At 34.1% G+C, this 288,358-nt stretch overlaps 13 protein-coding genes, 6 long non-coding RNA genes and 1 other non-coding gene across 36 annotated transcripts in view; 10 read left to right on the top strand and 10 right to left on the bottom strand.

The window, feature by feature from the left end:
• Window positions 1–1,864, top strand: part of LOC128175566 (uncharacterized) — a 57,394-nt gene extending 55,530 nt beyond the window's left edge. Inside the window, exon 5 of the long non-coding RNA XR_008242698.1 lies at window positions 1,539–1,864. This is a non-coding gene — a long non-coding RNA (uncharacterized LOC128175566). The remainder of the gene's footprint in view (window positions 1–1,538) is intronic.
• A 31,144-nt stretch (window positions 1,865–33,008) lies between these two features.
• On the bottom strand, window positions 33,009–35,336 carry LOC128177659 (mRNA decay activator protein ZFP36L1-like). The gene is made up of 2 exons (XM_052844458.1): window positions 35,195–35,336; window positions 33,009–35,013 (listed from the first exon to the last, which is right to left on the bottom strand). The coding sequence occupies exons 1-2, from the start codon at window positions 35,252–35,254 to the stop codon at window positions 33,883–33,885; spliced, it is 1,191 nt and encodes a 396-aa protein (XP_052700418.1). The 5' UTR covers window positions 35,255–35,336; the 3' UTR covers window positions 33,009–33,882.
• Window positions 35,337–58,792: 23,456 nt separating this feature from the next.
• LOC128177734 (thyroid adenoma-associated protein homolog) lies at window positions 58,793–78,069 on the bottom strand. The gene is made up of 40 exons (XM_052844567.1): window positions 77,872–78,069; window positions 77,159–77,256; window positions 75,996–76,126; window positions 75,473–75,627; window positions 75,346–75,378; window positions 75,086–75,134; window positions 74,799–74,983; window positions 74,450–74,538; window positions 73,701–73,936; window positions 73,375–73,440; window positions 73,103–73,220; window positions 72,636–72,708; window positions 72,333–72,523; window positions 72,061–72,210; window positions 71,585–71,666; window positions 71,107–71,261; window positions 70,853–71,008; window positions 70,624–70,722; window positions 69,436–69,565; window positions 67,510–67,646; window positions 66,931–67,352; window positions 66,658–66,800; window positions 66,147–66,376; window positions 65,880–65,989; window positions 65,574–65,706; window positions 65,226–65,345; window positions 64,953–65,075; window positions 64,265–64,362; window positions 63,704–63,790; window positions 63,438–63,569; window positions 63,018–63,183; window positions 62,808–62,908; window positions 62,020–62,539; window positions 61,690–61,770; window positions 61,423–61,463; window positions 61,165–61,231; window positions 60,690–60,840; window positions 60,424–60,537; window positions 60,105–60,229; window positions 58,793–59,476 (listed from the first exon to the last, which is right to left on the bottom strand). The coding sequence occupies exons 1-40, from the start codon at window positions 77,945–77,947 to the stop codon at window positions 58,916–58,918; spliced, it is 5,934 nt and encodes a 1,977-aa protein (XP_052700527.1). The 5' UTR covers window positions 77,948–78,069; the 3' UTR covers window positions 58,793–58,915.
• Window positions 78,070–78,267: 198 nt separating this feature from the next.
• Window positions 78,268–109,067, top strand: LOC128176064 (pleckstrin homology domain-containing family H member 1-like). Of its 5 annotated transcripts, none has more exons than XM_052842109.1 (31): window positions 78,268–78,416; window positions 82,174–82,229; window positions 84,072–84,291; window positions 88,129–88,191; window positions 92,414–92,572; window positions 94,833–94,916; window positions 95,596–95,724; window positions 95,932–96,996; window positions 97,119–97,170; window positions 97,292–97,365; window positions 97,941–98,118; window positions 98,375–98,514; window positions 98,662–98,772; window positions 98,900–98,986; window positions 99,090–99,159; window positions 99,258–99,346; window positions 99,431–99,511; window positions 99,616–99,783; window positions 100,118–100,226; window positions 100,341–100,453; window positions 100,749–100,919; window positions 101,322–101,542; window positions 101,860–102,037; window positions 105,796–105,951; window positions 106,150–106,247; window positions 106,464–106,605; window positions 107,260–107,414; window positions 107,583–107,712; window positions 107,919–107,999; window positions 108,124–108,276; window positions 108,397–109,067. In XM_052842109.1, the coding sequence occupies exons 3-31, from the start codon at window positions 84,148–84,150 to the stop codon at window positions 108,478–108,480; spliced, it is 4,485 nt and encodes a 1,494-aa protein (XP_052698069.1). In that variant the 5' UTR covers window positions 78,268–78,416; window positions 82,174–82,229; window positions 84,072–84,147; the 3' UTR covers window positions 108,481–109,067. The 5 variants fall into 5 exon arrangements, with proteins under 5 accessions (XP_052698069.1, XP_052698068.1, XP_052698070.1 ...); XM_052842108.1 differs by having other exon boundaries at window positions 100,749–100,925; XM_052842110.1 differs by lacking the exons at window positions 78,268–78,416; window positions 82,174–82,229; window positions 84,072–84,291 and adding an exon at window positions 85,668–86,477 and having other exon boundaries at window positions 100,749–100,925.
• A 4,217-nt stretch (window positions 109,068–113,284) lies between these two features.
• Window positions 113,285–114,348, bottom strand: LOC128175710 (guanine nucleotide-binding protein subunit beta-like protein 1). The gene is made up of 2 exons (XM_052841535.1): window positions 114,057–114,348; window positions 113,285–113,916 (listed from the first exon to the last, which is right to left on the bottom strand). Exons 1-2 carry the CDS (start codon window positions 114,346–114,348, stop codon window positions 113,285–113,287), a joined length of 924 nt encoding a protein of 307 aa, XP_052697495.1.
• Window positions 114,349–114,911: 563 nt separating this feature from the next.
• On the bottom strand, window positions 114,912–119,630 carry LOC128177585 (probable methyltransferase-like protein 25). Its single transcript, XM_052844352.1, is given in 8 exon segments — window positions 114,912–115,553; window positions 115,683–115,829; window positions 116,077–116,244; window positions 116,543–116,667; window positions 117,095–118,037; window positions 118,395–118,416; window positions 118,418–119,042; window positions 119,526–119,630. Coding segments are annotated over 7 exon segments (2,052 nt in total). The 5' UTR covers window positions 118,978–119,042; window positions 119,526–119,630; the 3' UTR covers window positions 114,912–115,466.
• Window positions 119,631–120,316: 686 nt separating this feature from the next.
• Window positions 120,317–122,375, top strand: LOC128177820 (uncharacterized). The gene is made up of 2 exons (XM_052844690.1): window positions 120,317–120,526; window positions 121,838–122,375. Exons 1-2 carry the CDS (start codon window positions 120,452–120,454, stop codon window positions 122,150–122,152), a joined length of 390 nt encoding a protein of 129 aa, XP_052700650.1. The 5' UTR covers window positions 120,317–120,451; the 3' UTR covers window positions 122,153–122,375.
• Window positions 122,376–124,115: 1,740 nt separating this feature from the next.
• LOC128177639 (uncharacterized) lies at window positions 124,116–125,732 on the bottom strand. Its single transcript, XR_008242860.1, has 2 exons — window positions 125,180–125,732; window positions 124,116–124,565 (listed from the first exon to the last, which is right to left on the bottom strand). It is a non-coding gene; the product is annotated as an uncharacterized LOC128177639 (long non-coding RNA).
• A 246-nt stretch (window positions 125,733–125,978) lies between these two features.
• On the bottom strand, window positions 125,979–126,050 carry Trnad-guc (transfer RNA aspartic acid (anticodon GUC)). The gene has a single exon. It is a non-coding gene; the product is annotated as a tRNA-Asp (tRNA).
• Window positions 126,051–127,325: 1,275 nt separating this feature from the next.
• Window positions 127,326–128,662, top strand: LOC128177384 (uncharacterized). The gene is made up of 2 exons (XR_008242830.1): window positions 127,326–127,373; window positions 127,843–128,662. It is a non-coding gene; the product is annotated as an uncharacterized LOC128177384 (long non-coding RNA).
• A 5,573-nt stretch (window positions 128,663–134,235) lies between these two features.
• LOC128178220 (transmembrane emp24 domain-containing protein 10-like) lies at window positions 134,236–140,183 on the bottom strand. The gene is made up of 5 exons (XM_052845277.1): window positions 139,907–140,183; window positions 136,777–136,897; window positions 136,278–136,348; window positions 135,942–136,068; window positions 134,236–135,583 (listed from the first exon to the last, which is right to left on the bottom strand). Exons 1-5 carry the CDS (start codon window positions 140,084–140,086, stop codon window positions 135,462–135,464), a joined length of 621 nt encoding a protein of 206 aa, XP_052701237.1. The 5' UTR covers window positions 140,087–140,183; the 3' UTR covers window positions 134,236–135,461.
• A 1,770-nt stretch (window positions 140,184–141,953) lies between these two features.
• On the top strand, window positions 141,954–144,222 carry LOC128178324 (uncharacterized). The gene is made up of 3 exons (XR_008242939.1): window positions 141,954–142,007; window positions 143,627–143,733; window positions 144,027–144,222. It is a non-coding gene; the product is annotated as an uncharacterized LOC128178324 (long non-coding RNA).
• Window positions 144,223–146,448: 2,226 nt separating this feature from the next.
• On the top strand, window positions 146,449–147,117 carry LOC128177748 (uncharacterized). Its single transcript, XR_008242872.1, has 2 exons — window positions 146,449–146,576; window positions 146,669–147,117. It is a non-coding gene; the product is annotated as an uncharacterized LOC128177748 (long non-coding RNA).
• Window positions 147,118–148,139: 1,022 nt separating this feature from the next.
• LOC128178512 (nucleolar and spindle-associated protein 1-like) lies at window positions 148,140–155,445 on the bottom strand. The gene is made up of 9 exons (XM_052845718.1): window positions 155,287–155,445; window positions 154,999–155,067; window positions 153,814–154,056; window positions 153,455–153,608; window positions 153,036–153,146; window positions 152,691–152,893; window positions 152,033–152,258; window positions 150,680–150,881; window positions 148,140–149,153 (listed from the first exon to the last, which is right to left on the bottom strand). The coding sequence occupies exons 1-9, from the start codon at window positions 155,368–155,370 to the stop codon at window positions 149,069–149,071; spliced, it is 1,377 nt and encodes a 458-aa protein (XP_052701678.1). The 5' UTR covers window positions 155,371–155,445; the 3' UTR covers window positions 148,140–149,068.
• A 220-nt stretch (window positions 155,446–155,665) lies between these two features.
• LOC128176262 (uncharacterized) lies at window positions 155,666–180,925 on the top strand. 12 transcript variants are annotated; one of them, XM_052842465.1, is made up of 32 exons: window positions 155,666–156,079; window positions 156,837–156,922; window positions 158,892–159,132; window positions 160,684–160,812; window positions 161,094–161,200; window positions 161,301–161,396; window positions 161,496–161,546; window positions 161,817–161,831; window positions 162,312–162,439; window positions 162,749–162,846; window positions 162,980–163,101; window positions 163,494–163,600; window positions 163,865–163,948; window positions 164,033–164,122; window positions 164,264–164,399; window positions 164,772–164,851; window positions 165,142–165,156; window positions 168,130–168,177; window positions 172,064–172,130; window positions 172,358–172,420; window positions 172,536–172,675; window positions 173,367–173,453; window positions 174,309–174,392; window positions 174,527–174,607; window positions 174,869–175,182; window positions 175,463–175,509; window positions 176,088–176,123; window positions 177,162–177,273; window positions 177,907–177,924; window positions 179,192–179,288; window positions 179,625–179,736; window positions 179,888–180,925. In XM_052842465.1, the coding sequence occupies exons 1-32, from the start codon at window positions 155,763–155,765 to the stop codon at window positions 180,031–180,033; spliced, it is 3,354 nt and encodes a 1,117-aa protein (XP_052698425.1). In that variant the 5' UTR covers window positions 155,666–155,762; the 3' UTR covers window positions 180,034–180,925. The 12 variants fall into 12 exon arrangements, 10 of the variants coding, with proteins under 10 accessions (XP_052698425.1, XP_052698422.1, XP_052698423.1 ...); XM_052842462.1 differs by having other exon boundaries at window positions 174,527–174,622; XM_052842463.1 differs by lacking the exon at window positions 161,817–161,831 and having other exon boundaries at window positions 174,527–174,622.
• Window positions 180,926–182,068: 1,143 nt separating this feature from the next.
• On the bottom strand, window positions 182,069–186,755 carry LOC128175013 (uncharacterized). Its single transcript, XR_008242625.1, has 2 exons — window positions 186,431–186,755; window positions 182,069–182,322 (listed from the first exon to the last, which is right to left on the bottom strand). It is a non-coding gene; the product is annotated as an uncharacterized LOC128175013 (long non-coding RNA).
• Window positions 186,756–187,033: 278 nt separating this feature from the next.
• On the top strand, window positions 187,034–205,532 carry LOC128175857 (BTB/POZ domain-containing protein 7-like). 2 transcript variants are annotated; one of them, XM_052841714.1, is made up of 8 exons: window positions 187,034–187,096; window positions 196,042–197,230; window positions 197,881–198,089; window positions 199,548–199,623; window positions 202,987–203,294; window positions 203,720–203,897; window positions 204,371–204,747; window positions 205,074–205,532. In XM_052841714.1, the coding sequence occupies exons 2-8, from the start codon at window positions 196,117–196,119 to the stop codon at window positions 205,221–205,223; spliced, it is 2,412 nt and encodes an 803-aa protein (XP_052697674.1). In that variant the 5' UTR covers window positions 187,034–187,096; window positions 196,042–196,116; the 3' UTR covers window positions 205,224–205,532. The 2 variants fall into 2 exon arrangements, with proteins under 2 accessions (XP_052697674.1, XP_052697672.1); XM_052841712.1 differs by lacking the exon at window positions 187,034–187,096 and adding an exon at window positions 192,053–193,868.
• A 19,769-nt stretch (window positions 205,533–225,301) lies between these two features.
• Window positions 225,302–230,907, top strand: LOC128177720 (GLIPR1-like protein 1). Its single transcript, XM_052844545.1, has 6 exons — window positions 225,302–225,404; window positions 226,932–226,988; window positions 227,432–227,561; window positions 229,014–229,117; window positions 230,075–230,160; window positions 230,696–230,907. Exons 1-6 carry the CDS (start codon window positions 225,321–225,323, stop codon window positions 230,802–230,804), a joined length of 570 nt encoding a protein of 189 aa, XP_052700505.1. The 5' UTR covers window positions 225,302–225,320; the 3' UTR covers window positions 230,805–230,907.
• Window positions 230,908–234,692: 3,785 nt separating this feature from the next.
• Window positions 234,693–240,531, top strand: LOC128177721 (glioma pathogenesis-related protein 1-like). Its single transcript, XM_052844546.1, has 6 exons — window positions 234,693–234,822; window positions 238,664–238,720; window positions 239,056–239,185; window positions 239,311–239,420; window positions 239,644–239,729; window positions 239,825–240,531. The coding sequence occupies exons 1-6, from the start codon at window positions 234,745–234,747 to the stop codon at window positions 239,925–239,927; spliced, it is 564 nt and encodes a 187-aa protein (XP_052700506.1). The 5' UTR covers window positions 234,693–234,744; the 3' UTR covers window positions 239,928–240,531.
• Window positions 240,532–241,924: 1,393 nt separating this feature from the next.
• LOC128178369 (achacin-like) lies at window positions 241,925–248,723 on the bottom strand. Its single transcript, XM_052845492.1, has 5 exons — window positions 248,593–248,723; window positions 245,747–246,140; window positions 245,526–245,624; window positions 243,794–244,036; window positions 241,925–243,110 (listed from the first exon to the last, which is right to left on the bottom strand). The coding sequence occupies exons 1-5, from the start codon at window positions 248,645–248,647 to the stop codon at window positions 242,315–242,317; spliced, it is 1,587 nt and encodes a 528-aa protein (XP_052701452.1). The 5' UTR covers window positions 248,648–248,723; the 3' UTR covers window positions 241,925–242,314.
• Window positions 248,724–288,358: the final 39,635 nt, after the last annotated feature.

Genomic DNA, 288,358 nt, shown 5'->3' with positions numbered 1-288,358 from the left:
GTTTAAATTGAATAAAACTTCAATAGGAATCAAGCTGTCTCATTTCATGAATAAATAAATAATGTATCTTTTGGAGTGAGTATGTGAGTAGGTAATACTTAATGGATAAACAAATCCACAGAATCAAATGACTATATATAAAGAGCTTAGTTTTTTTTTACAATGTGTAATAATGAAACGACAAAAATTTATCAGGTCATGGACAAGAGTATGAGGAGAATCAAATTTTTATTTTCCCAAGTCGTATTTTTAATCTGTTTTGAAGGAAACAAGAGCCGCTAAGGCAATAAAGTGCCATCTAGAAAAGGCTTGAGTGTCTCATGACATTCCGAAATTTCAGAAGCAATTTGTGCTTTTCAAAGTACAGATACCTACTTTTGATTTAATTGTAAATGTATGGGAAAAATTTTCAGTAAATTTCTAGTTCTTTTCTTGATATTTTCACCGGTAATCACATTATATATTAAACCAGAAAAAACCTTTTGTGGCCTCCGACTCCATTATTAACGTTAAGGTAATTGCCTGTCTCGAGAAAAGACTTAACATTTGTATATTTTGCTATACAGTCACTTTAAAATATACAGATGGATTACAGTGTCTGAAAATAAATGTATTTTCTTGTCAAATGGATTCAAGCATGAATTTTTCCACCGCACTGCACCACCGAATTCTTGATTCTTCATTTGTCTTGTATAGAGAGTGTCTAGGTGCCCTACCTGTATAGGACTTGGGGAGTTTTAACTTGGTGTTAGGTGTTCGGGCTGCACAGGTGTGGATGCCAATTCATTCCACAACACTCAGTATCTCTAATTGTGTGCAGATTTAGGCAATAGATACCGAATATCTGCAAGCAAACCAACAATGCCCGTTAACTGCAGATAACATCGTATCTTTGAAAGAAAAGAAATGTTGGAGTTTCCTAGTGTTAGTTCTGTGAACAGTTGTTGTTCGGCCGTAATTTTTTTTTTCTTTTCTTCTAAATTTAATTTCTTAATTTGTTTTCAGCATTGATATCAGGCGGTACTTCCTGTTGCTCTTTGATAGATACAAGCACTCTCCTTTTTATTGAGTAAATACTTTCAAGAAGTGCTATATTGACTTAGTTTTTTCAGAGATGAAATCACTAGTTTGGGGGCAGAATTTCACAGGAAATGAGCTATTGAAATGGATTTGTTAAATTTACCTGCATATCAGGTGTATAGTGGAAAATCGATAGAGGTTTTTAGATCTTTATACCATTGTCAAGTAGGTTGGCAGCCAGTATGGTCAACAAGTGTCACATTCAAAGTACGTAATTGTATTTGTGGCTATTATTTAAACAATCTCATTCTGTATGCTTTGGCAACTTCATTCATTTACATATGCAAATCCCGCCACTTTTGGGACTGAACATAAATCAACCATATTTTCAGTGGAAAGTGACAAGATTTGGGCATAATTTATGAAATATCCCAAACCTTAATTAACACAGTTACTTAAGATTTTTTTTAAATATACCTGCACAAACATAAAACTTTCTGTTCATTTCTATTTTTCAGAAAACAGGAAAAACCATGTGACAGTGAAGGAATGTTGGAGATCAACTGTGTGATTTAGTCCTCCCAAACAAAGAGCTACAATTATTATTCTTGTCATCAAATGCACATAGCTTAATGCAAAGAGGTCAAACAGAGAGAGAGAGAGAGAGAGAGAGAGAGAGAGAGAGAGAGAGAGAGAGAGAGATCAAGTTTTACAATACAGGAAGTGATTTACCAGCAGATGTGACAATGTATTACTTTTCTAGAGCTATGGCTTTGATTGATATGAACCCTCTTATTAAAATGAAAAACAATAAATGCATCCAACAAATAAAACTCGGTGTGTTTTTTATTCAATTGAGCAGAAATGAAAGTGATATGTATTTAAAAAAAAAGTTTATTTGCAGCTCTTGGATATTTCCAAATAATGAGATGGGTTTCATTGTGAAATATGAATGCATATTAATATGTGGCATCTGATAATAAATGTTTTGTGGTGTTCCCAAACCCATTATCCGCCCCAACTTCTTTCTTTTTCTGTATGATAATGTCCTTGTAAACAATTTAATAAAATAAGTGTAATATGACTCATTTTCTCCCCACTGCATAATGCCAAGCCTTCAACAGATTTTTATTGTTTGCACAGAGTAATTTATTTTCTCAGTCTCATATATTTTTACTCAATTATGTTTACAAATACCGTTTTCATTTTGATGCGAATAACAAGTGACGTTTTCAATTTCATTAATAAGGCTTGTTTTTTAATTCCCATATAGGAGGAATAATAGAAAAGAAATTGAAAGTTTCACATGTGTTGGAATTTCCCAGGTAAAAATTTCATCCTTCAAAATGGTCGCATTGTATTTATAATGTAATGCGTTTCTCATGCATGAATATGGAACGTCACCGGGCATGAAATAGTAGACTCATCATTATTCAGGATGTTACACCAAAATCACTGCCCTCTAGTTATTTTCCTTTTCCATGGACCATGGAGAAAATGTGAGCTTAATGTTTTGTCAAGATCTACTGAGAATGAATTAGCTCGCCTAGCGTCATTAAATTGGATACCTTTAGAGGACGAAAAAAAATTATATTAGTAAAGGAAGAAGATTAGATGTGTCGCCAAATAAACCTCCTCAGGTGCTCTCTCCTCAAGAGTTTGGACCTTAATGGGTGATAAAATATGACAGGATTCTACAATAAAATCAGTTTTAGTAACCAACCATCTTCTGCCATCTAACTGCTCTATACGACGTCTATAGCCGTTTGCCGAGTTTCTTCATTGGCGCTGTGGCTTAATTTGGACCATGAAAATGATAGAGTCCTCGTGACATTTTTGTCCTAACTTTACTTCTCTAGATCTTTGACATTGAAGACATAATTTCATAACAGTAACAAAAAGATGGAATATTGGTGACGGAACAACTATTCTTGCATAAAAATTTTACCTCAACACAAACATTGATAATTACGACTCATTGCGAGTTCACTACAAACATGAGGAAAGCACCTATTTCACCTTGTTTATTTTAAATTATAGTTACATTTATGATATAAAAGAGAAGAGCATTAATTGAATTACGACCAGTCCTTTGATTTTTACCCATTAGATCTACTTTAGCCTTGAGGACAGATTTCGGTGTAATAGCAAGAAAGGATTAGGTTGACAATACGAACATATCACCCAGATAGTCTATCGCTGCCCACCTATGTTCCAAGTTTTATTAGAATTTTAATGAAAGTTGGACTTGTTAAATGTTACCCTCTTCCATTCTAACAAATCTTGAATAAACAGTCTCATATAAAAGGATGTAATACTAGAGCACAATGGTCTCAAGATAGGGGTAAAAGTAGACCCCGTAAGAGCCGGGTCATGTAATCAGGCCGGACATTACCATTCAATATCAGACAACTTGTTTGTTTGATCCAGTTTTTAAATTTTAAAGTAAGATTGACAAGGTTGGGTATCAGTAGAACTGCGTATTAAGTTGCCGTTTCCGGTCTTCAATAGGACAATCGTCGAGGACCATTGATAAAATTGAAGAACTTTTTTGGTCCTTACACGTGGGTATCAATGAAAGAATTGGTTTCATAATGGTCATAAAAGAATATTACATTTTCAAGGCTTTAAAACAGAAATGTATACGTTACTAAAACTAGATATGACTTCTAAAAATTCTCTCCAGTTTATCAGATTCTGAACCTTTATTGGTTTTGTAGTCTTTTTTATTTCAATAGGATGTAAAGGGACTGAAATTTTCTTCCTTGTACTTCTTTGCAACAAAAAAGTTTCTGGCTGTGGCCTGTAGAACTATAATGTAGGAGTCAAGGTCTCGCCCTTGTGAAATGCAATATTCAAGGTACGCTGTAAGAGAAAATCGGCCAAAAAGGGATTTAAACTTTTTTTTCCGTTGAAGATGTCGAAGATCGTCTCTGCTTGCTTTTTAAAAAATCGGTGATTGTGAGTTGTATGGAACAAATAAAAACCTCCAAAGTTATTGATTTTTACAACGACACGACTTTAATTCACAGATAACATCGCTCAAAGATACTTCATTCACCTGGGGGATAAATTTTCTTTCAAAATCTGGTTGGGATCCAATATTTGTCAAATGGGACCTCGAAGAAGCTAATAGAAAACTTTGCAATGGACTACTTTATTACACTGGCAATATTGTGAGATTGAAACGATTTCCCTTCTGTAATAAAACCACAAATCAAAAAGGTCAACCTTTTGTACCGATATATTCGATTTTTATTTCTGTAAAATTAGGTTGATATGTATAGAGGCAATATACACCGGATAAAATCAGTGAATTTTGTCGAATGTAATGGTTATTGCGGAATTAAATTTTCTGGCTGCTTACTTCAACAATCGAAGTTTGGTTTTGTTAGGTTAGTTTACAAAGCGGATCTGTTGACTAATTTTGAGTAAGGCAATTCAAAGAATGATAAAGATTTTGTATTTTTTTTTATGGTTTTGTCATTTGATTTGATTATCTTTATACCGGTAATACATGTTTGCGCAAAACGTTGGTGTTTTGATGATTTGGTTTTTAAAGACAAGTATTTTAGTGCATAGAATTGAAATTTCTTAAATTATTGTTGAAACCACCTCTTCTCTCCTTTTCGTTTTTTCCCCTCTATTTCTAACACATTGAATAAAAACATGGCATGAAAGCAAGGATTGTTAAAATTTGGGAATGATATCTATTCTATATTCAAATTTATTCAAAACGGCACATAGCATCCTAACCTAGCTCAACCGGAAATATTAAGCCTTTCGATGTCACACGCTCTCTCTATCTGTGAAATTAAAGTACTTCTAGAATGCTCCTTAGAATAGCAGCCCCTTTAAGTGAGCAGTAAAAGTCGGGTATCTGACTTGAACCAGTGCCGTATTTGGACAGAGAAGGTGCTGCAATGTGGTCTCTTTATCGACGATAACACTTTTTCTCACGTAGTATTCAAATACAGACGAGCATAATCTATATATACACAATCAAAGTGATAAAATACAACTCAAAAAGGAGATATATTTTAGTCATTTCTCTGGTCTTGCTCAATTGTTGCGGAGAGAACTTTTCTATATGTCCTATCGTCTCATTTTGAAGACCATACCATTCTCACTATCGAGATCATTGTGAGTAGAGCGTGCTCAGTCTCCTTTAATAAACATCCTGGAGAAAATGGCCATTATTACATAACGATACTGTATCGTCTCAAAATTTAATGGCCTTATTGAAGACTCTTGCTTTTGTGGTGAGAGAGAGAGAGAGAAGGAGAAAAAAAATGAGAAATTGAAAATCACGATGGGTTACTGTTTCAATTTAATGTGACAGGGCATTTCCTGTTTTGGTGTTATCTCCGTTTTTTATCGGGTGACCTATTACGTCGATGGTGCTCAGGCAATTTTTGATCCTGACCGAAGTCATTATAATTCCATTATCTGGGTCACTGCTAAACTGCAAAAGAGTAATTACATTCATATGAATTGATTACAGTTCATTCATGAGAAATACCACGACCTTGTCCAAATCTATATTTAGATGTCGGGTATGGGAACAATATTACGCAATTGGCACTAAGAGTGCTATGGGACGAAAGGTGCGCCGGTGATAAATTAACTTAAGTTTTTCATAACCAGTCACTTTTAAAAGAAATAATGCGTGCATGTGCATCCACTCAGTTACGACCCAATTTATAGGATAGAAATAATGGTTTCTAAACATTCTTTGGAGTATTTGAAAGGTTTTTTGGGGGCTACACAATGCCGTGAAAGGCTAGGGGGTCATATTGTATCTGTCCGTTCAATAGATAAAGATTTCTTTTTAAATTAAAGAGATTTGAAAAATACGGTTGCAATTGAATTTTTAGCCGATTTAGAATAAATGGATGCCTAATCCGCTCTGAGGGGCTCGTTGGTAGACCGGTGTATGGTTTAAAGATTTATTTCTTTACTGATGAATCGGATTAGCATCTTCTTGCTTTTCGTCAGTATATTACCTCGCAGAATTGTATACAAAGATGATGCATTCACTTTGACAAAGAGACAAGCATTATCCATATCTACACCTCCTCTAATAGTGACACTCGTAATTACATGCGGAATGTGGTGTCCCCTGTGTTGGGATGTGCCATCAGTTTAGCTTTATTGTCAGTCAGTCCATGGCCACCTCGGCTCTTGTGATGGAAATTTAATGCAAATAATAATCAGTTTCTTCAATTTGTTATTCAGTTTCTCAACGTTATCGAAACCTTGTTCAACGTAAAATGCAAGGTTTCTTTACACCCTTTCCTCACAACTCCTTACCATACAAAAGTATGGAAACAACAAGGGTGATAATTGACTGGCTTATTAAGAAATCAATATTTGCCATCTATTTCCAGACTTTGGTTAGCGTTGAAGACGCTCGGGCCCTCGATGGCGTCATTGCTATTTGTTTTAGACAACTCTACACAAACGTCTGAGAGCCATTGAGGTGTCGGCTTTGTGGTCAGTTGCTGACCTTGTTAAGGTGTCTTTCAGGACAATATGCATTGATCTTATACAAATAATGGGTAAATGTCAAAAAGATCTAAAAACACACAACACCAGCCACCTATGAATGCACTTCGTTGATGTGTACACGCTAAACGTAAATATTGAAGCCCCTATTTTCAGTACTTATTTTTTTTAGTAGAATTGAACCCTGGAGCCTAAAACACGCCACCTTGTCATTATATACCCATCAAGAGGCCGTGATAAAACTGTTCTGCCGATACTATCAGTATTTACTGCTCATTATTGCCGCTATCCAAAAGTCATACCCATCGATGTATATATAAAGCGGCTACCCGGCGCTCCCTTTCATTAACGATTTTTATTGTGTTGAAATTGGCTGTCTGTTCGGATTCTTTCGGCATTTTCGCTCGATTTCCGAAAAATGTGTAATATGTGTTAATGTTGTCACTGTAATTTGGTCTTGGTATGTAATGATAACGTTCTTGAGATATTAACACCGAGCCCTTTGTCCCGGGCCCTGTGACTGTCGTGCTGTTGAGAAGCTCAGCCCCACGGGATACCTGCCTCTCCACCCCCAGGTGTACCATTCAGGTGTATCACTAAGCTCTCTCAAACCTACAGAATGTCTGCAGCTATTGGTGCCACTGTCAGTAGAAATGATAGCCCGTATTTCAAAGTTTGCTGCTTTAACCAATCTGCACTCACATTCGTCAAAGAAGTAACATATATGTATCCGATTTGTTTTTTTAACCAATTTGGAGTTGTGTCTGGTACGGTCTAATGGTCTGAAATTTGGCCGTATTTTGCCATCTGTATGCCACTTCGTTGCGCTTTTTACATCTCCCTGACTTACCTTTTGTCAGAATTTCTACTCAGAAGAATTTAAAGAAGAACGTTATATAATTGTTTAATCAGCGCGGTTTAAAAGTCTGATTATACCTTTTTTTTTATTTGACTTCTTGTGTCAGTCTTATTTCTTGACATAATCAAGATCCATTCTTCTAGAATTGACACCACGGGATCAGGTGTATGATTAACTGAAGTGTCGTAACAGTTATCTTAGTCCAAATCAAAAATAAAAGCCGTAGCCTTGTAATTTTTTTCAAGACAAAAGTATTTTTGAATTACATCACTATGAGATATTTCACTAGTCAGTACCTGACTTTAAGTTGTTTTAGACAGTCGGTTAAATGATACAAGAAGCACGTGTATAATTATTTTTCAAATAAATATAAGTTGGCTAATAGCATTTAATGTACAAACAACACTGACGTTTTTGTTTTTCGCAGTCAATGTAGAAAAACATCATACCCCACGGGCACGTGTACATGTGTGTTTGTACCCTTGCGTCAGTGGTACCATTGCGGCCAATCGCTGCCCAGTAGTTCGTTACTTCTCGGTTTCTTACATAAGGACGAGGACTTACGAAGCACTGTCAGCGCTGATATGTACACTCATACGTCACGAGGCCCAAGTGTTTGCCTAATCCGTTGAGCAACCGTGTCTTTCGTATGATTTTCCGGGTACTTCTCTGTTTTTGGTGTATACCCCCTTTTCCTTTCTTTGAATGTTCGAGTGTTTATGAGTAGTTTGTCCATGTTGGATATTATCCTCGCGCACGTCATGAAATTAATTTATAATTCCCGAATCGTCCGCGGTGCCTATTTACTTGTACTCTCAATTCAAAGAGCACGGTTCATGAAGAAGGGACCTGGCTTATTAATCATGTACTTTCGGTGCCTTCAATAAGTGCCCCGTACAACGTGTGGACACAGTGTTTACTTTCCATTTCTTGTTCTAATGACGTCCAAATTCATTTTAATTCCTTTCATTTGATGAGATCCGGCATATCACACAGATCTTGGTCGTTATAAAGTATCGGGTATCTTGCCGACACTAACTTGTTAAATTAGCGAAATCTGTCGCTCGGCAAACATTCTAATTCTCATCAGCCCTGTACACCAAGAATGCCCGTGTTCTAAAACGTGTACTCTTGTCTTGTTTTTCTAGACTTATATCGGTGTAAACTGATACAGTATTATATTTTCGTGCATTTTAACCATATTTCTATTTGATTAAAACAAGACCAGCGCTTTCTATTTGCGATTACGAAAATTGCTTTATAAAAGGCAAAACCACCAGCGGCAACCACATGTAAAAACAAGGCCGGTTTTGATATGTAATAAAGATCGATAAGTAATTTTATATTTTGTTGTTGTTCAGGGTAGAGTGATAAGAAATCGAATGGCTTGTTTTCCCCACATCTCTGACGCAATCCCTGTTAATTTGACATAAAGGCTGTCAACGCAAGGTTCGTCAGAGAGAGGACCCAGACACCATCAACGTTAGAGAACAAGCAACCCGTAAACATTGGTCATCTAAGCGCAAATCTAACCCATATTCTCTCTATAGTTCGAGACTAGATTGAATTTCTGTTTAGAAAACCCACACGAACTTAGGATATTTATTTAGACGACAACTTTTATCTTTATTTCAAAGATTGTACAGATCGGCTGATTTCACTGTACGATTTGATTGTCCAGCATGTAGACGATTCAATGCAATAACATTCCAGCAACTGCACGCATTGTAGTTCGAGAAAGCCAATATCAACGGATGACAGGATAACCGAATATGGTGGTTTCTTTTTGGGGACTCAAACGTTAAAGCAAACGACGACGAACCCTCTTTCACTTTTGTGAAGAGTTAGAGAGATGTTGTTTCGATATAACGTCTAACACGCGGCTTTCGTTTGGTATCCATTATTTCTGGGTTGTTTGCTTTTATTTTTTTACAATCAGGGAATGTCAATCTCATACCTATAATAAAGCTCAAACAAATCCAGCGGAAATTCGAGAGCAAGAAACTCGATCTGGATTTCAGGCAACGTATTTCTAGTTTAATAGTAGTTTCCTCTGGAGTGCCATCTCAGACTTTGTTGTCGGAGATGCTATCTCCTACCCCTCGTATAACGCCGTTTGTCAAGTTTAGTACAAACTTTGCTCATACCGTCTGAATGATGGTACTTATTAAAATCTGTGTCTTAGAAACGCTAATTCTCTCGACCGATCGTTACGTATCGTATAAGCTGTTTTCACTGTCACATGAAAGACAATTTCATCAATAATTCATACTGGTGTATTCAAAAGATAATGTTAATTTATACAGTATCTTCGTAAGGGGGATATATATAAAACACGTTGTCCGGGTCGTGAAACTCTGGATACATATGACATCACAGTTATATATACTTGAAATCTCCAGGAATCTTGGAAAAGTCTTGGAAAAGTCTTAAATATTCAGCGAATTAATCATACATCATTATGTTTAGCTCAGTGTGATGTTAATTTTCAGGTGGTTTCCCGATATTTGTTCTAAGGTACATCAATCTTATTCGACATGCACTATATTTCCCTTTGTTCTTTGACAGTAATGAAATCAATTGGAATATCTATCATAAAAGTACACCTACAGAGCCGTTTAGTGAATAACATTAACCATACTTACTTCGCGCGCTACAATTTTTTGAAGTTTAATTCGGATCAAGATGATATTTGCTCTCCAAACTTCGTTTTTGAACCCGTCGCCCCAGTTAAAATTGACTATTAACGACACTGATACTCCGTAAATAGACAAACTGTCCGTCGGTCTCAATGTTCAATTGATGAACGATGCGACCTCTATCTAATCCCCGTGCCTAATCCGCTGATGAAATCAACATTAATTCCAGCGCATTTAAACTGCATTTGGAATCTTGTTTTCCCTAAATTCAAATTTAATTTAAGCAAATTTGAAGGTTATTTAGATAAGCTGATGGAAAACGCTATAGCCGTTTTCTCCGCTTTTATCGGCAGATGATCTCTCTTTTGAAAAACTGAAATTTTAATTCTTTCCGGTTCAGGAGAATTTGCGGCGATGCCTTCACAAATAAGGAATGATGGTCTTCTATCTGATCACTTGTCATCAGTTTGTTTTATTTTTTCTCACTAAGATTTGACTCACGCTCGTTCGATTTAGCAAGAATTATTAGAGATAATGAAACACTATTTCGCAAGACACGAGATATCCTATGTTTACTAATATTAGAAATACATGTATGTGAATCAAAAAATATCATACGATGAGTCGATGACGAAATGCTTACGTCATTGGTAATCATCAGGTGACTCTTTATCACTTTGTTTCGTTAAGGTTTACTTTTACAGAATTTAAAACCTTTTCTATCCTTCGCTTCAGATCATGCTTTCTGCGTGCTACGTGAAGCGTGTCCTGCACCTTGTTACTAATGATGAAGAATTACAATAATCTTTTCCAGCAGATAACCATTACACACACAAAAAAAACTTCCATTGCTAGAATTTACATAAAAAATGTCTCACGATTCTAGTTAACCCGGGAGAAAAACTTATTGCGCAAGAAAGATTTATTAGAATAAGAAAGCCCTTCTTTATCCTATTTTGCAAAAAAAGATGTAAACCCAGATACCCTAGGGTCTGAAATATTAGCTTGCATTCAATATCGTGCAAGTTTTTCTTCTCTTTATCTTTGTAAACACTTCTTGCGTGACACAAAGCATGTATTTGTGGGTTATTGGTTTCTACATATATACTTACATATACTTATCCATACACCGCGCGTTCACAAAAAAAACTCGGACGAAATCTCGGGTTGCTGTTTATATAATACTCCGATAAAACGTCCACACAGTACACAGGTATGTTAAGGCTGCAAGAAGGATGAAATATGAAACATTTCTTATCTTAACTGCATAACCGAGTGATTAATTTGCATGAAAATGATATTTCTGAGAACTTTTTTTTTCAGATGGTGAATATAACCGCCTGTAAATATTTGAATACTTAAAGTCTGTTATCTTCTGGCTGAAACCACTGAAACCAAAAGTAATTATATATAATTATGTTTTATATATACCTAACACACTATTCATTTTTACTACATGTAGTTTTAGAATTTGACTCAAGGGATCACATACTGCTTAAATCAAAAGATTGATTACTTTCTTCTTAATTCTAAGGCTGAAACTATTTTTTTTTACATTTGTACAAGTAGTATATGATAGGTTTGGTGTCAAATTTGCTTTTGTCTGCAATGTTTTTTCATCATCCAGCAGACCCTATTGTTAATAACATGTTGATAAACATGTTTTTTGACTTCTTTCAATTAATTATTCATTGTAATTTTTTAAAGGATCTCGGTTAAGAGTGGCCCTCAAATGCCATAATGGAAAATGTCAATGACACGACATGGAGGCTAAAAAATGAATGCCATCTTAACTCTATTCCGAGAATGCATGTGTGTAGGAGATTTGTAGAATAGATAGATCTCGAGATTGAACGTTTTGTACCGAGATAGGCCGATAAAAAGAGTTAATTTTAGGATCTAGTCTTATGACAGAGAGCCAAGGCACGCAAAGCGTCATACAGTGGACTCCAAGAAGAAACAAAGACCATAGGCAAGCTACTGGTTACTCCGTACAGGCGGACAAACGACAAATGGAAATCGTGCGCGAAGTATCTGCTCGTCGATCTGCGCGATACACATAAGGCAGAGCATAGTCCCCTTCGTTTGATTCCCGTACAAAAAGAAACAATTACGACTTCTTTTATGTTCTGTTTTGGAGGCATTGGTTATTGCAGATATACCCCGATTACCATCAGGCCCGCCCCCAGCGTGACGTAGCAGCAATTCTCGAGATGAACTACGATTTAGCATGTATATATCGAATCTGAAAATCTTTCAAATGGAGTAGTTTCAAAGACTATTGCCAAATGCGAAAACAATTGGACGATGTCATATTAATCGAGGTCCTTGATTGCACTTGATAACACCGGGTATTACCTGGACGACGCAGCTCGCCGTGAATCCTCTATCGGCAGGTATCAGAAGGTTCGCACCTGATGCGCTCTTACGGAATCGATGCGATGATCGTTTGATCAGCTCGCCGTGGAACGAGATTTTATTTCTGAAACAGGTGGTTTATTTTTAAATCGATCTCGTTGAATATAATGACGAGATTTAATTGTGTCGTATTCTTAGCACAACAACGTTCGCGTCAGAGGAAGTGACGTCATGTTTAGGTCTTTGAGAGGGATTTCGGCTTTGAGATAGGGTCAAGCATCAGGTTCAGGCATAATAGAGATCGACTTATTTTCTCTTTCATGTTACAAACTATACTTAACGTGTAGTTTACTAAACTTGTGCGTGTAACGTTAGGGTCAAAACATCAATGATATTATTGCAAAAGTACGACAGTAAACGATTTTGTTAACAAAGAGCACATTCTGACTTTAGTCCGACTTGTTGTGAACTAGCTCCAACGCGTTTTCCTCAACTGCACCGTATCAACGTCATTATTTCACATTTTCCGCGAATGTGCACTTTTTCTATTCCCACCCGGATGACAGATTTGTACTGAAGTTATCATTTTTACCCACACTGTATCTGGGTCACTGATTTTGGTTCTTCCAGATGTTGATGGAGTACAGCATGCAAGGTTTTGTTTTTTTTTTTTTACAAGAATATACATTATAGATATAGGCACAACGTAGTAACACCTGTGTCAAAGTTGATGGAGTGCTTTCTGTCTATTACAACATATTTACCCATTTTATCACCAGCTTTTTACATAATTAACATCCACTGCTTACAGAAACAACGATCTGACACTTCTTTGTTTGCTTTTGCAATAGACAACCTATTGGAAATGATCTGGCCTAGCTTAAACCGGGAATGGTGCCCGGTTATCCACCGAAGATAGTCCAAACATAGTCAAGTTCATAGTCAATAAGTTGGATAGAAATGGACTAGTGCATGGGAAAATGTCAATATTCAATGGGTTTAATAGTTTACACGAGTCTGACGATTATGAAATGTGACGGAAACACTAGTATACCCGGTTCTATAGTGGAGATCCCTGGGCCTGTATTTTATATCATTCGATCGCTCTGCAGCTTCTCCAGCGTCAGGAAGAGTGCTCCTGTTTCAAGACAACCCTATGACGTCAGATAAACCTAATGCTTGGTTTCGTTTTTTTCGTATTCGTATGACATGTATTGCGCAATGAAGGGTGTTTTCGAGATGATTCCTTTTCCCATTCTACTCAAATAAAATTATCTAATTAATATAAAGAAAAGGTTTCCTGTAAACATGGAAAAAGATTCCATATATTCTCGTATATATTGTGTGCGAGTACAGTATGTATTAGTTAGGGGATAGGAGACTATATGACCCAGTCCTAGTAACGATTGAGGGGTGCTGTGAATGATGTATCGGGGCCACTCTTTGATAGACTGGTTCTCTGTCCATATCAGACAGGCAAGGCCAGTCTAAGTCTTTGATAGATAGATTGTTAAGCGGTGTCATGACTACTTCACTCCTCTCTTTGTTGTATTCTTTATCGTATTTCGCTGTCAGAAAGTTGTACAGGGATGTAAGATTTATAAAGTCAAAATATTATGATGGCTGAGCTCGTGTAGTCAGGCAGACCACTTGACCATGCGACTCCTTGGCATGTTTATTGTTCTTTATGGCGGGCTTTCTGGCTTTCTACGAAACAAAACACAAAAAAATCCACCAAAACAAATCTATGTTTTTCCCGCTTGTTGTTTTCAACTTTAATACGACGATGATAAAAATGGAACGACCTATCTTTAAGTTTATTTGATGATTCTTAACCAAGAGTATAAAATATGACGTTTGTTAGATCATCAAAAAGTCTTATTTATGCTATTTGTATATATACGTGTGTATGCAAGTAGTAAAATGATAATGGCAATCACCGAATTTGAACTTTAATTGATACGTCGTTCAATACCATTTAAAGCTAGCCTAACTTTAACCATTTTCATATTTTGGTTCACGTTTTATTACTTTCAATTAAAAATTAAACTTGAAAAGGAACTGATATGAATCAAATCTTTGTAATTTAACGCTGGATTTTATTTCTTTTGCCATGATAAAAGATAATCACTACGGCTGCCCAGCCCAGCGGAATAACTTTGATTGAATACAAAATTTAAGAAAAGTTGGTTTTATTGGAACAGGTTCAGTAACTGCAAACATTAACTCCTCAGTACGCTGTATCTCGAGCTTCTCCTCTCATTGTTTGTATGCTCTGTAGAATTGATTAGATAATGATTGGCAAACAGGGAACCACAAAACAGTGCTTAAACACACTTTTATGCTTCTTTAAACCCCTCAGCAGAAATTCAACACTTATTTGGGAGTCAAGGCACGGTCAAAAGCTCGTCTCCATTGTTATAAAACCGCGATTTCTAGGCGGATTTAAACTTGGATTGACCAAATATACATTCTGAAGGTCTTTGCTGAAACGCAATACCTATCTGATCTGAAACACATTACGGGAGAAGAACCCACTGTGGAAGAAACTAATGTTTCTGTGGGCCATTAAATTTGTCGTCCACATTTCATTAACGGACCATTTACCTGACCGCGTGAAAATGATAGCGGCTTTTCCCAACTGTCCACCCAGGGGCATTAAAAGGAATCTAGTATTTAAAACTCCGTTATAAAGCGAGACGGAGACCCCCGGACGGCTTTTAGTCAGATCCTGAAGACAACAATGCCGATTTTTAAGGTGACTAAATACATGCAATTGGGGGTGCGTTTGATGTCCTGTAATGGTGAAGTAGGCGTGTACATTGCCCGCTGACCATCCTAATTGACCAAGCTTCTTTTACCAATACGCCGTAGATCTTATGTAACGGCAAGATTTTTTATCGAGAAATTATGTCTACAATTACTTTTGATAAATTTCCACTTAGCATGAAGAATCATTAGACACGTTTTAAGCCCTCTATTCATCTTTGAAACCAATTAGCGTCTTGGGATGCGTGAACTTTTCGCCTTATTCCACTTCCATTGTCGGGATCTGGACAATGCCGACCTTTAATGGTGACAAGAGTTTTTACTAATTTCAACTTTTGTATCAGATGATATAAAGAACAATCAGTTAAGTCCGCCCTGCTCCCCAATTAATTGGTTTCCAACCTCTAACCTGTTGCTTTTATCGCTCTAGGGGGACTCTTTAAATGAAGAAGAGAACTGTGTAAACATTTAGAAACGCGCGAAAACTATGGGCAAAATCGGGTATCCGTTATTATCACTTCGCGTATATATCCTCCATCACAATTAATTAAATCTCTCTCTCACTCTTTCTTTCTCTCACTCCCACACATACAATAACGCTTTAATGTGTTAAATATAAAAACAAAGATGACTGTTAGGAAGAAGCTATTTCTATTAATTTACTTCCTGAATCTGATCTGACACACACTCAAGAATAGAATCGGTGACTGTTTCAGCACCTAGAGGTGAAGATCCTGGGACCTTAACTGGACCTGCAACGGAAGTGACGATAGTGGTAGTCTGTAGAATTGCCATTTACGCGACTTCCTAACGCATTCAGAGTGATTTCTTAGTACTTATCAGTAACGTTAGTGTAAATTCTTATCAAAACGATAAAAATAAGATATGAATGTGTTCAGCTCGTCATTTCAATGCAATTAATCAACGAGTGATAGACAAGTCTCTGTAGGGTGTTTCTGTGATAGCGATGATCGGGTGGACCCTAAAGACACATAATTGTGACACTGTGCCACTAATACTGGTCTACTACAATGTACTTACTCCAACTTATTAGGGGGAATAAGGTGTTATATTCTTAATTTATAGACAAACAAACAAAAAATGAAATGGACTGATTCGTGAAAAGGTTGTTTTGAGCTAATTTTTTTATTAAATGGCCATAAAATACGGATATATTTTAAACAGGTGCTTGTTTGATGGAAGGTGGCGTACCATTTAACTCTCTCACTTTTTTATATTATTACTTTATTAATTATTTCACTTACCTACACAGTTAGTTAAGGGCTCGTGTAATATACTGGATTTCAAGGACCATTTAACAGGCAGATGAGATCCAGGTGCGGGGTGGGGGGGGGGGATACGATACCCCGAACACGATTCTTTATATGCTAATCTGTCTATTATTTTTCTGTGCACAATGAAGGTATATTCTTTCACACATGCAGATACCTACAATTATCCTTGATGCTAAAAAAAAGTACATGTATATTCTGTAAATATTCAAAATTCAATTCATCTGTTGACATTAAATATATTTAATTACTAAAATTACAAGTTATAACATTGTAGGGTTTTTTTACTGGCACGCGGTACATTCAAAATATTTCAGTATATTTGCACTAGATTAAAAACATTTTTTTTTGTTCTTTTTGTTTTGGAAGAAAACATGGTGTTGCATATCGGATCCTCTCTTCATTTTTGAACATTTTAAAGCATTTTGTGATTGTGTACACAGAACTCATTTCAAATAAAAGTGATAAATCATAGATATATTTAAAAGTCATAAATTTGATGATGTGAACTTAACTTAACTAAACGACTCTTTCCGAATTTATTCAGCAATTTGTTCCGACATCATTTTTTTTCTCTTGTAACGAATGCATTACGTCTGTTTTTACAATTATATTCTAGCACTGGTTTCTAAGTTATGTATATTCGTGTTAATTTTTTGGACTCGTCATTTCAGATTCCAAGTAGGTACTGGACAATAATAAAGTGGTACGCAAACAGCAACGCTCAAATTTATCTCTGACGTAACTTCGACAAATCTGTTTTCCAAACAAATTCACGTCAGAGCGTAGAAAACAAATGACTTCGTGAGTTATTATTCGTTCATGGAATGCGTCTTTCGGTTTTTAGCTCATATTCTTAATATTCCGTAGACAAAGTAATAAATATAGAAAGTGATGTATAAGGTGCCTTGAGCAAGTCATTTGCATAAAACATGCCTCAAAGTTCTCCGCTAGATTTTGAATATAAGTTAATTATTAATTCATCCATAAAAACGATAGTTCGCCTTGTTTTTACGATATTTGAATGTATTCAACAGAATGTTTTAAACATGAGCAGTTTCTGATTTGTTGAACGTTGAACGAGCCGTTGTTGGCATATATTCACCACGAACCAATCAAATTCCGCAGCATCCCATGTTCCAAGACTGTTTGGAATTATAAGGCTGTTTTTGAGTGAATTATGGTCTTTAGGTCACAGATATTGCTTTAAATACAATTATGACAGTCAAAAGAAAGGACCTCGCAGTACCGGACGTGAATACTGAATGGATTCTTGCTATCTCGTTACTATGTTGTACTATGGTTGTTACATAACGTGAATTATATGGTCGTGGATGAATATTGGCGGAAGGTTTTATTTATAGAGCTGTAATCGGACGTTACACACACTTTGGTGGCCGACATTGTTAAACAGTTTCCGATTTATAACATGCTCTCTGCGTCATTAACTTAGAAACAGACCACAGTTATGAGTGACCGGAACTTGGCGTCTTGACCGTGTTTGTTTACTCATTAGTCCGTCTGTCGTTCTTTGTTTAAGATTTTAAATTAAGTCAAATCTAATGCACTTGTATACATGTACAATGCATATTGATCAGTCATTGTCAATTCAATGTCTTTAAGGTGAATGAATCACTTCCCAACGGAATAAAAAATAAAACTAAATACAAACGTGTTTTGTGGGCAAAAACGTCATAACAACGTAAAATATGTTCCAACAGGCCTTCTTTTGCCAAATTAGACTCATTGTTCTGACAACCCCGAAATAAACAGGTTGTTGACAGCAGAGACAGAGATAAAGTCAGGGTGCATCGAGCCACAAGTAAAAAGTGTGCGATATAATGCCCGAGTTTTTAGAATGCCCGGGTTGACCTCACAGAGCAAATCAAGACACAGAGAACAGCCTTGAATTACGGTTAAAAAGACAAATATTACGCATGTACGAGTTTACAAAATGAGTGCCATGAAAAAAATTATCCCCTTCAATGAGACTCAAAGGAGGCATTTTATTTCCGGATGCGCGGTTTCTTTCTGTTTTTTGATTGGGGTATACGTATATACCCACGGCTAGCTACGTGTTTACGAGAGAGGGTTGCATTAAGATAGGGCGGGGTGACGGGCTTGGTCCGGAACAATAAGATGTACTAACTGACTCACAGAACCGTCACTGCGAGGACCGAATTCCGGGGTCAACACAGCGTAATGGCAGTACACTGGATGGGAGCCCCTTCTCTGCATATTTAACTCGTGACCATGAGTAGTATTGATGAGTTTTGTTGATTACGTTTTATTTTAGATTTCAAACGTGATCGAAGGTCGATATGTGATAGGCATATTTTTAAACTACATTGAATGTATTTCCGGCAGGTTTGATGAACTGAGAGGTTTTGTCCTTATTGGATTTCTATATTGGAGATCCTTTCGTCCAGAATGCCAGCTGTCAGCGTCAGATTTTCAGGAATGCCCCCAGACTTTCCCGGAAGCTTATTCCCAAACCTTTCTTTTATTGACTAATTAATTATGCTGATATAAAAGTTTGTCTGATTTAAACCTAATTTGCTTCAAATCATTTAATGATATTCGAACTCGATTTTCAAATATCCCCCTTTCGTATTCGAAAATACTATACTCTAAACGTATAGTTGAACTTCCTTTTTTAAACAAATAGTGAAGTGTTTCGAATTAGAGCGGCTTAAATATATCTTTTGTTTTAGATATTTATTGTGGGCAATTTGTCATGTGCTTTTTATAGCCTTATTATGATTTAAGAGGGTGTTATATTTTCAATTGACTTGAAAGAATGTTAGGGCCTTTTTTTGACTACCCATATCTTATACTGTGGGGGAGGGGAAATTTGCCCTACATCAAATCAATACAACTTATCGAACCTTGTACTTTCTCATGTATATTTTATGCAGGTGAGATATGTATGTAAAAATCTCTGAAAAGGGGGTCACTGACTTTCAAGTTTACATAATAAGGTGAGAAGCGGCTTGAAGTAGAAGAGCACTAAAGAAAAGCCTGGAAGGTGGGCTTTGGATCTCGAGTCTGTGAGAGATCGTGGGGGACCGATTGCACAGGTCATTTACTTGGTACCATAACTAAACAATAGAATGCCCCGGATTTCCACAACCTGATGCATTTGGCATAGACAATTGGAGATGAGTGTTGACACACTAATAAATACCGTGCTGGGGTAAAGCAAACTTTTTAAATATCCTCCCTATGTATACATGTATGTACTAAATGTATAAGGGATATTAGCGCTACAAAAAACGACAAGACATTATGCATGTACTCTCGCCTATTACAACAAGCAGCAAGAATCTCTCTGTGTCCATTGTGAAGAGCCTACAAGTGTGTACAATTGTACCAACACAAGGACAGCCACATCAGATTTGGCTTCCCTCCAGTTTTAATCATATTTGTAGGACCGTGATAAGATGTCGCTTTCCCTTTCTAATTAAGTTCTCATTAAAACTTGCTCTATGTGTCGGGTCGGAGAAAACAAGCATTGTTTGATGAAGAGTCGTTCCGCACAAATTCAAAGTTCTTGAGTGCCTTTAGTCACAGGAAATTCCCGCTCTGTGCTGCGGAACAAGCTGAAGTGCTTTCCTCATGTGTACATTCATAAACAGTGATATCATTTACATGTAGAAAAGTGAGTCGAAATCACCGGAGGGCAGAGTGCATTCTTGCGTGTTCATTCACGTGATAGCTAAAAATTTGCGTTGCCTTGCAACTACTTATCTCCATTCGATTTTTTTTCTTTTAAAAGATTATTTTTTTTGAAATGCGTAAACAACGTCCATGAACATATGATTGTTTCACACAATTCACACTTTGTTTTTAGATCAATTACAACGCCTTAAATATATCGATCGAACAATGTTTATTTTTAAAAATCTATTCTGTTTTATCGACGAAAAATATATTTTTTTGTGTGTTTTTTTTTTTTACAATTTAAAATAAGTTAATGAGTTTTTCTACCGATTTTGTAAAATCGCTTTGATATACGTAAAACAATAACCCAGTTTTCTAGCACTTAAATGCAAAAACACGTGTTCTTTGCCTTGTCGCCTGCGTCCAAGTTCCGTGTTGTCCGGAAAGAAACAAGAATGTCACCTGAAATTACATGACGGAATGGTGTAGGTAGAACTCTTATCGTCACACATTATTTTTTTTCAGGGAGACTTTTACAAGGAGATTTAGCGGAGATGGATTGCAACTACTGTTTTGCTTAAATATTAGAAGAGAAAAAATATCCTTATTTTTCATATTTCTTTGTATTTTGGGGGTTAATAAAAAAGCACTGCGATTTTATCTGATTATTTTTTAATAATACGATACATAACGTCGTGGCGCTTCATATGAAATAAAGTTCAAATGTATATCTTGAGGAAGTTTTTAAAAGATTTACAATAGTTGGTAAATAAGACTAAGACCGAGCAGTTCAAAATTCTTAGTTGACCGTTCCATGTTCCGGTTATTTTTTTTTTTTTACTTCGCGAGATATAAAAGTAGGTGAAAAGTTTAATAACTTTTGATGACGTTAAGATTAACTCAAGTCTGTAAGGTCCCAAAGTCTCGGTGTGTTTGGGGGCGATTTCTCGACAATCAAATCCCGATAATTAGTTGTTTACCATTTTTTTCTCCCTCAAAATAACAAACGAGGTCTCTGCTCTAATCCCAAAAAATCTTAAAATACCACAAGAGGAACAAAAAAGCTGCATAACACAAACCGCAGGACCTACAGTGTATCGGGAGAACAGATAATCCCTTTGTAAGGAGGCAGTTGTTAGTCTTTCAGTAGTAAATTGGACTTGGTTCAGAGTAGGCTAACTACCCGTGGGGAAGCATTTGGATGACGATGCATTATCATTGAATACTTATATACCAATTATCCGTGGAACCTGTACAATAGAGTGACCAGACCGATTTTTAAATGTGATACAATTGCTACAATAAGAGATTTTGTAGTTACCCACTTAAAAACCTACTCCTTTCAGAAGCTGATTCTGTGGGGGTTTTTAATACCCATCTTTGTAAGGTTGTATATAGATATCCAATGGCGTGTTCAGAGCGCTATTGTAATACACATTGATACAGTGTTCGAGACCAACACGTGAATTCATTCGTACGGCAACCAAACACCTGGCCTCTACATTATTGCATGATTTTGACTAATTAAAATTCTAAATGGCTGCCTTCAGTGTTTGATATCATATTCTGTGATGAGTTTTTAAAAGAGAATGCTAAGATCGGGTTCACAAAGTTAAGTTTACATGGCAAACCGACAGTGATGATCTGGTTTCACGGATCGCCGTACTTGCCAAGTTCAATTTTGCTTGAATCCGGAACGAACCTCGTTTGACAATTTATACCATCTATTTCATTCTAATTACAACGATTGTGTAATTTAAGGTAAAGAGAATTATCATCAGACCACCGCTCCATTTACCAATTACGCATTAAAAAATGATATATTACTGTCGAGGACCGAAACGTTACACGAAAAAAAAAAGTAAATTTTCGGCAGATGTGTAAAAATGCACTTGAAAATAATTTTTAACTGACGTGACAAGGGCTTTATACTAACGTCTGTACTAGCATACACTTCGTACTTGTAGACTTATGATGCACAAATACATTATTGTGCGAGTGTTCAGTCACAAAACGAAGGAAATGACGCTCTCTCCTATGACGGAAACCAAATCTCCGAATAGCGCATTGGAATGTTTCCCAAAATTTTCACAAAAGTGTAGAGCATGCGTAAAAATCTTCCTGGTGGGATGAGAATTTATTTCTCCTAAATATATGATACTTTATGTCAATATCGTTGTTTTGTTTACAGGGTGCGATTTTATCGATGAACTTCCACTGAAAAAAGGGAACATGTTATGTAAAATACAGCCGGGGAGTGGGTTGTTTACCAACCTGAGCATTTTACACTGTATTGACTTTCTTCCTCAATGGAAAAAAAACAAACAAACAAAACATTATGAAAGAAAAAAATTCGTATGACAAGGTCGCATGAACTCTTCGACCTGTTCCCGCCATTTCTCGCCTCAAAGTCGTCTGTTTCTTGTTCCAGCCAAAATGTACCCTTATGTAGATCCTTTAATTGATTTGTAATCCAGTTTCTTGTCTATGTTTCCTTTCTTATATTTGAGAAGCACAGAAAGGTTTATTGACATGAAAATAATGAAGTGGGGTGAAGGTCTCTTGTAGTAGTGGAGCAGGTTAATATCTCCCTTTGGATAAATCGGAGAGTCAATATTGAACCAAAGACAATCTCCATGCTCTTGGAAAATGTGTATGCTATTAGTGTGTATTAATATATATATACGTAATCCTAGAGTCCATTTGAACTGTACAAGTGTTTTCCTAGTCAATCTGAAATCCAGCAGTACTTCTAATTGTCCGGAGCTTAGAATTTGACAGAGGTGTGGTTAAGTTAAACGTAGCTACCAACTGAGGGGACAATGATAAAGCCCGAGATACATTAACTCAGACATATTCTTACTTAAACTTCTGTGAGTTTTGATTAAACTGTACGGGGGGAAGCTGGTGTTTGATTTCAATTAGTTTGTTCTGGAGTGTTTGCTATTTAATGTGTCCACACTACCCGCTTCAGTTTCACAAAAGTTTCTACTAGAATCCGATGAAGAGAATAAATATTACCATTTGAAGAAAGTCAAAAGAACCCAGTATGCGCTCCCTACGGCCTTTGTTAGTATCTAGACACGCGTAATTATAACTCACAGAAGAAAAAGTGTAAAAGAAAGAAACAAAATACAGACAATTTCTGTAAAGTGCTGAAATCCCCCGTAAATAATATCCTTGTGCTGTTTGTTGTTTACATTGTTAAAACCACAGCCAAACACCGGATTGCGAAGAAGAAAGAAACAAAATAAGCCTATGTTTTTTCAGGCAAATGTGATTAACAAGATATCAATACAAAATCAAATATTCCTTGAAAGAGTACCTATAATAAACACCTTTAATTGACTTCGAAATGAGCATGGTTATAGATGGGCATTAACACTAATTCTTTATTAGTTAATCCTCACCAATCCGCATTAACTTATAACACTTCAACTTTTTCAAGTGCTAGCGGTCCCTATGAAGATTATAACCATATGTTGATGCAATAATATTTATGTTGTATTGATAAATTAATCAGAAAAATGGATGTATGGTTTCAATTGTATTCGCAGTTCTTTTTGTGCAAGGTGTAAAAGGGACACCATCCTTGTATTTAGCTACAAAAACAAAGAGCATTAAACAATACAGACGTGTATAGCCCCCAAGTGTAAATGGTGACATACGCAACTTAACATAAGTACTAAAATAATCTGTAGATAAGGCTTCTATGATGTTGGTCCTATGAAACCCTTGAACTTTGAAGTGACTCAAAGGTTTGAGGACTATCAGGGCCTGGACTTGAGTATTACCTGATTCTCCGTACCGATGGAAAGATAACATCAGGAACTCCGAGAGTCTCCAAAACTTATAATCAGAATCAGTTAAAACCGACACCAAATTGCCAAATTCGAAATCCGTTTGATATATGTGTAATTGGCGTCTAAACAAAAAAAAATGTACACGCTTTGTTTCAAAACCTCTCATATATTCGTCCTTTGAAGTGGATTAAAAGGCCTATACAGTCATAAAACAAACCTTAAACCGTGGTTCTATGCTAAAGTTAGATAATTGCATAAAGTCTGTTTGGTAGCTGTCGTTTATTGGCCCCCCGATAATGTCGATCAACTTGGGTAGTAATCACATAAAGATGTCAAAATACATGTTCAGTCGCTGAAAACGCAGTCTTTTTATCTCCCCGTTTCCAAGTTAAATCTTAACAAGAGATTATAAAAATTGAGGAGATCATAAAACTCTTTAAAATACATATGGAGAGCATGTCTAACTGTGAGGGGAAAATAGGTAATTGTAGAGAGAGAAATGGATTTACAGTGTTTGACTTTTTCGGAGTACTGTTAACCCAAACACTAGTTGTCATTCAAAAATAGAAAGGTCCGCAAAAAAGGCAAGTGCCCGCTGCAGGGGGTGCTGAAGACTGGGTCCCATATAGTACTGTGTGACTGGCATGAGTGAGACTAGGGAACAGTTTGTGTCGCCAAAGAACTGTTAATTGCAGTTGTCAACGACTAAACTTGACAACGTTTGGGGGGTTTTTGGGGTGGCTAATTTCACCAAATGTCACCGTATGTACGCCGGACTTCTGATCTACATTGATAGAAGATCTTTCACAAAACGTTTGTACGTTTGTACATTGTACACCAAATGCAAACATCGCGTATGCTGTCGTCACCCCCGTGTCACTGAGACCCCGAACTGTTCTGGGGGAAGCTGACCCCAGTACTACAGCGAGTCGATATGGCGTGTTGTGATTGAAGAAGTCGCCAGACATAACGTGACTGCCCCACTCCGATTCAGATTATAAATATTCCATTAAAATAGAATACAAATAACGATACATAAAAATTTCTCCATGGGTTGGTGAACCGCAAAATTATCCTAGTTACTTTTATGGGGTGACAGCTAGGCTCTCTGCAACAAGTGCGAAAATCTTCTCATGCACGGGTAAAAAGGTAGCGAATAGAAAATTTAATATCTGAGTCTCAGGTGCATGTAAAAGAAAACATAAAAGATGAAATCACGCATCGTGTTATTATTATCAAAGAAAATAAGAAATACGATAGAACTGTCACGTGATTCGGGTCGTCGCAGCGCTCTGCAATGAATGAAAGATGAGGTCGTGGCACCCGGATTCAGTCTATTGTAATACGGGCGTTATTTGCGCGAGAGATGGTGAAACTGAATACAGGGTATTGCTATTTTGTATTCCAGACACGACGATGAATAGAAAGGAAAAGAATTCAAGCGAAAATACATCTAGCTGAGTGAGGGTCGATTTTATCTGTACTGCAAGTCACGATAAAATCAAGTAATGCCACCATTTATCGTCCATTTTGTTTAGGTAATTGTCTCTTTGAATGGCGATGAAACTAGAAGGAAATTCTGGATGCGCTTCGATAATGAAATGGATCTTGCTCATTTACATATTTCTATACATTCTTTTGAAAAGGTTTTTTGGTTGTTGTTTTTTATATTGAGATAGATGGCTAAGTTTGAAAAATTCCCCTTCAGAGTACAAGAAGGACTGGTGTTTGCCAGACTGAATATTCTTTGTTAATGCATAGAATAAGCATGTTTGTGTAAAAAGAAAACCTTTACTGTTGATACACCCGGGCAGAGTTTAGGGTTTCTCTAATTCTTCACTTTCTTATCTTCAGATTTAAAAACCTCTGAGGAGATTACACACAGTATCCGTTTAGGACAATGCCTCCGCGCTCAGTTTGATAGTTGTGACGAGATGACTGTCACCAGACTTTATCGGTTGGATCAGCGCCGGGGGCACCTCACTTATCCTTTAACTCGTCAGTTTCTTCCACGTCTTGGCCAAGAGCCCGTGAAGAGGGTCTATCATAAGTGACATCTCTAAATGCATGTATAGTAACTATTTCAACATCTCTTGAAATGCACACTTCTGAAAGTCTGCGATTCTATCGGAACGTATCGGGTGAAACTGAAATCTCTGAAGAACACCCGGGTAGCGATCTTAATCCTTAGAACGCTTTGATTGTGCTACCTGTGTGCAATAATGCTTGTGTTTTTGTTATGTCTTTTTGACATGACAATGTGGTTATAATCTTCTTCAATTAAAGTGGGGGTTTATAAGAGTGACAGTGGCACTTTTTTTTATCGTTGTGGTGACTTATATTTGTCTAAATCTTTACATTTTGAAAAGATTTCTCTTTCCCCCTCTTGACACTTTGGACAATGGAAAAAAGTAAACGACAAAAACGTTTTGTGAAAGATGTTTTATCTGTTTAAGATGTATATTAAATTGAAGACATATACTAACGGTGTTTGAATGGCAGTGGGTGTACCATGAATATTGATTACAAATCCCTTTACAGTGGATATTAATTAACACTTATGTGCAGTGCCTGCATATGAATCTTGCTTTTGTTAGCTTGCTGTGAGGGTACCAAAGCCAGGTTGTATCGGACTTACACCAAATATCTTGTAACATTCTAAGTAAATACTCGTGGGTCCTAGCTATAGAAATCTTCATAAATAATCTTAAAGGACTTCTTTGTCGATCTTTGGTTAACTCGGTCCCAAATCGCCTCTGTTCTAACCACCAATCTCATTGCAGTTGGCAAGACTTCAATGGCACCCAGACCTAACCCGTCATAAATTATATTTTTGAGAAAATTAATTTAAGTCATTTATTTTGAGACCCTTGATGAAAATACTTCTGTAACTGCGTGCACGACCATGGTCCCATTTCCCCCCAAACGCCATTATCAAACTTATTAATACAAACATATCCGTTTTCAAAGTATTGAAATTCGATAAGTTTAAGAGAACATCAATATTTCTTAAAATAATATTAAATGTACTTTCTAGACTATCTTATCTAAGTCTTTGCTCGGGATCAATATCCTAGCGAGGTGGAATTGTATAGGGGACTGGCTCAAAGAGGGCTAGGCAATACCCGTGTAGCTAGAAAGAACTAGCGCCAATCGAAAACGCAAGATCGATGTCGGAGACTCCATAAGCGGTGATAATACACCCTCGTCCCTAGCTACCAATCCATGTATTTCCTCCCTGAAAAAAACTATAATAAAAAAAAATTAGAAAAGGCCTTTTCCCAGTCTGCAGTTCTCCGACCGCGGCCATTTAGAGACCACTTTGCCTCAATTGGCTTTGATGCGGGCTTATCGGGGTTTATCGTCCAAATGTATCAAGCAATTTGCATTATCGCAATCACAATGAACAAAATGATGACTATAGAATGAAGAGATTTAGGAATCAGGGCTTAAAAACGTTTGGAGTGATGTAGGAATAATATTGTGTTTGACGATGACCAAATTGGCGGACTGTAGGGTGTAAAAAGAATTTTACTTGTTATTCATTGTAGAAATACTTTGACATAATTAACATAAGTTTTGTGTTGTAGACTGAAACAAATTAAATATAGGTCATTAATTTCTTGTGTCGCTTCTCCCTGGCAAACGACAAATGTGTACAAGGTCCTACTGCTAGCTCGTGACGCTGAGATATATTCATATATATAAAGTTGGAAACCTCATTTCTGTCCGAAAAATTAATCCAGGTGACCAAAGTTTTATGCATTTTTAATTCTGAGGTCAAGGGCCTGGAGGGGGTAGCATTCCTTTTAATCTAGCGCCAGTTTCCGTCACCAGGGGCGGTAATCGGTTTCCGTCGGACCCACTAATCGAAGTATCGACTATATTGTTGGAGATAAGATTAAAGAAGCTGATACAGACCAAATGATGTTCATGTTTATTTTTTTAAGTAACCTTTGTTGGTGGTAATAAGACCGTTATGTGTAAGCCCTCCGGATATAGAGTAAACTATCACATTTTAATTACAAAGCCTAGGGGTCTCAATTTTTCACAAAACATGCATTTAACAAATTCATTCATTTGTCATATTACTTGATGAAAAAAATTCCCCGTTATGAAGATATTTGGCGAGATAGTCGGTTCGTTCAAAGGCATATTTCTGGATCATTAAACTGTGTTTGATTACGCATCTAATTCTCATTCCACTTCTCTAATAAAGTTAACTCTTTAATTTACTTCCTTAATCAAATTCATGACTTTCGTTTCCAGAAAAAGACATTGATTTGAAAACTTGTGAACACGGTGACCTTCTACATTCCTCGTTGTTCTAATCAACGGATAACCTAATGATTAATTAATTAATTAAGATTTTATTGACGAACTGCACTATATAATGTCAAATATATAGATATATATACTTCTGTGCTTGTCAGCTGAATGATAAATCCATAAATAGAAACTTTCAATTTTGCCAAAGATGATATATATATATAGAAATGGACTAATATACATTTGCATTGAATTTGTCCGCCAGATTTACAATAAATGACTATTAATAAGGTTCCAATTCCTTTTTGGAAATCTTATTAAATTTGTGTTTATGTGTTTGATAATGATTTCTAAAAGAAAAAGTGAGAAATTCCAGAGAGAGAGAGAGAGAGAGAGAGAGAGAGAGAGAGAGAGAGATTACGACATTCTATGTGTACTTGGTACATCAAACAATGTCTATGTGTACAGTCCGTCTCGAGCAAAGATAAACAGCGTGGCGCGGTTGATGATCTCTACAGCCCATATATAAGTCTTAGTTGACTTTAGCTGACCAGTGAGCCAGTACAGTGCTGGCCATGGGTCGAGGTCCCTGTCAGCTTAATGAATATTCGGACGCCAGTGCCTGTTGACGTTCATACACCGATGTACTACAAATGCATTATGCGTCTTCATGCATATAGAAACCATCTCATGGCCTGACTTTCCTTGTCTTGACTTTTCCTATTTCACGAGGGAGAGCGGCCAGGTTAAATGTTCATAATTGTCACAACCGGGCAGTAATTTTTACGAGTAAAAGAATGTTATGTCAGTCTCGCCGAGAAAAAATTTGCATATCTTAGGTTTAATATTTCTTTCAGGATGTGGATTAATTCGCTACCATGTGACACTGTTCACCTGAATATTTTGAAGTCTGAAGAGAAAACGTGTATTTGTGGACAGAAATGAGAGACTGTGACGGGAATAAATGAATTGGAAAGTTACATCCGCCTCGGTCGGTGATGATAAATGTGAGGGTCGTCTGATATGGCCGCAAAATTTCGAGATATTAAAATATTGATTTATTAGACATGACTTTTAGAGTTATTTAAATATTGAATCTTATCCCTCCAAAGATTTGACATACATAATTCAGAAACGTGTATACATATAGAGGAATTATATGTTTGTTAGTATATAAAGTAGTCCGCTGCACTTTAATAATTAACACCGTTAATTGATGAGGAGACAGGTAGACAGGTGTTGATGATAAAGTCATAGGAATGTGATTCACTACAACAGGTGTGAAAAACGGGGTATTAGATGAGTAAGCCACGGGTTAAAGTTTTGTCTGGCAGTTCATGTCTAACAGTATAAACTAATTGAAGTAGATAAATGAATATTTAAAACAAATACACATTGATAGGTTGCCTCTTTATGGATATTTGTGATATTTCGTTTTATTGCGCATGTAACAACCTTTGTCAATTAACACCTGTTAACTATAGGTCTATAGGTGTGTTTGTGCAGTTTTCATTCCTTTACTCCTACATGCAGATTATTCCTACACTAGAATAAATGTTTCCAAACACGCACTTTTATTCAAAACAACAAAGTAATTCATTTTTTAAATTTTTTTAAATAAAATCTTATTAAGTCACAGGCGTTTATTTAAATTATTACGAGAAACAGGGAGTTTAGTGGCGGGGGTAGTGGAAAGAAAGAGGTGGGGTGGGGATGACTTGGTTCGGGGTCCGCATACTGCCTCCGTTCGTTAGTTTACGACGCTCAGAATGAGCGACTATCAATATCTTGTTTGCTGTGCCAATCGGTCATCAGGTGCATCACATCACATAACGCACGGACGACACCTAGGTATACACACACATACATATATATCTACATAAGTAATATATAAGTATACGCGTGGTCACCGCTGGCTGTGGCAGAATTTACGAGCGCCGGTGACGGTCCCAATCTCTGACTAAACCGTGCTCCCCTGAAAAGAGCAGGCGCTTTAGTGGGTATTTTATTGAAATCTCTGACATGCATAGGTTTGCATAAGTATCAATAAACAACTGATATAAAATTCTGTATATATAGATATAAATGATACATATATATTCCGTGTCATTTACAGATTTGTACTTATCCGAGATAATAAGCTTTAATCGCCGAAAAAATATAAAACACGATGGCTGTTTTTATATACACGAAAGCCTGTACGCTTTATCAGTGCAGATTCTATGCTGAATTTGAATTTTTTTAAAGGTTTTCTGTTGTTGGTAAATTTCATACTTTATCTGCCGTTTGAAAAGCCTACAATTTGAGTTATTTCTGTTTATAACAGCGCGCTTCAGGATGTAGATAATGTACATATTTAATGATTATATACATATTATTTCAGAACAGGGTTATAAATATATTATATATATACAGACAGCCAAACTAATGTTTGTTTGTTAGATAAATTGTTGGTGCTCTCTAAAATGGCGCATGGTGTACAGTCGCTCCGAAAGTGATATGATTTATAGAAAGTTGGGTCATTTATTGGAATTTCATGGATCATAACAAAGGTTATACTAGGGGGATATAGGCGAATGTGGACGACGTGCGAGAAAACGTACACAAAACGACTTGTCAATCACAAGGCTCACCAAAAGAGACAAGTTTAGCTGCTGCTTTGTCATGGTGTATTCCATTCACCCACGAGACATCGGTGGGGGGCGGGCAAGAGAACACTTTTTATTGCTATAAGGAAGTAGTGGGAAAACGATATATCCCTTGACAAGGGACTTGTGTGTGTGTGGGGGGGGGGAAGGGGTTAAGGGGGGTGAGAATATACGATGGCTAAACCACCATATATTGTTAAATGCGGAGTCTTGTAGATTTGCTGTTGGGAGGGGGGGGGGGTTGGTGGTTTATAATACTATTGGGGAGGCGGGGATGTCATACTTTACGACGAAAAGCGGTGAAGGCCGCGCAGTTGAAGCTAAAAACTCCGGGCTCACAAATGTCATAACTGGCCCGCAGATCGCAATCTGCATAACATACAGATATACTTTTACACATCGCACGGCAGTGCTCGTAGGAAAACAGTAATTTATTGTTATACCAATCAAGTGAAGCATGCTATATCAAACTTGTATGTGTGTGTGTGTGTGTGTGTGTGTATATATATATGTGTATATATATATATATATATATATATATATATATATATATATATATATATATATATATATATATATATAAATATATATATATATATATATATATATATATATATATATATATATATATATATATATATATATATATACACACACTGTTACATACGCATAATGTAAGTTTATGTAACGACAATTTCGGGCGGTGCTCTTCTGCTCTTTGTAAGCAGTATTTCTAATATCCATCGAGTGGGGCACAATATTTTTGTTCTTTGTTCAGATACTCGGTAGCGAATGCAACCCAAAGTCTCAAGAGGCTAGATCACTAGAAAACCCCAAACTATACCTTATTAACACGTGTGTATGTGTGTGGGCTTCGAGAACTAAACTGCAGAGTATCTGTCCTGCTTATCGTAGGACATTTAAACTTTGTTTTAATCCGGCCGTCAGATAATCATGGGAAACGAATAGATATTTGTGTTTCAGTTTGTATGTATATGTTTATATCTATAAAGCACTAAACTTCACCGTCAAAAAGTCCGCACTGTTATTTTAAAGTCAGCTGGATTGTTCGGTTTGAGGGGGGGGGGGGGGGGTATATTTCACGTTTACACGGTACGGGTGTATTGTGTCTTTTGTATCTGAGTCGTTATTCATTTTTTTCATGTCACAGCGACTAATCGTTTGAAGTTTTTTCCCCCATTATATTAAGGTTGGTTAACTCCGCAGTGATCGTGCGTCTATTTTAAGTCCGTGTAGCAGTTGGCCGAGCAGTCATTTAAATATGACAATATTTAATAATTTGATAGGTAACTTATATCTATAGTATGCCGTTTCTTTGTTCTAGCTTTGTTCATCAGAACATGCACACTGCATACATGGGAATCTTTCTTGAGTTGTCAACTTGAGGAAGATCATCGAGGTCATGTGCTCCCTAAAATACACAGACGAATTGTGAAATTTACACGTGCTCTTTACTTTACAGCACATTCGACCATACGGCTACAATTCACCTTTTTCTCAAATACCCAATCAGTTAAACAGAAATGAGAACGTACATTTTGCAATTTTATTGCTGAATTTTAACCATGTGTTACAGATAACAACGCATTTATCGAGTTGTCCGGAGTTCCACAGATAAGCAAATATTTCATCTTCAGTCTAAAACACTGTTGGCTATAATATCGAGATGCAATCTGCCCAGCAGTTTTTACCATCTCTACAAGGTTAAAATCGTTATCGTTTTCCCCTCAATATGTATCTCAAGGCCATTTCATTCATGACGTCAAAACGTCAACAAGACACAAACACTTGAATGAAATTTGACGTCACAAACTTCAGCAGGAGTAGCTTTTTTCTAAACTTTCCCACGATCGTAATTTTTATCAAAAATACAAGCTGTATCATTAATTAGTATAATTTTCAAAAGTAAGCCATTTAGGTTTCTCCTCAGTCAGTCTTTGTTTTTAACACCCATTCATTACATAATGTTTTTCTTCGGTCTAACAACGAGACACGAAATTCCCATGCAGTGTCAGGACCGGATAGAATTCGATCGATTCCGAGTCACTAGACCGTGAAAGTGAGGATCTAGCTGCGACCCCATTTGATTACTTCAATTTACTCAATAAACGACTCCACAGGTGGTTGTACACCCGTAAAAAAGTAAAACTAAAAGATAATTAAAGCTTTCATTAATTTAATTGGCATTCAAATGAAAAATAGACCTGCTTGGGCCATAAATACACAATGAAATATACACAATATGGATTTTATGAACATTTGAATGAAAAGTTACATATAACCATATCTTTGGCGACTTTCTTTTCATAATTTAACGAAATAAAAAACAATATATATATAATGTAGATATAAAACTTTCCTCTCTCAGTCCACATACCTCCTCACACACACGACGTGAACTTAAATAACTTGTGAAAATGTTTCAATAAATAATTTAATGTCTGAAATACAGGGTTGAATTAAATAAATTGATAAGTTAAACGGAGAGTGATGATTCGATAAATGCAAAATGCCGTAGTATGTAGCACAATTGAAGAAGTGTGCAGAAAATAAATTAGACATGCAAACGTCACAATGGATTCCTGTGTAAAATCACAAAATAAAGTTTGTAATGAATTTTGTCTAAAATATGTCGAGTACATGAAAAATGTTTGGATCCCATTTACATAAATCAATAGATCAGAGATTGATCGAGTTTATCAATATTACATTCGGACAAACAAGAATTTGCATAGTTTACAACGATTTTAACTACTTTGTCAAAAAGTTAAACCAACATACACAAACTTTCCGTACAAATCTTGGTAAAATACAAGATTCGTCTATCGTAGGTCAAACAAAAACCATTCAACAGAAAAATGTTTAACAAGGTTTCTTCCCTTGATTCTCTCAACAGAAAAAAAGACGATAAATAAAAAGTCTGCAATTACTTAAGTCAAGCATTCGAGTCGGCAAACGTCTATTTGGCAATTTGATTTCTGAAGTTTAAACTTGTGCGCAAATTTTAGTTGTTGTAAGCGTCTCCAACAGTTTTTAATCATCAAGAGAAAGTTTGTTAAAAATGGGAAGACGCAGGGATTTGCTCACGTCCAATGGAGACTCACAAGTGTTAATACTTCCACAACTTCCACTAGAGGCACTGCCAAGACTGTCCCCCGAAATGCTGTCGGGAGGGGAGTGGGGCGCTGGGGCCGCGAGATCCCACGTGGGTGCTGCTGAATCGAACACATTAGGGTTAGGGTTATTATTGCATTGATTTGAAAGATTCATTATAACGTTGATCTGCTGCTGAAGAATGTTAATTTCCGAAGCGAGATTTTGATTGGCGGTGGCAGCGGTTTGAACATTTAAAGGAGTAAGGAAACTAGCCGCCAACGACGAAGCAGGATCCGCCGAATAATCGAACACCGGGCTGCTAGATCCACTACTGGAATACTGCGAGGAGGAGGAAAAATCCCTGAAAATGTCATCGTTGCCCCAGAAAATGGGACTAAGGCTCGGAGAGTCACTTGCACTGGATGAAAGCGATTCGGAACTTGAACCAAGAGATCCATTGAAACTAGAACTGAAATTCGTTGGGCGTTTAACCTGAGATAATTGGTCCATGTGAGACGGGAAAGTTTGCTGAACTGTGGTGGATGTGGTCATCATTGCGGGGTGATTCTTGTTGACACTCTGGTTCCTCTCTTCGTCGTTGTGAATGAAATGACATCTGGGTCCATACGGACAGAATCCGATGGTGTGGAATGTACGACAGAGTTCTGTTTTGTACTTGGGATGGCGATTCAAGTTTCGGAGTTCGTGAGCACCATGGGCAAACTGACATTTGTCACCGTACTTGCAGTGGCCACTTTCCTCAAATGGACGGCATAGTTCCGTTTTGTAACGACTCGAGTTCACATTTTGATTTTGTCTTGCAGCGGTAGAACTTAAAGTAGCACCCGGTTCACTCATACTTCTGTCCAACTTGCGATGAAGGGACTCCTGGTTGTTCACGAGACACGACTCACTGCCTTGGGAGGAGACGGACATAGGAGGCTGACCCCCGATCGGAATGAAGGAGTTTGTCGACATGGTCCTAGCTTTGACGACAGTGGCTGGCAGAGTGGCTGCAGTAACTGTCGCACGTCGCTCGTTCATCTGATTCTTCATCAAATTTTTTCTCTATAAATTTAAATAAACAAAACTTTACAAATTGTTGAAATCACTAAGATACAAAGATTAACTAAATATTCGCGTATTGAATATCAGGTCTATATATACTCATTATCATCTACATAATTATTTTTTAAAAAAGTATAAATACTGACAATATAAAATTAAGAATGAAAAATAACAATCTTACCTGTTTGTAAATAAAATCCCCAACATCATAGAATGCTGAAGGGTACAGCTCTGTAGACATGCTGTAATCGTTTAAACTTTCAAGCTATAACAATCCAAAGTGTGTACGTTTCTTCTTGTGTCTTTATTGCTGTTTGTTACCCACAACGCGCAAACCGCTATTATATATATTCTCCGCTTAGTGGGCGGAGCTTGATTACACGAGGCGACGTCACTCAACAGGTTAAGTCAGTCAGTGACGCGATGATCGTCGCTGATTGGCTGATCAACAACAATTAATGATTGAGGATTCTTCCTCCCATTCCCGTGCTATTCTGTAGTAAATAAACTACTTTAAAAAATATTGGTTTTTGGATGGTTATTCTAAAATTAGAACATGACGATTAAAGTAATTTTTAATTTATCAGTTATGATATGGTGTGTTGTTTGTGATATTTGTAAAATTGTTTTTGATATATTTCAAAGGGTTGAGTGTACATCAATGTAATGTGTAATGTTAATTTTTGGGGGGGACTATATACTTCCCGCCAAATTGTCATGCTTATAACGTTTGCTGTGCGTTTAACAATGGACAACCCCGTACGATATTTCCTTCCAGACGTTCAAAGGTTCATATAGACTGATTATTGTTATTATCAATATGAGGTGATAAAATGTAGTACAAATAAACACCAGTTTATTCATAAACATATAGACTATTGACTATGTAATATATTATAAATATATAATTCATATTTTACATTCAATATCCATTTTGTTTGAACAAGTAAGTTGTAATATGTATTGTTTTATTTTCCAACATGTATTGTGTAATGTTACTCAGCATAACTTATTTACTCAATGGTCTCTATTACTCAAACACACCTGTCGATAGCTTGGGTATACCGTAAGTTTCAGATATATCGTACAAAGAAGACTCAAAAATATCCCTGTCTGTGTTAAGAGCAATTATCTACTTAAGTCCGACTATAATTAAAGAAAATACACCTTAATTGAGAAAACAGATACCCAGAGAAATAGCGAAATCCCTCAAGCCCCATTATGCAATTACAATAACCTTCGAAAATTACTCACTTATAATTGAATTAAATTATTAAATAATTACACACTTGCAGTTATGTTTATCTCTATAGGGTCGACCTTGTGTCTTTTTGACGCTTCCATTTTCACGTTCAGAAGCATCAAAACTATATTAATAACTCTACCCCCCCCCCCCTTTCAAGGCATGTTCCCTACGATATTGTGAGGGTGCGAGAATTGATGTTGTGACATTCAACTTAGTCCGTTAGTCTTCGGGTAGGATGACACCTAGGTATATTTTTCAGGTACAAAATCTGTCAATTCATTATCAATATCCAGGTAAGTGTCACGGCTTTGGGTGATTATGAATTATCACTGAATCCCATTGTCGTTTGATCCACCACTGGGATTCACCGGTGTATGATAATAAACAGGTAAATCCCTTTTCACGTGTCAACATCAAGATTCCCCCTCCCCACTGTCCGCTATTATCCAGAGCGAAGCCCCGAGTATTTATGAAGTGATTCCATTTATTTATCTCTACATGAAAACAGGGACTTTGTGCGAATCCGCTGAAGGCTTCTTGTGAAAAGTGTAACTAACTGTTTAAAAGCTGAAATTAGCGGTCGTAGAGACACAATTAAAGCTCGAATGATTAATACAACATTGTGTCATGGTTTGAAACTAAAAATGTAATAGATTTCAGTTGTCAAAAAATGGTGTTTTCACTAAAGAAAATGAATGCATAGAACTCAGTGGGTTGTAAATTATTTCCCAAGTTTCTCGCGCTAACTTGATTAATTATAAATATTCATGAAATTATCCTTTTTTGAATGCCATGCACATGACACGCATAAAATCTCATTAAAAGTGTTCCCAATCTGTAGTCGGGATTTATTAGCAGTTATGCAGCGTTTATGAGTAACCTGAAATCTTTTTTAAAACTTGTCAATAGTAATGAAGATTAATAGCCTTCATTTAGTCACCTCTACATGTATATAATTAATTTCTTCGACCCTACGGGTGTGGTGGCCCCACAGTGCTGGAAAGTATGCACTGACCATGTTAACTACTCATTTCACTTGATTCATCGTGTGGATGACATTTTGAGTTGGAATGTTGCGTTTTAAACGGCGACACAAAATTTCAAATGTTGGACAAAGGGTGATAACTCCAAACAAACGCCGTCACCCAACAATGTATAGAGATTTCTTCGATCGATATACTTTTATTAGTTTACGACACCTGCAAACAAAAGACGAAGGAAAACTGTTACGAATGCATTTTACAGAATGGCTTCAAAGATTTAGTTGAAAGTTCCCGCCGCATCTTTCCATTAACACTTTTTCTATGGCTTCCGCGGCTATGCTTTATGTTCATGCTCTTAGAACAAAAATGGAAATACAAAAAGAAATATTTTCATCTTTGTGAGAATAGGCTTTTATGATAATTAACAAAAAGGACCGAATTACATGTTAATTTATCAGACTATTATCTAATTCCTACTGGACTGTTTCCAACAATTATTTTCATTTTCCATGATTGTAGTTAAATGTGATTTGAGCTAATCAAATCTAATTTTGTTCATTATACAACATGTGTTAATTACTCGTAATTTGGAGTATTATTTGGGAAGAAAAAAATGAAGCAAACAAAATCTGGAAGTCGAATATTGAACATTTATTCCCACGTCGGGTTGCAACTGACGACCAGGAACTTGTTCATTTCTTTGCATTTAACAAGCACATGTTAAAGGAATTACACGAAGGAAACGCGATAAATCGGGATAACCTAATCCCGGCCAAGTGAGCCCCGTGAGTTTCCCGCAGTTGTCGGCAACTGTAGTAATTGACACAATCTTCAGTTAATTGATAGATAATTGGACATGCTTGGCAGTGGCGTAATTACATAGGTGTAATGAAATTGACACCGGTATATGTATACACGCTACAAGCACTTGTTGTCAAAAATTGAATAAAGTAAACCGGAAAAGTAAATTTAATTTCCTTAGATTTATACCCGTCAAATTTCAAACCTTTATCGCGTACAATTTTAATTCATTAAAAAGGAAATTGGATATATAACACTGATATTAATTTAAAAACTTGTAGGCGAAAAATTTCACATCGCTAAAAGCGATATTTCTTAGCCAATGTTCCTTGAAGTGTACAAATGCATAGATGAGCTGTCAAGTTATAAAATATTTGTTTTTCTGTGAAAGCAAATGCGAGAATGATGACACCTATGTCTTAATATCTACATATCTGGAAGCCATTTTCTGGTTGTTGTTTTTACAATAAAAAGCCTTCCAATATTATGCTAAAAGCTAGATAAGAACGGACGATTAGTGCCATCCTCGCCACTGTAAAACATAACAATTACAAGAAGATGTTAGGGGGTAGATTGAAAATTTGATCCGCAGGTGTGAAAACATGAAGAAAAGTATTTATTGGCCATCAGTCATCTCTAAGTACACTAATATTACCATCCCCCTTAAGTTGACAGGTGTTGCACAATCGGTAATTTTCCAGTGAATTATGACTTAGCAACCACCGTAAAATAATTTAGATATAAATTCTAATAAAATGATGGTTATCTATCCCATTAATTAATTTATAAAGAATATACGATAATGAACATTGTCATAATAGAAAAATAAAATCTCCCGCTTTCTGTGTGAATTTGAACATATTTTATTGAAACTAATAAAACAAAAACTGGACAAAAAAAAGAAGAATTTTTAAAATTTACAAGAACTATATAATCACATTAATATCTATATTTTTAAATGTATATGCCCCCTGAGGGCCCTTGATTGGTGAATAAATAAATAAGTAAATATAAACTATAGATAAATTTAATAATATAATGAAAATGGTAGTGGTTTGATTTCACGCTTTCATTTATAAAATATCTTATCGCTTTATCTTACACAAAACGACACCGCACACATAATTCGGTATAATAACCCGGCCCCCGAACAATGCCAATAGACATGCAGATCGGACACCATGTCAGTCATGGCATGCGGCCATGTGGTCCCCATGACATGCGCGCTGAGCATTGTCCCTCTGATGGAAAGGGGAGATAATGTTGTCGAGATAATCGCGTCATAATCACAAGATAATCATTGATTTTAGCATACCACAAGTATCGGTATTTAAACATAGAAATAAATAAAAAATATTTGAAGATCTATTTGTGGTTTAGAATATCTAAAATTAGTATTTTAGAATGTCCTTTATTCTCTACAGCCGTAAAACTTCATGTTACCAATTAATGAAAAATATTTTTTCAATTCAAAAGTTCATGTAATTAACCTTTTTTTCTCTCAGAAGAAAAAAAAAATGCAGAAGAACATTTGAATGCCATTAAGAAAATATATCGAAATGCGAATCATATAAACATAATAGTTTGTTAGCTGTCTGCGCACAAGCTGCATGGAGTTTGTTTTTACGAAGAAAAGTCTGCAGAATTGCGTCTCGGCAGTCTGATTGGTTAGCAAGCGTGGGAAAACGAGCGCGGACTCTCGTACACACAAAACACGATATGAGGATAGGGTCGCGATTCCTGATTGTTTCCAGATTGTCTTGTTTAACGCGATCCTCCCTGCAGCATGGTCGATGTGGCGTAATTTGTTTGTACTCCCATTATTGCCGATCTTCTTGGAAGAAAGTCTTTGGGGTTATCGCGACAAAAGAGGGGGCAATGTCGCATCGTTGGAAATCAAAAGATTTTCGCACTTAAAAAGCGTGATCTAAACTATATATATAAATTTTAGATCTCTCTAAAAGTACACCACTCCAATACACAACGACCTGTAACTTAACTTACTATCAGGCGCTGCAACTATTGATTGAATAATTCAGTTTTTCCCATAAACCCCATTTTGACAGGAAAAATAGGTAAATTAAATAATGAATTTTGAATAAGTGTTTTCTTCGTCGCTTAGAAACATACAGAGGAGTATAGAGAAGTACAGGGAATCTAGAAATGGTCAACAGGTCGCTCCAATCCCAAATCATGGAAACTCTTTAAGATATGTTGACATTCTGTTGCGGTAACAACCAAAAAACTTAACAAACATCGTAGTGTGGTTTTTCCGTGAAAAAGAAGACAAGAAACTTTAAAATTATCTTGTATACAACTTATATTCCGTCGTTAATGTCTTTAATCGGATGACGACTTATGAGTGACATGTGCGAAAACGATGGAGCTTTAGAAGGAATAAAAGACCTTTGGCATTCACTATAATACAGTTGTTATTTGAAAAATTCACAATTATCATACACTAACACGTGTACAGAAAACCCCCAGCTTTTCATGATCTATATTGTGCGCGTTATAGAATAACTTATATACAATATAATATAACAGACTTATGCATGTAAGGATTACAATCATTATTTCAAAGGAACCCAGATATTATAGCACCCCGATTCTACCCTCTTAGCATTGAGGGATTTTTTCCCCCAATCATGTTTTGGAGCAATTGGGATACTTGCTACTACTGCGGATTCTACTATTGTAAACAACAGAGAAGGAATGGGGTCATTCCAAGTAATGGACTATTACTGACAAAGCCTGGGTAGAATGACGACCAAAACAAGCGAGAGCGGCACATGGCGCACAATCTGTAGTAATGGCCAGATTCGTCATCTTCCGTCACAAGCAAACGCTGCCATGGGAATTTAGTGTAATGGAAAAATATTTATTTAACAGCAAACATATGAACATTTAAAGCAGCCATATGGACAGCTTATCACGTATGACATAATTTGAAGTGAGCAGTGTGTTTTTACGTAGTTGCGTGCGACTCGTTCCCGCCAACATTTCGACAAATAGTAGGAGTCGTAGTAAAAACGTATTGGAGTGACTCGTGAGAAAGTCTTGGTAGAGCATACGTTTTTCATTTTCGACATGCTCCTGATGCTAATCTCGCCGCTGCTAGCTGTTTCTGGCGCTCACAAAAACACATATATTTCATTGTTTTGGTGTGCTTTTCCAACTAACGACATTTCTCTGACAATTATTCTCCACAAGAGGGCGTGTTGGTCTCACCGAGACCTCGCGGGCTTTGAAGTAACGTATGAGAAATAGGAAGCAAGTTAACCCAGCATCGGAATCTGAGGCACTTGACACATAATACTACAGAAAGACAATAGTATAGGGAGGGCCTTTGATGTGAAATATTTCGTCGAGTGGTTGCTTATTGTCTTAGCTCCCTACAGGATTGTGGGTCCTCTTAAAATTACATCACATCCGTCTTTAGATAGATAATTATGGAAGACAGTGTTTTTACACCTCTTTACGTACATTCCTTCTGAACAATACTTTCTTGTCATTCTAAACTTAAATTATCGCTATTTTTAGCGCAAGATGAGGTACTTAATCATAATAACACTTCTTGTTTAAAATATTTCACTCAAATGTCGCATATTTGATATATACTCTCTATACGGGTAATAATTAATTTCTTTGATAAAAACAATTTCGTCTCTGGCAGCGTTACAGTTTTTTGAGCAGCTGCCTTGCTGGTGTTACAACACAATGGTCATTTCGTGACTAAAAGAAGTATTTAATCATCGTTTTCTACAGATACAAGCTAAATCTGTATGTTCATACTTTACTGATGAGTATATAAACATAAGAATTAGTCAGCCTGTATCTACCTCGTCGCTGTAAGCTTTTGGATAACTCGGATATTAAATTATACAATTCTAGATAAGAGAAGGATTCAATGCCTGGAAATATAAATTTTATTTATAGGTACCACATGCACGGGTGATAGGCCGAGAGAAGATCTGCTAAGAGCATATGTAACATTTCAGAAAGTCGTGAGAAAATACTACCTCGCGTAATGTTTTACGAATGGACCTCATTATATCGCTCGACAGCAATACGACGTTCATTTCTTTTCACTTTTATTGTTGTGTAAACAAAACTTTCTCGTTAGTACACTTTACGAGGAAATTCGAACTGCATGAGCAACGTTTAGTTTATCCTTCAGCAGTCACTTTTTTTTTTGTTCTCAGCAAGCAATATATCAATACATAACTTTTTCTTCCACATAACAGAAAAAGTTCTCACGCATTTATCTCGCAACATGATATTCAATTTAAATTGCAGAAGAAAACAGCCATATGTCACATCGACTCTGTTTGATGCAAAGCTTACGATGTATATACTTAACGTTTTTGTATTGAATGTTCGAATAATCTGGTGAATTAAGGTTCAATTAAATATCTTCGAGAAGCTTATATTTTAGATTTACACTGCATAGACTACGTTCAGATAAACACGTGATTGTCATTCATTCTTTGTTCTGTACAACAAAATCTATCTTTCCTAATAAAAGAACATTAGCGACAGAAATCAAAGAAAACCGAAATCCCGCATCTAGCAGAGGTGTTAATCAAATCATAAACCCGGGTTAAAGAACACAACAGTTTGACCACCTTTGGTGTGAATCCCGTTATTTCTCGTGTGCGCGAGAATTAGTAAATAATCGATTTACACATTCCCCAAAATACTTCCGCTCTTTGATGAGGGCCGGTAGATATCTCGCCCAGCCACTCCGGAGAAGTTTCCCTTTGTGCGAACTGTTTGTTTTGTCTACACCTTAAGTGACAAATACTGCAAACAGCCGTATCTCCGCTTCACGGAATCTTTTGATCGTCCACAATGACCGATTATAATTATTTGTTTTGCTGCGGGAATCTGAAGATAAAACCGGAAGTTAGAAACCTACCATTAATAAATAAATCGGGGGGAAATATGATTATGCTCGTTAGTGTCACGTGTTCGAGTGGTCACTTGGCTAAAATACATAACGACAGGGATAATCTCGGATGGACGGAAGAGAATAAACAGATATACTTCTTTTTGAGTCACATTTGCAATATGAATCTCCAATGATTCATTTGTTCGTTGATATCAAATACATGTACCCATACATATTGTCATTGATTAATCTTTTAAATCGTCAACAAAATTAAACGCTTTACAAAACGGACACATTGCAAGTAATTTATATCAAATTCTGTTTGATTTCGACCCTACCCCTGCCCCATGTTTACAGCTATAATTGATTAGTGTTAGTATATTTTGGTTTCTTTGAAGATTTTCTCACTTGATATCGGTTTTTGTTTACCCTCCCGCTTCCCGTTCCCATGCACCGTTCTGGATCGCCCATCACTTTTCGCGCTGCATGTTTAATTGTCAAACAACGGTAAATTCTTTATCTTTGATCTGAATCCCATTTTTCCTGGATATGGTACACCAGGGAATTCTCGGGGGTTGCCTCCTGGAGGCGTGACGAATCCCGCTAAATGGTTGCACGTGGACCCACAGGTCCCGTGGAGCGGTTGCATGTCGTGCCCAAATTTACAACCACTTATAACGCAATCAAATGCGGAAGTCGAGTCCATAAAACCATTTGGTCTTTTGATCATTTTCAATATCAAAGTTTCTTATTACGAAAACGGACGATTAGAAAAATTTTTGCCAGTATCATCGTACAAACACACTGGAATTAAGCTACATTATTGTTGTTATCTCATCGTCATGAGAAAATACGAATTTGATAAGAAGCTATCGTTTATGAGAATGGACATGATGACAAATTTGTAAAATAATTTTAGGAAATAATCCGTCTTTTATATAAAAGTTTAACATGAATGTTTTTAGTAATCTAGTTAATGATTTTCTTCCATATGGTTTGCATATACCAGAATAGCACTTGAAACCTACTATCAGAAGGAAATTGGTTCACCTAGGATGTTTGGCTTCGAGTTTCGTTTTCTCTCATTTTCTTTTGAATGAAAAGCTAAATCATACTACTAGAGAGTTAAAGACGCCTAAAATTAATGTCAAAATAAAGTGATAGAACTTATGAGATCAGAAAACTATCTAAGAGATAACGAAATCTCTCAAAGTTTCAAATTCTAACGTTACGTACGCCAACTCAAAACACCTTAAGATAGTGCTATAGAAAGAAAACTATCAATATTTTTTTACGGAAAGTTGAAACATTTCAAGAGGCATGTCGGGGTCATCAGGGGTCAGGTGGGGAGCCATAGGTCAGGCGCTTCTGTGCGTCTTTTATCGGTAAGAAACGAGGAGTTTTGATTCAATTACCGTGGCTCCCAACGCACCGAGCTTTTTGTACGCAGTGGTGCCAAAGATAGACTTGCCAGGTGTGCACATGTACTGTATATTGAAAGTGGATGTGGAATTGGACTCATGGACCCTGCATTGTATTATTTATTAGCATGGACCACACAGTTCCTAGGCTTACATTTTACGCATATTTCAATTTCTAACATTTGTAAAGATATTTCATCACATAATCCCTAAGTACAAAACTCTTTGTCATTTTTCGTTAACAACAATTTAATGGAATAAGTCAATTTTAAGCAGACGGGTTTTCAAAATGATCTAATTCAATTACATCTTTGTAACTTCTTCGTAAAGTGAACAGCTTAAAAAATATGAAACTTATTTACAATCAGTGATAATGAACATGATTCACTAAATCTCTTATGAAGAAGACTGTTTGTAGACATTTGCAGTGAAGAAAGAAAGGTCTTTTTCTAAGTTTTGGAAAATTGAAATTGATCCAAAACGTCACTTCCGAGAGAACAAACATCGAACTGTAAAGACCCACATCCTGATAGTAAAAGTTTACATAAATAGATATTAATGTTTATCAAACATGATAAATGTTTATTCCATCAATCTCAAATATACATTTTTCATTTCAGTTTTTCAAGTCTATTTGTGTTCATAAATCAAACTTTTTGATTTAAAATTCGTCAACTTTTTTATTTTCAAAATGCTATTTCAATAAATTAGCTATGCATTATAACTTCCGTTCCTTGGTATAAAAAAGTAGAAGGAAAAAATAGGAAGAAGAGACGGCATTCTATCGCACGGAATTACGTCATATCAATCTGGATAAATTTGGAATCTGAACAGAACAACAAGTGTGTTTCAATCTTTCCGGTACATTGGTTTTTTGATAAAACTGTCATTTGGAGCTTAGATTGAAAATTGGCACCTCTTCCAGTTAGCCATTAGTGAAGAATACAAACTTTCTTCTCTGACGTCGCGGCAAAGGAACCGTGCAGCACGCACGGCGTTGGCATGTGAATCAAAGACCGAGATATACGCGAGTGCAAAGGGATGAGGGGAAAACAGACAGCCTTTTCTAAGTGAACCGAAAAAATGAACGTTTTTATCAATCAAGGTTTTGGTGATCTCCAAGAATGCTGAACCGTTAATGGGAGGTCACACTATACGTGCAAATGAGATTCACGGAAATCAACGCGCGACCTTGACCCGCAACTGCACCGCCATTCTTCCCGTTTCTGGAAATGACATCGTTTGTTTTTATTTTTATTTTTGTTAACTTCCATATAAATTTAAAAAACGTGGACTTTAACAACATTCTGTTGTTCTGATGTAGACATGTAGATAAAAATAAGATAAAGATTAATTTCCCTTGTCTCACTTTCTACATCCTGTTGCGATGTTCCTTAGCACAACGCATCTCTTTGCGGAAGTTGCTATAAAAAAACAGATCAATCATGCTTTCGTGGGTTTTTTCTGCAGTGTTTGAAGCACTACAGTTCTATTTATGGGTTGATTAATAATCAATTGATCAGATACAACAGAGCTTTATTATTTCTTGTTTATTCCACTGATCATCGATATGCCTACATTAGTAATGAATTATTTAAAAGTGGTTCACCGCAGCTAAGCAATGGACCGAGTTTTTATAAACAATTTTGTTTCATAAGAACTCGGTTATAGTTCTTTTTTATTTAAGCAAGTACTTAATAATTAATTGAATGCGGTGAAACTATAACTTTTGTGTGTTTAAACTGTAATAAAATGATAAATATTGTTAATGAAAATTGAAAATATACAACCTAAAACTACAGCCTGCAGAAATTAGTAAAAGAGCGGAATGAATAAACGCGCAAGATTTTCTTCACACCATAGCAAAACGAACCAAAGTGCAAACAAGGAAACTAAATGTTGAACCCAAAGGTGTATCGTATTAATTAAAGAAAATGCGTGTGGTTTCATTTAAATGTCTTTTAACAAACGAATCCATTGTTTTCCACCCTTCAAGTTAATAGCCGGTAGTTTGAATAGACCAAAAGACAACGGTTGTCAGATCTGACAATGAAGACGGGTAAACTGTTCGTCATGATACCCCTCCTGCCAGGTGACACCCACACACTCTACCCCCAGAAACCTCCAGTCGCTGACCAATGAGACCATTCTCTGGCAGGGAGACAAGCCTCAGCAAATGGCGCTTTGTATATGTCTACCAACCGAACACTCTCTGAATAATCCGTGTAATACAATAGTCCACAGGATAGTCTTTGCATGTGTATGTATTTATTTTAGTGTATTTATTAGGTGGTGGGCGGAAGGGGGGGGGGGGGGTGGCAAATTTCACATCACTAATTCGCTCAGTTAGCATTTTGTAAATCAACAATGTAACATTTTAGATGACCGGGGATCGCAAGATTTAAGGCCGTTAAAACTGTAGTAAGCTTAGATATAAGTTCTAAAGTAATAAGCTGAAAATACTTGAGTACGTATTTGTTGACTGTGATATATGAAAAAGTTAGTTATAGTTTGCAGTTACACCATTATACCACGTGGGCTTTGTCCTTGGAACAGTTGAAATAAAGTTGTCTTACAATTTCAAACGAACAAAAAGTAATCGGAAATAAATTTGAATCAGCAGAAAATGAAAATGAGCTATTATTGGAAACAAGCTTTCTCGATTTTATTTTGACAGCCATTACATCGTGAGAAACGAAATATATATAGATCGACAACAGTAAGGACCATCTTTTCATGCAACCAACATTGAATGATGAAAATTGATATTGTGTTAAATCTAAAGCGTTTTAATTTTCTACTTCTTTAATTCTTATATCATTATATCGTATTGCGAATTTTGAAACCACTAGATATTGTTTTCAACAACAATCCATTTATAATACCAAAAAGCTGTTTGACAAGTAGGTGAAGTAAACAAGTTCTAGTTTCCTAATGTTATAATTTTTTAATTTAATTTGTAAAGACTGTCAACTGGAAGGTGCCGTGACTGCGGCTTGTTGTAATTTTAACATGGACTTCTTTTTCATAGAGAAGGCTTGGCACTTTTGTTTCCGAGTCAAATGGTATTCTTTTGACAGTTCGGGTATGTTACAAAATTGGACGCAACGCACCTGTTGAACGAAGATATTGCAAATGACAAGACAAAATCAGATTGTTATTATTAGCGATATATATCGACATATCTAAGCAATCGCTGACCCATCGCGCCGTGCGTCGAAACTCAACAACTATATGTGTGTGAATGCACCCTTGGAGGGGTATTGTTCTTGGCTGACAAGTATTACAAAACACAGTTAATTGTGAGATTTTCTGCACTGATAACGATTTTTATATACTCTACATGAAAGACAGAGAACTGGGCCCAGAATGTGTTGGGATTTTCACAGAGTTATATCTAATTATTAATTACTCCAAAAGTGCTTGAAGAATCTGGTTTATTGAAATGTTCATTGCACGCATTTGTCGCATTATAAAACTGTCGGTTGCAGGTTGAGATGATATTAATTTGCAATGTCTTTGTCAACAAATGTGCTTGCACATCCGATACGGGACATTTTTCACTCTAAAACCATGAATATTTGATCGATCGATCATTGCTATTAAACGAAATCAGCATACTAACACCCGTTTTATTTTGGTCAGAATTCGATACAGCTAAACATATTGATATAGACAGTTGTTACTCTGTTAAATGCCAGGAAACCTTGGCACCACTTCTGTGGTGTGTGTACTCTTGACAATATGTTTGTTTGAGCGCGATTTCAAGGACAATAGTTTTTATTACATGATCATTAATTCATAAATGTGAAAAGTATACAGTTTCGCCGCATATATGATTAATTAGTACATTGATGAAGGCGATCGTCTGAATCACGTATAACCGAGAAATTACCCAGTATCCCACAGGATTTCTGGATGAATTTTATCAAAGAACCTCAGATTTCTTTTTTATTTATAGGCAATAAAAATGTATCGTCTTTTTATTTAATTTCCTCCTAGTTTTCCAAAATAAGCTGGTTTTTTTTTTTCAATTCCGTCATTATGACGTCAAACATTCCAAGACTTTCCCTCAACGCAAGGACTGAAAAACCAAACGAAAATGGCCAAGAAAATGCCAATCTTAACCAAAAATGAAATGATTTAGAGCAATCATCTTGATCGCATTATCCATTTGTTTCACCACACACACAAACTATCCTGCAATACTAACCCAGTCTCATGAACCGTGAAAACCAGATAACACGGTTGCACATGGATGAGTAGAAGCTAATTTTTCCTTTGTTGTATTTAGGCATGGAGAAACGCTCGTTGCAGATCCTTGGGTTGGTGTTATGAGATAGAGAGACAGATTGGGGCCCGACAATTTGACTTATCAGTAAGTCGCGGCTCCATGTATTTTAAAAGTTTCAGAGAAACATGCCATTGGCACTCATACTTTCAAATTATCATGTCACGAAATGGTGTATGCATGAAGCACATGGAATTCAATAAAATAATGCATATATAATTCGTGCCGTCAGTTTGTAGTTGTCTTTCCCATATCTACATTGTATTTTATTCTAAAGAAGTTATAAGTTCGCACGTAATATGAAAGGGTCTAGTTTGAAGGGAAAATAAACCTCATTGTCACGTTGTTTTACATTTGTTTTGTGGTATGTTAAAAAGAGAAAAAAAAGTCATTTTGTCATATACCGTGAGAAATATCCTCAATTACCACCACAAATTAGATAATGATGTAAAAAAAAAGTGATTTTTCGATCAAAATAATTCGTGCAGCAATCTTAATTGTGGTTAAAAGAAAATGCCGGACGTTCCTTCAAGGTGGGAGAATAAGTTGATACGTATTCGTGATGTGCAAGTCTCAGAGGTCATCGTACAGGTCGCGTGGGTCTGGGAACACCGATCTACCTCTATGGCCCCTCCCCCCTGCATGGACAATGATAAGAACCGGTAACCTATGTGGACAACGCTTTCCTGATACTAGTATCTCCACAACGCGGACCGATTTATATCCGGGTAGACATGGCGTCACACGATATAGTACAACAGCGCGCCGCTTCCGATATACCTGCTATATCTGTGACCACAATACAGGTGCGCGTGTATTTAGTAACAGTGTAAGATTGTCCAGAGACTGAATCATCGCTGCTGACACGACTAGTGCTGTATAGTACAATGTACTTCTATGGGCGTGACGGGTGCGCGTTGTGGGTAGCTGCATGCCTTTCTTATTGCTCTTGTTCCATCCTCTAAGGTTTTAAGATCTCGGTCATAGTATCCCAGACTAGTTTTAAATCGTAGGTGTTACAGTAGAATAAGATATGTACTATTAATGAATGTTTCCATCACATCGAAATTTTTTATCATACATGTATATACAAGGGATAGTTTTTAGATAGATAATCAGCACTTAACATATAATTGATATAAATTTATTTAATATTTACAAAAACATTGTTTTCAATAAGCTTTGATTTGTTTTCATGAAATAAAAAACTTGATTAAAAAGAAAGAAAATATTTCACGGAAAGTGCAGTTGTATATTTTCGCTTAAAACTTGGAATTTGAAAAAGCTATTAATCGTAAAACTACCCTGAATAAACTGTTAAAGAGGACACATCTGTATTTTTAGGTTTTCGCAAACTCCTATTTACTTACTGTTTTAATTTGGGCAGAAGCTAGCGCTCGGTTCAGCGCTGTATCGTACTTGGCAACAGCTGAAGCCGAGCGGTGAAGCGTGAAGAAAAAGAAGATATTTTTTATAACAAAAATATGGTCAAGTCAACACGACCACGGCGTGTGTTTTGTGCTTATGCAGTAGACTTTGTAATTACGATTTGAGTGAACTTTCTTCGACCCCTTTCTCACGAAAAATTGAATAATGCAGAAGAAGTCACATACAATTACAGGCGCTGGCTTGAGTGACCCTTCTATTAGAAACCAACCAATAGAAATACAAAAGAAAAAGATACTGGTGTTATTTATATTTTGAAATTGAAGCCGTTTCACAAATTTTTGACGCCATGTGATCAAAAATAGATAAGATTTCTATCGACTCTGGTCCGTGCTTGTCAATAGAGGGTCCCAGGTATAAGCGCCGGGCGACCTTGCACCAGTAACCCCCATCTTACTTGCCCATCTTCATGTACTGTGCCGTGAATTCTCTCCAATTTTACCGTGAAAATGACGCCATGAAGCTTTAACCATAAAGTGCTGTTTCACATATTGTCATGTTGTAAATTTTTAAGTTACCGGATGACACATTTACAACATGACAATGCAAATTTCATATTTACTGCCACCCTTTGAATTCAAACATGACAATATTATACTGCAAAAAGAAGAATAAGACGAAACAATAATATTAATGAAACAATTATCTTTTTAATGGGTGGTGGTGGTGGTGGTGGTTATCTCCAATCACCCAATAAAACAAATACGGTATATGTATATATTTAATATCTGTTTATTTTATTTTATTCAATTCTAGCCAATCGAACACTTGGCGGTTTTATTTCTCTTTAGCCATATTGCAGTCCAAACCTATGCACATCATGAATAACATGTAAGGAGTATGTATAAAGGAACTGTGGTATCCTATAATAAAGATATCGGTGTTGCGTGGTGTAGTGATAGACTACTTTACTAGACTCAGTACAGTCTAACTATATGGATGTAGCTGGATGTACTTGCATGGTCTAGAGGAAATTGCAACAATACTACTGGTATAGGAGCGTGATTTCAAATCAAGCTTCGTAGTTCCCTTTACCTTACAAACAAGCAATACGTGTCGTAGTTTTATTAAAAAGAGGAAAGAAAGTATGAAGAGAAATGTCGGAAAAGCAATTAATATCATTAATGCATGTTCTTTTCATCCATATACAGGTAAAAAGGCTCTCCGCGTAAAAAGATCAAACCGTCTGTATTGATCTCACCGTGTTGCTGTAGGATCAGGCTTAGCCCTGAGCTCGATACCATCAGTTCCCCCACACAAAAAAGTGCAAATCTATATCCGCTCTCCATTCATATACATTTTTAAAAGAAATATTAAATTTGCCCGGGTTCAAGGGGAGGTCATTTGAGCGTTCTGTTTCACACTTTGGCCCGTCACCGCGGAAGTCAATGGATTTTTAGGTTTATATGTCAACTTTTATGGTCGATTTCTGACTTTTTTTGATTGATGGCTTATGATTTATTTACATGTCGTCAGATTTTGTTTTTTCAGAGATAACTTGAACATGAAAGAGAATACAGGCATATTTAACTATTTTAGGAAATAATTAAAAATCAGCTTTGAATATTGTTCCTCAAGACAACTTCAATATTTTTTCTTCCAATATTTAGATTAAGGACTGCATGATGTGAAGTTCCTCAAGTAGATAATTTTCCTTGACATATATTTTCTTCTTTATTTGCATTTAAAACTGTTCATATCCAAAATTTCAGAATGCATTACCAAGCTAGAGCATGTAAAATGCATTTGAACGCTTATAAATAAAGTCATAGTATATATTTTCAATTGAAATGATATATTTAAATTGAAATATGTCATATAATATGAAACTATAATTTTTGGAATTGCGTATCGGAAATTGCGGAGATAGGAAAAAAACAATATAACAAAAAACAATGGAAGATAGGCCGCGTCTGAAGTGAGGCTGTTAAAAAAACAAACACCCCCCCCCCCCCCCAAAAAAAAAGAACCAAAAAAAAAACAACACACACAACAAAAAACAACAGCAAAAAGACAACGCCAAAACAAACAAAAACTATGATATATGGTAAAATTTTGCAACCATCGTAATAACCTAGATTGTTATATTATAATTTTAAGCATGACTTTTTTAATTACAGACACAGCTTTGAACAACAATTTTTCTAAGCTGACAGAAAAAACCGAAAAATCTACTACCTTCTTCACAATGAAGAATTAATAGGAACTGAAAGGTATCAAACGGAATTAAAAAGATAGATCAGAAAGAAGTTCTGAGGGAAAATATGAAATAATTATAATCAGCAGTCGAAAGTTCAAGGTTGACATTGATTTCTCTTTATTTTTTTTAACAAAACGAAAAGGAATTTTATACAAAGACCAGCGGGAGGCAACAGGCTTGTCAGAGGAAATTGTCAATACTTCAATAATATAGAATTGTGTTTTTCATAGATTTCCAAAAGTAACTTGAGATTCTACAAGGTCGTGGTATATACTTTGCTTTTCAACCGACCGATAAAAATCTCTGTATAAATATGATATTGTCTCTATATAATACTGCTCAACGCTCGGGGTTCATAAGTTCAAGTGAATCGCGCTCGAACCTGCTTTGTAATTAACGCGTACACCACTTGAACTGACAGTGTATGCCCGCCAATTTTATATGATTACCTTAATTATAACTACTGAAATTCGGTTTTGTGGCTCTGTAAAAAAAATATAGCCGGAAAAAATTCATCAAACTCCCTTTTTATGTTTAAAAGAAACGAAAGAAAATCGATGTGGTCAAACGTTATCTATGGTACGAATTACTATCGCAAACGATCCATTTGCATACAAAGGTGTCCTGTTTCCTCTCATAAAATGATTTATTTTTCATTTTAGAAACCACTGATAAATATCTTTGCTTCTAAGATGAGGTTTCTTAATTCCAATTATACTAGAATTGTAAAAAAAAAATCAAAAAAAAATCGAAAGATAATAAAGTTACGCCAAGTCTGCTTTTCATGTTTTAGAAATAAATACGATTATCGCGAAAAGGGGAAAAAAGACACTAAAATATAAGAGCTGATTTAAAAAGATGTTTATTGTTTTAGGAACATCAGAATCGCTCTGGATGTTGAAGAATAGCGATAAGATTTTTGTGTAGTTATTGCGCTGAGAAACATCAAGAAATTCTGAAGAAATATACAAAAAGCCTCAGTTACAATGCTACGGTCTTGGGGGAGCAATTTTCCCCTTTGTTAAAAAAAGATTTATTTTGCAATCAAGCGATTATACCCATCTTTATGTGTTTGTTTTTGATCGCAGACTCACATTCTTCATCAGATTTAATTGTCGGTATGGACGCGCTATTGCCTCCATAAATCGTGAACTTGTAAATAAACATTGTTAGATTTGATGTCCGAGGATTTCGATGGTGTCTAATATTTGTGATAAATATTTATATGAATAAAAGATACCTGAAATACAGGATGAAATATTGCTATCATCGATTAAACGGGTGGTTGACAATAAAACCAGCCAGACTAAATACTGTCCATCTCGCAGTGATAAAGCTGATAACATTCGGAATTCTAAACGATTCCAATTTATCTCTAACGGGCATAAGCCCCCAGTTACGGGAACAAAGTACAATGAGGGGAGGGGGTGTTACAATGTAATGCATGAGACTGTGTGACAGCAGTAGAGAATCTTCATGTTTGTGAATAAGTTTTTTTTGGTGCGCAATTTCCACTAAAATTGTATCTTATTGAAATTCTTAAGTTTTATTGGTAAAAAAGGTCTAACGGCCCACAGAGAGATGGTGAGAGATAAGATAAATGCTGGAGATATGCAGTACTGAGCAACAGGGTATTAGTCATGAAAAACGCACGCATATGCTTATGTTTAAGAGCCATTGCTTTGCTTTCCCATTTGTTTCTTTAAAAAAAAAATAACTTTTGGAATGTAAATGTAATGGATTATTTTTTTTATCTTATATATATACTAAAAATGAGCAGAAACGTCAAATTGTTTTGACGTAGAATCAAAGCGTTCTCCTCTGTGTGAGAAACAACCTGTTTTCGTTCTCGGCGTTCTTTGTTTGAATGAGCAGGCTCATCTATGTATACTATACTCATCATCAAGGCCCTACAAACTTCAATTGAACGGCGATGAAACTAATCAAATAGATCGCAACCCTTTTTGTCCTCAAGGGGTTTCTCCTCCCCAAAAAGTTGCCGTTCTCAGCCACTGCCGTGTATTGAACGGTTATTGACCAATGTATTGTTTATTGATGGGAAGATAATTTTCATCCTGAGAAAATTAACAAGGTTTAGCCTGCTTAGAATCACCCTGAGTCTGGAACTTGTCTTTTCTGACTTTCAAAGCCCGTTAGGGGTGTCAGGTCTGTAAAGTTGGCCATGAAAGCTGGCAGGGTTTTTCGCTCGTTACTGAAAGAAGTCCTTCCATGTGTTTCGGTGTAATAAAATGTTGGTTTCTCGAGGTACGGAATTTTTGATAAATTCGTCGATTCAAGGAGGAATTCGACACTGATCTTGGAAACAAGTTTCTCCTGCAAATTGATACATAATTAAGATTTACAATGATGATAAAATGTTTTCAGTTATTCTAAAAATCATAAATGTGAAAGTAAAAAAGCGCGGTTCATGTCCGAGGTATTATAGACCGTTCATTTTCTCATGTGAATTCGCTCGTAAATTGGCCATGTCCATTATTCCCAGACAAGATGTAGACATTTTATAGAGTCTAAAATATCCAAATATTGGTCATTAAGCTCTGGGTTAGATTTATTACAGTCCATAATTCGATGGTTAAAGATGGTAGTTTGGTTTTCAGTGGAACACCACGGAATGTCTTCGCATTGAAGCTATTGGGGGGAAAATGGCCACCAGATTGGCACTCTCTTGGGATTTGATTCTTCAGTCTTCTAATTTTCTCTCCCGTCAATGATGTTTTTCATTGTAGGACTAAAGAGAAAACCAGATTTTTTCCCCGCACGTGACTTAATTAAAGACCTGACAATTCTAATGGCCTCAGTATATGTCGTATGTTGGTCGGCCCAGCTCTTCGTTATACACTGTAAAATGTCGTCTCGTGATAAGTAGATGTTATAACAAGTAGATGAATTAAAATGTCGTAAAGATTTTATTCCTCATATTCTATTCAAACCTTTTTACAATGATTAATGCCATCTGCAAGGGAGGAAAAAGGAGATAATTAAAATGTTTATGTTTGCTTATAATCACAAAAAGACACGTACTGGGGCAGTTTATGTCATCATGAAAATAAGTCCTCTCATTGTCTCTCCATATTACAATTTTCTAATGACGTGAATTTCAGAATATCGCGGTCGTATTTTGTTGTAATGAAATTCGAAGTCTATTGTTATTGCTAGCATATCAAACTCTCGGCATAATTCGAATCTTAAAATAGGTATTACTCAAAACATGATTATAATTAGACTAAGTCAAATTAAAGAAGGGGAAAAAATGACCTGATTACTTGATCCTTATCGTTAACTGTAAAACGCTTAGTAATCCAGTTTGTCGATATGATATAAAATATCAATTAGTCATGTAAACAAGTTTTATTTTTAAATTCGTAGACAAGACAATGGCAAAACTTTTATGACAAACAGGTGTGTTGTTGTCAAATTTCATCAGACCTGCGTTTTTAAAAAATAAACTTTGTCGTTATGTAATTAAGAACGCCAAGCTAGCTGTCAATAATTTACGAGAATATGTTTTTGTTATGGAGTGTATACTATACAAACGTACAAGGTTACATAATTTAAAAGCCTCCGAAAAATGATATACCACACGCATCCATCGCTTAATTTCTTATGTTTAGAGTAGGAAAGCAAAAATTCCTCATATTCAATTCAAGTCTTCCAATGATTTATACAATCTGCAAGAGAGAAAAAAGGAGATAATAAAAACAATTCAATGATTTTAAACAGTTTTAGAAACATGCATATCATCAATTCCAATAAGCTAATATTGAAAAGGGTCAATATTTTAACAAGCTGATGAGCGGAGTAGATGAATTTTCATGCAACCGTCCAGAGTATTTTAACCCTTGACCTTCGACATTGTGACCCTCAACATTCATCAGGGTCATTTATTTATTAAAGGATACTATAGTACTAAGTTTGATGTCAGTCAAGTGAATGGTCCGCACGACATTTAGTAGACAACACTTACTTGTAGATTACCGGTATACGTTAAAAAATGTTTGACCTTTGTGACCTCCAAATCAATCAAGTCACCTACACCTTTCGTAGTATGTGAAAAATGTTCGATGTCTGGCCAGAAAAACTTATTTAGGCACTTTGTTCTGTCGTTTCATCAATATTCGTCAAATACCAATTTTCGTGGATTTTGTTGTTGAGTGGATAAACGAAATTCAATGTCTATTGGAGTGTAATATCGAAAACATAATTATTGCAATGATAAAATGATTGGCAACGAATTTACGTATCCTCAAAAACGTGAACCTGCAATGAGACAGAGAGCGTTCGTTCGTCACTTAACTATTTTATTCGTTGTATTTTCTTCAATTGTTGTATTTAAAAATGAGGTGGTTGAGACGTCCAATTCACTTAACAAATAATATAAATCCAAATATCTACCGATTTCTCAGACAAAAGGGGGTCTTAACAACAATTATTATTTCGTATGAAATTCGCACAATTTGCTTTGAGAGGGTTAGTGTCGCTAATTGGAATCATAGCAAGGACGCGGCAGTTCGGTCAGTTACTTCAGAAAGAGAGCGAAACCTGACGAAACATGCCTCTACAGAGAGACAGAGGAGCTTTGTTCTGGGACGGTCAACAACTTTTACCAATGCCATTCCTAGCATTCTTTTATGCTCCCATTCCCTGACAACATTACATGGCAATTTATTTCTGAAGGCTACGTTTAACTGAAATGTTGTCAACAAACACCCAATCCCAAATTATTATTAACATTCGTTGGTATATGATGTCCTTTCTTAAAATAAACAAAATATTTTAAACCCAATACAGTGTGTTGTAAAATATTAAATATCACCAATTAAAAAAATGCACGAATTACTTTCTTCCAACTTCTTAATGAAACGATCTCAAAAAGTCCACGGAAAATAAAATTAGAGCGTGTTTTGTAATATTATTCAGGCTTTAAGAATTCCTGAACATGTAACATTAGCTGAAGTGTTTTTGTCATTAATGTTGAGTCGTCAGCTAGAAGCTTGCAGAAACAATAAACACACCAGATGTTTTAAATACTGTGAAATCTCCGTCGTTTATCACTGCTTGCTTGTTTAATAATCACTTTCGTCTGCAATGCAGTTAATTCAAGTGTTTAAAAAAACTTGCGATTTTCGAACTTTCTCATAAATGTAAAATATCAAATTTCTGTAAAAAGGAAAAAAATAACCCCCAAAAACTATTATACCTGATTTTAATCGAAGGCAACCAGATGTTAAGCTTATTAAAGACGTATAAACATCATTCGAATATTATATTGTCAGGACAAAGCTGGGTGCGATTCTACACACAGTCAAAGAAAATAAACGCCGAACGCGAAATGCGCTAGGTCTCCGCAAACATACTCAGAATCTGTCAAAAAAAGCATAATTACTGGTGATTAGGGAAAGGGGTTTTCCAAAATCAACTTCAGTAGGGTTCTATCTTTTTAAGCATGTTTTTGATTGTCTTTATTACTAGATGGAAATCATAACGGCATGATTCACCACGATTCAGTGTGAACCATGAAGCAAAAGAGTTCACACAGAGAAAACCTACAACTGAAATATACGACCATAAAAATGTATATTTCTACAACAAAAACACTAAGAAAATCTGTGATAAATAAACACCGATATTGATTTCTTCTCCATGTGGAAATTTGCCTCGGTAGCGCTGTATATTAATGCATTTTTTAACAACATCGTGATTTTTTATGAGAAATAACAGAGCGTGGTATTATTGATCTACACATGTTAACTTATTTCAAATAATTCTTAATGCGCATTGAATCTTTTTTGTTTTAAAGGAAAATCAAAATCTCTTAAAATGCTTCAGATACATGTAACTTTTGGCGTAAGCCGCTTAAAAAAAAATTAAACATGATTTATATCACTGTAAAAGACGATGTGTGTTTCAGCGAGATAAAACAAAATTACCTATATGCAACATTTACCGAGTTATAAAAGAAAAATATTTTTACGAATCAAGCTGTTATACATCGTATATCGGTCGGGCGGACACAAAGTTACGAACGGATTTCTCTTTGAACCAACACTTAGCGATGAAAGATAGCTCGACTACGATCGCGTAATTCTGCTCCTTTTATATAAAAAAGAACAAATGTCACTGAGCGCAAGTTTTTGTTTATTCCGGTAATCTATTTATGCTTCATATTTCTCCTCTCGAGGGGAATAATCTCCCCTATCTCTGGTTTCAGAAACATGTGGGGACAGAGCGGACCTGTTTGTGTTTATAGAGGGGGAACCTCGCCTTGAACCTTCCCCAGCAAATGCTGTTATGAAATTCGATCAACGGAAAATCTGCCTGGCAATACGAAATATGATAACTAATTTAAAAGGTTTGCTAATCCGCAGAAAACGAACGTCGTTCATTAACACCTGTGACATGCAAGTACGCCAAAAGAGAGATAACTCTAGGAAGAACACCGAACTCTCTCTCTCTCTCTCTCTTATCAGAATCAAAAAAAGAATTATAAGTAATTTATTTTTAATAGAAACTTCCGAAGACATAAATTATGTAATATTGCACCAATGATACTAAAATTGACTCTTTTGCACAATTAGTAAGTATATTCCTTTAACAATTTATCAACTTGCAACAAAACAGTTCGGATAAGTAGAATTTTCTGTTTCCTTACTTAAGTTCTTTAAACATATTAGTAGCTGATCATCATTCTTTGAAAGCCCAGTTAAATCAGAGAGAAGTTTGTAGATGAACCCCAGCACTTGGCACTTATATCGGTCCAACAAACTCTCCTGAAATGCCCCAGTCTTCATAAATGGTCTCCCCTTGTCACTAGTCAATGAACTTGGGGACTTTGTTTCCATAAATGTTCGGATCAGGTCAAGGACCTTCCTTACATCTGATTCTAATATTGACAGCGTCGTAATGGACATTTCCATATCGTTCTCCTCCCGGTTCACCACTAGGTAGAGCTGTGACAGAACTTGGTCGAAGCTTGATGCCACACTCTCCTTGGGAGAGTCTGGTTCTGGATGCTGTGAGTTGTTTGTATGCTTGGTTTGTGATGCTATGAAGTGTCCATGCTGAATTAGGGCCAGGCAGTACTTCAGTATGATCTGATAAAACAAAACATCCTCTCGGAACACGTTCATTTCACTCTTGTCAAAGAGCCGCTCTGAACCCTCCTAAAAAGTGGAATAAAAATTTGAATTACAAAGTTGCTCTGTATTCAACGAGCATAACATTTTGTAAACCTACTGGGATTATAACATGAATGTAACAAATACATATGAGGACAAAAAAAGCAAAAGTAACCTAGATTACCCAAAACATAATTCATTTGAATTATCTCCCTTTCAAAGAGATACATTGCATTGCATTTATTATTAGTGAGTAAATATGTACATGTTAATTCATCTGTTGCTGCTCTACAAAAGAAATCCAGGGATTGCACTTTAATATATCAATCTCTCTGCAATTGGAAACTGTTTGAACAGGATTCCTCCCCATATCTACACTATTATAGATCAACAACTCGGCAAGGTCATCGATGATCGTAATAATCAATCAAGGTTGGAATAGATACAAATTGCTAACAAGTACTAAAGGAAATTTTGAAGGTTGTCAGCCAAAAGGAAACATCAAGGGACTGTGCTCTAGACAATGCATGCCTTCATCTTTAAAAAGCAGCCAGAATTGAGGACAGCATTCCTCCAAGTCCTCATGGGTAATGTAGACATGCAATATGCAAATAGTATAAACAACCAACAGCAGAGTATCAAATAAACAACAGATGGCATGGCCAGGACTTACACTTGAGGATTCATTGCTGACAATCCATGAAATGAGGGTCAGCAGGCAGTTAACTCCCTTTGTAGCAGCATGTACATCAATGAATGACCTTACCAGGTAGTCCAAGGTCAAGGACGGCTGAACAGCTGGAGAGACAAATATAACAGATGATGAACATTGTACAACACAAAGCATAAATTCCCTTAGATTTTCAAGTTAAGGTCATACACTTACATGCATATTTTTCTTAATTTATTTAATGTACTGCATTAAATTAAAGAAATTCTGCAGTATTATCCTTTTGAAATGAAAAAAAAATGATAAAAGATTTTAAGAGAACCTCTGGCATTCCCCAGCAGTTGAAGCGTCATGGTGATGACCTCTCTGACCTCAGGGTCATCTTCTTGCTGAAGGTTGGTCAGCATTTCCCAGAACTCAAACATTTTCTTGGTGCCTATAGAAAATCAAATTCTCTTCAATTTCAAAGGACTGAGTTAGCATTTCATCCTCTGATATCAATCATGAATGCATGTATGATGGCAAACTAAATATATGTTGCACCTATCAATAATTAAAGTCATTAAGGAATGAAGACATTAAACAAACCTAATGTCGTCTGGCATTCCCTGAGGAGGTCAAGGGCATTGTGTTGAATCACCATGGCAACACTTAGCTGAAGGTCTGTGATCTTTTCTGTCCCCACACTGTCTCTCAAAATGGCCGTCCAGGAATCGACAGTCTCCATGCAATCATCCATCTGAAACCCCAAGTAAAAATTTAAAGTGCATAAGTCTGCTGGAAGGTTAACAAATGGTCCAGACCATCATCTTTGAACTTACTGAATTTACGTCACAAATCATAATTGACATCTTAGCCTGCTAAAAATAACTTGTCTCTTGCTATTAAATACTTCATTTGCCTTAACATCTTATATATTCAGTAGTTTAATTCAATCAAAATGTTTTCGTCCTGAGATTAAAAAAAATAATCCTGTAATATGGCCACTGCAAAGGTTACTTTAGTACATGTTGCTGTTGCTAATGTACATGTACATGTATATATAAATTCCATTCATAGTTACCCAGTGTTGTAATACATCCCGTATCAACCACCGACTGAATCTAATTATGGCAGCATTCACTTCCTCCCTGAAACCACGGAAATTGGATGGTTAACAAGAAACCATCAAATGTCTCATGTAATTTATTTTCTATGTTATATCTTAAAATACTACCGACATTTACTGCATCACTTGTCTATCCAACTACATAGCTTACTAAATGCACTTGCATATGTCTTTGCAAAAATGTATACCGGTATATATATAAAATATATTTACCTCCTTGATGATTCTATCAGACACAAGCATTGCTTAAGAACCTGGAAAATTAAATGAAAGCTATTTAATACATACAAATGCATGTGAAAAGATTTTTCCTCCATAAAATTGATATTGCAGGTTCCTCCCTCTCCTAAATATCTTTGTGAGATACTAAACAAAGAAACTATTGTGTGAGTGGCTTATTTATTTATTCTTTTTTTTGGGGAGAGGTGGGTGGAGACATCTGATACATGTACTAAAGAAGCAGAAGACTGTGATATGTACCTGTAGAGAACTTTCTCTAACACACAAGTCCTTCCAGTCTTTGGACTCTAACAAGGGATGAAGATCTAAAACTTTAAAAACCTGAAAATTAAACAAAATTATAGTTCATTATAATGGATATTTTGAGTACATGTATGACAATACTGGTATATTCATATGGTAATTAAGGGTCATGTTTTAAAACTGATAACTTACATTAGTTTAGTTTATGTACGTGTATTGAGATCAGAGGATGTTGCATCTACCGTACATCTATTTAAACTCGATGTGTACAAACTCTACACATAATTATCTGTGCTAATTTCAAATCATTCTGAAAAAAATTCTGACCTTTATTTGACATTCAAAATGTTGTTCTTGATGAAGGGCCCTCTCCAGAAGATATGGAAGCAATGACATCACACCATCTATGGCAGCAGACGACATGGTTGTCATGGTGACAGGACAAGTTGCTGGTGGATCTGAATGCTCCTTGCATTGTTTATGCGCAGTGAAGTTTGATGCTAGCACATCAAGCACGACAAGTCGCACCTCGTACAGCTCTGACCCTAGCAGGGATTGTATCTTTGTTGCTATGTCCGCAGCGGAGGAGGACTTGCCGTCTCTTAAAGTGATCTGTAGATCAAGCTTTGTGATGACGGTCAGATACTCCACAAATCCAGGGACGCAACATAACGTCTGCTTGTTGTGGATTCCCGCCTTGAACTCTTCATTTAAAGCCTCTGTCATACTGTTGGTTATTTCTTTGGTTACATTATTGGTCTGGGCAGATGACAACTGTTCCATGACCAACAGTACTTTCTCTGTCACTTCAAAGGCTGCTTGTTTTGTCATGTAGCATGGATTTTTCCTAAAAATTGATTTCCAAATGTTACAGCTAGATTTTATATTAAAGATATTATGAAGAAACAACTGCAAGGTCTTCATCATTTGTAAGTTTTTCTCAACCTTCAAGAATAAGCAAGTTCTTTCTTATCTGTGTATTTGTTTCATTATGTTTAAGATTTACTTGGATTAGCAACCAGTAATCAATATCGAAGGTGAAAAAATATGACAAACTTGAAATTACCAATATGTGTATTTGCATTTATTTAAAAACTGTGAAATACAAGACTTACTTGCTAATAAGCCACATTTTATCTTTCCACTTTGACACTGAACTCTCCATAGATTGAATCTCATCTGCCATGGTAAGTATCACTTCAAGCATATTTAAAATCTGTAAATAAACCAAAAATTCTCTACAAAACCACAAAAACTTTTACCCCATTGCCTCTTTCATAACGTTTTAAACCAATTTTTTAATTGGATAATTTTTTTTCACTTACCTGTATCAGAGCACCATGTACATGGCTGTGTTTAGCATGCTTTGGTTCAACAGGGATCATGTCCAATAATTGAATCATAACAGAGTTCAGTTGACCTTTCTGTACTAGAGGTTGCAATGCTCTGGCAGCCATGATTCTCGTTTTTAAAACAGGACTGGAACTGCATCTACAAAACCAGTGTTATCTGCCATCAAAGTGAAATGTCTACCACAACTCAGAGATACAGCCTATAAAGACCTTTAATTGGATGATACCAAATTATGGTTTGAAATTTTACATTATTTCATTAATTATCACAGGTGAAGTTTGACCTTTGTGATTATAATGGAAACATGGAGTTTTGTCATAATTACACTGATAAGGCTTTCTGAAAATAATACGACACATTGCTAATCAAACATTTTGGAGATCATAACCAACCTGATGACATATGGAATAAAAGCTGCCAAGTTAAGTGAGGTATCAGCGCCCTCTAGTGGAGACTGAAATAGTCGTCCCAGAATCATCAGTACGGGGTACAAACCAGGATGTAGGTGCAGCTGATCTGTGTCACTAAAACAGTAAGGTCAGGGACAAAATGAATAAGAAACTCACACTCCATCTACAGTTACCTCAGTCCATTCAAAAATTTCACACACTACATATACAGAAATCTCTTTGCATTCATGAAGTTAAATGCAATCTACCTGATGTTTCTAGTTGCCACTTCCAGCTGGTCTAAGAGGAAAGGATAAAGTGACGGATACTGGTGGAAGAACTGTCTTCCTGTCTGGCTGTAAAGAAATTCAGGTCAAGTTATTAATACACCCTACATCTTTATCTACCTGCACTTAAAGCAATATGAGCTATATTTTCTAGAATTTTATTTTGCTGAAAAAACCTGCCAGTATGCTAAGTATGTATGTAACTTAAACTTTTATGATAAATAAGATTTGAAAAATTCATTCATTTTTGTCAGAAGAAAGATTTATCTTCTGAGGAATATATAGCGGTTCAATTTTTGTACAGGACGACAATAATTCAATTTTGCTTCGATTAAGGCTTCTTAATGTCTTTTCCCACAAAAATAAGGCTAACAGAAGTTAAAAAAACCATGATCTCTTTTGTCATTTTAGTAGAAAATAACATTTTCGTAAAAAAAAATTTCAGCATGAAAATTGCAGCTCATATTGCTTTAAATAATCATTTAAAGTTTTCTCTTCACTGAAGTTGCTTTGACATTTCTGGAGTTGTGTTGAAACACTTACCAGTTCTTCTTGGACATAGTGGATTCGTCCTTACTTCTCTTGACTCCAAATATTCTGGTGATCATGGTGCTGAGTAGAAGGGTGGAGGAGTTCCTCACCTGTAAATACAATTTATAATTTGCTACAGAGCTTTGCGAAAACCAATGCACTTTAAATACTGTAAATTCCTTATATCACGCGAGTTCTTAATTCCACAATCCCACTCGTTTGTATCAAATCGCGAGAATGTAAAATCGTGTACGTTGAACTTTTCTCCTTATTTCTTATAGTTTTCAACTCTCAGAAAATAATGGCAAGATTTTAAAATCCGTGAAGGATGCTTCTCGTGATTTTACGCGGATATTAATTCCTCGCGTTTAATTAGGAATTTACTTTAACCAGAGCAATGTTCATGAATTAAAATACTGTATTCAGGGTTATTTTCATCCTGTTTTTTTTGTTGTTGTTGCCCATGAACACTTGCAAATAGTTTCGCCCATCTTGACTTCATCCAAACACAGTAAGAAATAGACATTCTTTCCAATTAACACAGTTAATTGAAAATTCTTTTGAATTTATCCAATCTTAAATTCACCCCCTGACAACAAGAGTGAAAGGGGCGAATACAAAACAGGGGCGAATATTTCCCTACAGAAATCTTAATTATTACTTTTAATGAAATAGTAAAAAGAATACAAAACAAACTTACTGCCCAGAAAGGGGACTGAAATCCTAATATGGCCGCCATCAAACCATCAGCTACAAAGGGAGTCACCACTTCTCCCAGTCTGGAATCCTTGTACAGGGCTCGCAGTATGTTCAAGGCATGAACCTAAAAATCAAACATCATCAAAGTATCAGTTGTGTTATCCACCTATTACTTTATTAATACATGTATTTTCAATGTGATATAAGAATATCCTTTGACTTGGGAAGTGGTAAGAACAACATTTGACTGAATAGGTGAATATATATATCATACCTTGGAGTTGGAGGGGGTCCCAGACACAGTATCCTCCATCAGAGCTAGCTGTAACAGCTCTTTCACTGTCCACTTAAAACATGGCCGACCTGTGCTGTGAGGTTCAGAACTGACCAACGTCTGCAGAAAATTAAAGAAAAATTTAACCTTTTCCCTCATCCTATCTTCTAACCACCAATTTAGTGGAAATAAGGTAATTCTGATCCACTAATTTTATATGGATCCTTAAAACTCTGAGTTTCACAAAATCCATGAAAATTGATGCCAACAAATATTAATGAAACCACAACATTCAACATCTGAATTACTACGGAGATAGTGAATTTCTACGTTGCCTGACATCCCTACCTGTACAAAGAACGGAATGCCGGCACTTCTTCTGGTGGCACACAGCTTGTTGTTTTCATCATCATTTTTTACATCAGCCATGACTTGGTCTAACCATAACTTTGGAAGCTGATGGAGGGTTTTAATGTTACACCTGTAAACAAGTTAGAGATGTTATTGACAGATGCACAATTCTAATGTCCCACACCAAACTTCATTTTAAATGCAAATTTAAAATATTAAAGTTATAAATAATAACTAATTAACATTCAAAATTTTAGATCATGTAAAATCGCACCTCTCTTACATTTCATTTCTTAGTCATACCTCCACAACATTTCACACTGTTTGACAAAACCAGCACAGGCCAACTCAAATGCTCCCCTATGTATGGATTCCATCAACTGCTTCTTGAAGTATTCTCCTATTATTTCATTCTTGAATGCAGAAAAAAAGGGAGAAAAGCTTTAATTATCAAAATGCTTGCTTGCATATTCAAGATATAGTGCAGAAAAAGTACACAGTCTATTCAAAATATGTAGGAATTATTTTGTGAAACTATCAGTGTTCAACCTTCAGTAAATCAAACAATACCTGCTGGACAGTGAGGAGTCCTACGTCTGATGTATGAGGTGTTGTGATTGGTGCTTCAAATGTCAGTTGTCCTAGTAACAGTGAAACTTCCTTGACATTTCTCCAGCAGCAGACGATGAGGTACTCAGGCATCAGTGTGACAGTCTCCACACAGCGCTCCGCCTCAGAGGCGCTTACCTTATCCTCTGAGGTGCCTGTCTTACCCTCCGAGGCAAAAATAGACTCCACACCTAAATAACATAGAGCAATCAAAATGCACATACAGTTAAAGATGGTTACAATGAAATGCATTTGCAATGAAATTTACATTTACAGTCAGTTTTATTCCCCTTAGCGATGAAACTTATTTCTAAACTAAACATTCCTAACTGATTATGTTATACAATGTAACAGATTAAAATTGGCGCTTTGCTGTGTGTTTTACTACACAGGTAAAAAGGCAGATATATCTCCAAACATCTTACTGGGGTTTCTAGCATGAGAGCTGCACCTTGCCAATATGCATGTTTACCTTTGATGGCCTCCTCTGGAACGTTTCCCTCGGGAGAGCTGTTTTGTACCACTGGAGAGACGATGTCAGATATTTCCAGGCAACAGAACAAAAGATCCTCCATTAATGGCTGCCATAGCAACATTTCACTTTTAGAAAGCTTCCTAAAATACAATAGCTCATTCCATTACATAGGCATTTTAAGAACAAACTTTTACAACCAAAACAAATTCAAAAGATATGATTCACTACATGATATACATCATCTGAATAGACTTTATATGAAAGACTTACTTTAGATTAACATCAAACAGGATGTATCTGATGCAATGCAATGTGGGATACATGGGTTTGGTTGCTGCTGCAATAAACAATCCAGTCCTTGCCACTTGCAACTGGTCCTTGAGGTAAAACAACAAAATCCACAGCAACAAGACTGTTCCTCCCGAGGACTCAGAGGGTTGGAGGGGGAGTTTCTGGAGAGCCTCCCTTAAACGCTGCTCCCCATTCAATAAGTCTCCCCACTGTGTGAGAGCAGAAGGACTGAGGTGTTTAGTGAGGATCTCCTGAGAACTGAAGAAAAAATCTTGAATACTAGGCTGAAGGAGCAGGATTCTCAGAAGGAAGGCTCCTGTGGTGCAGTCCTGGGGACGATTACTGCCTGCCAATGTCAGTCCTATGTCCAGCAGTTCTGACTCACTCATATTGATCATTCTCTAAAATGAAATAATAGACTCTCTTTTACTGTCTACTATTTAAACTATGTGACTGTATTATGCTGCATTTTTAGCCCAATAGTTATGACTTTTTTCAAAGAGAGAAGAAAGTAACTACATGTATCTCCTATGTGTATACTGTTTGTCTGAATTATACCTCAAGGTAAAGCCCCTGGCTGAAGCAGCTTCTCAGTACTTTGTAGGCCTCTGTTTTGTTGTCTTCAAATGTGTCTGTCAGGCATTCCATTAGTGTCTGAATATGACATCCCTTCCACTCTTCCCATATAACATAACCTATGAATGCACAAGACATTTCACATCAATAAACCAAGGCAAATGATTATATATATCACAATCAAATATATAAAATAAAATCTTCTAAAATGAGTTCAAACAAGATATCTGTGAGCCAATGCTCACTAGTGATACCCCCGCTCTGATGTGAATATGCAAAATAAGCAAAGTCGACATTTAACAGAAAGCTGGCATCCGATTGGTACAGAAATATATCCCACAATATGGCATGCCTAAACAAATAGTGTGTTAAAATTTCAAGCATCTGCGATAAATAGCTGCTGAGAAATCTTTGATGAAAATTTGTTTGAAAATTTTGGCTAAAATAAACAAAGTACTCATTTAACAGGAAGATGACGTCCGATTGGTAAAAAAATATATCCCACAATATGGCATGCCTTAACAAACACTGTGTAAAAATTTCAAGCATCTCCGATAAATAGTTGCTGAGAAATCTTTGACGAAAATTTGTTTGAATATTTTGGCTAAAAATAAACAAAGTCATTATTTAACAGGAAGTTGACATCTGATTGATACAAAAATATATCCCACAATATGGCATGCCTAAACAAACACTGTGTACAAATTTCAAGCATCTCCAAAAATAGCTGCTGAGAAATCTTTGATGAAAATTTGTTTGAAAATTTTGGCTAAAAATAAACAAAGTTGTCATTTAACAGGAAGTTGACGTCTGATTGGTACAAAAATACATCCCATGATATAGCATGCCTATACAAATACTGTGTAAAAATTTCAAGCATCTGCGATAAACAGTTGCTGAGAATTCTTTGACAGAAATTTGTTTGAAAAGTTTTGCTAAAAATAAACAAAGTTGTCATTAAACAGGAAGTTGACGTCTGATTGGTACAAAAATATATCCCACGATATAGCATGCCTATACAAATACTGTGTAAAAATTTCAAGCATCTGCGGTAAACAGTTGCTGAGAATTCTTTGACGGAAATTTGTTTGAAAAGTTTTGCTAAAAATAAACAAAGTCGTCATTTAACAGGAAGTTGACGTCTGATTGGTACAAAAATATATCCCACGATATGGCATGCCTATACAAATACTGTGTAAAAATTTCAAGCATCTGCGATAAACAGTTGCTGAGAAATCTTTGACGAAAATTTGTTTGAAAATTTTGGTTAAAAAATAAGCAAAGTCGTCATTTAACAGGAAGTTGACGTCCGATTGGTACAAAAATATATCCCACGATATGGCATGCCTTAACAAACACTGTGTTAAAATTTCAAGCATCTGCGATAAATAGTTGCTGAGATAAATGCGACAGAAATTTTTGTTACGGACGGACAGACAGACGGACAGACGGACAGACAGACAGACGGACGGACAGACAGACACACAAGGGTAAAACAGTATACCCCCTCTCCTTCGGAGCGGGGGTATAATTATCAAATTCTAAACACTAAGAAACTCTTTTGGTCTTAAGATATTCATGAAATGAAAAGGTAAGCCATTATTTAAATTGCATATCTTTTTCAGTGTGTGTGTTCTTTTTAAAATGCTTGGATTGGACATTCATCTGGCTAATATGCTGTGGAATCATTTTTCTTCGTGGGGGTCAATGTTAGTGGGTAGCCAAAATTTCCAGGCTCATGGGGACGTAATTTCATTGGTAGCAAGTTCTATTTCCTAAATAAATAATGAACATAAGCTGGCATATACCTTCGGGGGATGTAAATTCGTGGGCAAAGGTTACCCACGAAAGCCACAAACATTGGTCCACCACGAACAATGATGATTCCACTGTATCACGCTAACTTACCCCCAGCATTAGCAGGACTCAACAGATCCACCATCAGAGAGAGAACTGACAGTGCTGTTGTCCGTCGTGCAAAGGCTGAGCCTGGGTACAGGGAGTGAAGCAGAAACTGGAACAGCCATGATCCAAAGGCCTGCAATGGAACAGGTCCCAGTAATATAATGGTTATACATTCATTAATAAAGATTATAATACTGGCCAAAGACCAATTCTTGTTATTACCGGTAATCTACACTCGCAAACACTTAATTTTGTGTGTTCAATTACTACAAGAAAAGAATTCCTGGGTCCCCCGCCGGTCAAGCGGTATACTAGTATCGACCAAGGCTGATTTAAGACCTTGACCAAGGTATTAGTGGTATAAACATTTGGTATAAATTTACTGAAAATCCGTCAAAATTTGTAGGCATGAGAGCGCTTACAAGGTCAATTTTTGAATAAAACGGAGTCTTTATTGTGGTCAAAGTACCATAACTCCAACAAAAAGTATCGACCAATGCTGATTTAAGAACTTGACCAAAGTATTAGTGGTATAAACATTTGGTATAAATTTAATGAAAATCCGTCAAAATTTGTAGGCATGAGAGCGCTTACAAGGTCAATTTTTGGATAAAACGGAGTCATTATTGTGGTCAAAGTCCCATAACTCCAACAAAAAGTATCGATCAATGCTGATTTTCGAACTTGACCAAAGTATTAGTGGTATAAACATTTGGTATAAATTTAATGAAAATCCGTCAAATTTTGTAGGCATGAGAGCGCTTACAAGGTCAATTATTGGATAAAACGGAGTCATTATTGTGGTCAAAGTCCCATAACTCCAACAAAAAGTATCGACCAATGCCGATTTAAGAACTTGACCAAGGTAATAGTGGTATAAACATTTGGTATAAATTTACTGAAAATCCGTCAAAATTTGTAGGCATGAGAGCGCTTACAAAAAAGTGTGACGGACGGACACATGGATGCACGGACGGACGCCCGGCATTTCTATGTCCCCGCTCCACGATGCGGCGGGGGACAATAAAAGGTTTCATTGCAATGGTGAGAACTTGTCCTGGCAAGAATTAGCCTTGGCCAGTAAGGCTTAAAAAAACCATTTGGAAAACCTTCATTTGGCATATAGAATCTTCATATGATACACAGTTTACACATTTTACACCAGAAAAATAATTAAATTCAATGTATTACCTTGTAGGATGACAGTGTGGTGTCTAGCCCTTGGGGTCTATTTTTAGAATTAAGCTTTCTACAAAGAGCTCCCTCGCTTTCTTTATATCTCAGAAAAAGCTACAAACACAACAATAAAATCCATGGTCATTAAAAGTGTTTTTTTTTTAATTTTGTATATAGCAATAAATATCTGCTTAATCAAGTTCTGCAAACAATGCAAAATAAGTGGAGATGGGAGTACAGTTACCTTTTTGATATGAGCTACCATGTGTTGTCTGAAAGATGGTGATTGGTTCTTCATATTCCACTGAATGAAGTATTTAAGTAATCTAAATTCTGATTGGTTGATTGGTTCCGATGTCTTGTGGTTTTCACAGAGTAAGGCAAATGCATCAAGTCTAGCCTAGGAAAACAAAATATCATGTTATCAAAGAATAGTTACCATTTACATCCTGTATATTGTAAATGAAGTTTCGGTAACAGCAACAAGAAAATCCTGACCTGATCATCAGTGTGACTCAGGGCTTGTTTAACTAGCTCTGTCTTCACCACTCCATACAAAAACTCTGGCGACTTTGACACAGCATGGTCCAACAGACCCATGACTCGCGCTCTCCTCAAACACATGATCAGGGCACCCAGCTGCTCATCTGTAACTGTTCATTTCATATTAGGTATCATCAAAGTGTTTGATGCATACAAGCCAAGTACTAACAATGAAATACCTAGAGAATACAAGATACATACCCATACATTTCAATATCACACCCTGTATCAGTACAAGACACACCATATCAGGTATCGAGGGCTGATACAGGGTTATGATTGTTATATCCATTACATGTAGTAATAAAATACAAAAAAACTTCTAGTTTAATAATCACTGGTTAGCTTGCTATTTGAACATCACATAGATTGCACTTGCAAAATTCCTATGTTTATTCCCAAGTATGTAAATCCTATAAACAATCAATGTTACCAGACTGGCTGCTGTTACAGAGAGATGACATCATGCAGCCTAGTGTGTCTTTCCCAGTTTTCAGAAGTTTTGGAAGGATATACTGAAAAAAAAGAACTTAAATATTAATAAGTTTATGGTAAGAACTCAGAAGTATACCATAATAAGCGCTATAATAGTACTCCTTTTAAGAAACACAAAACATTGACAGATTATCATAAAATTAGACAAGTCCCCAAATGATCATATCAAGTGGTCCAAAATCTTTCACAAGTTGTCATTACAGTGTATTTTTTCATGGACCTTCTGAAGAAATATCATACCCCAGTTGAGTTATAACTGAGTTTTGCATTACATGTACAATAAACAATTGGTAATCACTATGTGACTGTGTATACCAAATACATATAAGTATTCCATGTATACAAATAAGGAAACTTCCATTGATTTTCATACAAATATTGTATCGTGAAAAACACCCATGATACTGTTGGTACCTCAATAACATAGGTGCGCTGATGTGTGCTGTTTCCCATCATGCACTGCAGCACAGGCCACACCCATATCTTCTGCCACTGCTTCCTGTTATCTGGTTGGGAGAGCTCCTTCAGGTGTTCTGTCGACAGCTTGTCGTACAGGTCACTAGCCTAGATACAGAAATCAAAAAGCCTTAACATCATTGCAAAGACTTCATCATTTTTGAGTGGTGAAATTTGGTTCATTCTCAAGAGTCAAAACAAAAATTTTTGAAATCAACATAAACACTGACATAGCAGGCAACTGTCTGCTCCTTGAGGTTGTTGAGGATGTCCTGAGCTAGGTCTGGGTTATACTGGAGAAGAGCGGACACTTTCAGACTCTCAGCTAGTATCCTTAGGGTTCCATATTTCCCCTTGCTTGACCAGCTGACTTCAGACAACAAAGATCTGGATAGATCCAGTAGGAACTGGTCCTCTGGTGCTGGAGATAAAACGATACAACTTACATGTGTCCAACTTCCAGTTCTTTAAACTTCATGTGAATGAAATATGGTGTCAAACATTTTAGATATACATACATATAATATTCCTACCTTCAACATCAGTTGTTGCTTTGTGTACCTTGATTAGAGATTCAAAGATGTCCTTAGCAGTAAACCTTATTACCTACAAACAATATCAACTATTTATAAGTGACATATATAAGCAAATTCTGCATCAATGCAAACATAAAATCTCCTCACAAAAAAAAAAAATGAGCCCAATCCAAACGCCCCTTCTCTCTTCTACTTGGAATGCAAACATATAATACTGTTGATTCCTTATTTTACATGAGTACTTAATTCCATGATCTAACAGTTTTTCAACAAATAGCGATAAAATATTAAATCGCAAACACCAAATTTTTATCATTATTTATTATAGTTTATATGTGTTCAAAAAATAGAAGTGAGATTTCAAAATCTGCAAGATGTGCTTCTCGCGATTTTACACGGATATTAATTCCTCGCTTTTAATTACGAATTTACAGTAATTTAATTCTCAACCAGCTTCCTCTTACATCTGTTGAGTCCTCCCAGATTGTCCACACAAACTTGAGTACTTTTTGTAACAGATGCCCTGGGCCAGACAGTCTGCTGGTCACAACTCGATCACAGCAGTCAGATCGCACACAGGCTCTGAAAAGAGTGTGCAAATAACATTCACTGAATCAGAACAAGGAGGGTATGTTAGAGTTAACATTAACACATACAGTTCATCAATTATAATTTGTAATTAATTTTGTGCTTCAATGTGTTCTTCATGAACAAACCAAAACAAAATTTGCCCTACAGAGCTCTGGTTGTCCACATGTGAATAGTTCTAGCCATCTGTAGCTTTCCTGTTGTGTCACAGCTTCTGAAATACAAATACGAATACAATGCATAGCAAATTGTTATTTTTAAGTACTCACTGACATCCCTAATAACAATGGAGAGTTTATTGATGTTTGCCCTTTATGAAACATATACATATATACATGTAAAGTGTTATATCTATGGCAGATATGTGCATGTATGAACATTTTCTGTGCATTGCTTGTGAATCAAGTTAAGAATTACAATACATAGTACTGGTAAACTCCTCTATACATGTATTTCACTTTCTGATTTACGAACCTTGATCCCATATCTAATATTCTGTCCAACATGATATCTAGTAGCAAACTTCTGTTGTCTTCATTGTGTAATAGCAAATCTGAAACATCTAGCTGAGCAAGAATTCCAAACCACAGACACAAACAGGAAGTGGGGGAGAGCTGGGATAGCTCATCTCTGGAAAGTGATGTCTGTAACATCCAGCCAGGTGGTTCAGCTTTATTCTTCACATTTTCATGAAAAATGACATCTAAAATCTGAAAAAATATCCAAAGTAACAATTACTACATTTCTTGTCATAATAGCAAATGGCACAGTGGTCATGAGCGTTAGGCCAGTAACCGAAAGGTTGCTAGTTCAAACCCGGCTGTGGTCACTTGATGTAATGTGTTGTGCATTTAGACAAGGCACTCTATCTGCATTGTCTCAGTCCACTATGGTGATATTGGGTACCGCCTTACACTGGGGGGTAACCTGTGATGAACTGGTGTCCTAATGACTCTCATCCTCTTAGCACCACGGAAACCGGGGATAAGCACTGGCCTAATGCACCTTCATGGCACGGAGAAGAATTTAACTTAACTAACTTTCATAATAGAAGTTTTAGTGTACACAAAGAACTGTAACTCTTTGGTCTCTCATCCAATTTTCCCCCCAAAGAACTATAGATCTCCTGCTTTATATAGAGTTGCCTAAGTGTTTTAAATAACTATGCCTTCCATGGTTAACAATAATGATTACCACCAATAAAACCCTGCTAATAGCATTACCAGTTCTGTTGCTTTTGATCCCAGGTTCAGCTTCAGCAGTAGAGTCAGACACATGCTGCCACTGGTCTTACAGTCCAGCAGGAAGTTTTCTGAAACAATTATGGTAGACCTAATCAAAACCTTACATAAGTGCACAAATCTTTGCCGTAAAAGCTATTTCTCCAAGCTTAAATCTTAGTGTTTATAATCTCTGAAGAAAAAAATTCAGCTCAAAAATAGGAATACATACTCTTCTGATTAGTTCAATAAATTAAATACTGTGTGACTAAATGGATAAGATTTTCATTTTCAAACGTTTGCACATACATTTGAGTATCTGCTGGTATTGTGGAGAGCAAACAAAACATACCTGATTTAAGAATCACAACTATGTTGTTAAGGAAGGCAATTGAAACAGATTGAATTGCTCCTTGTGCATCGGATTCCCTGCCCTCCAGACTCCCCGCACATTTCTGTAGCAGCTTACTGGAGGCTTGGATACAGGCCAGGCAATGGTGCATCATCTCATTATCCTCCACAGGGGACAACTCACACCTGACCAAAATTATTGTGTACCAATATCATTATCAACAATTAATATATGATACATATTGATAATAAACTGACAACTCTCTGGTAAAACCAAGGAAGTTATACCTTTTTGCAGCCAGGAACTCCTCAAGAGCTTGGGATAAGTATTTGAGACCTGAAAAAGAAATTCATATGATACAATAACTTAAACAACTACCGGTAAATTACATGTACAAGTATTACCCATATGTTGGAATATATCATACATGTAATACCCCAATGCTTGATCGGATCTTAATGGTTTTAAACCATGAAGAATTTGACATGCATAATCATAACTCAATTATGATCTTATGCTATGAAGAGTTTCACTTGTATAATCATACCTGGCAGAAAGACTTGAGAGAGACAATGTTCACCTGAAATTCAAAACATACTCTGAAATCACTCTCTTCACAACACAAAAATAAAGACCAGCTAATTGCAATGTACATTGATATAAAAAATGCACACCCAAAGGAAAGTTTTCCATCAGACAGTAGATCATGTTGACAGTCTTCCTGCCATCTTGGATGTCCTTGACCCCAGCCGTGACCTTCACTGTGACCTCATGCACCATTCGTGTGCTCACTAATGTTTTCAGGTCATCCCTGAAATTCTGGAAGGTGCTGCAATTAAAAACCTCAAACTAGTGTAATATGAAGTGGTGAGACATATATCTTATACATATACTATACATATTCTATGAATTTGTAAGTCCTTAAATGTTGCAGCTATCTGTACTGAAAGGCTCAATACCAACAGAGCAATGGATGTTAACATGGTTGTGGGCATTTCAAATGAAAGTTAATATTTAAAATAATAATTCATGGAATTAGATTTGTATTCTAAACTAATAAAGTAATGTGAATAAACTTATGAAGGAAAAAATTTGGTAGGCAGTTATCACAATACATCAACATCAACAGCAAACACACCTGTAAATATTTGACAGTGAATTCCTTTAGTTAATTTTGACTTTTTGAGCTTAGTTTACCTTGCCAGTAATCTTTTGACTGTGTGTTTTGGGGAGCAGTTAAGGTAAATATCCACCAGAATCTCTAGAGATAATTCTAATTCAGAGTCAGATTCATTTCTTCTGCTAACCTCCTGGACTTTAGTGCAAATCTGTGCAAAATAGTGACTCCAAATTAAAAAAAATTAAGTAAGCTGTCATTATTTCACTTTCAATAATATATTAAGTTAATAGTTTCTGGTTTTTCCCTTGCATACAGTTGAATTCATTATTTCCATGTAAGATAATTGTTAATTAAACATGCTGAAATTGTTAATTTATACCGAACAAAACAAGAGGCGGGAAAAGCCTGCCTTGCAAAGTAAGCCTTAATGGTAACACATATATAAGAAAAGCAGTGATAATGAAATTTGAATCTGGGGTACTAAGAGCTAAAAAAAATTTTCCAGCTCCTGGGCCCTGCCATATTGGGTGCCATTTTGTTTGAAAAAGTTAGCTCGATCATGACAGGCACTTATTGATGTTTATTGTCCCTAAACTTTCCAAGGTTTCAATCAAAAGGTAAATAAATTAATGAAAATAACTGACTATGCAAACCAGATTAGTTATAACTGTGCTTTAATCTGGAGGTAGAATTTGTTTCCTGTACATCTTATCAAATTTTTACAGGAAAAAAACCTCATAAACATTAAAAAAACTTATCTTTTTCATACTGCATAAAGTTGCAAATTTTGATTAACATATAAAATTTTTTAAATATTGAAGAAAGAAAGCAAGAATTCTTTGGATTGTCTTTCTTTGGCTCTGATATTTGAAGAAAAAAGTTGTTTTACGTATAAAATACCTGGTACATGACGTCATAATTTAACAGTAACATAAAACAAAACATAAATAAAACTGAGCTTAAATTTAGATCTATTAAGATTTGAAAGGATCAAAATGGGTCTGTTTCAAGTGAATTTTGTTCTCTCTTTTACAAAATTCAAACTGTACTGTCTATTTCTAAAAAAAAATCTGCTCAACAGTCTCACCGTTTACATATTACAGGTATAACAGTTGCTGGCATTGCAGAAAACACATAACACTTAGGACTGATGAGGCTGTTTAAATAATATGGTTGGGACAAAAACTGCACTGACAAATGAAAAAACAACACAGAATTTATATGAGAAATGTAACTCAACCTCTTTAAGACAAACTATCTGTTGCTTCACATCTTTAATCCTAAAGAGCTTTCGGAAGTTTTTAAGTATTTGAGACTCTTCCTTTGGATCAGATTCATCTGAAAGTACATGTATTAAATATAAAAGTTAAAGGTGCTTTGCAAACAACTCTGATCATACAGTCTGTATAAATGTAAGCTGCAGATCTGTAAAGAAAAAAAGGCACCAGTTTTTTTAAACCTTACAATCAAGATATTAGCGAGCGAAGTTACGTCCCATAATGCTCTCTAATGTTTTCATCTGTGGTGCTATGCCAAAAATGGCCGACATTTACAGTGTCTTAAGGGTTGAAGACACGTTTTGAGTACCACAAAAGCTTTGGCGAGACACAAGAAATTTGTTACATACTTCCATACCTTCGTATAAGTCGAGATATGTAAACAAAGACGAAAAAGGTAATGGATGACGTCACAGTGCTCTCGCACTATATTTCCCGTGATCAGTTTAGAGGTGGATCAACCATCTGTAATGCATGTATTAGCTATTTCAGTATAGAATGTGATACCTGCCTCATTAACATGTAATTTTTTTTTAATTTCTTGCTACGCTCGCCACAACGGTAGCACCGTAAAACATATTATAATTTTGTTAATAGCAGTTTCTGCATCAAAGGTAAGTATATCATTATTCATTTTACTCTTTCTCTCTCTCTCTCATTTAATCATTAGGCCTACCAATAAGAACCAATTTTGCGAGTCTATCTTTAAGAAGCTCGTGGCATGATAGATATTCCTTTTTCTGTAAAGACATTTTTTGAAATCGTAATTCGCTAATGTATGAGTTTTTTCTTCCACATGACGAACAAAACAGCGAGAATCTCAAATATCACGAGCGGTCTGTCAATTTCCAAGTTCACATGTGTGTTCCGCCATTTTAACAGGCCCGCATTTGTTTTTCTTCCAGTTCGGTCAAATATTTTCAATCGATCTTAAATAATGGAAACATACCATCATATGGTTGATTATCATAATGATAAACCTGTTTATTGTGAGTTCTTTTGTTTATGGAAATAATTAGAATCAAAACCTTACATTTTCTTGCTGCTGAATACTACAACAAATGTACTTCCGGTTGAAAAGTTTCAGGAGTTCGTCTGCCTTTTGTTTCATTCATTTGGAGGCTCTGACATACACTATATAGCAGACCTCCAGAAAGTATATTTCGGTGGCAACTTTTTGAATACATCGCAATGGTTTTCTCAAACGTTTCTTGGACTTGTGTAAGTTGACAAACTTTCTTTAGGACATGATATCCATATGAGAAGTTTCATGAATCAAGTACAGAACAAAAGAATCTGAAAAAAACCAAACGATTAATGATACGCAATTTTTTCTTTTCTCAGAGTATATTCTTATTGCATTTCATAAATTTTGAGGTAAATATTTCATATAAATTAAACCTAATTTGATCTAACAGATATTTTAACAGGTTGGGACCAATCTCCCAAATGGGATATAATAGCCCGTTTGGGATATAATAGCCCGTTTGGGATATAATGGCCCAAATGGGAAATAAGTTTAAAGTGCAAAAAATAATTTTAGTTTAAAGTTTTGATATAAATCCACATTAATGTGAATCAAATGCAACAACTTTTGGTTAAGAAGTTTTTCTATATGTCTAGTTTGTAAGATTGATCCCCAAGAAGTTTTGGATATACTGAGGGATCAATCTCCATAATAGCACAGCTACAGATAAAGTTGTTTACCAAAAGTTGTTGTATTTCATCTGTTCTAATGCAGATTTTCATCAAAAATTTCAAAATCAAAAATTTTTATTTTTTGCTTTTTGCGGATTTTTATCAAAAATTTTATTTTGTGCACTTTAAATTTATATCCAATTTGGGCTATTATATCCCATTTGGGAGATTGGTCCCAACCTGTTTAATATGAAAAAAGTAAATTTATAAAAGAAAGGGTATAGGCCTACATGTAGCTAGTAGTATTTAATTTTACTGGAATTCGACCAGTTTTTGCTGAAAACCATTTCTTGGCAGTGCATTGGTTCATCATTTTATCAACACATAAAATTGTATAAGAAAAATGACCTAACAATGCACTGGCGAGAACTGGTCGCTCGACATGAGTCAAGAAAGATAGACAATCCAAAGTTTAGTAATGCTTAAATTTGATATGTTTACTATTGCAATTAATGTCAATGGTGTTGTCATAGTTAAAATGTTGCTGATTAATTTATCCAGAGACTACAGTAATTTACAATATATTACAAGTGAATTCCCTCAGTTATGCATTTTGTATCTGACTTGGTCAAACTTTGTCAAAGTTTTACTGATAGTTTAAATTAAGTATATTCAAATGCTTCCTTTTTAATCATTCATCATTTTCAAGAGTACAATAATAATTTAAAATCCTACTGAATTTTTAATGTGTGAGACACTGAGACAATTGGTTTATTGTAGATACCAATTATTGATAAGCATGCCAGACTCCAAAATATCCAGCTTGCTAGTATATATTAATTTTTTATTGCAAAATGTGACTGAAGTTTGATACCATTCTCTACCAATCCAATTTCCATTGAAACTACCAACCAGTTATTCAATACTGTGCCTGAAAATTGATATTTGGATAATTTTTAAAATACATTAGGATCACACATTAGGACTCATGAAGGATGCATGTCAGACTAATTTACATCGAAATGAAATTTGTATCAAATTGTATCTGCTTTTACTGTATCTCTGATTTTGTAAAAAATTATTAAGCCATCAACATTAGAAAATTAATTAAGTTAGTACTTGTGCGACCATACTATCTATAATCTCCTGTTGTTAAATGCACAACACAGATTCAGAGGAAAAATAACTTGAGGAGTTAGTCTTTGCTAAACATTATACAAACAATTATGATACATGTACGTACTATTTAGACACTGTGAAAGTGTTTTTCTATGTATGTGTAACGCATGCTTATTAATTGATAAGTAATATTTTAAAATAGTATTTTACTTACATTGTATTGATAATATTATTAGTATAACCCTAAATACTCTGTGCTCAATAGTGATATACATCTAACTTTATTTCTGTTGTAGAATACTTTTTTTTCTCTGATGACTTTGTCTACTTTTATTTTTAACATTTTTTTTGTTGAGGGCAAAAGATATACATGTAACAATTTTTTATAAAATAAAAACAAAAAAGTTCCATACAACAGCAAAAACTATTACCAGTAATTAAAAACTTTAAGATCTGATAGTAGATGGCACAGAATTAAATACTGATATAGACAAACAAAAATCTCTGTTATGATGCCTAAAATTAATGCTTGATCCAAAAAGATTAGAAGTCTGCAATGATTTGTGTGCATTGCAACAACTAAGAAGCATTTCATTTAGGTATAAGTTTTAAAATAAAATTCTCTAAAATAAATTTGTTTACATGTTTGCAATTCAACAGTTTTGTTTAGTTACATGTACAATCAAAAAATTTTTTGGCATCTTATGTTTGGGGGTTGGATGCGGCCAATTTATCAGCTCTTATTAACCCTAGCGAGGAGTCCCTTTGAACATAATATATGTTATAAAGAGGGTCTATTGATCTTGTTAAGGATATACAGGAACTGCTGATCAACTACCACCTACATTTCTCTGTGTACCAGTGTAGTGGTGGAAGCAGTGCATTTGTGCTTTTTGTTAATTGTCTGAAATTCCTCTCAACCCCAAAATAGTCACTGGCCAATATTAATGTGAACCATACGCAGTGTTTTGTGCATGTGAAGAGGCCATATGATTAATGTATGTGCTTTTATTTATGCTGGAGCATACTGAATTCATGTAATTGGTTGGTGGCATCGGGTGTATCAAAGATACTAATGAGCAGCAAGGTAATGATGCTGAAATATTAAATATTTAGTCCCCATTATCCATTTCAATGCTCTTGATGAATGGTTAACTTGTTTTGGTCTATTAGAATCATTACATGTTTTCCTGTGTTCTTTTTTGTAATTTGATATGTTTTGAGAAGTGTCTATTTCAATGAATTTATGAAAATGTATACTGTACTTAATTGACATATGTTTTGCAGTCTTTAATATCTCCATGTATTGTTGCATGCTTTACTTATGATTTATCAGTCAAAAATTTCATAGCTATGCTGCTTCCTTTTATCTATTTATCAGTCATTGAAAATTTTAAAGTAAGCAGGATATATCCATATTTATTCTAAATATTCCCTTTAATTAAGGTCATTGATAAACCCAAATCAAATCTAGTAGCATGCACCTAAATATATGTTTATGAGAAGGAAGTTTTAGGTTTTGGTTATTGATGCATTGAGTGGGATTAACAGCAATGAAAAAAGAGGAGATAAAAACCTATTGACTTTTCAACAACTCTATCATGATTAATTTCAAATTTCTTTGTCCCATACATTTCATGTCAAATATGAGAATACATGGTAGTTCTTAGACTCTGATTGATATCAACCTATGTACAGCTTGGTTCATATTTTTTTTAGTAATACTTTTTTCAAGCCTGACAAAAAACAATAAATTTTAAGAACGAAGAGTATTTCAAAGCTTTCTATGGCATGATAATTTTAATAACAGTTTTTACGATGGTCTGGAGGATTGACACGAATCTTCTCTTTTGTCGACTAATTCCTCTCGGTGAAAGTGACCAACCGTAATGCATCCTTTCGGCCTTTATGTAGCAAAAACATTGAGATGATTTAAAGTGTCACTGAAAAGATTGACCTGCCTGTAACTCTCAGGAATATAATGGAAATATGACAATAGCAGGTTTAAAGATTATCTTAGATTTTTAAAATTCCTCCTCAAGTTTATTCTTTGGCTCATATCCTAGACTAAATTTGAAAGTTTTATTATACCAGGAAACTTTTGTATTAGAATATTCATTTATATGATTAAGATAACAAACAGGTACAAGTAGTTTGTTATTTAAATAATAGTAGTGCGATGTTTAGTAATGTAGAACTTCAATACCAAGTTTTTTTTTAGTTTCAGATACTATAGTGTAACAACCCAAAGACAGATGAAGACCAGGCCAGCATAGGGTAAGACTTCAACTTTTGGCCTTGCCAGTTAATCTCAGTGAACAGGGAATTTAATAACAATAATACACTATCATGTTTTGCAGTTTGTTTTTGAACATTGCTGAAATGTTTGATATCGGATGTGAATCTTGATTGTGATGAATTACTTTCAGTGTTTTATATGATTAGGGTTCAGGCACTAATACCATTACTGCAAACTGCAGCTTGAGCAGTTCTTAGATGACCTGGCTGTTTAATTGCTGTATTGTGGTGAGCTCTATGAAGTCTTCTTATTGTCTGTGCAAGGTTTCTCTCCGGCTCCAGTGTTCTAGAGATGGCCAGCTAATTGTTTGTTTGATATCTTTGCCTGTGAAGGCTTGGAACTGCTTCTCCAACTTAATGATGATATTATATGGTTGAATGGCTTGCTGTTAGAAATCGACTGAAGGCTGTGGGCTCATCACTTGATTGGAGATCCTGAGATAGCTCACATTAGGATTGTGAGGTAACTCGCACACTGTGATATGCTGTCCCTCTTCTGATTTAAAAAGCATTAATTAGATAGTTCTTGGACAGTTTATCATCATGGCCATCCTAATGAATGTGCCAGACTTGACTTTTATGATTCTTTTATTTCCCCCCTTTGGTTTAGGCATCACTTTGGCACCAGTGCTTTACCAATACAGTTGAAAATACTATATTTGTCCATTTGTTTAGGAGATTGGAGATTTTCTTTGAAAATCGTTTTGGAATTCAGATATTTTTTTTTTCAATGAAAAAAAAAGTTTAAATGGTTCTATAAAGGAACTAAATAAATTATATATAAGTTAGATATATCACAAGAATCAATATATTTGTGGACCAAGTATGCTGCAAATAAAAAATTAATATTATTTGCATGTAACAATACCAGTAATTTGATTCCCCCTGAAACAATATTGTTACATAATATCAGAATTTGCTTTGGAAGCTGGTAGAGAAAGAAACAATACCAAATTGGCTAAATCAAAAAAGCTGTGATCAATACTGACCCATACTAACAGCTGATTAGGGCTCAGACTTTCAGCACCCCATAGATTTAATGCTGGGGTTCATAACATTTAGGCCAAGATATCAAAAATACATGAGCCACATGGTCTTCAGATATTAATTACACAGCAAGTGCTGGTTCATCATTTCTCAGTAACAGCTCGGGGTTGTACCTTTGGATTATAATACCTACCACTTAACTGATGGTAAGAAGTTCTCAAGATGAAAATAGAAAGCAGAAAAGATTACTAAGATAAGAGAAGAACAGAAATATGACATCGGTTTTGTAGTTGTTTTGAGGGAGAGCTGGAGAGCTTGGATTATGACTGGGTTTTTATGATGAGTTTCGGTCAGTGCCCCCCCTAAACAGAAAACACCAAGGGATTCCTGTGTATTGATGAATTATATGAAATCTAGACATGTGTATGGTATGTGTAAGAAGTGGAATTAATAGGCTTGGGCTGGTGTACAGACCAGCGGACATTGATTTTGCCTTATACAAGAAGTGGTGATCTATTGCAGATGACTATTTTGGTGTATCAATAAGACAGTTTGATAGTTCCTGTGATAACACAGTCAAGAAAGATCAGTGAGGGAGATTCGTCAATCATTATTTTTCAATGCATGTATTTATTTCCCAAAGGGGACTATCTATACTTAAAGATGTGAACAGCCAGTAGTTAATGCATCAGAGTATGGTAATTTTTCAAAGAAGTTTTTTTGGATTATATTCAATATAAGCATCACTGCCAGCGAGATTCTGGCATATTGTGTAAGAGTTTTGGCTGGAATATTTGACTTTGTATATATACTGTGAAGAAAAAAATTCTGCAGCTTCCCTGGAGTTATGGATCAAAGGAGGCTGTGTGGGAAGGGGAATTCTAGCAGAAGCTGAGAGTGTAGGGGCACCATGTCACAGGACAAGCCAGATAAAGGGGCCCCACCCTCAGCAGTGGAGGGGGTGGACTGGAGGGAGCGGTGCCTGTCCTTGGAGGCCTCACTACAACAGTTCAAATCCCAGGTGGTACGGATCAGGGAGACACTTGGAGAAAAGGTAGGCCACACTGACAGAAACTGTACAGGTTTTATTTATTGGAAGAGAATTTTCAACCTGATACAATAGGATAAATAGGTACATAATTTGGCCACAAGTCAGAGATTCATTATCATTATGAAAAGTTGATTTTGACTTCTGCATCATGCATTAAAATTCTTGATTTAAACTATTGAATAAAGCATTTAAAAAAATTAAGTACCAGTATGCATGTATGATTAATTGTGATTATACATGTACTATTATTTTTGATAAAATAAATACAATATTTTGGTTCATGTATAGGAATTTTGCTGAAAATCTCTCTCTCTCTCTCTCTCTCTCTCATTGTTTTGCTGATTAGCAGTATGGATAACTCCCCTGGGATCCTTGGTTATTTTCTCTGGCCATATGGCATAATGGAGTATTTTGAAAACCATAACTCCACAATCTTACTGTTGTCATAGCAGTGCCTTATGAATTGAACTAGACAGGGGCTTTTTCTCTTTACATGCATAGAATGCATAGAAACTGGAAATGTAATGACAATGCTAAAGAAGGTTGTACTCTGATATCTGCTGAAGGGATTAATCACTTTGATCATGTTTACTCATGGAAGAATTTCAATCAACATATTTCCTTTTATTTCATGACTCAGTGCAAAAAGGTTAAGCTGACCTTTAGTAGCTGCCGGGCATTCTTTCCTAGCCTGCGGCTTGATAATGGGAGATATCCTTTAATATTTCTATCAATATTTCTTTATTAGTTTCATAGCAGACCTTCCGAGTTGATATTGTGGAATATTTTTCAGGCCTTTCATCTTTTGTTTCTATCATCTGTGTCTGTCAAACTCAAAGATTGATTTTTTGTAGTGGTTTTGTCTGGTGATGTGCTAACTGTTTATATTTCTAATTATGATCATCACAGGGGTAGATAATGAAGAAAAATTCCCCATAAATCATGTTGATGGGAGCCGATATAAAGGCCTGACACTGGGATGTTGTTGTATATGATTTCAGTTTGTAGATCTGTGTCTTTCATCTGCTAAAATGATGAGAAAATTTACTCCACAGATTGGACTCAGCAGGAATCTTAACAAAATAAGATAACATTTCGTAAGAAATTTTTCCAAATTTTCCCACGAGTGAAAGATTAAAATAAAAACAATCTGTGAACTAATACATCAAGTGATAAAACTCCAATCCAGATACAATACATTTCTGTTATCTTACTTTATTGGGGAAATCAAATCAAGTTTGATATATATCTATTGGCATGGAGATACAAATTTGTATGGAGAGAATGATCTACTAAGGTAGAGAGAGAGAGGGAGAGAGAGAGAGAGAGAGAGAGGGAGAGGGAGCACAACATTATTAGGTTGAATAGTTATTTGATCTGTGACAATAGTAGGGGTATTTTATGACAAAGTTGACATTATCTATTTGTTGTATCTTGTTTTGGGTGTGCATTAATAGTCATTTGTTACAAGACCAATAACAATAAAAGGGAGGAAGTACAAACAACTGTCACCCCCAATTATGTATCCTCCAGCTTGTCAGGGTGTTTGATGTGTGCATAGAATGTTCATACATTGGCTCTTACATTGCAGGAAGATGTTTTTAGTTTATGCTAAAAATTCCTTTTAAAATTATAAAAGGGCTTTACAGGCCATTTCATACTTGTATGTGTATGTATTGACTTGGAATTGCTTAGTTCTATTGCAAAGATCAAAGATAAATGAAATGAAATTTATAGCTGCAAAATAAGCAATCCTGTGTATTTCTATCAATAAGCAATTCATAAAAATCAAAAAGAAAATATTGATGTAGTAAGTTTTATCTAGTCGACTAGATATCAGGACAATCTTTTTTACATATCGGTCATGGGAAAAGCTACATCATGTACACAAAACATGATGTATCATGACTGAGCAATAACAAAAAACAAATTCATTATTGTCTACTGGGGCAAAAAAAGTAAACAATGCTGAGGAAGGCTCTGATAGAAGATTTTGTATGCTGTGGTGACTGGCCCTCAGCCAGATAGAGAAAGAGAGAGCAGCACAAAGCCTGCCTGTCTTGGAGCAGCACTCGGAAAGGTTGGTCTGCCTCGGGATGCTGCAGCCATTTCGATTTCGGTAACCTTAGTAATTTCGACACCAAATGATGGCTCGGGCACCCAGAATTCCTTGGGGCCACTATGTACTGGTATGTTACTTGTGAAGTCCGAAGGACAGAATTCTGTTCTAATTATTCTTGATGACTATGGTGTATTGAATGCTAATTATTGTAATTGCGTGATCCTTTTGTGAAAATGTGTCTTTGATGATAAGTGTCCTCTGGGGGTAGGAAATTATTAGGATGATGAAAATGAGGTCTCGATGACATACTGTACCATACTTGTTGGTAAATTTTATGTAACCTGATTATATACACATTTGTGTGTATAGGTACATTCTTTTTCTTATTATGATTATGAGACTTGCATGACAATATTGTGTAGACGTATTTTAGCAAGTAACTGTTGCTTGGAGCGAGAAGATTTTGAGATTGGTTATGTTATTGGGTATGAAGATTTAGTATTGTCAGTTGTTTATGATATGACACAGATGGCCAATACAAGCCTTGAAATGATTGCAGAAACTTATTTCTTGCTGCAACAGAATCTACCAAACTATTGCATTTTTCAGCTAATGGTATTCAACAAGCATATAATAGGATTGTATTTTGGTATGCTTCATTTGAACGATATATTTTTTATTCAGGGTATTAGGGTTTTGAGTGTGAGAAACAAGTTAGCATTTTTCTTGTTGAAGATTTTTCAGTGGTTATTGCACTAAAAAAAAAATACTCTGTGTCCCTAATTTGGATCGAATGTAACCTTGGTGAAACTTTTATCCATTCTTGTGAATCTTTATTCAAACGTTCATCCTTTGATTAATGAATTACAGTACATTCTTTTTTAATACCGTTTTTGTTGTTGTCGAATACTGATGTGCTAGAAATAGCACCAAGTTCTAATTCCTCTTCTTAAAACAAGTCTTCTTTAAACAAACCTGAAGCCTCCTAATTAAAGTATTACGGAACAGACAAATTCAATAGAGCTGGAAACAACAACTTGTGAAATGAACTGTCCTCTGAGAACTTTGCGATAATCACCCTAATTCTGATGTCTGACAAAAAAAGTCTGGGCTTAATCTTTTTAAAACTAATTTCTAACAGAAGTGCATTGTTTAAGGCAAGTGGGTAATTCTTTTTAAAAACTCTCCTGATGATGCTAGTTGGTACACGCCGTGATAATGTTGAGTTTGAATGCAACAGGTGGCATCAGGTGTCTACAGGAACTTTGCTCTCGGAGAAGATTAATGATGATTTCATTAATAATGACTCCATTTATTAAATGAACTGTATGTACCTGATTTAAAATTTTATTTGGAGGCACAAAGTAAAAAAAGGCATATTTTCTAAACATCATCAGACAGAAATAAAATATATTCAAATATGTAAACCTACAGTCAAAAAAGAATTTGAGTTTATCAAATGATGACTTTTGTCATGTTGATTGACAATAGACATTCTTTCCACATTGCTTGGATATTTGTACGTGTAGTATTCAATCCAACCATTTGCCTGTTTCACATTGCAGATACTGTTCAGACTAAAGGAGCGGTGGGGTGGGACTGAATTGGTTTTAATTCAATCTGTAACTCTCTCTCTCTTTTCTTTTAATCTATCTGTTTTCAGAGTGAAGATCTCTCATCTGTTTAAAAAACTTATGGGAATATAGAAATTTTATGACAGAAATAAATGATATTGATTTTAAGTGGATATGATTTATTTCTCTCTATTTTGGTTTTAGATGAAAGAGCTAGAGACGAAGAAAAGGGAAGCAGAGAGTCGCGCTGACTCGGCAGAACTAAAGGTACGCATTTTGGAATTCCAACAATTTTCACTGTTTACATCAATATACGTGAAATTCAAGAGGGTTAGACAATCATAATGGCTTAGATTATCTCCGTAACCCAGTGGATCTTCCAGAAGTCAATCCATTTCACTGTCATACCATGGGATTGTAAGAGAAATAGATTGATGCCTCATTAGCACTTCCAAAGAAATTGCACTTTTTTCCCAGCAATATCAAATACCTGTGTGGTCTCCTAATGCACACGTCTTAGAAGGTTTTTCTTTTCTGGCAGAGAAAGTGAAAGGCATTGCATATACATACACAGTAAAAATGTGACCATAGGCTTTGCTGATGGCTTCCATGGAAACTAAACTATTTCAAATATTCAAAGTGTGTCGAGTTTTTTCAGGTGTTTCACACATGTTCTGTGTAACATCAGTTTTTATCTGGCAGTTTTTAGAGTTTACCTAAAGTAATTAAACAAAAAACATATTTATGTACTTATTCAAAATAAAAGTATTGTTTCATTATCACCTCATCAAAAACTTAATGTACTGGATCCTTATAAAAAAGGAGACAACTAGTTATATTAACCCAGCTTTAGCTCTGATGCCAATACCCCTGTTGCAAATATTGACACCATTAGAATAAAAAAGCACTTTTCCTGAAAAAAATTAATGATACTTGACAAGTAAAATATCAGATGATGTGTAATTTATTCAAAAACTGTCAGAGTGCCTCTAGATTCTGATGGTTTTTGATGAAAGCGCTGGATATTAGCTGAAGGCTAGTATGACACCAAGGACTATCACTGATCAATCTAGGAACCGTTGACTTATATGTAGCACTGAGTCCCATTGATCTGATTATTGCTGATTTACATTTGTATCACACAGAACCCTGTAATCATCACACATCTGTAGAATACTAAAAACCCGGTCAGAAAAATTGATTGGGCGGATCAGTGGAGGTGCCCAATATCTCGCCTCCATTGATTGGCTTATTTTCATCCGTTTCTTCTCATGTGACAATTTTATTCTTATCAGGGGACTTTATTATCTTATTTCCAATGAAGCTTCTATTTCAAAAGAGGCATCCAGATTTTTATTTACTGGGCTTGTGTATTGGACATGGCACTGAATAAATCTGTATTATCTTTTACGGAGAGCCTCCTGCAAAATGTGAAAGAAAAGGGAATTTTGACTTCACTGGTAGTTAACCTACAATATTGGTTATCCTTAGTTTACCCTTTAACCTTTGAAAATATACCAGTATTTTTAGTAGCATACCTGAACTAAGGCTCAAGGTATATTGTATATAAATTATTTAGTGTTTGCCTGTGGAATGGCAACATTTTAATTAAAGCATAACATTTGGTTTGAAATTTTCCCAAAGGAATTTTGGAATGTTATGTCTCTTAAAGAAATTTAAGATTCAATAACTAATTATATAACACTCAATCTTTACATGTAGTTTTTTTGAAATCTGTAGTGGTTCTCTGATTTTCTTCTGTCCATTCATCACACACTGCACTTAACTCTCATCAGAAATGCAATGTACTTTCATCAAACTTCATAGAAAGATATGTATTGTTGATAACAGTTAAATTGTATCATCGTTTTCTGTCCTTGACCTTTCAATTGACCTTGACATCACTTATTTCTGTTTTGTAGTTGGACAGCTGTAAAAGATATTTTCTCAGGATCATTTACTGATAAAAATGTCCTTTATTCATCATATTTTACCACTAACTCAGCATGGTGCAAAGATACAGAGTACTGATATGCATTTTTTCATGTTGCAAAAATTAAAATTAGGTAGGGATATTCATGTCTTATGAACAAAAATTCTAGTGTCTAAAAATTTCCTTTTTCACTTTGTAGGTTTGTTGAACCTAAAGATACATGAAATAGTGTATATATGAAAAAACCCCACAAAGATTATACTCAATCATTTATATAAAAAAATTCTTCCAAAAAAAAAACAACTCTTTAAAATGGTGTACACTTCCATCCCCAGATGTTGAGCACAATTATAACTGGCTGTAATAGGAAGCTAGTAGAGTTAGATCTCATTTGTCACTTTTCAGTACTCCCTGAAAATGGTTTTACCACCACAATAATCCGGCCATTAACACTGTTATGTAGAAAACATTATTCGCCATTTCTATTTATCCATTTACTGAAAGCCAGCACTCAGAATTTGCATAAAAGGGATTTTTTTTTGGAAGGCTTCAACACTAAATACATGTATATAAATCTGTATATAGAACACATATCTTGATATGCGAGCTGTATTTAGATCTGTCTGACTCGGATTTTTTTTTACCTATTTATTACCTGGTCACATTACATTTCTTGTATCACATTGTCCCTGTACTGTCAGCTATAAGGAAAAAATGGAATAGTGAAGGACTTTACACTAGACTCTGTTCCATAGAGGTGTTAAAAATGAAGAATAATAGCAATGTTCTAGGGGTCACAAATTAAAAGAAAAACCACGTAAGCTGGTGCATATCTTTGTAAGGGTTTATAAAAGTCCAGAAAAATGTGGTTAATGTGGCATAGGTATCTCGATTGAGATCTCCAATATCTCGACAGCCTATGTCATAATGTTTATATTTCATATATATAGGGCTATTATATTCCCAAGTCAAATGAACCGAGAGAGACACATAAAAAATGTGTGTGTGTGCATTTATTTGCATTCTCCCTGTGCAGTGGTAGTGTGATTATATTACAGCCACATTAAGGGAGCAGGGGGCTTATTAATTCAACTTCGTTAATTAGGATTTCAAGTCTACTGTACAACATGTTCTGTAATAATGCGCAAGAGGCTTACATTGCTAGAATTCAGAAGGTAATTTTTGTCACTTAATAATTCATAATGAATTTTCAATTTTTTATTTCATTTCTAGAGTTCTAATGAAAGGTTTTTTCCCCGTGTAAGGCAATGATAGTTAAAAATTCAGAAACATCTGAGGGGTAATTTGGTTAAAGTTGATTTGGATGTATGCAAGTATATTGTAAATAAGCATACTTATCACTTATCAAGTATATTGTTGATCAATTCTCTTTATTACCTGGTAATGACTATTTTCAAATTTATGTCATCAGTTTTCAGAGAATGATCAAAGTGGACATTCCTTAATTAGTAGAAAGATAAGATCTGGCTATTAATGTAGTTTGAATTGACAATGAGATCTAGTAATTAAATAGCACACATGCCAGGTCCAATGTATATTGTAAACTAAAAGGATGACTTTGTTAGTGTTGAAAGGTAACATTGTCAGTAATGGAACACCTAAGAAGTTTTTACGATAGATACCAACTGTAGTATATTGTAAACTTAAGATACAACCTTACTAGTGTTGAAGGTAATATTATCAATTACAAAGCACATGAGACATTTTTTACATTAGATGTATTAAGGATGTTCGTACATACAGTACATGTACCTGCTTTTCTATGATATAAATGGATGTCTCACTTCACCCTTACTATTAATGGAATCTAAGTTCAGTGTACATTAGCAGACATCTTATATGTCAAGGAATAGGAACTTTAATGGAAGTAATTTATTGCCCTGTTGTATGCAGTACAGCTTGAGTGTATGAAAATTTTCCTTGTTCTTGACCTGACTTTGTTTTCTTGGGGAAATCCTCTGAAGGGAATACTGATACATTCAATATGATTTTATCTTCGAGTTAAGATACTCTTAAAACTGGAGAAGTTTTAAATTGATTGAATGTTGATCACAAGTATCTTTTTCATAATACATTGAATATGCATATAGAAACACCTATCTACAATCATATGTTAAGAATCTTATTTGTGTATGTGGCATTTTATCAAACATTTGGTTGGTCAGTATATAACGAGACACCACTCCTCATTACAACAAACATAGCGATGTCCCAATGTCAAATGTACGCTATTTTGATAAAAATATTGAATTTTTCACATATCTATAAAAAAATCATTTCTCAATTAAATATACATTGTACATTATAAAGTTCATATAATCTTGAAATTCATAGCGCTTGAATTTCATGATATACTTCAACTAAACACAAACAAAAACTTGAACACACTTTCAAGAATACATTTTAAAGTTTTGGATTTTTTTATATCATGAACCTAAGTTATTCAGGATAGGAAAAAATATTTGGGCATTAAAGAGTCTTTATATTTGATTCAGAGAAACCTATAGCTGTGCTAATTTTCTGTGTGTGTTACAGCTTCATGCGATGGAGCAGCAGCTAGCAGCTATAAACTGGCAGCCAGAGCTTGCAGAGAACCGAGACACAGTGGTGGAGGAGTTAGAAAGGAAGTGTCAGGCCCAGGCCACCACCATCCGGTCACTGCAGAGACAGCTGGACGACCAGCAGAAAGAGCACGTAAGTAAAATTTTTTTTAACAGTACATATAAGTCAATGGTACATTATTGTCATACAAGTTATGTTACATGTAAGTCAATGGTACATTTCCATCAATGGTACACATAAGTTGATGTTACATGTAATGTAAGTTGATAGTTAATCTAAATCAGTGGTACATATAAGTCATCAGTACATGTAAGTCATTAGCACATGTAAGTCATTGGTACATGAAAGTCATCATACTTGTGAGTCATTGATACTTGTAAGTCAATGGTACATGTAAGTCTTCAGTACATGAAAGTCATCATACTTGCAAGTCATTAGCATCAGTAAGTCATAGTTATTCTAAGTCATCTGTACATGTATGTCACATGATACATATAAGTTATTAAACATGTTAGACATTGGTACTTGGAAGTCCTCTATACATGTAAGTCATCACTACATGTTATAATAGTCATTGGTACATGTTAGTCATATGTACATAAAAGTCATTAGTACATGTTTATTTAACTCATTGGTATGTGCAAGTCATTGGTACATGTAAGTCAATTGTACATGTAAGTCAATTGTACATGTAAGTCAATTGTACAGGTAAGTCATTGGTACATGTAAGTCAATTGTACAGGTAAGTCATTGGTACATGTAAGTCAATGGTACATGTAAGTCATTGGTACATGTAAGTCATTGGTACAGGTAGGTCAATGGTACATGTAAGTCAATTGTACATGTAAGTCAATGGTACAGGTAAGTCATTGGTACATGTAAGTCAATGGTACAGGTAAGTCATTGGTACATGTAAGTCAATGGTACATGTAAGTCAATGGTACAGGTAAGTCATTGGTACATGTAAGTCAATTGTACATGTAAGTCAATGGTACAGGTAAGTCATTGGTACATGTAAGTCAATTGTACATGTAAGTCATTGGTGCATGTAAGTCGATTGTACATGTAAGTATTAGTAGATCAAACCATTGATACATGAGAGTCAGGTTCTTGTTAGTCATTTGTACATGCAAGTCATTGGTAAATTTTAGTCAATAGTCCATGTAAATCAATGGTACATAGTCATAACAGTGTGTTAATGGTTGTATTATTACGATTGAATATAAATGCCTTCATGGGAAATTTTTTTACATGTTCAAACTATAATGGTTTCTAAAAATAGGACAAAATAGGTGATGATTGTGTTTGTTTTTACCAGGTATTTGTTTGGTTTCTTTTTTTTGGGGGGGGGGGGGGGGGGGGTGAAGGGGGGGGGGGGTGGATGGAGGGAGGATTGTGTATTGTACAAACAGTTACATGGTTTTCAAGAATCGGTCTAAATAGAAGAATATGTAAGTCATGAAAAAAAAGATTTTTATTTTTAAATATTACGAAGTTAAATCTGTACATGAACCATGTTCATGTGTAGTGTACTTGTTGTGAAGGAAAGGTAATGATGAGATGTTTGCTCAACAGTCAGGTGCACTACCTGAAGGGACTCATAAGTTACAGCAATTCAGGTCAAGGTCATAGAGGTGTAAACCAGCTTTATACGAAGTTAATGTCAAAAGTATGCCTTTGAACACTTAATGTGGTAAAAGTTTATGTTGAGTATTGGCAATTTTGATTACATCAGATTCAGTATTATCCTGGGAGGTGGAAAGAAGGAGTGTACACCAGCTATTTAATTGGTGGGAGCTACTAAAATTTAAACAAAGCATTATTGTTCAGGTTCTGAATAATTGATGCACCAAAGTATGAAACTTTCATGGATATAACACAGACTTTCACCAGCAATAAATGTAACTCTATGCACATTCAACACCTTTAGAACTGGGAAGCCAAAAATACTACCTCTGTAATCAGTACATGGTGATTCTCTATAGGGCTCCTTTTTCAGGAAATAGATATTTGATTTCTAAAGAATTACTAATTCTAAATGATTATGAATATGCAAATAGAATTATCTGGCAGATAATTGTCTGTAGAACTTAAATTTCACGTACTTGAGTTTGAGTATCGCAGATAGCAATATGGTGACAATTTTAGCCCCGTAGGACTTTGACACATTTTCGCACATTGAGCAGTAATTGTTTACAATGGGTAATCAAAGAAAGAAGAACTCTTTCTAAAAAGCCTATAAAGATCCATTAAGAATGCAAGGAGAAGCCTTTTCTTACATTTGAGTTCTTTGCATGTGGGCGACCCCCAAATTAAGAACTTTTGAAAGTATTACACTTACGGCTTGGTCTATTTTCATTGTATTTTTTAATCAATAAACCTTTCGTTCTAGATTTTACAAAGACAACAAGATGCTCGGGCTGTGGAGGAAAAAGCTGGCAGGATCAAGGACTGGGTGACCTCTAAGATACAACAGGTAAACAAGCCTACACACAAAACTATTGATGCTATCGGCTGTAGTATCAGTACATTCCCTCAGTGGAACACTTCATGGCTTGATGATGCTGTGTTGCTGAGCTAGTTTCTTTGGACAATTTTCATCACCTGTTTTTAGTATAAAGTTTTTGTCAGTTGTCAAAGTATTTGATCTTGGTTTCCTGCAGAGGACAGAATAGATCTACAGTTAATGCTCTTTGTGATAACACTGCAAGGTGTGTTTTTTTATGACAGCCAATTAGTGCTAACTGAAATGTCCAATAGAAACAAGTTAATGAGCCCAGTGTGATAATTATGATTTCAAAAAAATCTATATAATTTGCTATAAATCACCAGTTTTCCTGTGTTCATTCAATAATCTTTGTGTAATGGCTGGATCATTTTTGTATGTTCTTGATGCATTAATATTTTTTTCTGATATTGTCAAACCGTTTTTCTCTTAGTCACATCACCAGAAAAAAGAACAATTTGGCTTCTTAATCAAATTATTGTGAAAGAGTTGTTGAAGGATAATGAATACCGTTTTCTGTACCAATGTATATCCTTGCTTTGTCATCATAGATAACTATTCTTTTAACAATTTTGAAGGTTTGATATATGGAAAATTGTTACAGAAAGGAATTTTTCATCAGTTTAGTAACATTCCTTATTTTCTACAGATGGACAGTCAGAACAAAGAACTGGTGCATGAGAATGAACTTCTACAGGAACAAGTTGATATTCTCAGAGAGAGGCTGCAGGCACTTCCTGCTCTGGCATCCAAGGAAATCTTCCGACTAAGCCAACAGGTCAGAAACTTTATCACATCATGTAGGTGGAATACATTAATTGCCTGTAAATGATTTGTCGATGACTGTTATCAAGGGCATCAATATAATTTTTACTCTTTTGGTGCCATTCGGTTTGGTACAGGTAATAAATGCATGTTGTAGCTGATTGCCTCAACATCTTTTCTCTGTTAATGGGTTTTTGAAAAATTCTATTGTGTTTTACAGGAAATGTATGCTGGCCATACCTCAGAGGCAGAATCTTCTTGTGTATCACCAGAGTCTCAGCCTCCTTCTGAATTTGCCAGCATTTCTCATCTCCTTGGCTCGCGACCTGTGTCAGAGTCAAGTTCAAGGCCATATTCCCGTCCAGTGTCAGAGGTCAGTCCTATCCGGAGACATTCAGATTCCTCATGGACCGAGTCAGTCAAAAAAGTCCTCAGAGCCCAAAGTCTGTCATTGCCTCCCACAACAGCTGAGCAGGATCAGGAAGCAGCAGACTATGCCGAGTCAGACTCAATGTCAATGTCCAGTTCAAGGTCAGCGTCCATGGCATCAGATGAACCTCCGGAGATTCCAAAGAGACCCTCAAAGTCCTTAGTGGAAACTCTGAAGATGGAAGACATATCTGATGATGACAATAACAATGATACATTTAGCATTACTCCACCCTCTGACGACGGTGTACAAGAAATCACGGCCAATGTCTCGGACAGTGATGACAGTATGGTGGATATTGAAAACGTACCCATATACCAGGAAGTGGACCAGAATCATGAGAGTACATATGAACCGAAGAAAACTGCCCCACCCCAAATCAAAATAGAGAGAAAGGTGTTCCATGATTCTCGTTTGATGGATTCTCTAATTAGTTCCAGTAATGGTAGTGAGGAACTAATAAGTCATGCTAAACTAAAAATCTCAGAAGATATCATATCATTAGAAGTAGATAAAAACGGGGTGGAAATTGAAGAAGAAATAATATCAGTAACCGTAGAACCGGAGTATGCAGAGGTCTGTAAAAGTAGTAGGACAACAAAGATCTCCCCAGGATTACCTCAAGTTAAAAAAAGCCCTCAGCACAGCGCCTACAAAAGTAGTCCGAATGCTGTTAGTGCCATAGCCACCCTACCTCGAGTACGATCCAAGGACCGCAGCAAGCCCGAGATCTTGTACAGCAGTGGACACATGTCAAATCTTTCTCAGGAACACCAACCTCTTCCAGTGTTAAGGCCATCCATAATAAGCCCAACCAGAAATGGAGCCATGAAAACTACAAGAGCAGAAAATTGGGTGAGTGGACACTATTCTGGGAACTCAACTTAATTAGAACATTTGTAATAGCTTTTCATATAAGTATTCTTTGTAGTGGTGAGACTTTACACCTGATTTATGGGTTTTTTTTCTGTTAACAGGACAGAAGAGCACACACAGTGCCAAGAAAATTAAAATCTTCAGATGGTACAGGTACATATAGAAAGAAAAAATATACTTCATATTGCTAAATTTACAACAAAATCTAAAAATAAACATCAATTATACAAGTGATTTGAAAACCAAGACATTAAATAAATCATCTATTCTCTAGATGCAGCAGAATTCTCTGAAGTTGCCAAGCTTTACAAGGAGCTAGATGTCCCAGTGTATGCAACGTTAAAAGGAGTAAGTTTATGTTTTGTTGAGGTCATAAATTATTACTGCACACTTGAACTTTTCACACCATTAATTTATAGCCAACCAATAAATCATTGGGAAAATTTCAGCTGATTGAAGGACACTGGTTTAAATCAATAGTCATTCTCTAAGTCAAGGCATTTTGGGGTTGATCTAGCTTTCATAACAAAGAATTTGTTTCTTATTGCATCATAAAGTGATCAGGAACACTATGGAATGATTTAATTTATAGGGCATGTTGATAATAGGCAGTCAAAGATTGCTCTAAAAAAATTATTTTGACTCACCAAGAAAGATAACTTGTGTATATAAATGCATGTACATGAAATCCAGGAATGAAATTCATATACATTAAACAAATATTCCACTGGAAGCACCTGTCATGCAAATTGATTTCAAAGTCGTCTTTTATTTACAAAATGTTTGAATTATGATTTATATGTTAAGTTAGTCTCGAGTATGTGTACCCTTTAAAATATTTTAAAAATGTAAAGGTTTATGAATTTTAGTCATTTCACCAACTAAAAGATCGTTTCATATCAACTCATCTTCTGATTATGTAGAAGGCAGCACAAATCCGTAGTACCCCATTTACTGACGATGATTCTGAGTCATCAGACAACGAGGATGGAGGTATTACTGACCAATCAGATCTCAGGAACTCAGAATCCCAGCCTTCCACACTGAAACTATCCGACTCCAAGAAACTACAGCAAAGCAGCTCAGGGGCCATCAAGAGAGGTAAATGTGTTTGCTACATATTGGAACTGTAATCAATATACCTAAATGTTTCTGAGAAAAAAGTCAGATGCAAGAAGTATTCACAACAAATGGAAATACAAAAAGAATTATATTATACTGCAATATGATACAAGAACTTACCCTAGTGTTTATCTTGAATATAGTAAATATTTATGTAAAAATTAAAAATATAACTCATTAGGAAAACAAATGTGTTTAAATTACAACTTAAATAAATATTGTCACCTGTCAACAGGTGTGTCCTGTCCCTCAGTATCCTCAGAGGTTTCCTGTGATTATGCTGACCCTCCAGATGAAACATCAGACAAAAGTGATCTGGAGAGTTTGGAACCAGAGAAGAAGTTGCTCCGTTATGCCACAGATAACCATAAACTGGTAATTGATCAAAGGAGATCACTTATATTATAATATCTATCTAATTAATTAAGAAGAGCATATCAAGAAAAGGTTTGAATTCTCTTTATTATGGCAATTATGTGAAAGAAGTTGGATATGGAAGTGTATTGTTATATTCTTCTGTAGGACACTTTAGAAAAGTTTGGCTACCTATCAAAACTAGGTGGAAAAGTCAAGATGTGGAAGAGAAGGTGGTTTGTTCTTAGAAATGGTGAACTATTCTACTACAAATCACAGGTTAGCAAAGGAATCTACAATGCAGTTACCTTACTTAAAAGCAGGAAAGTCATATTATTATTGTTTTATTAGAAAAGATAATGGATATAAAATGTGTATCATTAAGATCTTTTTGTAAATTTTGCAGCATGATGTATTACGCAAACCTCAGGGAACAATTTCTTTGGATGACCAGACTAGGATAGACAATACAAAAGGAGAAACTACTTTCCAGGTAAACAACATACCATACAGGTTAATGAAGGACTGAAAAAGTCCTCTTCCTCTAAATCGTGCAGTGTCACTAGTATTTTTCAGTCTCTCATCTTTATCTGCAGGTCAGCAATTCCAAGAAGACATACTACTTCAATGCAGATTCTTTAGCTGACACAGAAAAATGGATAAAAAGTAAGCATTTAGTTCTATTTAGTGAGATTGCCTTGTGTTGTTTAACTGATTTCATATGGAATTGAATTAAGCTATGAACTATCCATTTGTGTTTGTAGTGTTACAAAAAGTCCTGAAGCGACATGCAACTGGGTTTATCCTGGACCAGCTTGACACTAAAGCAGTGTTCAGAGGGTGGCTGATCAAGGTGAGAAGGCTAAGCTTTTATTCAAAGATTTAGTTGTTGTAGTACCCGGTAATCGTGCAAAGAGTAATGGTATTTGTCTTGTAGGTGAGGCATGGTATAACAAGACGGTGCTGGTGTGTTCTCCTGGGGAGATATTTCCTGTATTATAGAAACAAAACGGACAAGGTAAGAGACTGTGTATCTTAACACATGTACATGATATCTCAAAAAAGAGGACTAGATTAGTGTCATAAAGGTCGTAGCTCTGAGTTTTCATGTGTCTGTTCCAGACCCCTTTCGGTCAGATCCACTTGCGGGATGCAAGGATAGAGGACGTAGACAGTAGCGACGATTCTGACGACGAGGCGGACGGCGAGGTCCTCGGTCAGTTCACCATTGCCATCTGGCCACCATTCCATGGACCCACCTACCTCAGGCTGCCCAGCAAACACGAAAAGGTGGGACTAAAATTAGATGGACAATGTTTTGATATACATTGTATTATTGTAGTTTCATTAAAATTCATGGCCATTCATTTTTTGTGGACTTAATGAAAATTGCAGTTTTAAGGATATTTAAATTTGTTGATGATGATCATATCAATACAATATGTTATCAGCTTTTGCATTTCAATGGACATTTGATTTCTTGGATCAACTTATAAACAAATCAACAAAAATTATTATTCAGCAAGTTTTGATGAAACCAAAGTATAATAAGTTTGAGAACTGTGTCGACTAATTTTGGCTTGGAGGTGAAAATCAATTTGACTTCTGATGCTTGTTTTGTAAGGATTCCTGGCTCTATCATCTGACTGTGGCTGCAGGTGGAGGGACAGGCAATGTTGGGACAGAGTATGAACAGCTCATTGCAAAGGTCATGGAGGCCAATGGTGATCCCAGTAAGTCAGCTCTGATCCATGCTTTACTTCAAACAAAAATTAATTGGAAAATTTTTTGAGTGGTGAGTAAATTGGGCATGTTTTCTAAGTATTCTTCCTTCTTTTCTTTTCTAGACTCTTTATACTGGAAGCATCCCATGATGCTCCACACCAAAGAACCTCTAACGAAACCTCTCACAACACTTCCCTCGGAAGATCTGCAAGAAAGAGCTCTGGATCTATCAAGGGTAAGTTCATTACAACACACATACAGTTTAATTAAAATATCTGGAACATCAACATCTCGAACACCATGCATATATTGAAGGGAGCTGGAAGTCCAAACACTGTTTTAAGATGCATTTTACCCTTCTAATCATTGATAATTAAAACAGTACTGAAAATTAAGCAGTATGTTCTACTTCAGCACTTCAACACTTAAGTCTGAATATATGTTTTTCTAAGAAATTTAGGTCTGAACATTATTTTTGAATGATGCATTTTGGAGTCAATGAGACAAACATTCTATTAATATTTTGACAGGACATCAATGACTTTATGTACACCCAGATTGATTCCTCTCGACTGGAGATCCACGTGGAGCTGGCTCAGGCCTTGTTTCACACCTGTCTACAGTTCCCAGAACTACAGAATGAGTTTTATTGTCAGATGATCAAACAACTGTCTCCTCATCCTGTCACCCACAAAACAGCGGTACAAGTGAGATATATCTACAGAAGGATCAATGTTTGCTAAAGATTATTGTCATTGACCCTATATTTACACCTACCAGTAATACACAAAGAAATTTATAATGGGATAATTGTTGGTTAACTATACAGTGAAACTCAGATCCTTGGAACATACTCGTAACAATTTCAGGCTTACAATGAATGAATGAAACTTCCCCTAGATTTAATAGCATACAAAAATGTATCAAACTTAACATGTAACCTACCAGTATATAGCAAATCAAAATTGCTCAGTCATATCACTTCACTGTAACCTTGTATTAAAGAATTCCAACTTATTTAACACAGACTTAATTTTTAGGAACATTTTCATCTAGAAGTGCTTTGCAGCATTCATAATTTCTGTGCTTATTGTTTTACACAGAACCTGCTGCTGTGTGGTAAACATTCCTGGTACCTGTGCCACACCACTCCTACCTCCCCCACAAACTCGGTGTCGGACCTGACTGAGGGCAAGCTGAACCCCATCACCACCGTGTTCCTCCAGGGCTGGCAGCTCCTGTCCCTCGCCTCCTCACTGTTCCTCCCCAAGCAGTCCATCATGTGGCACCTCAAGGTTCACCTCCAGAGAAATGCAGACCCAAGGTATCCCAGGAGCTCTGTCTTCTGTCCCTTACAGTATTGATAAACTCAATATTCATTACAATTATCTGGGCACATTATTAAAAGGAATTGTCAAATTTAGCTGCAGACCTCACAAAACTTGCTATATCAGTGATTTTGCTCTATTTGTGTTTATAAGTGAGTTTAATTATACAAATAAGGTTTAATGATTCTTCTGATTTAGGACAGAATTATGACAATAATGTATTTTTAACTGAGGTCTACCCCCATTTAAACCACGAACTGCAAAGTAAATTACAGTGTCTGTACATATCAAATACACTAACAAAAATTTTCAGGCATGACATGGGGAAGTATGCCATTTTCTGCCAAAGAGCATTAGAGAGAACAATCCTGAAAGGAAATCGAGATGCCAGACCGTCTCGTATGGAAATAATGTCCATCTTGTTACGCCATCCCTATCACCACTCCCAGCCAATCAGCATCCCTGTCCACCTCATGAACAACACCTATCAGGTATGCATAGTTCCATTACAACCAATTCTAAATTTGTTTATATTTTACTCTGATTTTAGAGTTGTGATACTGGTACGAGTGCTTAAAAAGACAGATGATTGATAGCTGTGTGATAAAAACTGTTTACTTGTTGTATGTGATAAGTTTTGGATGTATATGTATTTGTTGTATATGATAAGTTTAAACTGTTTTTAGCTCACCGAGACGAAGTCAAGGAGAGCTTATGCTATACCCTCGGCGTCGGCGTCGGCGTCGGCGTCCGGACCTGGTTAAAGTTTTTGTTGCAGGTCCTGTATCTAAGCTATTACTTGTCCTATCTTCACCAAACTTGCATGGATGATGCATCTGGACCTACCTATGGACTTGAAGACTTGGATGCTGAATCTGGGTCCTAAATTTCAGATGCTGGAGGAGGTTAATGTTGTTGGACCAGGTTAAAGTTTTTGTTGCAGGTGCCCTTTGATAGCAGTATCTTAGTTACTGCTGGTCTGTACTTCACCAAACTTGCATGGATGGTGTGCCTTATGATACTGATGCACCAGACAGGCTTGAGTGCTGAATCTGAGCTATAGGTTTCGGATGCTGGAGGAGGTTAAGGTTTTTGGAGCAGGTTAAAGTTTTTGTTGCGGGTACCCATTGATAGCAATATCTAAGTTACTACTGGTCCTAACTTCACCAAACTTGTATGGATGATGCGTCTTATGATACTGATGCACCTGACAAGCTTGAATGCTGAATCTGAGCAATAGGTTTCGGATGCTGGAAGAGGTTAAGGTTTTTAGAGCTGGTTAAAGTTTTTGTTGCAGGTGCCCTCTGATGATTAATCTTAGTTACTACTGGTCCTAACTTCACCAAACTTGTATGGATGGTGTGTCTTATGATACTGATGCACCTGACAAGCTTGAATGCTGAATCTGAGCAATAGGTTTCGGATGCTGGAAGAGGTTAAGGTTTTTAGAGCTGGTTAAGTTTTTGTTGCAGGTGCCCTCTGATGATTATATCTTAGTTACTACTGGTCCTAACTTCACCAAACTTGTATGGATGGTGCGTCTTATGATACTGATGCACCTGACAAGTTTGAATGCTGAATCTGAGCAATAGGTTTCGGATGCTGGAGGAGGTTAAGGTTTTAAGAGCTGGTAAGATAAAGTTTTTGAAACAGGTGCCCTCTGATGATGATAACTTAGTTATTACTTGTCCTTACTTCACCAGACTTCCATGGATGGTGTGTCTTATGATACTGATGCACCTGACAAGCTTGAATGCTGAATCTGAGCAATAGGTTTCGGATGCTGGAAGAGGTTAAGGTTTTTAGAGCTGGTTAAGTTTTTGTTGCAGGTGCCCTCTGATGATTATATCTTAGTTACTACTGGTCCTAACTTCACCAAACTTGTATGGATGATGCGTCTTATGATACTGATGCACCTGACAAGCTTGAATGCTGAATCTGAGCAATAGGTTTCGGATGCTGGAGGAGGTTAAGGTTTTAAGAGCTGGTTAGATAAAGTTTTTGAAACAGGTGCCCTCTGATGATGATAACTTAGTTATTACTTGTCCTTACTTCACCAGACTTCCATGGATGGTGTGTCTTATGATACTGATGCACTTGACAGGCTTGAATGCATAGTCTGGTTTCGGATGCTGGATAAATTTAAGTTTTTAGGAACAGGTCACATGTTTAATAGATGATAGTACTATTTCAAACTTGCATAGTTGATTTAACTGTAATATGAATGAATCGCAGAGGTAGCTTCAGATGCAGAGCTTGATCTCCATTATCAAGGATGCTAAAAAATAAATCTTAGTTATTACTGGTCGTAACTTCACCAAACTTGAATGGATGGTGTGTCTTATGATACAGATGCACCTGACAGGCATGGATGCTAAATCTGAGCCATAGGTTGCGGATGCTGGAGGAAGTTAAGGTTTTAATTGCTAGTGCCCTCTGATGATGATATCTTAGTTATTACTGGTCTAAACTTCACCAAAATTGCATGGATGATGCGTCTTATGATACAAATGCACCTGATGGGCTTGAATGCTGAATCTGAGCCATAGGTTTCGGATGCTGGATGAGGTTTAGTTTTTTGGAACAGGTCACATGTTTTATAGATGATAGCTTGCATAGTTGATTTAACTTTATTATAAATTAAATGCAGAGGTTGCTTCAGAAGCAGAGCCTGATCTCCGTTATCAAGGATGCTAAAGAAATCTCCTACCTCAATCAAACCACCTCGATAGATAGATGTGTTTGTTGATAAATGATATAACATGATTCCTATGATAAAGTATTGTATGATATGAAACAATATTGTTTGATATGATACAATATGATATCATATGTTATATTGTAAAAAGTTATACGATACGATATGATATTGTATCAATTTTTTTGATATTTTATGATATGATTATGTATCATGATATTGTTATGTATAGTATTGTATATTATGATACAATATTGTATAATATTATATTGTATTTTTAATTTATTATTTTTATCACATGATACAATTACATAAGATATTGCAAAATATTATATTGTATCCTATGATACAATATTGTATATTCTATAATATTGTATCATACAATATTGTATAATATGATATTGGTTTCAGTAATATAGAATTATATCACATGAAATTGTATTATATGATATTGTAATATTATATTATATTGTATTATACGATATTGTATGATATGATATTGGTTTATATGATATATTATCATATCACATGAAATTGTATTATATGATATTGTAATATATTTTATTGTGTCATATGATGCAATACGTATAATATAATAATGTATTTTATAATATTTCACCATATCACATAATATTGTATCATTTGATAAGATACAATGTTGGAATCAAATTATATTGTATTATATGATATAATATCATATAATGTATTAAATATGTTTCAGTGTCATTCAATACAATATCATTCTATATTATACAATATAATATCATGTTTCAGTGTTATGATGTATTATATAATATGATATTGTAATATGATACTATATTGTATTATATTTTATGATATTGTATTATGTGATCAAATACAATAAGGTATAACACAAAACAATGTCATATCATACGTTACAATATCAAATCTCATTATTGTTTATTACGGTATTTTATTTATTATATGATATATATTATATTAGAAATATGACATGATGCAATATTTAATTTTATATCATTGTATTGATTAACATATGAACATATGATTATCATAAAAAAATTTATCAGATGATATACGATATTTTGTCAAAACAGAATCCATGAATATCCAAGATCATAAAGTATGATTTTCATATAAAATGATAAAGGTGGTCTTATGAAGGTGATGTCTCATAAGGGTGATGCTCCGTCTCGGTGAGCTTAGTAATCTATGATTACCTATGTTTGTTGTATATGATAAGTTTTAACTGTTTTTGTTGTACTAGTATATGATAAGTTTTGACTGTATATGTTGTAGGTGATAAGTTTTGATTGTATTTGCTGTAGGTGATAAGTTTTGATTGTATTTGCTGTAGGTGATAAGTTTTGATTGTATTTGCTGTAGGTGATAAGTTTTGAATGTATATGTATTTGTTGTATATGATAAGTTTAAACTGTTTTTGTTGTATATGATAAGTTCAAACTGTTTTTGTTGTATATGATAAGTTTTAACTGTTTTTGTTGTACTAGTATATGATAAGTTTTGACTGTATATGTTGTAGGTGATAAGTTTTGATTGTGTTTGCTGTAGGTGATAAGTTTTGATGGGTCTACCACTGTGGAGGAGTTCACACAGTGCATCAATAAAACCATCAACATTCGTGATTCCAAGTACTCAGGATTTTCTCTCTTTTCTGATCACCCAGTCAACACAGATGTAGAGCAGTGCCTACAGTTACATGTCAAGGTCAGAGTCAAAGGTCAAGGTTATTACAAGCACAATGAATAATGTATACAGCTTCACTATAAACTTTAAACTGGCAAATCTTACAGAAGAACTTTTTTTCTAATGATTATTCAAATTAGTTTATATTCTTCATCAGAGCAAAGTGAATTTAAGTACTTAATGTTTAGTAAGCAGAATAAATCATCTTTTAAATTACAGATTTGTGATGTTATTTCGAGATGGGAAAAATCTTATCAAGATTTTCACTCAGGGAAACTAGATAGCAACAAGACAATACGCTTTCTGTACAAAAACAGGTTTGTATTTTGAATCGAGTCCTACTTCTGTTCAACTGGGTCAGAATCATTTTCATCTTCATATACATGTATATTGATATACATCTTTCCTTTCGCCAATGATAATAAGTAACTCGAAGACATTGCTTTTTTAAAACCTATTTTCAGTAAGCATATTCTTAGATTCATTAAACATTTCTAGTAATGGTACCAATAATTTTTGTTTTGTATACCCAGGTTGTACTTCAAAAGCTTAAGTGCATCAGAGACAGAGAAGGAAAAATTACTCTTAGCATATCAAATCAATGAGGAAATTATTTATGGAAGATTTCCACTGAACAAGGACTTGGCTCTTGAACTAGCATCTCTCCTAGCTCAGGTATTAATTGGCTCAGATTGGATAGTATGCTTAATGAAATAAAAAAAAAGAATTTTGAAGTTTTCATTACTCCAGTTATATAAATTCATATTTTATGTTGGAGTGGCAAAAAATATACCTTGTACTGCATGCTGAAAACCAACCTTTAATTTTAGATGAGAAATTTGAAACATTCACAGAAACATTATTGTTTGTAAAATTTATCAATAAGACCAGTGTTTTCATGATCTAATATTTGTTCAAGCTTATCTACATTGCTAAGTCATAAGAAATAGTCCTAATTGTCTAGTCACATGTAACTTAGAAAAAAGTCACCTCTAATGAAGTTGTTTTACATGTACATCAATATAGAAATCGAGATTTGACATGAAATGCATTAACTGTGTGTTGTAGGTAGAGTTTGGGACCTTCATTAATTGTGTATGTTGTAGGTAGGGTTTGGGGACCTTCATTAATCATGTATGTTGTAGGTAGAGTTTGGGGACCTTCATTAATCATGTATGTTGTAGGTAGAGTTTGGGGACCTCCAGGCCCCCAGTGAATTAATTGTGTGTGTTTGTAGGTAGAGTTTGGGGACCTCCGTGCCCCCAGTGAATTAATTGTGTGTGTTGTAGGCTGAGTTTGGGGACCTTCATTAATTGTGTGTGTTTGTAGGTAGAGTTTGGGGACCTCCGTGCCCCCAGCGAGTCCAGTCAGGCCAGCAGCAGCAGCTCCTCTCCATTCCACAGTAACATCACCAACCAGCTCTCCTCAGTCATAGATAAGTTCTATCCCAGGAAATACACAGATGCTGAGGAGACTGAGCAGAGGTCCGTGTCCTTGTTTATATACATGTTTAAATGTATAGTTCAAATATTACAAAGAACAATTCTAAAAAAATTAAAAGTATTTAACTTTCCCTCATCCTGATTTTTCCATGATGATAAATTTTCCATGATGATAAAGCGTGTGTTTGATGCTGTGGACTTCTCTTACAGAGCTGTGGTGATGAAACTGTTGGAGAGGTGGACCTCCCTCCGAGGTCGTACTATACAGGACTGTGTCCGCGTGTACCTAGCTGTGGTCAGGAAGTGGCCATTCTGTGGAGCCAAGCTATACATGGCAAAGGTAATTTGCCAATGGTACTTTTTATCATTAATTTGATTACATGTTCAAGTTCTAAAATGTACCAGGTAAACAGTGTACCTGGTATTTGCCCTTGGATTAGTATGAATTTGAGTTTTAAGTGTAGATGCTGTCGACTTATACATGTATATCTATGTTGAGTGTAGATGCTGTTGACTTTTACATGTATATCTACACTCTATTAACAGAGTCGGGGTTCCATCAGTCCGGAGGATGTGTGGATCGCCGTACAGGAGGACGGAATCTCTGTACTGGAGCATGCAACCATGGTAAGTCATCAGATTCTGCTGACAATGCATATAATGTGCTCTGTTTACGGATGGTAAGTTATTGCAAGTTTATATACATTTTACTGTTTAGTTCTGCCATGCATTCTCTAAAATGTTATTCTAGCAACCCCTGAACACCTACGACTACCGCTCGGTGATCACATTCGGCGGATGGAAGGAGGACTTTATGCTGGTGGTCAGCCAGCTGTTTGAGTCGGCTCCACATCACTACGAACACAGAACAGAGAAACTTCTGTTTGTCATGTCAAAGTTCAAGGTCAGTACTGCATTCAAATTTATTGGAATTCAAATTTTGTAGTTCTTTGAAATCGGTGTATGGTAAATGAAGCTACTTCTGGTAATTATTGTTACATTTATTATGATGTGTTTGATTCAGATCTTGGATTTGACATTATTGATTGCAAGCTACATCAATGCCCGTGTTCAGAGACCTTCACAAGATACCAGTCCAGACATCTGAGGTCAAAGTTCAAGGTCATTAAGACCTATCGTATAACTTAAGTACTTCAATAACTTTCTGTCATAGATTTTTTAAATTGATACATTGTTCACTTATTCACAGTGCAATGAAATGTGTTCATGTAGTTTTGAAGTTAACTATCCAAGCTAATACTGTTATCAAATACTCAGGTATATTTACAACCAAATGTTCATTTTTTTTTTACTTTATTGTTGCAATACTTTGTGAACTTATGAAAATGGAGTGCATTTTAGTTTGTTAATAGATTTTTTTTTTCTTTGAAAGAAGAAACCTTTCCTTCATTACAAGTGTTACAGTAAATGTTATATTTTATATTGGACATAAACAATACTCTTGTCTAACCTACCAGTTCATTTGAAGTTAAGTATCCAGAGCTGTCATTCTGTATTGAATTCATGTTGTACATTCCAGCAAAACACTGTTCCTTTAAAGATTCTTGATTTTAAAATCAGATAAACTTCTTGTATTTTAGATGTAGAACATTTAAAAACATTGTGCACCATATAAATCATTAATGAACAATATGATGCTAATTAGAATAGAAAATTTATACATTGAATAGATTACTTTTTAGCTCACCGAGACAAAGTCGGGGGGAGCTTATGCTATACCCTCGGCGTCGGCGTCGGCGTCGGCGTCGGCGTCCGGACCTGGTTAAAGTTTTTGTTGCAGGTCCTGTATCTAACTTATTACTTGTCCTATCTTCACCAAACTTGCATGAATGATGCATCTGGACCTACTAATGGACTTGAGAGACTTGGATGCTGAATCTGGGCCATGAATTTCAGATGCTGGAGGAGGTTAAGGTGTTTGGAGCAGGTTAAAGTTTTTGTTGCAGGTGCCCTTTGATAGCCATTTCTAAGTTACTACTGGTCCAAACTTCACCAAACTTGCATAGAGGGTGTGTCTTATGATACTGATGCACCTGACAGGCTTGAATGCTGAATCTGAGCCATAGGTTTCGGATGCTGGATGAGGTTAAGGTTTTTAGAGCTGGTTAAAGTTTTTGGAGCAGGTGCCCTCTGATGATTATATCTTACTTACTACTGGTCCTTACTTCACCAAACTTGCATGGATGGTGTGTCTTATGATACTTTTGCACCTGACAGGCTTGAATGCTGAATCTGAGCCGAAGGTTTCGGATGCTAGATGAAGTTAGGTTTTTCGAGCAGGTTAAAGTTTTTGTTGCAGGTGCCCTTTGATAGCCATTTCTAAGTTACTACTGGTCCAAACTTCACCAAACTTGCATAGATGGTGCGTCTTATGATACTGATGCACCTGACAGGCTTGAATGCTGAATCTGAGCCATAGGTTTCGGATGCTGGATGAGGTTAAGGTTTTAAGAGCTGGTTAAAGTTTTTAGAGCAGGTGCCCTCTGATGATCATATCTTAGTTATTACTGGTCCTAACTTTACCAAACTTACATGGATGGTGTGTCTTATGATACTGATGCACCTGACAGGCTTGAATGCTGAATCTGAGCCATAGGTTTCGGATGCTGGATGAGGTTTAGTTTTTTTGGAACAGGTCACATGTTTAATATATGTAGGTAATAGCACTATTTCAAACTTGCATATATGATCTAACTATAATATAAATGAATGGCAGAGGTAGCTTCAGATGCAGAGCCTGATCTCCATTATCAAGGATGCTAAAAAATATATCTTAGTTATTTCTGGTCCTAACTTCACCAAACTTGCAAGGATGGTGCGTCTTACGATACTGATGCACCTGACAGGCATGAATGCTGAATCTGAGCCATAGGTTTCGGATGCTGGATGAGGTTAAGGTTTTAAGAGCTGGTTAAAGTTTTTAGAGCAGGTGCCCTCTGATGATTATATCTTAGTTATTACTGGTCCTTACATCACCAAACTTGCAGGGATGATGCATCTCATGATACTGATGCATCTGACAGGCTTGAATGCTGAATCTGAGCCATAGGTTTCGGATGCTGGATGAGGTTTAGTTTTTTGGAACAGGTTACATGTTTTATAGATAATAGCTTGCATAATTGATTTAACTATAATATAAATGAATTGCAGAGGTAGCTTCAGATGCAGAGCCTGATCTCCATTATCAAGGATGCTAAAAATTCTCCTACCTCACTCAAACCTGCTTGATAGATGTGTTTGTTGTTAAATGATTTAACATGATTCCTATGATATAGTATTCTATGATATGATACACTATTGTTTTATATGATACAATGTAATATCATACATTATATTGTAAAAAGTTATATGATATGATATGAAATTGTATCAATTTTTTTGTACATTATTATATGATATTGTATTATGATATTGTTATGTATAGTATTGTATATTATTATACAATATTGTAGAATATGATATTGTATAATATATTATTATATCGAATGATATTGTTTCATATTATATTGCAATATATGATATTGTATCATATGATACGATATTGTATATTATAATTATAGCATATCATATGATACAATATTGTATAATATGATATTGGTTTATATAATATATTGTTATATAATACATGAAATTGTATTATATGATATTATAAGATATCATATAATATGATATTGTATTATATGATATTGTATCATATGATATGATATTGTATAAAATGATATTGTATTATATAATATCGTACTGTATCAGATGATATTGTATCATATGATATGAAACAATGTTTTATCAAATTATATTGTATCATATGATACAATATTGTGTATCAAATATAATACAATATCATACAATACAAAATTATACTATATTATACAATATAATATCATATGTTACAATATTGTGATGTATTATGTGATATGATATAGTATCAAATAATGCTATATTGTATTTATATTAGATACTATGATATTGTATTATGTGATTAAATACAATAATGTATAACACGATACAATGTCATATTATATGTTACAAAATCATATTGCATCAATATTTATTACAGTATTATATTGTATTAAATGATATATATTGTAAGTATCATTGGATGCAATATCATATTTTATATTATTGTATTGATAAACATTGTATCTTATAATAATGTATGAAATGAACATAGGATTATCATACAATTTTTTTACATATGATATACGATATTGTGTCAAAACAGTATCCATGAATATCCAAGATCATTAACTATGATTTTCATATCATATGATAAAGGTGGTTTTAAAGGTGATGCCTCATAAAGTTGATGCCTCGTCTCGGTGAGCTTTGTAATCTGTGATTACCTATGTTTGTGTTTTTGTGTAACTCTTTAGCTTAGGTACAGTTTTATAAGTGGTACATTTTGATACCTTTATTTTAGAATTTTTTTCCTGTAGTTAACATAGTTCTGCAGAACCAACAAAACAGGCATAATGAAATTTCTTGCTTTACTATATACTTACACTTGTACATGTACTGAATTTGATGCACATGCTTTAATTCAAAAACTAATTAATCTTGTATGCCAATTTAATAAGCATTTAATTATAACTTGTTTTAGATTTAATAATTGCTGTCCAAATATTGTAAAAATTTATATTTTATCTGGTTTCCTACAAATCTTTATCATAGTTTAAGTTTTTCTCCAAATGTATATCTTTTAATGCATTGTTCAAGGTTGTTCTGTACATTGTTGAAGGTTTGATAGTCTAGATTACGGTAGGTTATACACTGTACTACAGTCAGCATTACACTCCCAGAGATTACAGAATCTAGTCTTACCCTCTTGTTATTGTTGTACTGCATTTGTTATTCTTGTTAGATCTACCAATCAGGTACTGATTATGTGTATGTATAGGGCAGGGTGTCTGTTTTTACTGACTGTTAAAGGATTAAACCCAGTTGCAATTTAATCTGTATGTAGAATAGTCTTTCTGTACTTGTTACCCTCTCACACACTTAGTTTTAAAGCTTGTTAATTTTTAAAACTAAATTGTTTTGCAATAGAACAGCAATAATGATGTAATTGAAGCTGCATTATACTGTATTGTATTTATTGGGCAGTTCATTGTGCCCTTTCATTCGTAACAAACTTTTTACCCTTTATGTTGTATTTTCAAAGGTTGTCAGTCAGATAGAACAGAATATGGAGAATTAAAATCGATATACCTAAGTAGTTTAAGACAACAAAAATATTGTACATTTGACAATATTATCTTTCAATGAATGTTTAAAATTAGGGTTAATATATCTCTGTCTCATTGTTGAATGTTTTTTTAATTTAATTATTTTGAGATGTTCTGGAATGGAAACTTCTGTGAAGCTGAAGAAGATGTGTTTAATCTGTGAACTGTCTGAAACTGACCAATTTGTTGAACAACACTTGTTTTAATAGAAAAATGAAAATAAAAAAATAGCAAATAATAATGATGTTTCTTATTTCACATTTTATTTTTAACTCCAGTATTTATAAAATAAGGGGAGGAGACAAAAAAACTTTAAAATTGGATGAGAAATGTGTCATTGTTGAGGCTAAAGATCCACGTAACCTACATGATATACATGTATACAAAATCAGTAAATCTTCCTTAAATTAATGATCCATATAAAGGGAGTTCAATAACATGTTACATCAGTGACTAAATCTTCCAGTAAATGGTATGTAGATTAATTTTAAGACCCACATGTCAACACCACTCAATTTTCAACGAATCGATGAGTTGACCTAAAGATCCATGCTTTATTACATGTGATGTTGCACATTCAGTAAATGTTGCTTTCAATTCAGTTCATCTTCTTTAAACTGTTGTGTTGATCTTGGGATCAATAGTTCAGCACCTGTTGCATTCACTTCAGTATATCTTCCACAAACTGATGTGTTGATCCTTAGACCCACATGCCAGCATATTATCCCGGGAAAAGTCCAGACACTGCACGCTGTCCTTGTGGTAAGTTAACACAGCTAGTGGCCTCAGTTTCTTCACACCAAAGATTCGCACCGTATGATCCCAGCCAGCAGTTGCAAATATTTTATGATCACCACGGATTCGGATATCATTAAATCCAGGGTTTTTTATTTCTAGGCTGCTGCCTTTCATAATCTGGTTCTCTGTCCTGTTCCAGGTAAATAACATATTGCTTGGAGATCCGCAAACTCCAAGGTTAGCTCCGGAACTGTAATCCTGACACATCACACACTCCTCAAAGAATTTTGTCCTGTCCAAGATCTCTGAATGTTTGCTATCCCACAATCCAATGCTACCGTCTTCATATCCCACAAAGAATTGAGAAGAGTCAGCGATAGACTTGATGGACATAGTCATTCCAAGCTTAGAACTAGAGTCAAAGAGGGATCTCACTTTCTGAAGAGATTTTAAATCATACAAATCAATTGCAGATGTTTTGTTACTTGGAAGGGCAAGTAAATTGTCTTGCCTTAGTATAATACCCCCACAAAAACCCATGGCTGATGTACGGATCTCACCTACAATATTAAATAACTATTAGTTAAACTATCCTATAATAGTAAAAACAAATTCTTGGAGTTAAAAGAAATAATCTACATATATTTTAGACAAAGAATTGAAAAATTCATTGTTGTAACTTAAAGGCAAGTAAAATTACCAGTTTGTTCCCAGCTTCCATCTGCAGCCTTATATGTATGAGCCACACCATCTTTCCCAAAAGTCACTAATTGATCACTGCTGATGAACTCAATCCACAGCACAGACTGCCCAGGGCTGGTCTTTAGGGTCCCCTTAGACCGGTGGGTCTTCAGGTCCCAGATGTGGACGGTTCCATCCTCTGACCCCGAGAACAGCTGTTGTGTAGAGGGGTCAGAAAACTTGAGGTAAGTGATGGGACTGCCACTCCCCCTCAGGGTAAAAACTGGGTCCGGGGGGCCAGGCACTGACATCATTCTCTTTAAGTCCCTACAGCAGTATCAGGTGTGAAGGATACTGGTAAAATAGAATCAGGTGTAAAGTATAACTTTAAAGAACTGATAGTGTCAATTAACTTCACTAGCCAACTAGTGACAATCCACAGCGTATCTCTATTCACTGTGGATCGTCGCCCTTGGTTGTCAAAAATGCAAGTGTCAGCTGTATCAAGTAAACATTTTATTTTGGTTTTGGCACTAGTACAATATCACTATTTGAAAAAATGTTATTGCACAAACTGTATTAACATCTTATAAGTTCATGAAACAAAATTGATATGTCAAGTTGGTTCTTCATATTGATATGAATGCTAGATAAATCTCTTAATTTTAGCCACAGAACAAAGAAAAACAAAAATAAGAGGTTTATACAAAGTAATATATATAAAGTTCTATACTTTGTATCTACCGTCTACCGGTATCATGATTTGCTATGGAAGATGACTTTTCATTTAAAGAGCAGCAAGATTTTTCCTTGTCTTTATCAAAGTCCATTTTTTGGTAGTTTTTTTTTTTTTTAAACAAATGACATAACAACATTATGGCATAAAGTTCTATGGGATGTCTTCACAGTAATATCAAAAGTCCATAACCAGGTTGATATCTTCTTTATATTCAGACAAGTATGGGAATGTTAACGTGTATTCTTGATTATTGGCAAACCAGAGTTGATGTACATATACAGTTACAGAGTTTTATATACAGGTTCCATCTTAAGCAGTGCAAAGATCTAGTGCACATATAGTCATGTGCCAGGACATTTTTATTCATCGACCATAATATGAACTGGTTTGTTTACCCATCACCTGTTTGTTAGAAGTTATTTTACAATGAAATGGGTTTTTCATATTTTGTTGTAATACATGTCATTAAATAACTTGATATATGACATCATATAGTGCATCTAGTTGCTTTCAGAAAATGTTATATCTGTCATCAATAACTTAAGAGAAAAAAACGAGTAAGACAAATTTGCAGAATACAGCATATTTTATTATCACAAGCATTTTTTCAACAAGTACATGTATCTGTGACTAGAGACTGAAGAATTCAGATTTTTAAATTCACTGAAGTCCACAATGATTTCTATTTTTCTATTTTTTCACAGAAACAATTCCATAGCACCTTGGGGAAGTCACAGGATCAAAGAGCTGTATCAGTTTGACATCTTGTACACATTCCTACAAATTAAAAAGGTGTTCATTTAAAAAAACAATCTTTTAGAAGACTACTATTTTCATCTGCACGTATAACAAAAATAATAGTGTGCCACAAAGGGAGATAACTTTGTTATGCAATAGTTGAAATACCTGCTCCAATAGGAAACAAAGCCGGTCCAGAACAACTACAGCTTCAATGCATGGGGCCAGGACAGTTTTCAACTGAAAGAATGCAGCAAATTTCTTCTTCTGGTCCTCATACTTCTGACAGTAGGAATCAACTAGCTCCTCAGTGATCTGTTCAAAATATAATACATGTACTCTTTTGATGAAAGTATGCATCTACAGGGTACAATTTTTTTTATTATCTACTCCCAAAAGAAATATAATAAAAGTAAATGCAATAACATGTACAAAATCTTCTGCAAGAAAAGTGAAAAGATACATTGCATTTCAATACATATTCATGTACACATGTACTACAAGTAGTTATTTTTCTACTCAGTTTTTACTTAATTGATAGCAACAGGTCAGTTAAACTTACTCCATCAGTTGGCAATTCCAATTTTCTGAAAGCCCTTATCACATAGTCGAACATTCCCTGAGACTTTTGATCCAGTTTACGCAGTCCTTTCCAGTCACTCCTCACATAACCCAACTGATCCCGCAGTATCACCTGGAGTAACATCCTAGGGAACTGTTTAGCAAGCACCTGCACAATGAGAAAGTGATACAAAATGGCTACAGTTACTTAATACAATGCACATGTACAGTGTACATGTATATGAGTGGGATGAATATCCACAATTTGACCACAAACTTCATGAACAACCTCTTCTCGCTGATATTTATCATCACACATCACTCTTCGATTTCCATATAATGAATTAAATAATAACTTACTCTTTGAATTAATTGTGTAAGTTCTGGAATGGCTGTTTGCAAATAAATATTGCAGTGTCAAATACTGTATATTTTTAACAATAACTTGGACTTGTTCTGTACTGTACCTCAGTGTCTTGTGCACGCCTGTTGACAGATTGGGAAGCAAGGTTTCTGGCCTGTCTCCCTATTCCTACTTTATTCCTCTTTAAGAATTCACTCAGAGGAAAACCTGCCTCTTCAACAGCATCTTCTGAAACATGATGTAAAAAGTTTATTTCTTCTAGCAATTTGTGTTCTCAGAATATTTACATGACTGTGTCACAGTTGAACTACGATATCTCAAACACTGATATATATCTCAAATACAATGGATATGTCAAAGTGATTTGTAAGTCCCAACCACTTATTTTTAAAGTATTTTACCCTTGATATTTCAAATACTCAGATATCTTGAAGTTTTTCTACAGTCCCATCTAGTTCAAGATAAGGAAGTTTGACTGTAAATGCAAACATCTCTATGAAGTTGCCATTTTCAAGTGATATACTATTGTTTACTTGATTACTACTGTATATGGATTTAATACAGATATCTTAATGGCATAATAAACATTTACCAGAAGACTGTTATCTATAGAAAACAAGACTCTTTTGAAATGAATTTTAATTAAGTGTGGTACCTTTTTCTTCAAATGGGCTGGTGACAAACTTCTCGCTCATGAGGTGGTAACAGCATGCTACATTACATAAAACTTTGACATTTTCAGAGTTTACAAATAATCTCAAGATGTTTGATCCCAAAGCACCACAAGTATGAAGTCCTGTCAGCATTAGTCTGGACTTCTCCTTTATTGCCGAGCTCTCTGTAGAACATGAATCAACAGGTAGACCTGCTGTAACTGTGTGTTCTGTAGACATTTCCCCTGTATTTTCTTCAGGTGTTGATCCAGGTTCTGGTTGTGTGGACTTCAATGTCAGGGCATCTCTCACTATTTCACTGAGATCAGAGTCGATGTTGATATATGTTGTGATAGGGAAATGGTTAGCCTTGAGGGCTGAAGATTTTGTGTTCTTTTTTACAGGACTTTCCATTGATGCACTGTCACTGCCAGCAAATTTTGATTCTTCCTTGACTTTAACAACAGCTGAATCATTTGCCTCCACTTGACCACTCAATATTTTCTTTGTTTTAATACATGAAGTTTCTTGAATTTGAGAAGGTGGATTTAAATCTAATCTTTCATCTTTTTCAGAATTTGTATTGCCATTTTCTGATTTCTTCTGCTCTTCAAAGAAATTTGAAAAGTCATTGAAAATGTCATCAGGTATATCTGAGATTACATCACTTGATTTTTCATTGTCCTCTTTCTGTCTAAAACCTCCAGCACACTCTATTTTCTTCAATTCCTTTTTCTTTTTTTTACCTAACTTTCCCGGAATTGCTTTTTGAGCTCGTAAAATTTCATTTCGAGTAAGTCCCTCCCATTGTCGAGACAAGATATCTGCTCTCTTTGAGGCCCCCTTTGTGTTGATGGTCTGAGCGTCTACCCCAATCACAGAGAGTTTGTGCTGGAAAGCCAGGTGTGTACTGAGGTAACCCTTTCCACTCCCTAGATCTACCACCTGAGCAGGTAAAAAAGAGGAAGAAATCATTCCTCAATTTCAGAAATAAATTTACATATATTTAAAAAAAATGACTGTGGAATCATCAGAATTCATGGCGGCCAAATTTTTGTTGACTTTGTAGGTATCCCTCACCCAAAGCTAAACATTCCAACAAATTATGAAACAAAATTATTTTTCATGATATGTACAAAAGAACTCGCAGTATTTTGTCCCTATCGACTTTAAAAAATAAACCATCTACAAAATTAGGTCCTTCTCCATGAATTTTAACAATTCCAAAGTAATTAAAATTCAAGGCTGAATATATTTTAAACCTCAAGTTTTACACACATGTAGGATCTTAAAGCTACTCACCACATCAATGTCATGTTTCCGACAATTTGTAACACAGTTCTCCCATCACCTCTACTTCATGAGTTTTCTTATGATTCATAAATGTGGAGATAAAGACGCGATCTTGGGGAAGAGTTTTCATGTCACTATCCAAATCCTCTAAACTTGAAAGAATGTCTGAATTTTGAAGAGAGCACCTCTGTGCATCTTGTAACAAGGATTGTAGGTTTTCATGAACCCAATTAGGAGGAATTGTCTGCATCTCAGATGAATAAATATCACCCCTTCTGTCAGTACTGTTTGAAGCTTTCTCGAGATAGTCACATTCAAATTTCCACAGGCTCGGATCAAACTCTTTTGTTAATTTCTTGTCTGGTCTCTTATCCTCAATAGTCTTGGTTTGATTTAAGAGTGACACTAGGTCGCATGCACTTAATGAATCAAGTTCCTTTCTGATGGGTTCCGTAAGAAATTTATCCCAGTGATTATTGAGAATAAAATCATTTGAATGACAATTCACAAGTGGAAGATAATTAGATAAAAAGTCCAAAATCTCCATTAATTTTATTTGAACTGATCTAAGTCTGTCCACTTTGTCATCCATTATACCCAAATTGATTTGATAATAGGAAGAAAATAATGGTGAATGGTTATTCAACCAATATTGATCTGAAAAAGAAATATTTACTACCGGTAACAACACAAGAGACAATAATTGCTAATTTACTCTAATAGGAAAGGAGGAACAAGCATATTGATCCATTGAAAATATATGGATGGATGGGAATCAATCCCAGGACCCCTGCAACACTAGTCAGGAGCTCCACTACTGAGCTACCCAAGCTGATATCCACGGTACATTACAATAAAAAATGTTAACATCAAATCATCAATTTGAACTTGAGATAAAATACTCATCTTAGTTCACAAATTATTGCTGCAAGACATCATTTACATAAATTCTCTCTACCAGGGCTATTAAATACCGAAACGTTTTCTTTGGCTATAATTTATGTTTTAAACTTATCTTACCAGTTGTCGAATTCGCATTTATCATGTTTACAACTGAGCTGTATATTATTCAGACTTTATTCAAAATGTATGTAACACAAATACATAAATAATATGTCTATTATTTTGTCTATTATTTACCTTTTAACGAAGAAGAACTAAAATATATCCGTAATCACGTCAAAAAAGAAGAATCATTTTTGTCTATAAATTTCACATGGGCGCAGCCATATTGTTTTATAGCGCATTATCGAGCCCGATGTGAAATGTAAGATCGAAGTTGTTCCCAAAAGATGTTCCGAAATTCAGATTACTAAAACACCTCATATACATATGAACACGAACTTATATTTCACACATTAATTAAGGTATATATTAATTTTAAGGAATCAAATTGAAAGTAATTGTGAGATTAATTTATAAATTTTCAAAGTAATTTTTCAATTTCTTATGATAACACGATTCTTCTATGCTCTACCGCATATGATGGGTTGTTATATCAACTGGAAGTGTTTATGATGACTTTTCTTTTAAATAAGAAATTAAATTATTACAGAATAAGTGATACACCATTCCCCCCCCCCCTCTCTCTCTAAATCATATTTATTTTTTTCAAAATTAAATTAATACCACAATATACAACAAAATTCAGGGAAATATAATATATTCATAGTAACTATGAGTATACATGTATATATGTTCCTAGTTAAGTTGTGCTCCTCTTTAGCTTTACCTATATTTTAATTTTGTAAATAGCTCGCGGTGCACATCAAAGAGCGAAAAAGCCTAGCTTAACAATACACTCATAATTAAAATGCAAATATATAACACTTAGACATTGCCGTGTTCTCCGCAGCTCGAGATAAGCGGAATTGTTTTGATAAAAAGTGCGAATATATTTCGAGTATAAATAGCACACATTCGTATATGCTAGATGCAGCTGTGAATATGTTGTTGTCAGGTCGGCTTATGTTAGGAGAGAGCAAGTTCATGTATCAAAGCCATAGTATGGTTACACGGAGATGAGAAGAGGGGGTCTGTCGGCGGGGGTGAACGCTGAATAACGGATGGATCCACCTAAAATCGTCATCACTACAGAGAGACTCAACGGGGGCTCCCTCATACGCAAAACCTCCATCCGAGTGAGTAGTTTTTTTTTTCTTCTTCTTTTAATTGTGGAGAGTTTCTCATAAGAGTGTAAATGCACACAAAGCTGTAACCGTGCATCATCTCATCCCTCAGCGTTTCTGTTCTCGTAAAACACAAAGGAATGTAACTATTTTTATTCCAGGTGTTTCGTAAATGCTGTCGCAATTAGACTGTTATTATTGCCTGTAAAAACACAGACGGATAAATCTTAAAACCTTTAATTAATTTAGTAATAACTTTATCCAACTTCTAAGTAAGATGTCAAATCTGTAACTAAGAAAACTATTCTAATCAGCTATTCAGCTCCTCAAGAAATACTAGTAAGCGGCACTCATTACATGGCTTTCAAACACAGGCACTTGTTTCTGAGAAAAAAAATTTACCCTATAGTATAATATTATTATACTATAGGGTAAATTATTATACTATAGGGTAAATTTTTTTTCTCAGAGACAAGTGCCTGTGCTTTCAAAGCATCCCGTTTATTCATTATTTTAGATATCACTTTAAAGGTCGTTTTGTTTAATCATAAAGTGGGGAAAATGATTGACTTAGCTTTTAAAAAAATTGATATAATTGTATGATCTATATGCTGTTATATTACAAGGCTAGGTACCCAGTGAGCGTTGAATGATCTTCTGAAGTTTTATTTCATGTATAATCTACCAATCCAACCAAAGGGGTGAATTGCGCGTGTCTTCGTGCATCTACTCAACTGTTTCGTGGCTGCACTTACTATTGTATGTTTAGAATTATTAATGAAAATATAATCTTTAACATGCATAATCCAACACATTCTTTTAAAGGCTGTAATAAGATATATCTTAATCCGGGGTATTCACCGAACAGTCAAAAGATCAAAAGTACAATTAATTAATACGAGAGAAAGAAATCTTCACTGAATTTGAAATTTATAAAACAAAATTGTTTTCTTGGTGTTTCATGTATATTACACAGGAGAAACGGCTAAAAATGTTAAGTTTATTGCAACTACATGTACATGTGCATATATATACTTAGAAGTCTGACGTCAGCCCGCGTGCAGTGCATGGAGTTCCTGCTAAATAATTTTATAAGGCCGACATAATAAGATTATAAAATAAGACACAAAAAACCACCAATTATTAATATTTTAGGCTTCGAAATTATCGTTTACGTTCAATAAGATTTATTTAAGCAATATTTCGATAAAACAATGTATATGAAAGTACCGTATGAACGCTCAATTTGTTACACAGAGGCACATATTTTACACCCAAAAAGGGTTACTTTTCATATGGTGATATTACTCTTTTCCATTCCAGAGAAGAGTGTCATTAAAAGAGGACAGGCGCCAGGATAACTATGGCAATCTGACAGGAACTTACGCCCGCATCAAAAACACCATGCTGCTGGACCGCGGGGTCCAAAATAATTTGGAGTCCCTGCAGGAGCGATGGAGAATGATTATGTTCATGTACGATGACTGCGTGGAGATGGTCAAAACTAGACAGCAAAACCGGCTCTGCAGACGACAGCTGAAACAGAAGTGTGAACTCATCGCAATGGCCATCGTTTACTCTACCCTGGCCATACCAGTGTTCATGGCAGTACTTTTGGCCTATGTTATTTTCCTTTGACCATGCAGTTTCATTCTCGAGGATTATATAGCCATTCCAGGAGGTTTATTCAGTTCAACCAGAACATATGTGGTGATTTGATTCGTATAATATACGTGAATGTAAATGTACTAAACATTTTGGAGCATCACTTGTCCGTAGTATAATTGAGTATGTTTAAGAATATGTGCACTGTCACTAAAACACACCTGTTGTTATGAAATATATATTTGCTTTTTATGAACTCCATGGTTTCAATTTTTTAGAACCATTAATACGATGCAACAAACAACATAAAACTTCTCACATACAGAATCTAACTATTAGTATACAAATATAAATACATACTTTCCACGGCAGAAATCTGACTACAAGGTTACGTTTTCCTGGCGGAAGCTGACCATGTTTTACATGTACAAGAAAGCTTCTCTAACGCCTCATTCTAATTCTAATGTAATATACAGTTCTATTGTTGTACAGCTAGGTTCAATCTGAATTAGTGAACGTGCAGCTGAAAATCAACGTTTTTGTTGCTATTATCACAAAAATTTCATATGCCGGTATTTTGCAAATTCTTATTTGAAGCTCATAAAATTGATCTATTTAACCATTAAAATATATAATAGATAAGATAAAAGGTTGATCTAAAGCGACACACACACCAAAATAACAGGTTTTAAAATAAGGCAAATGGTTTAGGCAATGCCTGTTCATTTTACACTCTAATTTAAAAGATGTAATAAGATACATTTTTAATCCCTATATGTATATTTTAAGGGGGATGTCCGGCAACCTTCTACATATGTGGACCAAATATGTAAACTTTACTTAAATTGACTTCTTTATTTTAAAATCTGACCAAAACTCTTGTCAAGAGATATGCAGCATCTGGTCGTATAACTGGAAATATTCTCACATTTTAGTTAATTTTTTTTTTTTGCATTATAGAGTATGATAAAGTTTAAAAGTTCTAAACCAGGGATAAATGAAACAACACACGAGTGCAATTGGGAATTGATGGTAGATCTAGACAAGAAGTTTGTCTTTCCAAACATTGTAGAAACAACTTTGCGACCAAGATAAAACAATAGTTTTCATGGAACTGGCAGTACCATTGGAGAAAACTGCGACGAGACATACCAGAGGAATTGAAGAGTCTGAAATACGCAGTCCTAATCGCAGACTTCATGAGAATGATTTGAACGCGTTATTGTTTCCTGGCGAGGCTTCCCGGCTCAGTCAGTGTGGAAAATCTTCCAGTGTCGACAGCACATAGGGCTGCACAGCAAAACGTAAGGATGCACGCAGCAGAGAGCCCATCCAGCTTCGTATGACACAGACAAGACGAGTAGAGCTAGATGCCTGGTACCAACGAGTAGTGGCTGGCCATCACTGCTGACCCACCAACTGGAGAATGTCATGTTCCAGGGTCGAAACATCCGGGGATAGTTGGCGACCATTTGAGACGCCGGTACCAGGAAGAGAAAGTGGCAGAATCAAGTCAGGCATATATATATTGAATGCCAAGGAAAAGCAGAAAAACTTTCATTGGTCATATGGACAACTATTAACAGACAGGAAAGACTGGATGGCTACCAGGGAAAATTGGTAACACTGGAGAGACAGTTGGCTGCCAGGAATAGACTAGTGACGGGTATAAGGTGTAGCATCCCTTGCCACAGCCTTCATGAGGGGACACCGAACCAGCTATAGAACGCCATAGAGAACAACGCCCCCCGGGGAGGCGAGGCTCAACAGGATGGACGAAGTGGAAAAAACCCAGAACCAATCAACAACTATGAGGAGAGTTAAAACAACACTGGATGATGGAAACAAGATGCAAGTGTCGTTGAAGAAGCAAGACGTATGGGACCAATGCGCATATACGACTTTAAAACAATGTGTCATATTCTAACGTCATACTTTTAGCTAATGAAAATTCTAGAAAAAACACATAATCATAATGATCCATTATGATGATCAATGTTTTGTAGAAATAAGTTTATTAACCTTTATTGTACAATAATTATATCTACTGTATATTTGTCATTTGTTTAATATTATGTCATAAACATATAAAAGAAAAGATTTGGCACGGCAAATGGTACAGTTACATGCACGAGATGAGTATACATGTTCAGGTATAACAAAAGATGGAACTATCATTTACACACGGATTCCACAACAAATTAAAGCGTACATGAATAGTGGTAAGTATTTCTAATTCAAATGTTATTCATTGTATAATGAATATCTTCTGTCGTCTTATTCAGTTTATTCATAAGACGGTCCCTTTTATTTTGCAGATATCGCAACCGAAGTGCTTTTGCCTTGTATCCCAGATAAAATCCTAGAACAAATGTAACTCCCGCCAAAACCAGGGCTGTGGAACCGGACACTTCACGCAGTCTCCCCATTTAAACCTCCGCGGAAACTACAATACAATCGGAACAGGTTTATGACCAATATTCACTTTTGCTGACAAAGTTACGTACGTAAGCATGCGCGGATCCAGAAAATTTTTCCAGGGGGGGGGGGTCCGAAGGATAATTGTGTTTGCCAGGGGGGGTCCGAGGCATATTTTCGCGATAATTTTACTATGTAAATTTAATAAATTTTCATTTTCAAGGGGGGGTCGGGACCCCCCCCCCCCGACCCCCCCTCTAGATCCGCGCATGCGTAAGGAAGAGGACTGGGTGGTATTGGTCATTTCTACATTATACATATATTAATCTCCTAAAAAATAAGAGCTTTGTATAATCTTCATGGTTAAATATATGGATTTTTCCTTTATTAAATGACAGTTTAGTTAATGAGATCGCACATAAATATAAAACTAGGTCATATCTGATAGATAATTTGTAGACCACCCTGACCCAGCCTCCTTTAATGAAAGTAGAGCTTATATTTCTGAACTCTCATAGTCAAAGGGACAACTACGTAGTACGTACTACCCCCTTGCTATGCCTGTCCACTTCACAGAATAACTTCCCTAGAGAGAAAAAAGAACTCCATTACCAAGTCTATGTAGATCTAAAACCATCATACCTAACAGTAACCAACAGTCGTCCAACAGAATATCCACGTCTTAGTTACTGCTTTGCGACTTGCATTCACCTTCCATGCCGAGCGGAAGTTTATACTTTCATTTTGATAAAACTGACACCGATGGCGGATCCAGCGCTATCGCAAACACCCCCTCCCGATCCCCTTTGAGGGTTGAATGTCTTTTATTTTCTCTTAGGGCTTAATTAATTGGGTTGACATAATGTGGGAAGAAATTACACAAGCACTTGCAAATAGTCCGACAATAAACATTACAAATAAAACATAAGGCTAGTGCCTGCGATTTCAACAAATAGATTACTAATGTTGTGCAACTTTGTGAACGCAGTCACATGTACATGAAACTTGTTTTGTAAGTTAGTTTTGATGTTTTCTGAAAGCACAACTTTATTTACTTATACATCCCATATTGCTATTGAATTTATTATAAACGTATTTTCCCAAAATACACATCTACAAGTAAAATAACTATGCATACTACTTGGATGGACACCGATATCTAACGTTAGGCTAAAGTTAAATTTAACCCCTTAAATCGCAGAATGTTTATCGAATACAGTAATGAGAAATGAAAATCGCGATTTTGTTCATCGTGGTAAATGTTATTAAACATGTATAATCATACTGAAATTAATATAATTAAACGGATCACGTAAACTCGGTAGTACTGAAAATAGTAATACTTTATTTTAACAGAGACATACATAACATTTATGTGTCTGGTTTTACACAGCAGTACATTTTTGTGTAATCGTAAGGTAAGTAGAAAGAAAAACATTGCCTCCCCGGCGGGGAATCGAACCCCGGTCTCCCGCGTGACAGGCGGGGATACTTACCACTATACTACCGAGGATTGCATATTTGTGGGAGGACTAATACTATATTTAAAGATATATATTCTACATTCCCGAGGGTATCCGAACAATTTTGCATTCGTATACTTTCGGATAAGTCTCGCTCAGCTGTCTCCGTATATCTCCGACGAGCAGATTTACGGAGACAGCCGAGCGTCTGGTCGAACGAGTGTGGGGTGTTGACTGAAATATATACGAAAATGTCATATTTTGAAATAGAGTTTGGAAAGCGAGGTCTCGACATTGAAATGAAAGGAAAAGCCTTATTTTGGATTGTAGCAATTTCATTTCTGTCCGGTGTAACGGTTGGAGTATATCTTGAAGCAAAAAAAGACGTGTTGAAGAAAAGATTCAGAAAGAACTAATTACTTTTTACTATTTAGGGACATCGATATCAACAAAAACATGACGTGAAATTATGTGATTTTTATAAAATGATTCAATACATTGCAGGAATTAATACGAACTATTTACAGACGATCGAAAAACGTTGCGTCAGTGAACTTTTGAACAAAAAACTATTTTATAGTTGGAATAATATTCTAATAGTGTATGTCTGATGAGTAAATTTTAAAAGAATTTATAAACACAAAAAATTTACAATCATTGTAATTCCATGTGGGGAATGAGTGTGACAAATTCCTTATTCGTTCATAATAGTCTCAAGTTCTTTTCTTGGGACCTTTGAACTTTGAAAGGAGGATTATTGTTGTACTATAGGAGACAGGATTTAACTTGATATTTTTAAAAAGTCAAGATGTTATGATAAAATAAATGTTATCACGCAAAGGTATACATTCCGTATCTGGTTTTTTTGTTTACCTACATGTATATACAGTACACATGTTCTATGCAGTCGCATGAATGTCGATTTCGCAATAATTACCAACATGAAGTTGACCTGTACTGGAAGAAATTATCAACTGGTATCATGAATATTTGATATACATACATGTATACTGTCGGAATAGTCGGAATAACTCAATTTAATTAAGTATTTACTAGTGTTGATCATGTATCAGGAATTTATAATACAATCTTATCATATATTTTGCATAATACAAGTGCATGTATGTACATGAATAATTTGATTGGCAGATCAACTACTATACTTATTATGAATATCAAGATACCGGTGTACGCTAGCTGTGTACTGTAATCATTTCCTACCTGGATCTATGCAATAAAAATATTTTTGGTAACTTTTCACTAAGTTAATTTAGGAAGTCCGAGTATTCCCCCCCCCCCCGTGGTTGGGGGGGGGGGGGTGCGTGGGGGGGGGGGATGGGTCCGGACCACATGGGGGCCCGTGAAATATACAGGTACATGTATATTCTTTTAAAAACATTTCCCTGTCTCGCATTGAGTACAAGTACCGGTATGTTTAACACACAGGGGCTTGGTTGTTGGATAGTGAATTTCCTACTCTATTTATTTGTTCCCGAAGAAAAAAATGATTAAAATTGGTAATCTTATGTGTATTTCTGTGTACTGCAATAAATAAATTCACTGAAATCCCCCGTTTCAGTCATGTTAAAAAAGTGTATTCAATGTACATTAAAAAAAGTACTTTTAATGTACATTGAATACACTTTTTTTAACATGACTGAAACAGGGGATTTCAGTGAATTTATTTATTGCAATACACAGAAATACACATAAGATTACCAATTAGGAAATTCACTATCCAACAACCAAGCCCCTGTGGTTTAACACACTCTGAACAGGTTTCCGATCATGATTAACGATTTTCCGCCTTGCCGATGTTGTGCTTGGTGATTTCTTTTAAAGGTTACAGTACGTCATGAGGGGTGCCGAGTGAACCAGATCAGGGCGCTGTCAAAACAGTAGTGGACGGTCGGAAGCGTTTAGACCAGGAATAAACAACGAGTGCTTGATTGGAGAATGTCAGACTTTGAGATAGAGATCGGGAAACATGGACTGGAAGTGGAAGCGAAAGGAAAGGCTTTGTTTTGGATTGTGACGGCCACGTTTCTAACTGGATTAGCAGTGGGGGTGTATGTAGGATACAAAGGCGGACATAAGATCGACAAATTCAAGAAACGGTGATGCCATGGCCTGTATACATGTACATATGAACATCTGCATCGCTTACTCGTTTCTCCGACTCCTGGCTTTGTGAAGGCACTGAACTGTTCCACTTTCATACATGTATTGTACATGTGTATATATGTACAAGCACACACATGTGTCTATACACATATCAAATGTAGTGCTTTGATCAGTTGTGAAGAATGAATCCTTGTTAACAAGGGGTCCTTTCCTTCCTTGATCATATTTCCTTCATCTAAACGTGAAAGAGTAAATTCATCATCGTTTTTCCGCAGAGGAAGAAAGACAGGTACACAGACATCTTGTGCTGTATGAGAATGCGTGTACAAGCGTGTTTGTGGTGTCTTGTGCGACTGTTTCATGTGCCCGGATCTTTTAGTTCATATTCAATTGAAATTTCCTTTTATGTGATATGTTGCGAGTAACTTTATATTCTGTACAATAATCTTATTTTTCCAATGAATAAATATTTTCAATGTTTTCATTTTTGTTATAGTTGATGTACATGTATATAAATCATAGTAAAATGAAAATTTGATACGTGTTAGTGTTCTAATGAAATGATAAATAAATCGCTAGGAGGTTTTAGAGGTAATCCCTAGCACACCTCAGTTGAGCTGAGAATTCTATAAAGTACCGTAAAATAATTTTTCACACCAAAAGGTCACTAGTAAAAATTATGTAATCGCTTCTGAGACGGACTGCATTTGGCAAAGTATTTCTTCATGAAGATGAATAAAATTAATATCGTTTTTTTATTTACAAATACCTCAAATTCACCGATCAATATGTAGAAAATATTATTAAACGTGTCAAAAAATACCGACAATACGACTCTACACAAAGTATTGAAGGAAGTCGTATACCATTTATAAGGAGATCTAGATATATCAAACACCCCCCCCCCCCTTTAAAAAGAGATGAGGGGAGATGGGAGGAGAAGAAAAAAGAGCTAGAGCCTGAGGGACGGTCTTTAATGAACTATTACAATATTTAAAAAAGGCCCAGGGGCTTCATCAGAACAAGCACAAATAGACCTAATATCAAACACTATCTAGGAAAAGGCATGCGGTATTCATTTTTGGAAAATGACCATGCATTTACGAGGGTGTATCCTAATTAATTTTTAACATGCCTGTGGAATGTGGAATGACATTTTGGCAAATTGTGACCTTTTATTTATTTTGTGTACCTTTATTGCGCACTCCATAAACCATGGTGGTATATCTTTTAATACTTGGCGATTCAAAAGGGACGTAACCCCTCTATAGCTGTATCCACACGTGTATTTTTCGCGAATATCGTTAAAAATGATGGGCAATATCAAATATTATTATGAAGCAGATTTGCTTCTTGAACATATTGTTTTAAATTGCACTAGCAAGCTGATCAAAATATACTTATATTACCTAATCCACTGCGCCCCTTTCAATCTTCCTCTGCTTATTCGACCGGACTTACCTCTCTCCAGGTTTTGTCAGTTTTCTTGCAGCCCCATACTAAGACTTTTCCTTGCCTTCCTGTTTCGTTGTCCTTGTGGGTTCCATTTTAAGACTTGCATAGTGATGTTTATGTTTTCTTCCCTTAGAGCATGCCCTATCCCGTCCCCGTACAGCCTGTGTGTTCTAATGCTTACTTCCACAGGATGGTGTTTGGATATCTTCTACAAGTCTACATTGTTGATTGTATTAAGCCACCTTTTCTTTAGGATGTTTCTCAGGCACTTCCTCACAAACACCTGGGTTAGTTTCATGTACGTTGATGTTTCTATCCAAGTTTCAGACCCATAAAGGAGTACTGACTTCACGTTGGTGTTAAATATTCTGAGCTTGGTGCGGATGCCCTGCTTAATGCCCTAGCTGCTCCTCAACACTGATCTTTACATCGCAAAAACTGTTGACTCTTCTTTTTCCTTGTCTTGGTGTCTTCATTTGTGCATCAAATGTACTGACAATACTTTCTACTTAGATTTGTTAGTGGATACCGAGTGTTTCTGATTTTGATGCTGTCAGTTTGCTTTAAGTTGATTCTTATCATTTTCGCCCTCTGTGCATTGATGTAGAGGGGGACCATGCAGGTCACTTGGATGTCACCCTGTTGTTTCTAGGTTGATTGACTAATGTTGAGAGTCCTGGAGGCGATGAGGAAGGGAGCAGATGTCATTGGCGATATCTTAAAAACGTGATGCCAGTGTCCATTGTTTTCCAGTTGAGCTGCTGTAGGCTGTTCTGCTGACCCAGTATATCACGATAATAAAAAGAAGGAGAGAAAGTGGGCATCCTTGCCTCACCCCAGTTTTTGCTGGAAATAGAATTCTTCCAAGGCTCCTCCGTGAATGACTTTGGTATAAGTGAATCCGCCATAAAGTTTCTGTATGATATGGTTACAATTGTGTATAGAAATTTGTAGTGTTCGAGGATTCCCCTGGGAACTTGATGGTCTACACTACCGGCATTTGGAAGTCAAAATAATATTTACACACTGTACGTGATGTACGCTACTCAATACATTTAGCAGCCCGTAGTTGGGATTAAACTTCAATTGCGCTTGCGCTTGCGTCAATTGGAAGGAATTAGACAGTCGGTGTCAGAGAAATTCGAAGATGTTATAAAACTGTTCAGTTTCTAGGTCAAACGTCTTGAAATACTGTCCATGGGTACTAGTATATCGTCTGCAGACATGTGCTGGAGTCTGCATATATATATTTTCCTGATTCTCTTAATGAGATTGGAGAGGTCTGCGACAGGACCAGGGAATTCAGAGCAAAGTTACAATTTTGAGTAATAAGTTGGTTTGCAGTCATACATAGTATGTTCAATGCGCTACAAACTTGTCTCCGCACATATGCATAAAGTCATAAAAATAAGCGTGGAAACTGAATATACACTTGTATATTTATAATTGTTATGGAAACTATATAACTCGTATTTTAATAGATTGTGTATTCACTTTTACCCTAATTTTAATATTCCGCTGGCTGACTTTCTTAGCTTTTTAAAAAGCTTACTTAGTTTATAGTTCTTACGGGGCCTATCTAGTTAACACACGAACGCTATTGTTCTTCTCAAATCGTTTAGTCTACTTCTCTCTTAATCTTCTACAGTGAGATGCGACATAGCACTTTCCTCTCCAGGTGTCACACAGAGAGGTTTCTCCTTTTTCTTGGTAACTTTACGAGGGGCCTTTTATGTCATGTATTGAGACGTTGTCCGTGAACTTTAAGGCTTCTGGAGGTATGTTGGCGATTCCGCCAGCCTTCACATTTTTGAGATGTCTTAATGGTAGGGGGGTGGTGGTGGTGACTTCTGTTTCTGTAATATCTTCGACATTGATGTTCAAAGATGGACCAGACTCTAGATTTGGTTTGTCTGTTGGTGGGCCCCGATTAAGCACCTCCTGAAAATGTTCTCGCCATCTTGGCTATATTGGCTACATCTAACTATACTGTCCCGAGTTTTTGCTTTCACCACTTTTCGCTTGATATTTCGATAATAATAATTACCTCTGTGCTCAAACTACTCTCATCCACTACTATGAAAAAATGTCCAGATTATCTGTTTTGAAACGCCACCTCTACCGCTTCAGGTTTCAATACACATCCCAAAATAGAAAGTCTACGGGGATTTGCATTACATCAGCCATTAATAAGCCCGGATGATAACGTTTAAAAATTGCACGAGGTGTCCCAAATACTTCCGAATGGAGAAAAGATGTAAACTTTTCCCATTATAAATCTCCGTAATAAATTTGTTTTCGTTCCTGTAAACTTTTATGAGTGGAAAGGGATAATTTTTTCAATGAAGATATCTTGGATATTTTCCATTTCATCGATTTCAACTGTACTTCTTTCCCAGGTATGTGTATTTTTATTAAAAATTATCAAAAAGTGATGGAAGTAATAAGTTGGGACAGACTTTAGGTAAGTGTCCCGCAGTTCATATCTTTAACAGTAGTGTTGTTGTTTGATGTTCTACCTCCTAATAGTCTTGTGATGTATAAAGAGATTTGATGTCATCTTTAGTATCTGCGTTTGCTGCTTGATAAGCAAGATGTTCTACAAATTCTCTTATGTCTTGTTTTCATTTAATTCCTTTTCACATCTTTGTCTCTTTTCGCATACTGTTCTGTTGCATGTCTCTTTTTGTCTATTCTTTTTTGCACAGCAAAGATATTTCTTAAATTTACATACAAAAAATTGAATTAACATGGAGTTGCCACCCCCCCCCCCCCCACACACACACACTTTTCTGTCACCTTGTAAAAATGGAATTGGAAATAAGGAAATAAACAGTGAAATTGAAGTGAAAAGTATACCTGCCCCCCCCCCCCCTTCCGGATTTTGGAAAGTAAGTAAAAATTTTTTTTTTGCTTTTCAATATATTTTTGGATGAGTCTGCCCCCCCCCCCCCCCCCCACCACTTTCGAAAACGATGCTGCGTGCCTGCATGATGCTATATTACGACATCTTTAGGTGTTCCCATGTATTGTTTATGTCCTCTTTAATTCCATCAAGGTGTTGTAACTCGCCGAATCTGTTTTGGACTGACAATTGAAAATCTTTTACTGCGTTTGAGTCTTTCAACTTTTCAGTATTGGATTTTTTTGTCTAATTGCTTCAGTTATTTTCTGTGCCAAATAACCCTTATCTTTGTAACTAGAAGATGATGGTCAAAGGATGTATCTGCTCCTCTCTTTGCTCTTACATCTTCAAAGGACGATCTTTATCTTTGAGCACTTTATAGCAATGTGATCTAATTAATTTTCTTATCTCCAGTTGATGACACCAAGGTTGGCAAGACTTGTGCAGAAAGAAAGATCCTCCGATAACCATTCATTACACACAAGTCAGAAAAAAATCTCTCCATTTTCATTCATAACTACAATTTCATGAGGTCCGATTACACGTATTTCTCTTCCACTTCTTTCTCACCCAACTTTAGTTTTCATGTTACCAGTAGTGTTTTAAACAGCTTCCTGCAAGGAGAGATAGAAATCGTCTTTCTCATCCTCATCTCGGTTGTTCGTTGGGGTTTATAGCATTAAAGAAGGGTGTTTTCTGAAGCTCGGTCTCAAACCTTGCTAAGATTATTCTTGGTGGGTGACACAACATTCCATTCCAGCACTACTCTTTCTTACTTAGTAAGCATAAATCCCGCTCCTTCATCGTGAAAATTATCTTTGCTGGGGTTGTTTGAGTGGATGATGGCGTGTCCAGAATGAGATGATTACGAGTTCATTCCTTATGTATTAATTCTATCGAACTTTACCGAGTGCTAGGTTTCAGTGTTATACTGATCCATCTCCTTGGCCAGTTGTTGGCATTTTCCGCTTTGGTATAACGTTCTATCCTGAAGGAATGTTTGGCTGAGAACTTGGTCGACTCTCGCGTCATCTTCGTTAATTGTTTTCCCATTAGACGAGTGTTTGCAACTGTAGTCGTTCCTGTAGCCGTATTTAACCACTGGTGTCACCATGGCCCCGTTAACCGACTTGCAACGTTTCCAGGCTGAAGGGGATGGAGGGGGTGGGAGGGGGGGGGGGGGGCTTGGATAATTTTTAGCAGGTGTCTTCACGAAACTGTTGTTTTAAAACCAAGAGCACAATTAGTCAAATATTATCAGCTCGCGGTGCAAATTACAGGAGTTTTAATAGATCCGCTCCTCTCTCCAACACCTCCGTTAGCGGAATGGAGTACTATTCGCTTTCCCGTATTCCTTATTACTAAAACATAGTGAGGATGAAAAGTTATCTATTTTGATAACAGTATATATGGGCATTTATTTCTTAAATTTTCTTACAGTTTGAATAACGCGATTGATAAATGATTGTAATTTATTATTGTGCGAGTTGTGTTTCTAGTAACGATAACCGGACGTGATCGAGTGAGAGATTTCCATCATTATATGCCATGCACACGGTGATTTTCTGAACTGTTTTAATAGGATTTGTGCCCAGGTACTCTCTTCATTTCTCTGATACATGTTTTCTTATATCAAATCAATAATTGGTTTCTTTACAAGTTGAGGTCAAAAAATAGGGTAAGTTTGGAAACTGAAACTACATATTCAATTTATTTTCCTTGCCTTTAAAATTTCAAAGAAGAGCAAATCATAAATTTTCCATAAAACTTTTATCATTCAATGATAAACATTGACAGACATCTCTTTTATACATTACAAAGAAAAGTCAATTTCCCCCACTATACATTCAACTTTCATCCATTCTTAAGTTAGCAAATAAAAGATAACAAAACAATTATGAAATAGGTATGTATAAACCCTGCATTTGAACTGGGTTTGCACGTAACGAACACTGGGATATAACACAGCGTTACAGGTTAAATATACACAAGTGAAGAATTGGGGAATGTCAACGCTACAGAGTGAACATAATTGAGAGTGTGTGTATTTAAAATCATTACTCTCCTTAAACTAAAGCTGGAGTTATAATAAAGAAAAGGGATAAATTATACCGTAACAACCAAATTCAATTTATATAAGAAGCACCCAACTCCCATACTGCTACATATATAACAAAGAACACATCCTTTCACATAAAACATCCACAGTAGAAGACTTGTACAATTGTTCATGAATACATGTACATGTGTTTTTAAGTGACATGATCTCCTCTCTTTTTCTTTTGATGAAATTTCCCATTCTATTGATTAAATCTGAACATTTCTCTAGTAACGCAATTCAGTAACACTGTAAGAGAATAACTGTTGCATGACATTTGGGAATTTTTGTTGCTTATGATGTTGCACATTTATCATGAAGCACTATTAAGTCAATTCATGTTCAACACCCACCCCTTTAAAGTTAAAAAGCATATACAGAATTCCCAATCATCATACACACATGAATTATGGTTATGAATTTGTACTGGCATGGAACTTTTTGTGATTGACATGCAGCATTCAAATTCCAAGATTATAAAAATTCTAAATTTCAAATGGGAACACCTTTGGTTAACATAGGACTTGCCAACATTGAAAAAAAAATTCACAAATACTGTACATAAAAATAACACCATCTTTACAATGTTGCATCAAATATCAGTGATATATGTACAAAAAACTTAAATGTCTTTTTAACTCCATTGTTGGTATGAAATAATTCAGAATTTTTAAAAACTGGTACTGAAATGAGATCACAAATGACATATTCATTTAGCTTGATATTTTTATGTTACAAAAATAAAACCCCAGACAAACAAGTTTGAAATCGTCCAAAATGCATTTGAAAAACCAAAACCAATTCCACAATATGATCTTAAGTTTGGAAAAAAATTGGAATTTAATAAATATTTTTCTAATAGTCCTATATTGGCCGTGTTCATTCAATGAGCTTCTTGGCCTTGAAGAATCGCCTGAGGTAGAGCACCTGCCAGGTAGCCAGTCCCAGAAGGCAGCACATCGAGAAGATACTGAAGTACATCACTCGGGAATGGGTGGACTCTGAAAACAAGACAACAAGGTTGATACATATGCTTCACATTTTTTAAATAAATTATGAGCTGTCTTGCCACAAAGGTGCAGGCACTATTTTTCATTTTAGCAAAACATTTCTTTTTTCAAAAAGTTTCGAAGCATAGTGACTGACAAATGTGATAAATTGCTTAAACTGAATTTCTAATGCTAGACTCTGGTTGTGTGTTACAGATTCTTATCTCCACACTTGATATTTGCTTTTCTTCTCCAAATCAGTAGTATCATAAACATAAAATTTTTCTAGATTTTATTTCATTTCACATTGATTATACAAAATGGGTTTCATTTATTGAACTAATATTCTTGTTTTGATAAAAATATTCACCATTGGTATCTCTCATCATCTTTTCCCTAGATTTCATATACTCAAAATCATCTACAATTGATTTGGATAGATCTTCCAATCTTCTTAATTCCACTTCTAATGGTTTGAGCTTCTCTGCTTTAGCCAACTGTAATGTAAAAATGTGCACTATTTTTATAGCAAAATCTTCAATAATGAAGTAAAAAAAAATAATATCTAAAATATCTAAATATGGCAAATTGTACTTCTAAGTTCTAACATATTAAGTCTTCATAATTTTTATACAACAGACCTGCAATTCAAAATTTCACACAACTCTAATATAGCTTGATTAAAAAGTTCAAAGGGTTAACAGACCTCGTCATAACTCTTGGCTTCTACTCCATGTTTCATATCTAAAGACACTTCTCTGTCTGGACTCTGGCCACCTTTAAAAAATAAGTAGAATTTCATTGATATGTTATTAACTACCATGTACAATTCACTGATATGATTTCTACAATGTATAATCATCTATCTATTACATGTTTGTTGAGAGTTGCACATTTCAGCAATAGAGCAGCAGCTTGTATTTACTTTCCAGCTTCATTTAACAATCCAGAAGTATGAAAAAAGTCATGGTAGATTGTTATGGATATGAAATTATTATCAATATTATATGGATTTATCCAGTACATGCATGGAACTAGAGGGAGATCAGGAGGGTCTGGATCTCTCCTTGGAAATTTCAAACTTTTTACATTCTCATCACCCCCCCCCCCCCAATTTTTTTTTGTTTTTTATATAGATTCGTACATGCAGTTATAAAAACGAGACCTGGTGACCATTATTCCTTTGTGAGATGCATGGTACATACCCCCTGGCATTCTGTTGTTGAAGCAGACTTCAAACATGTCATACTCCTCAGTCGTGAAGGCAAACTTCCCTTTCTTGGCATCATCCTTCTGATAGAGAATATGACCCTTGGAATCTGTCACCTGTTAGAAATACCGGTATGTAAAGAGAGACTTAATGGAGAACTTACCAACACTAACCAACATTGAAAAGGAAAACATTGTGCACTAAAGATCATACATTTTGTAATGCTTATATCAATGAATTATAAAGCACCTAATCATAACCAGGGAACACTCAAATTGATGTTGATAAAACAGAGTAAATATCTCTTCCATATTGAATTAAAAAAAAATATATTTACTTCAATTATCAATTCATGTGTATGAACCCAAAATTCAACAGAATATAAGAATTTATAATTTCTAAAATTTTAAGTGATTAGTCTAGTGCATAAGGGACTTTCCACAGATATATTCAAATGAATTGAAGAAAGAAAACATTTCCTAATTTAAAAAAAAAAAAAAATAATGTCAATTGATTTTCCCAATTTAGTGGAATTTGGTCTTGTACCAAAACATGATGCGACAGCACAGGTAGTGGAATTTTAAGATATCAAACTTTGACTGCATTGATCCACAAACATGTAATACATGTATAAACTACTGTCTACATGGTTATTTTTGCCCATGTGTTATTTTGCCCTTCTATACTGATAAATGACTTCGCCCTGTCTTAAAATAGCCCAAACACAGTCGTATTAATAGAGATAACTTGTCTTGTTTCAATTCACTCAGTCTTAAATCTGCCCATTGACAACGAAGGTGAAAGGTAGTGCTGAAACGAATGTTCGAATATTCGCGAATGAATAGTAAATTTCTAATATTCGAATGTATATTAAGCATTCGAATATTCGATCACATGTTAAACACCCATATCAAGCACTGTAAACTATGCAGCATCGTGTTATTTTATTTTACTGGGAACGAAAGTAAATATAAAGCCATATATGACTGCCATGCTTGGTAGAGTCTATTACTTAACTCAGTAAATGACTCTTCCGCCATGCGTGTTTACCTTGAAAGTAAAAGCAGGGTTTAGATCGAACGGAGACAAACATTCTGGATTTTTCAATTCATGTCAGACGCTGAAGAAAAAAAATTGCTTAACTGGTTGAACGAGTGTGAGCTACGGAGAGTTAATATGGAAAGGTACATCCAAAGCTTTTTTTAAAAGATACTTCGATATAATTTGTTTTTTTTTTAAATAAACAGAACATTTCCGGAGTTATGAGCGTTATCAGTTTTCTGTTTAATACTATATCAAACATGGCGGAAATATTTGGACTGACTTACGAAGTTACGTATCGGTCTCATCAGAGACATAAATAACATTATTTATGTCTCTGGTCTCATCCAGGAGTCAGGACTGCAGTATATTATTAAAGAAGTAATAACTCTTTTGATTGTAGTTGATGAAATTTTTTTAAAAATCGTTATATTATTATTTGTTTAAAAATTAAATGCGCACCCAATATATTCAATAGATACTCATGCATTAAGTGTCAACTTCGAACTGACATGTTTAAGCAGTCTACACATACACCCACTTAGTATTTACAAACTATCATATATGCTTAATACATTGTCTATGACGTCTATGAATATTCGAATACGAATCGAATAGCACTCACGAATATTCGAATACTGATTTATGGTATTCGTTTCAGCACTAGTGAAAGGGGCAAAAATAAAACGTGGGCAAATATTAACCTTTATATCATAAAAAACAATAAGTTTCTCTGTAACACTTATGTTTTGGATATAGATCATGCAGTACTACGTAGATTCAAACTTCTTGCAGACTGTAATCTAATTATTACACTGATTACAAGAAAATTGTTGCATTTGTGATGGTCAGATTAGATTTATTGCTCGTGCCAGATAGCTCAGTTGGTAGAGCACCTGACTAAAGATTCAGAAGATTTACAGTCAAGTCGTACACAGACCAACTCGTATACAGGTCAACTCGTATACAAAATTCTCCGCATAAAAAAACGAAAGTCAACTCGTATACAAAAATTTCTGCATAAAAAAACTAAAAGTCAACAGGAAACACACAGGTGTCGTACCATGTTGAAAGAAGTTTGGGAAATGATATATAAAAGCGGAAAGTTGGATATATTTTTTTCAAACAAAATAATGAGGAGTATCTTAATTAGCCTTTGAGATGTCATCCGTTTGGAGAAGCAAGAAACAACGCGCTTGTTGTTTTAACAATTATTGTTTTGATGTGTAGAAAAAATTAGCAAATAATAATAATCGGATTGACACAATTAATTATCGTTCATTTTTTTGTTGTAATTTCACATCGTTACCGAGTTTAATGATAATGCACAATTATACATGTATGAATTTTGCAATCTTTGTAATAGTTGATAACATCCATTTTACTCTATCTGTCCTTTTTACGCTGAATTACGGAAGCAATATATAAATAAATTTTATTACAAGAAACCAAGTGTTTTAAGTTACTTTTAAATTTTTTTGTATACGAGTTGAATTTCTTTTTTTTACGCGGAAATTCTGTATACGAGTTGACCTGTATACGAGTTGGTCTGTATACGACTTGACCGGACACCATTCAGAAGTACCATGTTCAAACACAGTCTGGCTGTCAACAATTCTATCACCCCATTACACATTTAATGTATAATTTCTAAATATGAATATTTTTCATTTTAACATACTGAATAATCATTCATATTCCAATTGGGATACATTCCAAATTGTTATTTACGATAGGCCTATAACAGTACCCACTGATCTGTGCAATTTGGTGTACAATTGACTACAATTGTTTACACAATTTGTATATATATGGGACATATTATAAAGTGAGTATAGATCAGTATACACGTTTTTGTCTTATAATGGATTTTTATAACTGCTGTCCCAGTACAAAATGTACAAATGCAGTATTTCAGTTTACAATATGCCACAGACCCAACCAGAAAACAGTCTCATCATGGATGGTACAGTGTACAAACAGGCGTTGAGCGAGGTTGTGCAGTATGAAACACGCTGAATGAACTTCGATGATATAAAGATTCACATATATGATTCCATAAACAAAAACAAAGTTGCTAGTACCAGAAGCTGTGTTTTGTGACCCGGTACATCCGAGAGTTGGTATTCGCCGGTAACCAAAACATCTTTGTGGATTTCCTCCTTTAAACATTTCTTCTGATTTGCTGCCAAGTGAAACATAAGAGAGTCAACTGAAACAACTGTTAATAACACCAACACAGACAATATATGCAGTACATCCATATCTGCGATGTAAATCCCCGTGCAACGCTGAATATGGTTACTCGTAGATGCACGTTTGCTTGCTAACGTGGCATTCGTGATATTCCGTAAAATTCCGGAATTGTATTTCCGGTTGCGTTCAAGCAACAAAGATCGTTCACATAGGACTCGCTTACACCTCTGTCAACACGCGATCACCATGTACAAGATTCTTGTTCAAACTGAGGTGATGGGCAAAGTATATTTAAAGTATAAGCAAGGCTAGCAAAGCACGACTTTTTGAGGTCTTTTTCAGTATCTATTTCATTGAAAACAAGCTTTTAATTTCAAAGGTTTTCTGACGTTATGATTTTTTTTGGTCAGTGTCGGATCGATCGCAGAAATGCAGATTTCACTGATTACTGATTATTGATTAAATTTACACATGACATACATTAAAACAAATTACTGAATAATCATTTTATAAGATTTTACGTTTCACAACAATATCACGAATTTCTAGAAGATATAAAAAATATTTCGATAATATTCTAAAGAAATATAAGATCGAAATACAGTATATATGGGCCTATTGGTTTTTCAAAATAGGTATAAGAAATGACTCAGGAACAAGATTTTGACAAATGTTGTTTTTCGATAAAATATATGTATATGGTGAAAAAGTAAAAATTTACAAACTTTTCAGTGGTATCACTGTACGTAACGTCGGATAGAGCGTTCAATGCATATTTCAAGACTGACTGATATTTTTTAAAGCTGCTTGGTCCGATTTTTTTGTTTTTACAGTATCAACATTTTTTCCATACAAATCATTTATCTTACAAAGTTATGGACTTTCTCATATTTACACCAGCAGAATCAGTCTCCTTTCAAAGTTAGAAATATTCAAAGTAAATAAAAATAATTTCTTTTTGGGCAAACAAAAAAACAAGCATCACGGGAATGTTTAGAAAATGAAACTGCTTGGTTTCGTCCCCCGAATGATTGGGGTTATTCAACCCGCATGCTATGCATTGATTGTAAAGAAAGCAGACTTCAGAAATATTAGCGAACAAAACGTATACATGTTTATTTGTAATTTGTCTGATCATTTTGACCTTTTTTAAAGCGATGTCAAATTTGAAATACAACCATACCCGTCTCGTCGTCAGGGGTGAAATTTAACATGAGGCGAAATAACGCGGTACCTTTTAATGTCGTTTGTTTTGTTAGCAAATTTTGTACGTATTTTTCTTCATTGAAATTTGGCATAATTGACGGGTAAAACTACTGCAATGTCTATTATTGTACATATACTAAGCATAGCAATTGTTTAAAAGCGTGCATAAAATTTGATATAAAATCGGACCAAGCAGCTTTAATAATTGTAGTGGCCATCCATCAGTCTTCAATGCACTGATGATACCTCACCTATACATGTTTGTTTTAACTCCATCACTTTATTTATTCTAAGTTTTTTTTTCATTTGTGTCGAGTGATTTATTTTTTATTGATTATATAAATTTCTCTAGGCTTTTCTTCTCATAACGTTTTTTCTATATATACTGGAGAGTACCTATCTGAAGTTTGCATATTTTTCGTTGGTTTAATCTTACTTAATGGATAGTTTGGCACAAAAACAATAAAGGAGTCAGCATATATTCGATGAGGTGCGTATCCAGGAAATATATATTTTTTTTAAATTGGCCTTTAACGTTTTCAGTTATAGACAAATTTCTTAAATACTGCGCTAATTTGATGCTGGTTCAATTCATTTAGGATATAGGGAATTACTATTTGTTGTTGGTATTTTTTCTGTAATTGTCTCTTTCAATAACTGTGAAATAAATCGTGCACACCCTTCTGTTGTTGTCGTGGTCGCATAAACACTTTTGTATTGTAAAATTATGAGAGGTCATTTCAAGACTTTAAGTAACGTTGATGCGATGGCTACCAAAGGAAGGTAAGGGTTTTTAAAGCTTTCATTTTTCCACATTCTTAGTGTATTAAAAAGTGCATTAAAATTAAAGGATTTAAGAAGAATGATTTTTCACAATTTACACTGTCCGTTTTAGTTCAATTCACAAAGTTTGTTAAGATTATATGGTAAACATAGGTTCTTGGGACGAGAAAATTCGAACTAGCACAGGTATGCATAATTAAAGACCCTAGTAAATACGGGACTGTATGCATAATTAAAGACCCTAGTAAATACTGGACTGTATGCATAATTAAAGACCCTAGTAAATACTGGACTGATAATTATCGGACCAGTCGCCCCAATGACACGATATCTAATAGGATATAATATGTAAACGGTGTGACCGTTGGACCGAGCGCAGATTTAACACAGTGCAGTTTGATTTTTGTATAATAAAATCTATTTAAAACGCACACAGTAGGATCCGCCAGCATGATTGCCTTCTCAAATCATTCGTCAGAGTTAAACTAAATGTCGCGTGCTCAGTCTATATTATGACGTCATATTTCAGACGTAAAACGTCTTCGGAAATAGCCGAAGAGACTAACGTGATTCGGAATTTTTCTTTCTTCTTTCATTGTTCATCAATTTAATTCATATGAATGCCAATGTAATAAAATTGAATACTTTATTCAGAATCTTAAAGATCAGTTCCTTGGCGTTAATGTTTTCATTTTCCATCTGATAATTTGATAAGACATACATAGAGCAAGTCGTGTTTCTTGATTGAAGCACTATTAAAACTTATTTGTTTTCTTTTTTAATTTCTTTTAATTCAAATTACCTTCTATTGAAACATTGGAACTTATTAAATCGAGTTTAGGGGCAATAAACACCGATAACTACCAGTCAATCAATGATCGAACTAACTTTTTAAAAACAAAATGGCGGCCAATATGGCGGCGCCCATGGCTGGAAGAAAATTTTCTGGGCCTTAGTACCCCTGATTCAACTTTCATTTTTCACTGATTTTCTTATATATACGTGTTACCATTAATCCTCGCTTCGCGAGGCGGGCTTCGCCCGCCTCTCGCTGCGCTCGGTATTATATACTAGACTAAGTAAAAGCCTGAAAATATCTTATTTTATTGTACCCGGTAAATATGGTCCAAGCCTCTGAATTTCTATCAGTAAGCTGCTAAATGTAATGGGAAGAGATAGATATATACCCTATCTATATATAGATACACCAGGTGTATTTATATACAGATAGGGTATGTATCTCTCTTCCCATCACATTTGACAGCTTATTGATAGAAATTCAGAGGCCTGTGATATGGTTAACCATGAAATGATATAATTATATGAAATGTACAGTGTATCAGATGCACCAATATATATAAAAATATAAAGGCTTTAAGTGACAAAGATTTCTTACGGATCTAATCAGTTTTTAATTTCGAAGGATCAATCTTTTAAACAGAAGGGCTACAGAAAAAAACATTTAAATTAATTAAAAGTTCAGCACTACATCACGTACATTTTATTGTTTCAAAAACCATTCACCAATAACCTGTGCATTTTTACATACTACCAGGTCCAATATCTTTCATTGTAAACATCTTATAATGTTTTTAATAAATTAATATCTTTATTTACAGGAATGTATTAGTCTTATTTGAGAGTTTGGCAGGAACAAAGCATAAATATGTTCGTATAAGACCAAAAATAGATGGTCCTGGAGAAGCTGTGATGTTTGATCCATTAGGTGAGTCATTATAAAAAGACCATATTTGTCACTTGCATATTTTTATTATTTTAGGTTAAGACTTGTAATATAAATTAACCCCAAAATTATGTTTAATCTAAACAATATTTATTCAGTGATTTGTATACATCATAAACAATCTAATTGACATGTACATTACAGCAACAATGCTTAAAAATATGTTAATTAATTTAGTTCATTAGCATAACATCACATATTTTACAGTCAAATTAGATTTTGTCTATATTGTTTAATTTCTATATAATTGTTATATTCTATTCTCTGTTTTTCAGTACAAGAAAAAGTCCTGTACAGAGAAATAAAGAAACTCAAGACAATGAAAGACAAAAAGCCTTCAAAGTCAAAATCAAAATGAAAAAAATGCATTAGTGACAAATCTGAAGTGTGTGAGAATAAACAGTGTGTGATGTTGTTGATGGAAGCAAATAACATGTTATTAAAATTATGAATAAACATGTAAAATTTAAATGTTTAATATTTCATTTTTTCCTACATTTTTAAAGGTCATTGAAATGAACAAGAGAGCATGGCATGTATTACTAGAAGTAACATAGGAAGCAGGTCTAGATCTATTAAAGAGTTTTACTTACAGGCCAGAAAAATAGGATGCAGTTATCTCAAGGTTTAGTATAAGTCATCAAACATAAAATTCATGAACTTTTACAATACTGTGTACAATGTAGCTGCAATAATGTAGCTCGCTCTCTCTCTCTCTCTCTCTCTCTCTCTCTCTCTCTCTCTCTCTCTCTCTCTCTCTCTCCATATTTGGCGGGGAAGGACGTTTAATGTAAAAAAAAAAAAATAAAATCAAAATCACACATTAAGAATGTGAAGCAATGTATTTCATTAATGAATTAAATATAAATCAATATTGAAATAAAACCCATTTGAATTGATAAAAATGCTAGCATTTGAACAATTTGAGATCAGAAATAATTATCTCGTAATAACATGTATATGATAATTTTTCTCAGAAATGTGAGGCAATTATCTTATAATAACGAGATATTTTCTTGAATTTACGAGATGATTTTAACGTACATGTAATTGCGAGATCTTTTCTCATAATAACAAGATTTACTATTTTGTAATTACGAGATTTCTTACTGTTATTAGGAAACACGCGACAACTCCATACACCCAAAAACACGTCGCGCAAAAAAGTGCGGAAAACTGAATTTTATTTAATCAAATTGAACTGAAGTTAGTACAATTCAGTAACATATTTCTATGCACCATGATAATCTCGTTATTATAGGCCTATATATGGTACCATTCGTCCCTCTTACAAATGTCTAAGTACTGTTGGTGTAAAAAAATTGACGGGCTTCGTTGGTCCAAAAGAGAAAAGTTTCCCTAGCTGCAGAAAACTCTGAAGCGGGAAGAGTTATAACAAGTAGCCAGTTTTCTCCAAAAAGATACCAGTTTTCCGGGTGGAAAAGTTGTAACAGATGCCCGGGCATAAAATATCTTCGCAGTATATATTTGTTTTGATCTTATAAAAGCATTTAAAACTAACTCTTTTGAACAGAATTTTGAGAGTACAAGGAAAAGGGTTAAGACAAAGAAACAGAGAAGAAATATAAATTTTGGCTTTGAGCGCGATGTTTGAATTTTTATATTATCTAGCTGCAGGTCTGTAGCTCCCGGTGTGGAAAAAAATCGGATGGACGACCTGGGGTCCATCCGATTTTTTTCAAACCGGGAGCTACAGACGACCTGGGGTCCATCCGATTTTTTTCACACCGGGTGCTACAGACCTGCAGCAATATATTATCTTGCATTAATTGATTGAGCCTAGACATTGTGAGATTTTGCTTTAAAAAATCATGAAGGTTTCTGAACCGCTCCGCTCAACATAAAGATAGAACCATTTTAACAAGACCTTGGACTTTCAGGTATATAGATAGAAGTAGCTATCTATTTCCAGAAGCAGGTTCAAGCGAAATGTGCACAGATTATATAGTCTTAGCTCAAAAGCCAGACAAATCTTGTTGATTTCAAAGGGCCATGACCAAGTGGCCAGTGATGAAATAGACAGACCTACGTCACATTACTGTTTGACACAACTACACAAAGTCCAAGCTCAGCGGATCAGAAACCCGCATGATTTTGGAAGATGGCGCGGGAGGTTAAACGTATCTCTTTTCATAATAAATATTTCCCTGTAATATATAAACGATAACTATGGTATAGGGAAATAAAAATATTTCTATCGGCAGACGTCTGTGGTGAAAAGTACATGTACTATCATTACTTTGTAATAATCATCACAAAAAAGGAAAGAAAGTTCCTCCAATCTACTTTTCCCGATTTACCGAGCTAGATAACGAATAGTTCTAAGTTTTAGTATTCTGTTAGGCACTAATTAATACACTTCATCAATAATTATTAACTAATGTAGGAATTTAAAAAAACCCGCAAATAAAAAAGTAAGAAGACGAAAGAGATTCCCATTAAGATGGGGGAGTCCCCGAGATTATTCAGACAGCTTTCAATTTTAAAAATATCATACACATACACAACTCATTAATCATATGACTCCCATTCCCTAACATTATTTTAGTAAGCGACTGATCCTCATCGAAATAAGTTATAAAAAACTTTTTTCTATTGTTTTTGTCAATACATGAATACAGAAGGGGAGCGCTTTACATATTTTCAAATTGATATATAGGTCTATTCCTACGTGTCATTTTTTGAGTTACCTCCCGTAGTATAAACAAAGAAATAGGTCGTACTCTGCAACCATGACATGATAATAGAGAGACTAATTTTGTTTGGAGCGAAAGCAGTGTGTACGGTTGTGTGTATTGAATGAGGTAAGTTAGTCGTATTTTTCACCATCAACAATCGACATCTGGTAGTAATTTTGTGTACGGATCGATTTAACGGCTGTATTTCCTTTTCACAGAGCAAGATGGGCGACTGTGCCTTGTTATGGAGTGTGATGTGGGCAGTGATTCTGATCGTGTTTGGCTGGCCGATTGGACTGATCTGCGCGTTATTTTACTGTCTGCTCAGCCCGTGCGCCGCGTGTTGCCACGGCTGTACCGAGCTTATCAATCTGTTGGACCGTGGCGTCAAGCTACCTCTGACTTGTTCACAGAATATGGTGACGGGGAAGTCGATGTGTTAAACATGTTGGATGTATAAATCCCAAGTTCTTAACTCTTCTCATATTATGACGCTTCTCATATAACGATGTACCCGAAATCTTGCATGCATTTTGTACAATAGATGTATTTATAAAGGGAAATGTATTACGTGTCACTTTTAAAAGATTTTTTTTTTGAGGATGTAATTCTCAATGTATTTATATTTAATATGTATTTGTTAAAAATAAAGAACTCCTTTTTAATATTAACTATTAAGTTCAGTACTTGTATGATATGTGTTGTTTACATTAGACTAATTTGACGAGAGGCCCATGGGCCACATCGCTGAATTGAACAACAGTGTATAAATATAGGAGGATGCTTGCATATTATTGTCACAAATTGTAGCTTTGTAGTTCTTGAGAAGAAGATTTTAAAACATTTTCCCAGTTAAGTTAAACTTTGAACCCTTCTTTGGGCCCCAATTTTAGGGTGACAATTTTAACACAACTTTGAATCTTAACTACATATGCAATCATCAATATAAATATTGACATTTTTGGTAAAGTGGTTCTTCAGAAATATGCACCCTATTTTCACTGTATCGCAATTATCCATAAGGATGCTTTGTACCAAGTTTGGTTAAATTTGGCCAAGTGGTTTTAGAAGTTAAAAATGTAAAAAGTTTACAGAGGAACAATGGATAATAGATGATTAGAAAAGTTCACTTTAACCTTGGTTCAGGTGAGCTAAAAGGTTGACTGAGATATGAACTTGGTTGGTCACATGATCATATCCAGGGAAGCCCAAAGGGCTTCTCATCAGATTTGATCACATGCCGACCAAGTTCATATCCTGCTGAACTTTTAATGCTACTGTTTATTACTTATATTTACATTTGAAAAAGGCAATTCATTGAGAATTATTAAAATTACCACGTTTTTATATTTACAATAATCCAACCATCATTTGACAAGTGTGTGCAAAAGTCATTGTGATGTCATGAAAAAGTTTTCACTTTTCTATAGGTTCATATAAGGAAACATATTTGCAAATGTAAATATATAACAAAGAGTTGTGTGCTCTGTTTAATATGAATTATAACTTGGCAACTTGCTCTCAAAATTTGGTAAATTATTAGAAATGCCTCAATTAATCAGTTAAAATCTAAAATGAAAATTTTCAGCTCTATTCAAGACCAAGTCCTTTAACTAATACGATACCAATTGATAATAGCATTCAGAATTAATACACGCAATTGATAAAAAGAATAAAAGAAGCCCAGTCTTAACCAAATAATAGACAATTTATTGCAGATTTAAAAGAAAATTTAAAAATATCTAACAATGAATGAATAAAATCAAAATTATTAGATTTGTTTTAATAATATCCCATTTCTTCCCTTTTTGGAAAATAAAAGTTTCAATAAAACCATCTTTATCAACATGTTTTAAAAATCCCTTAATTTATCGTTAAGTTTTTCAATATCAACATATGTTTTATAGCATGCATTTATAACATAGCTGTCAAAGTGAAACACGTAGTACAATAGTACCTGGTAGAACAGAAGTACCAGGGTACCTGCTCTGTATAATAAACACTTCTGCATTTGATTAATACAAAACAAGACAATGAAACAGTATTGTGAGCATTGACTTGCAGCAAGATTTCAATGTACTGAAAGATACACAAAATGACATTACACAATAAACATTTGTGAATGCCAAGTTCAAAGTTAGTGTACACACAGAACAGATACATTAGGGTTGTTTATCAAACACAGATATTTACATACATACATCTAATTTTCTACATACATGGTATATTATATACAATTTTGAATAAATGTGGTATTTATTCATTTGATACAAAAGTGGCCTTTTAAATGGCCTTTTATTGTGATGAAACTAAGAAGAAATGAAAAATTATGAAAAAGGTAGAAAGACAGAAAGACAAGAGGAGAAAATGCATAGGACAGGTTTCACACCATATTTTCCTCTAAGTAAGCCTGATCAAATCTTAAGTAAGACTAATAAATATATACTATTTTTTCCTACAGGTTTCTTTTGAAAATATTCCTTTGCATCGATTTTCCATGGAGATAGAGGCAAATGATGCAAATGATGCAAATGATGCAAATGATACGATGAACAAGGGCTGATGAATTTAACACAAATAAGGAGACTAGGGTCACTTGGATTTTTTTCATTTGAAATTTAAACTTTGAGTCCTCTTCTTTCTAAAGTAGAGTTGAACTTAGCACTAGATCTTTTTGCTGCCATCAGTTTTCTTCTGTCATCACTGAAACACAGAAATATTATCAGACAAAAAGTCAAAGTTACAAAATAAAAGTTTACATGTTTATTTTGGGTAGGTAACTCATTTTTGATCAATGATATGCAGTTGTAAAGAGTAGATGGTCAATATTAAAAAATAATCTTTTTAAATTTTGCACAAAAGAATTTTCCAGTTTGAATAATTTCCTTTAATAAAACTAAAATCTACTGCAATATTTATTGTATATTAATTTTCACTATTCAGTATTAATATTTATCAAAATTTATTAGTTTTATACAGTATAAAATGGTTTAGGACAGTTTACACTTTTTTTTTAAATATAAAACCATTATAAAATTGTTAACCATTTTATATTATATAAAACTAATTAATATTGAATTCATTCCTTAAATAAAGGTTGGTTTATATGAGGCGCCGTTTTAATATTTTTGAGGTATTTTCTGATATCAAAAAATAAATATTTGATATCAATAATTCGAATTTTGGATATCAAAAAATAATTCTTGATATCAATAAATAATTCTTAATATCAAAAAAATCTATTTTGTGATATCAGAAAATCATTTTTTGATATCACAAATTCGAATTCTTGATATCAAAAAATGATTTTCTGATATCACAAAATAGATTTTTTGATATCAAGAATTAAAGTTGATTTTTTGATATCAAAAAATTGAATTCTTGATATCACAAAATCATTTTTGATATCAAAAAATCATTTACATTTTCTGATATCAGAAAATCTATTTTTTGATATCAGAAAATAAGACTTACATAAAATTATTATCAACTTAATGAATGCTCCCTGTAATGCAACTTTTGTAATTTGTAAGAAAATGTGTTTCAAGCCTGTAGATGTCTCTTAAGAATAATAATGAATGCCTTATTTTAAACCTGGTTTCATTCTGGCAAGTTTTGCCACATAAACAATGATCAACACTGCTTTCTTTGCGATTTGCTGTGACTATTGAAAAATGATGGCCTCGCATAATATAAAGAGTTATACAGGCGTACAGTTAGCGCTTTCAATACATAAGACCAGAATTATCAAGAACACTTATTAAATTTTACATTAAAATAAATAAAAGACAACAAATATTTAAATGCAAATCTGGCTCTGTAGTTCGGCAATTTAATTTTGGGTCAAGGGAGTATTCATTAAATAGGTGAAATTTATTCGCCATTTTCTTTGAATTTCTGATATCAGAAAATATTATTCTTGATATCAAAAAATCAGTTTGAATTTCTGATATCAAAAAATCATTTTCTGATATCCAAAAATCGAATTTCTGATATCAGAAAATGATTTTTTGATATCAGAAAATCGATTTTTGGATATCAGAAAATGGATCGTATTTTCCAATATCAAGAATTCGAATTTCTGATATCAAAAAATCATTTCCTGATATCAGAAATTCGAATTCTTGATATCAAAAAATCATTTTCTGATATCAGAAAATACCTCAAAAATATTAAAATGGCGCCCCATAGGTTTACAGATGTTCATCAATTTTGAGAAAATTTTTTACCGTGTCTGTGTTGAAGGGGTCTTGACACTGGTATGGCTACCTTTGCTGAATGCTGTCTGACTGTTCAATGGCTTCAGCTTTCCTTTGTGTGCCTTCCATGTAATTGGTCGAGCCAAACTGGCCTGAAGATCAAAGGATTTTTTGGCTGACATAGATCCATTGAGGGTGTTGTTAAGTGAGGCATTAAATTTAAATGGTGTGGCTGAAACACAAAAACAGGATGAGTATCGAAGATGAAAACGAAAAATTGATCAAATAATTCTCAACTTATATTTAACTGGGTCATGGAGAAAGGAAGAGATCCAATGATACAGGTCTTGCCATATTTGTTATATTAAATCCATGTTTATAATTGGTTGAATTGATATAAAACAATAAACTGTCATGTTCATCTAATTCAGTAATTGTCATTCCATTTTTTGTTATTTATATCATTCACTAAGATATGTACAGCCTAAATACTGTTGATTTAAAATAGAGCTGTCACATTTCCAAAAATTAAACTTGATGATTTGGACTTGAAAAAAAAACTTTTTATGAATTTGAAAAAGAACATTATGACTATGATTCAGTCATGACAAAGGTGTATATAAAATAGACCTATCATTGGCACTTTGCATGTTACAGTTTATATCATCCTCTGCTTATGTGACCAATGTTTTATCAGTGATGAAGCTACCTGGTAAATGCTCATCTAGATGAATATTTAAGTTTGATCAGACATTGTAAGTCTACACATTTGAATTTCACTGCCATTTTGGATTGCATGTAAAAACAATTCTTAAATGAAAATGGGACCCAAAATGAAAAAAGGGAACTTGCACCAAAATGAACAACTTTTACTAAGGTTTTCATAATGTAGGGGAACAGTGACAGCCCTATTTTATAATGTACTACTATAGCATTGAATCATGATTTTTTGAAGTATACACTCTCATAACTGCAGCAGTGTGTACATACAAATTGAGTAACGCGCGTTAGCGCGTTATGAAAATTTGTATGCACACACCGCTGCAGTTATGAGAGTGTATACTTCAAAAAATCATGATTTTATGCTTGTATTTACATTTTTTCACTTCTTGCCTTGTCTGCAAATGTGATTCATACCTTAAAATTCCTATCTTATACTAAGGGTAAGTTAATATTAATGGAAGAACCACAGTAACAGAAACAAGCGTGAACTTTGATTTCCGCTTGTGACGTTGCAGTTTACAGCCTTCAACGTTTGTGACGTCATAATAAAACTTGTCAATTTGACAGTTGACTACTTGTTGCATTTAGAGGCATTTGAAGATCACAGAATTGAATGGAAAAACACAGTAGAATGTAAATATATGTATTTGGAAGGCTTACTCTTGGACTTGCTGATAGCTGAACCTGCAGACTTTCTTGTGGGAGCAGGTGAGATAAAGTTCAGGTCCATGTTTTTGGTGGAGAACACTGTTGGTTTGAACGGCTTGGCAGCAGAACTGGTTCTTGGGGACTTCCTGTTTTCTGAGAAGTTCAGTTTCATGTCTTTTGTTGACAGAACAGTGGGTTTAAAGGGCGCAGTATTTGGTGTTTTGGTGATAAAAGTTTTCTAAAAAAGAAATTATTTATTGCATGAATGTACATTTACCAGGATTTCTTTACTAATGCTAAAGAAAATAAATTTCATTTTAAAAAGCGCAAAAACAATAATAAGTTAACTGTTGAATGATGCACAGTAACATAGTAATGCTTGTAGACTTGACATTTCATTTAAATTTCATAATTGTTTTTAGCAAGAAATGGTTGGTCTTTTAATATATAGCTGCATAGCAGAATATTAGAAATACCAGTAACAAACTGCATACTAACAAGTTTTGGTAGAACCTTTTTATATTAACAAAATAACTTTGGCCAGTGAAAATATGTGAATAAGAGAAATAAAAGTTTGAGACCTATGCATGAAAATATCTTCTAATAATTGATTGATAGGATTGCAACATTATTACACAGTGTGTCACAGACATGTACATGTGTGTGGTACCTTTTGGTCTCCTGTCCCTGTTGGCGTCTTGTAGCTCTTTAACTTGTCAACCATAGCCAGGGTGTCGGACAGAATCTTTTTAGTTTTCTTCACAGACTCGGTGTAGTCATCATTCCGCTTTCTTTTTTTGGCCAGGTATTCATCAATGGACTCCATCTTCTCAAAATTCTTCTCATGGATTTTCTTCCAGTCTTTGTTTTTTCCTGCAAGCAACCACTCTGGTTAAATCCATGCATCTTAAATATACTACCAAACTCATTTATAATAGAATTATTCATCACAAGCAACATATCAATATAATTTGATAAATGGACCTCTGGTGAAGGAGAAATAACAATGCAGTACCTGGTGTTAAAACCTTGGACTCTGATTCTGTCTCTTGTTTCCTCTTAGCAAGAAAGGCAGCAAATCGGGGAATTTGAGTCTTGTTTTCATTCTCCTTTGGTGTCTTAGATTCTTTAAAATACAGTTGGATAATTTCATACCAAGCTTTCTTTGCATTTCTTAGTTTCTTAAAAACTTCTGTGAACTATTCAGTACAATTACATACAATTGAAATTGGTTTAAGTTTTAATCACAGATCTTTGGAAGATACAGTATGTTCACATTAAAGCTTCACTGTATGTAAATCATTACATGCATTTATTTTTCTGAGACCTAAGAATCTTAGGTCTCAGAAAAATAAATGCATGTAAGGCTAAGATAATACATATCCCGTTAATAATTATGCTAATTTTAAAGAATTTTAAAAGACAGCTATATACCTGTTTTTTTGTTATTTGCTGGCTTCTTCCCAGACTGTGGAGTCTTGACAACAAATGTACTTCTCCTAGTATGCTCCACTTCTGGTGCCTTGTCTGTATGAAGCTCTGGAGTAGGAACCTTCTCAAATGTGGACCTCCGTCTTTTCGTCTGTGGCTGAGTTGAAGAGAGTTAGGTTATTTACTGTATTATACACACAGAGAATAAGCAAAAAAGCATAATCAATTCATTCAATTGCTTATCAATTGTTTTCAATTTATTTTCAAAACATTCTGGCAACCACAAAAGGTAAAAATTTTTAAAATAATAAGAGTTGAGCACGCAGGACAAGACTGAATTCTATCTATAATTCTACATGTACCTCTGGAGTGGGTTCGTCTGGAATTCTTGTGTGTTCATTGACAAACGAATTCACAGCAGCGGTGTCTTTAGAAACAGGTTTTGCAGGAGTCTTGGAGATTGGTTTTGGTGAGTTGATACTTTTAGGGGTACTAAGGCCCTTCACCACAGTAGGTGTTTTGGTGGTACTTGGTGTTTTGACAGTCTTAGGCGTCTTTGTGGCTTTTGATGTCGTAGACTTTGGTTCCAAGGCATGTATTGCTAACTAAACAATAAAATGGAAAACTGTACGTTTATTGAAAAACTTCAGGAGTTTGCAGTTTTATCAGACATAGCCTATGAAATACCTTCTGTGAGGTTGTGAAGCTGTTGTTACTGCTTTGTAGATCATTGTAAATAAAACTGCAGACTCCAACAAATTAAGCATACAGACAATAATATAGTTTCCTGTTATGTAAAATTCATTGGTCAGGATGACATTTTGTATTGATTTCATCATTCATCAAGTGTAATGCAGAATAATATGACGATCTGTGCTAATGAAAAAATATTGAATAATGAATTATAATGTCAAATATTACATTGAAACATAAATTGTAACATATTTTCAAAACAATTTTTTAAAAGCTTGTGACAGTCCTTCATAATTCATGTAAGGAAATTCAGTCTAAACATCTAATATTAGCGTGTCTTGCCCACTTCAATTTTGCAGTTTATTCATCATTCTTCAGTACTATTTCCAACAATTTATACAACTGGTATATCAGTTTTATTATTTTTGCTCATCAGTCATCATATTTAGGAAGCTTGAATGATGCAGGGCACAGTTTAACATATTGATTTAAACCTTTAAAAGGACTCTAAGGGAACTCTTTGTTTTTAAAGTTACAAAAAATTGCAGTTTGACACAAATACACCAGCTGGATTAATTATTGGAATAATCTTTGGTAAAGAGAAATGCATACATTAATTTGAATGATATTAGCCATGATTGATTAGAAGGATAATCAAGCTGCAAAATAGACATGGTAAGACTCCTGTATTATGCAACAATTTTTGCAACAAGCAACCAGGGCTTAATTAATTTCCAGGAATAAATAAAAACTCTCCTGAGATGCAGTAAGACATCAGTATAAATACCAAGCTGAGCTAAATGTCTAACAAAATTAACACCATTTGACCGTTGACAACATGCACAAAATTATACCTGCTGTTCTATCTGGTTCACTGCTGCAGACTTGAAATGGTCCATTAAGGCCTCTCTTAGTTTGTTAAGCTATAAAAAGAAATAACATTAATAGAATGCTTTTGTAATGAATTAAATGCAAAATGATATTGTATGTTTTTCTTAAAATTATGCAACTCTTTTTCTCTTGCGTGTTTTTTTAACATGTCTAATGTTGAAAATTGATCATTCATCAGAGCTGTTCATGATCACGATTATGACGATCATAATATACAGTGAATCTGACTGATCCACTGTATTGAAACTTACTTTCATGTTAGCTTTAATGCCATTCTGCTTAGCTAATTTCTGCAGCTCATTATACTTCATACTTTCCAATTTTTTGGCATCCATCGTTGATTTTTTTTGTTTTTGCTATTTTCCTGTAAGTTGAAATGGCCGCCTTGTTTTGAAAATGAATCTACGAGATTTCATTGGTCGATAGGGTTAATTTGGTCAAGACGTACGTATTTTTATTCGTATTTTACTCGTTCAGCTTACATTAAATATTTGATTGCATTTCAAGAATCAATCGCCAAGTTTATATAAAAAAATATTTAAATTGGCAAAATACATATTCATTGATTAAAATTTATTTGAAATTGATTCTTCCGAATAAATTAAAGAACGCTTTACTACTTACTTTCAATTTCGCAACCAACAACAGATCAGAGTAACAGTTGACCTGCAGACAATGAGACGACTATACGGTTACTGAGTGATATACTGTCGTGTGCTTTGTAAATATGGCAACAACGCCACAGATCCAAAAAGATTTTTTTAAAGAAGCTGAGAAAAGTGGCTATGCAAATACAATTTCTCAGTTATTAGGGATATATTTCCTGGTGGTGTTAGCAATTTCAACAGCATGGGTTTTGGGAACTTTTCAAATGGCATTTTATTGGACATTTCTTCTTTCTGGGATTATCTTTGTTATATGGAGGACAAAGTTAAGACAAATACTGAGAAATAAAATTTTTGCAGTCGAATGTCTTATCCATAGGAAACGAGCACTGCGACAGAATGAATCAAGTGAATGGTTAAATTTCATTTTGAATAGATGGTAAGTTTTGGTATCTTAAAAAACGTGTACTAACTTTCTTAATGCTGTAATTTCATACATGATTATTTTCTCTGCCAAGAGAATTTTTTTTACAGAAGATTAATTAAGAGACATGGGAGAATGACAGATTTATTTGTCATTGTAATTTTTAGCAGCTTTTATTGATATTGAGGAATTTTTATAAGAATCTGCAACACAAGCTATTTGATGGGTGTAAAAAAACTCAAGTCAACTTTACTATTCAATTCTTCCGAAATCAAGTGGTTTTTCTTTTTAAAAGACACTTGAGTTTTTTTTATTTCCAAGCAATCATAATACAAAGACGTAAAAAAACCAAATGATAGATTAGACTGGCTTTTGAGCATAAACCATTAAAATATTTAGGAAGGTACTCATCTTCCATAATTAAACAGATTCATTTTCTTGTGTAAAGTATTTTTTTGTTTCATGCATTCCATAATAAGAGAAAAATGAAATGCAAAAATAATGTTTCTTGTAAGTGTTTTGGTAAGTGTTGAGATTATTGATGTATTTATCAATATTAAATAATAAGAAAGGGCAATTTGAACTAAAGCTTACAATAATACCCCCTTACTCCCTGTATTAACAAAGAAACATAATCATAGGCAACTTCACCCCTAATAAAAAAATTAAACAATCAACTATGACAACAAATCTTTAATAACTCTACAGATCATATTGAAAGAAAGTATAAAAAGTTCAACCAAAACTAAGTTCAATACATTTTCTTTTGCAGGTGGGTTTTTGCATCCAATAGTATCCAAGATATTGTGAAGAAGCACATTGATGAACGTTTGGTTTCTGTCAAACCAGGATTTATTTGTAAGCAATGACTTGGCCATTCTTTTTGTTCCTCAAATCTTTGATATAATCTAATAAAGGTGGTTTCAGATAAGTAAACTTAATTGCCTTGTTCACTGGAATGTGAATTCCTCATGCATTTTATTACATGTATGCATGTAGAATGAGTGAATTTCATCTGTATAATAAAATCTAAATTTCTGATGCATTAATTTGTATGCATTTCCCTGCAGCATATTGTTCACTGCACTAAGGTCATACCGAGTCTCTTCTTTCATTTCATTGATCACTCACCTGAAACATGAGTATTCAACCAGCCAGAGCCATGCAGGCTAGCTCTCAACAAAATTTTAATATCAATACACAGTCATTATAATATTGAAGTCCAGGTAAAACCAGGTAGATTAATTCTATTTACTTAGTCAGGTGATGAAGGTTTCAAAAAGAGAGCACAGCCAACGGTGTGTCAAGTATTCTGAATGTGAAATATTTATCAAATTTAGACCAATATATTGATTAATGCCTGGAAGCAAAACGTAGAACATCAATAAATTAAAACATGCATATCAGTCACAGTGTTGGAGCCTGAATAGGGTGCTGGGGTTTATTTGATATGAGAGGAATGGCTGCCGACCTGGTATCATATGACTACTTGTGAATCATGTCAAGCTTGATATTCTCTGTATGAAATGGATTGCAAACTTTGTTAACATATTTTTTCTCTTTTTGACAAGAGTAGTAAAAAAACCCTGTTTGCAGACCACTTTAAAATCTGATTTTCTGCATCAATAAACAGCTTCATAGGAAAGTGTTTTCAATGGTATAAACCACAGAGAAGTTGAAAAAATGTTTGGTCTCTCTTTAAATGAGGTTAAAACGCAGATAAGATAATGCCACAGAGCCTAGTAAGGAGAAGATATTGGCCTGATTTATTAGCCTTGACAGATGGATTTGAGTATTTACGCACTTTAGCCAAAGTGATAAAAAGTAATCAACTAGGGATACAATTGTCAAAATAATGTAATAAATTGCCTAATGAATAATTGTCATAGTTCGTCTTTATACATGTATCTATCTTTATTGGTTGCTAAATATTAGCAAACTATTGGTAAACAGAAACCTCTTAATCATTGCTGAACAATAGAACAGAATTATTGTTGTAAGAATAAACAATAATTTTTGGATGAGGAGAGAGAGAGAGAGAGAGAGAGAGAGAGAGAGAGAGAGATTAAACAAACCAAAAAGAGAAAAGTCCAAAACTAAGTTTCTTATGTATTTGATATCCATAGCAGTCTATATTCATTTCTAATCTTAATTTGATATAAATTAATCTAGGGTGGAATCTTGGCTCTAAATAATGTTGCTAAAAATGTCTAAATTGTATACATCCAAAATGAGCTTGATCTCAACAAATTTGGAAGATAGGGATAAAGATGAATATAAAGCATTTAATTTGACACATATATATTTTTGGTATTTAGCATCTGTATTAAGTAAAAATCAGGATGTACCAATATGAACAAGCCTTACTTAAAGAATTATTTATTATTTATAACATTTATGTATGGTATAATGGTAGGGAGCAGAAATTAAATTTTTTGAAACACAGTCAAAATTGCAAGAAATATAAAATCATTAGAAAATGTACAACATAGAAATTTGAGCAAGTCTTAGACTAGAAGAGTGAAGGGATGTTTAAGAATTGAATTGAATTACCGGCACTCAAATTGTGTATATAAACATGTATACATTTGGTGTCATTTATAAATATGCTGGTAATGGATGATTCATGCAATTTATTGGTACATGTACTCAAATTGTGGATGCAGAGAATCTTTAATAGCTTTTTATGAAATTTTGTTTAGCAGCTGTATTTGCAAAGTCATATCATGTTTTATGTCATATTTTCTTGAATTTATTTTTTCAGTAAATACCAGTAAATATAAATATTCAAAGCTAACATGTTATTCTGCTCTTTTTGAAAATTTAGCCCAGTTGCAGCTGTCTACTTTCACTTTTGGAGAGACCACTCCCACCATCCAGCACATCAAGGCCTTTGAGTTGACAGATGGCCCTCCCTTTGGTCGACGCCCCATTGCCTGGAGCTCCATCTGGAGCCCACCCCAGGGGCTGGAGAACATGTCCTCCTATCAGGTGGTTCTGGAGCTTGATATGCAGTCTAACTTGGAGGATTTCCTCATGGTCTTTCTGGCCAAAGTTGGCAGTGGAAGGTGCGGTAAAAAAAATGTGAATGGACTCTAAAAAGGAAGTGTATATTGTGATGAATGTACATAAGTACTGCAAGGTTGAAATACAATATTGATATGGTATTTCAAACATTTGATAGCGATAGAATTTATTGATAATACAGGTCAATACAAGACAGTGTAAAATTAATAGTCATTGAAAGCAAAGTGTATGGCAGGCAAAAATAAAAAATTCAAAGAGAGCACATCGGTACTGCCTTTTGATCATTTACTTTCATTCAATGGAACATGATACATGTATTACTACACAGTACACACTATGCCTTTGTGAATGTTTAATCTTATTTTAATGAAAATCATATAACTATAAACTTAATGTTAGTTACAAATGCAGCGGATTATTTTTTTTCTTGGGAATTAAAACTTACTTCTCACAACAGATGTATTTAGAAAAGGTTAGATTGCCATTTGGCTAACTAAAGGTAGTAAAAAAATGTATTTGGTGTTTAAAAATATTATCAAATTCTGCTGATCCAGCATTTATAGCTATTGCCTATACAGTTAAATTTGGCTAAGCAGACACCTGTTTTGTCCATTATGATTGCTATTAAGTAACACAGTCCTAAAATTCACAGTCCTGTCCATTCTGACACAAATTGTTTTTGCAAAATACATATAGATATCTTTATTTATTCACCAATCAAGGACCCTCAGGGGGCATATACATTAAAAAAAATAATATCAGGATTATAACATATAATGAATGAAATAATAGACCAGAATGTCCAGGTTCATATTACAGGCAACATTATGCAATATGATTCATTAATACAATGAAATACAATGAAATACAATGAAATATATGTATGGGATTTACGCATTAAACTGTGTGAAATAATGCGTGAACACAACAGCTATACAGAAACAAAGTGGCCTGAAAACAGAGAGTACCGTACCAAGGGACGGTGCCTGCACAGTCGATTAGACTGGTCTACTTATACTCAAAGTGTTCAAGCCAGTATGCTTATACATAACACCCCCCCCCCCCAAAGTAAATACATTGCATATTTTATATGTATATATAACTATAACCATTATATTCCACCTTTAAGAATCATTTCACTGAGTTGTACAAGTACTTGTAAATCTTCATTTGTCATATAAGCCAGTATAATTTTTGGTCATTGTCCAATTGAAAATTTTTACAAGAGTCATTAGCTAAATAGAGTTAAACTACTCCTCTGCTCAAAATTTTTAAGTAATCTTAGGTAGTTCTCTTGGCCAAAATTTTGCTTAAAAGTACTGTAGCAACTTAGTTTTTTGTCAGCGTGTACAGTGAATTTAGAATTCCATTCTTTAAAATAGTATTTTAATTGACAGTCTCTAAGTGCCATTTTGAATTTTTGTATTGTTACTGACAGTAAATTTTTTTGTGCCATCAATGCTGTTAGTTAAAAATTGAATTGAGCCATACCATATATGTTTAGACATGTTTCAGTACAAAAAAAAAGCAGGCAGCATATTATGCTTTGATCTTAGTAAGTATTGTTAATGGTACCTTGTGTTCTTGTGTAGGGCTGGGCTGAATTTTGACGTTGCCGTGGAAGGCTTGTCCGTCACCGGGAATCTGCAGCTGATTTGTCATATGTCCATGGATGTCCCATTCCCTCATGTGTCCAAAGTCACGGTCTCATTCACAGAAAAGTAGGTCCCTTTGAATTTTGTAGTTGTTGTTGAATTATTTTGCATTGAATGATATTTCAATGATTTAACATGTTTGTCTTTGATTAATACAACTTTGAATTTCAATTACTGGTTTGTTTTGAAGAAAAAAAATGAATTTCAATTCAATACTAGTACAGGTATCGTGAAAGCAGAGTATTTATTGTTTAACTTGTCAGTGAAAAGGTGTACCATCTCAATTCCTTTTTATTGTACAACCTTTCAAGAGTACATATACAGTGTATATGTTGATCTTTTTGTAGGCCAGATGTTTGGTTTAACGTCAAAGTTTTGAAATCATTACAAATTATGGAGGTTCCATTACTAAAATCATGGATTCAAGCAAACATTGATGATGGCATCACTAAAGGTTTGTATCTGAGTGTAAATTCAAGGAAAGTTTTTGATATGTATACGGGAACATCTGTCAAATATACTTTTTATTTATCTTTTAAAATCTTACTGTGTAGCATTGGTGGACCCAGGAAAAATTGATATTCCAATTGTAAGATATGCTGGACCTTTGAAACAGAGGGTAGCATCAAAGTCCAAACAAAATAAGCTTGGTGAGAGCATTTATTATATGATATTACAGTATCTTTTTTTGCAACAGATATCTCCATATTTTCAGTGAGTACATAAAAAGCATGTCTAATTATTTTCAGCACAAGGGGTTTTGACCATTACTATTAAAGGCAAGGCTTTCCAAAGTGAAGGTAGGTTGATAAACTGCATTCTCAATTTCCTTTGTGTATTATTTTTTTAAAAAAAAATAAGCATGTAAATGATAAAAAAATATGCGAATACCTACCATGATTACTGTAAAGATAGATTTTCACTGTATCCAATCATGGCCAGTCTTGCATCCTCTGACTGACCACAGGAGAAAATGTTCATGAGTTGGCCCATGGTCAGTAAGCAAGACTAGTCATGGGTTTCCCACAAAGACTGTACATGTATCTGTAATATATGTGTATTATGAACAGGAGACAAAATCCTTGGTAAGTATAGTAAAGCATAGTATACTGCTAGAAGTTGAACGGAAATTTTTGACTGTGTGGCTACATTGTAATTTACACACACTATCAAGTGCTGCTTTTCATTTTATGTAATCACAAAAATCTTCCACAGAGTTCCTTTATCAATGTACCTCAGTATACATGAAATTTCTATATTGTACACAATAAATTTTGTTTCCAGAGTTTTCTTTTATTAATGAAGTGAATAAATGTTGTCGATAAGAACTTCAAACATTTTTAATCTATAAAATTTACCCCATATAGTTTTGTTTCTTTTTTCAACATAGATTATGCTAGTAAAACAATAGTTGTATAGAAAAATAAACAGAATTTAAGGTTTTTCTTGTCATGAATGTCTTTGCAGTAAATTTTGAAAACTTTCACTTTTAAATAATTGGCTTTTCTGACCTCAGTGCTGTAAGCATGCAGTATTCATAGCATTCTTAACTTTTTTGCCTGTAGATAAGAGTGCCGTGCTGTACACCATGCTGCGGGTCGGGGACAGGAAGAGACAGACCCCTGATCATCTGTGTACAGAGGACTGGGCCGACACCAGCTCTTTCTTTGTCTACAACATCACCAAGGACAAAGTAAGAAACCTGATTATAATGTAGAGAGCTGTGAACACAAAGCTTAAAGTTGTTTGCTTCTAGCTACTACAATGATACAGTTTGAAATAATAAATATTATTTGATGCAGTCTTACAGGATTATAAAAACTACCTGGTATAGAGGTATATTTTATCAATAACTCTATTTTGTGTCCAAAATTGGAAAAACTTAGTAACCATAAATACATACCTGTTTACAGGTGTAAAATATTTGCTTGTGCATATTCAGTTTCAGTGTTATTAACTTAAAGTAAAATTTTGCAACAAAAATGACTTCTTTGACTTGTAGTTAGTGATCAAACATAAGTGCAGACGCCTGCTCTCCAATGTCACTCAGGACCAACATAACCTTGAACTGTCCTCTTTCCCTCTTGAAGTCAAACCAGTGTAAGTTATGTGTACAGATATTTTATACATGTGTCTATTAGTAAGTGCAGTGCAAAACATGTGCTTTCAAAATTCTTGTTCTCTTTTGTATTTCCCCAGTATGTTTCATTTTGATCTGTTTGATTTCACACAGAGCCACCACGACCTTAGAGAATAAGGATGGGAGTCAGGTGGAGGTCAAGATGAGGTACACTAAGTTACCCCCTGTCTGTCTGGACCCAGGGGCAGATACAGAGGCCGTGGACAACCCAGAAGGTATTGTCCTAATGAGAGGGGGTGTGGGGAGGGAGGGCACAGTTCTTGTTCTGGAGTTGGAGAATTTAATACAGTGTTATTTACGGTGGATGGGTTATCATTAATTTTGTTTAAATCTGTACTTTTAACAAGGGGTGTATTCGTTTACTAGAACTTGTCCAGGATATCTCCATTGTCTACCTGCTATTTGGGAAGTAGACAATGGAGATCTACTGGAGATCTCCGTACTGCAAGTGAGCAATTTAGGATTACTTTTGCAGATTTCCAATCGACCCTAAAAATACACCCCTGTAGTATGCAGTGTTCAGGAAAGAAAATGTTTGATTTTATGTTTTGGATGTGGATATGATTATGTTGTAAGAGAATTAATACATTGATGTGTGTATTTGCAGTGGCTGGTGTGATCTATGTGTGTGTACATAGTGCTACTAAAGTGATTGCCTCTGACTATGGAGGCCTCTCTGATCCCTATTGTGTGGTCTTCTCAGACAGAAGAAGGGTAGGGGTTATTTCCTTTTTTCATCAATACAATCCAACATCGATGAAACTTTTTAGTGGCTGCGACATTTTGTTTAACACAACTTTTATATTGAAGTTTGAAGTTTATTATACCGGTTAGTGTCAGAGAGATTTCTTATGGATAAATTTGCTCTAAGTTTTTTTTTGGTGGCTTGTGGTTGATGCATATGCATGAGACATGGTATTTATGCTTTAATAAATACGTTTGTAATCAAAGTATTTATTAAAAAATAATCATTTACAGGTTTTGACAACACCCTACATTATGAAAACTTTGAACCCAGTATGGGAGTCCACTGTTGAATTCTTTGTACAAGATTATACCAAGGTAAACAAAGTTAATCTGTATCATACACAAAGTAGCTTTTGAAAAGAATGCATGTCTATGATTAATGATTTAATTGAATTTCAGTCGCCATTATCCTTCTATGTGTATGACTGGGATGGGTCCAATGTTATTGATGATGATTTTCTGGGAGCAGCTCATTTTTGTTTCAAAGAGGTAAGAAATTTACATAATATTTTCATGTAAAGGCATAAATAATAATTACCCTTATACATGAACCTGTGTTTTTGGAAATCTTTTCATACCTTTATATAATGAAGTGTTTTCTACTGTCCATGCTTTGTTTGCCAATTACAGGACCAGCATCTGATGATTAAGGAGAACTTGTTGCTTGGTCACCATGACGCCTCCAAGGGCTTCGTTCAGAGTGCAGACTATGGCTATTTGACTGTGTCTGTCACGTTTAGACCAGTGTCATCTGTCCGAAAATCAGGTCAGCTCGGGACAACATGCAATAACATTATTTTCATCATAACAACTTTTTGTTCAATGAGATATTCATTTGTTTCATTTTAAAACTATTGATAAACGGTATATAATGTCTTCAGAATATATGCAATTTCTCAAAGCTTTTCACATCATGACAAAATAAGTTTTAGCTCTACCTAACAAATACATGTAGAACAAAGAATTTTCCTTTAAAGAAAATTGATCAATTTTGAAAATAAGAATAATGTGTCCCAACTATATTAGTAATACAAATTGTATAATAAGGAAAAGACCCTATGCATTTATTTCCTAGCTATCACAAATGAATTTAAAAAAACAATATTGGAATGATATCTCTTTCCTTTGTTTTTTACAGAGAAGTTGCGCATTGCTAGTATTGGGGGTGGACCATCAGAGTATCTGTACCAAGAAGATCTTGTATCACCCTCAACAAAGGTAAAGAAATATTTCAAATTTTGTTTCATAAATCCAGTTTCAAGTTTTACCTCTCCATGTTCGATATAACATTGTTCTGATTTAGTTTGTAACTCATTTTTTCTTCCCTTGATTGAAAAAAGAATCACATTTCATGTTTTATGGCTTTATTGGTATGTTTTACATGTAAATCAGATGATGTCAGAATTGTAAAAATTCTCAAGACTTATTCTTGTTGATACAAGGAGATTTATTGCTAACGTCTGTGAATCTTCCATTTTGATTTGAGATGCCATTTGAATAATTATTAGATGAATCCTCCAAAGGTAATCATTTCAAGATTAACCCTAACCATGTAGCTTTGTAGAAGAACATATTAAACATATAACATATTAATGGATGTCAATAACACGTGTCAATTTATTATTCCAGAAAATGTAATTGAATATTCAGATCTGAACACATAAGTTTGATATTTATGACTGCATGTACAGTCTACATTTAAACTACATTTAAATTACTTCAAAATATGTAAGCGTTATTGAAATATTCAATCTTTATTTATCAGTTTAAAATCAGGGACTGTGCATTTTGGTTGAATATTCATATCTTTTACAATATCAGTTGAATATTCAACTCTGCGCATATAAGAGTGTGTCATCATGTATCCTCATACACATATGTATCATGCTTATTCTACCAAGCCTCTTTCTTTCTTTCTTCTGTGTGGGATCATACTAAAAGAGGTAAAAGCAATATCAACAGCATGGTCAGAATGTAACGTTTATTAATAGCATGCAGTATAAAACTACCGGTAAAAGAAATGTCACGATTTATTTGAAGAGTGAAGTTGTTCGTTGTTTTTCTTTGCAATGTCATATTTGTTGTCATTTTCCTCATCAGTTTATCAAAGAATAGTCTGGAACACCATTGTATCATTTAATTATCAGTGGTAATTCTTTTTAAAGTTTAAAATTTGTGTAACAAAATGTGGTAGTACAAGATGTGGCAAGTTATTTATAACACTTGTACTGATGTAAACAGTTTTGCAAAGTTTTGTATATTAATGTGAATAAAAGCTTAGTACTAAAATTACAATATATTGTCAAATAAGGTGTTGATAACAATTTGAAAACCATGATTGAAAACTTGCCTAGCTGTTGTTTCTTTAATGTTTGTACCTGGTTGTGGGAATTTCTGTATCTAACTTATTACATTAACTTATTGTGCAATCAACCCTTAATTATCAACATTAATTGATTACAATACTGAATTTTCATTTTATTTCATTAAATTTTTCATGAAGATCAGAAAGGCAGTACAGTCGAGCCACAGTAATACAGACACTGTCATTCTCAACCAAAGTGTCTTCATAAATGAAGCATATGGATATGTAAGGCCAAAAAAAATTAATCATTAGTTTCTCGGGCCAAAATTTTGAAATTTTGATGAGGCAGGCAGGTTTTTTTTTTTTTTTTTTTTTTTTTTTAAGACAAAATTTACAATGACGTTAACCCATATTTTATGATTTATTTATGTACTCATCAGCAGATATTCATCAAGTTTAAATATTTGTTTTGATTTGTTCTTTTTAGCTGATTCTGTTTCCTTAAATTTTCAAAGGTTGAGTTTTTGCAATTGAACAAACATGACAAATGGTTTGTGCCCCTGCTTTATTTTCCGGCCATTCTTTCCCCTCCATCGTAACAACACAAGTCTGAACTGAAATAGGGGAATTTCTATGGCATTTCACAGTTGAATTTGCCATATAAAAATTTATCAAATAAAGCATTCATTTTGGGTGTTTTCTTATCAATCTCCAGTGCCTCGAGGACAGAAATTAAGAAAAAGTAAATTAGTCATCATAAAATTCCCAAACAATTTAATTGTCCTTTATTCCTGCTACTAGGCAATATCATAGAGGCTTCAATCTCTTAAGATAAAAGAGAAATTTCAGTGGTAGTGTTAAGAGGGACCAACCTAGAGCAAACTTAGTTTAGGAAGACTTCATTTCTGAAATTCTCCCTCACAGAAAAATAGGGAGAAATTTGAGAAATCAGGTAGACTTCCATTCTTTGAAAATGGCATAATGCTAATGATAATACATGTATAGAATACAATGTATACAGATTCAACCTTAATTTGAATTGGAATAAAAGCAAGTCAATTAAAATAAAACAACTCCTAAAAAATGTAAAATCTTATCCATTTTTTAAAATTTAATTTATAAGGTGTATTCATACATTTTGTAGATGAAATGTTTCGTAATTGTTTTGGCTAAATGACATATGAAATCAGTCTATGTGTTTCAGTGTATTTTGGAGGTATTAGTCCAACCCTTTGACCCAATTACAACCGTCATATAGTTGGATCTGTTTTATTTTAAAGATAACTGTAGACAAACGGTTTTATGATTATTTGAGCACGAATTTGGCAGAGTTATTAACTAATTACAAGTTACCAACTAATTTTAATATCAGCACCTAAACTTATAAACATCGGTTGTAATTTTCAGTGCACAGTATGAGAATGCATCAATCGTAATTTTAACCCTCTAAAAATAAGACAGTCGCTTGTTATTAATCACAACAGGATTTAACTTAGGCTATGAAAATGTCTTTTGAATTAGATGATTATCATTTTATTGCTTTTGGAGTTAACTTTCACGATCGTAAACTCAGAATACAGGGCAACTTCAACCTCTCTTTCTGAGGAAATTCTGGCGAAGTTACCAACCACAAAGCGAGTACTTATATTTACATAAACTTGTATTTAGCCCAAGTAGCCCCCTAGGTTGGTCACTGGGTAGATGTGTCGGATAAAATAACGTTTTTACTGACAGAGACAAGCCTTAATTCTGAGCGTTTGTTTACATTGATTTTATAATAGAGAAAACCGATATTGATAAGATATGAAAAATCCGGAAAAATAACGATAAAAAAGTTTGATGCGGCGATGATTTTACTGATGCGGCGGTGCCTGAGAAACAAATCATTAATTTTTTTTGGCCTAAGAGTAACTTAAAACTCAGTTCTCAGTAAAAATTGTTTGAAACATGAAGCATCTGGATAAATGCTAACTGTATTACTGAAGCTTTGCTGTATACTTATTATTAATCACTACTTGAAAAAGAAATGTCATTTTAAATGTTGCATTTACATTTTTGTTTCATCAAGTTTTTTTCATAACCATAAATTATCATTTTTTAAAAATCCCATTAAAATTGTGTTGCGGTTTTAACTCTTTCTTCTTTTCATGACCTTTGTTAACCATCGTTTGACCTCATTTTAACATTTCAGTCACCAACTCGCCTCTCTGTGAGTGAACTCACTAGTGATCTCGAGCAGGTAAAAACTCACTCAAACTCGCACTGATCATCATCTCTTTCAGCTTTGTGTTTGTTCTATTGAATCTATAGAATAGACATTCTGGATGATTTTTTTCTGCAGAAACTGGGTACAGTTAAAGTAGTGCCATTTCTTGCCTTTTAATTTTTTTCAGAATTAAAAATTCATTTGCTATTGACTAGTACTTGGAGTTAATAATATATAAATAGTGCCTGTTTGGGAGGGTAACAGTTGAAATTGACACCCCGAGAAAACCATTGTCAACCAACGCGAAGCGGAGGTTGACAATGGTTTTCGAGGGGTGTCAATTTCAACTGTTATCCTCCCAAACAGGCACTATTTATTTTGTTATACTGAATGTCTTAATTTTAAGAAAATTTTCCTGCTTTTATATAGGAATAACGTGAATTCTTCAGCGAACCGTACGCGCATAATTTTCGCGCATGTAACATTTTTTAATGTTACCCATTGCTAAGTGCGTTGCTTACGCTGAGGGTAATAGAAAATATTATTAACTGGGTCTTAACCAATCAGATTTCAGTATTTAACATGAAAGTATAACAAAAAGGAAATAGTGCATGATAAACAAAGGCAATTGCATGTATAGTGTTTTACAGTTTTATCATATTATAAAGTAAATATTTTACAGTACTGGTAGTGATTACTAACTATGAATAAAGATTATTTGATGAGACAGAATCAGAATAAAATGAAATGGTGAATTTTACACCAGATTTTTTACTGCCCTTGGCAATTTACTTTTTGTGTTTTTAGCTCACCTGAGCCAAAGGCTCAAGTGAGCTTTTCTGATCACAATTTGTCCGTTGTCTGTCGTCGTTGGCGTTGTCGTTGTCGTCGTCGTCGTCGTTGTAAACTTTTCACATTTTCATCTTCTTCTCAAGAACCACTGGGCAGATTTCAACCAAATTTGGCACAAAGCACCACTAGGTAAAGGGGATTCAAGTTTGTTCAAATGAAGGGCCACGCCCTTTTTAAAGGGGAGATAATTGAGAATTATTGAAAATTTGTTGGTATTTTTCAAAAATCTTCTTCTCAAAAACTATTAGGCCGGTAAAGCTTAAACTTGTGTGGAGGCATCATCAGGTAGTGTAGATTCAAGTTTGTTCAAATCATGGTCCCCGGGGGTAGGGTGGGGCCACAATTGGGGGATCAAGTTTTACATAGGAATATATAGAGAAAATCTTTAAAAATTTTCTTCTCAAAAACTATTAGGCCAGAAAAGCTCAAATTAAAATGGAAGCATCCTCAGGAAGTGTAGATTCAAGTTTGTTCAAATCATGGTCCCCGGGGGTAGGGTGGGGCCACAATTGGGGGATCAAGTTTTACATAGGACTATATAGAGAAAATCTTTTAAAAAAATTCTTTTAAAAACTATTAGGCCAGAAAAGCTCAAATTAAAATGGAAGCATCCTCAGGAAGTGAAGATTCATGTTTGTTCAAATCATAGTCCCCGGGGGTAGGGTGGGGCCACAATTGGGGGATCAAGTTTTACATAGGAATATATAGAGAAAATCTTTAAAAATTTTCTTTTCAAAAACTATTGACCAGAAAAGCTCAAATTTGAGTGGAAGCATCCTCATGTAATGTAGATTCAAGTTTGTTCAAATCATGGCCCCCGGGGGTAGGATGGGGCCACAATTGGGGGATCAAGTTTTACATTGAAATATATAGATAAAAATCTTTTAAAAAAATTCTTTTAAAAACTATTAGGCCAGAAAAGCTCAAATTAAAATGGAAGCATCCTCAGGAGGTGAAGATTCATGTTTGTTCAAATCATAGTCCCCGGGGGTAGGGTGGGGCCACAATTGGGGGATCAAGTTTTACATAGGAATATATAGAGAAAATCTTTAAAAATTTTCTTTTCAAAAACTATTGACCAGAAAAGCTCAAATTTGAGTGGAAGCATCCTCATGTAATGTAGATTCAAGTTTGTTCAAATCATGGCCCCCGGGGGTAGGATGGGGCCACAATTGGGGGATCAAGTTTTACATTGAAATATATAGATAAAAATCTTTAAAAATTTTCTTCTCAAAAACTATTTGGCCAGAAAAGCTCAACTTTGAGTGGAGGCATCATCAGGTAGTGTAAATTCAAGTTTGTTCAAATCATGGTCCCCGGGGGTAGGGTGGGGCCACAATTGGGGGATCAAGTTTTGCAAAGGAATATATAGAGAAAATCTTTAAAAATCTTCTTCTCAAAAACTATTAGGCCAGGAAAGCTCAAATTTGAGTGGAAGCATCCTCATGTAGTGTAGATACAAGTTTGTTCAAATCATGGTCCCCGGGGGTAGGGTGGGGCCACAATTGGGGGATCAAGTTTTACAAAGGAATATATAGAGAAAATCTTTAAAAATCTTCTTCTCAAAAACTATTTGGCCAGAAAAGCTCAAATTTGAGTGGAAGCATCCTCAGGAAGTGTAGATTCAAGTTTGTTCAAATCATGGTCCCCGGGGGTAGGGTGGGGCCACAATTGGGGGATCAAGTTTTACATAGGAATATATAGAGAAAATCTTTAAAAATTTTCTTCTCAAAAACTATTAGGCCAGAAAAGCTCAAATTAAAATGGAAGCATCCTCAGGAAGTGTTGATTCAAATTTTTTCAAATCATGGTCCCCGGGGGTAGGGTGGGGCCACAATTGGGGGATCAAGTTTTACATAGGAATATATAGAGAAAATCTTTAAAAATTTTCTTCTCAAAAACTATTAGGCCAGGAAAGCTCAAATTTGAGTGGAGGCATCATCAGGTAGTGTAGATTCAAGTTTGCTCAAATCATGGTCCCTGGGGGTAGGGTGGGGCCACAATTGGGGGATCAAGTTTTACATAGGAATATAAAGAGAAAATCTTTAAAAATTTTCTTCTCAAAACCTATTAGGCCAGAAAAACTCAAATTAAAATGGAAGCATCCTCAGGAAGTGTTGATTCAAGTTTGTTCAAATCATGGTCCCCGGGGGTAGGGTGAGGCCACAATTGTGGGATCAAGTTTTACAATCCTTTAAAATATTCTGGGAAAGTTTTCGGTCTAAAAATCAGTACTTAGTGTGAAAGCACAGGTTATGAGATTAAAGGTAGATTTAAGTTTGATGAAACCATGATTCCCTAGAGAATAGTGGGGCCACGAAATGGGGAGGGGGGGGGGGGTTATAGGAATAGAGAAAAATCTTCTTACAGGTACAACAACAAAAGGGGCTTTACTAAAAAATAAGAGGTGGATAAAAATTGGCAGATTTTCAATTTTTTTTTAGCAAGATCTACTGTACTCAGTTGTCAAGATATTGTTGATACTGTAATGCTAATTTGATCAGAATTAAGGCAATTGTTGCTCAGGTGAGCGATGTGGCCCCTGGGCCTCTTGTTTGTTTTGAGAGGGAATTAATGAACCTTTACTCTTGTAAACTATAAAGCCTGCAGTTTTACAAAATAATGCAGTGCTAACAAATTGCTTCACATGTGAAGCTTCATTTCTATGTCACTATGATGTGTTTCTGTAAAACATACACTTTTATTACAGTGTATTATAAAATGCTTGAACTTTAATCAGAATATTCTTGCTGCATGCATTTTAGCCAGTTGCTGAATTGTATTTAGGAAAACTTTTGTTTTATCAGTTTAATTTTTGTAACGAAATGGAAACGAAATCTTTCACCATTAGATAAAGAACATGCATTTTGATAATCCAATCTTTGTTTAGAAGCTTCTAAAAAGTGTTTACTATAAATACCAGTATATATACAATGTAAAAGAAAAGATTAACATTTAAGTAGTTCATCAATCATGTTAAAAATGATGGCGACTATTTTTATCATCTATGTTTCACCTAACCAAAGGCTCTGCTCTCAGATTTCACCCCATGCGGTTCTACTTGCAGAGTGGTGGTGGTTCCCGCGGTGACTCCGCCTTGAATTCAGCATCTGTCAATGGCGGAAATATTGAAGGTAAAAACTTAACCTTATGGATGACCACTGTTTGGACATAGAAGTATAACGTTATGTGTTTATGGTTTAAATAAATGAAATCATTCTAATTGATACATTGTATTAAGGTACATGTAACACATGTATTTTCATAGTGAGATTGTTTTTTGTTTATTTTGAAATAATGCATTTTAGGTACATTTTTTTTTTTTACAACTGTTAGATTAGAAGTCAAAATGAATTTTCAGATAAGACATTAGTGGACCTGACCATTCTACAAGCAAAAGACCTGATGTCTGCAGATCGCAACGGTATGGATACAAGTGTTATGATTCAGTTTGGTTTGTTATTTTAATTTTTTTTAGTTTTCATCATTATGAAGAACAAGGTAGACTTACTTATTATTGAAATTTATTTCAATCTTAGGACTGAGCGACCCCTATTGTGTTGTTCTGATGGGAAGTAAAAAGGTTTTTAAAACTGCTGTCAAGAAAAACACTTTGTTTCCAAAGTGGAACGAAAGTACATCCTTCTTAGTTCAGGAGGACAGTCATCTAATGGAAATTGTGAGTCGTTCTTTTATACTTTCTCTCTGAATCTCATTACCAGATCGTTCTCATTATGCACTGATTATCAGTAATACATGTATATAATTTAAAATTTGTGTTTTCTAATACCTATAGGTTAAAACAGTTAAATATGTTGAATTAAATTTTTTTGCAATCACCTTTACATCCCTGAAAGTACAACATACAGAAATAATATGTGTTATTATACTTTCATGTTTTATAAATACTGAAACTGATTGGTTAAGACGCAGTTGATTATTCGTTTTATTACCCTCAGCGTTAGCAACACACTTGGCAACGGGTAACACAACGAATTGTTACATGCGCATAAATTATGCGCGTACGGTTCGCCATAGAATTAACGTCATTCCAATATAAAAGCAGTAAAGTTTTCTTTGAAATTAAGACATTCAGTATAATAAAATAAATAGTGCCTGTTTGGGAGGGTAAGAGTTGAAATTAACACCCCTCGAAAACCATTGTCAACCTCTGCTTCACGTTGGTTGACAATGGTTTTCTCGGGGTGTCAATTTCAACTTTTACCCTCCCAAACAGGCACAATGTATATAATATTGTATGCAATTAACATTTTTAAAGACCCAACCTTGCAACATTTGTAACAAACAGAAAAAAGGATATACAGTAAATGATTTGTTTCTTTTACAAACATATCTTTTTACATTTACAGTTTGTGTATGACAAAGACATGATTTCCAAAGACTTCCTGGGAAAAGTTATCTTAACTCTGGATAAATTAAAAGAAATTTCTCATAAGGTAGGGAAATAAACTTCCAGCTATGCATATCATAAGTTGACACTTGTTTAGTTTATGTATGTATATACATGTACATGCATGATGTGTAATAGTTAAGCAATTATAAATGCATATGAGTGTGTATATTATACCCTTAGCAATTATTTGTGATGGATTAAAATTGCAGGATATTTTTGACATGTTAGTCAATCATTCTTGGCTGCATTTTCAAATTTGTCAGCACAACTCTCATAAAACCACTGAATAGAATTTCAGGAATCTGTTTAGTTAATCAGGAAAAATAAAAAGGTGCAGGTGTGCATATTCAAAGGAAATTCTGATTTGATGACTATTCTTGAAGTTATGCCCATTTTTAACTTTTTAGTTTGGCCAAAATTAAATAGAGTATCAAAATTGAGTATATATGCCCCCTTTGAACTTACAAGTTAGGCTTAAATTGATATACTGTTTTTATTAAGAACAGTTTGTCCTCACACAACACCTAACAGCTAAACAGAGTGCACTGAATTTGTATTAAATAAGGACATACCGGTACTTTGTAGATGTTGATATTACAGAATATGTAATTCCACCTTTTTCATTTGGAGTTATGCCCCTTTTATATAATTTTCAAAATGCAAACATTGTATTTCATTGCATTACTAAGCATTATCAAGCAGTGTGTGAGCTTTGGATATTTGATCTTGCTTTCTGGGGACATTTCCTTTCATTTCTGATATTTCTGAAAAATAGATATCAGATATGCATATGCAACTGCTTTTTCCCTTATATATTTAAGTTAATTGAATTCTCTGTGTAAGGATAAATGAAGAAACATTGTTGATTTCTTAAATGTTATATTTTTTTTTCCATCAGGGCACAGCAGAATGGATTCCTCTACAGAGGGCAAAATCTGGACAGATCCAAATCAAATGCACCGTCACTTGTACCAGCTCTGAAGTAAGGCAATCAATTCATGTTCTGTTTCTAAATTAATGTAGTTTAGTTTGTACATGTATTTATGTTCAGCATAGCTAACCATAGAATATGTGCATGATATTATCCTTGAATTTGAAATATTTCTACTCTAACAGGAACAAGGAAAGAAATCTCGCTCTGTAAGACGGAATAGTCATCGGAGTTCTGTAAAGAACAATGACGTCTTTTTGCCCGTGGTAGATGCTGTTCATGTATGAATGTTTGAAATGTGTATCAATTAAAGGAATATATTAAATTGACATAGCCTCATAGCAATGTTTTACAAATGAGAACTTAAATCTCATTAAGCACATTGTATTCGTTTCAAAATTTTTTATCAAATATTTGATATATACATGTAACGATAATTTTATTGAGAATTTTGAGTGTCACGTTGTACATGTACCAAGTTTTCTTTTGAAAAACAAAGAGTTGATAATATGTAGGCATTGTTACAGGAATCTGAGGAAGGTGAAAGGGAGCCCAACCCGCTACCCCCGGACAGTGTGAACGGAAACTCACCCAAATCTTCAGACGATGGACAGATCTCCCCCATAAAGGAGGAAACGCCTCTCAATACCTCCAACAGAGAAATGATACCAGAAAAGGTTCAGCCAGTGACCTTGACCCCGCCAATAAGCCAGCTCCCTCTGGTGTCTGAGGTCAGGTTAAGAAGGTCTGTCTCTGATGTCAATGTCAATAGAAAGCCAGACAAACAGACCAAAAGCTATGCAGGCCTGCCCCCAGCTGGAACTTTAAAACACACAAACTCGTAGGTTTTCACTATTTCAGATATATTTGTCTGTAGTATGTCACATACAAACGCATGTTTTAACTTTTTCAGATATTTTTGTCTCTAGTATGACATGTACAAGCTCATGTGTTTTCACAATTTCAGAATATTTTTCTCTGAAGTATATCTGATTTGTATTGTTTATTATAAATGGTACATATATCAAGAAATCAAAAATTAAAAAAAAATGATATACACCATTAGATATTTGTATGATTGATTTTGAAATTTATAATGGCTTTATTTGCATTCCTTTCAGAAGCAACTCCATATCAGCTCTTAACCAGGGAGACACAGATTCAATTGGTAAACGAGTAATCTTTCATTTCAAACCACAATTATTTTTCATTACATGTATGTTTCATAATTTTAGTACAACAACCAAGATAAATACTGGTACTTAATGATAAAAACCTATGGCGATACATAATGTCTGTGCATACATGATGATAAACTTTCTTAACTTTGTGTGAAATTTTTAATGAGTAAAAGATACAATTTTGAATTGCCCTACATACCATTTCATGTATGATGCTGGAAAATTCCTTTTACATTGTATTTCGTGAATTTAAATTAATAATTCTAAAAGGCCTATATGATGATACAAGTTATTCTGAGGTAATTAGGTCATAAAACTAAAAAAAAAAAAAAATGTGTGAAAGTCAAAGGATCAAGTTTCTTTTTCCTCTATTTTTTTTTAGTTATACATATATATTCATTTTTTCTTTTACGCCGAAAACTTCCCTTTATTTAGAATTATATCATATCAGAGAGAGAGAGAGAGAGAGAGAGAGAGATGTATAACAGCATGGTTATTCAAAAGAAGTCATTTGTGAAAATGGAAAAGAGAAAAAAAAGACTAAAATTTACATGTATTCTAACAGTTTTAAGTGAAAGTTCACCAGAAATGGATGAGAAGAGTAAGATACACATTGGGTGGCTTTATGTACTGTCTGCACATGTCTTGTGTCCAAAAAATCATTTAAGTCAATTATGTTTTATACAAGTAAATATATATTTTTTTGGTTTTGTCCATGGTTTCTTTCTTTTTATTTTAAATATATATAATTATCTAACATGTTTACTACTGTGACAGAACCTGATGCCCAAAGCAAGGTATAAAATTAATGGCATGATTGAATACTTCTAATTTGACATGAATAAATTTGCAATGATTTCAAAATTATGACTCCTCTAGCATGATAGACATTGAATATGTATACTGGTATATGCAAGAAATGTTTCCTTCTGTATGAGTTTATACTTTTGGAATTGGTTTTCAAACCTTGAACTCCTCTCCCTAACTAATACCTGTCATTATTTCACAACTTTCAAGTGCATGAATAGCTACAGTATTTGACATGTGTATTTATACATAAGTATAAATTAGATTTTTAACCAAAACAACTTAAACAGTTGTACAACTTTAATACATTCAGAAAACTTTGTAGTGTATAACAGTGATATGATTTGTTCACCATTGTATAAGAAATTTTACACATGAAATCAACGTAATTGAATAATTAGATATTGAATTTATATCATATACAATATAAATATTCTTTTGACTGAAACTTTTGTCCTTCAGGAATTGGAAATATTTGGTTGAAATTTTGTTTATGGGTGATCTGAGTGTGATTACAATATTTTCTCTTACTTAAGAAAGGGCACATTGAAGCTTTGATGTAATTTCTAGCTGTCTTTAGCTTTTTGCTTCCTTTACTCAACTGAGTCTTCAAGTTTTATTCGCTTGTTGAGTCTGTCAGTATTTTAGAAGCAAAAATTAAAATTATTGAACACTTCATTCTTCAATTCTAGCCTAGAGATTACTATACATGTAGAATCAGCCAACCCTTGAACGTAAAACAAATATGAAAAACTGGCAAGGATTCTTGAGAATGAATTCCTGATTGTACTTAAACTTGATCTGACATTTTGTTACCTGTCCTGTTCAACAGGCTCGAGCATCATGGGTCATGAGAAGCTGTACAGTGTCTCTGGTAAGATCCTGGAAGTGAGCGGACTCAAGCAGAGCTCAGGAAACATCTACATCAAAGTCCGCCTAGAAAGGTGAGCATCTAGTCTTGCACTATATACACTCTGTATTGAGGGGAATTAATTTCACTGTTCATTTTTTTTTGGGGGGGGGGGGGGGGTTAAGGTGTACAATTTTTTTTTTACATTTAATTAGATAATTAATGCACTTGAAGTAAAATTTTTAGGTGTATACCAAAGTTTTATATAAAATTGAGGCCAGACTAGATTAAAGCAATGTAAAGGGATAAAATATGTTTTTACTGTCTATATTTCACAAGCGGGCAAATAGTATATTGTTTGCTGTTTCAACTTCTGTAAACTTTAACAACCAAACATCTTTCTGTAGAAAGTTAGTAACAAACCCATTAAGGATAAAATGCCTTTATACGGTCAGCCTTGAAGGTGAACCTTTATATTTTGTACTTGTAAATGAATAACCAGGTAACAACAACGCAGAGTTGCAGAAGTTAAATATTGACTTGTATAATGATGTCAATACATGTAATATTAATAATATTCATGTCATATAACAGTATTTCATTGCTTGATTTTATACCCGAAATAACCTGGTAAATTGTGCATCACATGATTTAACTTTTACCTCTCCAGTTTTTGTACAATATATAACATTGAGAACCGAGTTTTTTGTTTTCATGTTTGATACAGCCACAGTGAAAGACACAGGTAGTTTGAACCTCAAAGACATTAACTGTTTGTAGATCTCACTAATGAATAGCATGGTTACTGGTATCAATATTAAGGAGGAATAGGACATCTTCATTTTGTAATGTACTCTTTTTAGAAAGTATATACCATGTAACATATTTTCCAAATTCAAAATGGTAGCCTATATCAGTCAAAACATCAAATATTTATGTAAGTTATGAGTTCAATTCTGAATGTGTATTTTAACGATCTCTGATCCTCAGCAATGGTCAATAGCTCTGAATTAATTCATCGAGAATTTTTTTATTCGTACCATAAATCCGCCTTTTATAGAGACAAATTTAATTAGTCTTGAATTGTTAAACAAATCAACAAACTGCTGAACAAAAGTAAAGACCTAGCGCTACTACCTAGAGGTAAAGGGATTCGAGCCACCGATGCACTGGTACAAATTTTTTTCTGATTTGATCTCAACTTGTATGCGTTACTTATTCCATTATATTCATTGTGACCAAAACTGCAACAACTTTGTAAAATGCATTGATACCATAAAAAAATTTCTTTTTATTTTATTTCTTTCAGAAAGTTTGAAGGATAGATAACATTTTTATGATGAAAAATTACTTTGAGGCTGAGGATTGGAGAACTTTAAAGTTTTTTTTTTACCCTTAGACTACTTTTTTTAATATTGGCAATTTGAAAATATGACTATATTTATAATATGATGTACATACATTTATGAAAGTGTCCTATACCACCTTTAAGAAGTGTTCTGTTAGTTCAGTCAACATTGTAGATAACCATGTCTTTTTTCATTGTTTTGTGTATTAATGGTTCATGTGTATCATCCTCAACCAAGTTCACAGACCCATTCATGTGTAATTGTTATATTCACTAGTGTGTAACACAAGTTTTGAGTTTTGTGTCATTTCAGAGCACAGATATTAATATTTCTATTGTATGGTTGTGCATATTAAACTGAAATAACATTGCATACTAGATTTTAACTGTTTAATGGTTTGACCATAAATCTTAAAGTATTCAATTATTTCTAACACTATTTGAATGTGTCTAAAAATCAAGCACAGCACTAATAATGATTGAGAGCAATTTCATCACTTATTAAAAAGTCCTTCAAACTTAATATGCAGACATGATAACTTAAAAGTCAAGCTAACTTGAATGTCTTCATGTGACATCAATGTACCGTAATAACAAGTATTTAAATATACTCATACTTTACATATTATGCATTTTATATTCCATTTATTGTCATTTCTTATAGCTCTGGACCTAGGCTGAGATTTCTTTTCCATGGCCGTGTGATCGCCAAGTCCTATTTGTTTCCCATCAGTGCCTCTGCACTCAATCAGCCATTTGAGGTAATTTTCTCTCTTTTTCCCTCTCTCTCTGTACTTGTTTGTATGCAGTTGTTATTTATCCAGATGGTGCTTAGTAAGAACTAGCTTAGAGGCAGCAGGCAGGGACATTTTGCTCTTTTAATTGAGTGTTAATCTTGCTATAAATGATAATAATTATTATGGTGATATTTATATATTGTCTTTGTATAAAAAAATAAAATAATGGTTTTCTTTAAACAGTTGCTGACTTTTGATAAGGTCTAATTGTGATTATATAAACCTCTATTGTCAGATACAGTAATTTACAATATTGCTATGATTACCTGCATGATTTTCAGTTTTCTGTGATTTCTACAGGTTGATCGCGGAGCTGGAGTCAGCATAAATACACACATTGCCTTCGATATCAAGAGTGAAAACAAGGATCACCTGGCCCACAAATCATTTAGCTTAAAGGAATTATTCTCAGGTGAGGCAAAAAAATTGATCAGGACAGATTTTCTACGAATTTACACATGTTCATGCATGTTCACTGTTGCAGCTAGTGCAAGGAAAACGTACAATACAGTGTGTAATTTTTTTGGTTAAAATTCTAATATAGATTCTCTGTATGTTTGTAGATTATGTGGAGGGAGGTGTGGAGAAATGGCTGCAACTTTCAGATAATGCCGAGATTAAAGTTTTCCTGACACAGGGAAAACCAAACCCACAACTGCTGAAGAAGAAACATAGGGGGATCGGGAAATCAAGCCCCTTTGGGAAATAAGAATTTATTTCATTAAGAATATGTACATGTAGAAAATTTATGGTGTGCCTGCAATAGATACCCACTGTCATATGATGTCTGCACTTTACTAATTACCCATAGTGCAATTCGTAAATTTTGTTTTCCTTTGTGTGTTCATGGCCAACACAGCCTTTTAAACCTCCTTTGTTGCTAGTTCAAAAAAGTTCTAATGTAAAATGATAGGATTTAATTTAAATGTTGTCATTGCACTGGTTTTTCTTTTTATGTGGGAAGCACGCATTTTCAAAATTTATATATTTATATTCATAGATTTATATATTGCATAATAATGTTTAGTCATATTATCTTATGGTAATGAAGTCTGATTTAGTGTTCATAATTTAAAGTTTTACAAGGATTATCTTTGATAACAAGTTTTGTTTCAATTTGTTGTTGTTGCATTTTACCATATCGTAATAAGTATTGATCATTGTGCTCTTTACAAATATATAAAAACTAATTTAATTTCAAATGTTCCATTGGTTACAGAAATAGTTCTTGTGGATGAAAAGTTAACTCCCTTTACTAGGTAGCTTCCTCAGACATCAAGTTGCCACTTGTCAGTAGTGCTTTAAGTTTTGCATAATGCAGCTATATAGATGTGGCTTAAAGACGGAAGCCTTGTTCATAAGATCTTTCATAGGATAATTTCATCTGATGCATTGTTATCTGTGATATATTTGAGAGTCTATTTTTCTGATATGAATTTTTCATGTACATGTATTTACTTGATGCAAATATTTTTGCACATGTACTTAATTTTTTTTCCACTGGAGAGACAGGTTTTGCAATTATACTGTTAAAAATGCAATGTGCACATCTGCTGTTCATTAAACTGCATGACCAGAAAATGCTCTTTTTTTGGGGGGGGGGGGGGGGGGGGGGTGGGGGGATTTTATGTTCACCATGATTCTGTGGTCACACTCATCATTTGAGATATGACAGTTATAAGATAATTCTATTTCTTATTTTGAAATAAAAATGTATATTTCACAAATATTGATAAATATAGTTTTCTTAACCATTTGTTATACATGTATTGGGTTTTTATCAGAAGATATGGTAACCAAGATCATGCATTTAACCTCATGATAAGCATGACAACCAATGTATATCTATACATGCAATTAGTTTTTGACAGGTACTTATTTTTGTTACCTACAATATACTTTTTGGTATGTTTAGTCTTAAAGTTTGTATGTTTAAATAGGTGGTGTTTGTCTTAATGAATAAATGTAGATTTTCAACATGAATTATATGCAATTTACGAAGAATATATGTTACAGGTTTTGATTATGTTTATTTAAAACTTTTCCCTAAGAGTGTTAAATGAATTAAAGTTTTACATAACAGTTGAAAATTGTTTGTCTTATATTGAAATATGTATGCAATACTATGATCATTTACAAAGATCAGGGTCAAGAAGATTAAATGAGGGAATTGAATTAAACAATCTGAATTTTCAATATTTTTTCAATACACTTTAACAATTAAGTGGAGGAGCCTTCTGAATTTATTTTTTTATAGGTATATCGAGGTGAAAACCTTAATGTTAAAATGATGCTTTTCAACTTCTCCACGGAAACTTCAATGTCATTTTAACTCGACCACTCCTAAATAACATCATTATTTTATTCAAAATTCAAATTATTCAATACAATTCAGGAAATAAACCGGGCAAACTCCTGGTAGTTGTATTTTCTGCACCCAAAGGCAGAGAAATGAATTAAAATTTTTATATGTAATATACCTTCTATGTAACTTGAGAAAAAACTGAGTTTTATAAACAGACTGCTTTTTGGACCAAAATGGTGATAAAAATAACTGACAAATATACACTAGCTATTGAACTCATTCCTTGGATAATAGATTCATACACCATGCAGGAAATATTCTACATGTATTCATCTTTGCAGAATTCAGATCTTCTGCAGTCATGGTATTGGTTACCAGGTAAGTGGTCATGGTTGAACTGCATCAAAAGATGAAGGTACTGAGAGAACCAACAGATAAACAAGTTTTGACAAATTTATTTTAATCTATGAATAATGTACACCACATTTTTAATCAGTCACAGATGTTTTTTCCACTGATCTTGTTGTAGAAATGTTTTCCAGTATAAACTAGTGTCTTTGAAATTGTGCAGAGGCTGTTTCTTTAGGAGTCTCCTGCTTCTTTAGCTAATTTGTGTTTCCTCAGGTTTTTGGTCACATACCAGGATGGGTACCAGATAATAAAAAGAAATGGTGCAAAGACAAGTCCTTTTTTCTGAAAAGGAAAACAGAACACTGTTACCTACATGTCATTGAAACTCAATGGCAAGACTTTGTTTTAGGGCAAACCCCTTATATTTAATAATAATTTGATGTAACAGGGTTAAACCAGAGTATATGCCATAATGAAAAGAGGTAATGCTAAAAGTAGCAGCTATATATATACACCCATGTCTATACTTAACCAGAAGCAAGTATTTAGCAGTGGTCATTAGTTTGTACCAGATGATAATTTAATGATTTTAGTACTGATTATGCTGATGGTTGAAATTATTATTGATTGTTTTCGCTTAATATACAGCATATACCCCGGTACACATAAATGTCAGAGTTGACATTTTGAGATCAAGTATTCTAAATAATGTTTAAGAACACTACACAGTAAAGTAGTGCTATATTGACTGCAATAACTGAGATCTCTATGCAAATAATCATTTCACAAGAAATGAAAATTTGACCTTAATGCAATAATTAAACAAGAGGCCCACAGGCCTTGAGCCAATGAGGGTCACCTGAGTACCAAAGCTCTTGGATGGACCTCAGGGAGTGCTATGTTTGTATTTTAATTCTTCATTTTGGTCTCAATTCATTAAAAAAGGGGGGGGGGAGTAAGAGGATTCTCTGATTATTTATTTATACCCTAGCTTCAGGGGCCAAAAATTTTCAACTTCTGTTTGAAAGAGACCTGCAGGTCTTTAATGGTTAATCTTTTATAACATTCACAGTTTCATTTAAATGCACACATCATGCATACAGTTTATTGCTACAAACATACAATGAACAGGAAAATTAAAAAATGTAAAATTGTTAATGGACAACACATGACCTAAGGCAATAGGTTTCCCATAGTCTCAAGTGACCTAAAAAATACATGTTTACTAAATGACCATGTTTGTCACCCTCCTCCATATAAAAAGGCTCAATCCCCGACACAATTTCATTCAATATTATGAAAAAATCCAAAGGTTTCTCATTGAAATGCCCCCTCTAGCTCCCTCTTGCTTGTCAGGTTTAATTGCACAATTAACAAGAGGCCCACGGGGCCACATCGCTCACCTGAGTAACAATGGCTTTATATTTTACATTTATTTTTGCATATACCTAATCTTTGACATATTTACCTTAATGGAATACCAATTTTACCAAAAATAAGATTATATGCAATATAAATAGCTAAATTTTCAGTTGGTGTTCACAGTTAACTTCCAGATCCCTTTAATTTAGCCCTCCTATCACTTTATTAAATAATTGAAGTACATGAGAGCATGCCATAAAAGTACATTTTCTCCGTCCATTACTTAATATTTACTACTAGTTATTGTAGTTTATTTTAAAAAATCTTATATGTAAAAGAAGAAAAGTGTACCTCAAGGCACCAGAATGAATGCGCTCAATTCCTCAAATTAAAAACATTGAAAAATTTCATTGGCTTTCTCCATGACCATTATAAACGATTGTCATTTACCAGGCATGAATTCATTTCGTATGACGTTTCATATCCTTACTCACTTGATTGAAGAATAAACTTAAATGAAAAATGTTGTCACTTATGTTAAAGACCTATAATTCAAATTAATGTATTGGCAGGCATGTCGCTCTATTGTACCAAATGAATTATTATCATCTTTATTAAAAAACAACAAATGTCCACAAACAAAGATGATTTTCTGTTGCAATAATTTTTTAGGCACACCAATACTGCTTTTATCCTCATAATAATAACATCAGGACTATGGAAACTGTTAAAAAATTTGTGTAAATTTTATGCAATTCATCATAATTCATTGAAGAAAGGGCACCAGAAAGTAGTTACAGCATATCATCCTTTTAGCAAGACATTTTTATTGATCAACCAAAATTTCAGCATCAATCGTAGAATTATAAGCAAGATACATAGCTCGGTTTGAGTCATGTTTTTGTTCACATCAGTTTATTACATTCAACTTAAGAATTTTAAACTTGGTATTTCCTATTTAGCATAGCTGCATTTAAAATATAAACGAACTAAAGCATGACCTCAGCTTTATAACTCGAAGCTTGACTCTCAGGTAAGTTCATGGAAATTTGTAAACAATTAAAACAAGAAAAAATGCATTTAAACAAAGAAAAAACTCAATTTATTTTTCATCATATATATACTTATCTATTTCTAGCAGCGAGAATAATCTCCGTTTAGATTGAAATTGCTGAGCATCTTAATAAAACATGTTGCAATAATCAACCATTACGTAGAGATCGTACCGAATTACATGTACCAACATAATGAATAGTATTTTATCATATGTTGTTAGTGCATCAAATTTTGCGCAGGTACATGTAAACAATCAGCTGTCTTATTTACCAGTCTAACGTTAAACGTTAAAATTTTAAATTCTAAAATAAAAATAATGGTTCCTCTTAAGTTAAAATAAAAAGAAACTTAACATGTTAAACGGAAATTAAAACAAGCTAAAACCACCGTCACAAATGAAAATATCAACGCATTGAAATATTTAACCTCAATTTACTTCACATAAATGGCACAAATATATTTTGGATGTTTCAAATATTCCCTTTGCACGTAAACTGTTGCACGACAACCAAATTAAATTCATCTTCGTTCAACTTCAAGATGGCTGCCTCTAACATAAGACTGGTCCTCTAAACTGGTTTTCAATCTATGAAATATCGAGCCCGAAGTTAAACTTATTTACCCCCATTATCTCTGTCTTATTATTATTTTCATAAATTACTCAAATTTGAAACAGAATTAGCCCTTAATTTTTGCAATTTATATTTCCCTTCCCATAAGGATGATTTATGCTAAATTACGTTGAATTTGACTAAGTAGTTCTTGAGTAGAAGAGTTTTAAAAATGCACCCCCCTTTTTCTACAGTTTCAAGGTTTTCTCCGCTTTGAATAAAGATCGGTCTTTCATTTCTGCTATTTATAAATTATATTTGCCTTCCCATAAGGATTTGTGCCAAATGTATTTGAAATTGGCCAAGCAGTTTTAGAGAAGAAGTTCAATATGTAAAAAGTTTACAGACAGACGGACAGACTGACGGACGACGGACAAAGTGTGATCAGAATAGCACACTTGAGCTTTCAGCTCAGGTGAGGTAACAAGAAGACAAAACCCCTGCCTGACGCTACTCTTTTTGACTAGTTAAGAGTTCACATATATGGCTAAAAATTAGTCCTGACTTTCACCCCTTTCTATTTGTAACCAGTAACATTGGTTACCATCTACATATATGGCTAGAAATTAGTCCTGACTTGTGACAGGTTACAGTGGTTACTGGTAACATCGGTTACAAAATAGAGTTAGGTTTGGGTTAGAGTTAGGATTAGGGTTAGGGGTTAGGGTTAGTTTAAGGTTAGGGGTTAGGGTAAGTTTAGGGTTAGGATTAGGGTTAGGGTTAGGGTAACCATTGTAACCAATGTTACCAATGTAACCAATTTAAAAAGACCCCCTGTAAATCATGAAAATGACTGTCACCACTGTTACCCTATGTCACCAATAGAATATAGCTGTAACCATTGTAACAAAATAAAATAAGACCCTCTGTTAAAGAGAAAAAAGGATTGTCACCTCTGTTACCTTTTGTCACCAATGGATTATAGCTGTAACCATTGTAACCATTGTAACCAAATAAAATAAAAAACCCTGCTAAACAGAAAAAGGCTTGTCACCTCTGTTACCTTTTGTCACCAATAGAATATAGCTGTAACCATTGTAACCATTGTAACCAAATAAAATAAGAACCCCGATCAGCTAAACGGAAAAAAGGCTCGTCACCTCTGTAACCTTTTGTCACCAATAGAATATAGTTGTAACCATTGTTACTTGATGAAATTAAACCATCAAGCAGAAAGAAAATAAACAGTTTTGTCATAGGTTATGTTACTTTTGTCACCAGAAAACAGTGCCTTGTTACTGGTTACAAATGAAATGGGGTAAAAGTCAGGACTAATTTCTGGCCATATCTAAAAGTTCAAAGCAGACAAAAAATTCGTAGTCCAAAATACGTTCTTGATATGTAAAATATCAAAATCTTTAAACAAGCTAGGAAAACGTCAGATTCATTCGTTGAGGAAATTCTAGCGGTACTGTACATACCCACATAGCTTGAGGTCCCCACGCATTGATCGGTCTGCCGACTTGAACATCATCGCCAAAGTTTCTTGTAATCTGTCGGCTCACTGAATTTTTAACAACAGATTGCGTTCTCCACGCAGAACCTCTAAGTGCACCAAACATTTTGCTTTTAAATTTACGGTTCACCCTTGTGTGGTGTCTTTCAAGGATAAGTTTGTTAGGTCCCTTGTCAGGAAGTGAAAATTTTGCCGAACTAAACACGAATAAAATAATCCTGACATATACGGAAAACTATTTTGCTTTATTATATGTGTGTTACTATTTTACATTGTTTTATGACTAATTGACCGTATACAGTTTTACATATTTAAGTATAATCAAATTCACTTCATTAAAATACGATACAAATAAGAAATTCTTCTATGATCACGATGAAAGTGGCTGATATTGTATCAGATCAGAAAATTATATTCTTGATCTAAAATTACTTTTCTATATATTTCCACTAAATTTTGAATTAGTTGTTTTGTTTTATACGCAATTTTCAAACTAAAGACAAATAATAAAAAGTATATTTATTTTTTATTGTTTTCTTATATTACAATTTTCTGCGGGATAGCTACTCGAAAATGTCAAAGTTGTGAGTTATGTGGTTAGGGTCATGAGAACGAAATTTTACTCATACAGGTGTGAGTATTCATTTTTGTATATTCTGATTTTATATTTGAACAGATAAAGATATGTTTGCTGTGATAGTAATACAATTAATCTTGATCTTATTTTAATTCCAATAAGAAATTGTCTTGATCTACAAACCAAATTTGAAGATTCCACTATTTATAAATGAAAGTGTTCAAAGTTTTCGTAATTTAAGTTATCAAAGAAATATCAATGAATGTTGATTCTATATCAGAGTATTAGATTTTGAAATCGTGAATAGTCGGTGAATGTGGTTATCTTGGTCCATTACTACTGATTAAGTATTTTGTATTAGGGGAATGATCAACAGTCACAACGGGTGCTGGTCACTTCGCCCCAAAGCCAAAGCGCCCCATGCACGAGCGCCCCAAATTTTTCTTGGTGCGCCCCAAGTACAATTCACGAGCGCCCCAAGTGTATGTCACGAGCGCCCCAAATGTTGTTTTTTTTCATGATTAAATTTTTTCACGTACGAGCGCCCCAAAGTAATAATTGGAATGTTATGAGCAAAATTTCCAAATGCTCCGAATGGTAAATCATGTCGTTGTTTTTTGTTGTTGTTTTTTTACGTGCGCCCCAAAATAAGTTTCGTAATATTATGAATGTAAAATGACTTTTTTTCCAAGTGCTACACAAATTGCTATTCTTGCTTGTTGTTTTATTTTTTTGGTGTTTTTTTTTTTGTTTAAGTTTCGCTTGTCTATTATTATATTTCAAAATGTAGTTTTCGAGTCATAAGCTATTAATGTTTTTTTTTTATTTTAATTTCGGAGCGTCCCAGAATAAGTTTTGCTATACAAAAATAAAAATGCTGATATAAAGCGATGACAAATATTTCCGTAAACTGTTTTTTATACAAAGATCAAATCATGAGCACTGAAATTGATATTCATCAAACAATATCAATCAAACAATATGACAATATCTACCCAATTGACCTTCCAACGCCCCCCCCCCCCCATTACGTCACATATTGTCAATCCAGGGTGTTGGGTGTTATTCCTTCGTTGACATTTGTACGATTGCAAGAAAGAGGTAAGTGAATATTCTCGTTTATTTTCTCTCTCTACTTAACAAAACATTAATTTATTTATTTAATTTATAATTTTTTTTAATTTATTTCAATTTTATTTAGCACGGTCATATTAATATGTAATTTTAGGAAACTTTTGCAACCAATTTAACAACAGAATCAATAATGTTCGGATCTTTAATATACCTGAGTTTACCTAAACATATTCCCCTGTTCGGTGAGGTTTCTTTAGTTAATTTTTTTTAAGAATCTCGGAAAGAGGTATGCAAATATATATGCATTTAATCGTTCATATTCTATCGACTAAAGATAAAACATTCAGAAATGGGGGGGGGGGGGGGTCGTAATATTTTAAGTTAACAAATGTTCATATATACAGATATAAACAGAATCTTTATATAAATGTTTCTTGGTGTTTACGCCAAATTAAAGAATTTACAAATAAGGACAATTTGAAGAACCTACAACTATGCATACCTTTTAACTGGATACTTATTACGAAATTCGAATCATAAGAACAAACTTAGATCATAATTTTCCATGTAATTAGATTTTCTTGTTTAATAATAATTAATTTAAAGAATATATGCCAATATTTGTAAACAGGTCTGTTTATTGCTTCCTTTATAAATATCACGTTTCCTTTTGGTGTGTTTTAGTTCATTTAATATTTATAGTTTCTACAAAATACCGAACACAATCAATGTACGTATACATACAATACACACAGTGATTACTAGTACATGGTGTACACACATCTAATCAAAGGTGTACGCGACGAAGCCAACGTCTCCCGCGTGTCTGGGTACGTTTTCTCCTGATACTGTGACAGGATACCCCCTCCCTATACACCTTTTAATGTTTCCGAATTTCCCCTTCTATTACATCATCGTCAGTTGTCTTCGGAAGCTAATGTTTTAACACATACGGTATATGTAATACAAAATAAATAATGACACACCCGTCCCATTGGCCCTATATATCACTGCAGATACAATTATAACATATATAATACACATATTACGCATTGTTTTTTTTTTCTTCTTATAAATAATGATTGACTGTAAATGTAAGCTTAAAAAACATATTTAGAGGTTTGCGCGTAAAATTTGAGAGTAGAGGAACAATTGTGTTGGATTATATCTGACATTATTAAAAATTTCCTTCAAAAATAAAAATACTTTGTACAATTCAACAGAATTGGTGCGCGCGAATAATAAACAAAACCATTTTGGGGCGCTCGTGAAATTAATCCAAACTTGGGGACTCACACACCAACGTTGATTTTAGTTCAAAATAGAATAATCTCATTTGGGGGGGGGGGGGGGGGGGGGGCGTTCGTGTAAATGATGCTTATTTAATTAACGTAAAAGTGAGATTCTCTAACATACATTTTAAAGCAAAATCAGGTTTCAAATATTTATTACACATGTAGTCAAATATTAACTTTATAGCAACATAGAATGCTGATTTGAGAGCAAAGTTATAAGTTATTTTGGGGCGCTCGTGGAAATGATTTCCTAATCATAAGATAGTTTTCTTACAAATCATATGCAACTTCAGGGCACGTTCGTAAAAAAATAATCCAACAAGATTCTATGCAGAAAGACATACCGGGTAATCAGGATAATCATTTTGGTGCGCTCGTGAAAACGATCCCGATTTTAGTACAATATTGGAAAATCCAATTTGGGGCGCTCGTGCAAATTTTCCAAGACGTAAGGTATAATGATAATTTTACTTTGGGGCGCTCGTGAATACATTTGGGGCGCTCGTGAAACGTAATTGGGGCGCTCCAAAAAAAATTTGGGGCGCTAGTGCATGGGGCGCTTTGGCTTTGGGGCGATACGACAGTAACCCGTCACAACAGTGTCTCATGCTAGAGTGGATACAGTAAATATTTATGTTATGACAATACAAATAAGTCAATATCATATCCAATTCATATATAGTCTCCCAATTCGCAGAAAATTCTGGTGTTATGAGTCTTTTTTCTGAGTAATATGTTTAGGTTATCTTAATCGAGATTTGGATTGGCTTGATAAATGTATTTGGAATGATGCCTTCATTGATTCTCAGGACATTCCTATATAAATTATGGTGTGGTTAACATCCAACATTAACATTGAACATCCTTCTAAATAATTATCTATAGTAAATCTGCTTCTTTTTTTATCCTTGTGTAGGAATTCTACTACATTTTGAATAGCTATAGTCTGTCCCAAGATATTTATGAAGCACATTTGACTATTTTTAATAAAAATGCATGTACCTGTGAAAGAATTGAAATCGATGAAAGGGAAAATATCCAAGATATCTTCATTTACACAATTTTGTTTTTCACAATCCCAAAAAAAACCCCAAGAACGAAAACAGATTTGTTATTGAGATTTACAGTGGGAAATGTTGACATTTTTTTTCCCAATGGAAGTCACTCATAATACCTTGCACAATTTTTCATCGTTATCATCTGGGTACTTTCATCTCATTTGCAATGCACATTTCCCATAGACTTTTTGATTTTAATGGTGTGTTCAAACCGAACAAGCTAGAGAAGGTGTTTCAAAAGGAAAATCTTGGGATTTTTTCGTACTATTGAATGAACATCGTTTGAACCCTGGGGTATTTATAAATATATCATTATATGTTAGGCATAAATATCTTGGGACAGACCTCAGTATATTTATTTTGATTTTGTTTCAATTTTGGCTCATCATTCTCTGGAAGCTTGCAGAGAAGTTGAAAGTTGCAAGTTGATATAAGGCTTTCAAATTACTCTTCTGGAGTTCTTTTGTTTTAAAAGGTAAAATAAAAAAAAATGGAGTTTAAAGTTGAAGCAAACACATCAGCAAGATAAATTGCTGGAATAACCATATCTAATGGTGAGAAATACAAATTAAATGATTACGATTTATTGAATATATGTTCAAGCTGCTCAATTAAAGTGGGTGAGATGAAGGAATATTTTATTAATGTTAACTAGCACCTGAAGTTGGGTCAGAAATTCAGAGTTGAATTATGAAGGACTGTCCTGAGAGTTGATGAAGGCATCAATCAGTCCAAATACCAACCAAGCTGAATTTCTACGGAGATTATGTGTGTAGTGAGTTGTTGGTATCTGGGTATGTTACTTGTAATGGCAAGTATCTGATGTGACAGAATCTGTGAAAAAAATAATTATTAGATTTGACATTCCAGTTTATTTTTACTGAGATCCAATCAGTACCGGTAAATTCATTTATGATGCAAACTCCTTTTTGTAGTCGTTGCTGTGATGTTTCATTCAACCATATTTTTTCGAATTAAGTTTAACAAGGTTAAAGTTTGTAAACATTGTTTAATTTTTCTCTAATAAACCTAACAATGATATTCAGATAATATGACTTATCTTAGATTTTTTTTTTTTTTTTTTATTTGCATTTTTCAAATTCAAACATACATAATTACTATTAAACTGATGTCAACTTCTTTTTTAAATATTATAATCACTCTTTCATACCACTTTCATTCATACACTCATTCAAAAATCAAAATTAAATGAACCTGAGGTTGTATATTAAATGATTAATAAAAATAATAAATGAAATATCTTATCTTAGATTTTTAATAATTTCATTAGTTAGACGGACTCTTCTCCTGCTGTGTAGAGTTCGTTTTATTCATATTATAGGTTTTTTGTGATCAGTATACTAAAATAAGCTTCAACATGTTCAAGTCTAATCATATTGTTACACAATAATGTACCAATTTGCGTCATTATGTGTCGTCAGCTGGAACATGTATATGTATATAAAAAGACATGTTTATTTGCATCAGAACTTTGAATTTATTTATAATTAGATGATTGTTGATCAGATTGGGTGGCGTTAAAAATCACTCCTTTCATTTCCTAAATGTAAATTGTTTGTTGAAAATTAATGTTTGACCTGGCAGGAAATGGGTGGTAAATAAAGTTCTTTTCTATCTAAAGATGAAGGAGAGGATTATTAATATTCTGAGTAATTTTTGAATTGTATGAATCTAAGGTTTCTCTTAAAATGTTAATTTTTATTAAATCTTTTTTTTTTCTAGTACATGTTACAGTAGTAGTTTTTGGATGTGATTCATTGAAAATAAATGAGCTATTGATTCATACATTACTAATACATTACTACCGGTTATCAAACTAAGTATATATTTATGTATTGGTTAATGAACACAATCAAATTTTTAAAACGTCATAGCTTTGAATTAGCTTGATGTGATGATCAGTTGAATTTATAAACGCATGTGCAGACATTTTATTAAATCTTTCAATAAGCAAGATTTTTTTGTGATACAAGGAACTTCCTTGTCTTCACTTCTTTATCAACCTTCTAAAGTAGGAAAAGGAATGCTTTAGGTGTCTATTGAAAAATTCGGAAAATCTAAAAAATTTTGCCTTACAGCATTTTTACTTCCTCAGATTTTGACAGTTAGTGCACAAATCTCTGAAATATCTTAGAACTGGAAATCATTTTCTAACCCTGTAACCATCTGTTGAAACCTTGCATTTAGAAGCTTAAAATGCAAGTTCTGTTCTTCTCAAGTCAGTGATGCTTTTGTGTTGTGTGAATGTGAAGAAAGAAAAGACTTTATGTTCATTTTGCAGTAGTTCAGATCATGTTAGATACCCAAGTACTGGTTAGAAATAGTTTGTCATTAAATTTAAAATACCAGCAAAATCTGTATTGCTATAACATATTATAGGAAAAAAGCAAAATTTAATTGAAATGCTGTATAAGATAGTAACTGTAGATAAATAAGTCAACTAATAAGATAAAAGTAAATAAAATATTTGATTTTATAAAATACCCTGGTTATTTGCTTTTTTTTAGGCAATGGCATACTGGTATTCTATATTCAGACTATTCCTCGTCATAAGTTATCAAACCTCCAATTTATAATGATGCAACAAACAAGAATCAATTACTCGGCTATTATACATGTACCCACCGTTATTTTTGACATCTCTCTTTTTCAACAGTTTTTATTCAGAATAACTGTGTGAGTGCAAAGTTTTTACATGAGATAAGACCCTTGAGAATTTTGACGTAGGTTTTCATTCAAATGAAATATTTCATTATGTCTTTTATGTTCCCCTATTCAATTCACCAACACAAAATCAAGGTTCATATTTACAAAATCATTGAATGTTGTAGTATATATATGTACATCCCAGTGTTTAAATGTTCTGAGAGTTTAACTTCTTTTGAGACAGAGATTATAAATTCAACAACGCTTCTGCATATAAACATTTGTTATAGATTTGTAGTAATGCATTGTCTGACATTTTAAATGACATGAATTTCTTATTATTTACACTGGTAAGTAAACAGCCTTCATATGCAGACATATTTTTCTCACTTTGTTGCTCATGAAAAGGATTTGAGTATCAATGTGCTGGCTCCATACTTGGTGAAATAAAAGCCTTTGAAATGAGGCCAAGTTATGAATTTGATATCACATGTTTCTAAACCTTTACAGTTTATGTAGAGACATTGAATTTCAGTACACTTAATGTTTTGTATTTATACCTTTTAATTCATATGTGAAGGTGAAATGTTGAAGACAGGCAATGTAAAGTGAAACATTTGTGATATCGGATACAGGGAGATTTTAACTGTAGTGTATTGTATTATCTTTGGTGAACTTCAGTAGATACAGTGGGATTTTACACTGAGTGGCGATTCAGATCATTATAATATGGTAAGCTCTCATACATTCAACAATTACAAATTTCGATTGAATTATTTAGAATTTTATTTTAAGTATAAACCTAATTTTTAAGGGTAATTGAGAAAGAAAATGAAAAAATACATGTTTCTTGGGTAATTTTCTGGTGCAGAAATTACTGAAGGGAAGCAGGTTTCTTAAATGTCAGAATTTTTTTGAGTGTAAAAAGATGGTGCGGGCACTTAAAAGAACAATTCAACAAGTGCAAACTTAAATTCATGCATTGTTGAACCCCGATGTAATAGAATCGTTTGATATGATTTAATTAAGAGGCATTTCCCAGACCTTCCCTTCCTGTGGGCCATTATTATAAAGTTCCTGTCTCATATATCCCAAGTTTAATAAAAAGTTCTCGTATGTAAATTAGAAAATTTCTTCAGTCTAAAGATGAGATAAAACTAGTCTGAGCTGTTACGTACACTGTAGAAATGATTGCTTGTGTAATGTTGTAAGTATTATTGGATTATAGTGGAGATATTAATTCAATGTTTTGTCTGGGGATTAAGTTCTGAGCTTGTGACAGCTTGGAGTTTATTGTTTCCGTCCAGGAATAGTGATGTTTAAAACAAACAGGTGCTTTTAGTGGCGACCAGTAGGTGCTCATGTTTTTGACATATTGAGTTAATATATTTAGATTTAGATCTCTGGACATATAGTAGAAGGTTATAAGGAGAGAGAGAGAGAGAGAGAGAGAGAGAGAGAGAGAGAGAGAGAGAGAGAGAGAGAGAGAAAAGAGTGGCACAGGACAATTGGATAATTCTTTGAATTGTCAATCTCTTTTTAATTATATATGGAGGTGGTACAAGGTAACTGACTGGTTATTGATTATTGAATTGTCATAATGCTAATCTCTGACAGGCTTTCTCGTTTTTTGGAACAATGAGTACATATATATAGGTAATTAATGCATGTGGATGTTCATCTGTAATGAATTGCATGTGATTGGCACTTTCATTCCAGAAATTTGAAGAAGAGTTTTCTTTACTAGGCATACATATGCTACAGAATCTTCATATGTTCTACATATATTGATTTAGCATTATACACATACTTACACAGCTTCTAGCACTGACCCTCTATGCTTCGAACATTGACTCAGTCAAGTTAGAGCAGACCTTTAAAATACTTATCTCTATAGATGTATTAACCTCATGTACTCTGTATAAATCCCCCAAATGCAGACCATATGTTACAGATACTTCCTATTGAGCCATAAGCCTCGACTGGTTTAGCATTTGAATTCTGTTATCTAAGTTTATTTATATGATTTTGCATGTGTTTTTATCTTTTTTCCTTAAATCCTGTTTATTTATTGAATACTGGTCATGTTAATGAGAACAGATTGTATCAAAAGTGTCTGCAGTCCAACTCCTGACTTGATTTAAGCATGTGATCTGATGAGAGAGGTTTACCCTACCTGAAAAGATTCATATACAAAATTTAATGTTCTCCTTACAGAAATGATGTTATCTTTTTGATACTTGCATGTAGACATGTTGAAGTCGCAAGGCATTAGATATGCTCCGCATTCACTTCTTAGACAGGCTACCTGGTCTGACCTTTTATTGGGATACCCTGGTATCTGAAACAGCACAGCTTGTCGTATCAATGTCTAATATCTCGTTTCCAGTTTTTCTCATGCTCGATTTTGCTCTCAAGGAAAGAGATTTGCATTTTGCATAAATTTCCTGCATTGTCATAGCATTTTTATCCACAAAGAAATGATTGATGTGTTGTGATCAATTTTGCATACAGCATTTGATGACAGGCTTGATTGTGGTACATTGTGGAGTAATACTGAACATGCACTGTGTACAATTCACATCCTCATTCAATTCAATCAATGAATCCTTATTTAGTTCTGTGTGTAAATGTCAAAGTATTTCTCAATGTACAAGAATTCCACATTAAAAAGTTTAAATACTGTCGTTAATGTGTTTCTCTCATTGAGTGGGCGTTGTGTTAGTGTGTGAGACTCGGGGATTGCTTTCCATCAGGATCTAATATATAGACATGGAGAAACATTTCGGTTGTGTCAAGTTTCTTTTTACTCTATAAAAATAGGATTGTTGATTGATATCAAATAGACAAATAATGGTATGTTTCAATTTCATGGATTGTTAATTATTTCTTTATACATTTTCAGAGGACTAGATTAGAAGAAAAAATGTGTAGAATGACACAAAAGAGTTCCCCATCTTTGTGAGAGCTACCAATAGAAATGGGGACAAACTCCTCATTCCCCGAGGGGTCTCCCCCAGGGGGCAGAATTCCTGCCTTCAACAGACAGACGCACGCCTACAACTTGTCTGACTCAGACTTGAGCGCCCGGGAGAAGAAGAAAAAGGCATCCAAATTAACAACATTGAGAAAGAGACTCATCCGATCCAGGAGACATAGCCGGTCAATGGACTATGGAAAGGCTTTACGGGAAATGATTTCTACATGGTCAATTCGGGAACTCAAGTCACTCATTCAGGAATACGAAGTGTTGGTCTCGCTTAAAGAGTTGGCTGTGGCTGCCAATATTGCTCGACCACCAGCAAATACTTTGAAGCAGGATTTAGCTGTGTTGTTTGATTCCAAATGTTGTACAGACATAAATTTAGTGTATAAGGGAGCTTGTTTCCCGGCTCATCGTGCTATATTATCAGTTAGAAGTCCCTATTTTAGGGATTTGTTAAATCGATACCCAGGAATTGGTTGTCAGATCCCTGTTAAATTGAGAACAATTGGTGTAGATGTTGCATTATTTGCAATGTTGCTGCGATATCTCTATACAGATGAAATAAGTTCTCACGACCTTCGTCCCGATCATCAAGAGACTTTATCCAAGCTCGCAGATGAATTTGGTGTTCCGAATCCCCTGGAGCATGACCTTCGGGTGTTACTGGACTCTGGAAATTACAGTGATGCAGTATTAGTGTTCACTTGTGATGGAAATTGCACGGATTCCTCGGCGGAAAATGATGCTCCATGTAAATCTGTGCTACATGAACTGAGGTGCCATAAAGCTATTTTGGCAGCAAGGTCCCCATTTTTCAAAAATCTTCTGATCCGCAGGGCACGATCGGGGGAGGATCAAGGTTTTCATACACAATCAAAAATAGTGCTAGATGAGACTATAATCCCACGGCGTTATGCCAGAGTATTACTAAACACTATATATCAAGACACAGTGGACTTGTCGTTAATATTACGGGGTAGTGCAAGCATGTGTAGCCTGAGTGAGGCACAGGCCATTGTGGCTGGACGGGGACACATGACCCTTATAGAAGAGGCTATGGAAGTCTACCAAATAGGGCAGTTCTTGGACTTCCCTGTTTTATCTCAAGGTTAGTAGCTTGAATTTTAAAGTTTTATAATTTTATAAAAGTTGGAATGGTCTAGTTAAAATGTTTAGTGATTGAGTTTATTGCACATGTATGCTTCGCTGAAGGACGTTTGTAAATAGTATTATGATGGTCCAGTCTAAATTTAACGTAAATTTTACATACTAAATTTTGAGAGATTTGCATGGGTAGAAATACATTGTCTGCTCAAATTACCTACACCCATCTGTCTTGCAGTCTATACTTTATTTCAGTATTTAGAAAATTTGTTTTCAGAAAAGGTTTGATACTGTTATACATTAGTTAGTTAACAGATGTCCTAAAAAGTCTATTGAGCACATGTTTGTGAAATTCAACTGAATAGAACCAGCAGATGGGTAATGAAAACAATGACAGCCATTCTGTATGTAACTTTGCTAAATTTGGTGTTTATATACATGTATCCTTTACCTTTAAACATTACAAGATCAGTGTATTCATTGCCTTATAAATACAAATCTCTGTATGTTGTGAGGACAACATAGCAGAGGGTCTGTCCCTGGGTAAAAAGGGCCGCTTACTTGTACTCTGGGATCACATCCTATAGTGTTACATTACTCTACATTTAAACATTTCATGACCAGCATATTTAACATATAATCACTTCTATGTAGGTTGTGAAGACATCATAGCAGAAGGACTGTCCCTGGATAACTTGGTCAGTATCCTGTCCTGGAGCTCTGAGCCCCACGGCTCACAATGGGTCCATAACCAGGCCCTCCACTTCATCCGGGAGGAGTTCCTACAGATCCTTCACTCCTCAGTCCTCATGGAGCTGTCCAGGGAGTACCTCAAGGAGGCACTGTCCTCGGACTTCCTTCAGGTAAGGAGCATTCTGTCTTCATATGAATGTAATGAAAAGATATAGGCTTATATTTTTCTTGTGTTACTTACACATATACTACATGTAGGGCCTTAGATTTACTGGTTTAATATGTTTTTACTCTAATAAATTGACCCAATTTTAAAGTTCATAACTCCAGTCCAATATATGCAACACTATTTCAGATAATATCTATGTAAAGATTCCATATGAAGATTTGGGTGAATGTAGTAAATCTAAAATGAAAACATATACTGGTGTATAAAATTGGGAAAAAGGACACTATTTTGTACTCTTGCCTAAAGCTTTGTGGTAGTTTTGTAAAAGTCACACACTGTTTGAAAGTGTTTAGATGATGAATGTGAATAAAAGTGTAGTAAAATAAATTGATTTGATGAAAGTTTTAATTGTTATTTTGTTGTAAAATGTAATATCACTCAGAAATAGGTGTCAGTGCATGACATGCATAAAATGAGAGTTAAATGAAATGAGCAAAAATTTTTGCAAAGTGAAATTTAGGACAGGACAGGCCAAATGCACAGTTGTTTTTCAGAGTCATATTGTAATGAGCTATCAAAATATGAATGAGAACCTATGGAGTACATGCATTTATATTAATAAATACTTTGAATTATAAGTACTAATAGAGCACAACACTCAATAAAAATTTGGTGCAGTCTTTCTATTTATTGTAAATCCTTTGATTAAAAATTATATTTACATGTAAGTGGATGGTGATTTTTTATGCATTTTTCTAAAATCCTTTTTGGGGCTATATTTAATGAGGCTGTCATTAAATAGAATGAATTTGATTTCTTGTTCATGAGCTGATGAACAGGAAATACATTGCAGTGCAATAGTTCACACTGTTTGTGATGCTGCTCTGTTTTATTGTTGCAAGTTGGAGAAGAAATCTGTTTGTAAATGGCTTCTCTCTTTCCCTTGCCAAGATCTTTTCTTTTCCTTGGCATGCAATGTAGAGGTGGCTGACTGAGAGGTATAATCACCTCTTTTTATTACAAGGATCCCTATTGGCTCTGTAACCTTATAGCAACTCTTATTATTAAGCAGTTACAAGATGGAAACTGCTCATTATCACTGTCATTAAATCTCTAATGTGGGGGGTATTTCCATGAATTTGTGAAGGTTTATTGATTGGTTGGAAACTCCAGTCCATGTGAATTGTTCCTCTTGTGTTTTTAATAACTAGCATCAGATTATATTATTGCATAGCAACATTATAAGGAAATAATATTTGTGAGGATTTTGTTCTCTGCTTGTATACACTGCATTATGTATCAGAAATATTAAATATTCAGCTCATCATCATGAGATATCAGACATACAACTCATATTCAGCATATAATGTTACAATAAAAAAAAAAGTATCATTAAATTTATCCCGATGTAATTGTGATTATATAAAATTGAAACCTTTTGTTTATGACAATGTTTTAGGCTGGAGAGTTGGACATTTTATCTGCCATTATCAAATGGGGAGAGACTCAGCTAGTGAAAAGACTCGAGGAAAGAGGTAATCCTGCACAAACCACAGGATTCAATCACTTTGGAACATAAACTTATCAAACTTCTATTATACATTGATACCTAGCAGCATATTGTATTCCAACTTGTATTCACATCTTCTTTATTCCCCATTTTACTAGCTTAGAACGTATCTGCAACTGGGCCTTTGCAGATTATCTATAACAAATGTAGAAATGTTATGAGAATTTTTCAAGAAATATTACCGACTAGAAAGTTCTCGTGAACCTTGCAAATTTTGCTTGTGTGTAAATAAAAAAGTTGTTTTACAATCATTCATTTGTGAACTACCTGGTGGTAGATTTGGAATATGAAAATTTCCCTTAACATGTCATCATTATATGTGCAACATTAGAACCCTAAAACTTCTCTTTCATTTTATATCAATGATAATTTTTTTAGCTCACCTGAGCTGAAAGCTCAAGTGAGCTATTCTGATCACATTTTGTCCGTCGTCCGTCTGTCCGTCTGTCCGTCCGTCCGACCGTCCGTCTGTAAACTTTTTACATTTTGAACTTCTTCTCTAAAACCGCTAATCCAATTTCAATCAAATTTAGCACAAAGCATCCTTATGGGAGGGGGAATATAAATTGCAGAAATAAAAGTCCAATCTTGATTCAAAGCGGAGAAAACCTTGAAACTGTAGAAAAAGGGGGGTGCATTTTTAAAAATCTTCTTCTCAAGAACTACCGAGGCAAATTCAACGTAGTTTGGCATAAATTATCCTTATGGGAAGGAAAATATAAATTGCAAAAATTAAGTGCTAATTCTGTTTCAAATCTGAGTTATTACGAAAATAATAATAAAGGAAAGGCGTGTTTCAGCTTCGCGTTCGGCATCCGGTAAAATGGGTAGGCAAGACTTGGCCAGGGCAAAACAAAAGATTGGCAGTTATTAATCTGCCAATCTCATTAAAATTTCAGGATATTTGATGGACTAGTATATTTGTATTCGCTGTAAATATTGCTGCAAAATAATGCGTATTTGGAATTGACGATTGCCGATCTGCCCCGGCTTTTATTTTGCCACGGCCCGGGTTTGCATACCCATTTTACCAAGACTCGTATTCCATACTTCTAAAACGAGGTTCTTTGTTTAAAGCAGCCATGACATTATACGAAAAAGGGTCGATCTGACTATGATGAATTTGCTTGTTGTGCAACAGTTCGCGTATGAAGGGAAATTTTTGAAACATGCAAAATATATTGGTGCCGATTTTGTGAAGTAAATTGAGGCTAAAAATTTCAATGCGTTGACAGTTTTCACATATGACGTTGGTGTTAGCTTCTTCTGATTTTCGTTTCGTTTTCATTATTTATGCTTTGTAACCTGGAAACTATCGTCTGTATTTCGTGATTTTTACGTATCAAATCAAACAGAGACTTCGGTAAATCAAACAGTTAACTGTTTACCTGCGCAAATTAAACAAAATCTGATGTATAAAAAAAGTACTGAAATACAATTCATTCTATCGGTAATTCGGCATTATCTTTTGCGTAATGGTAGATTAATGCAATAGGTTTTGTTGAGAAGCTCGGCATTTTCTCGAGTTTATTCAGTTTAAATAGAGTTTGATATCGCTGACGGAAATATGTAGGTATATACATGTATATATATGATTCATTTCGAAAAAATAAATTGTGTTCTTTATTTGTTATACATGTAGTGCATGTTTCTTGTGTTTAATTGTTTACAATTTCTATTTACTAACCATATTTGAGTGTTAAGCTTCGAATTATAAGCAAGATACAGAGATTTGCTCACAATTCTATATGTTTGTACACAGATCTTAAAAACTAAAGATTAGAAAAGTAAAAAAATTGTCAATATTTATTAAGAAAATTTTCAAAGTCTGTTCTTCCAGAAACCAACTTTAACAACTTATTGTATTGTAAACTTAACCTTTTTAGCTCACCTGGGGGTGGGGCCACAATGGGGGGGGGGGGTCGAAGATTAACAAATGAATAATTATATAGAGTAAATCTTTAAAAATCTTCTTCTCAGAAACTAATCAGCCAGGAAAGCTAAAACTTGTGTGAAAGCATCATCAGTTAATGTAGATTCAAATTTGTGAAAATCATGACCCCCGGGGGTAGGGTGGGGCCACAATCGGAGATCGAAGTTTAACATATGAATATATAAAGTACATCTTTAAAAATCATCTTCTCAGAAACTAATCGGCCAGGAAAGCTGACACTTGTGTGGATGCATCCTCAGGTTGTGTTAATTCAAAGTTGTGAAAATCATGACCCCCGGGGGTAGGGTGGGGCCACAATGGGGGATCGAAGTTTAACAAAGGAATATAGAGTAAATCTTTAAAAATCTTCTTCTCAGAAACTTATTAGCCGGCAAAGCTGAAACTTGTGTGGAAGCATCCTCAGGTAGTGTAGATTCAAAGTTGTGAAAATAATGACCCCTGGGGGTAGGGTCGGGCCACAATGGGGGGTCGACGTTTAATATATGATTATATAGAGTAAATCTTTTAAAAAATTCTTCTTAGAAACTAATTAGCCAGGAAAGCTGAAACTTGTGTGGATGCATCCTCAGGTAGTGTAGATTCACATTTGTGAAAATCATAACCCTGGGGGTAGGTTAGGGCCACAATGGGGGGGTCGACGTTTAATATATGATTATATAGAGTAAATCTTTTAAAAAATTCTTCTCAGAAACTAATCAGTCAGGAAAACTGAAACTTGAGTGAAAGCATCCTCAGGTAGTGTAGATTCAAAGTTGTGAAAATCATGATCCCCAGGGTAGGGTGGGGTCACAATGGGGGGTCAAAGTTTTACAAAGGAATATATAGGGTAAATCTTTAAAAATCTTCTCAGAAACTTATCAGCCAGATGATTCTTTATAATTGTTAAGACTTTGGCCCCAGGACAATTCTATGGCCTCACGAGAAGGTTCAGAGGTTGATGTACGTTTATATCCCATATATAAACTATTGTTAAGGATCTTTTTGAAAACTGCAATACTCAACATATGATATGACTATAAAAGCATCCTGTTAGAAAAGGGACTGATGATTATAAACATAAGAATATCTAGGGGAAAATGGATTTTATTTATACAGGATCTACATGTATTATTGTACATTGTCCAGATAGTTTGTATTATGACTCCATTAAGCTGATTTTATCATACCTATTGTTCCTCAGGTGAGCGATGTGGCCCATGGGCCTCTTGTTCTTAATGAAAGACCTTTAAAGTAATCACTCTGTTTTGAATCAAATCATAGTGATATGATGCATGGTTACCATAAAAGAAAACTTCATTCAAATTCCTTCATGGTTTTGTATTTTGTAAATTTAAAATAACTTTCTTAATTGCTCAATTCTCTTGTGTTTTGTAGAGCCCAACTTACTAAGTCATACAGCACACAGTATCAGTAAGAAGGGAGTCAAAAAACGTGATCTCAATGACGAGGAGTTAAAAGACATTCTGGCTGATCTGTTACCCTTAATTAGGACTGATCATATCATACCGTACAACAGTGACGTTCTTAATAGTGCAATAAAACGAGGCCTGATTAGTCGACCACCCAGTCACATGATTGGGGATGAGGGGTTTGTGGTGCAATCATCGTCTTGGATACGCGGCAAAAACAATGGCTTGTTTGTCAGACCCAGACTCTTTGGCCCTTATTATGAGGATGCTAAGGTAGGAAATGTTGATTGTACATGTAATCTTTATCAAAGACAGTGACAATTTTATTCATATACTGTGGTCTTATCATCATCATGACTGATAAAGCACCAATTTTTGTGGAGATTCTTGTTAAATGTCAGAGTAAGAAACATAAAAACAATTCGTATTGGAAGAGTTATTGTCCAAAAATTTATGTGATTTCAAAATCCACAAAAATTAGTGCTATAGATTATTTATGAACCATAGCATTAATTTGTCTAACGATAAATGTGAATTTCTGATTGTCCTATGGTACTGCATGAATTTAGATTCAAAACTGACTAGAATCCGGTTAGATTGATTGATTTTAAGTAAATTTTCTATCTTGGTTTCACTGATAATTGCTTTGATATCAGAATTTCTATCTTGGTTTGACTGATATATTGTTTCTATATCAGACTGTTCTGGAAGAGAGGCTCTCTCAGGGTCAGGAGCTGGAGTGTGGGCGTGTCCGGACCATCCAGATGTCTGCCATCCCAGACACCCTGTACATGGTAGAGAGCAGCCACTACCCCAGCAGTTATGTCAACCCTCCAAGTTGTAACACTGTGGACATTATAGCAGGGACCATACCAGGTACATCATAATTAACAAAAACCTCTGGCCACGAGGTTTTCTTCCCAGAATGGAGATTGGTAGGCAGAAACCCTTAAAAAAGAAATTTAATGTTATAATGTGGAATTATTAAATTTTGTGGTGGCACAATTTTCGTGCAATTCATGGTACCTCTTATCCACGCATTAGTGTTCTCCACCAATTAATAAATTGGGGTTATAAGGTCATATTTACTTTTATAGGTATAAAAGAATACACAAAATTACGTCCCCACTAACCTGTAAAATTTAAGCAATCCATTAAAATGGGCCCCACAAATTTTAATGATTCCACGTACATTTTACTGTCAAAAATGATTTTAAATAGTGAAGTTTTTTTTTGTAGCATTGTAAAAAATACCAAGATCACAAACATTCCCAAACAATTCAATATTATTATTTTAGAAATATGGTATAATGTGCTTAATTCACTCTATGTTTTGTCTCACCATACAGTGCCTGATAATGCCACACTTCACAGAATGCTATATCGAGAGAGAGAACTACAGAGTAGTAACACTGCCCAGAAAGCCCTGACTCTGCCGCTGAGTGACCGCCGCTCTGTCCACCACCAGCTCCGACTGAGGACCGTGCGGGAGTTTGGTCTGCCCGACTCGACGGTTGAGGTGCTTCAGAACACAAACTCCTACTACCCTCCGGACCCCCCTCCCCCAGCTTTACCAACAAAAACCCATTCTTTGAAAAAGTATTTGATTTCACCGAGGAAGAGAAAGCAGAGCCCTCCCTTGAGCAAAAGAAATCCTGTGGGAAGCCCCACCAAACCTGTCCAGTGTGTGCCACCCACGCGATTGTCTCAGGGAGCATCTAGAGAGGTATGTCAAGTCTCTCTGTTTATGTGTTTATGACTATTTATATTTATTAGTGCCCTCATTTTAAGTGATGTTGTATTTTTAGAAACTAAAATACAACCTTGAGGGCATCTGTATATAAATATTAACTAGTACTCTTATGTCATGTAATGTTGTTATTTTAGAAACTAACTTGAGGGGTTGTTTAGTTGTATATACTCCACATCTTGTTTTCAAGTAATAATGTATTATTGTAATATACGAGACCAAAATACAAACTTGAGGGTTTTGAACTTTAAATACCTGATGCCTTGAAAGAAGAGGAATAACTCTGCTAACTTGCTTTTCAGACTGACTTGAGTCCATGTAGTGACAGTGCCTTAAGTGACACCATGCCAGATATCGCCATGGCATCCGCATCGCTCAGTCAGATTCACCTCCAGGATGAGTTTGACCTTGATATTGGGGATCGAGGCAGTCATGGCACCATGTACATTTGATGTATCAGTGTGACCCTTGGATTTATTGAGGGATTGTTTTTTTTATTTATTACAAAGTACTGTCAGAAATCACAACCTTCGTGTTATTTATTGTCCAAAGCAGATTTCTATTTTTATTCTTTGTTGTCACATATCAAATCTTTTTTCAATCTCATTTACATGTTTATTACCAAGTTATTATCTTATGGATGATTTTTTCAGTTTTTTATCAAAAAGTGATTAGTATTACTTTTGAAGTGTTGAAAAAGTTTATAATATGATGATTTTGTTGACTTATTTTAATATTTTGAATCAAAAGTTGTTTTTTTTTTAGAAAAACTTTAAAGTAGTTCCCAGACCCAAACTTAAAATGCAGCTACTAAAATTTTCAGTTTATAGATATATTTTCTGTTTTTCTTGTTGTCAGAAACTTAACTTATTACCAAACAATTAAATGCTTGGAGGAGCATAACAAATCTTTAAATTTAATATAAAATATTTTTTTTAGATTTCTCATTTATGTTCTCAAAGCATTTACCTTTTTCCACTGTGATATCTTCATTCATTTTTTGATGACTGCACATGATGATGTTGTAGTGCTAGATTAGGCTCATAGATTTCTTGTTGTTGACACTGTTACCTCCCTTAGATAAAACCCAATGCTTGTATTCCATGATGAGCTCAGAGTATCATCGGTATTATTTAGTGATTGTACATAATTTGTATGTCCCATATAAAAAATTTTATATCATATTTGGAAGTTTCTAAATCAGGGTAAAACAATGTAAATGAAGTATACCTATATTAGTACACATGTATTGCCAAAGCTTTGCAAATTCAAATTATTTGAGGGGTGGGGTTTTTTCGGGGGGGGGGGGGGGGGGGGGGGGTTGTTGTTGTTTAGGAGAAAGTAAGATAAGAATAGCTGTGTATTTTCATCCTTTGTTGAATTTTTTTTCTTTGTTTTAGAATACTTTGACTTAAAAAACAATCATTCAGATGTAAAAGACACAATCAAATCTAAAAATTTGACCAGAAAATACATTTTGTGATACAACATGTAATAGATTTAATATAATTACATAAAATTTGATAAATCATTTGAATTTATTGAAAAAAATCAATTTTAAAAAGTGAAGAGGATAAAAAAAAAAGGTCATAACTTCCTTGCTGTTGTATTCTTTTCATTTGTAAATCAGTTGGGTTAACCTTTAAACTCAGGACATACTTAAAAGCCGTGAGGTAAAACATTTTTTGCACCTCAAAGCTACTTTGAAAAGAACCAATTTGATAATGCCCAGATTTTAAAATTAAGGGGGGGGGGGAGATGTTTTGTTGTTGTTGTTGTTGTACTTAATAGTGACATTATAGTGTTCTCAAGGACTGGAATTTTAAAATAAGGGAACTAGGTCTCTGAGCTTTTATAAAGAATTACTTCTGAATTTAAAAAAGATAGGGTTACAGAGAGTCTGTGATACTGTTAAATCTGATATAAACTTAGTGTGATATGGTAGATTGTGTGTAACGACCAGACCTTTGTTATCTCCTTGCACTGGGTCCCAATCTCTTGACACAGCTTTATGCATTGAACATGTCCCCTCCTTTGGTAGGACAAGGTTGGCAGGAGAGGTTGTTGGGTTCAGTTTGCATACACATGTATTTTCATCGCGAATTCACATGCAAATTTTGATTTCTATTATTAAAAGAAGTGCATGTATTTCATTGATAAAGATAAAAAATCAGGTTTTACAACAGTCATGGTTTGAAAATTCATTTTACATTTACCATTTGAAAAGTTGTGTTCACAGAATTTGCAAGGAACCTTTGATACAGATTTTAAGTTTATCATTAATAATCATTGCCCAGTTTGATGATTGTCGTTGTGTACTCTCCCTTTGTTTGTGTGTTATTTATGTGTGTTTTACCTATGCCATGCTAAAGACACTCAAAATTTTTATCTTTGAAAATCTGTAAATATACTTGACAAATGTTAAACTATTATTAAAATAGAGAGAAAAAACAGAATATCTTGTTTTGGTCTTTTTATCATTCAAAACGATTGTTGAGTGTTACACCCCTTTCATTACAGATGATAGGGGTTACACAGTTATAGTTATACAGAACTTTGTCTCATGGCCTCGAAACAGAAATGGCTGCTTGTTTTGCGAATTTCAAGAAAATCTTTATAAACTTCAAGGGATAGATCCATGATTCTCGCATTTCGCTTCAATGTTTGGAAAAGAGAACTAGAAGCTTTCACAACCGGGAATCGAACCAAAACCACCCGTTTACATCTTTTTGACAATGATCTGTAAAGCAGAGAAGAAGAGATTTCCATTTTTTTTTGAAGGGGGGGGGGGCTATTATTTTTTAGATTCATGTAATTGTAACCGAGTTATCAGCATCGTTGGACCAATGATAAGGTGCCGTTTGTATCCTGTATCACATCATTCTCTTTAACCCAATTCATTGTTCTCAAAATTATTCTTTGATTTTTCCAATATTTTAAAAGAACCGATTACAATAAAAATGGCAAAACGTGTATTGATATTTCAGGGGGTTTTTTTCCGAAGAATTAATGGTCGGTACTCTACTAAGTTTTCTGTTTTTCTTGGTTGCGGACTCTGTTAAGTGGTATAATTGCTTCAGCTATTCAATAAGTAACTCGTGTTTGGATGTGAAAATTACCTGGTTTGTCAACAACGCGAACTGTGTCGCCAAAAGTAGATTAGTAAACTTAACAATGTCAGAGAAAAGAGATAACGCTCGCCTGGGAATGAAAGGGAAATCCATTACTTTGATTCAAAAGCGAGTATGCAAAATAACCAGAGACTCACAAATATACACACTCCATTTAATGTTAATGTGATTTAAAAAAAACTAATACTCAAAACTATGCGCTTTCAATTTTTGGGTAATGTATTGGATTATCACATCTCTTTATCGAACCCATATCCGGAAGACCGAAATTTCAATTTCGAACTCTCTGATAAAAAGAGATTTAAATCCATTTGTGTTTGTTGTAGTCCCAGACCTGCATGCAGCCAGTCGCAACCGTCATTTTGAACTGTCGTATGAAAAACTTTCAAGTTGGATGCAACATTTGTAAGCGATTTGCACAGTGGTAGTGAAAAACAGGCTTATCTTGTACCATATATTTGGCGTGGTGTATTAACCATATCACTTGGGATTATTTTCTTCACCTTCCATCTCAAGCTCTTTCATTGAATCGTCTATTAATCCCCGTTATGAGAGGTTCCATGATACCAGCCAAGGAACTGCAAAAGAAATTGATGAATTAATATTAATGTCTGTGCGACTATTCATATCTTGGCGACGTGGAAAGTGTTCTTTGTTTGCTTCAGAAATGACAGAATGAACGGGGGACCCAGTAGATTAAAGCTTACCCGTGTTGTTTTGGTCTTTTCTGATAACATTGAGAGGTACAACTAATGCATTTCAGGGAATTGGGTTGGACAAATATGGCATTACTGCTATAACCGTGTAGGTTTAATTTTCTCTATCTGTTTATTGCCATAAATTCAGCAGATGACACTTTCAAGTTGATAGGAGAGTCTAAAGCTGTAAAAATTTGTGTTGGTCTATATTCAACAGACGTAAATACATATATACAGGGGGACCGAAATCTTTGAAGACTGTGATATAGTCGGTGTATAGCGTGCGTAGATACGGGAAACAAGAAACGGTGCTTGACAGCCAGTATCCGATTCTTGGCAGTACTTCTCCAATCCCTTGGTAAATCAGACCAGAGGGGGTCGGTGTGCACTGCAAGTGCTTAACAAAGAAAGAAGAAAAGGAGAAAAGTACACAATCCGTGCGCATCTGGATATTTATAGACGTCTTCTGTGCATTTTGCGTATAATTGTGAGAACTCTACTGCTCGCTCAATCTGCCGACTATTGGGAAAGTATTTAAACGACAGAAAAAGTGGATTGTTTAGAAAGCAATGGACAAATATTTGAAGAGAATGGACATTTAACGTATTCTTATGTCAATGTGTTACGGAAATCGACAGCTTCGACGTTAAGTGTTGTTCAAGATTTGTTTGCATTTGACTCAATTTGACTAAATTGACAACCATTATTGACAAAGGGGAGTTTTTGTACGTTAATAATTAACAAATCTAAGACGATAATCGATCTACACGCCGTTCGCTTCTTTCACCTCCGACTTACCCCCCGACATGTCGGACGATTTGGACTACGAGGAATCCATCTCGCCAGAACCGTGCGAGGAACCAACGGAGGAAATCATTCGAGGATTCATTTACCCCAACATTTTTGACATTAATTACAAAAACATTGTGTCTCAGGCAGTGCAATCCAACGTAGTCAAATCCATGAAATACGGGGACTCATTCGGCATCATGATGTATCTTCATGATTTGAAGAAGAAACAGAGGGCGGCGGAGGACATTCTGCGCCGGAAGTTGATGCTGGAAGAGAAGAGTGACGGCAAAGGGTCTCAGTCTCTAGCCCACAAAATTAACCACAAGTACTACGAACCTCCGCAGCAGGCGTGAGTGTGTGTACAGTGAAACGTGTAGCTGTAGTGTGCCTGTTCTTATTTAATGAGGAGTAATTGCGTGATTGGATGATGTTTTACTTGCCTTCAGATTTTGCATGACGGAAAAAGGATGCTTGGACTCTATTACTGATTTTCATTTAGCTGTTGATATGTAACGAAGATAGATTGCAATAGTGTCTTGCTGGCTTCCAAATCTTTGTGCCAAAGAGCTACCCATAGTTATGTACGACAGAAAAATTATGCTCGAGCTGTTTTACTTGTTTCGTTTTAACTGAATCAAAATACGTACACGTGTGAATTTCATTGAAATTAGTTAATGATACGTAGTCATGTGACTCTAAAACTAATAAGCGATGTAATTCAGTCCGCAACAGCTGTGCCGTGCCTCACAGAGAACTGTAATTAGGGTACTAGTATTCTCTATGAATGGTAATTGACTTTCTCCGAAAACACATACATGTATGAGAAAAAGAGCTGAGAATTATTGTATTTTTTTTCGACTTAGTAGATTATTTTGCAAGCATGCATCTACAGGATGGCTAAATTTTTAGTACTGACTTTTTTTTCCGTTCAACTTAATATTATTCATTGTGAATTGTCTTCTTATAAGCCAACTCCACTGGCATTTAAATAAATAAACCGTATCTTCTCTCTTTCTCTTGAGTTTCAAATGGATGAATAAAAAGATAATCTATTTATAAAATTTAAAGATATTTCAGTCATTCTCATTGTGTAATACCTGTTGTTGAACAACCATTTAGCCTGTAGAATATGTACATAAGTGATCAAAGCTGGGACAACGGAAAGAACAAATACACGACGATCCAATCTTTTTATCGCCAAATAAAATCCCATCAAAGTCCTTATCTATCTGCTTTTGTAAATTCATGTTTATCAACGGTTGATTGATAAATATTGAAACGTTTATTCAAGGAATGTTTCTAGCTTGAAGGTGAAAAGAACATTTTTGTTTGTTTTATTTTACGATCAACAGCGTCTTGTAAACATTTAATATTATACATTTATAGATGATTTAAACTAAAACGAGTAACCAATTTAAAATTACCTTTAAAATTGTATGTTCTGAATAAACAACATTATCCAATTATCTAGAACATATCATTAAAGAAATAAAACTGTTGTTTTCGGATTGCCTTACGGTCGAAAAGCGTATGTAAGAATGGCTGTGGGTCTCCGTTGACTGTTTCGTATTTTGAAATGATTTGATGCAATATTTAAAGAATAGCAAACATTAGCAGGTTATGTATTTTTTTCTGCAATGATCACTACCTTCATAACCCGCATGGATCATCAAAGAAAGCATTTTATTGTTTATATTTACATCTTTCTTTTCGCAAAATAATAAATTGACTGTAAAAAATAAATTAAATTAACTAAATTACTGCTACATTCTCTCACTAGTCTTCACAAGTTTCGCCATCACCTCTGTCAACGATTATAGGAGATAACATTGCCGTTGATTTGTATAAAATCAACAAAGAATCGGTAGTGTGCAGAAACTGCTTTTTCAAAACTTTCAAACCTCTGTCAAATTAGATCATGTGATCAGATTGTAATTTTTACCTCCCCAAATAGTTCTCCAAGTAACGTTTAAATAGAAATGAATAAATGTACCAAAGATTTGAATTATTTTTAATTAGGCCTATATGTAAAGAAAGAAGTAAATACATTTATTTTAATTACACTTTGACCATCGCTTCTGTTTGTAGAAGAATCTTGTACATCAGGCGTTGACAGAGATGTACATAAGCCTGTCTCACACAGAACACGGTTGGGCACACGGTTCCAATACGGTATACTCGGTTATACACGGGTTGACTGGTACGAGTATTGAGCTCCAACCGTGCCTGGGGATAAGTTGGTACGATTTAGACTCGAATGTAGCACGAGTATGTACGAACAAAGCACGGATATACTCGGTCAAGCAAGGTTTGTCACAGTTTGAACACGATTTGGAAACGATTTTCATACGATTGTTGTACGGTTCCAAGTACGGTCTAGTACGGTCTGTTACGGCCTAGTAGTACAATTAAAACGACTTTTACCACCGACTTTTGTTCGAGTTATGATCGAATTATCACTCATTTGTGTATGTTTTGATATAAATTGACTCTTCATGTCTTGGCTTCATAAATTTTCGAATTTTCAACAGAGAAGTTATAAAAACGGCAGATGACAGAATAAGGGAATTAGAAATCATGATAAGACTGATATACATTGAGATTAATTTGGCCAGAAGGCGCGAGGGGAGACAGGGTCAACAGGTTGAAATGGTCGGAGGGCCTTGGTGGCCCTTTTTGTATTCGCTCTGGGAGAATATTCCATGGTGGGGATTCTTTTGGGGACCTTCTTCTTCTTTGGAGGCATTATGTAGCAAGTACTCTGTTGTTTCAAGGTGTCAGCAGGTAGTTGTGTTTTCTGTTGTGTTCGAGTGCTGTATGATCATACACGAGCTTTGTACAGACAAAGAGACCGTGTCTGGTCGTACTTGACCATGTTTAATTCGTACTTGAACCGTATTGGTCGTATGGCGATCGTATGGTACCGTATTGGTCGTATAAAACCGTGTGTACACTCGTGTGAATCGTCCGGTGATCGTGTGACATTCGAGTGTTAATCTGGGTGTTGGATGTACAACTTGGGAACGGTTTCACACGATTCCATACGATTTATATACGATATTGACACGGTTGAGCTCACTCGTGGAATGGACTTCATGTGCGGTTGTATATACGGTCTCGTGCGGTCTCACATGGTCTTGTACGATCGCTAATATGATCATACACGGACATGGCACCCGTGCCAGTTTTTTATAAGTTTAAAAATCATACACGGTTTTCACGTATACACTCGAATGGCCCGAGTGTAAGTCAGATAAGGCCACGGTTGATTTGGTTGTATGTACGGTTTACACGGGTGGCCAACCGTATAAGCTGTGCGTTCTGTGTGAGACAGGCTTTAATAAGCGAAGCTTGTGTAGCACGACCTCTGGTGAGAGAATGTTATTGTTAATGTACATCAGTACGTAAGCTAAAAGAAACAACCAAATCGTCTCCTATGCGAATTTGAGGCTGACATCATCAAGATTTTTTCGTGCAGTCCATGATATTTCTTAGGTCGAAGGTTTAGACCAATCGATAAACGGGACGTGTAGATTTCAGCCATATCAGTTTCCGGTCAGTTTCAATCGCCGCTGTAGGTTTGGACCGAACGATAAACGGGCCTTATATATTTTCGTCCTGTTAGAGTCTATAGAGCTATGAATTAAGTATAAGTTTCCGTTAGAAATGCTCGGTTGATGTAAATATCAGCAATTAATTGAACCATAAGACATGGCCTATTGCATCACTTACATAAAGTTTAATGCGTCTTTCAAATATACTTCAAAAGTTGGATCTTTTCTAAAGGAGGCTTGATGGGCAATTTATCCATCCTAAATTTTTAGACATAGAGTAAAGAACAATTCAATATATTTGAGCTTTGAAATTTGAATAATTTCATTAATACTTGAATAATACCTTATTTTCACTATTACAAACTACGACCCATACAGCCTAAAAATGACCACGATCACCCAGCCGTCTTAAGCAAAATCATGACTATATAGACTACGAGTCAAACAATCTGCACTCTCAGTACTTTGATTGAGTCAAAACTAGGTTTGTTCCAAAGCCAATGCATCGAAAAAGAGAAGAGAAACGTCTTACTTACTGACTATTGTATCACATTGATACACATAAGTGTGTTTTAGATTTTAAGAAATTTGTTAATATTTTTTATCATTTAATGGCATGAGTAATTTCACACAGTAAATCAAGATAAATTCATGTACTGGTATATACATTTACTTTACCTTGGTTTAGTATAGCATTAAGAATTCTAAAATGATATAAAGTCATTTCATACACTCAATGATCATAAAATATTCACAGAATCAAGTGAAAAAAACCACACTGATTTTCATAGCGTGATCAGGTGAAGTTCAATAGACTTTTTTTTATAGACAAAAGAGTACTACGCTCGGCTGATATTGGAAGCGACCACAATCTCGTTCGTACCATCATACAACTTTAACTAAAGAAGCAAGATTTTTGACACCGAAAAACAGAAAATACCAGCATATAGAGAAAAATTTAATGCCCCAGGCACCAACAAGGATAATTTATTATGAAATCTATTGGAAAGCGATGAAAATACCAGCTCGTGTGAACAAATGTGTAATAATGTAGAGTAGGTATATATTGAAGCTGCAGAAGAAGTACTTGGAGAAAGAAACAGAAGGAAAGACCCTGGATGAGTGAATTGTCATGTAAACTTATAGATGAGAGAGCTTGTATACACAGAAAAGTGATAGAAACAAGATCAGAGAAAAGGAGAACAGTACAAAGCCAAAGATAGAAAAGGAAAGAAGCAGACTTAACAAGACAAAAGACAATGCATTAATAACATCTTAGATGAGGCTGCAAACATGCAAAATATGAAAACATTATGTAACATCACCGAAATGCTGAGCAATGATAAACCAAAACAAAATGCAGGTATTTTCGATGAAAAGGGACGACTTATTACTAAGAAATATGGAAACAGCACTTCTGTGAGGTACTGAACAGAGAAGGACCAGTCAATCCTGTTGGTGTTGAAGAGACAGATGATATATGTGAGATCAACTGCGAGTAACCATCTACATGTATACTAGAGATCATAAATGCAACTAGAAATTTAAAAATTGGAAAATCACTTGGAATTGACAATATTTCTGCAGAATTTTTAAACGCAGATGTCAAATTAAATAAATTGAGCTGAACTGCTGAAGCAACATTTGGAACAACGAGCAAATACCAACAAACTGAAAAAAGGCCTGATAATCAAATAACCAAAGGAAAGGGAATCTAAAATAATGCAAAAATTGGAGAGGGATCAATTTACTACCCGTGATGAGCAAAATCCTTGAAAAAATACTGATAGATAGAATAACATATGTTATAGATGATAAACTAAGATAAGAACGGGCAGGTTTTAGGTTATGCAGAGGGACAACAGAACAGATCCTAACATCATTGAATAAGTGAATAAATGACAAGCTACTTTATATGTTAATTTTATCAACTTCGAAAAAGCATTCGAATAAATACACAGAGAAAGGTTATGGAACATCATGAAAAGCAAAGAAATACTACCAAAATTACTACAATATTGAAGCAATTTTACGACCAATTCAACTGTACTGTGATAAATGACGTGAAAGATTGAACTAGTTTGAAATTAAGACTGGAGTCAAACAGGGCTGTAACATGTCTGGAATCCTATTCCTTATTGCACTGGACTGGGTGTTGAGAAAAACACTAGAAGATGGAGAAAGAGGCATCAGATGGAACGTCACATCAAAGCTTGATGACTTGGATTTTGCCGATGACATTGCATTATTAAGCTCAACCCAAAGGCACATCCATCAAAAACAGAAAAATTAGAGCAAACTGCTAAAAGAATAGGGTGATAGATAATTGCCAAAGTAAGATAATGAGATTAAACCCAAACCAAAACCAACCAATAAAGATAAACAACATAGAATTTGAAGATGTGGACCTTGGTGCAATTGTTTCACAACAATGAAGAGGCATAGATGATATGAGAGGTAGAGTTTCAAAAGCAAGATCAGCTTTTACAAAACTTGGTATGGATATGGAACTCCAACAACATCTGCAAGAAATCAAATATAAGACTATAAGACACTAATAACTCCAGTGCTAATGTACCGATGTGAAACATGGAAGATGAACAAAGAGGACAAAAAAGAATAAACATCCTCAGACGAATTCTCAAAATCAAAAGGCAGGATGAAAAAAACATTACAAGAAATACTACGATCATCGAAGATGAGACCACTGAGCCAAGAAATAAAATACAGAAGATGGAAATTCATAGCCCATATCCTATGAGAAGACCACACGAATGATTGTAACACAGCCATTTTCTCGACACCTGAAGGCAGAAGAAAGAGAGGAAGACCTAAAATATCATAGAAAAGAACAGTCGAGAATGAGAAAGAAGTGAGTATGAAGGTCCAGGGCTAAGGCGAGGGTTGCAACTGCGGACAGAGATGGATGGAGACGTTCTGTTGATGCTACAAGGCAGTAAGCAGATAGGTAACATGCAGGTAATAGGACAGTTACTAACTGATTACCAAGAGACAACTTTATTTAAAACGACTAGTGAAAACAAAGTGTTTCTCGTTTTCATTGTTAAAAAAATGAAATTACAAATTATTTATTATTTCACTTAATAATTTCATTTATCTAAATTTTAAACCAAATGTTTTCGCGACGACTTTATTTTGCAGAGATAAACTAGTTCGCAGGGACTCATTTTCGCTATTAAAATGAGATGTAGATTATCTGAAATTAATATACCAGATACATTTGGGGACCGAGAAATATTTGCGACAAGGCTCTCGCAAACCTCCTGAAAATTTATCCACGCGAATAAAAGTTGTTACTCATTATGCAAAAGTTTAAAAATATTAATAAAAAAGAATATTATTTTGTTGTTAACAAGACAACTTTTGGAAGCTACCCACATCTTTTATTTCTTCCAAAAAGTAGAAAGAAGAAGCTAAGTGTCCTATTGTCGTGTTCTTCAGGGCAGTTTTAGCTCAAATTTGTCCGTTGTCTGTCGTCGTTGGCGTTGTCGTTGTTGTAAACTTTTCACATTTTTATCTTCTTCTGCAGAACCACTGGGCTGATTTCAACAAAACTTGGCACAAAGCATCATTGGGTGAAGGGGATTCAAGTTTATTCAAATGAAGGGTCACACTCTCTTTAAAAGGGATATAATTTAGAATTATTAAAAAGATTGTTGGCATTTTTAAAAAATCTTCTTCTCAAAAACTATTTGGCCAGAAATGCTGTAACTTGTATGGAAGCATCCTCGGGTAGTTTAGATTCAAGTATGTTCAAATCATGGTCCCTGGGGGTAGGGTGGGGCCACAATTGGGGATGGATTTTTACATTGGAATATATAGAGGAATTGTTTAAAAACATTCTTCTAAAAAACTATTAGGCGAAAAAAAGCTCATATTTGAGAGGATGCATCCTCAGATAATGTAGATTGAAGCTTGGTTAAATCATGGTCCTCGGGGATAGGGTGGGGCCACAATTGGGGGGGGGGATGGTGGTGGAATTTTTACAAGGAAAAATCTTAAATCAAAGTACTGAAGAACTGAGTTGGTTTTGTCGATGTTTATTTATTTTAAAATCAATGATATGTTATTTTGCATGACAAGTACATGTAGTTTTTAATATGAATTACGCACATTTTTACAATAGGAATTTTTGAACTTTTTCGACAAGAATGTCGAGAAACCCCAATATGAATCATGTTAAATAATATTTAAAGATAAAATTAATTCAATCAAACTATGTATCAGTAATAGAAATAATTCTCGAAAATTGTATGGATCCAAGCAATATTGAACTCTAGTCTCGTTCAACCAAACGCTCGGCTGACACCGTAAATCTCCGACAAGGATTTACAGAGACAGCCGAGCGTCGAGTTGAACGAGACCATATTGAACTCTGGCGTAGGAATACATACGACTACAAAAAATATTTAAATTGTTCATACCATCTAAAATCTGACTATGTTTAAGGTATTTATAAATAAGTTTCCATGAAAAACAATGCTTTAGCATACATTACATCGAATTTGTCAATTATTTTCAAGAATTAAGTCTTGTCAGCAGCAATGATTTGTACTGAGGTCACAACACTGTTTCCCTTTCGGTTTGTCTGAGTAACTGCATAGGAGAGTTGATTAAAATCAACTCCCAAAAATCTTCTTCTCAAACAGAAAAACTTAAACTTGTGTGGAAGCATCTTCAGATAGTGTAGATTTAAGTGTGTTCAAATCACGATCCCCGGGGTATGATGGGGCAACATTGGTGGTGGTGGTCAAATTGTTACATAGGTAGATATTGAGAAAAGAACTTTATATGATATGAGTTGAATTTGGCCCCCATAATTCGCCATTTTTAAAGTGTTTTGGGAACATTAAGATGTTATGTTATTTTTCAGAGGAGTTGATATAAAATATATTTTTCACCTAATTATTTGATTTATTTGCACTCACTTGCAGTATATGACGTCAGAAGTGACGCTATTTCTATAATTCAATCAAAATCAGTCAAAAATTGACATTTTTCTTACCTTTAAACGAATGGGAAATATAGAGCGCATGCTTGAACAAGGAAATTTTTTTTGTCAGTTACTTGGCTGGTTACATCTCTGATTAAAATATGTTGTTTGTTCAAGCGTGCGCTTTATGTTTTTTGAAAGAAAAACTGCTTGAAAACAAGCTGTTTTATGTTAAAAATGCAAAAATGGCGGGAAAAGGCTGTCTTTATGATACCATATTTCTAAATTGTTGGCACTTAAATCAAAATGAACATAATGTATAAACATCACATTTATATCTGTACAAAGAAAACAAAGATTTACAGTAATGATGATGTTCATTTTAGGCCCTTATCATATATAGTCCTTTTTACAAATCATCTGGAAATATGTTTAGTCCAAAAAGCAGTAACTTGTGTAAAAGCACAGGTTGTGCAGATTAAAGTTTGATCAAACCATGATTCCCTAGAGAAAATTTGGGGGGGGGTTATCTAAAAATAGAGAATCATCTTCTTACAAACACAATAACAACAAAAGGGGCTTGGTATTTACCATAAAAATATGTGGGTAAAAATCGGAAGATTTTTAAATTTTTTTTAGCAAGACCTACTGTACTTAGTTGTCCAAATATTTTGATTTTGAGACTGTCATGCTGCTTTGATCAGTTAACGCTTTCGTTGCTCAGGTGAGTGATGTGGCCCCTGGGCCTCTTGATTAAAATTTGAAATAAGAAGTAAGTTTCGAAGATTGCTCAGGATTATATATTATATTTAAAGGGATTTGGCGCTCATCAATCCACACGTCATTGCTAATCTTTGCTTTCCTGGTGCAAAACTGCAAGTTATTTGGTTATTATTATGCCGACAGTACTTTTTTAAATCGGCATTTGATAACGTTTAGAGGGGTTCGCTACTCTCTTTTTAGGTAACTCTTTTATGTCACCTCTTATCTAAAAATTTTGCGTCATACATTGATTTTATTTATATATGTAAATTTTACAATGTCTATTTGTATGCTTGTTTTGGAAAGTTGGCTTTACCTATCATTTTTTAATTGCGTTTTATTTGATAACTCCAAAATTTTGTAACAATCTTTACATTTGCTTTTGTACTCATTATGTACTGGCATTTGAAGCCATCAGTAAAGCAAGTTTTTTTTAAACTTTGACTTGGATATTACTTTTATAGTAACTACATGTGTTCAACTTCATACTGTATTGAAATCATAACTTAATGATAGTTCAAACTGCAAATATTTGTTTGATTTATTTCCATGCCAAATTTAAGCAATATTTTCAGGAAAATTATCATTTCTGTTTGGGACCCCATATTTCCAAAAATGGCATGTAACATGGGTCACAAATAATATAAATGAAAATATTAGGGCCCCTTCTTTAAATTATATCAAAGATGTTTTTGGATGATTGGCATTACTAGTATTTCAGGTGTCAACCCCCTTAAAAGGAATCTAAAGCCCTGGTCACAGTGTCGCGATTTCGTGCTATAAGCTATTACAAATGTTGGTGATTTATAACTCGTCAAAAACTCTGCGAGTTTGCAATGATTTTTGATGACATGGACATCAGTTCGATTTCTGCTCGAGTTTTCTTCCATAGTGACACGAGATTAGGACAATTATTTTCAACTCGAGTTTGAGGCAACACCTTTACGATGTATGTGCGACACTTTCTCCAAAACTTGAAGATTACTTACGAGAATGTATATGAACTCAGGCGAGTTTAGTCGACACTTACGTGAGTTCTTGACGAGTTGTGACGATTGTTCTACGAAAAATGTACGAATGCAGACGACCTACGCAATGGAGGAAGATGCTGCTAAAGATGATTCGATGATCATCCATGTAATAAAGTAAAAAAGAACAAGTCTTTCCCATCGCAATGTCAAAGAAATGTCGAACAGAACACATACAAAACCATACAAATGTTAAAACTCGTTGCATGTCGGGCGCAAGTTGAGCAGGGATCGTATTATTATTTTCAGAACTCGGAACGCAACTCGTTGCAGTTGAACTATTTTTTTTTCACACGGCAAGAGGCGCCGACATAATACGAATTATCGCCGACATGCACACAATGTTGGACGACATCAGTTCGACTTAGCGACATTTGTTCGAGACCAATACTTACACAAGAATTCAAAACCGTTTGAAATTCTCACCGCTGCTTAACGACAGATTGCACAGGTTTTTATTCGAGTCCTACATGACAGCTGAAGAGTTGTGACGAGTTTTAACTCCCCAAAACTCGTAGCACCAAATTGTGACAGTGTGGCTTAAAGAGGCATGTTCACAATTTTGGTAAAAATTTATATTTTTAGTTTTAAACGTTTACAATGCTTCAGTGATGCATTTTTATAGTCGACCAAAAGGTAATTGTCAGTCGTCAAGTTATATGTGAGATAAAGAGCTCACAATTCTTTGTTATATAAACAAAGGTCATGTTTTTTGTTTACATTTTTAATTTCCGAGTTAAGACCAAAAATAAATGTTACAAATGCTAAGGAACTGTTTATTTATGTTCAAAACAAATTAGCAGACAGAAAAAATAGCTTTAAAAAGATATTTTACTGGTATATAGAACCGATGTAAACAAAATCAGGGCACGTTTTATATAACAAAGAATTGTGAGCTATGCATGTGGCTTGCTTATAACTCTCGGACTGACACTCAAATTTTGGTTGAAATGCATAATAAAACATTGTAAACAATCAACAAAAAAACAAACAAACCTTAACTCATCCGGGAGTTTGTAATAATTCCATTTAGCTATGTAAAAGTAAATAAATACGTTTTGGAGGTGTACTGCAGTATGAGAACAAACTGCCTAGTTAGCACCAGGTCGGGAAGTGCAATGTAGCACCAGGCGAGCTATAGAAAACCGTGCGTCGTTTACCTTGAGGAACTATTCGTACACCTCTGATAGGCAGAAATTAAGTCACGCTTTGTAACTTTATCAGATTTGACCTCTGTCACGACCCCAGGGTCACTCACTGTAAGTAACATCTGGGTTATTCATTGTGAATTATTTAGCTTATCGTTTTGTATTGTAATGTTATTAATTTTGAATTAACTGGATGGGTCTTAATACAAAATGTAAAATTTGACAACAGTTTCTATATTAACTTACGACAAGCAAATTCAAATATTTCAGCACGATAGAATTAAAAAGAACGGCTTCTGTCCAGCCGAAACAACATTATTCTAATCTAGATATGTAGATGAATTTATCTTTAATTTGGTAAAAAAAATTTGCAATGATATTAAGGAGTTGTGTATAAATCATCTATTATATATCTGCATAGTTTAATGTATATACATGCATTAAGTTTTTATATAATTTTTAATTCATAACAAATTTCATTGTATTGAAACCTATCATGCCTTCATTCTGTTCCTTCATGAATTAATTGTATTCATCGGGCTTGAATGCTCTTTGGTTTCAACTTTCACCTTACTTTTTTTTTTCGTTTAACTTATTCATGTTTTTCGTTTTTAAGTATATGTATCGTGTATGAATAATTCTTTTTTTGTGTCAATTCATTTCAGTGCACCGAAATGATCATATTATGTATATCACATATGCTTTAGAATAAGATATAGAAGCATTATATCCATTAAAATTATTTCATCAAAAAATATTTTAACAAAATGCATGATTAAATTGTAAAATTGAATAAAATATTATATGTTTATTTTGGAAATAGTAAGTTGTAAATGGAGCGTGTTGAATTATAGATAGGTTTTCATTGCAGCGCCCAATTTCTAGTGTATTCATCTTAACAGGCGATTTCCGTTCGTTTTATTGATGAATGATCCCATTTCTTTCGTTTTTGTTATCAAATTATGTCTTTATTAGGTCAATCATGAAGAACGTTTAACAAGAATTACCTTCATACTGAATGTCGTTAACCCTTTCTCATCCTATAACAAACCCACTGTATTGTATGTGTATCATGTTTTCACCACCGCGCATAAGTCCTAACCTATGTGATCATGTGATTCGACATTTAAATAATGTTAGATCTGAACTATATCAATCTTGAATTAGGATTAAAGATATAGCCCGTGCTAGAAATATTATGGTGTACGAATATAATGTGACTATGAATACCGTTAAGCCAACATGCCCACCCCCCCCCCCCCCCCCCCCCTTGCACACACAAACAAAATGCACAGGAAGTCCTATATACACAAATTATGGCGGCTCTGGAAAACTAATTGCAAATGTGTCCAGTGTGTGAAAGAACATAACTTTCTCATTTTACATATTAAATATACCTTTAAGAAGATAGCTCAATAGATGTTGAACATGATTTGCAATATCTTACCTGTTTATATACCTAATAAAGATTTATCTGGTCCTTTTTCTGAAACTATCGAATTCGTGCTTTCTTTTGGTTAATTGTTTTGTTTTGTTGTTGCTTTGTTCTGGACACCAAAACATACCTTACACAAGGGTTGATTCAAAAGTAAAGTCACACTATGCACCGCGTTTAACACTGGCGCTGTATTGTATAAAATGATAGATCAAAATTTTCCTTATCAAAATTCTAATTTGAAGTAAAATTTTGATTAACTTTCGTTGAACACTTAACAAGGTATGATAACATGATGTTTATAGCCTGATATATACGTGACATCGCCGCATTTTGAATTTACGTCTTTTTTAGGGTTTGTCTTCGTGTATAGATAACATTATTTCAAAATTTGAAAAAGACCAAAAAACACAATATTTTGAAACAGATATACCATAGACACTTTCTAACTGTTGTAAAAAATTAGGGAACGTTACCGTCCATTTCGGATTTCTACACAATGCCTTTTGTCTCCAGACCAAGGAATAAAAAGGTTGGACATGCGAAAAGTGATACGAAGAATTTTTTGCTTTGATGGATAGAAATCACTAGAAGATGTACTGGAGATGAAAAATCAACCTAAAATTAAGAGCGAGTGAACAGGGTTCCATTAACGTGGTTCCAATATCTGATAAAAGTAATCATGTCATGTTAATAAATAAATTAAATAGATAGAAGATATACGGTCTGAAGGTTTAAAAAACTAGGTTAATATGTCATGAGCTATATCATAAGGCTACGTTCTTGACTTCTTGAAGAAACCTCGAAAAACTGATCGCTTATTAAAAAATATCCAATATACTACCTCATCGATTAAAAAAGAGAAATTAGTTACTTTATGAATAAAAAATGAAAAGAAATCTAAAATAGAGCTTCGTTGCCAATTTTAATAGAGTATAAAATTACGAAATTCTACCAGAACGCCAAAGATCTAAAAATGACGTCGGAAGCGTGCGCTCTACATAAAAGATTATCTTCAGAAATATTTATCATATTGCATTAACATTTTCAGATCTGAATTGAAATAGAAATCTCAAAGCACAAGTTTTTGTCTCTTTACGCGGATTTTACACGATGTTATCGCATCTGTGACATTACTTTTGGATCAACCCTCGTAAAAAGCTAAATTAAATAGGCCTCATTCATTCTTTTTACTGATCTCCAGTTCATATAGATTTTACAAATCTATTTTTACACGTAGGTGCAATGTTATAAAGAAGCAAAACTATCTCTGGAAGGTAGGATCTTGCTTTAAAAAAATGGCATTGTTTTGGTGTAGCCTCTTTTCCAAAGACAGAATTCTTGTAATTGATCAAGGTGATGATTTTGTTGGGACGTGATCAAATCCAATAAAGCCCGAAGGGTTTTTTGATTGATTTGATCACGCCCATACCGAAATTATCACCTCATAATATTCAAAGAATGATTCCGTTTTCCTTATTCTTCTATAATTTTTAACATTTATACGATATTTGAATATAAATAAGCAAAGACACTGAACCATGTAAATATTACTTAATAAACATGTATATTTTAAAGATCTTATTCTTATGCAACATAGTAATTTGCTTCAAGAAGCTGATGCACAATATAAAATGCTTTATGGTTGCGTCTATGATATTGACATGGTAACACACTCTTGTTACTTCTCTTGTTTAAAAGAAGCAATGAGTACTTAGTTGATTGCAAATTTTAATGACTTGCTTCTAAAGACAAAGAGACGTATTCAGTTCTGATATGTGGCCAATATAGTTTCTACAGACCCAAGGGCAATTCAGTATCTAGATTCATTATTGTGAGGACCCATGATTTATGTATTTTGTTAGTATCTATCAGTACAGAGACCATTGTACGAGGGTAGATCCAAAGGTAATGTTACAGATGCGATAAAATCGTGTAAAATCCGCGTAAAGAGACAGAAACTTGTGCTTTTAGATATCTATTTCAATTAAAATCTGAAAATGTTAATTCATTATGATAAATATTTCTGAAGGTAATATATTTTGTACAGCGTAAAGCAAGGATAGTCGCCACACGCTAGTGACGTCATTTCTTGATCTTTACCGTTCTGGTAGAATTTCGTAGTTTTGTACTCTTTACAAATTGGCCACGAAGCTTTATTTTTTTTTTTTCCATAAAGTAACTAATTTTTCTTTTCGTAATCGATGGGGTTACATGTATTATATTGGATATATTTTAATGAGCGATCAGTTTTTCGAGGTTTCTTCAAGAAGTCAAGAACGTAGCTTAATGATATAGCTCATGACGTAATAACCTAGTTTTAATTTCCTCCAGAGCATAAATCTTCTATGTATTTGATTTATTTATTAACATGTCATATACATTTATCAGATATTGGAACCACGTTAAGAGAACCCTGTTCACCCGCTCTTAATTTTAGTTTGATATATCAATTCCAGTACATCTTCTAGTGATTTCTATCCATCAAAGCAAAAATGTTTCGTATCACTATTCGCATGTCCAACCTTTTTATTTCCTGGTCTTGGGAAAAAGGCATTGTGTAGAAATCCGAAATGGACGGTAACGTTCTTTAATTTTTTAAAACAGAAAGTGTCTATGGTATATATGTTTCAAAATATTTTGTTGTTTGGGTCTTTTTCAAATTTTGAAATTATGTTATTTATACACAAATACAAACCCTAAAAAAGACGTAAATTCATAACGCGGCGATGTTACGTATATATCAGGCTATAAAAATCAATATCTTTAAAATTAGAATTTTGATAAGGAAAATATTGATGTATCATTTTATACAATTCAGCGCCACTGTTAAACGCGGTGCATAGTGTGATATTTCTTTTGGATCAACCCTTGTATTGTAACATGTTATATGAACTGTTTGTTTTTTTGATGCATGAAGCAAGGACCGATTTAACTTGCATGATCTTTTATCAATGGTTACTAAAGTCTTATTAGTTATCACATTATCATGCCTTATCTCTCCACTATAAAATCAACGTCGCCACAGATTTGCCTTCTAGTGTGTTATGATGGCGACCTTTAAGTTTCTCCTGTGCTCTGTGGTACTTGCAACGTATTGCTTCGTGTCATCATTGTGTGATTTTACAACGGTAGGGATATCTTATGACCATGGTTAGAAAAACCAAAAACTTGGTATAAAATTTTTCAGAATATTTTCTTTTAGTTCGCAAACAAAAAAACCTCCAAAAAACTTGGTTTAAAATTTTTCAGAATATATTCTTTTAGTTTGCAAACAACGGTCAATATGGTGTTTGCTTGCTGACTGTACGATTCTTTCCAATTTGACCCCCGGGATATGAGTCTTGGAGAACTATGCGGACTCCGGTCCCTGACTTGAGACGATAGTTAATTTTTAGAGCTATTTTAGCGCATAGTACCCTTTAAGTGATGAGGAATGTATGTTCTTAATCTATAGTTATCCAAAGTTTACTCGCATGTGAGAAATTTTTCTTATTTTTAACGTCTGAACTGATTGTTCCCTCACAGAGAAAATTTTCCTTCGTACAATGACGGTCTAATACGATTGATATCATCATTAAATAAATTTTAGATTCCTGTATCCCCGTGTCTCTTAAACTGTTTTCATGTATACCTAAAATGACGCAAAGCAAAATGTATACTTTAAGGACCCTTATGCCAGACAATTTTATATCAAACAATAATAATTCATTATTGCTTGACGTATGAATAGGCCCACATAATAAATATTTTTTTCTCGTAATTACGAGAAAAAATCTCGTTGTTACGAGAAAAGATCCATTTAAAATGGCTCGTTTCATTGTTCTATTTTCTTTATGTAAAGTGTATGAAGTACTGCAGTGTCTTTTATTATACACATACTTAGCATACTGATCGTTTAAAAGCGTACACAAAATTTGATATAAAATAATAATAAACTTGTAATTACAAGATCTTTTCTCGCAATTGCGATATAAATAATTCGTAATAAAAGAGATCGTTTCTCGTATTAACGAGAAAATAAAGTCGTAATAATGAGATCTTTTCTCGTTATTACATGATCCTTTCTCGTAATAAAGAAATCTTTTCTCGTAATTACGAAATATTTTCTCGTAAAAACAAGATCTTTTCTCGTAATTACGAGATAATTAACTCGTAATAACGAGATCTTTTCTCGTAATAACGAGATAAATAACTCGTAATAACGAGATTTTTTCTCGTAATTACGAGATAATTTTTTTTTATGTGGCCCTATTTGTCTTTCGTAATTACGTCATTACACCAGCCATTTTTCAAGAGTTGTAAGATGCATTATCCGATACAGTGCAGGCAATGGGAGCTAGCCAAAACATTATTTCTCGTACAAAAAATATCTCGATACATGTTACAATATTTATGTTTGTAATTAATGAAAATGTAATAAGGATGTAATAAACAATAATAAACAAGAGTTTTCAGTTAAAAGGGAGGTTCACCATTCACGCGTGTAATCCTGATTTAAAAAGAGGTCACCGTGTTTGGACGGTGGGGGGTGAGTCATTATATCAAGTCGTTATCTGTTGTCTACTGTGTTAGAATGGTTTCGAAAACAATCTTTTCACTTTATCTTAATTGTATGAATGTACATGTTATCTTTTCCTTTCTATTTTTATTAATAGCAACACAACACACTCCGAAGCAATGTTCGTCCTCATGCATCGAACATGCGCAAAATGGTGAGTAACACATGCTCTTTGTAAGATTACAGTTGCATGAACAATGTTTGGTGGTGGTAAGAGACACTTAAATTTTAATGTGAACGAAAAAGCAACGCTGTATCATAAAAACGGTATATTTATAATTTCATGCATTTTTTCTAAATCGTAAGATTTTTTGCCTTCAAATCCATTTTAAAATTTCTTATGAACGAAAGTGTTTAAAAAAAAACCCTACCCCCCTTAAAACCAAAAACAAAAGAAAAAAAAAGTAAAAAACAATTTTGTACCGAACACAGATAAAATGAAGAAAAAATTATTTAGGTAATATAATTATAATTAATAATAAAAAAAGAATCACAAAATGATGCCTGTTTCCTGTTTTTAAGAACATAGTGGTTTGACTTGTACGGACACATACTGTAGTTAGAAAATAGTGAACCCTAAATGAATATCTCGTTCAGATGTGGAGCGACGAGTTGGCCAAAATTGCACAGACCTGGGCTAACAAATGCAAACTTGAGCATAACTCACTTAGATCACAGGAATCCAGCACTTGGCACTATGTAGGCGAAAATATCTACTGGAGTACAAGTAAGTTTGAAACCATTACTGAACTGTTAGTATGCCACTAGTTATTGAAAGTATATGTCATACATGTAATTGTAACATTATAAAAGCACCGAGTTCTCTTATCTAATTACTTCTTAACTATTAAAGACAAATTCAAAATATTAAATGAATAACAACAAGAAGTATAAGACAGGAAAGAAGCTGCAGGTCCGTAGCTCCTGGTCTGAAAAAATTCGGATGGACGACAGGACGACGTCCATTCGAATTTTTTAAGACCTGAAGCTACGAACCCGCAGCTAGCAGGAAAGCTGCTCGCTGGTGCTCCTTTCATTACTTAATGTGCTTTAAGATTTCTAAGACAGTATCGTGATAACGAAAATCATATACCACAATATTCCTATTTAACCACTGCGTTAATAGTACTAAAACATACCAACATACCAATTAGTAGTCAAAGTTCAACACAGATCAACACGGTCAATCATGTGTAAACGGTTTTTTGTTTTTCAACATAATTAAAAATTGCGTCTTTTTTGATGGATAAATTAATGTCATTTCGTTTTAGAACACAAAGATATATTTAACCAAAGAAGACGCTTAGCAAAAAATATCTCAAACATCATCAAAATGTTAAAGTGTACTGAAAAAACTTGTAAAATTATAATCTATTATTAGAATTAATACTCCTGTCACAAATCCATTTTTCTTTCCTAAACATTAAATACCTTAACTAAAAACAAAACCAGAAAAAACCCATCAAATACTGGTATTAAATCACAAGTAATGATGATTAAAAGAAAGAAAAGTAATCTGATGTAATCGATTACTTCTAAAATGTAATTAGCTTGTAATTGATTACTTTTAAAACCAAAAGGAATTGTAATTTAATGAATTACTTTTGAAAGTAATCAATCCCATCCCTGTATGCTTTTAACTATGCTCTTAGATGACCAGATCTTTAGACATGTTTCGTGACTTAAAAAAATTCGTAAAATACTACGATAGTAAAATTCTTTATTTTAAAGCAATGTGTAATTTACACCAACTCTAGTATGTGTTCAAGAAAATCTACCATTTGGTTCTTTTCAAGGGCAAAAACAGATACATTTACTAGTACTACAGGGATATATATGAAATTGTCATATTCCGCACTTCGAAGCAGATGAAAAAAGTGCTACAGTAGCGATATACTTTAAATTGTGAAATTTGATTAGTAAAATCATTTTCTACTTAAAAAAATACATAATTCTATTTATGGTTTTTCATGAGGGTCATCTCATGATATAAAAATGCACCAAATGTTGCTATATATTTTGAGTAATACAATTATAGATTGGTACAATGGGTTCATTTGAAAATTAAGAAAAATAAATCCGGGTATAGTATTACTCTGTGTGTAAAACTTCAAAGGCATGTACATCAAATCTTTAATGTCGATAAAAGTTTACAAAGGTAGGGATTATTTTTTTGCAGGGAACCACACACCTGAGTACATAGTTAGTCACTGGTATGCGGAGAACACGCATTACACCTTCGCCGACCAATCGTGCAGTAGCAGGTGTGGTCATTACACTCAGGTAAATCAAATGTATAAAGCATACACTTAACATTTACACTCTAGTAAATCAGCCATACAAAGCATATTATACTTTACACTAAGGAAAATCGACCGTATAAAGCATACTTCACATTTACACTCAGGTGGGGCAACTATATATAAATCATTGAATATTTTAACGTTACATATTTTTTTACCATTAATACAATAACTATTCAAACTGATTTTCGCGATTTTCTATGAGGCTAGTGGTACAAGAACAGTCATAACATTATAAGGGCATGAATACATTGGACGCAATGACACTTAATTATCCGGCTTCATCCACATATGTATATTTACATCTACCGAGTATGATTCCCTCTATTTCTAACGGAAACTGTAGTTAATTCATAGCTCTATAGAAACTAATCTACACGCCCCGTTTATCGATTGGTCGAAACTTACAGCGACTGAATCTGACAGGAAATTTACAAGACTAAAATCTACATGCCCCGTTTATCGATTTGACGAAATCCTCCCCTTTCGGTTAATCGTCGGTTATTATTACGTGGAATTCGGTTTGCTTCGTTCAAATCCCGATCTCTGAGTATGACGTCAAATGATTACGTTGGCGTTAACTTGATATACAAACTGCTGACGCAAATGGACAGGGAAAATTTATAAAAGACAAAGATATAGCACTTGGAGCGATTTGTTGACAATAATCATCACATGATGTTTTTGTTATATTGTTTGTTTGATATTTTCTATAAGTACATTATGTGATATAAAAATGGCATTGCTTTTTTAAAATATTTCACCCTATATTAGCCCAAAGTTGTTGTTTATCACCCGGAGCACCGACCCTCACCTTTATACCATATTGTATCATAAGTTTCATTTTTAATATCAAACACTATTTTTGTGGATACATTGACATTATTTATTTTGAATTCAAACAATATTGTAAGAACAGGATGTTGTATGAATACAGGTTGTCTGGGCCAGCACCGAGTACGTAGGCTGTGGTACGGCCCACTGTGGACACAACTACTTCACCGTCTGTGACTATGGACCGGGGTAATCGTTTTCCTTTAACGTCTAGTACTCTTAAAGCAATATGAGCTACGATTTTCATGCTGATTTTTTTTTTTTTTACGAAAATGTTATTTTCTACTAAAATGACAAAAGTATCATGGTTTTTGAATTCTGTTAGCCATATTTTGTGTGAGAAAAGCTGTTAAAAAGCCTTAATTGAAGCACAATTTAATTATTTGTGTTCTGTACAACCTGTACAACACTTGATCTGCTATATATTCCTTTGAAGAGAATCTTTCTTCCAACAAAAAAAGAAGAAGATTTTTTAAAATCTTATTTATCATAAAAGTTTAAGTTACATGCAGACTTATGATACTAGCAGGTTTTTGCAGCAAAATAGAATTAAAAAAAAAATACAGCTCATATTGCTTAAAATATTGTGTTGCATAATGCAAAAAGAACATGAAAGCAATTGCTATAAGGCGCATCATTCGTCTTTTATTTAAATATTTTAAAGACAATTGACAATTAAGTGGTTTCTCATGTTTTTAGTTAAATGTTTTATATGATTTTGTAGAGGAAACTTCCGAGGAGAAACACCATTCACAAAAGGAACCTATGCAAGTCTTTGTCCTTCAGGTTATCATAAGGACCACCAATATCCACATTTATGTTCAAAAGCTTAATATGACAATGAAGGCAAAGTCACAGTCAAACCACATCCCGCCATTACCAGGCTGGCTAATATAACGTAACTTTATTATAATAAATGTTATTATACAACTCTTACTGGATACTTTGTTTTGTATGGAAAGAGCCATCCATCTTTTTGAATACTTGTAGATATTAAACTAGACTTTAATTTATACAAGAGGCCAGATGGCCTTAAGGTCACCTGAGTAGCATATAACCCATACACAAACTTGTCGAGGAGTCTCAAATATATGCATTTAATTAGTTTTCATTCTGGAATAGAAAAATTATAAATTTGTAAAGACGACCACCACCCTGCCTGAAATCTTCCAAAAAAAAACTATGAAACCTATAATTTTGGTGAAAAACTTAAAGATCTGATCTATCATGAATTCAGTTTCCTTTCAGGTGTGTGGGAGTAAAGAAAATAATTTTTAAACATTATATACAATAATACCTATACATCCATTTTGGTCCTGCCCTAGAGTCAAAACCCATATTCCAGAGGACATGAAATTTAAAATTTCAGTAGCAGACTTCCTGGTAAACATAATTATGAAGCCAGTTTTTCATACAGATGTGTGAGAATAGCGAAAAAGATTTTTAAACTTTATATGCATTAACACTATATTGCCCAACCCCCCCCCCATTGTCCTGAACCCCCTGACCCAGGGGCCATGTATTTCACATTTTGGTAGAGGAGCTAGTGGGTATTATATTATAACCATGTATTCAGTTTTTGCCCACATGTGTGGGAGTAAAGAAGAAGATTTCTAAGATTCAATACGTTTTTACTATATGGCCATATTGGCTCCACCCTAGAGCCTGAACCCCTCACCCAGGGGCCATGAATTTCACAATTTTGGTTGAGGGCTTCATGAACAACATAATCATGCAGTAAGCATTTAACAGATATTTATGGGAGTGGAGAAGAAGATTTTCTAAGATTTAATACATTTTAACTATATGGCCCCACCCTAGAGCCTGAACCCCTGACACAGGGGTCATGAATTTCACAATTTTGGTTGAGGGCTTCATGTACATCATTATCACGCATTTAGTTTTTAACAAATGTATATGGGAGGAGAGAAGAAGATTTTCTAAGATTTAATACATTTTAACTATATGGCCCCACCCTAGAGCCTGAACCCCTGACACAGGGGTCATGAATTTCACAATTTTGGTAGAGGGCTTCATGGACATCATAATCATGCATTTAGTTTTTTCCTCACATGTTTGGGAGTAGAGAAGAAGATTTCTGAAAATTTGGGGGTTTTTTTTGCATATTTTGCCCCACTTGTGCTTCCCCGGGGGTGGTAGAGCCATGGATTTTACAATTTGGATTCCTCTTACCATAGAGATGTCTCACATCAAAAATGGTAACAATTGGACTTTTAGTTAATAAGAGGAATTTAAAAATGTAAAAATGTTAACACACGATGGACGACGCATGACGCACGACGACGGACGAAAACGGATAGCAATAGGTCACATGAGTTTACTCAGGTGACCTAAAAATCTTAAATAATATGTTGGGTTATAAATATAGAATTAAGGTGGCGCTATACACCCACAGTTTATTCCAATTTTCAATAGAAGACCACAAAACATAAACTTATCAAATATTAAAAAGATAACAGTGATATCATAGGTATTTAAAAAGAATTTTTAATGATTTTTCGTGTTTCTGTAAAAGATTTTTTTTTAAAAGTTAACTATTAACAAATTGAGATAATTATTTATTGTCATATGAAGGATATTTCCTTAAGACACATAAAAAAATATAACACCTCATAACATTCAAATTTTTTTTTATATCAATGTATTTTTGTATTCCCCCAAAAGATAATTTTTCATATCTTCTTACTCTGTGACATAAAAATGAATGAAAAACATTGCAAATAAACACCAAAATTTTTCCAAAAAACTATTTGGTATGAAAGTTCCTCTGATAGAAGTTAATCGTTCCTAAATCCCAGGGCCCAATCACATAGGGGACTTTTACATTTCTGAGTTACCTAAATATTGTGTTGGAATGATAAATACATGTGTATTTCATTTTAGGCACATGTAAGCAAATACATTCGCTTTAATGCAAAACTAAGTCAAATAAATAAAGGGGAAAATTAACTTATACGATTTAACTTTAACTTATGTATCCCAAGCTGAGAGAAACTAAAAGCCATCCTCCCATCCCCTCAAGGTAGAATATATGTCGATATTAATAAGAATTAAAGTACATTAAAATTGAAATACTTTCACCGGTTTAAAATTTTCTTTCACAATATTTAACCAAAAAATACGTTTTAAAAACTTTGGCGTAGTGAAAATTTTAAAATCCCCTGCAGGAGTCGAACTCATGACATATAGGTCAGTAGTAAACCCTCTAGCCCAGTGCGCTACGCTGTCAGATAGCACTGCCGGGAAAGAAACTATTTATAAAATTATACTTGATTTTATTGTTTATTTCGATAAATAATACACAAAACATGAAAGTGTCCCTTCCACATACATATAAATAATGAATTTTCCAATTAAATCTATCCATTTAACATTTTTTTTCAAAAGAGCAGTCCCCATACAATTTGCCTCAGTTTAAATCAGCAAGTACCGGAATTGCATGCTTCAAGATTTACTTTTTTGCGTACTGCGTCAACAAAAACTGGTGTAAATTGCCATCATAGCTGTAATTAAAATTTACGTTTTGCTTCAATTTTGAATACAATGTAATATACTGTCAAAATGTTAGCACAGCAACTTTTGAAGGTGTGTTATTCTGTGTGAAATAACACCGACAATTAAAATAAATCTTGTGAAACAACACATAAAACACAGCATTGATACATTTTAACTATGCTGTGACAGGCCTGTGGTTTTTTCTCACTCCAATTTACATTTTTGCATCTACACACCTATTAGATTTTTGATAGGTACTTTATGAAAAAAACAATAGCTTTCCTCCTTACTCTCTTGGGTGTTTTTTTTTTGGCGAATAAGTTAACCTAGGAACATTTTCTTGATTCCTAAGAATAAATCACCCTTAAACTAACAATAAAACTTGAATAAAACAATATGACAATATGAAAGGAAACAATTTTAAATTAGTTTTTGATCATAAAAATCAACGTTCAATAGCGTTAAGAGATTAATGCTCAAATATTTTGTATAAAAATATCTTTGATAAAAATAAAAGAGATACAGCAAATTATATTTACGACATAAAAAGAACATTTTAAAATTTAAAAAGTACAATTTATAAATCCAGTCTCTTTTTGCCACCTTTGTTCTTCTAGTTCCTATAAAAAAAGAGGCGGTGCATGATTTTTCCCAGAACATGTTCTTCTGAATTATACTTTGGCTGCTTTGGCGTAACAAAGTAATTTGTTTTTTTCAAAGATTAACAAAACCAGCTCTAATCTTTGCGCACGTCACAAACTGAAAAAAAATCTTTGCACTCTTAAATTTGACTAGAATACTAGTAATTTGATAAAACAGAAGACAGTTTTTCCAAAATAAAACACAATAAAATTTAGATTGAAATTTAATATCATTAACATACAATTAATATTGTTAAAGTAATTGATTATTTTGAATGATTTATTAATTACGATGCACTCTGTAATGTACATTTTGTCGCCAGCCTGACCTATCAACATGAATAAAAACAAAAAAATAATTTAATGCTATTGTTTGCGAAAATTGTATGTACAAACAATTTTAACCTTTTAGTTTTCGGAAGTTTTGATTAACTTGTTATTTCCAAAGTTAAAATAAAAGTGCATATTTGTATTAATTACACATAAATCATCAATATATTATGAAACTGAACAACAAGGGAAGTAATGAGTTTGTATATAAATGGCGTAATTTCGTTCAGCAGACATAAAAATTAACTTCGTCTTCCCGGACTTACATGTTATATTCGCCAACACAATGAACACAAACTTATGTCTGTTTCCCATGCTGTTCTTCCTGCAAGTCTTAACTTTGTGTTCCGGAAACTATGTACAGGTATTTTCTTTTTAAAATTAATCCAAAATATTAATAATGTATCAAAATATATGCAGATTTACGGCGGCATGGTAGGGCCAGATAAAAATAATAAATAGTCTTATTTGTTCGGACGATTAAGGTATTTTTTCGGACGAATTACGATTTGTTCGGACGAATGAATAACGATTTGTTCGGACGAATGAATAACGATTTGTTCGGACGAATCACGATTTGTTCGGACGAATTAGGATTGTTCGGACAAATCAGGTATTTGTTCGGACAAATAACGATTTGTTCGGACGAATTAGGATTTGTTCGGACGAATTAGGAGTTGTTCGGACAATAAGTTATTTGTTCGGACGAATTAGGATTTGTTCGGACGAATTAGGATTTGTTCGGGCGAATTAGCTATTTGTTCGGACGAATAAATTATTTGTACGGACGAATTACGATTTGTTCGGACAAATAAGTTATTTGTTCGGACGAATTAGGATTTGTTAGGACAAATAACAGGAAGAGTTCTATGAAGTAATCTGTATTGTAACCACTGAATAGATGAGTCGTTGGTTGTCTTAAAACATACATTGAAAGCATCATAAACATAAATTTCCACCCCATATTGTATCAATTCTGAATTACACTTTGGAATTGCAGTTGGAGTTATTTTAGAGGCAATTAGTTGTTTGTAGATGGGTTTTGTACATTTGTTTTCCAAAAGAAAAGGTTTGTTATATAATGGAATATATGGAGTAAAGGATCTTTTAAATAAACATTTGATATGTACCGGTAAAAAGGATTTTAGATTTGTTGATATAGCACCAACTTTGTACAGATATGCAAATCAATTTTTTTAAAGATTTAAATGTGACAAAAAATCTCCATTGTCATCTAGAAAGTCATTAATAATCTTTACACCTTTTTTTGTACCAACTTTTTATAAACACTGTTTTCATACTAACTCTAATATGGCTATTATACCAAATAGGCATAGATAAAAAGTTTTCTTCAAAATAATTATCATCAAAAAATTTTATAACATAGAACATTGATTTTAATACATCTTTCCAAAAGTTTTTTGGGAATAACACATTCAGTTATAAATGCATCACCAAAATCAAGTAACAAGCTGACAAAGTATTCACCATTGATGGCCTTCAATATGGAAGTGCATGAATTATGTCCAACAATTAATCTTTTAATCCATGAATATTTTAATGACATAATACATTTATTAATATCCAACATTTTTAACCCTTCTTCTTGATATTCTTGAATAACTACTGCACGTTTTATTTAATCACAAATGGCATTCAAAAACAAAAACATCTCTGTTCAATTTGGTGATTACCTCCCCTTAAGAAGTAGGTAAAAACAGAAATAAATGATTGATTTTCGAATAACTAGAGATTTTACAACCGTCATACGTCCAAGTTGTACTTTATCCTTATTTATTACCTTTGACGACATAATATAATATGTGAATAAAGATAACGCAACTCACATTTATATTAAAGACGCTTATGTACATCAAGCGCGGATCTAGAGGTGGGTCAGCTTTCCTTAGAAAATTTAAATTTCTTAAATTTAGATTGTAAAGTTACCAAAAATAGGTCTAAGACCCCTCCCCTCAGCAAACATAGAAATCCCTTGGACCCCACCCTCCTTCCAAAACATTTTCTGGATCTGCGTGTGAATGTATAAGCACCAATTATGTCTACGTAAATTTGATTCAACTTATCAGTCTCTGTTGAACTTCAAAGACGTTAAAAATCCTTAAATGGATTTCCGTGAATCCTGTGCTAACATAATATATAGAGGGTATCAATATTGTGTGATTTTATATTTGCTTTATCCAACGAGTTAAAATGGTGTATGTATTCGCGAGGCTGGCCGAGCGAATATAACCATTTCAACGAGTTGGATAAAGCAAATATAAAATCACACAATTGTAGATGTTCTATTTATCTCATACATTTTTATTTATTTAATGAAGCTTTTGAGACAGTCTTTTATATGACCCAAATTGATTTTTTTTTTCAAAGATTAAAAACGATGATGCAACGTTGTGTTATGCGGTTATTGTGACCTTGCGCAATACAATTTAGTACGTAATTTCTGAGATAAATATTACTTTTTTAATGTAAAGTTTCACTGAAATAAACTTTGAAATAATTATTTAGCTCTAAATAATTGTTCTAAGAGCTTATTCATTTGATTAAATGGAAAAACTGATCAGAAGACTTGAATAATAAAGTTTGTTGACATACACAAAGTTGCGAATGCTCGTTAGTTTGAATTGAATCGAACGAGGAACAGTTCTTGGTGTTTTATAACACAAACACGGGCCTAATGATTCGAGATTGAAAATAGTGAATAAGGATGCTTACTGGTGGTGGAATCAAAGTCTTTTGAAACATTATTTCGGTAAGTTCTTGTATATAAACACAACCAGTACGCTCTGTTTTCATCGGTCGTCAGACCAGGATGAAGTCCTTGATATAGGCCTAGTTAACGTAATTTGCAGTTTTATAAACTACGCAAAGCAAATTGATAGTTCGAAGGGGGATAAACTTATATAAAAAAGCTTGACCAAAAAAAAAAATGTCTTTAGGTATTTTGGTTACGGTTACGTATATCTTTGCAAAAAAAGTCGGGGCCTATCAATTTTTGTAGTAGATATAATTATGTTGAAAGTACTAGCAAATCTTCGAAAATAGGTCACTGAAGCGTGGAAGCGAGGGGCTGTGTCAAAAATAGTTCGGCCCGGAAGTATTTGATAATTAGCATCACCCGTTTGATATAGCAAAGGTTTATCACACGGGTAATGTACACCAAACGTATGAGATAAAAAAATTATATTTTTATAGCTCATAAAATATATGAGATTCTTTGTTTCTAATGAATTACAACTTGTAATTGATCATCAAAGCTGAAGAACGATATTTTTTAATGTCGAACTTATTTAATTAATGCATTGTTGATTGTCAAAACACGCCAGAATCATGTACATATGTATATATACCCTAAATTTGATCGTGTAAACAATGAAGTTAACACTTCGCCGCTCCATTGAACATAAATCGCCGTTATCATCGCCGTTCACATGAATCAAGATCGCCGTATTTAAATTTCAATTCAGTTATATATGTTTTTTTTAAAATTTATTTTTTGGCAAAATTATTAGGGCGACGACCGCCTCTCCCACCCCTGTTCCAACGCCATTGATATATCAGTGACTAGTACATGTATAACATTTAGGTGCTATCATTTGAAGGAAAAACAACATTCAAAAAAATGAATGGCTTGATCTCAGACCCTTTCCCCCTTTATCAGCAACATTATTGCCAGATCAGATAGTCTTATAAATTACTCTTTAAAAATTTTGTTTTATTTCCAGATATAATTAATTCGTCCGAACAAATAGTTAATTCGTCCGAACAAATTCTAATGCGTCCGAACAAATAACTTATTCGTCCGAACAAAAAGCTAATTCGTCCGAACAAATCCTAATTCGTCCGAACAAATAACTGAATTATTCGTCCGAACAAATCGTATTTCGTCCGAGTGAATAACTTTTTCGTCCGAACAAATAGCTAATTTGTCCGAACAAATCCTAATTCGTCCGAGCAAATAAAATTTATTTCTAGTTTCATCTGGCCCTTCCACGCCGCCATACAGATTAATCAATTTTGATAACATTAAAACATTGAACCTCAAAAAATTGATCAATGAAATTTATCAGTTTAGCCAGAATTTTTTTTTTCTACAGTATTTACATACTTCAAAAAGAATAGAGTCTGATGAAATTATCAAATCTTTAAAATGAAAAAGTGGTAAAACTATTCCACATTTTTTCTAGGAACACAATGCAATACGATCAATGGTTGATCCACCAGCTGCAAACATGAAGAAACTAGTGAGTATGCATGATTTAACCCTGTGTATAAAACTATAAAAAAAAAAATTAACATCGTATTGTAAAGAAAAACTCAAGGAAAGTTGAATATATTAATATGTATACAGTCATTTATACCAAATATGTCAAGAAAATATTCTTACAAGGACAACTTACAGGAAAAATTACTTCAATAAAATTTATCACCTAACAAGAATCCATAGAACTTTTATGATAATGATTGGATTAATAAAATAAACCAAATAATTAAAATGATATTACTCAGTTATATTTTCTTTACGAAATTTTAACTTTTGGATGAAATAGTATAAAAATTTCTGAAACGTACTTTCCAGATGTACTCTAGAGAACTGGAAAGCATTGCACAACAGCACGCTTCAGGTTGTTCCTTCAACCATAACGATTACAGGTCACGACAGTCTCATGTATTCAGCAGTGTCGGGGAAAACATTTTCTACGGAAGGAGTAAGTTATTTCTATCATTTCTTTTCAACGATGTATCTTCTGAATGAAAAAAAAGATTCTACACTAAAGGCTTCATATTTTGAATTCTGTTTTTCAATAACGGTATGTTGTTTTTTTTTGTACAGAGGGTGATAACATAACAGATGCAATCGAATATTGGCGCGAACAGGGGGATTACTACAATATCCGGACCAATGAATGCCAACTGTTCAAATTCTGCGATTATTACACTCAGGTACATGTAGGCTAGCAAAATCAACTTAACTGGAAAATTTTCTATAAAAAAAAAACCCTATAAAATGTAAAAATGTCACTCCTACAATTGTGGATCTCTTTTTTTTCGAGGGATAACATGTATATTCGATAAACCACAAGGTTGACGACGAAACATTTAGTAAAAAATAGAAAAAATGTATATATACAAGTTAACATATCTATGCAAACCTCTATAATTATAGGTAACATGGGCAGATTCTAATTATGTGGGATGTGGAAAGTCGGACTGTGGTGAAAATTCGTTCATTGTCTGTAATTATGCATCCAGGTGAGCTAACCACTAATACACATCATATACACACACATACAACAATATAACAACCCACTTACATATGTATTATGACAATATCTTTTATTTTGTAGCAGTACATTAAACCAGAGACCATACCTTCCAGGCTCCAGCTGTGCCGCATGTTCACGTCATTATGTCTGCCAGGAGAAACTTTGTATACTGACGTTTAAATAAAGTGTGTATATATCAATGGTATATATTGGCATTTAAAAAGGCACAGGATATAAGCCTACTTTTTTCAAAAACAAATATTGTAACTTTATCTTTAGCATGTTTACAAACTAAGTCAATTTTTTTAGGACCGAAGTAGCAAATGTAATCGAAGTAGCAAATGTAATAAGGGTGTGAATACTGTGCGACTAGAACTAGCCAATCTTTACTATGTGTTACGATTCCTGCGATATAAGAAGTTCTTTATTTTTGTTCGCTGTTAGATTAACTAAAATAAACGCTAAATAGAGAAAAGTAAACACATCATAGGGAAGGCCAAGATAAAATACAAACGTTTTTTAAAGAGTTGTAATGCTTTGATTGTTGTAAATTCAAGTTGATGTGTGCAGTTTTGTACGTTTCTTATTGATAGCGACAGAATAATAATAAACCATAAAAGATGTATAACTTATTAGAAAACCAACGGATCAATCTTATAAAAAGTAGGATTTCCATTAATGACAATACTTTTTCCTCAGCTCTTAAAAGAAATGGACATATTTGATATGATCTTTCACAAAACTACACTAACTTTGTTGCTATACAAATATTATATTGTTTACAATAATCTCAATACATTTTTTGCTTTTTTTTTTTTACAATTTTAATATTTATTGTTATGTTGGAACTTTGAAATCAGGAAATAAAATTTCATTGCATATTTGTTCAGACTTTACCTTGTAATGTGAGAGTGTAAGTCATGTTCTTCTGACGTAATTTGATTTTAACAATTCATGTTTTTGTTGTTAAAATTAAAATATGTCAGAAGTACTGTTCCATTGGTACTTTAGGTTTAAAATATTTGTCCTTTGATTACTCTGATCAAAGGAGTGATTGTACCATGCCCATTTGTGTCAGTCCAGTCCCTGCAATAAATGTTGACTGGTCTCAAACTATGTTTAATAGGCTGATTGTTCTGTGATCAACCATTACAATTAATACATTAGAACATGTGTGCTTGTGAAAATGTAACGTGTTACTTGTTTTATTTTTTAATTTTTAAACTAAGGCCGGGAATTGGAAACGTTTGTTCGTTTTTTTTTTATAGATTAATTGCAGTTATTTTGTGATATTTAGATACCGTAAGTGAAGATTGTAACGTAGTAACGTATACAAAGAGCAATTTAAGGTCAGTTTTTTTACTAGGATGAAAAGATTGCTTGAATTCATTTAAGACAAATGGTATTGAATGAGAAGAATTTTGTAGAAAGTACACTAAATCGTCATTGAAGGAAAAAATTTATGTTATTACCAAATTTGACGTCAAAAATTTGTTAAATCAAACAAAAATCAAAATAAAACATAAACAATCCAACAGATTACATTTTTGCATGCACATTAATATCATATAGGTATAAGATATAAAGCTACATTAATTTTTTCTGTTGATGTTTAATACATATTTATATGAAACATTATTCACACAAGAACTGCCTTTCTTACGTTATGTTTCATGTATAGAAATTTGAAATATTCTTGTCTATAAACTTTGGAAAACAAGACTATGACGTATTATTTAAACTGTTTCAACTTAGTTAAATAAATATCTTCATTTTAGAAGCAACTCATTACGAACTTTTAAAAGAGGGTTAATGATATTCTTGATTAATGTAAATTGCATGCCATCTAAGGGATAAACTTGGATTTGAGTGAATTCATGATATAATGGTATACAGTATATTATAAAAATATCAATCCACAAATATTCCTCTAATTTCTAAAGCATCGTCAGATCTATCAATGTTTGAATCAAATCAAAGTATTTTCAAGAGCAATACAAAGTAAAGATCGCCATGTTCAAAAATATATTAAAAGTTGTTTACTATAATAATAGCAATACTTAAACGTAAAATCAATTAAGTAATAATTAAAGAAACATGATCCTCTGGGAGAACTCAAAACAGAAACTGATATTCAAATAGTACCATCATGATCTTCACAATGAGGTTGTTTTAATGTTTTATGGCAAATTAAAACCTTAACTTGATTGAACATATTTCATTAAGCACAAATGATTGGAATATGCATCAGACATTGGTTATAAAAGCCTTATCCATTTGTATGAGAAACCAGATCATCATTTAGCCATTGTCATCCTTGAGAAACTTATATAACTACACCATTAATAAATAAGATTCAATTTGTACATCTGGTATGTTTATTAGATGTAAAACAATTTTTTAAATAGCAGATATCGTTGGATTAGATTTGATCTTAACGTGTGCACCAAAAAATTTTAAACTCAAGAAATATCTGGCATCAATATAAAGGATCTTCAAGACCTTGATAGATAAATCAAGCAGCTCAGTCACACGAAACGATATGCACTAGTCTTTGTGATTTGTTGTTAATTAGTTTGTTTGCAAATAGGAAGGTATATTGAAATAGGACAAAACGTCATCTGCAGCCTCCAAGGAACCCTCTCCCCATCCGTTATGTTCAGCACCCCAGTAACCATGATTTATGAATATATTTTCTTGTGAAAATGGTCGAGTGAGATATCTCTTGATATCGTTCCACCTAGATCCAGGTTTCCAATCCACCCATCCGCCATTATAAGGATATTTGTTCCAGACAAACATCATCCCATCGATGGGATCTGGAATACTATTAACATGTCTGTTGTACACTCTGGATAACTGTAAGTGAGCCTGTTTTACTACTTCGTCCGTGACTCTTGTCTCGTCATATCTCTTACTGATTATGTTTCCAGTGTTTTGAAGTCGGCTCCAGAATGGCACATCGTGAGTGTCTGTGTATGATATGAGAAGAACAGCCTTCCCTGTTCTTGAAATGCCCCAGTTGTATGATTGTCTGTATGGAAGATCGGAATGGGTGAAAGTGAAATTATGTGATCCTCCTAGCCACCATGGGTAGTTGTAAATCAGGAAAATCTTTGAGGATTGCACATCTAATACTGAATCAAGCGCGGACAAGAACTGGGGATTACTGAATTGTGGCATCTGAATTTTCTGGACAGGGACTTTTGGAATTGAGAGTATAACATTACGAGAATATACATAGCAATACTTATTTGTCGGAATAATTAATCCATTAATTGAAATTGTTTCTCTAAACTTCAATTGATACAATCCTTTGTTCTTCCTTAATACTTTAACAAGCTGCCTATTCATGGTAAGTGTGTGACTGTAAAAGAATTGCCAAATTAATTTGCTTCAATAAAATTCATAAACGATAAAAAAAGAAAACAAGCGGAAATCAATAGGAAATTATATCATACTTTGACATACAAATATCAACGGGTTTCAAAATCAACTATCTGTTGCTTGATACTATTCACACTATTACAAAACCGGACAATTATTAAAACATCATATACGGTAATCCTTTAATCAACAAAAATTAGGATAAAATTCTAAATTTGTTTTCTGCTAAAATTGCAGTAGAAATAGTGTTGAATTGCAAATCAAATTTGTTAGGGTTATTTGTTTGCATGCTTTATACTTGTAGGTGTTTTGTGTCATTAAGCATAAACAGAATTGGATTTTTTTGTTATATAACCATAAAATTGAAGGCGCACACTACGAAGAATAAATTATGATTACAAAATGAGAAATACAATAAGAACAACTAATTCTTCTCTCTCTCTCTCTCTCTCTCTCTCTCTCTCTCCATTTACACATGAATCCTTTTTTTTTTTTTTTTTTAGATTTCCTTAATTTGCTTCTTTTTCTTATTTTTTTCCCACACGTTTAACATAGTAATGACACAACAGTTAAAATTTATCATACATATCTATTTTTTATCGGAACATAATGATTAAAAATAAGGCTATGATAATTAATCTTATTAATATAGTTGTTGCTTACCTAATAGGATTAGACAAAAGAAATTGCCTCATGAATTCTGTAGGGAATGAATTCATTCCCGTGGGAACTGTAACAAATGGGGGAAGTCCTGTTTGGATGGGGATATTTTCAAAACCTCGTCGAGCATTTGGAAAATTTTCAAGACATTGTTCTGGACCAAAACCGGACTGGAATAGATTGTTGTCTTTAATATATCTACGAGCCTCCAAACTTATTCCAGTTTTCTGTATGACGTCTGTGTAACTAATAAGTAAAAATTTATAATCGATAGTTTGATATAAATTTTTGTTATGATTTTTGTAAAAAATCTATGTAATTGAAAAACATTGTTTTTGTTCAATCTTTGTATGTTTAAGTCATTTGAAATGTGAGAAACAACCTGACGAATTGTTTTTTCAAAATTTTGAAATTCTGGAAAGAAAAGTTCTGCTCTCAAAAGTTATCAATTTACAAATATCATTTAACTAAAATGAAATATTAATAGGGTCAATGCTTTCTCTTCGTTCAAAGTATCAAAGTTTTTCAGTCGTTATCAACATTTCTTATTTGTAATTTAACATTCAAGGTTTTGGTATCTATATGATAAACTCAACGACAACAAAAATTAGCATAAGATATTAAAAATATTTCATAATCACTCGGAAAAAGGGAAAACGTACTACTCATGTTAGTAGAATCAATCGTTTTAACATACGTTTATTTATCTCTCATACAAGTTATCTTTCTTTTCTCCAGCTCTGTCGTATAAATTTAAAGTGGACCTTAAGACATTTTTTAAAATAACGCAGGAAAATTCATGTTAGAGATAGTTGGAAAAACCCACAAATAACACATTTTATACATATCTGTATATATAAATAAATTAATTATATGCAATGTCTGGGAAAAAAACCGATTCGTATAGAAAAATCTAGTTAAAAAAACATGTGGGCGAATGTTTTAATTAGGATTAGGTTAAAGTAACAGTCAAGGGCACCATTTCAGAAAATGATCAAAACATTTCACTACAAAACTTTAGATAACAAACACAGCTTCAAAGTTTTTATTTGATGTTTGCGATTATTTACCCTTCAATATGGTTCAGTTAGATGAATAAATGAAGATAATATAAACTATCTAGTGTAATCAGTACCATTATATTTCATTAATTTGTAATATGAGAACTTAAAACAAAGCCAGTGACAAATGAAAATGATATATTTATTCAATATATTTGAATAACCTACTAAGTATTTTACACAAAGCTATTGTTTAAGCATGCCAAACTCTTTTTTTTCGGAAAAAAACGACACCAAGCCTAGTTATTTCCACTTTAAAATATTTCTTGCGTGAACGCTTTACTAATATGCCACTTATTTTAAGATTTAAACATAAGTATGTAATTTTTTTTGACCTGGGGAAAAACCAATTGTCCACACAAATTTACAATATGTATACAGTTCTCGGAAGCACTACCAGTCAAATTCCTATTAGTGAGACTACTTAGGAGTTTTACAGTTTTTAACAGATACAATGAAATGATTTAAATCGACCATATTAGGCGTAATAAAGTGCAAACTTAAACTTATACAATTCTAACCATCTTTTTTTTTTAAACCAGAAGTAAAGTTTTATCATGATGTAAGCAAATCAACCAAAAACCAAATTTGGCTTTATAGAGCAACAAACACATTTTAAACAAATATATAGATAACAACACCAGTAAATACTGTAAATAAAAATAAAGACAAACCTTTGAAGATATAAAGGAACTCCATCAATAGTGGTAGCAGTGAAGAGCTCGACATTGGGGTTCGTACCATTATAGTTGGAGTATGTTTCGGAAAGCAACCTAAAACAAGGTAAATGCAAATACCTTAGAGGGTTTTATCAACTACTTCTTCCAGTGTAGTAACCTATTGAATTTGATAAACTGATTAACAAGAAAACGACGTTATTAATATGTAAAGAAACCTTGACAAATCGTCAGGATTCTTACTCTCCTCTGGTCTTAGACTGTACGGAGTTCGAGGTCCTCCTAACTCAAATATACGAAGATGAGTATTGCGCATGTATAAAAGAGTTCGCTCAGGAATTCTTCCACCACCTTCAGGAAAAGGAACAAAGGTTAGCCCAAGCTCCCGTCCTGCCTTGATCATCCTAACATGGTCTTTAGGTCTTAGTCTCATTGCTCCAAAGTCAACAGGAAGATCCGGTGCATCAGGGAAGGATTTTGAAAACATCCTTCCTCCAACTCGGTCTGAGTATTCATATATCCCAATCTTCAATCCCTTATTCCGGAGTCTCCATCCTGTATATGAACCGCCTATACCGGCTCCTATTATAGTGATGTCTTCAACGTTGTTTCCTTATTTGTTAAATTATACAAATCATTAGTAAAAACATTGTATTTAAAAAAAGAATCCTTTTTAAGAATGGTATATTGTTAAAAATACGAATGAATGATTGGAATATTTAAATATATTATTCTTTAATATGATGACGAATGAATGAGGTTTTCCAAAAATGATCGCAGTATATTTAGGATGAAAATGCCATAGAAACGGTTTCGCCCCGCCTTGAATTCGCCCAAACAAAGTTGTGTTGAAAGAGAGATGATTTGAGCCATTGAAATTCGCCCTGTCTTGAATTCGCCCGTTGACAACGAGGGCAAAAGGGGCGAAAATAAAACGGGGCGAATATTTCCTTGCATACAGTATTATTTGGTCATGATCTTTTTCTATCAATTGTCAATCAAATGTTTCGATAGAAAACCCCACTTAATCTAGATCTGTTTGATAAAAAGTCATTTCATGTTGCGAATAATAGAAAAGCCATAACATATCTTATGTAGATGATTGCGACATGTGAAGTGTTGAATTAATCATTCGATATAGAACTCTGATTTCCAAATATTTATCTCTTTGGTAAGCTTTCTTTAACTGAATTTTTCTAAAATTTAAATTTAGTTTGTGTAACATACGCATGAACGTATGTATAAAATGTTGTTTTGAATGTTTTTTGTAATCAATGGATTAATACTTAAGGTAAATTAAAGGTAGAAGACAAGAAAAATAACTGTCGAAATATGTTTGTAAATAAAGCATTAAATAGTTAATGTATAATAAAGTTTTCATAGCATCAATTCTTCAGTATAAAAATATCCTTAAAGAGTTCCAAAGCCAAAAAATACAAAAACTCTCTTCCCTATAACTTTCACTAATTGTATATAAATATATATATATATATATATATATATATATATATATATATATATATATAAAGCACTAAAAATATATATATATAAGTTCCGTTCGTCATCGAAAGCAAGATTTTTGTCTTGCGTAGATGGCCGAGTCGGTAGCGCGGTCGCCGCTCACTGCTAGGAGAATGGGTTCCAGAGGTCGTGAGTTCAAGCCTCGGTCGGGGCTGAGGTGGAGCTCCAACAAAAGTTAATTTCCCTGTGCTTTATATATATCTATATCATTTACTATGGGCAGGTATATGTCAATTTGAAAGCTATTGCAATGTTTGTGCTTATTATATAGATGTGTATCTATGCAATGTGTATCGTTCCGATCCTCTCAAATTGTCGTATAACTGTATTCCACCTGTATCTCAAGCGACTGTGTAGTGCGCGGTCAGCGCGCTAGGTTCCGTTCGTCATCGCAAGCAAGATTTTTGTCTTGCTTAGATGGCCGAGTCGGTAGCGCAGTGGCCGCTCACTGCTAGGAGAATGGTTCCCAGAGGTCGTGAGTTTAAGCTTCGGTCGGGGCTGACGTGGAACTCCAACAAAAGTCAATTTCCCTGTGTTTATATATATATATATATATATATATATATATATATATATATATATATATATATATATATATATATATATATATATATATATTTGACACTAGCTAATGAGAAAATTTATTTTGAAATTGTAATTTCACTTATTTCAATGAATCATAATGATAAATATTTATATGATATGCTATTATACCAATGACATGTTTATATGCAATTATGAAATGAAAGTGTCAAAATAAAAAAAATTACAAAAAAAAAATTCAAAAACTACATTCATCTAATGAATTTATAGATAATACATTTATCAAAATGCAATAGTTTCAAAATGCTTCTCAGTCCTTTTCCCTTTCAGTAGAAAAATGACAGTAACTCAAGGTGGTGTGGGACACCTGTAATTATAAATACGATAAAGGAAAATAATTATCGAAATACTTTCACCGTTTAAGAATTTTCGAACTTTTATTACAATATTTGACAACTAAAAATTAAGTTTTAAAAAAAATTTAAAAGGTAAAACTTATAAAAGCCCCAGCTGGATTAGAATTTTTGAATAACAAGTGTTTTGTTAACGCCATTTACGTTGTGCTGTTGGGTTACAATTTCGAAAAAGAAAAAGAATCATAAAATTATGCTTGATTTTATCGTTTTATTTGATCATAAATACGTCACAATATTGAGGTGTCCCCTACCATCTTATTGAAAAAACCACAACATATGTAATGTATCAATGAGGACCTATTTTTCAATTTTATGAAGAATGAATTTTCATTCCGGAGTATCGGTGCCGCTCTTTCGTAAAATATTGATATGTATTTATATCGTACTTGGAACAGTATATATAATGCATAAAAAAAGAGAATATATGCTAGATTTTCTTATGTGCAAGTTTGTCGTTAAAATTAGCAAATCACATTTTATTAAGCATAAGCAATGATATGACGATTGAATAACAATGCTTGTTAATATTCGACTTATAGTTTGTTGAATAAATTTTCTAAAATCTATATTTAAAAGGAACATACCTTTGCTTTGCTCGAAAACAAACCACGCCAAATAGAGTAGTCCCTTCAAGATCATCTTCACTGTGGCACAAGATGAAATGTATTGTTTGTGTTTTTTCAAAACGCATTGCAATGTTTTAGCTTTTATATTAATGTTTGAAAAAAAGAGATACCTTTTGAAATTGATTATATAATCTATTAAAATGCTGTTAAATAAAAAGGAAACAAGAAAATTTAAGGGGCAAATTTTTTTTTTAAAAAATACCACTACTAGTACAATTATGATGCAAAGAACGAAAATATTCATTTGAATCTTACCGACTATGAAAAAACCAATAAAACGTAACTTAATATATCATTTATTCTGGGGCCCCAGTATTGATCTGGGGTTTATGGTTGGGTTTTACAATTTAGAATCTACACTAGGATGCCTGCATTGTAACCTCAAAAACTGTGAAGCAGGCAGCTTATTAATGTATTTTTTTAGCAAGAGTTATTCCCCTTTGATTTATTGATTTTTGATAATTTAATTAATGTTCCCAATAATGACCAATGACTTTGCTAATTATTTTTATACGATAATAAATATTTAATGTAAATAAGTTTTAATGCATAAATAGTTTTAGATTAGGTCGGATTAGTTTGTGTATTTTTGATTTCTCGTTTTTAGATACTTCAAATTATTTTAGGCCGGCACATATATAGGAACAGTGTCTATTGAATGACGGAAAACGACTGTTTGGGGTTAAAATTGGCCAAGTACGGCTAGATTGAGTGTGTGGACATCCCTGCTTTGTGTCGCATTAATACAAGTGTGCGTGCCTCCCTGCTTGTGTTAGTGGTGGTTGCGGCGGAGCACTAGTGTGTGGTCATCCCGGCTGGTGTTCTGGCCTTTCTAGCGCAAGTGTGCGGCACTCCCTGGTTGCGTTAGGTTGTGTTGTTGGCGCAAGTGTACGGTCATCCCTGCTTGCGATAACGTTGGTACCGGTTGAGTTGCGTAGCTGTGCGGACATCCCTGCATGCGTAACGTTTAGTCCCCATATATGTGCAGGAGCGGTGATTCAAGTCTACACTTGTAAATATTGGCAGCAATCAGGGCTATCCGATTCTATCTCGGGTACGGGCCTGCGGGGGATCACAGGCAGTGACCCCCTTGCACGTTACAACTGTAGGTTTGTAGTTCTCAAAAAGAGAATTTTTAAACATTATCCATAATATATATTTCTATGTTAAACATTGACCCCAGTTTTAGCCCCGTTGTCACGGTTTTGTTGATTTGGAATTTACATTATCTAAGGATGCTTGCATAATAATCCTACATATTTTTTTTTATATGTTAAACTTTAATCCCACCTCGGGCCCAAATTTTTGTTTGGAGGGGGTGGGGGGGGGGGGGCGATGTTTTACTTAATAAACAAGCTTTAATGCCTGGGGCCACAGTTTTGTTCTGAGGGTCACGATTGTTACAATTTAGAATCTTCACTATATAAACAAGCTTTTGTGTCAATATTAGCATTTCTGGTGCAGTGGTTCTTGAGAAGAAGATTTTTTAGAACATTTTCCCTTCGTATTTCCATGTTAAACTTTGAACCCCTATTGGGGCCCCAGTTTTGGGATTATCTCCATTTTAAAAAAGGCTACGCCCTTTATATAATCAATTTAGAATATTTTTCCGATAACGATGCTTTGTACCAAGTTTGGTTAAACTTTAGCCCAGTGATTTTAGAGAAGTCAAAAATGTGAAAAGTTAACAGACAGACGGACGACGGACAACAGTTGATTAGAAAAGCTTACTTAAACCTTCGGTTCAGGTTAGCTAAAAATAAATCATATTCGTTGTCATTTGCAGGTTAATTTTATTTTAATGTAACTCAGTGAATTAAAACTTTTGAATTAGGACGTTGTCTAACTTGGTAAAGTTTTGCATTCCCTCGACATATATATTTTATTATTTTATGAAAATTAAATGATGTGCAATCCGGATTTAATTTATTCTGTAAACCGGTGGTGATATATAGATGTCTGTAATGGTTGAGTTCCAAAAAGATATATGAGCTGCACGTTGTTTAAAAATAGATATAGGATATATGTTCATGCTTGAAATACATTAGATAGTCGAATGACGAGACGGTCAGAAGGAACGTTACAGTTAACGTCCTACGTTCTCGACTGTGTCATTTAATCCTTTGTTTAAAATAAGGAGCATACCTTTGCATTGCTCAAATACAAACCACTCCAAACAGAGTAATTCCTTCATGAAATATCCTCCTTCTTTTTTAAACGCCTTTGAATGATATAACCTTTATATTAATCATTAAAACTAGTAATATAATCTGTTAAAATATTCTCTTTTTAATAGCGTAACAGACGTCCCTGTTAGTTTTAAATTTTGGTCGAAATGCTGAAAATTATAAAAGACAGGAAGTTTTTTTTTCAGTTTTAATTTTTAGATGCTAAAAAAGCTGTGAAATACTACTTCTAGTTCAATTATGGAAGTAACATTCTTAAAAATTGTAATCTTGTAATATTGTTGCAACACTTGCCCAAAATAAAACAAAACAATAGAAACGTGGGATATTTATACATATTTTATTTTAGGAAAAACCATTACTGGCGTGCGACCAATTCTCGCCGAGTACCATTTCTCGCCAGTCATTGTGACGTCATTTTATCAACACATAAAATTATATACGAAAAATGACGTCACAATGTACTGGCGAGAAATGGTACTCGGCGAGAATTGGTCGCACGCCAGTAGGACGTTAAGCTTTAGCCCTAAAATTAAAAAAAAAATCCATGATGGTTGACATTTGCAGGCACAAAGGTTGATCTAATTTTAATATCACTCAATACAAGTACAACTCGTACTTATTGACATTGTTATTATAAATTATGGTTGAAAATGATTTATCATACTTTGCTCTATCATGATTTTGATTTGAATAGAAAATTGTACCAGATATCGTTGAAAAATCCGGTGATAATTATGAAATTTTAACGGTTATAATCAAATGTGAAATCGTCTCCAAAAAAATAAACGCGTTTAGTGTGATGTTTTTATATAAGAAAATATTATAGAGATTAAAGAAGAAAAGATAAGATAACGTCTCACGTCATCAGCAATGTCATGGCGCTTCGTTAGTGATGATATACAATATAATACATGTCCCTCCATCTCTATCAGCCAATCAAAGGCCGCGTTACAACCAGAAATAAATTACTGAGCAATAAATATTCCATCATTTTCATTTTCTGGTTTGATATTAAGAATAATTGTCAAACATTAAAAAATAAGATATAAGGGGTGCAGCGACTGTCCTTTGTTATAATCTACATAATATTTTCAGATCAAATTATTTTTATATTTTATTTTCATATATGAAAAAAAAATATTTACATATTTCAAAGTAAATATTTATGTCGCCTTCAATCGAGTTTTCCTATTCAATTTTAAATTCATGATTTATTTTTAGACAAAAGTATAAAGCATTTATAAAACACATTCGTTCTTGGGAAATGGTATGTTAATAGTCTGTTCTAAGTTATATCTTTGGTTACTTTTTGACTAATCTAAATAAAAACAATCATACTTGTCAATGAAGTTTGATTTAAAGCCGTCTGGAATATGTCTTTCAGTATACTTTATGGAATTCCAAGTATATACATGAAGGCTTTATGAATATTGGAAGCAATAACTCTTTATATATAGCAGTGTTCATTAATTGTTTTACCATTATAATGTACATGTATGTAGAAATGGATTCAATAGCCCACAATCTTTACGAACATAAAATCAGTTTGGTAGTTAATGCTTAAACACAGGTACAACTCAGTTTACATGAGTATATATGATTATATCTAATAAGCCCACATATAAACAGTAAATTTAAATATCAGCATTTCGTAACGTTCCAATTACAGATAAACACTACTTGGTTATTAAGTAGAATTTCAAAAAAAAAATAATCGTTATATTTATTTTTTAAAAAAAATTTCAGATTTGATTGATCCATGCCATTTCCGTTCAAACCCCATTGAGATGTATCGCTAAATGTTAATTGAAATATACATGTTTTCATATGTTCAAACCTATATTTAAGGTTCAATCAGATATGATTATTTACTCTAGCTACATGTAGTCTTGAAATTTTTTGTTGACATTTTTTTCTTTACCTGATTACTTCCATGTAACAAGACTATTTCGATACATTAATGTACCTTTTTTTCTTTACTTGATTACTTCTATGTAACAAGACTATTTCGATACATTAATGTACCTTAACAGTAATGTGAACTTCGTAATTTTATCTCTTAACTCTGTGTAACGTAATACAACTTAAATAAATTCATATCGGGAAAAGGTACAGTTTAGGTTATAGTTTAAAGAACGTTTGTCCAATGTCAATAAATAAAAAAATTACAATTTAATATGTCCTAGTCTTATGAGTATTTTCTTGTTTGTGAACTATTTTGATAATTCACAAATAATTTACGAGGTAACCTTATATTTAACCCGTTAAAGCCCTAGAAAGGAGCACAGACGACTTACAATACCCTTATATATTTTTCTTTCTAGCGCTTGCGGTTTTGAGGTATTACTAAAACCTAATAGAACATTCCTTTGTCTGGTGTTTTTTGTCTACCCACCCAGTTGGTTCCACCAAAGTGTTCTTCCATGTAAAAGACCGTTTGTATTCCTTATGGTCTTTTTCTTTTTCTTCTTTTTCTTCTTCTTCTTGAGACAGGTTTTTTCTCATTAGTTATTTTGACACATTTTTTCTTTATATCATTTGCCATTTAAAGTTATTGTACCAAATGAACCTCTACCTAAAAACACCGAAAACTTACTAAGATAAATGTTTATTTCTGATTCTCTGAAACTAATATGTTTTACGGTGCTACCGTTCTGGCGAGCGCAGCAAGAATTACACACACCTTGCATCATTGTCAACTTATAGTTTTATTTAGGTATCAACGAACGTCAAAGAATTTTTGAGAGAGTATTGCTCTACAATAAGTATGCCAAAGGTACTAATTTTAATGATTATGATACATACAGCGCAACCCCCTACCCAGAGAGAGAGAGAGAGAGAGAGAGAGAGAGAGAGAGAGAGAGAGAGAGAGAGAGAGAGAGAGAGAGCGGTTCCTAGCTGTTTGTTGGTGTGTAATTTCCCACCTTTAAATTTGATGGTCTGACTATATGCAATATCTACATAATTTTTTAAACTGTTTATTTTATTTTTTCATTTTATTCCTTTTTATTTAGTTCAAAATGGCCTATTGTTTATTTCCTCCCAACTCATATACTTACTTGCCTACTGTACATGCATGCACAGTTAGCTTAAAAATGGATCGGAATGACAGTAAAGTATGGCTCTTGCTAGAATATATACATAAAATCTATATATTAAAAAAAATTAAAATCAAACCATATGTCAATGAGGCAGGTATCGCAGTCTATACTGAAATAGCCAGTACACTCATTACAGATGTTTGATCCACCTCTAAATTTATCGCGGGAAATATAGCGCGAGTGCACTGTGACGTCATCCATGACTTTGTTTGTTTTGTTTACGTTTCTCGACTCAATACGGAGGGATGGAAGCATGTAAAAAATCTTTTGAGTCTCGCCAAAGCATATGAGGTACTCAAAACGTGTCTTCAAACTTTAAGTCACCGTAAATAACGAGTTTAAAGTTTGAAGACACGTTTTGAGTACTGCATATGACGGGTGAAAACATTAGAGAGAATAATGGGATGTTGACAATATAGCATTGAATCATGATTTTTTGAAGTATACACTCTCATAACTGCAGCGGTTACTCAATTTGTATGCACACACCGCTGCAGTTATGAGAGTGTATACTTCAAAAAATCATGATTTAATGCTTATATTTACATTTTTTTAACTTCTTGCCTTGTCTGCAAATGCGATTCATACCTTAAAATTCCTATCTTATCCTAAGGGTAAGTTAATATTAATGGAAGAGCCACAGTAACAGCCACAAGCGTGAACTTTGATTTTCGCTTGCGACGTTGCAGTTTACAGCGTTTAACGTTTGTGACGTCATAACAAAAACTCATCATTTTGACCTTTGACTACTTGTTGCATTTAGAGGCATTCGAAGATCACAGAATTTAATGGAAAAACACAGTAGAATGTAAATATAAAATTTGTTTGATGAACTGTAGGTTTAGCTCGTTCTTTTTCCCGCGCACACTGGTTCTTAGAGCTCGCTTCCCTCGCTATAAGCAATAGATAATTGGAACTTTTACCAATGTGTTAAGTTCACTTAATGAAGCCTTCAATCTATCTGAACTGAAAAGGACCGACGCTCCGTTCCAGCATTTATTGACCCTGAAAGTTTCTTAAGTTCTTAGAAACACTTTACCATGCGTCGTAGAGACATTGGACCACTTGAAATTGAAGCGCCTACCTTGGCCAATCTAAATAACTTAAAGATCAAAGGTCAATGTCATTAAAAAATAAACATACTAATGAGTTTTCATATCACTTGCGTTTGGGGTTTTAAGAAAAACTTTTCCATGGATTAAGTAGGACTTCTTATGACATTTCAAAATAAAACCCTTCAACCCCCCCCCCCCCACCTTGAAATAGCCATAGAGTTATTGTCCCCATTGTACAAAATGCTTGTTATCGCTACTCCTCTAATGCCATTAGAAAAAGAGAATTGAAACTTTTACCAATGTCTTCAGTTTACTAAGGTTTTTTTTTAATCTATTCGTAATTTAAGAGGATTTTTTGATAATCATTTTGTTAATGAAGTAACACAAGTTTTGTTAGTAAAGTAACACAAGGAACGTACTCCATCTATTCAGATATGGTCTAAACATAAGACATACCGTGTAAAAGCTAGGGTGAAAATACCTCAAATAGATCGATAACAGCTAGTTTACTAAAGTTAGCATTGTTTTACATATATTAATTAATAGCGACAAGCCTTATAATGACAATACTTCAAAAGGAGCTTTTATGCATTTGATTTTATGATAAACGTTTTATCGTGTGAGTGAAAGGGTCCGTATTAAGATAAACTGTTACAGGTTGACATAAGGGGGAAGTATGTTTAATAAATCAACGCTTTTATTCAAAGCTAACCGGGAAAGCCCCAATGTTACAATGTAATGCATATCCCAATCAATTAAGCTAATTGTTCATAAACCGCACTTTTAATTAAAGATTTAAAGCAATTGGCTGAATTTTGGTTGAAAAACTTCCCAAACAGCTGATGATTAATCATCAAACGTAGTTCATCACCTTGTCTCTTGCAATTATCAGAAATGCAACTGCGCTTCTAGTTTTGTCCTTAATTTGCTATAAAAAAAGAAATAAAAATGAGTTGCATGTTTTGATAAGGCATTTAAATCGATTTAAGAAGAACCTAAAAACCACATCCTATGAACTTTCTGAAAAACACAAAAGCAATTTTGAACTATTTTTAATGAAAATGATAAATAAATAAACCTTGTATGTGATATGTATCATCTGGAAATAAATGATTGAAAGTGATGAAATAAAAACCATATACAAATCTAAATAGGATTTTGTCATACATACGGTCATACATCAATCTTTACTACTTAAAATTATTTCTAATATAGGACGAAATATCATCAATATATTTTCCCTTTGGTTAAAAATTAGTATAAACTAGTTTCAATCTCGTTGCGAGTATCGAGTAGGTCTTCCGTCTATATTTTTTTGTAAATGATACCATACGATAAAACATCGATATAATTTCAGGACTACCCCCTGCCACCGCATTCAGAAAATAGAGAGGTTGAGATTTAAAACGTGGGCGGGGTACGTAAACGTGTGTTATAACTAAACATACACGTACACGTTTTTGTTATTTATCAGTTGAGATTTCATTACTTGTAGGATATAAACGTGTAAGTATATTTCAAGGCAGTTTCGTGACATTAATTTACTTAATTCAAAATAAATGATGAAGTTTTCATCAATTTACATGCATAAAAAAATCATCCAATTTGAACTCCCACTGTTCTGTTGTGACAACAGTCTCTGATAAAAGATGAAATCATCTTTCTTTTCATTATGTGATGATATACATGTATTATTCAGTTTATATCTTTTCGATTTTATCAAGTCTCTCATTGCAAAATATCATCACATTCGGCAAATGTTTAAATAATGAAAACGTGAATTTGATATAACTTGATAAAGATCAGTTTCCAACCTGTGGTTATCATTGATTAACGTGCTAATACTTCTCAGTAATGCTTATATAGGTCAAACATTAAAATTTGAAAATTTTCCTTTCTTTAATAATCAAAGTCCTTTTTAACTTAACCCCCCTCCCCCCCCCAAAAAAAACAACCACCCCCCCCACACACACACTCAAAAAACTCAATAAAAACCCCCATAAACCTGAAGTTGATATAACTTGATGAAATCCTTTTCATAGGAATGATCTAAATATTACACGGTTATTTTAATCTTTCATTACTTTTAAAGAATATGAGTTTTATAATAGATTATCAGTTGCAATTAACAGTTATTTTTATTGTTGCAAAGATAACAGGCGAAGAATTTAACATATTTACATACATGTATTTCTAGGACAGTTCATAGATCATGTGCTTGTACATCATTCAAAACCGTTTGAAAGCGTTTGAGGTGAATACATTATCATCAAATTACAGAATATAAGTCATACATTGTTTAAAATGAAGTTCTTCTTCGAGAAATTCCAATTATTTAGAAATGTATGAATGGTTTTTATTGTTTTTACTTCACAGTTTGAAGCTAAAAAGCCTGTTTTATATTGATTATCATGATTAACGAGATTGTTGTTTTTTTTCAAGAAAGATTTTGAACAAAATTATTTTTATCACCTTTGTTCCTTTTATTAATGATATGATCATTCCAATTCGCTTTTAATTGTATCATGTCTCTCATGTCAAAAACCTGGTATATTCTGCAGTAGTTTACCAGGTAATATTGTATCTTTTGTAACCCTGAATTTAACGTGTTTTATCTATGATCGTGTAAACGTTGCTTATGTTTTAAGTTCACATTTAACTTCATCTAGCGGGAAAAATTGTAAGCCGATTTTTTAAAAATGTTTATGCAATCTAGAACCTGGAATAAATGTACAATATAAGATTGTATATAGTAAATCTATACTGTATGATAGTATATTTTCTGCTGTTTGGTTTTAGGTTACCGCTGTTTGTATAGGAGAGGACAATTTTCGGCGGTCTAAATGGCTTTTCTGTCTGTCCTGACAAAAAAAAAACAAACAAAAAACAGTGTCAAATTAAGTGCGCAGTTTAATCTTAACAACGTTTATTGGATGAATCACCTAGGTGCGTGGTTGCACAATGTACTTAATGTTCGATTGTAAGCATGTTTTAATATTTTAATATTCTTTTCATTTTTAAAATCAAGTTTCTCATTTTTGCATGACCTTAAACCAAACATACGGTAAAAATCCACATTTTGTTTTCAAAATTTCTATGTTTTAGCTTGAGTAACAATTTCTGAAAAGAATTTATTTTTATTGATAGGAATTCAAAAAGGGTCTATCAGTTATAGATATTGAAAATAAGTTGGAGGCCCTAAAAGCAGCGTGGATACTGCGATTTTTATCTTCTAAGGGCACTCTCTATTTCAAATCTTTAAGAGTTTTATTGAAAAAGCTAATTTAAATCTTAATTATCTCTTATAATTCTCTGAAACTAATTTATATGCACTGGATAGAATAGGCAAACTTTTCTACGAACAAATTCCAAGCTCATTTAACGAATGTCAACAGAGGTGTAATTTCGATAACATATCACCTAATGATATTTTAAAATAACCAATTTGGAATAATAACAATATCAAAATTAAAGGAGAAACATTATTTTTTAACAACTGGGTTCACAATTATATACCTTACTTAAAAGACTTAAAAGATAGATGATAACGGGAATATGAAAACACAAGTGCTTTCCGCTGTTATTAAGAGAAAGTCTAACTGACTTTGCGTATATAACACTTTATTATCAGTAATAAAACCGATGTGTAAAAAATATGACTTTGCAAATGTTTTATATTTGAACATTAAAAATAAAAATGACATTTCATTTCGCAACAGGGGTGTCATGCCTAAACGGTATAAAATGCCAATTCTTTTTATAAAAACTTAGTATGTAATACAAGCTATTTGTTAAATCGTGTTATTAAACTAAACTTTCTCATGAGTTTGCAATACCGGTAAATGATTGAAATGTAAAGAAAAATGTAAACATGAAAAAAATCAAAGATATAAATGACAATAAAATAGCTGAATTTAATTACAAAATGCTATATAATATTCTCTGCAACAATGCATATTTAAGTAAATGGATAAAGGACAAGGGGAATAACTGTAATATATGCAAAACAATAAAAAATATTAACATGTATTATTTGATTGTAAAAATGTGAGAAAACTGGGGTTTTTTTTATCGATATAAAATGGAAACACATTATTTTAGGCTTTTGTTTAGAAAAAAAAACCGACATGATTGAGTCTTTGAATTTATTAATTTCTTTTATTACTTATAAAATATATTAATACAAAATGTACTGTAGAATTGAATCTCTGCAAGAAACTGAAATAAATATGTTTAAAAGTGTCGAAAAATGCTCTTATCTAATATTCTTCTATGTTACGTCTTAAGAAATGTGATAAACAACGTCTTTTCTTAAAATTTGCTGATATATTGTGATATATACATGTATTTACATATTTTGTTTTTAATTTGTAAATTTATAGTAATTAGCTTCTTTGAGAGAACAGTCTCAATAAGCATCGTCCACTTGGGAGTGTTTGGACTTTTTGTGTAGTCAAGACCCTTGTGGACCATAATTGTCAAATCATATCGTTTTATACTTAAACAATGCAATACTTTGGTTGAAATATAATTTATCCAATTTATTTACATTCATTGTTTGAACACAAAATATATTCGACATACATGTAACATACAAGCTATCTATGCTTTAATGGTCAAATTTAGATGTGTGTTTCTCTAACTTATACCTGTATTGATTAGGTGTTTTTAAAAAAGGATTTTCCAAGTCTTAAACTGCCCAACGTTAGTATTTTTCCACAAGATAAACAAACATGTCACCGAAAAGAACTGGGTCGGTGTATAATGAATTACTTGTAAAGAACCCCCCCCCCCCCCCCATCAGCTCTGTTTTATTTTCAGACAAGAACAAATCTTTACATGAAACATAAAATGAGAGAAGCCATGTTTTGTTTGAATAAAAGGTACATATTAAACAAAAGGCGTATAACTTACATTATTTATTTATGATAATATGAGAGGGTATGATTTAAAGAGACAGTGAGATATTGAGATCAAATTCTTTTATAGTTTACTGATTTGAGTATTGGCATGTTAGGTGGTATTTAATACACATTCCAACGGCTAATTTACCTTTGTTGGAATATTGAAGTGTTTTGAAATGGTGTTTAAAAACACAAATGGATCTAAAACTCCATTCGAGGAAATAGTACATCGTCTTTGTGATTTTGTTTTTAAAGTTTCTATCAGTAAGATGTTAATGACTGAATTTAGATTTACACTTGATAAACAGGAAGAGACATTTTAAAACAGTGGTTTCAAAGAATCAATGTCATAGATGTTTAGCAGAGACGAATTGATTATTTATTTTAAAATGATATACTGTTTACGACTGGATGTAGATTATTGTTCATGGATCTTTGTCAAAGGGTTAAAAGATGTGAACCTATTTTTAAGTAGTAAAATTAAGAAAGACAGAAAACAATTTTTTTGCACTACATCATTACCTCCATTTTTATCCGTTATGAGAAACATGTATTTCATTACAAATGTATCACTACCTATTTTATATAAAGAAATATACCAAGAATACAGCCAAATGATGATATTAACATTGCATATCATTTTTCAAAGCAACACAAATTAAAATGATTCAAAACATAATTCATTTAATTTTTTATTCTGAAATTATGTAATTTCAGACAATTCGTAAAAAATTCCTTAGTGTCTCTATTCAAGAAAATATCAACTCGACGCCATTGTGGCCGTTCTGGCGTTTGGTTTATAAATTGATTCATATTTGTTTGACATCATCAACCAGTGATGATGTTTCCCACGTTCTGAATGTGGCTCAAAAATGCTACAGTACTTCAATCAATATATGTGTACAATATGGGATTAACAGCCTTTTCAGTCTGTGAATGTCACCAGTTGTAATAATGTCTGTATGAGAGATCAGAACGGATATAGGTTAAATGATAGAATCTACCGAGCTACCATGAATAGTTGTTAATCATTAATATCTTTGAAAAGGCACATCTAATACTTAATTAGGCGCGGAAAGAAGTCAAGGATTACTTTTCTGTGGCATCGGAATTTTTTGGATAGGAACTTTTGGAAATAAGTGTAAAACATAACGTAAATAAACATAATTAATTCTTTAAATTGATTGAAACTGCTTTTCGAAATATCAATTTATATATCCCTTTTTGTCTTGAAACTTTTAAAAGCTGACAATTCAGTTGGTGGGCGTGGCTGTAATTTAATGCAAAACAAAAAACCGATGAAAAATTGTAGCTGATATGAATAAAGATGTAATAATTATTAAAACGTATTTTAGCAAAACATACAAACATGATGAAAATTATCATTATCAAAATCAGTGTCGAATTTGATAAAAATACCATCGAAAACATTGTCGTATTTGATAAAATTAAAATTATAAAATTCCATTTTATAATTAAATACAAGGAACTGCATCTGAATTTTAATGGGAATAAATCCACCCCGTCGGAACTGTCACATATAGAGGTCAATTGTTTTCAGTGAATCCATGTAGTGGTTTTTGAAAATGAATAAGTCTCGGTGTAGAACCTGAACTTAAGTGAAAAGTACTGCTTTTTATGATGTTTTTACGATCTCTAAATCCCAACATGACCAAGCCTGTTTTCTATATAACGTCTTCTCCAACTGACAATGAAAGAAGAAATGGAAACGTAATAAAATTCAAATTTTGATTTTGATTAAAATATCAACAAATCTGTAAGCATAAAAATCCACTTAAATTCACTTAATTAATAATTTCTCTCCATCATTAGTGTTTCAAGCGACAATTGTCATATACAAGTATCACTTTTGAGGTTTTTTTTGACGTTGTTTTGTCATTCAAGCATCCTTAAGGATGTGATGGATGAGGGTCATTTTCCGAATTAGCCGTAAGGCTACGAGGGTTTAAATGGAATATCGTGTGACATTAGTCCACGTGTACCTTGTTTAAAGAAATCAAAATAAAAGCTATTTATATCACTATTGAATACTATTCACCCAGGGTATATAAGGCCTTACGTGGCCACACTTCGAGTCATTTCAAAGCAAACGTAATATTTATATTAGGTTCATGTTCTTAAATTTGTTGTCTAGTGGTGGGATTTTAATGATTATTGTTTCTGCATCACTGCATAAAAAATTGTATGGGAGGGTATTTAAACCCTCGTAGCCTTACGGCTAATTCGTAAAATGGCCCTCATCCATCACATCCTTAAGGATGCTTGGATAAGGGTTCCATTTTCCCTCATTGAGCCTCCAGGCTTTACTCTGGTTTAAATGGAATATTTAAAGCAATAAAGACAACAAATTTAAAACAATAACATAATAAGAGAAAAAAAAACCCCATAATTTTGAAAAGAAAAGATACATTTATTAATAAAATTGAATAATACGCAATAATTACTCCAAAGTCCGATATATCCATGTCATCAAGAACACACCACAGTCTATATCGTTCATAGTTCACTAACACTAACGCGCAAAATGTGACCATTTTCCTCCTGTACAATCATAAGAATAATCTTGAGACGGTTTCCGGGTACTCGTAAATTCTGTCCATCGATGAAATCACTTCTGTAAGAATATCAATTCTTATGGATGAGCTTAAAATAGTATCAGAAAAATTGTTGCTTAATTCTCTTCTATAAAATGTATTAAATGTTTTTGCATTTGCCCAATTTGCAGTTTATAAAATGTCTTTCATTTGCACACCTCTAGCAAAAGCTGCTTAGGTAGAAGCACTTCTGTAAGAATGAGCCAAAAAAACTTTCTCATCAACACCAGCTTTTTTCAATATTTCTTTCAGCCATCGAGCAACTGTACAGGTTGAAATTTTAGCATAAGTTTTATATGAAACAAACAATTTGCTCTTTTTTCTTAAATCCTTTGTTTTTTTCTAAATAATATCGTAATGTGTGTACATGTAACACACAACAACTTTTGTCAGAGAAAGAATTTATTTTTACTTTTTTCATATCATGACCTGGTCTAGAAGTTTTCTGTAAATCAGAAATGGTGAACACCACGTATTCACCATGGTCAGACATATTTTTGATATTCAATGATATTAATGTCTGAATCCTTTGTGCTGTAGTCAAAGCTATCAGTGATGCCAATTTCATAGCCAAACTTTTCAAATCTATATTCTCCAATGGATATGTTACGCAATGAGATTTTAAAAATGTCAAAACCTTACCAACATCCCATGTTGATGTATACTTTGGTTTAGGTCTATTTTTCAAAATTACTCCTTTCATAAATCGTATCAGCAAAGGATTTTGATTGAAAGGAAAATTTCCAGTGACTGAAAGTGTCTGAGTTATTGCAGCTTTGTAGGCATTACTAGTGTTGTATGAATAATTATTTTCGGCCAAATCTAATAAATAATTAACTGATTACAAGCTTGATATCCCTTTGATTACACCAAAAATTGTACTTTTTTATTGGTACTTTGTCTCCATGAATTTTAAATGAGCTCAATAGATTTCTCTAAAAAACCATCTGCTTTTGAGAATTCTCCTGATATCATACAAGCGAAAAGAAACAGTTTTCTTCTGTTTAGAGGATGTAACTGATTGTTGTGAGCTAACTGAAGTAGATTTGAAATTACTGGCAGACGCACTGGAATTCCTATTAACATGAATACCAGGGTTGTATAGCCCATTTTGGTACAACTATAATCGCTTGCTCACCTGATCGTCCTTTAACTTCTGTAAATCAAACTGAAAGGAGGAAAAATATAAGGTTTAAAATCTGGCCAACTGATAGAAAATGCATCTGAAGTAAAAGCAAAAGGATCAGGTAACCAGGAAATATAATTCTCTAATTGTCTATTTAGTCTAGACGCAAAAAAATTAATGCCCTGATAAAAATATTCTACATAATTCATCAAAGGCCTTTTTATTCAATTTCCATTCTGTTGAATCATTAAAGGATCTAGACATGTAATCAGCAGTAACATTATTTTTTCCCGCAATATGAACAGCAGAAATTAGTAAATTCTTATTATCACACCAAAGCCAAATATTTTTAGCCTCTTCAAATAATGATAATACTGATCCACCTTGATTATTAATGTATGAGACAGCAGCACTATTGTCTGATCTTACACAAATGTGTATATATTTCATATTCGGACATAAACTCTGTAATGCGAATTTGATAGCCATAATTTCTAAAATATTTATATGCAAAACTGATTTTGTTTTTGACCATCTGCCACCAGTGATTTTACCATTAAGATTTGCACCCCATCCAGCTTTTGAAGCATCTGTTTCCAAATGAATATCTACTTTTGGGTCCCGTATCCATTTCCCGTTCCCATGAGTGTTATATTTTCTTTCCATCAAACTATTTCGTTAATAGATATATCACTGAACAACATTGTGCATCATAATTGAACTTTATCTCTGTGTAAGTATCTAAAAAATTAAAGCTAGATTTACGGCATGAAGGGAGGAAGTAAAAAATCCTATTAATCTTGCAACCTCCCTAATAAAACATACCTTTTTGTTTAAGATTAAGTTACAATAAGAAATAATTTTCTCAACTTTTTCATCTGGTAGATATACCTTACATTCAACTCGTACATCGCATTGCACGCCAGAGTAATTGCATCCGAAACACATTTCTTGGCTTTTTTCATTTCAAATTTATTCATTCATTCATTATAAATGTCTTGAACATTTCGGCAAGTGAAATCATTGGAACTATAGATAGACCGAGAATTCTTTGCGCATCTTACAATGGTTTGTCTCTTTGTTGGACATTAGGAAATAGATTATTCCAGATTTCAGAATTTATTAATGGTGGCACAAGATTTTTTTTTACACTTTTCTTGAATTTTGACTTCATCTAAATATTTTGAAACTTCAACCTTTTGGGTACAACCCATTTTAATGAACTTACCCATATTTTCCGAAATCGACTCTGAAAATTTTGATTCATCCTCAAATATTTTTGGCATTAAAATTTCAGAATTATCATCATCAAAGACCACCTCTGAGTCATTATCAATGGAGAACATGTCTGTTTCTTTATTTTGTTCAGCATGATCGAAATCCAATTCCGGAAAACATTCTATCACCCGTTCTGGGTTCTCGCCGGTAGTCCCGGAAGTGCATGGATTGTTATTACCGACTTTTTCAGTTCTCTTAAGAAATTCTTTCAGTAGCGAGAATAATTGGGAAGGATTAAAGTCTTGTTGTTTTTTCTTCGTTTTTTCTTTTATTGTTTACCCTTTTTGCTGGGACCTTTTCCCTTTTGTTGGAACTTAGTCCTTTACCCTTCCTGGCTGTAGAGGTAGAAGCCACGCTTCGTGTGTTTGGTCGGTCTGCATTTTCGTTTTGCATGTTCGTTTCAACCTCCGAATCCGACGAAAATAACTGAAGTGTCCTTATTGACATTAACTGTCCTTATCGACATTTTCATTTTCTGAGCTTGAGTCAGATAAACTTGCCATTCTACCAGATATGAATGGGAGTTTTCACGAACACCCGAATTTTCTCCAACTCTCAGTATAAGAATTGGTACTGCAGCGCAGTAAAGAGTTCTGTCATACACTGCGTGAATGACCCACGTACATCTGGCCTTTTACACGAAACCCTCGAAGTGTCGCCAGGTAAAAACTGACATGCTCTGTGAAGCATACCTTACCAAAATAATTAATCTGTATAATTTTATGGTGCATTTAAAATAAACAAATCTTTATGTATTTGTTAGAAAATACATTAAGATTAAATATAAAAAGTTTCGCTGTTTCATGCGAATATTCCGCTCACAATCGAACTTGTCCGCGAACTTTTCTCACAACCGTCGTTCCTATTCATAATCGGTTCTTATAAGATTCGAATAGAGTATTGTTTGGGTTACTTTTAATTGAAATGCATTCTTGTTTGTTTTTTTCGAAATGCACTTTTAAAACCGTAAAAAATCAAAAAATACTTTTGAAATGTGGACAAATTCAAAACAGGAGCAGAGCAAACAAGAAACTCAACAAAAATTAGAGGTAGGATAAGTAAGGTGTCATGGAGGAGTGAGCATCCTCTGCTAACCAGTCACAGTTGCAGTGTGTTCTTTATCGAAATCAGGAAAACGTATGCAATAAGATTTAACACTAGTTAAATAAATGATTATTCCTTCGTTACTGTGTGTAATGAAATTGAATTCTGTAGCACCATTCTGGAATAAGTCTGTTTCATACTTCTAACTTAAGAGTGTTCGTAGTATGGCTATTTTGAGCAAAACCGATTTAGTCAGTTTGAGAGTCGTGGCTGCTTGTCAACTGTGCTGCAACGTTGCTCAATTTGTCCTCCAGTTTGTTACTTATGGCGAATTCCAGAAATTAGTCTGGTAGCCAGAAATACTGTGGATCTGATTGGGTAATTGTTTTTCTTCAGCCGGTAAGTTTTTTGCATATATTTTGTCTGTTTTATGTTATACATGTATTGATGGGGGTGTGGTCGTGTATTATTTTGGTTGTATTAGTGAATATGTCTGCAGGTTTTAGAATAGGTAATTACTGTTTTAGTGCAGGGAGGGTTATATCGTTCAGCCAGGTGTGTCAGCGATTGATGTCAGTTGAAGGTCAAACGTACATGTGTGTCGGGAATGGGACCGAGACACATTAACGACGTGACGCACTTGGAACGTACGGAAGCTCGCGTTTGATGAAGGTCTTTAGTCCCATGTGTGGATATTCATCCTGCAAGAATCCTTCGAGTCCAGGACTGGAGAGAGGGCTTTGTTTGCTGTGAAGGTCGAGTAGTAACTGCTTTAATGTGATTGATGCAATTAAATGAAGCCAAAGTTTGAACTCTATTTGATTATTAAACGTTATATTAGATAAGGTGGTGATAAAAATTAGTTATTCAATATACAGCTAATTTTTGGAATTTCCTTTTTTTTTCTTTAAAATTACAGATAGCAGTATTCATATTTTTGATTTCTTGGTTTATTCCTTTACAAACTGTATAGCTATATTTAGCTGGAGTTTAAAGCATTTATTTGTTTTATATAAATACTAACAATTAAATGTGTTAATAGTTAATTCACTATTGTTTCATTGTCAGTGTTATTTGATTTTCACTTTAAAGGGGCATTGTCACGATTTTGGCCAAAAATTATTCTTCTTTTTTATGTTTACAATACCTTCGGTTAAGTGGCAACCAAAATTTGAGTGTCAGTCTTCATGTTATATGCGAGATACAGAAATCACAATTCTTTGTCATGTAAACAAAGTTTTGTTTACATTTTTGAATGGAGAAAGAAAAATCTAGTTTTAGACCCAAAACGAATTTGATAAACGCTAGGAACTATTTTGTATGCTTAAAACGAATAAGAACAGAGAGAAGTCAGCTTAAAAAAGAACTTTTATCGGTATATTGAACCAATGTAAACAAAAACAGGTCATGAGCCTTGTTTACATGACAAAGAATTACGAGCTCCACATCTTGTTTTTAACTCTACTACTGACAATCATATTTTGGGATATCATTAGAAATGCATTTCTCAAGATTATAAACACTTCAAATATAAAAATAAATTTGACCACGCCCCTTTGAAGTTATATCTTTATCTCTTCGTGAGAGTGAGGGTGTGTCATTGTGAGTGTATCTTCATATTCTTTTATCTTAACCTATCTTATCTTAATTTGTTATGATAAATAGATTAATTTTGTTTTATATTTTGATATTGGTATATCTTATTAGTGTTCAATTGTTTTAACTTATCAGGCAGGTTTGATTAGTTACTCTTGCTACATGTTATCTTGATTTTGATGTTCTATTTTTTTTTTAACCTTATTGCCTTAATGTATTTATAAACATTTTACTCATCATAATATGTATCTGAACAGCATATGATAATTTGTTTTATCTAGCGCTTGTTTTCTTTTCAATTGGTTTCACTTGTACACTCTCTTTTACATCTCTGTTGGAACATTTCCCCGCCTAGGTTTCTGTCCTTCCTCTCTGTATTATCACCTATGGGTTCCACTGGACTGCCTACTAATTAATGGGAAATATTGGCTTACTATATGCGTTGTCAATCCATCACCATCTCCTATTTCGAATTTCAAGCTCTCTTAAATGTTAATAAGTTTTCTTTCATATGTCTTCCTTTTGTTTTTCTCGAAATTTGATGTCCATAATTCGGCTTAAACAGCTGTTGATAAAGAATATGAGCTTTTCAGTTTTTCTACAAGTTTTTGATCCATGAAGGAAAATTGTTTTATGCATGTATTTGAACTAAAGAGTATCATCGTAGTTTTAAGCTTGCTACTAGTTCTGTTATATATATTGCTCGTTAGATAAAATAACGTTCTGGCTTTTCCTAGCTCTATTTTCATTTTCATGTAAGATTATCCGATACTATCTTCCTCGCTGCCTGAATAATGGTATGTTCCCTCTGTCGAGGCTAAGTTGTGTGATATTTGCCCTGAGCACCTTGGTCATCTCACCGCATGTTCCTAGTCCAATTTGTTATGCTTGTCTTGTTTTTTTGATTTATTTTCTTGTATCCATAGCTGGATGTGTGATTTCAATGGCGATATGATATTCGAAATTCAGGTCATTCAGTTATATTAGGAATGATGTCGACTGGATTCTATTGCGCCCAGTGATGGTGCATTGGCTTATGATCCAATCGACAGCTAAGAGTAACGGCAATGGTGAAAGATTATTGTTAAGATTATTGTTTTACCCCTTTGGTGATGTTAATGGGTTCTGTTAGCTGTCCAATATGTAGTATGCGACTTTTCAACGAACGTTTTCTTTATATGTTCCCTTAATTCTCATTCACTGACCCTCAATCTCTAAGTACAATCACACTGTATAAGTTCTCAGTAGGAAAATAAACTGCTTCAATATAAACAAATGAAAACCCTGTTAACAAATTACTTAACGTCAAAACCGATAAAATTTGAAACCATTTAGCATCTTTTTAAATAAGAAACATGTCGATTGTGTGTAATCTTGAAGGTTTAAGAAGTGTCTTAGTTAGTGAATAATAAAGACCCCTCACTTTATGCATTTCTCGTTTTGTGTGTACTTGTTTTTGTATTCGAAAAGCCTTTTTTGTTCAATAGGCTTGATTAGTATCATTCGTATTTACCGAGTTAAAAGTAACAAGCCTGTAATAAATAAAGTTTAAAACTATTTTTCTTTCTTGATTACATGATAAACGTTTCATGGTTTGAAGAATGGAACCTATAAGTATATGAACAGTTACAGGTCGACCTTAATAGGACAAATGTTAAATACCGTATAACGGGTATTTTTACGTGCTGCTTATTTTTACTAATTTTTGCGAGTGTTTTATAAATCCGTAAAAATTAAACGTTAAAAATAAAAAATAAAAACACCGCACGTAGACTTTCTACATCGTATGTATGAGAGTAATGTTAATGGCCTTCAGCTCAGTCCCTGACGGCTGTACATGTAGGTATATTTCAGTGTCTTTGGTCACGCTGTGATAACAGTTCAGATCATTCTATTCAGTCTTGAGTATTTTTTTAAACTACGTATAATGCCACGTGAGTAGCTAGATTTCAATCACTTAGTCAATAACTATGGCGGGGAAACGAAGCAATTTTAAACCAGTATCTGCAATGCCAAATCCAAATGGATCGCTTAGTGATATGATTCCGAAGGAAGTTATAACTGCTTTAAATGAATCGGTTTCTACAACTAATTCTCCACAGAGAACACCGAAAAGGGGAAAATATACGAAATACACCGATACCGATCGTGCCGCTATTGGCAAATATGCAAGTGAAAATGGGACCCCAAAATGGAGTTGCTTTCTTTTTTTCCCGGTAAATCGAACTGAGACGAGCATGGTGTACATCAATGACGATACCCAGATTAATAGGAATAAGTAAAGTGTATATTACGTATGAAATAAAATATTCAAATCGCTTTGTTTTAAGACAAATTCGTAAAAAATCACAGCAGTAAAAAATACCCGTTATACGGTAAGTCATCACATATTTAAAACGAATTAGGAGCCTCCAGTGTTTCAATCAAAGCATATCAAACTTAATTAAATTAATCGTATGGAGAGAGGAGTAAAACTATTAAAGAACTTGATAAAAACAAACTAGCTGAAATTTGTTTAATAAATAGTGATCAGTCATCAAAAGTTGTACATCACCATGTCTCTTGCATGTAATTGTTAGAGATGCATCTGCGTATAAAGTATTGTTACATTCAAATATTATATTCTACAGGAAAGATATAAAAGAAATGGATCTAAGAAAATCCTGACAGAGATTTCCTTTAAACTTTCTGAAAACCACAGAATCTCAGACAGCGTTGCACATTGAAGTTTCTGCTTGAATTACACATTCTTGGAATGATGAATAAGAGTTCTATTGTAAAATTGTAAAATTGACGTAGTTATTTTATTTATATTAACAGCTTTAACAATTTAAAACGTTTGAAACAATGAGTTCTGTAATTGCTCATTAATATCAATCCATTAGAGCAGTTATATTTAGTGATGCAAAAATGTCCAGGAAAACATTGTAACCTATACACATCTATATAGGACAGTTTTGAGGTCAATACCTTGTACATTATTTAAAAAACGTTATAAATAGCTTTTGGGTGAATAAATTATCATTAAATTATAATCATTCAGGATATAAGGTCATACGAATGAAATTGTCTTATCGCCTTTGTTTCTTTCATTTATACATATTATCTAGCTTAACTCTTTTGATTTGATCACGTCTCTCATGTCCAATATTCATCATATTCTGTAGTAGGTTTTTAAGTGATATCGTATCTTTTGTCATCGTGAAGTAAACGTCTTTTATGTATGATCGTGTAAACGTCGATAATTTTCGAAACTGCCAGCAGAAACAATTTTAAGACGACTTACGAAAAAATGTGCCATCTTACGGCGGCGTGGAATGTTTACATGAAAAAAAAAAATCTTATTTGTTCGGACGAATTAGGATTTGTTCGGACGAATTAGGTATTTGTCCGGACGAATTAGGATTTGTTCGGACGAATTAGGTATTTGTTCGGACGAATAAGTTATTTGTTCGGACGGATTAGGATTTGTTCGAACGGATTATGATTTGTTCGGACGAAATAGCCATTTGTTCTAAAAATTAAGTTGTTTTTTCGGACAAATAAGTTATTTGTTCGACGAATTAGGATTTGTTCGGACGAATTAGCTTTTAGTTCGGACTAATAAGTTATATTTGTATGTAAAAACAGAATTTTTGATGAGTAATTTACAAGACTATCTGATCTGGCAATAATGTATATGAGAAAGAGGGAGAGGGTCTGTGATCAAGCACCCCCTCCTTCTGGACATTTGCTTGAATGTCGTTTTTCCTTCAAATGATAGCTCCTAAATGTTATACATGTATTAGTCACTGATATTTCAAGGATGTTGTAACAGGGGCGGCAGAGGCGGTCTCTGTCCCAATAATTTTGCCAAAAAATAACTGCAGTCTGTATTAATTGGAGCGACGATGATAAATGCGACTTTTGTTCAATGGAGCGGCGAAGTGTTAAAGGGGCATGGTCACGAATTATCAAAACATTTTTAGTTGGCATCCAGAATTTGAGGTTCATTCGCTGAGTTATAAGCGAGTTACAGAGCCAACAATTCATTACAATGTAAACAAAGCTTTTGTTTACATTTTAAATGTTGATGTAAAAAATTCCAGTTTTAGACTTAAAATGAATGTGTAAAACCTTAGGAACTGTTTATTTATGCTTAAAATGAATGAGAAGATAGACAAATCAGCTTGAAACAGATTTTTTACTGGTATATTGAACGTATGTAAACAAAAACAGGGCACGAGCCTTGTTTACATGACAAAGAATTGTAAGCCCTGTATCTTGCTTATAACTCTACGACTGACTCTCAAATTTTATTTGATCATTTGAAATGCATTCTTTAAGAATTTAGATAATAACACAAAAAAAAAATTTGACCAAAATCGTGACCATTTAACTTTATTGTTTACACGGTCAAAAGTGGGGTATATTACATGTTTCTGGTGTGTTTTGACAATCAACAAACCATCGGTTACATAGGTCTGACATTAAAGAAACACCGTTCTTTAGCTTTGATGATCAATTACAAGTTGTAAGTTAGAAACAACTAATCTCATATATTTTATGAAATATGAAAAAGTATATAATATGTAAGCACACGATTCACGGGAATCCATTTAAGGAATTTTGAACGTCTTGGAAGTTCAACAGAGATTGATAAGTCGAATCAAATTTACGTGGACATAATTGGTGCTTATACTGTATACATGCGCATGCTGCACGGATCCAGAAAATGTTTAAAAGGGGGGGGGGGGGTTAAAGGGATATCTAGATGTTTGCCAAGGGGAGTTGATCTTAGACCTACTTAAGTGGACTTTACTATGTTTCCCAGTCGAAAAACCATTGGAAAACAGCCATATTTTGCTACAAAACATCATTTCATCAAAATAAGGAAATCTTCATGACGTCATATCTACATTATGACGTCTTTCTGGTGATAACCTTTTACACCCTTATTTTTAATTACCGTCTTCCTTGGAAGACGGTATAAAGAGTTGAAATAATTTACAGTCTCCGGGTTGTGCACTTCCTTGCCTTTGTGATTGGTTGAAAACACATGACGTGAAAATTTACATTTATTTCATTGGTTGAAATACTGTTCGGCGCAAGGGAGATAATTTTCTGGTGATCTTTTTCACGTACGACTTAACAAATTTCGTAGATTTCAAATCTTAAAAAGTGAGAAAACGAAAAAACACAAATTGCTATGAATGTGAAATTCAGCCTTTGGTTTTCAGGTCAAACTAGTTGAAAGTAACATTCTACAATATCTATTGAAATTATTTGTTTTTCTTTTAGCATTGTTTATTCAAATATTTATACCAAAATGTAAAAAAAAAATTGATGCGGTATGCCTTATATTTGTAAAGTTATTTGCACCTTAGATAGATAAATGCAGTGGTATAACTTTGATTTTATCAAAATAATGCGAGTCTACGACCCCACCTATGATTTCTTTCACCCTATAGTCGATCTAAACTTACAAGCTCAGGTACACAGTTCTCAATTTTAGACACGCAGGCTTAAACGACACACGACACCAAAATGTGGCTTGGGGTAAAATGCTGACGATGGACCCTCCATTTTGGAGGGTCAAGAGTGGGGGGGGGTGGATATTGGTGTGTCAATCTTAATAAAGAGTCCGTTTGATCTGTCATTCCAATAATGTTATCAGAAACAGAATGGGCCACAACATTGTTTTATTTATATGACTTTTAAACACAGGCACATAAAACTCCCCTCCCCTAATTCATATTTGCTCATTATATACAATGAATATCATGAAAAAAAAATGGAGTTTATATCTGTGTAATTGTTGAAATTAATAATGACAGTCAATGGATAATGTTCTTTTAGATTTATTAACATTTGTTACTCGAGGTAAAAAAATAAATCTCTCAACATTGAGGTGAGTTATTTTCCTGTTCCCAGTTTCACTGGACTCAGAATAATTGTTACACAAACATAGATTAATTAATGTATCCTGATAAAGTTCATTTGAAGTTGCCAAAATCACTAAATGATAGGACCCCCCCTTTTAAACTTCTAATAATCAACCCATATGTTTTATCTATTAGATGCATGATGAAATTGGAATGACAGATCAAACGGACTCTGAATTAAGATTGACACACCAAGCTCCACCCCCTCCACTTTGGACCCTCCAAAGTGGAGGGTCCATCGTCAGCATTTTACCCCAAGCCCAAAAATGTTTGGATAAATCCACTCGCGATGCTATGTAGAGGAAGGTGACATTTATAAAAAAAAAATTAAACTATCCTTGATAACTAATTGCTGTTTAGGGTTTGTTCTAAAGACGGTAAGCTTTTTTAAAAAAAGGTTAACTTGTATGATTTTAACTATCGTCCATCTTATTTTTAAAGCTTGTTATAAAACTTAAATTTTGGGGGAAAAAAATGCATACATGTAATACCGCATATAGTGCTTTAAGAAAAAAATTTCTATGGGGTACGTTTGATGCACATAAACTTCTAAAGGATGACGTTTACTCAGAATGAAAAAGAAATCCACTGATGATAATAACAAACCATCTTTTGTGTGTTATAGACCTTTGCTTGTATTGTTGTTTTTCACTTTCAGAAAAGTAGGTCAATGACTTGCTTTTTGATTTAATGGCCATTGAATATTTATTGAAAAATCAAGAAAAATCCCATAAAATTTACACTACGATTGAGAATTTCTTAATTATAAAAATATTACAAATAATAAAACACTTTGAAAAATAGGATACAGTTCATGAATGGTATTGACACTACTTAAGTACAAAGCATCAATATTTCAGAAACCATTTTTAAAAAATAATCCAGTCCGAATTTCCTCCATCAGTTTTCAAATCCCTACCAATTTTTGATCCAATTTTACAAAAAATTGAATGATGATAATACAAAAACATTTATGACATCGAACTACTTGTTTTGACCTTATTCTGTTGGCGTAAAATATATATGAGGTCAATGATCAAAATTTTGAGATATGGTGTCTTTTATCGTTTTTTAGCATTTTTCAATATTTTTGCAATTCGTGCGATAATATTATTTTAATGAAAAAATGAAATAAAACCGACAGAAACATACAAAATTACATAGACTAAAATATAAAATGCTAACTTTAAATATTAGAGTACTGCCAAAATTTTTTTTAGCAGAATACAAAATCTGCAAATTTAGTCCGAATTTCATCTGTTTGGCTATTTTTGTTTTAGCCTTATTCCATAATAAAGTAAAAATATTGAATGTTTTGTCAATAATAATTCATTTCATAAATACTTTTAGTGTTTAGAACAATTTGTACTCATTACATTGAACAATCCGAATTTGAAAACTTAAACAACACCCCTAAATATAAATGTGAGTTGCGTTATGTTGATACACATATTACGTCAAAGGTAAGAAATAAAGATGAAATACACCTTTGCTTGGTTTTTTAAATATTGGTATATCAAATGAGCGATACAATAAATTATCAAATTCAAGAATAACTTAGAATAACAACTTGAATCTGTTTCAACGCCCCCCCCCCCCCCTTTACCCCCCACGCACGTATCGATCAATTTCGCTGCCACAATATGAAATATCTTTCGATTCCCTTGCATTTATACAATATCTGGCATATTGCATATTTTGCTGCCAGAATATAAGCTCGTCTCAAAATCTGTCAAATTTTGCATGTCGATAAATGGCGGGAGTAATATAATTTGCTATGGCACAGCGCAATTTATTTTTTGTTAGTTACTTAATTAAGAAAAAACTGCGTTGCATAGAATGGGCATCTTCAGAGGATGCATCTCATGATCTCAAGAATAGTGTGTGTGTGGGGGGGGGGGGGTAAAAATATCTTAACCCCCCCCCCCCCCCTTATCGGGATATATTCCCGAATCTGTGCATGAATTAGTAAAATCACATCAGCGTATCTATAATTATGAAATCTATATATGATATCTCTCTCTCTCTCTCTCTCTCTCTCTCTCTCTCTCTCTCTCTCTCTCTTATAATACTAAACTTATTCAGACCAAAAAATCTTATTTGTCCGAACGAACAAATAACTTATTAGTCCGAACAAAATTTACCTCGTCCGAACAAATCCTAACAGTGTTTGTTAGGTGTAATGTGATTGAATTAAAAGTTTTGAGTCAGTTGGAAAATTTCTAAGTTATAGGTCAAGGTCAAAGAAAAATTCTCTGAAATGCTTTTCATCCTAATATCCATTATTTAAGCGGGTCCCTTTGAGATGGTCACCATCTCAATGTTTTCTAGTTTTAATTGTATTTATGCTAAGCTTAATGATCAAACACGACATTAATTGTAAACATAAAGTTTTTAAGCGCATTCATATCATATGGTTTAAAATAAGTTTATATATCCATTGCCCTTTTAACAGACCTTCTCAATGTGTTACATTTTATTTTCACATGATTAATAAGATGGAGTTGACATCAAGTCTTGTTCTTTTTTCATGAGAGGATAGATAGATGTAATTAAATTAAAAGTCTTTAAGGTCATTTTACTTGAATTTTTTCAGCTCATTTTAGCACCTTACAACCTACACTTCAAATACTATAGAAATAACTGGTATTGGTGTATCTAGTTTGTTACGTAATTAAAATGTATGCAGTGTTAATTCTTATCAACCAAAGGGAAGCTTGGTGTCTAGCCAATTAGCCATTAAAGAACTATATATGATATTAGTCAAATTTTGCCCCATCGCTAATTTTAAAGTGATTCAGGTACATTAATTTGTCGTGTTATTTTATAAAAAAGTTGACATAAAATATGTTTTTTACCTATTTATTTGATTTATTTGCACTCACTGGCAGTATATGACGTCAAAAGTGACGCTATTTTTAATATTCAATCAAAATCAGTCAAAAATTGACATTTTTCTTATCTTTTTTCGAATCGGAAATAAAGAGCGACTCTTTTAACAAGAACGAACTTTTTCCCACTTATAAGTTCTGAAAAGATACATCTTTGGTGAAAATATTTTGTTTGTTCAAGCAGTCGCTCAATGTTTGCTTATAGAGAAACTGCTTCAAAACAAGCCGTTTTATGATAAAAATGCGAAAATGGCGGGAAAAGGTAAACTTTATGATGTCATAATTTTAAATTGTGGGCACTAAGATAAAAAAAAAATTATGAAAAAACTTCGAATGTATATTTGTTCAAATCGAACAAAGAATTACAGTAAAATAACAATGTTCATTTAAGGGGGCCATTTTAGGCTCAAACCATATATAGTCCTTTACCTTATTTTTTTTAGAAATTTTTTTTAGCTATAAACTTTTATTAAACTTTCTTTGAGCTTTAAAATCTGAACGTTTCCCTATATGATTATACAGAGCTCCTCTTGTTTTTAAACCAATAATATAGTCTAAAATTGACCAAGACCATCCACCGCTCTTGATACAAAATAAAATAACTCGAGATACTTTAGCTGTCAAAGAATAAAAAAGCAAATGTACAGCATAGAATGAGAATTTAAAACGGAACAAAATCATGAGATTCTTTTTTTTATCACATGTTTATCTCAACATGCGGTAGATATTACTCATGGGATAAATTTTTGATATTACATTGTGTGTTCCTAGATGACATAATTAAACATTACATAGGTTTAGGCGGTAGATTGCCGTAGAATGAAAAAGTAAATAAATAATTCAGTTGAAAAGTGTTGAGTTGCAAATGTGAAGCCTTTAGATGTTGTTTCAATTATATTTCATGAATTCATAAAATGTTCGAAAATGAAATGTTTGTTTGTTATCCTTCTAAGAACTTTTTTCCATGCATAAAGTTGTTGACGTCTTGTAGACAATGTGTTGTGCGGCGCACAATTGAAATTTTACAGAAAAAGTTCAGATTAACAAAATACTTGGTAAAACATGTGAAAAAAAGAATCGCCAAGGCTCGGGGATAGAAAACCCACAACTCGTTGGATTAAAATCATAAATTATCGCAAATCATGAGGGATCCTATATAAGTATCACTTTTTGAAAATACTTTTTACTATCTGGATTAATGACATATTAACATAGAATTGTACGTACTAATTAACGGGGTTTTATTCTCGTAGCAGAAGAATAGCTTATGAGTGAATATCTACGGAACCCGTTTTATTTTATGTGGAAACAATATTTCGTCCATCGATATAAGAGTATTTGGAGGTCGCTAGATAGAATATTGGGGTTACTGTTATATGTGCATATGCACTTGATGTGCAATTAGTTAGAACCTCTTTTCTCAAATTGCCTCCGTATATTTATTATCTAAACAAAGACTTCCGAATATACTTGATCGTCGATAAAATATTGTTATTGGTCCATTTTTTATTGTATTTTCCTATTCATTGGTTTATGTAGCTAGTCGTTCAATTTATGCATTAGGGTCGTCTAAGCCCTCACATGACTTATAAGCCTCTAAAATACCGATATGTGTGGGTTTTTTTTTTAAATCAACAAACAGTGCTTGATTGATGCCTACATTAATACAACAGAACTATAACCAAACACAGTTTCCTATCCAGAGGGGTAAACATTTGTGCAGTACGAAGTAATACACAGTTATCTCGTAATTTAATGGAATACATACATATTTTACAGGTCTGCTATTAAGTTCGGTGTTTCCTTGAAAAACATCAACACATCAAGACAATTAATTGATCAAGAGAATTTGACAATAAACTTTAACTTAACTTGTTCAGTTTGAGTTCTGTTGTAAGCTGAATCGTGCAGTCCAGGGTGTGTATTTCCTAAACTATATAAAATATATATCTTTAGGCTTTGTTCACCAATTACCTTACCTGTTAGGAATAGGACAGGATGTGTCATCATTGTATTACTACGCTTTTAATCTCGTATTACATGCTTGATGATTCTAACTATACTTTTTTAAATTTCTTCCAATCTTTTCAACAAGGTATTGCACACCAACACAGCCATACAATATATGTGCTAGAGTTTATTTACGCAAAATTTCAATAATACTCGCTAGCGCGCTACAGTAATGAAACTGCCATCATTGTATTACATTACAAGTTTATATTAAATTCTATTGACTCTGGAATTGGTGGTCAAATGGCAAGGTATCAATGTAATGTTTTTATTTCCTTTCATATATGAAAATGATATTGATTTCTATTAGATATGAAGGAGTCTCATTATATGAGTGAAACAATTTAGACGTCAATCCATTTTTTGGCCAAACTGTTATTAAACATCTGTTATAGATCTAGAAATTCAAGGACTTTAAAGATAAATTGTAATAACATTCTTTTATTATTTTTTTTTTCTTTAAGTTCCTCCCAAATTCACTATTCGGCACTATTTAAAATCAAAGTATTGAAGTACTGAAAGCCAAGCTCTTTTGATCCTTCATTATGTATATTGAGAAATAAAGACTGGCAATCTCTCTCTCTCTCTCTCTCTCTCTCTCATGTGCCTTTATTATCCGTAAAGTGTCAGAGAGCGACTACATTTTGTATAAGCTATCACAAAAATATGTCTGTCTAGTAGTCTAGTAGAACAATTCAACAGTGCATTGAAATTTGAAACAAGCGTTATGAAATGAGCATTGTATATGTGTCCAGAATGCATAGTCTTGTTTTAAAACTTTTTTCTATAAAATCAAAATAACAGCGACAACAAACACTCCTCATTTAACCAATGACACCCAATGCATTTGACAAAACATAACACCTCATGTTACTATTTGGAATAGCACAAGGTTTTTCTTTGATGCGGACTGGTTTTTAGTTGACTTTTGAAGTGCTACTTATAGTAACTGTACCATTGACAATTTGCTTTCCAATATAGCCCGGCAAAAAACGTTTTTGATTCTGACTTAGCTATGACAAAAAGGTGTTTAAAAAATGCACCTGAATATCTGATGAAAACTGTTATAACTTTAAATACATATTGCAGTCAAACATCAGAAAACCAGCTGAATTTAGATTCAAGCATATGTTACTTGAATGCTTGTGGATTTTGTACCAGGCATACAAAACACAGGTCTATATTTGTTACACAGTCTCTAAATCCCTTAGGAAATTATTTTTATATTCACAGAGTAAATATCACCGGAGTATCTTTTGAATTCATCAAAGATACAGACATATACTGTACAATCATTCAAATTTGTGGGGCCAACTTTCGTGATTTTTGGGGGTGTTTCTGGGGATGTCATTTCTTTGATCGTCGTTTTTCAGTTTCGGTAAGAAAGATATTTATTTCAAAATTTTTGTCGAGGACTTAAATTCGGGAAAAGGTTATCCATGAATATCATGAAAACTAAGCCACCATGAATTCTTATGATTTAACACTATTAACCCCCCCACCCCCCAAACCCCCCCCCCCCTAAAAAAAATCAGTACATTACAAAAACAAAACACATAAAAACAAAATCCACCCAAATAGATATGTGTTTTGTTGGATAAAGAGAACCACACATGATCTGTGATTTTTTGATACGAATGAATGTGTTTTGTAAATTTTTTTTTTAATCTTATTTCAATTATCTATGCGAAAATGTACTTGATTTTAATGCAACAGTGTCTTGTGTTAAAACCCATTTTATATGTTTTAGGTGGTTAATTACGCATTTAAGGTGGCATTGCCTCAATTTGTTCATTTTAAGGTAAAAACGTATATACTTAAATTCTTGGAAAAAGTTTGAGATGATGAAATTCAGACATGCTCTATTTATATGATGTATTGTCGTGAGATGTTTTTGCACCTGATAAAAACAAAATAATATATCACTTGGTGTTTTGTTACACACACTTATTCAAGATGTTTTATATGTACTCTCAAAAGATACTTCTTTAGTTTTTAGCTCACCTGAGCTGAAAGCTCGAGTGAGCTATTCTGATCACATTTTGTCCGTCGTCCGTCTGTCCGTCCGTCCGTCTGTCCGTCTGTCTGTCTGTCTGTATGTCTGTCTGTCCGTCTGTAAACTTTTCACATTTTGATCTTCTTCTCTAAAACCACTTCACCAAATTCAACCAAATTTGGCTCAAAGCATTCTTATGGAAAAATAAATATAAATTGCAGAAATGAAAGAAAACTTTTCATTGAAAGCGGAGAAAACCTCAAAACTGTAAAAAAAAAAAAGAAGGGGGTGCATTTTAAAAAATCTTCTTCTCAAGAACTACTGAGGCAAATTCAACGTAATTTAACATGAATCATCCTTATGGGAAGGAACATATAAATTGCAAAAATAATGGGCTAATTCTGTTTCAAATCTGAGTTATTACGAAAATAATAAGACAGAAAAGGCGTGTTTCAAGCAATTTATAGCATCCATGAGTCTTGGTAAAATGGGTAGGCATGACCGGGCCAGGTCAAAACAAAATATTGACAGTTATTAATCTGCCAATTTCATTAATATTTCAAGATATTTACTGACCAGTATATTTGTATTCGCTGTAAATATTGCTGCAAAATAATGCGTAATTGGAATTGACGATTGCCGATCTGCCGCGGCTTTTATTTTGCCCCAGCCCGGGTTGGCTCACCCATTTTACCAAGACTCGTATTCCATAATTCTAAAACGAGGTTCTTTGTTTAAAGCAGCCATGACACTGATAAACGGGTCGATCTGACAATGATTAATTTGTTTGTTGTGCAACAGTTCGTGTACGAAGGAAATCTTTGAAACATGCAAAATACATTGGTGGTGTTAGCTTGTTGTGATTTTTGTTTCGTTTTCATTTATGCTTTGTGTTAACCTAGGAACTGTCGCTTGTATTTCCTGATTTTTACGTATCAAATCAAACAGAGACTTCGGTAAATCAAACAGTTTACTGTTTACCTGCGCAAATTAAGCAACATCTGATGTATTAAGGAAGAACTAAAATGCAATTCATTCAGGCTATCGGTAATTCGGTATCATCTTTTGCGTAATGGTAGAACAATGCAATATGTTTTGTTGAGATGCTCGGCATTTTCTCGAGTTTATTCAGTTTGAATAGAGTTTAATATCGCTGACGGAAATAATATGTAGGTATATACATGTATATGATTCATTTTGAAAAATAGTGTTTTTAATTTGTTATAGTGCATGTTTCTTGTGTTTGATTGTTTACAATTTCTATTTACTTACCATATTTGAGTGTTAAGCTTCGAATTATAAGCAAAATACAGAGATTTGCTCACAATTCTATGTTTGTATACAAATCTGAGGCAATTCATTTTTTTCCATTTTAAATGCCGAATAGGAAATACCAAGTTAAAAATCTCATGTGAACAAAATATGACTCAAACCTAGCAAAATTTTGAGCTCAAAAACTTGTACATAAAAAAATTAATTTTTAATTTGAGAAATTGAGCGCATTGAGGTGCAATTTTCTTCTTCACATATATACATGTAGGATTTTTTTTGATAAAATACAATAACTATTATATTAAAAAAAATACAATAACTAGTAAGTAGTCGAGGAAGAAAATGTACCTATATGCTCTCATATATTTTGATCGCTTTATTAAGTGGGGGTGGAGGGGGGGGGGGGGGCAGAACGAAAATACAGGGAATTAGAAGTTATATAACAGTGTACCCCTACCAAATATTTAGTTCTATATCTTGCGTGGGATTTTCTTATTCTGTGTAAAAACAGTATTTGATGAAGGTACAATGTTAAAGATTACGTGTATGCAAAAATAAGTGTAAAATTCGAATACTTTACAATATTTATTTTTTTTGTTATTCTACCGAGGGCCATATGGCACAATATCTTTTGAACGACCATTGTTGCTCAGGTGAGCGATGTGACCCCATGGGCCTCTTGTTAGTTTATGTGAATAAATAGTACAGGTGATTGTCTACAAAGCCAAGCTGTCATGGACAGTATTGTTATTAAAAACAAAAACTTTATGTGATCAGACCTACTGTTAAGAAAATATATATATTTAAAAAGGACCATCCAGTCATAAGTCATAAACCTGCTAAAGGAAATAGTAGCTGATTTTCATAATTAAATAGCATACGTTTGGTTGTTTGAATCTAACAATAGTAAAACGACAATTTGCTATATTTATACTTTAATCATATCTGTACATGAATTATGATAAACCAAACAAGAAAGTTTGTAATTTCCTTATACCGATTCTCCATGACATTTCATATTTGCCTAAATCTGTGTCTTAACCTGATCAGACCTTCCTCTTGTTATGATGAATGTAGTACTAAAATTTCTATTTAGAAAATTATTTGTTACTATTTTTTAATTCCGATGAGAAAAGAAAAACATTATCACCTTTGAGAGTCATCAAGCTAATCAAACATTCTGACATTTGTCTCACTCATCCTGGTAATATATTATCTCTATAGTTTATTATTAATAAGTATATTTTCAATAATAACCCTAGATTTGGTGAACTTGAATGCATAACAGACCTGTTTGCTCAGATGCAAGAATATGTTATTTGAATGCTTGTGGAAGCGAATATTTGTACCAGGCATGCAAAAACACAGGTATATATTTTTCTACACAGTCTCTTAAATCCCTTTGGAAACATTCTTATATTCACAGAGTAAATATCACCAGAGTATCTTTTGAATTCACCACAGATGTAGACATATACTGTACAATCATCTAAATTTGTGGGGGCCAACTTTCGTGATTTTTGGGTTTTTGCTGGGGATGTCATTTAATCGATCGTTTTTTTTCAGTTTTGATAAGAAAAATACGTCTTTTGAAATTTTTGTCGATGACTTAAATTCGTGGAAAGAGCAATCCATGAATTTTACGAAAACTAAGCCACCATGAATTCTTATGAATTCACACTATTAATAAAAACAAAAAGCACAAAAAACAGTACATCACAAAAACAAAACACAGAAAAACAAAGCAAAAAGCAACGAAATCCACCTAAAAAGATATACATTTTGTTGGATGAAGTGAACCACACATGATCTGTGATGTTTTGATAAGAATGAATGTGTTTTGTATCTAATATCAATTACCTATGCTAAAGTGTACTAGATTTTAATGTAATAGTGTCTTGTGTTAAAACCCAGTCTATATGCTTCGGGCGGTTAATTACGCATCTTAAGTGGCCTTTCATCAATTTGTTCATGTTAAGGGAAAACGTATATACTTAAATTCTTGGAAAAAGTTTGAGATGATGGAATTCAAACGTGATTTTTTTATTTGATGTATTGTCGTGAGATGTTTTTGCACCTGATAAAAGCAAAATAATATATCACTTGGTGTTTTGTTACACACACTAATTCAAGATTTTTTATATGTACTCTAAAAAGCTGCTTCTTTAGTTTTTAGTTTATGTGAATAAATAGTACATGTGCTTCTCTACAAAGCCAAGCTGTCATGAGTATTGTTATTAAAAACAAAAACTTATTGTGATCAGATCTACTGTAAAGAACATATTACTTTTAAAAAGGACCATATAGTCATTGGTTATCAAACTGCTAAAGGAAATAGTCGCTGACTTTTATAATTAAGTTGCATACGTTAGGTTGTTTGAACGTAACAATTGTAAAATGACAATTTGCTATATTTTTTTCTTTAAACAAAAAAAAAAAAAAAAAAAAAAGAAAAAGAAAAAAAGAAGAACATATATATATTTAAAAAGGACCATCCAGTCATAAGTCATAAACCTGCTAACGGAAATAGTAGCTGATTTTCATAATTAAATAGCATACGTTTGGTTGTTTGAATCTAACAATTGTAAAACGACAATTTGCTATATTTATACTTTAATCATATCTGTACATGAATTAAAATAAACCAAAGAAGAAAGTTTGTAATTTCCTTATACCGATTCTCCATGGCATTTCATGTGTCTAAATCTATGTCTTAACCTGATCAGACCTACCTCTTGTTATGATGAATGTAGTATTTAATTTCTATATAAAATTGTTTTTTTTTCTTATTTCCGATGAGAAAAGAAAAACATTATCACTATTGAAAAACATCAAGCTAATCAAACATTCTGACATTTGTCTCACTCATCCTGGTGATATATTATCTCTATAGTTGTTTATTAAAAAGTATAATTTCAATAATGATCCTAGATTTGGTGAACTTGAATAACAGACATGTTTTCTCACTTTCTCAAAAAGTTATGGTTTATATGTACTTTCTTTTCTTTATATGCTCAGGTTTACTTGTCATTTGCAAATTTCAGTATATAAGAACTCTATGTGACCAAATTTTAAACCTTGTCAAGCCTTTTGAGAGTTTATCTTTTACTTTCAATATTCATTTCGATTTTCTCTCTCTCTCTTTCTTTCTCTCTCTCTCTCTCTCTCTCTCTTTCTCTTTCTCTCTCTCTCTCTCTCTCTCTCTCTCTCTCTCTCTCTCTCTCTCTCTCTCTCCAGACATTTATTATATTCTTATGAGAGTCCTTTGTGCTTTTAATTTGTGGTATTTATCTGTGTGAGGAACTTCTTCCTAATTAAATGATTTATTTAGCGGCAATTTCACATATGTAAAACCTTTTCTTAAAAAAACTTACATTAGTTCAGCTATTCAAAGAAAATTTTATGGTTTAAAATGGAGTATAAAATACGCAAAATTAAAATATACTATTCTGCTCGAAATACACGATATATATTGAGTGACATTATTTTTGATCCATTTTTTTTACCTTTAAATAACATCGATCATGAAATTCATTAACCTTTTTTCTAAATTTATTCCTCCTGATAGTTTTTAGGCTAGCATGCATGGTAGTTTTTATGCTGGCATGCACTGTTGTATATAAATGGTCATATTTTTTCTCTCTGTGTATTGTGGTTTTTTTTGTTTGGTAGGTAAGTGTCGATTATTTTTTTTCCTTCGTGTATAAAATTTTAAAAATGTGTAATTTGAATAGAATTTAAAAATGTGTGGTTTGACTACAACTGTAATGCATTTCTAAAACATTGAAAATTTATTTTTTCTTTTTAAAAAATTAATTTGCACTGTCTCAGTGACACTTAAAACAAGTTGCATTTTCAAAATACATGTTTTTGTTTATTTGAAAAATATCTTGAATACCCTAAAAATATTTTTCCTCAAAAACCAACATTAATGCTAACCCATTTCTAAATTTGAAAACAAAAGAAGGAAGAGATTTGCGTTAGCGGTGGCACAGTGATGATTGTCTTAATAACAAAATTACTCTGTTTGGCATGGCTTGTTTTTGGAAAAAGCAAAGGTAAGAACGTTATTTTGGAAATTAAAATTTGTTACACAACCTATATACCGTCTTGACTGGTTCCATAAAATGACTTTCTAAAAAAACAAACGTTGATTACTCTACAAATTAAATTTTGCTTTAGACAGAAAAACGGGTAATATTGAAAAACCAGTCTTCCTTTATAAAGCAATGAGCTGTCATATATTCTGTCAGTCATTAGAAGGGACGGTCAAAAGTTATACCGGAAACAAGTATCCCCTCCTTAAAATGAACTTGTTGATAATTTACAGAATTTCAAGGCTTAAGCTTCAATTCTGTCAGCAAAATTGTCATATATTGTATGAGTACAGTGACATCGAAAAATATTTCGAATTTGATCGATCGATAGGTTGGTGAGAGGGTTGTCCCAAATTTAAGTTGTTAATCTGTGGCAAATTAGTCTGATTTTGATAAATTATATTGTCGCTTATTTGTTTATTATATTGGTACGCGCATTGATTAAGATTTCCGGTGAATTTTTCCTTTTATACATCAATCAAAAAATTTCATAATCCGGCGGGGGAGGGGGGGATACTCAATTATTCTATTTCAATACCAATATGGTCAACTTCAATGTCTTGTACGTTTATTTTAACATATCTTGAGAGGGACCCCGAAATTTCTACCCTTTTTATTGCTATTGTGCGTGCCTAAACGCTGACGAATTAATTTTTTTCTTTACAAATATTTCCTCTTCTCTGTTTGGCGATAAATGAAAAGTATTCACTTATTTATTCTTTTTTTTTTTTACATGTAACTGCACTGTGTAAGTTACATACACTGCTTTTATCGTATGTCAAAAAATTATTCAACTGTCTTTGGCTAAAGATAAATCTACATCTGTATAAGCCATGTATTATTATTCTTAATTCTAATCATTATACCCGCACTTTCTAAAGAAAGTTCGGGTATATTGTTGTTACCCTGTTCCGTCCGTCCGTCTGTCCGTCCGTCCGTCCGTCCGTCTGTCACGTTTTACTTTCTCAAACTGCTCTTACATCTTATAAACCAGCAAACTGAACTCTTGGAGTTTGATTTGGGGTATCATGTTGTTTTGTAAAAAGGTTTCAAAAATTCTCTGTTAGTCCTGGGGGTCAAATAATTGGTAAAAAATGACGTTTTTTCACAAAAAACCTTCTTCCTCGAACTCCTCCTACATTTTCAAAAGTAGACAAATCATCTTTTGGAATATGTTTTAGGGTATCCTATAGATGCGCAATAAGGTTTCGGAATTTTCAATTTTGTCCTGGGGGTCATTTAATGGCTAAAAAATGACGTTTTTTTACAAAAAAAACTGGTTTAAAAAACGTCATTTTTTTTAAGCAGTAGCCAAATGATCTTCTAGAATATGATTGGGGGTGTCATATTGAGGCATGATCAGGTTCCAGAATTTTTTTTTTAATTAAGGGGGTCAGTGGGCAACAAAAAATGACGTTTTTTGGCAAAAAAAATATGGTTCCCAGAACTCCCCTACAACTTTTGGAGTAGCTACGTCATCTCTTGGGATATAATTGGGGCTGTCCTATAGATGTGCAATAAGGTTTTAAAAATTTAAATTTCATCCTGGGAGTCAAATAGTAGCAGAAAATTGACGTTTATCACTAAAAAAACAAACATTGATCCAAGAGCTCCTCTTATGATTTAATGGATAGACAATCATATCTTGGGATATGATAGGGACTGTTCTATAGATGTGCAGTAAGGTTTTCAAAATTTAAATTTCATCCAGGGAGTCAAAATGTAGCAGAAAATTGACGTTTATCACTTAAAAAAAACATAGATCCTAGAACTCCTTTTATGATTTAATGGATAGACACATCATATCTTGGGATATGAAAGGAACTGTTCCATAGATGTGCATTACGGTTTTGAAAAATTATATTTAACCCTGAGGCCCATTATCTACCGGTACATACCTTTTGATGCCCTTTAAGGATCAAGAATATATATGGTTAAGGGGTGTAGATCTCAACCGTTTTCGAGATATTCCTGCACTTCCTGTTCAAGGGGGGTCATGACCACCCCCGGGGCCCATGACCTACATACCGTTTGATGCCCCTTGACACAAGGAACAAGAATATATATGGTGTAAGGGTGGGGATCTCAACTGTTTTGAAGATATTAAGGGACTTGCTGTTTGAGGGCGTCAGGACCACCCACAGGGCCCATGACCTACATAACATTTGATGCCCCTTGACATCAGAAACATGAATATATATGGTTTAGGGGTCATGATTATAACAGTTTCTGAGATATATGGTAATTTCAAATTCCTGGGGGGTGGGGATGACCCCAGAGGTATGATCTAATAAACCCTATATATTGCCAGTAACAGCCAATATATGATTATGAAAACCCTATATTATTATCTTTGTCCGTTTTCAAGTTACCATTTACAATAGAGTCTATGATTCTTCCTACAAGGTTCAATGTTAGACCCCACACCCTTTTGACACCCCCCCCCCCCCCCCCCCCTCCCCCAAAAAGTGGTTGTCTAACCCAAAATGAGAAAAATCAAACCAGGGTGCACAACTAGATTTGCAGGCCTATCATATCCTAGAGTTTTGTACAATTATGTTCAGCCATCTCTGAGAAACAAGTTCAGAGCGGGAAAGAAGAAAAAGAAGATGAAGAATATATACAT

The sequence above is a fragment of the Crassostrea angulata genome, chromosome 3 (assembly GCF_025612915.1).
Source record: "Crassostrea angulata isolate pt1a10 chromosome 3, ASM2561291v2, whole genome shotgun sequence".
NCBI classification, from domain to species: Eukaryota; Metazoa; Mollusca; class Bivalvia; order Ostreida; family Ostreidae; genus Magallana; species Magallana angulata.
This window is presented reverse-complemented; position numbering and strand designations above follow the sequence as displayed.

What these genes read in the sequence shown, in the direction of transcription:
- LOC128177720 (XM_052844545.1), top strand. Translation starts at nt 225,321, where the DNA reads ATGATGGCGACCTTTAAGTTTCTCCTGTGCTCTGTGGTACTTGCAACG. An exon ending in AAATATCTACTGGAGTACAA is followed by an intron (nt 227,562 to 229,013) that starts GTAAGTTTGAAA and finishes ATTTTTTTGCAG; the next exon opens with GGAACCACACACCTGAGTAC. An exon ending in GGTGTGGTCATTACACTCAG is followed by an intron (nt 229,118 to 230,074) that starts GTAAATCAAATG and finishes GTATGAATACAG; the next exon opens with GTTGTCTGGGCCAGCACCGA.
- LOC128175857 (XM_052841714.1), top strand. Translation starts at nt 196,117, where the DNA reads ATGGGGACAAACTCCTCATTCCCCGAGGGGTCTCCCCCAGGGGGCAGA. An exon ending in CTTCCCTGTTTTATCTCAAG is followed by an intron (nt 197,231 to 197,880) that starts GTTAGTAGCTTG and finishes ACTTCTATGTAG; the next exon opens with GTTGTGAAGACATCATAGCA. An exon ending in TATAGCAGGGACCATACCAG is followed by an intron (nt 203,898 to 204,370) that starts GTACATCATAAT and finishes CTCACCATACAG; the next exon opens with TGCCTGATAATGCCACACTT.
- LOC128177734 (XM_052844567.1), bottom strand. Translation starts at nt 77,947, where the DNA reads ATGTCTTTACAGAAAAAGGAATATCTATCATGCCACGAGCTTCTTAAA. An exon ending in TTCAGTCCCCTTTCTGGGCA is followed by an intron (nt 64,363 to 64,952) that starts GTAAGTTTGTTT and finishes TTGTATTTACAG; the next exon opens with GTGAGGAACTCCTCCACCCT. An exon ending in AAAATGTGGCTTATTAGCAA is followed by an intron (nt 62,540 to 62,807) that starts GTAAGTCTTGTA and finishes ATCAATTTTTAG; the next exon opens with GAAAAATCCATGCTACATGA.
- LOC128178512 (XM_052845718.1), bottom strand. Translation starts at nt 155,370, where the DNA reads ATGGATGCCAAAAAATTGGAAAGTATGAAGTATAATGAGCTGCAGAAA. An exon ending in TGAACCAGATAGAACAGCAG is followed by an intron (nt 154,057 to 154,998) that starts GTATAATTTTGT and finishes TTTATTGTTTAG; the next exon opens with TTAGCAATACATGCCTTGGA. An exon ending in CAGGGACAGGAGACCAAAAG is followed by an intron (nt 152,259 to 152,690) that starts GTACCACACACA and finishes TTTCTTTTTTAG; the next exon opens with AAAACTTTTATCACCAAAAC.
- LOC128175710 (XM_052841535.1), bottom strand. Translation starts at nt 114,348, where the DNA reads ATGTCAGTGCCTGGCCCCCCGGACCCAGTTTTTACCCTGAGGGGGAGT. An exon ending in TGGAAGCTGGGAACAAACTG is followed by an intron (nt 113,917 to 114,056) that starts GTAATTTTACTT and finishes TTAATATTGTAG; the next exon opens with GTGAGATCCGTACATCAGCC.
- LOC128176064 (XM_052842108.1), top strand. Translation starts at nt 84,148, where the DNA reads ATGTCACAGGACAAGCCAGATAAAGGGGCCCCACCCTCAGCAGTGGAG. An exon ending in CTGACTCGGCAGAACTAAAG is followed by an intron (nt 88,192 to 92,413) that starts GTACGCATTTTG and finishes TGTGTGTTACAG; the next exon opens with CTTCATGCGATGGAGCAGCA. An exon ending in CACAGAAAAATGGATAAAAA is followed by an intron (nt 99,160 to 99,257) that starts GTAAGCATTTAG and finishes TTGTGTTTGTAG; the next exon opens with TGTTACAAAAAGTCCTGAAG.
- LOC128178369 (XM_052845492.1), bottom strand. Translation starts at nt 248,647, where the DNA reads ATGATCTTGAAGGGACTACTCTATTTGGCGTGGTTTGTTTTCGAGCAA. An exon ending in AATCCTGACGATTTGTCAAG is followed by an intron (nt 245,625 to 245,746) that starts GTTTCTTTACAT and finishes ACCTTGTTTTAG; the next exon opens with GTTGCTTTCCGAAACATACT. An exon ending in CTTTTGTCTAATCCTATTAG is followed by an intron (nt 243,111 to 243,793) that starts GTAAGCAACAAC and finishes ATTCTTTTACAG; the next exon opens with TCACACACTTACCATGAATA.
- LOC128177820 (XM_052844690.1), top strand. Translation starts at nt 120,452, where the DNA reads ATGGATCCACCTAAAATCGTCATCACTACAGAGAGACTCAACGGGGGC. An exon ending in TACGCAAAACCTCCATCCGA is followed by an intron (nt 120,527 to 121,837) that starts GTGAGTAGTTTT and finishes TTTCCATTCCAG; the next exon opens with AGAAGAGTGTCATTAAAAGA.
- LOC128177721 (XM_052844546.1), top strand. Translation starts at nt 234,745, where the DNA reads ATGAACACAAACTTATGTCTGTTTCCCATGCTGTTCTTCCTGCAAGTC. An exon ending in GTTCCGGAAACTATGTACAG is followed by an intron (nt 234,823 to 238,663) that starts GTATTTTCTTTT and finishes CATTTTTTCTAG; the next exon opens with GAACACAATGCAATACGATC. An exon ending in TCTGCGATTATTACACTCAG is followed by an intron (nt 239,421 to 239,643) that starts GTACATGTAGGC and finishes CTATAATTATAG; the next exon opens with GTAACATGGGCAGATTCTAA.
- LOC128178220 (XM_052845277.1), bottom strand. Translation starts at nt 140,086, where the DNA reads ATGGATGTACTGCATATATTGTCTGTGTTGGTGTTATTAACAGTTGTT. An exon ending in AAGCCAAGAGTTATGACGAG is followed by an intron (nt 136,069 to 136,277) that starts GTCTGTTAACCC and finishes TTTACATTACAG; the next exon opens with TTGGCTAAAGCAGAGAAGCT. An exon ending in GATGATGAGAGATACCAATG is followed by an intron (nt 135,584 to 135,941) that starts GTGAATATTTTT and finishes TCTTGTTTTCAG; the next exon opens with AGTCCACCCATTCCCGAGTG.
- LOC128176262 (XM_052842462.1), top strand. Translation starts at nt 155,763, where the DNA reads ATGGCAACAACGCCACAGATCCAAAAAGATTTTTTTAAAGAAGCTGAG. An exon ending in TCTTCTCAGACAGAAGAAGG is followed by an intron (nt 163,601 to 163,864) that starts GTAGGGGTTATT and finishes AATCATTTACAG; the next exon opens with GTTTTGACAACACCCTACAT. An exon ending in GATGTCTGCAGATCGCAACG is followed by an intron (nt 172,421 to 172,535) that starts GTATGGATACAA and finishes TTTCAATCTTAG; the next exon opens with GACTGAGCGACCCCTATTGT.
- LOC128177659 (XM_052844458.1), bottom strand. Translation starts at nt 35,254, where the DNA reads ATGTCTACAGAGCTGTACCCTTCAGCATTCTATGATGTTGGGGATTTT. An exon ending in GGGATTTTATTTACAAACAG is followed by an intron (nt 35,014 to 35,194) that starts GTAAGATTGTTA and finishes TTAAATTTATAG; the next exon opens with AGAAAAAATTTGATGAAGAA.